This window comes from Rhipicephalus microplus, unplaced genomic scaffold (genome assembly GCF_043290135.1).
Source record: "Rhipicephalus microplus isolate Deutch F79 unplaced genomic scaffold, USDA_Rmic scaffold_15, whole genome shotgun sequence".
Classification (NCBI taxonomy): Eukaryota; Metazoa; Arthropoda; class Arachnida; order Ixodida; family Ixodidae; genus Rhipicephalus; species Rhipicephalus microplus.
The window spans coordinates 31,135,935-31,424,292 of record NW_027464588.1 but is presented as its reverse complement, the minus strand read 5'-3'; positions in this window follow the sequence as shown (position 1 = coordinate 31,424,292).

Genomic DNA, 288,358 nt, shown 5'->3' with positions numbered 1-288,358 from the left:
TTCTTTCTTTCTTTTTTTACATGCACATACAAAGTGTTTATGTTCGCGTACCACTTGATGACCATTGAAGGGAAACAGACGAAGATGAAAGGTAAAGAGCCGACCGACCCATTAGGAAGAAAACCGTTTCCTTACGCACACTGTCGCAGACCCCTCCCGCCAACATGGCGATAATTTTGGGTGGCTTGACACACGTCGAGAACTGACCAGCACGAGATAAGAACCGGATGTGGACGAACACCGACATTTGGTTTCGTTTTCACTGTTCACAGTGACTCTTCCTCTTTTCTTCTTTTCTTTTTTTTCTTTTCGTCTTTTTCTTCTTTAATTTTCTTCCTTTCTTTCTTTTTTAGTTCTCTCTCGCTCTTGCAAACATATTTTAAGCCGAGAGTGACGCGGCAGCAACGAAGTTTGGAAGTTCAGGTTAGTATAACTCCTCCCCTGATGAAGGGACGACCCCTCCCGAAACTGTTAAGAAATAAATATATTTACCCTTGTTGACAACGCTCCGGTTGTGCCATATCCCATACCTTCACGAAGACTAACTGGCGCATTGAATTATTACTTCCACTATAGATATTTACTCCCACTATAGATATTACTCTCACTATAGATATTTTAACGTCGATCACGTTGCAGCTTGTATAGATCTTCATTGTTTTATGGATGGCCTTTTTCGTAAAAAATCTAACAAGAAACAAGAGAGCACAGCCTGACACAGACAGGCACAGGCAGGTGCCTTTTAAGAGCTCAAGTTTATTTTTAGAAAAAAAAAACCACGTAAAAGAAAGTCAGAGACATGCGGTTATGATTGCAAGTTCATGGTTAGGTATTGTACATCGACTTTATGTCGATGTACAATACGCATAGGTCATACGCATAGGCAATACGCATAGGTCATAGGTCAATACGCATAGGTCATGTACCACGCATAGGTCATCGGACTTAGTTATCTTACAGCGAGAGCTATTATAAGACCCCAACTCGGGTCCTGAGCAGCGCCGTAGCTGTCCACCGTTGCCACCGCTGCCACCGACTCCGGTGTCCATAAACACATCACAGGAAATTAAAAAAAAACAGTAGTACTGACACATTGGGAGATGAACCGTGTCCGCTGGGTGCATGCCCCGTATTATACCCCCGAGCCATGTAGGTGCTAGGAACTGGTTGGCAAACTTGCCTAAGCTAGGGTTGATGTCGGGAAAGCAATCACGTTAGAGTACTTATAAAGCGTTTTAAAACATCGAAAGAACAACCAGTTGTCACCCAATGCGAATAGAGTAACGAGTGGATCGTCCAATGCTGCAACTCATTACAAAAGTTTGTTCTTGTTACCCTAATAACTATGGCGCATACCCACTTCAGGCATAATTCTTCGTAGTTGAGAGCCACTGCATGAACAACTGGCACAAAATTCTTTGCACATGTTTAGCGGATACCACGCTTCTTGAACGAATGATAAAAAAGAGCATAGCAAATGCCAGCTTGCTACCCAAAAATTTGTATTATTACTGCCGTAGTGGGTATCAAACAAGTACTTTCGGCAGTTGGCATATTAGTATTGAAAGTCGCATAAAATTAGCAAAGCGTGAAGGAAAGTATACAGCGCTCGTCGCTCAATATAGCGAAAGTATACGACAGCGTTGAGCATATAGTGTTAATCAACCAGCTGCCTTAACCGTATCTTCCCAAACTATATACAGTCATGGATAGCAGAATTTTTGCGCTATAGAACGTTTTACTGTTACAAAAGCGGCTCTCGTCTTTGAAATATGTACAAGCAAAAGGTGTCCTGCAAGAGGCCGTCCTTTCTCAGGTGTTGTTCAATATCATGATGAGCTCTGCACCATGGCACCAGGACGTCTGCGCTTATGTGTATGCAGAGGACAATTATAAGCTATTTAAAATATTAAAGTCATAGCTATCTGCCGTAAAATGTGGCTTGATAGTTTACATCTGCATTTAAATGTCAAGAAAGGTTCTCTTTTTACATTTGCACTCAAACACCCTCTTCACATTTCGCTCTCCTATCATCTAGATCTTATCCCTCAAGTAGTGAATGTGAAATATCAGGGGGTGATCTATGACCAGTGAATGTCTTGGAAGACACACATTGAGTACATTGCAGCAAAGGGAGGTCTTGCGATTGGAATATTAAGCGAAATCCGTAATTGTCGGTTAGGTATGCGGAGAAATACTCTAATCTCAGTGTATTGTTTATATGTTCACCCGGTGCTTGAGTTTGGGCATGTGTTATACGCGGGGGCACCTACGTACAAGATACATCCTCTGGTAGTCATAGAGAGACAAGCCTCGAGACTATGCTTAGGTCTCCCTAAGTTTGCTGCAATCAAGGTCTTGTATCTGGCAGCTAGACTTCCCTCACCTGCTACCTGTTTTAAATTGTAAGATACACAGGAATTCCGCACGCTGTATGAATCAACGGTAAGGCGCTTAGGAACAATTTGTAGAGACAATCCTGACTTGTTTTTTGGACAATACTGGTCGAGATTTCACATACCGCAAATTCTGGTTATACAGTGCTTTTTAGAAGATATAAACGTTCAAATTATTGCTGTACTTTAATCAGTACCAACATCAATGCTAATAAATGCCAGTTTGATTATATACTTCCGAAAGCTTCAAAATTGATGCGAATTAGTCTTTTAGAAGCTATATCAAGAGATTACCTGGCTCATACGTCAATACAAGTAGCCATAGCAAGTGATGCGTCCCAAAGGCAAGAAAATTGTGGGACTATATGGTGAATTTGAGACGTTAAACCTCACATATCAATCAAGAAAATTGTGGAATTAGTATTTCTTCTCCTGCCTTAGACTGGGCCTTTCCGCCTCACCTTCAGTATTTTGTGCCAATCTTTGAAGCAGAATTTTTTTTGCAATATTTCTAGCTCTCCTTGAAATAACTGCTTCAGTAAGGTCCGCAGTAATTTTAAGAAATTCGCTATTAGTATGTGCCTCCCTTAATGCAGAGGAGAACTCGCATGCTCAGAGTGCTTTTAAATCATGAGATCCCTCGCATCTCAATCTGATCATATTGGTCTGGGTTCCAGGACATAAGGGCATTTATATGAATGAAATGGCATATGCGCTGGCAAAGTCATCTTTAACTGGGCCTGTTATTGAGGTATTACCGGCATCAAAATTCTTGATAGTCGCTATATTAGGAACGAAACTGCTGTTAGAGAAATTTTCACACTTTAACTAACAGCCACAGCGGAATTCAAGCACTCATATAAATGGAATAGCAAAATATGTCATACGCGAGGATTGGAAGTACCAATCACTAGACTGCGCTGTCAAATTCCGCAGCTAAACTTACATTTACATAGAGCTGGTCTGGTAGCCTCCCCTCGTTGTCCTGTTTGTAGAGTAAATGTGTCCACTGAACATTACCTCATTTAGTGTAATAGATTTTCTGCCATACGGAAAACACTTTGGGTGCCGTTTGCCAGCTTTTCCAAATAGATTTAAATGCTCAAAAAGTGCTTTCTTTCAGGGCTCTGTCTCTTGGCAACAGCGATGGGGAGATGGCTGACGCATAGCGGGAGTTCGTCAAAAGTTCAAAAAGCTGTAGTGTTGAAGTTATTCTTCGGTAGATTTTGAGTTTTCGAAAATCACAATAAATCTAATACGCCACTTCATTGCATTACAATACAGATTATTTACGATTCAACCATCAAAATCATCCTGTTGCTTCTTTCTTTTATTTCTGGTAAAGAGATTATTCTTAACCTATTAATAAAGAAGAAATTCATGAAAACCATCTGGTTCTTGGCCAGTTTTCCGGATATTGACTTGAGTTCAATAAGAAAAGGCTCTGAAGGGCCGCTATTCTCGCTTTCGCTGTGATGTATCTACGCCTTCGGCGCAGGCCTGGCGCTTTATGAAAAAGGCGTCGACTATTTCTTGCACGGCCCTATCTTTTAGCCTCGACAACAAATCCTTTTCATTCAGTAAAGAGTGGCATCTACAATCCTTGCAATGAATGCAGAGATTAGATGAAGGCTGCCCTTTCAGAAAACTTTTGTGGTCTAATAATTGCTTACACAAACAGCAACCAATCTTACCGGTGTAACTCTTCCGACATTATATTCAATTATAATACACTACACCATTTCACACTCAACCAATCTGTCATGGTGTTTAACTTCACACTGATTCAATTCGTTTATATTGCCGCCCTCAACATTATTTTCAACCACAGTGCAGATACGACCTAGCTTGTTCTTGGCGTAAAGTACAGCATCAATCCCTAAACGACTCCTAGTTTTTTCATGTGGTGAGAAAAAGCATGCACATTTGAAATACTACCGACCGGCTTATTCTTACCGGGAGCCTTCTTCATAGCGTCACTCCGTCCTTGACTTTTCAACTTCCTCAGAATGCGTTCACTGAAGCCAGCCAAAGTTCTGCAGGCATAATTAGACTGTTCTACTTGGTTGAAGGGTTTGAAAAACGCATTCTTCATTTCATGTGGGGAAGACTTGCGTAAGGCGGACAACAGACAAGACGTAGCAATACCTTCTTTAACCAAATTAGAGTAGCGGAATCTGAAGTCCAGAATAGTCTTCATCAACCATAAGAAATACATCGAGCAGCTATGTTCATGCTCGGTCGTGATCCTAAAGTCAAGGAACGGGATGCATTCCTCCCTAGGAACTACGAAAGTGAAGCTCGAACTGCGACCTTCCTCTTGAAGAACATGAGCACCTCGTCCCCAGTAATGGGGCTAGCACTCTCCTCAACCAAGACAAGATAATCATCCACACACCACGTTATCTTCATCAAAAAATCATCCAGAGATACCGCAGAATCGCGGTATAGCTTGCCTAAAAAATTTCACTATGTTTAGACGCAACTTGGTAACCTGCGCAAGCACCCGATCTTGGCTTTTAAACGTCACCCTTCCAAGCAGCCGCAGTCGAGTCCAAGTATATGGTTAGTATTTCTAGACAGGCCCCCACTGATGTGCCACACAAATTTGGGAACAATTCTTCATCATTATCAATTTGTATACATTCACGCATAAACTTGAGAATACTACCATGTTTCAGAGAATAATCTACACTAAACACAGACATGTGAAGGGAAGTTCGAGCCAATAGGAACTGGGATCACCTCATCAAATTTCTTCATACGGAAGGGGTATTGTATACACGAGTACTTTAATTATGCTTCTGCAAACAACCGGCCACAAAATGCGGCCTGATGCTACGTTCCGAAAGAATCACCCTAAAAGAGTGTGTGTGTTCTTTGTGTGTTTAACTGCGAAAAACAGCTTGGAAACTTTCCCTTTCTCGCTCTTGAAACCAGCGCATATTCTTTCGAGCGTCTTTACACGCTGTAAGTTTACAGTCATTTTCTTCAAGACGACTGACCTTTCCACGACTTGTCTTAGGATTGGTTGATGGCTTGCACCCTCTTTTATGAAAAGATACCTTCTTGCATAACGACGAAACAGCCCTCTTTTTTCAAGATCAAAGGTCTGATTTCACTAGTGGCCATAGACCTAATTAAACGGTTCAGCTTACATTTCATGCCGGGCTTCACCTTGAACGTGATGGTATTCTCAGCTCCCTGCGTGACACATGTGACACATCTTAACCATTTAAATTCAGGAACATTGTAAGACAAAGAGCCTATTATTCTATATGTGCATGCTTTTAAATGCGAAGCATTTTTTAGCGAACTTCAGCGACTCAAAGTGTATCTATTCATCTTTCTAGCCACCTTATACATTTAGCTCTCCTGGCCATCTGGATATTGGTATCGGTACTAAACGTGGTATGGTACAACATGACTGTATGAAGAACATATTTAACTAGCCATAACATGAAAATCGCGATGTGAATGTCATGAATGTCATGATTAACATTTCAAGGTCCAGCAGCTCTTGCGGTGGTTTCGTTCCCAATACATGCTGAAAAACTAGTATGGTATGACAAGATTGCGCGGTGAACACAAGTGACAGACCCTAATATGAAAATCATGACATGCATGTCATGTAACAACATGACTACATGCCAAGCTCATGATGCGCTCGTGGCTGTTTCGCTAGCGTCCCACGTACCGTAATGCCCAAATTGGGTATTGCGGTACGTAAATAGATGACGAAGGTATGTGACTGTTGCAAACATGATAATCATGAGATGCGTGTCTTGTAACAACATGAGTACATGCCACGCTATTGATGTGCTGGCGGCCGTTCGTTAGCTTCACTTATATCATATTTGATATTACGGGACGTGAATGGATAACGAAGGTGTTGTCTTGTTTCTCACGACAAACTTCTTATAATAATGGGGTCGTTGAGTCGACTAGCCAAACAGCAGCTTAGATTGATCTTCTTCGGCCTCCTTCCCTAATTGATCTCACCCAAGCAGACCATGTTGGAATAGTCCACCCCCTTCAAAACGTCGACTCGGAGCTCGTAAAGAAAGATAAAAAAATGTAAGCATGTCCACGGAGTGAATGGAGAGAGGGACGAAGCATTCGTCCGTCCATTTGTTCTTGCTTCCTTCCGTCCATGCGTCCGTCTGTGTGACCGTCCACGCGTCCATCCGCCCATCCGTGCGTGCAACTGTTCCTGCGTCCGTCCCTGCGTTCGTTCATGCATCCGCCCCTGCGCCCGTTCATGCGTCCATCCATGCATCTGTCTGTGTGTCCGTTCGTCAATATATTCAACACTCCAAGTACCACCATGTCACATCTTTTCATTATATTATCCCCATATAGAAGCACCGCCATCCAGCGGACATTTCAAGGACTAAACGAGAAGTGGCACGCGCACACGTTTTCACGGCTTGAGCTTCGGGTCTACTTCCCACCTTTATTCACCTCGAGTTCATAGTATATACTAGTTCACTGCATTCATGGCACTGCTGCCCAAGCTCGCTAAACCTTTCTTAAAATAAGGAGGTTACGCCCAAGGAGTATAACGTAGAAACCTTTTCGTGGCAGATAGTGCTCAATGTACATGCCAATGGCTGCTAATGGGACATGAAAGACAGCAGAATTAGGCTTTTAGTTAAGGTGCACACCGCGAACTTTTTATTGTTCAAAAAACACAGGAGAAATCTCCCACCGGCACCACCTTGCAGGTCAAAATGTAACACTGGTTACACACTACGACTACGACTACGACTACGAGGGACGAACTGGTACCGCTTTAAGGTGCTTCGCCCCTAAAAAAGAAGGCATACACACGCAGATATAGAGAACCAATAGAGGTAGAGTGCCAGTACTCCCAGCGCAAATAAGGAAGTTTCACTAACACTTGCGCCAAGTGCAGAAAGAAAGGCATAAAAACACAGGAAAAAACAAGGAGCAGCAACGCAATATCACGGTCGTTCATAACACGTGAGACCACAAGGGCTACTGTGTGAAGTAGGGCTCAGCCGAACGACACGCACGGTTTCGGGCCGCCGCTGTGGACGAGAAGACGCAGCCCTGTCCGGAAATACCTCGTAGGTAAGATCTGTGACACGTCTAAGAACCTTGTACGGTCCAAAACACCGGCTTAGAAGTTTTTCGGATAAGCCTGGTCGCCGGACTGGATCCACATCCACACTTGGTCCTCAGCGTGGTAGGTGACGTTTCGATGGTGGAGGTTGTAACGCCATGCGTCTGCATTTTGTTAATGACTGGTGTTTATGTGAGCTAGCTGACGAGCTTTTTCGGTGTATTGAGTATACTGCTCAGCGTCTTGTGTAGAAAACAGATTGAAGATGGAGCTTGGAGGCGAGAAAGAAGTGGCCAGGGGCACGCACTGTATTTTTTTTATTCGTGTTCTGCCAACAATAAACCAAAGACATATCGGTTCTGCGGTCACTCTGGTCCTTTTGAAACATAGTGCCATGACCAGAATATCTGAGGACAGACACAAAACTTCAACCCCATTCGCAACAACGGTTAGGAGAACGAAGCAGCGGCGTCTGGCTCAAGGACGAACCGGCGAGATAAGGACAACGACCGACGACTGTTGGCAACGCCAATAAACAGGCAAGAGCTCTTTCAACATGTTTTAGGTATGAATAAGGAGGTCTTTTCGAAGAAACGAAAGACGCTTCCAGCAAGTGTGGCAATGCTTAAGAACGAAATTGATAAGAAGATAGAAGACGCCGATAGAGCGCAACTTATGACGCTTCTAAACCAGATGACTAGCGTGTCACAGACGCCAAGGCAAGTTAACAAACCGATTGAACGCCTGATCGAAGAAGAAGACGTGGAGGCAAAATTTGAAAGAGTTTTGCAGTATGAGATGAAGATCGTCGCCGCAGCAACAAAAGCAGAAGAGAAATTACGCGAGTTAGAACAAGCGACGCAACTGGCTACTAGAATAGTGACAAATCAGGCGAGCTCACTGCAAGGTACTAACCAAATCTCTGAGACGCAAGCGCCTTTTAGGTTGCCACGTCTTTAGATGGTCAAGTGTGTTGGGAAAAAACAGCATAAACAAGGTTTTGGCATTAGCTCGAGACATCGGTGCATAACAGAGTGAACATGCTGAAGAATAAAACATTTAATTACCTTCTGGCGTCTCTGAGCGGGAAGGCTGCTTTCCTCATAAAAGGTTTGCAGTTTTTTTATTAGAATTACAAGCATGCAGCCGCTCTTCGAAAGAAACATTTGGACGACAAGAATATTTAAGAAACACATACATATAAAAACTAGCAAACGTGGAAGCAGTGAAGAGTCCTAAAGATGTAGATGGTTTGAAGAAACCCTTTCAAAAGTTGCAAGTGAACACACGAGCATTGCAGTTGTTAGGAGTGGAAATGAATAGTTATGCCACAGTGATAGCACCTGTTGTAAAATCCGCGCCACCAGTGGATATGAGGATTGAGATCAAAATGAAGGAGATAGAGAAAGGTGACAAGAGACCAGTAACTACGGAATCGGACTCAGCGTCAAGACACAGCATGAGCAGTTTGAAAGAAATTATGGAGTTTTCAAAGATATATATATGCAGCAAAGAAGAACCTCGAGAGAAAAAATGCGACGTGGCCCAGTCACCACACAGTATGAAGCGGACTAGAACATCCACGCATCAAAGCATCTCGATTAAAGAATGCGTCTTCTGTGAGATGACTGGACGCTGCATGGAAGATTGCAGAAGAAGCATTACTGTGCAACAGAAGAAAGAAGCTTTGCAATGGGAGCAAAGATGCTTCAGATTCACCAGACCTCATCACGCTGCGAAGATATGCCACGCTAGCGTACGCTGCGAAACATGCAAGGGAAGGCACGCGACATCAATTTGTCGACCACGTACGCCTGCAGGAAAGTCAGCACAGCAGTAAAGCGGTGATGATGTTGAGCAAGTGCGTAAAAGCGCGCAACCTGACCAGATAGACACCAAAAAGTCCTGTAACATGCACGCACAGCAGTCTGGTATACACAACTACATACTACTGCAGACAACGTTTCCATGGATGGAGGGGGAAGACAGCGGATGCTACGCACAGATTCTGCAGGACAATGGGAGCCAGAGGACATTCATCTTCAAAAGACTGTCAAGAAAACTAGCGTGCAAGGTAAAAAGATACGAAACGTTTACCGTAGGATCACTTGGAGGAGGAGAGGTGGAAATAGACATGAAAGTCGTCTAGGTCAGCATGAGGAAGGACCCCACATTCGAGCCAGTCAGGATTGAGGCACTGGAGATAGCAGTTATAGCCTGTGACGTGCTATCATCGCCACCGTTACCAATACACGAAAGCGTAAGATTGATGGGAATTTTTGGCTGATGACAGTGAGAAGACGGACAAAGAAAGAAAAAAATATGGAAACTTCGATGGTAATTGAAGCACATTATTACTGGACCGTAGTCACTGGTCGCATTCGCGAGATCCATCCAAAAGTAATGGCAATAGAAACGATGTTGCGATTGACGGTCAAAGGTCCTGTACGACTTCATTGTGTGCCAATGAAATTTCGAGGGTTATGGTACTCAAGGTCAGTGCCAAGTCGGACATGACTGTGGACGAATTGCAGCGCAGCGATTCTGGGACTTGAAAAACATGGGCATCAAGGAGAAACTAGCAACAAGGATGAGCGATGAACATGTGCTAGACTACGTCCGACAAACAATGAAGCTCAAGGCAGGAAGATCCCAAAGGTGGCTACCATGGAAGGAAAACGCGATATTGCGAGACAACAACATCATTGCAGAGAAGAGGCTTATCCAGGTGAGAAAGAATTTGTACAAGGATAAAGATAAGCTCATAGCCTACGACAAAGCTATCCGAGAGTACTTCGATCAAGAAATAGAAAAAAACTTCGAAGAAGATGCTCCGTCCGATATACACAACAAATTTGTATACTACATCCCGCATCAAGCAGTGATTACGAAGGACCGAACAACGACGAAGGTACTGATCGTCTTTGAAGCATCGTCGAGCCAGAATTCAGGGGAATATTTGAATGACAACTTGGGACATGGGCCAAACCTAAAACCTGACATCACAAGTTTGCTGATGAACTTTCGACACCACAAGGTGGCCACGTCATTCGACGTGAAAAATGCATTTTTACAGATCAAAATACACAAAAATTACCTAGATGCACTGCGATATATGTGGTGGGAAAGAAAACCAACGCAGATATGCCAAACCTGAAGATAAAAACGTTGAGGATGACGAGGGCTACTTTCAGAACTACACCAAGTAGCTTCCTTCTAGCGGCCACAATTCATAGACATTTGGATACATTCGAAGAGATTTATCCTGCAGTTGTGGGGCAATTCCGGAGAAGAATCTACGTCGATGACGTTCTACTAGGAGCCAACGAATACTCGACATTGAAAAAGATACACACAGAAGCAAGAAACATTTTTCGTAATGCGGGAATAAATATAAAAAATGTACTTCAAATGACTCCGAACTAATAAAACTATTTGATGAAGAAGGAGATGATCCGGATTGAGGGATAAGAAATCAGGGAGAAATCAAGATTTTGGGACTGAACTTGAATTTTGTAGACGACATGTTGAGCTTTCCCGACACTACATGTCGAAATGACAAGAACATGAGACAATTCTCAAAAAGACAAGTTTCGCAATACACGGCAAGGCTATATGACTTTTTAGGTTGTTTGACACCATTTTCAGTTCGAGCAAAATTGCTGCTGCAAAAAATTTGGAAGGATAAACTGAAATGGGTCGACCCGTTCCCAAGCCACAATTGACCAGCTTGGAAAGACTATTTTTATTAGGAGCGAAGCTCTTTATAGCGGCACCCTTTCGTCCCTCGTAGCTGTTGTAGTATGTAACAAGTATAAAATTTTGACCTCCAAGGTGGTGCCGGTGAGAGATTTCTTCTGTGCGTTGTTGAACAATAAAAAAGTAATGCTCAATGTACATGCCAATGGCTGCTAATGGGGAATGAGAGACAGGAGCATACGGCTTTTATTTAACGCGCACGCTGCGGTCCTCATTGGCAATAATTGGCATGTACATTGAGCACTATCTGACAAGAAAGGGTTGCTACGTTATACTCGCTGGGTGTAGCCTCCCTAGTTTTAGAAATGTTTAGCGAGCATTTAGTCGCACTGCCATGAATACAATGAACTATTAAATACCATGAATGAACCTTAGGTGGTTAAAGGTGGGCAGTTGATACGAAGCGCAAGCCGCAAGAAAGTAAAAGACGAATTCTCCTGTCTCTCATTTCCCATTAGCAGCCATTAGCATGTACATTGAGCACTATCTGACAGGAAAAGGTTGCTACTTTATACTGGCTGGGCGTAACTACCTTGGTTTTAGAAAGGTTTAGCGAGCGTTGGGCCGCAGTGCCATGAGTACATTGAACTAGTATATACCAAGAACTCGAGGAGGTTAAAGGTGGGACGTAGACCCGAAGCGCAAGCCGTAAGGAAGTGTGCGTGTGCCACCTCTCGTGTAGTCCTTGGAATGTCCGCTGGATGGCGGTGCTTCTAAATGGAGAATAGGGAGCCTACATGAACGGCCGTTTTAGGGTGGAGACATCTTTATAGGTGCCTTCAAGAAACTCAGCGAAAACCAGCGGGCAATGGGGCACGCTGTTGCCAGCTTCCACCAAATTCAGCATAGTTTTCTGTGCGCCGCCAATTTGGAGCCAGCCGCCTCTCCCTCCAGCACGTGTACATCGTGTCGACCACTCATCTGGCATCTGACTGCAGATGCATTTGCGACGAACAGCTAGAATTTAATTCAGCTGGACTATTCAGCATTAGTGTAGGGAGGCGACCGAGCATGTATACCTACGTACGGCGTCGGTGCCCAGCCCTTGTAACAACACACAACACCTGGGCTTTTGACAGCGGCGGTTCTCAGGATCGTGTAAGTGGCCCAGTTCTCAAAGTGAGCGCACGAAGAAATTCGCAGCCCACACACAAACACTTGCGACATAATACTGAGGTTACGCTGACACGAACGCAAGCGTTTCAACGGCTCAGACTAGCGAGCGCGTCTCCGTACGAACGCGCTGACGCGTCCCGTTTGTGGAATTCCTACTCGCAATGCGTGGACGCAGCAACGACAACTTCGGTTATCTACTCATTCGCGAACACCGCGAAACAAAACACATATACGTGTGGCGCAGGAAAAAACAGTGAACGAAATACGCAGTACTCACAGAGCAAATACGAGACGCACTGGTGGGCTCCCAGCCGTCTCGCTTCACTTGAGCCAGCCATAGTTGTCGTAGGCCAGGGCTCGCTGGCAAGCGGAACATTCGCACCCCCTTTTTGTTGTGGTTAGTGCAGAGCGGTACGCAGCATACAGGCATTCTAAGGCTTCACTGGCAGCATTTAACACGCTACTGCAACGTTCGACGCCGTATTATTGAGAACTAAACGCATGCGGGCGTAGACGCAGTGCGGGCACCAAGATGGTGTGACAGCGCGGCGTTGCTGTCTGGCAACATTGTGTTTTGGCGGGCGGCTGTGCGCTGGCGGCATGTCCATGGCAAAAACTATATGTACTCGACTTTTGGTGAAGAAGAACAACGAACTGTGGTTGTTGAACCAGAAGGAGTAATGAAGAACCGGCCTCTTACTTATGTGTATGACGATCCTAACGAGCCACAACCCATCGCACCGGAGGACGTTATAGCAGGCAGGCAAGCAATGAACAAGCAGGAAGAAAACTGACTCTGAGAATACAGTTTGCTAAATTAATGGAGTGGAAGAAAACAGGCAATGAGAACATGGTGGACCAGATGGAAAAAAAGGAGTACCTGAGGGAGTTTAAGTGTGCCAGCAGAAAAATAGAGGTTCACACAAATATACAAGAAGGAGATGTACCTTTGCTTGGAGAAGCGTGAAAAAGAACAGTGTAAACTGCAAGATCGAAAAGATTTCCCCAAGCAAGGATGGAGAAGTCAGACATGCTTGCTTCATACACCTGAAGGCAAATTAGTCAAGAGGCCGATTCAGCTGTTGTATTTGCTCGAAGGTTGCTTCGGTCGAATCTGGTGGCTGGGAAGATGTAGAAAACAGATTGAAGATGGAGCTCGAAGGCGAGGAAGAAGAAGTGTCCAGGGGCATGCTCTGTTTATTTTTTGTTCTTGTTCTGGCAACAACAAGCCGGAGACGTATTGGTTCTGCGGTCTCTCTGGTACTTCTTAAACATCTGGAGCAAGTTCATTGCTTTGGTCGCACGGAAGCATAGCATCGAGCATGGTTCGCACGTTGCGTCCGTAAACAAGTCGGAAAGGCGGAAATTGCGTTGTTCCTTGCGTTGCCGTATTGTACGCAAATGTGATGTATGGAAGAATCTCGTCTCAGATTTCGTTTTGTACGTCCACGTACATTGACAGCACGTCTTTTATAGTCTCGTTAAGCCTCTCTGTTAGCCCATTGGATTGCGGGTGAGAAGTCGTCAATTTTCGATGATTTGTGCTGCTTACTTTAAAAATGTCCTTCATTATTCCTGCTGTACACGACGCCCCTCTCTCCGTAATCACGCCTGACGGGGCACCATGCCAAAGGACAATTTGGTGCACGAAGAACTGCGCGACTTCAGAAGCCATGCCATTGTTTAACGCTTTTGATTCAGCATAACGGGTAAGATAATCTGTCGCAACTATAATGCATTTGTTCCCAGAGGACGACAAAGAGAAGGGTCCGGAAATGTCCATTCCCACGAGGTGAAACGATGTCCGTGGTGATGCGATTGGCTGGAGCAGGCGCGCAGGTCTCACAGGTGGAGTCTTGCGGCGCTGGCACTCACGGTCGCCTTTAACATAGCGATGTGCACTAGTTGATTGTCGCGGGCAGTAATACAGTTGGCGTACTCTGGCAAGAGTTCGTGAATAGCCCAAACATCCTGACGTGAGCTCGTCGTTGCACGCAAGGGGGATCTCATCTGCATGTTGGAAGGAACAACGAGTAGAAAGGCTTTGTTGCTACCACGGGCGTTGCTCTTGTAAAGAATGCCTCTTCTTAGGCATAAAGAGGAGAGCTTGTGAGCAATGTGCTGAAGACCTAAGAGTTCCGGCCTTCTAGGAAATCGATAGCTGGGCGTAATTCTTCGTCTACCCGCTGTTTTGACATGAATTCGGAATCGCTAAATGCTCCGAGAAAGCCATCTTCATCCTCTCGGCCCCTGACAGCGTGCCCCACAGGCGCTCGTGATAGCGTGTCGGCATCTTCGTGTTTGCACACTGGCCTGTACACAATCGTAATGTTGCACTCCTGCAAACGCAAACTCCACCGAGCGAAACCGATGGATAAATTTCAGAGATTGGACAGCCAGCAGAGTGAAGGGTGGTCAGTCACCACTTCGAAGGGACAAGAGGTAAGGACGAAGTTTGGTCTTCACCCACACGACTGCGAGGCATTCTTTTTCTGGTGTAGAATAGTTGGTCTCGGCTCGAGAAAGAGTGCGACTGGCACAAGCTATTACGTGCTCAACGCCGCCGTGTTGGTGTACAAGGACAGCGCCAAGTCCGACGTTGCTGGCATCTGTATGGATTTCTGTAGAAGCGTCCTCATCAAAATGGGCAAGAACAGGGGCTGTTTACTTTCTCTGTCGTATCTCTGTGAACGCTGTATCTTGTTCTGCGCTTCAAGTAAAGGGCACGTCATCTCGGGTGAGTCGCGTAAAAGGTTCAGCTATCATGCAGAAATTGGCGATAAATCGGCAATAATACGCACACAAGGCGAGGAAATGGCGTACTGCTCTTTTATCTGATGGAACAGGGAAGGCGGCGATGGCAGCAGTTTTGTCTGGACCAGGTTGCACTCCATCTGTGCTAATTACACGTTCCATAAACTCCAGCTCTTCATAGCCAAAATGGCATTTTCGGGGTTTCAGCGTAAAATCAGCTGTGCGAAAGGCTTCCAGAACAGTTCTCAGGCGCTTCAGATGTTCTTCAAAGCCCTCGGAAAAGATGACTACATCATCGAGGCAGACAAAGCATCTTTTTCACTTCAAGCCAGCGAGAACAGTGTTCATCATTCTCTGAAAAATGGCTGGGACAGAACAGACACCGAAGGGAAGAACTCGGAATTCGTAAAGACCATCTGGAGTCAAAAACGCGGTTTTTTCTTAGTCTCGTTCATCCACTTCAATTTGCCAATAACCACTCTTTAGGTCGATGGACTAAAAATAATTCACGCGTCGTAACTTGTCGAGAGAGTCATCGACCCGTGGAAGCGGGTAGACGTCTTTTTTTCGTGTCGCTATTACGTTTCCTGTAGTCAATACAGAATCGCAGCGCTTTGTCTTTTTTTTCACTAGAACGACTTGCGAGGACCAAGGGCTGCTGCATGGTTGAATTATCCCGTCGTCGAGCATCTCTTTTACTTGTGTCTGAATAGCCTCGCGTTCTTTGGCAGAAACGCAGTAAGGCTGCTGCCGGATAGGGCACATGTCATCGTCGGTAATATTTCGATGCTTCGTGAAGTACGTTTGACGGACTTTGAAAGAAGAGGCGAAGCAAAATTGAAACTCTCTTAAAAGGTCATGATGTGCAGCCTTTCTCTCGTCTGACAGTGTCAAAATAATGTCGATGTAATCTAAAAATTCCTCATCCTTTTGCGTTTCCTTGGACTCGAAGTACTACGTGACGTCGGCAACAGGGTCTCCATAGGCTACGGTGGTTCCGCGGAAAAGATGCCGGTGCTGGTAGTTGAAGTTCGTAAGTTGTATCTGTGACTGTCCGTCACGGACACGCAAAACACTTCGGGTGGCGCATACACTTTGGAGCAGCAGAAGTGATCGGCTGCTTTCAGCCACCACGTCACCGTCTCGGAGGTCTTCACAAGTGACTTCGATGGGAACAGTCGCTCGAGGCGGCAGCATCCCACTGTCGTCAGCAACACCCAGCGCAGGTCTACGGCAGTTATCAGCGTCTCGATCTGTTGCGCCTTGAGTCGAGAAGGTCACGATGTGCTCACGGAGATTCATGATGACACCGTATTCCTGAAAGAAGTCCATGCCGATAATCAGCTGCTGTGAATAGTCGCGAAAAACGAGGCAGCTGAGTACAAACGTTGAAGCACGAATTTTCACTCCAGCGGTACAGTGACCCGGTGGTGTTACAACGTGTCCTCCAGCTCTTCAAATTCGCGTTTCATTCCACGGCGTAACCACTCTCCTGAGATCTTTTCCTAGCATCCCGCTGATAATCGAATAGTCTGCACCAGTGTCTACTAAGCCATTGACCTGGAAGCTGTCAATCAGAACAGGTATGTCGAGTGACACGCGGTACCAGTGTTCAGATGTGGATGTCGGCGTTTATTCGGTACTGCGATCGATCTCTGACGAAATGCCTTAGGAGTTGCGTGCATGCATCGATGAGAGGTCTTCCGCACTTTGAGTCTTATCGACCTTGCCTCTTGAGGCCGCGGCCTTCAGTTTTTCCGATAAGGGTTCGGGGAGCGTTTCCGTGCCGTCACCTCGAAATGTGGCCCAGTGGTTGCCGGTCTCCTCGTAGATGGTGACCGTGATTGCGATCGTGTAAAAGGTGCACATCTTTTGGCGAGATACTCTTCGTTACACCTTGGCCTTTGACCGATTTGGGGACGAGGGAATTGACAAAAAATCCACGCAGTGTAAGTTGCCGGTATGGACTTTCGCGGTAAATGTGACCAGCCTAACCACAATGACAGGAGAGGGGTCGTCTGTCTGGCGTACGCCAGAGATCAGACATGTGCGTCGGTGCACGGCGACCATAGATGTCCAAACCAGCCTGCGCTGACTGAATCGTGACTGACGGCATCATTGTCTGGATAGGGACGTATGGCACTGGCTAGATCGGTACGTGTGACATTGTATGGATCGGGACTCCTTGACCAGAAAGAGTCGTGGCAGATCGCAAGGCTTCCGCGTACGTACGACGGTGACTGTCAGTAGACACAGGAGCCGTTTCTGGATCAACCGACATCGGCGGTAAACGATGGGCGTGCAGCACCTGCTGGACCTCGTCCCGGACGACACTGGTGATAGAAGCGACATCGATTTGCCTTGTCCCGTACACCTTTTCCATATCTTCGTGGATGACAGAGCGGACGACCTCACAAATCCATGCGGTGCTCTTGCTTCCATGGGTGGCAAAAATTTCGGGAGTTGAGGCAGCATTCACTTGACGGTCAAACAAGGCAGACCGTTCGTGCAGCGCTTCCTCCATTGTTGCCACTTCAGTAAGAAACTAAGCAACACTTTTTAGGGGACTACGCACGAAACCAGCAAAAAGTTGTTTGTTCACAAAACGCATGAGGTGGCACAACATTTCATGGGCGAAGCTCCTTAAAGCGGCACCCATTTGTCCCTCGTAGTAGTAGTAGTAGTCTTAACATGTAACCAGTCTTACATTTTTACCTCCAAGGTGGTCCCGATGGGAGATTTGTTTTGTGCGTTGTTGAACAATAAAAAATTCGCCGCGTGCGCGTTAACTAAAAGCCGAATTCTCCTGTCTGCCATTCCCCCTTAGCAGCACTATCATTCCCCCTGAGCACTGTCTGACAAGAAAGGGTTGCTGCGTTATACTCGCTGGACGTAACCTCTTTGGTTTTAGAAACGTTTAGCGAGCGTTGCGGCGCAGTGCCATGAATACAGTGAACTAGTATATACCACGAACATGAGGTGGTTAAAGGTGGGAAGTAGACATGAAGCCCAAGCTATAAAAAAGTGTGCATGTGCCTCCTCTCGTTCAGTCTTTGGAATGTCCGCTTGATGGTGGAGCTTCTATATGACGAATATAGAATTTATGATTGGTGGCTAAAGTCAAGGTACGAATGATTATTAAACGCTTCACTGCAAAGTACGAATCCTTAACTTCACTGTTTAAAAGAAAAAAGATAAATCTAGTTTTTGTTTCATAAGTATCACGACTTGGTGGCGCCAGCCACCGCCCAATCTAAGCATACAGCCATACTCATCCATCCATTCGTCCATCCATCCATCCATCCATCCATCCATCCATCCATCCATCCATCCATCCATCCATCCATCCATTCATCCATCCATCCATTCATCCATCCAACCATCCATCCAATAAATGATGAAAAGTTGCGAGTTGGTGGTACTTTCAGTTTTGAATGGGTGGACGAATGGACACACAGACAGATGCATGGATGGACGCACGAATGGCTGCACGGACGGATGGACGCATGGACACACTCAGGAGCGGATGCGTGGACGAACGCAGGGACGGACGCACAGATGGACTTGCGGACGCACGAGCAGACGCAAGCACGGACGGGCGGATGGACCACGGGTGGCCACACAGACGTACGCATGGACGGACGGAAGCTTCGCCCCCCTCTCCATCATTAACTCCGTGGATATGCTGCCATTTTTTTTTCTTCTGCCATAGCAGGATCCGCTCGCTTTAAAAGCCGTGTCATGTCCTCGACGTACATCGAGACGGTCTCGTTTGGCATCTGGATGCATGATTGTAGTGCACGCTACACCCGTTCACGGTGGTTGGTACTCCTGTATGTCTCAAAAGGTGACGCTGGAACTCGCGCTAAGATGTCAAAACATAATCCCTGTTCAAAATCCACGTCTTTGCATCCTCCTTTAGGCAAATGTACATGTTCCGAAGCTTCACGGCATCATCGCAGTCATTCATCGCTGCGACAAGTTCAAACTCACTCAGCCAGTCGTCAACATCTTCATGCTGCTCTCCGTGAAAACGGCTAGGCATGAGCTGGTTCTGGACGGTGCAGTAGATCGGTGTGGAAGGGATCGGAGCTTGCACGGGATCTTGTGTTGAAGTAATAGTTGCTTTGTCAGTAGTTGGTGTCTCAGGCGGTAGGCCTCCTTGGCGGTGGCTTACTCTGTGAACAGGAGCGTCCACTGGTGCAGGGTTTGTGTTCCGGCGTCTGGGCGGTGTCTTGGTAATCGGGTGGATCGTGAGACGTTGTTCCCAGCACTTCCACCAGTCTTGTCACGTTTCTCACTGCAAACTTCATATAATGGGCTCGTTCATTCGAATAGCCAAGCAGCAGCTTAGATAAATCGTATTTGTCCTCTTTCACTCATCGATCTCACCCAAGCAGATCATGTGGGAGTATGATACTAGTGCTAACATAATAAAGGCGAGATGCGTGTCATGCTACAACATGACTACATGCTACGCTCATGATGCGTTCGTGGCTGTTTCGCGAGCTTTACACGTACCAAATTCACTATTACGCCACGCGAACCAACGACATAGGTAAACAACACATACAAACATGACAATCATGACGTGTATGTCATGTAACAAATGTCTACATGCCACGCTCAAGATGCGCTCAAAGCCATTTCGCTAGCTCCATGCATGCCAAATTTCGTATTACGTAACTTCAATGGAGGATGAAGGTATATAACTGATGCAAATATGATAATCATGAAATGCGAGACATTTGATAACATGACTACGTGCTACAGTCAAGGCACCAATACATTTCGACGTGTCGCAGTGCGCACGCTCGCCGGCATTCATTTCGATGCGTCACGCCGGCGTTGCTACGCTAGGCGGTGGTCCTCCATATGGTCGCAAATTAAAGTTGTTTCTCTCTCTCTGCCACATACTCACAGGCATGCACAGTGCTTTGTTGCTTCGGCGCATGCGCGTTTGAGCGCGTCCAGCACCCCTTCGTCATGAAAAGAGGGAGACGCAGTGTTGTCTGAGAAGCGCATCGGCGCGAAATGCAGCATGTCGCATTTCGCACCGGATGCCATCGTGCCGCGCCGACGGAGGCTGGTCGCGCCTGGCATCAGACTATTGAGTGCTCGCGTTTTGTTAACGTAGCGTCGCTGTGCTCAGCGTGCGCGCGCGCCAACATTACATTGGAGTATATTGAGCCTTTCTTGATGGGCTCGTGGCCATTTTGCCAGCTCCACATGTACCAAACTTGGTGTTAAGTGACGCCAATGGATGACGAAAGTATATGACTGGTGCAAACATGATAATCCTGACACGCGTGCCATGTAAGAACAGGACAACATATCACGCTAATTGCGTGCTCGCGGCCGTCTCGCTTGCTTTATATATGTTTAATTTGTTATCACGTGAGGTGAATAAATGACGAAGGTAAACTACGGATCCAAACATGATAGTCATGACCTGGAAGTCACTTACGGCATCATTTACCTCTACCTCGTAACGTTGTGCTGATTTTAAAGTGACACATCAATCTTTCTTATTCGTGCTTTTAATATCATCGATCCTCACTGTACATGAGATGTGCCATTTTTTTCTCACCACAAGAAAAAAAAACATGGGTAATAGTTTCGGGATTGTTGCATTCTCCGCCAAAAACAAGCTAGGTCGTATTTTCCCAGTGGTTGAAAGGAAAATTCAGGGAGGCAAGTGAAAATGTGGAATGAGTGTGAGGTGATACACAAGGACAGAATGATTGAGGGTGAAGACAGACTAGTGTATATTATTGCACTATCACATAGAAAGTGTTACATTGGTCGAATCGGGCCATGTTTAAACAACTGATTAGTGTACAACACGAATTCTCTGAAAAGGCAGCCTTCGTCTATTCACTGTCTTTATTGCAAGGAACGTAGTTACCACCCTTTACTAAATGAAACATAATGGTTGTCAATGCTCAAAAACTTGGCTGCGCGAAAGATCACGAATGCATTTTCTCTTAATAAGCCCTGTGAAATATGTTTCGCGAGGCCATCAGAGAACCTACATAAACTCGAGATCATAACCATGTGTCCCGAGTTGTCTTTTATTTTTGTGTTTTTGGGAAACTAAATTTCAGCTGCAAGTATGCACCTGCTTGTGCTCTTTTCCTTATTGTTTGTGTTCTTGCTCAAAATGCCATCCACAATAAAATATGACTCACCCCGAGCTCTGTTTTCTATAACCCATTGAGAATTGTAGACCATCAATTACTATACCACCCGTGAGGACAAACAGTTTTTATTGCAAAGCATTTCTTAGCGAACTTTGGCGAGCTTCACTTCGTATCTATCTATCTATCTATCTATCTATCTATCTATCTATCTATCTATCTATCTATCTATCTATCTGTCTATCTGTCTGTCTGTCTGTCTGTCTGTCTGTCTGTCTGTCTGTCTGTCTGTCAGTCTGTCTGCCTGCCTGCCTGCCTGTCTGTCTGTGTGTCTGTCTCTGTGTGTCTGTCATTCTATCTATCTATCTATCTATCTATCTATCTATCTATCTATCTATCTATCTATCTATCTATCTATCTATCTATCTATCTATATGCCTAGAACTCTTAGGTCTCATGGCCGTTTGGATAATGAGATCTATGCCAAATTTGTATGGCCTAACATGACTTTATGACCAGAAAACTTGACTACTTATAACACGAAAATCGTGACATACATGTCTGGAATATCATGATTTATATGTGATAATCTTGCAACTCCGTTGGTGGTTTCGTTCACATAACATATCGCAAAAATGGTATGGTATGACGTCCCTGCAAGGCGAACGTAAGTGACAGGTTCTGACAAGAAATCATGACATGAATGTCATCGAAGAACTTGACCACATGCCATGCTCATGATATGCTCGCTGTCCTTTCGCTAGGTTGACAAAAACCAAATTTGTTTTTACGTAACGTGAATGAGTGTTAAGGGTATATGAATGTTTAGGGTATATAGCGAACATAATAACCGTGACATGCGTGTCATGTAAGAACATGACTACATACCACTCTCATGGTATGCTCAGAGCCGCTTCGCTAGTTTCACATATACCAAATTTTGTATTGCGTGACGTCAGTAGACGACAATGACAAATTACACGTGCAAAGATAATAATCCTAACGTGGGAGCCATGTACGGCATCATTTACAATCCTACCACTGCTAGTGCTGATATTGCAAACGTTAGACATGCCGTTGCTCCGCGACTATAAACAACATGCTTGCATCTAATATAGAAACGGGTGTGCGCATAACATTTGTGATAGTGTTGATTGTGTACTACGTCCATCCAGCTTGTAACGCAGGGCTTATTTCAAATGATACATAGAACTTTTTATTCTTGCATTGCATATCATTGATTCACACTCTACGTGAGATCTGCCAATTTTTTTCGCACCAAAATCACGATTTTGCAGCTCATGTCGAGAAGGCAGGCGTGGTGATGTCGTCCTCCTCACCACGAGAGAAAAACATTTATAATGCGTTCATTTCTTTAAACTTAACCAGGTCTGAAAGAAGATATGTGGCCACATATGCAGATGCACACGATAAGCATCTTTGTCGCCCTATCACAAAGACCAGTGGCACTGGCCCAGCGCCATACCTGATTACTGAACCAGTGTCCAGTGTGGCGCTGACACTGGGACAGCTGCACGCTGCAAGAGGCACACTGGCGCAGCACACTGGGACAACCACTATTGGCCAAAATCTGGCTTTTAAATTGTGTTTACAATTTGTGGTCATGCGCAAATCGTAATTAAGGCGTTAGCGCGCACGCAGTGAAAAAAAAGGTAAAAAAACAAAAACAAAAACTGAAAGAGCCGGTGTCGAACCTATTACCTTAACACATCACATATTGTGGGCAATACACGCTGTCCACTACTCCACACCTGAAACACGAGAATAACAGTACTTTTCATCATCTTAAAAGTGTATCAGGTATCCAATATTTTGATTTTGTCATTTACATACGCAGTGTTTCGTCTCTTCGTGCTCGTGCCCAACTTGCGATTGTTAGCTCATTTTTCGCGGGTTGCCTTGGATGAAATTGATCTGGCACCTTTTGCCGCAAAGCTTCTTAGCGTAGCTGCAGATGTGTTACGGCAATCGTAGTGACTCGCTGTGTGGTTAGTCATACCAATGTATAAAACAGCATCTAAAGTGCTCACTGAGCACTGTAGATTTGACCCCTCGGTAGTTTGGAAGTATTTTCTTCGTCGTTCACCTTCAGCGAACAACAGCCACAGCAGTTCACTGTAACCGAAACGATCACTAGCTTGGGGCTGTACTTCTTGTGCCACGGTTGCTGTGAAGATCGTATATTTTCGGTTAGAGTATAATAATCATTACAATGTAGTTTTGATGATAACTGACGCATGAATGGTCATATTTTCACCTTCGATTACACAAATCGGAGGCTAAAACACCAAGGTCAGCTATTGCAGTGAATAACTGCTGCCGGGGACATGCGGCTTCCTACGGTACGAGCCGCATCGACTGACTGCTAGTATAGGTTGGTCTCGATTATCAGACTGATACTACTGTCATTATGTGTTGCGAATTCTCCATTCTATGGATGCCGTTTATGAAATATATTCACGAATCTCAATCAAACATCAAAGAAAGCGCACCCACACCAGGGAGGCATCCAAGGATGGGCTGGAACCGTTTTTTTCCCAGAAATCTCGCATGCCCTCTTCCCCCTTTGCCCTGCATCTCCAGAAGCAAGCATGTGTAAAACACCACGCAAAATTTCTGTGCTCCCTGCCCCTCGTGCAGGAACAAAGTCATTCGTCCCCCCCCCCCTGCAAAACCCTGGCAGCACCTCTGACCCACGCGATCAACATAAGAATGCTTTAGCATACTCGCACTCATTTCCTAAGCAAACTGATGCTATATATGTGTAGCACAAAGATGGGAATACCATCATCTTCGGGAAATTTTACGCTAGGCATGTCGCGATTCAATATGAAGCCTTACAGAAAGTGCGCCGATCGCGCCTAGTCTCTGCCAATGATCCGCTATGATTATCAGTGTGCGGTAGCGACTGTACAGCGCGACTAGTGCCTCCCGGCGTGCTTTAAGGGGAGATTTGGGTGGAAAAACGAGAGTTTTTTTTCAAAATGACCGATTTCTTATTTCTCCCTGTTTTGATAAGAATATTACCTCTACTATTGTGAAAAAAATAGAGGTCGAGACCTAACTGGAATTGCTTTAAAAGTGCATCTTAAAGAGCACAAGATGCCTGGTAAAAGGTCCATAATGTGCAGTCTTCAAGCACCTTGCCGCCAATAATGCGCCACCACTCGCCATTGTTGATCGCATGAGCCGAAGAGTCGAGCCTCAATCTTCAAATAACAAGTTTTCCTCGCTGATGCAGCGCAAGAACTAATAAAAAGAAGCACGCTTCTGCGCACTTTTTGAGCGCCGCGACTGGTTTATCACGTGGTAGGGATCGGGAAGCTGCCATTGGCCGCTGCGCGCCTGTATGTGCTGTGACGCCTATTGGGGAGGTCACAGCACATACTGGCGCAGCTGAACAATGCTTTTCTCGTGTAATTATCTCCGTTATGAATGAAAAGGTCATTGCTCGCAAGTGAAAGCCGTTGTGCGGTGCACTGCGTAGGAATAGGCTACGAGCAGCTTTTCCGATTTCCGGCACTTGTTGGCTTGCAAAAGCCAATGCATCAAAAGTCATTCGCACAGGTCAGCCGGAAAGTTAGTGATGCGGAAATGGATGACGTCAGCGCCAATCTTGTGAGGTCGAAAGAGCTCGCAGTGAGGGAAGCAAGCAGGGACGACATTGCCAATATGTACGACGGTATGTGGCACAAACATGGCCGCAAAATGGCATGACACTGGACTTAGTTTGAATTTTGCAGTCCGGTCGAACTTCTTCCTAGCTTGCAGCTGGCACACGGCTCTGGCACATGTAGGGGAAGTTGGGAAGCGTTTCATGGCCCTGTCTGTGAGCGAAATGTCTATGAGAATTTAGCTTGAAAAAGCGGAGAGGGACAAACTTATTGTGCTGGCGTCTTTTAGTAGCAGTGGTAACAAGAGAGATTGTTCTTTTTGCTTGTCAAATTTGATCAGATTAAATGATATATTTGCTAAAAAAACTCAGTTTGAACTTCAAAACTCGTTTTCCTCAAAACACAAATTTTGCCATTTTTTAAGGTACTCCTCCATTTTGAGGCACTTCTAGTGCTTGAATCTGCATATAAATTTGCCCAAATGTTTTCTAAGCTATGACAAATGCAATTCCCTAGTTTTAATTTCAATATTTTATTGTATACTAAAAATTTTATGTAAACCTTCACTAGGGTAGGTGAAGGTGGAATTTTTACGTCTATTGTTTTTCATTCCTATTACATATTTCATATGTGCTTCCTAATTAGTTATTTGCATACTACACTTTCTATCAAACAATATGAACCATGAATGATAAAAAATTACGGAAGTTGAGGGATGAAAAGAGGAGGACAAAAAGGTTATGGTTTTCACTTCGCCACGTTGCAGAGCTAAAAGTATGCAACTTGCGAGAAAACTATTTATATATTTGAAATCAGAATAAAACGTTTTTGGGACTTTAAACCCCACATATCAAATAATCAGAATAAAAAGTTCTATAAACAGCTCAAGTTTCATTGCTCTAGTGTGAATATTTGAAAAAAAGGTGTCTTCGAGTAACATGTCCCCTTAAGACACTGGGCTACACTGTACAGTGTGGCTCAGTGCGTTTCAGCGCACTGGGCGACACTGGCCTGGCCACGTTGTACAGTGTGACGCAGTGCCTCGCAGCGTGGTGTAGTCACTGAGACACACTGTACAACTTTTCCAGTGTCAACCAGCGCGTTGAAACGCACTAGGGTAATCTTGAAACGCTGTTTTTTTTCGACATGGCGGCACCAAAAAATCACTGATCATGCGCAGCTGCTCCTCTAAAAGGCTACTCTACTTTAAGTCCCGATAATTGTAGTGGAGCTCATGCAGATGAAGAGGTTTCAAATATAGATATGCGAGGGGCTCATGGTTGTAGCCGCATCAATTATTCACAGAGTGAGGTACACAACAACACCAATTTTGTGTCTTTCACTTTCAAGAGTGATCTGCACCTATCATCCCTTTATCATCAATGTACTAGTGGGCCCTTCAGCACCGAATTCAGCATGCCTCTTTTTCGCCATAAAGGAGCAGTCCCAGCGAGTCTAATATACAAGGCAGAAACTTGTACAAGATCAATGACCATGATATTCCTAGACGTATGAAAAGCAATAGTCAACAGAAATTACCTTTGTATGTTTTTCTTCACCACACCCAAAATAGTTCGTCACCATGGCCAAAATTAATGATGGCGTGCGCGAGTTCGTACAATAAGGGTAAACATTGTGCTTGTCTAATGAATGATCGAAGGCTCTGCACTTCTAATTGTGCCTGTCTGTGCGTGACTTCACCGCGAGTGAAAGCACCTGACATATGAATGATTTTTGCTAAGGTTTTGCTAATGAATGATTTTTGCTACACCTAGACTATAGTGTAGCAGAAGATCATGATTGCTTCTGGAGCATTACACGTCATTATCACGTCAGTATCACACTTTTGTAAACAACTCTGCGTCTGTAGTTCTCACTTCCTTTATTTGAACTTTTGCTATGTTGCTTTTCTGGCATTGTTCGAATAGTTCCTCTTCATTCAACTTCAAGCATATATGAAAACATTCATAGCTGTGCACATGGTGAATTGTTTGAGCCTTTCTGTTTTTTTCAAGAGAAATTTCACCAACAAATATTATAAATATCTTTTGGTTGCAAAGAAGAGAGGATGATTTTTGCTTCACACGATGTGATACCACAAAAAGGAATTTGTTGCTTCTGAAACTTAATCAGAAACTTTATCACTTTTATTTCGGAAGCTAATCATGCAAGACTGCATCGGAGGTCCCTGAGCTTGTTTACTTATTGTGCTGCACATTTTACCACTCCTTACCCAGCAACATAAACACATGTCGCTACTGTTGCAGGGATAACGCTGCACACTCGGGCGAGTTGGTGATCGTGAATTTCGCGAAGGAACTGCCCGGAAGCGAAACGACTTTAAATGATGGAATAAACAGCCAAGGCGAGCGCTCAATATCACCTCAATTGAAAGAAATATCATATTAGCAAAAAAACCTTATAAGAACCAATTGTGAGCATACATGATCAGGTGTCTAGAAAGAAGATGAAAGAAAAACGTGTGATTATTTTCTTTTGATCTGCTAAGAGAGACTACGTCTTTTTCATAGAAGGACGCGGATGCATAGTTGATTCAATCCTCTCTCGACTTGTTTTTAACGCTAAGTAATTGAGGACATAAATAATAAGTTGAGAGGCAAAGGCACCTACCAAGCCTCAATGTCCCTTTAAAGAAATATAAGGTATTTAACAGAATATGAGGAAAAAGTCATTTCACAAGATACATGATATTTGCTTTTCAAAATAGACAGGAAGTGACTCAAATGCCGTGCTGATAGAGGCTGCAATTATAATAGTAATAACAATATTTTAGTAAAGGATGGACCTTCCTCCCGGAAACACTGAAGGTTTCTAACCCGAAACTTATTTCCTCCACCTATAGGAATTCAAGTAGGCACTCTCCGACGCCATAACTTTTTTTACCTTTTTATTTTACTTCGAAAGTTGAAGCGGTGTTTGCGTAAGGCAAGACATGCTAAGAAAATGTCTGGGCAAGTCACCAAATAACGCTGCGCTATAATTGTTTTTGTTTTACTCTTTACGTGTTGTTCTTACGCAACTGCTCAGCTGCTAGTTGTTGCGATCCCTTTCGTTCTTGCACACCTATTTCAAGTTGATGTGAATCTTTGCTTACAGCCGAAGTCAAGGGAACATTGATGTGCCTTTTTTTGTCTTTGGTTTTGCATGTTACTACGAACTTGTCCTCGTTGACCACTTGTCCTAGCGTCAGCAAACTTGAAGTGGTGAATATTGTGTTAAAAAATTTGAATTACAGATAGTGGAAAGTTTACAGAGCGCAATGCAAACGACAATTAAGAAACAGATTTGAAAATGCCCTTGAATTTGCCCACTTTTTGTGTTAGCACTAAACAAAAAATTGGCAGATCCCACATACAGTAGGAATCGGTGATATGCGAAGCACGAATAAGGAAATATAATATGTACCTTTAAAACCAGCACGATGTCAAAAGGTGAACGTAAGTTATGCCGTACATGGCTTGAGTGTCATGGTCATATGTTTGAACGTGGCATTCATCGTCCATTCACGTTACGTGATACCAAATACGGTGCATGTGCAGTTAGCAAAACGGCCACGAGCGCGCTGTGTTTAGTCATGTTTCACATGACACGCATCACATGGTTATCATGATTGCACCAGTCGCGTACCTTCGTCATACATTGACGTCACGTAACACCCACATAATATATGTGAAGCTAGCGAAACGGCCACGAGCGCACTATGAGCGTGGCATGCAGTCATGTTTTACATGACGCGCATGGGAGTAAAATTGTTGCATGACATGCATCTCATGATTATTATGTTTGCACCGGCCACATATTTTCGTCATCCGTTCGCGTTCCATACTAATAAATTCGGTATATGCGAAGCTACCAAAAAGGCTGTGAGCGCATCATGAATGTGACATGTAGTGATGTTCTCACATGGCAAATGTGTGATGATTATCATGTTTCCACCAGTCATATACTTTTAACATTCATTCACCTGCCGTTATACAAAATTTGGTGCATGTGAACCAAGCAAAACAACCGCGAGTGCCTCATGAGCGTGGCATGTGGTCATGTTCTTACCTGACGTGTATCTCATTATCATGTTTGCACCAGTCAGATACCTTCGTCACCCATTCACGTCCCATAGACCCTTTTCATAAATACGCCGCCTGACGGTGACCTTTTCGTCAGTTTCGCTTCGAAAAGGAGCGTGGGATAGCTAGCGCCATCATGAGGGCATGAAAAGCGAGCCGTCAAATGCGTGAGTGCTGTGATTTCTGTGTTGGTGGCTAGTTCTTTGAGTCATACGCTGCAATCGCACCGCTTTCTAGCTTGAACGAGTTCCTAGTACTCTCCATAAGCTTTCTGAACAGCTTCCGCTACACAATGAGCAATATTTTCTACCCTTCAACGGGTTGGATGAGCAGTTTGGCTTGCTATGACTTGCAATGCATGGATCCGGCCTTCAAGAGACTCTCATCGGTGTGCCCTCTGGACGCGGTTCGCGTCCTGCAGGAACACAAGAGGTGTCTGTGTGCGCTGCAAGGAACACGCATCGGCGTCACTGGGACACACAGCCTGTGTCGTCTGCTGCGGTGCCCTCACAATTGCGGCAGACTGTAGTTCACGTCCGCGGCGCTAGGGGCGCCCTCTTTCGAAAAGGGTCAGAGGTTTATAACTACAGCTCAAGGGGCTAGGCTAGAAGGGCACGAAACTATTGAACATAGTAGAACAAGGGTTACACAAAATTTTCATCATTATGCACCACAATAGACAAGGATGACTTAAGTGGCGCACTGGCTTCATTTTCACAACGAGAATGGGAAAGGGCTGAGAAGAGGGCTTCCAGTAGTACATCAACAGGCCCAGATGGCATTCCAAATATGCTAATATAGACATTAGGTCCGAAGTCTAAGCAGGCTTTGAGAGAGGCAGTGAGCAACATAATAATTGATGGTGAAGTTCCCGATGGATACAAACTTAGCAGGATGAGCATGATCTATAAAGGAAAAGGGGACAAAGCTGCGTTAAACAAATACTGTCCTCTAACAGTGACATCAGTGGTCTACATGCTGGTGATGCAGATTATAAGGAAAAGACTGCAGGCATGTATAGAGGATGAGGGGGTGCTGGGAGAACTTCAAAATGGGTTTCGGAACACAGGAGGTTGGAAGACAATGTGTTCTCACTGACGCAGTGCATCGAAATAGCAGAAAAGTAACACAGGCCCCGGTGGCTAGCATTTTCGGATATCAAGGAAGCGTACAATAGCGTGGTTCAAAAGGACTTGTAGGAAATACTGGACACACTAGGTGTGAAAGATGGAGTCAATAATCCTTTAAAGGATATCTATAAAGGTAACAAGGCCGTAATAAAGTGGGAAAATCAGGTATCCAAGCCTGCAGAGGTGAAACGGGGGCTTAGGCAGGGGTGTATTCTGTCACCCTTGTTATTCACGGCGTACCTACAAAGGTTAGAGGCCATATTAGAGGAAAAGTGGACTGGGCTTCAAACTCTCCTCGTCAAACAAGGAAAACTCATTGAACAGGCACTACCAGCAATGATGTACGGAGATGGTATAATGCTAATGGCCGACAACATGGAAGATTTGCAGAGATATGGACGTCTGCGGTAATGAGGGAGATTAGGAAATTAGCAGCAGTCATGATTTTTACTGTAATGAAGGCATTGAGCTTAGAATAGTGGAGGTCACGCTAGAGATTACAGATAAATACAAATAAGTGGGCGTATCGATAAGCAATGAGGCCAAGTACCTAAGGCAACACCAAAAATACGCGACGACTGAAGGCAACAGGAATGCAGCGTTGATGAAGAACAGGGCACTGTGGAATTACAATAGGTATGACGTTGTGAGAGGGATATGCGAAGGGTCATGGTTCCTGGTTTGACGTTCGGAAATGCGGTCTTGCGCATGATGTCAGAAGTTCAAGCAAACTTAGAAATTAAGCAACATGGTATAGGTAGGCTTGCCTTATGAGCTCACGAGAATACACCAAATTAGAGAGTACAAGGTGATATGATATGGACATCAATTGAGGGCCGGGAAGCTAGCAGCAAGATAAAATTTGAGAAGCGATCGAGAGAAACGGGGGAGGAGCGTTGGGTTAGGAAGGTATTAAGCCACTTGTACATGAAGAATGTCAATACTGAATGGAGCAAGCGAACTATAAAACAGATTGGTGAATACTTGGAAAACAGCAGGGGGCCAAACCAAAAAGAATGATCACTTATGAAGAAGGTGAAAAAAGCTGATATCAATATGTGGAGAATCGACATTATTAAGAAGTCCGCACTAGAAATCTATCGAACTTTTGAGCAGGCAATCGCCAAGGAAAGGATCTATTGTAATACCCTGGGTAGTTCTCTACTGTTTGAGGCCAGCACGGGAGTATTGAGAACCAAGACATATCGAGCCAAAAACAAAGGGGTAGACACGGTATGCAGTGCGTGTGGAGAGGAAGAGGAAACTGCCAAAGACATGATAATGTTCTGTAAAGGGCTTCACCCTATAGTTCAGGATGATGGCGCAGAGTTTTTCAACGCCCTGGAGTTTAGGGACTGGGAGGATAAGTTAACTTTAAGCGGGTGGAATTAACTAGAAGAAGGTTATCTGATTGCGGGCTAAAGTCAAGGCACGAGTGAAAATTAAACCCTTCACTGCAATGTACAAGTCCGGAACCTCACTATTTAAAGGAAAAAGAATCTAGTTTTTGATTCACAAAGTTTTACGGCCTGGTGGCGCTAGCAACAGCCCAATCTAACGAGTGCAGCCATATCAATCCTTCCATCGTGACGTCAGGGTACAGTAGAAACCTAAACTACCTTTTGAACGCCTGCTGTATTTATTTTCTTTTGCGTACTCCCGCGTAGCGGTACGTCTCCTACGCTCTTGGGGGATTGGGTTATTGTTTGTTTGAGTACCCTTTTAAAGAGGTGGTGACACCATAGTTGTGACTTGCGCGTTCTTTGCAGCGAGCGTTTCTTATAGCACCGGGAAGCTAGATGCACGCACCAAGGTAACTTATTCTCGGTGAATAATTTAGTAATGCCTTTTTTATGTTGACAATTTTTTGTTTCAGTTTCTCGGTGGCGAAATGAGCTGTGACATGGTAGAGTAGGTGATTTGGTCACTTGACCACACAATTTGGGGCTCACGTCACGCTCATTAACGCCTGCTTTTGCACAGACGTGCCACACAAGCACCTGCCAAACAAACGTACAGCAGCATCGATGGTTTGACGGTACGTACGTAGTAGAGTTCTTCAGAAGTCCCTCACCTGAGTACCATAGGCGTGCGTGAGGAAGGGGAGTAAGAGGGCAGCTACTCTTGTAGTCATCTACGAGGGCGGGTGTAAACATAGTCGCACGCACTGACAAAATAGGCAGGGGTAGCTGCGACTTGAGGTAGGGGCAAAATCATCCCCATACATTGACCTAATAATAGGCACGGGGTCCACTGCGACGAACCTTTGTTTCCCCTGAAGGGGCAACCTGCTCCCGTATACGCTCACTACAGATCTGGTGTGATGTCAATGCAACTTTGTTCGCCTGCCTAGAAAGATACTGTTCGAGACGTGATTGCGATTGGGAGAATGATTGGGAGAATGAGCATTTAGTATCGATTGGGAGAATGAGCATTTAGGCACCATTTTGTGGTGAATTTAAATAAATTCTGAACGCTTGCTCTGTCCGATCTTTCATGTGGAGTGTCCCAGCATAGAGAAGAAACCCGCGAAAGGCTTGTTTCATATTCTCGAAAATTGATGGCGCCACCTTTTTTAACGCCCAAGATGGCGGCGCCCAGATGTTTTCGGCGAATACGAAAGTTTGCAGCGAATAAAAGCATCACGCCAGTGGTAATACGCATCACAACAAAGAGGAGCGTTTTATTTTTCTAATATGTAGCTGAGTCTTTGACGGCCACAAAACCTAACGCAAAGAAATGAAGGGTGAGGAAACAGTGTGTGGCTGGGGTCTGTAGCGTGGGCGCCACCGAGGAAAAAAAGAATCGCAAGGCGGCAAGGAAAGGGGGATGTTGCTGCTGTATGTTAGAGACAAATTTCAGAGGAACACAGTATAGATAAGGACAGAAGTAGAGGGTGCCTTGCTTAATATTGTACCACGCTTACATTCAGTGAACCCACTTTAAAAATGCTGATTATTTGTTACACTAGAGGCTCTAATTTACTCGTTCTTGAACTTTGAAAAACAGCACGTAGACGACAAAAACTTGCTTTATGTTCGGAAAGATATAAATCTATTCCCATTCCATTCCAAGCAAATTGTGCTCAATTCGATTCCCATTTCATTCTTCCAAGCGTTGTCTCCAGTCCATACAGAGATCGCGAAATTGTGGAATGATTCCGGAATCATTCAAAATATGGAGTTGCCGCTCCCCAACACTGACATGCAAGAAGCGAAACGGTCGCGAGCACATCCTAAGTGTGGCATGTAGTCATGTTGTGACATGACAAGCATGCCATGATTTTCATGTTACGTTCTGTCGTTTGTGCTCCCCATGCAGTCACGTCATACCATACCAGTTTTGCAACATCCCATTTGGACGATACCACCGTTAGAGCAGCACTACCATGAAATGTCAATAATGACATTCACGAGATACATATCAGAATTTTTGTGTTCTGACTAGTCACTTATGCTCTTCATAAAGTCATCTTTTGCCATTCCAGTTTTGGTATTGACACCACTATCAAAACGGCTAGGAAGGTTAAAAGCCGTAGGCGGCTAGGTAGACAGATCAATAGATAGATAGATAGATAGATAGATAGATAGATAGACAGATAGATAGATACACTCAAAGTCGCCAAAGCTCGCAAATAAATGCCTCGCATTTTAAAAAAAAGCGCTGATTAAAAGAAGCCGAAGCAAGGGAACTCGCTCGCTGATAAAAGAGATCATTATGCAGTGAGAGGCAACTTGTCGAATAACATTGAATCATCGGTAGGGCAAATCACAAACATCTATGGGGCCGCTGATGTCGTAGAATTCACGAAATTGTTTCGAACTCCCGTAGGGATCTGCGCAGGTACCCGAGATGTGCGAAGGTGCTCATATCTGCTCCTGCATTTGGCATGTTATGCAGTGTTTTGCGACCTAAATCACAAAAGATTTAAAATAACTGTACAGGTATATTCCCACAGAGCACGCGAATATGCATTTTTGAAGTGGGCGTTTTTTTATTAGCTCTTGGAGTACTTTTCAACCCGTAGCGAGCAGCTTCCGAGTGAAGCGTGGAGACTTTTGCAAACTGACCGTGAGCGTTCGCGAGCGCTGCGGATCACATAGTGCGTCTCTACACTACACTGCCGTGAAACCATATGCCCTATGTCTAAAAAAGTTGCTCCAGACAGTGAGGATGTTTCTTCTGACGAGCATGAATCTTCAGGTTGGACCACTGCTATAAATAGAGAGAAAGTGAATATAATGCCTAAGAACTGGTGGTACACCGATTGTGCAACCCGGCGACGCTGTCACAGCCTCGTCGGGTGCTTACGAACGCGAAAAAACATGTCATCGCTAAGTCAAGAGGGCCACGACTTCCAAAAGATTATTTGCGCTGGATTGCCAATTTCATTTCATTTCATTTCATTTATTGGTACCCTCAGGACCGGGAGGTATTACAGAGGGGAGTGGTATTAGCACAAAAAGAAAAAAATACAGAAATGCAGCAATGAATATGCAGTTATTACAGTGGTGCGGCTCCTATTCATACAGTCTTAGCTAATGGCGTTTTTAAACAATTCATGATCTTGGATAGTTGCTATTGATGCGGAAAGGTGATTCTATTCGATGCTTGTGCGTGGTAGGAATGATGTGTGGCAGCCATTTGTTCTGCATAATGGAACTCCGACCTTGTGACGATGATCTAGACGAGGTGATACATAATCTGGTAGTGAAATAGGTTCATTCTGTAATTGGGGATGGTGATATATTTTGTGAAAAAGACACAAACGAAGAATCTGACGGCGAGATGCTAAAGATGGTAGATTCAAGCTAGATTTGATTGCCGATATGCTTGCGGTGCGGTTATAGTTAGAAAGAATAAAGCGGGTAGAATTATTTTGAACCATTTAGACTGAGTTTATTAGATTGGCATGTACGAGATCCCAAACCGAGGCAGTATATTCTAATTTAGGGCGAATCAATGTTTTGTAGAGGGTGAGTTTTAAGGAAGAAGGAGCTTTAGCAAAGCTGCGACGTAAGTACCCAAGCATTCTGTTTGCTTTTGCAATTATGTGTTCAGTGTGTATTGCCGAATTTAAAGTGCTGGTTAAGTGTAAGTCTAGATATTTATAGCTAGAAACGGTATCCAATTCAAGAATATTGAGAGAGTAGGTAGGAGGTGGAATAGTTGTTCTAGACACTCTCATAACTTTGCACTTGTTGACGTTGAGTTGCATTAACCATTTTTGACACCCAGTTGAGACAGCAGTAAGGTCTGTTTGAGAGCAGTTACGTCGGCATCCGAGCCTAATTCACAAAATATTACACAGTCATCAGCAAATAGGTGCACATGAGAGAAAAGACACGCAGGTAAGTCGTTACCATAAATAAGAAAAAGAAGAGGACCAAGCACTGACCCTTGCGGTACTCCAGATTGAACAGCGGTGTGGCGGCTAATCACCCCGTTAGCAGCAACATACTGAGAACGATTGTTAAGAAAGAATTCAATCTAAGTTAGTGATTTCCTGTCAAGGTTGAGTTGAAGTAATTTGTGCATTCATAAACTGTGGGAAACCTTGTCGAATGCTTTAGAAAAATCCGAAAATATGCAGTCGGCCTGAGAAGACTGATCCAGTATAACGTTCAGTTTATGTGCGAAAGATGCTAGTTGGGTCTCGCAGGAGTATGTTTTTCGGAAACCATGTTGTGCTAGGGTAAAGAATGAATTAGATTCGAAGAATTTTACAAGGTTCGAAAATAAGATGTGTTCTAATATTTTGCACGGTATACTGGTAAGTGATATAGGTCGGTAATTAAGTGGGGAATGGCGGTTACCAGCTTTGTGAAATGGAGTCACCTTCCCGATATTCCATTCAGCGGGCAGGCAACCTTGGTCGAGTGACTGCTGAAAGATCATTGTTAGTATGACGGATGAAGAAGCACACGTACTCTTTAAGAGTTTTGGGTCAATTTGGTCACAACTAGGAGCGGAGGACAATCTTAACTCATGCAATGGCCTCAACATGGGGCTTGTTAGCCAAATGAACTTTGCGTTTGCCCTGGCCAACGAGGCGAGTCTGGGAGCGGTAGCAATCGCCGAGAAGGTAGTTTTTCTCAGCTTCAATCTAAACATTAGGGTAGTGAACACGTTGACAGTGAACCCGAGGGAGTTTAACAGCATAATCAGTGTTGCCATATGCAGTTTGGAGTACAATGTCGGCGCCTGCGTGGTGGCCTCAGACAACACGTGCGAGGGGAGTCATATGAGAGGTATACCCCGACATCGATCCGCTGAGACGTTTGGCGCTGATTTTTCATCACACGAACTTTAACGCCCTTCAACGAAAATGAATGTAGGAGCGAAACCTTGTGGTGATCCTGTTCGGCAAACTCAAAGATCTAAATCTTCCTAATTGCTGTGTGAGCATGTTCCGCTTTACATTGTTAGGAAGACAGAAAAATATTTGCTATTCTTGTGGCGAGATTTGCACATCGCGCTTACATATGCCCCACGCCAGATGATGTAATATGTACAGGTTGTGGTCAACAGTGCCCATTGGAGGAAGATGAATTCAAGCCAATGTGCAGGTTTGTGGAAGCGCACTTATCACAGCAGGCAAAAAGTGCAAGCAACGCTCTAAGTGCCATATATCATGCGTCCCAGAAAAAATGAGAGACTGAAAAAAGACTTCGATCACGGTTTTCTGCGAGGCCAACCGATGGAACGTTTCCAACCTCTGTATTGTTGAGTCAGGGGGTTCGATTGCTACCCAGCACGGTCGATCCCGATGAAAAGAGAAATCGGACTCCAAAGCGAGATCACGCTCCAGTGTGTTATTTTGTAGCGCGCATAAAAAGAAAAACAGGCAGCCAACAGTCCCGAGCACCCTGTCAGTCTATATGTGCCTTCTTCCTGGTTTTTACGTGTGCTACAAGGAATTCTACTGAAGATGAGATATCAACAAGCCCGTATGCCTTCTCTCGAGGTCACGCTGCAGGACTCCACTTGTTCGCATTACGATCACGGGGTTGACCAAGGGCTGTGTGACAGCAAGATCAGAGGTGAAGAGGGAGGGGGGAGTGCTAATTAGGTTGATAAGACTGTTTGGGCTAGTTGGTGATTGGGATTCCACATGTTTCACAGCGCAAGACTACCAGTAGTTACGACGTAATTACAGAAGAAGAGACAAGTTCAGAAAGAGCAATTACTTTCATTGAAGTTTTATTTGAAAAAACGCTGGAAATATATATTCAGGACGAAACCTCACCGCGCAATCGCGCCACCAATTGTACTACCACAAGACAATAATCATCTCATTATCAGGTTACAACACCACACATCAACACAAATTCACAATCTATTTTGTCAAAGCCAAAAACTTGATTTCTTTTTTAGTCAGAGCCAGTGACGGCATGCTGATACAACAATAACCCAGCATTTGTAATTAATTGGCCTTAATATTTTCTCGTCTTGCTGTAATTGTTGATTGATTTGATGATTGATGGATATGTGGGGTTTAACGTCCCAAAACCACCATATAATTATGAGAGACGCCGTAGTGGAGAGCTCCGGAAATTTTGACCACCTGGGGTTCTTTAACGTGCACACAAATCTGAGCACACGAGCCTACAACATTTCCGCCTCCATCGGAAATGCAGTCGCCACAGCCTGGATTCGATCCCGCGACCTGCGGGTCCACAGCCGAGTACCTTAGCCACTAGACCACCACGGCGGGGCTCTTGCTGTAATTGTCTGGCTGCGATGCAATAGGTTGCGTGATTGCGCAGGGATTTTTCTGTCACGAGTATGTATTTTCAGCGTTTGCGCTAATAAAATTTCAGTTGAAGTCATTGCTCTTTCTGTACTTGTCTATTCTTCTATAGTTACGTCGTAACAACTAGTATTCTTGTGCTGTGCAAACATGATGCTAATATCATGTCAGCTTAGAACAAGTTAGCCACATCAAATACGGGAAGGCTACCGTTAAATACAATGTTACATAGCTGAAGGCTGAAATGTGATGATAACTATAGCTGGGGTTTAACGTCCCAAAACCACTATATGATTATGATAGACGCCGTAGTGGAGGGCTCCGGAAATTTAGACCACCTGGGGTTCTTTAACGTGCACCCAAATCTGAGCACATGGGCCTACAACATTTCCGCCTCCATCGGAAATGCAGCCGCCGCAGCCGGGATTCGAACCCGCGCCCTGCGGGTCAGCAGCCGAGTACCTTAGCCACTAGACCACCGCGGCGGGGCGAAGGCTGAAATGTAGAAATTGAAAAAGGTAGGGTTGAGAAGGGTGCTTTTAGGAGCGAAGCTCTTTATAGCGGCACCTGTTTGTCTCTCGTAGCTGTTGTAAAATGTAACAAGTATAACATCTTGACCTCCAACCTGGTGCTGGTGAGAGATTTCTTCTGTGCGTTGTTGAACAATAAAAACTTGTGCCCAATCTACGTGCCAATGACTGCTATTGAGGAATGAGGGACAGGAGCATGCGGCTTTTAGTTAACGCGCACGCTGCGATCCCTATTAGCAGCCATTGGCATGTACATTGAGCACATCTGACAAGAAAGAGTTGCTACGTTACACTCGCTGGGTGTAACCTCCTTGGTTTTAGAAAGGTTAAGCGAGCATTGAGCCGCAGTGCCATGAATACAATGAACTAGTAAATACCATGAATGAACTCGAGGTGGCTAAATGTGGGAAGTAGATACGAAGCGCAAGCTGTAAGAAAGTAAAAGCCGAATGCTTGTGTCTCTCATTTCCCATTAGCCGCCATTGGCATGTACATTGAGCACTATCTGACAGGAAAAGGTTGCTGCGCTATACTCGCTGGGCGTAAGCTTCTTGGTTTTAGAAAGGTTTAGCGAGCGTTGAGCCGTAGTGTTATGAATACAGTGATATAGTATATACCATGAACTCGAGGTGGTTAAAACTGGGAAGTAGACCCGAAGCGCAAGCCGTAAGAAAGTGTGCGTGTGCCACCTCTCGTTTAGTCCTTGGAATGTCCAATAGATGGCGGTGCTTCTATATGGGGATCTAAACCGCCCGATCTAAAGGGTACAGCCATATCCAATATATGATGAAAAGATGCGAGATGGTGGTACTTCGATTGTTGAATAGATGGACTAACGGACACACAGACAGATGCATGGATGAACGCATGAACGGACGCAAGGACGGATGCATGGACCAACGCAGGGACAGACGCACGAACAGACGCACACACGGACGGGCGGATGGACGCATGGATGGTCACACAGAAGGACGCATAAATTGACGGAAGCATGAACGAACGATGGAGGCGGAAATGTTGTAGGCCCGTGTACTCAGATTTGGGTGCACGTTAAAGAACCCCAGGTGGTCAAAATTTCCGGAGCCCTTCACTACGGCGTCTCTCATAATCAAGTGGTGGTTTTGGGACGTTAAACCCTACAAATTATCAAAGCATGAACGAACGGACGGACGATTGCTTGGCCCCACTCTCCGTCATTCACTCCGTGGCTATGCTGCCAATTTGTTATTGTGACTTATTGAGTCAGTCGAGAATTTAGGAGAGTTGCTCAGAGCTGCAGTTCCCACGGATACCCATCTGATGCTAAGTCACCATAGAGAAAGGTGATTACTGAGCGTGTCTAGAATTATGGCCTCAACTTTCGGGTACACATCACAAATTCTGTCGCAGAGATTAAAGAGACTGGTGAAAACTACAGAAGCGAAAGCCTGTCTTGCGCAAGGACGACGAACTTCGAAGATGAGGTAGGCAAACTGGGAGGTAAAAAGGGTACCCAGGCACTCGATTAAAGTACACGCACCTTTTTGCGGGAGCCCCGTGATATAGGCTGGCCGAGTCAGCTCATGACTGCCATAATGACAGTGAGTAACAGTATTTGCACCTCATTGGGATCTGACAATAAAATTTTTAGGGTGTCTCTCAAAAAGAAGGCTGCCCTACAGCCGTTCCTCAGTTCGAGAGATTCACGACTGCTGATTATCCTATTACAAAAGGTATAGTGAATAGGGTTTCTTTTTTGGGCTATATATTGTACGTAAAAAAGGCGCAGAGGCTGCATAGTGATGTTCGCAGCTTGGTCTCTATTAAGCCAAAGTTTATTGAATATATGGCATAAAGATCGGTAGGTGCAATACTGAATAATGTATGGCGAAAGTATGAATAGCGAGCTAAAAACTAGCTCATTCATTCTAAATATGTGCAGTTATTCTAGATGTTGATAGAGCTATTTTCCTTCATTGATGGTGAAGGCAGTTTCTAAATGAAGAAGGGCCAGGGCCTCCTTTTTTTTTTGTGAGGTGGGGAGTTTCTTTGCTAACATCGAACATGAAGTTAAACACACGCACCGCACTTAAAGGCGAGAACCTTTGGCAGGCCTAAGAAACCGTCGTGAGAGTGGAACTAAACACGACACACAGAAAGCGACAGGCGAGAAAAGGCTCGAACTACCAACTCAGTTGGTTGTTGGCAGTTGCTGGTTTGCGTCTGTCCACGTCTGTGTCTTCTTGTGTGTCGTGTTTTCTTGCGATGTGGCGGTGGTTTCTATGTCAAAGCACTAACTCGCCCAAAAATCAACTTTTTTATGTTCTATAGCAGGTCGCCGCATACCTTAGCCTTAGGTTATTTACCGATTCCAGCTTTGCCACGAGTATTCGGTATTCCGTGTCAGAAGATTTAACTCAAGACCTCACTATCGTGGGGTGGTAGGAGAATGTCGCTCGGCTAACTAAAAGGTAGAGTTAAGATATGATCATCTTATCGTTAGCACAGTGTTGTAAGTAGAAAGAAATCTTTCCAGGATATTAAAATACAGAGAATACGACCATTTGTGCAAGGTCGGGGAGGAAATAACGTATGAATTTCCAGAGAGTTTCCTGATTTGCTGGCTAGAGTGAACAGAAGGCGTAGAAGGAGCGACCAAGTTTATGTACACAAAACGAGAGGTCAATAAACTGAATAATAAATTACAAATTGTAATAAAACCAAGAAATGACTGCTGTTTTGGTGAAAAGCACTGAATCTCCACTGAATAGTTAGAAAGAGACTTCCCGAGTCCAACGAAAATAGTTTAAAGGAAAAAATGACAACAAGATGGTAGAGCATGTGATCATGTATCAGTTTTTTAGGCACATTGCGGACGAGAGCCCAAACAACATAATAGGCTTCTGGCTACACCTCTCCGCACAAAACCAAATACTTCAGATCAAGCATGATATTTAACTAGAGCCCATGGATACACGAAGGGCAGTCTTGGTCTCGGTCTGAAAAGGCTTCCAACAATACATCCCATAGGTGTCCTCCGTGCTTGATTTCTCGCTTTGGCTTAGTTGAAAATATGAGATTCATACAGTCCTTTATCTAAGGTAAGAGGGCAATGGTCAAACTCGGTGATTTTTGCTCGGAGTCATACGGTGTCTAGCAAAGGGGTTCGTCACAGGGGTCTGTTATCTAGCCGCTATTTGAACATAGTTATGCAGGGCTTGTCCATCGAGATTGAGCAAGTGAAGTCCTTGGTGGTTCCATATATGCTTACGACATCCCCCTCTTGTGCTATGGCGGGTCGGACGGTCATTTTGAAGAAACAATACAAGACGCGATGCACTGCGTAGATTAACACGTTTGTAACATGGGTCTGTGGCTCTCGCCCTCTAAATAGGAGTGGTACTACAGCGTCTCACTCGAAGACGTCCCAAGCTTGTTAGGTGAATGCTTCCCAAAGAGACAGTGAGGTGCGAAGGTCATATGGGTGCGAGATCACCAGGATTCGTGTCCTTCTGGTGCTAAGCACGAGCACGATTGTTGACGTTATTAGTTGGCCACGACCGCATAGGGATTGCTGCGGGAGTAATCAGACTAATTGGAAGGATTTCAGAGCAGAAGGGCTTAAGGAAGATAATCATTTGAGGCTTTCATCGGCGTTTTCAATGAGCCTTGTGAAATGTCTCCTTGATGCACAGGTGACTGAAACAGGAACTTAACAAGCTGACCACGCTCACAAGGAATAAAATCAAGAAAGTGCTAAGAGGGCAACTCGCAGTGCGCACAAGATTGGGCAAATTAAGGGCATTGGCTGCATCATATAAGCACACGACATCTTCCTCTGCTGTTGAGGTAGCTCGGACGGCCATTTTAACGAAACGATTCAAGACGCAGTGCATCCTAGCAAGCCTTTCAACCTAGCAAGCCTCGGTGCCTGAAATTGCAGGGAGTCAATCAAGCACAGTAGACCGCACATAATGCCACTCTCGGGTACGGTGGTGGGAAGGGTCAGTCTGGCTAAGGTCACGGTCAGACCAGCGACGTCAATAGATATGAGCGTTCAGCTTTTGGGCACTGTGCGGCATGCTACTATTAGGGTATAAGCCCGATTTCGAGGAACATGCGTCCAACTTTTAATACTGTCAGGATGACGGTATTGAAACTACAGAAACTTATGCGTAACGCGCATGCAAAGGAGGCAGATAAATGCTTTGTAGACACTGCCCGATACAAAAGAAGTGGTGCCAAGGAAGTTATAGGTCGCAATACAGTTATAATGAGAAAAAAAAACATTACACGGACTAAAAGACAACTTACCGTTTGACAAGGAACAAACCGACAACCTCCAGATGTAGTGCTTAATGCTAAACAATTGACCCAAGGCAGCGCTAGTCTTCTTGTCTACTTCATAGGGTATTTCTGTGCGTTGAATTCTGTTAGTGAAAGCGCCGCTCGCCATCATGACGGCATCAATGGAACGCTTCTGTTTCTAAATGCTTCATACGACGTGTCATACCTCTTTTTGGCTCCTTCTTGATTGGCTTTGTTAGTTTCAGTCGTGGTAGCTTCGTGTGTATGAATAAATGTAATTTTTTATTTGAAAAAGCGGCATAGTACTGTGATCAATCAACTAGGTTCATTCCTTTTTCGGAGGATAAAAACAGTATCGTTCTAATGCAAGACTGAGTTTCCAGATAGTTTTCTGCGCCGCCACATCAATAGCCTCTCTTTGCTACAAAATTTATTTACGTACATCTCTTAATCACTCGCGACGCATCATCTCAGCGGCGCTCATGTCTCACCGCACTGTTTACTTCCAAGAAATTGCAAGTTGCAAAAGCCCACACTACCAATCTTCTTGCGTCATTTTCTAGGGGCGAAGCTTCTGAAGCCGTGCATCGTATGTCCAAGATGTATGTAGTAGTAGTAGTAGTAGTAGTGGTAGTAGTAGTAGTAGTAGTAGTAGTAGTAGTAGTTAGCCACCTCTCATTAAGTCTTTTAAATGTCCGCTCGACGGTGGTACTTCTATATATTCGATATATGATGAAAAGATGCGAGGTGCTGGTATATGGAGTGTTCACTAGATGTGCGGACGGACAGACAGAAAAGCAGACGGATGGATGAATGGACGCGCGGGCAGATGGACGGTTGGACAGACGGACAGATAGATAGATGCACGGATGGACGGATGCATGAATAGGCGAACGGCCGGACACACGGACGGATCAACAGACGCACGAACAGAATGACGGACGCTTCGCCCCACTCACCATCACATACTACGTGGATATGTTGCGATTTTTCTCTTTCACACAGCAGTGCACTATAATCTACCTCTCATGTCGTTGCTACCACACCGTGTTGATTGACTTTTTTGGAATCTGCTCTCCGTCCTTGATCAAGGTCATTACTCGTAACCTTGATTTGTCAGTCTACGCTCTATGAATAGGCCATGCGAATTGAAATTGTCTGTGGGTATAAAAACTTCTACGGGGTGCGTGATTTTAGCTTTCGCAAAGGTGATCAACTTTTTTTCTATATTCCGCGTCAAGCAACACCTAAGTACGAATGATTCGTGCAAATTAGTATTACAAGCAACAATTATTCTCCGGAACATAAGTGCCAGTGCAAAGCGTACACATCTGTCTGTGTATAGAAGTTGAAGTTGAAGTTGAAATTTATTTCACCACAACGATACACCGTGATTTACACAAACAAGAAACAATTGTGGCATGGAAAGTAGGAAAAAAGCTGCGCTATAGCAGCTTCACTAGCCCCACCTCCCATTTGTACAAGGCAACAGAAACAATGGCACAGCAAACTCCATACGGTGCTCACGTATGATTGAAAGAAAAAAGAAAAGAAAATAACATTCTAGTGGTTGTTTATGAAGTACAGAACAGATGCACACTTGGGTGTTTACAAAAAAACAATTATTGGGAAAAAGGCAACCAAAATAAGACGCTATAACAGAAAAGGGTACACTTAAAATGTCATGCATTTACAAGTACTGGGTGCAATTTTTGTGGGTTTATAGATCCTTATACAAACAGGTTTAATATATCACTACTTGAAAGGAGACGCAATTGCTGTTCTGTGAGCTTGAACTTATTTAGTATATGGGGAACAGAGTGCCTTAGCATTTGGAGTCCGTAATTTGTTCGCGGTCAGGGGATGTGCCAGTGCTCAGAACTCTGCATCGGACGCAACAAAATTTTCGGCTGTAATTGTGCTAAGCCTCTCAGGTTTGTGCAATTCTTTCGAATTTCCGACCTCAAAGACAACAACAAGTTATGTTCATATGCAACACAAAATTTTAAAACTTTAAACTTGACAAATAAATGGTATGTGTGTTCTCTGTAACCTATATTTGCAACAGCCCGTAAAGCGCTTTTTTGAAGTGTATACAACTTTTGTTTTGATGTTTCAGTTCCAGAAGCCCATACCAACTGACAATAGCGTAGATGAGAACAAAAAAAGCGTATTGATGATAAGTTTCTGGGGGAGCGGTAGAAACGACTGACACCTTCTTAGCACGCCAAGGGCTTTTCTTAGCTTAATACACAATTGTTCAGTGTGAGAATTCCAGAACATATGTTGATGAAAGATGACGCTCAAAGTTTTGACAGTCTCTGAAAGTTCGATATTGAAATTATTTAGCATCAGTTTTTGTGTGTACGTACATGTCATTCCTTTCGCATGGAAAAGAACGGCCTTGGTTTTAGAGCTGTTGATCTGTAACGAATTTTGGCAGGACCATTTCGAAAAATTGACTAACGTTTTATTAGCTGCTTTTATCAAATTGTCTATATTTGTTCCCGTAAAGAATAAGCTTGTATCATCTGCATGAATAATGTAAGTTCTTGAGTGATCCACATTTAGAATATCATTGATATAAAGGTTAAATAGAAGAGGTCCTAATATGCTTCCCTGTGGTACACCGCGTTTGATTTTTTTGGGCATAGATGTTTGCCTATTTATAGACACACACTGGTACCGATCACTAAGGTAGCTTTCTATTAAATAAAACAATTTAATAAAACAATTTTTCCCCGTAATAAAACAATTTTTCTAACAAGGTTTGGTGATCAATTCTGTCGAATGCCTTCGAAAAGTCTATGAATACGCCTAATGTTAGCTTTCTTGCTTCAATGTTGCCCAGTATCAACTCTTTTTGATGCAACAGCGCTGTCTCCGTCGATACGCCAGACCTGAACCCATATTGTGCTGTTGTAATCACAGAATGCGAGTCCAAAAATTTATACATTCTAGTGAAAATGATTTTTTCAGGAGCCTTTGAAAATATAGGTAATACCGATATTGGCCGGTAATTACTCATTTCATTTTTGTCACCACCTTTATAAATCACTGCAACTTCGGCATTTTTCATCCGCTTAGGGAACATACCTGTGCTTAAAACAATATTATAAATATGCGTCAGGCAGGGTGATAATAAATCAATAACAAAGATAACCGGTTCCATTTTTATGCCGTCAATGTCCTCACTTTTGCTTTTTTTAAGTTTCATGAAAACGTTGTTTACCTCAGTTTGCTCCGTAGGGTCAATAAATATTGACGGGGCTATAGGTGTTGGCATGTAACTTAATGCATTTCTGTCGTAAGTACTTTCTGACAAAGAAGTAAAGTACCCATTGAATTTTTTGGTTAATGCTTTTCCTTTAAATATATGATTATCAATTGTAATTTCGTCGACACCGGGCGTCCTATTACTTGAAAATGTAATTGTGTTTAGTTTTTTCCACATTTGCTTGACATCTACAATACCGTTAAAAATAGTATGGTAATAGTCGCGTTTGGCTTGCCTTAAAGTTTTTGAAAGACTGTTTCTGTAGGCCCTAAACGCTTTCAGTGCATTCAAATCGCGATTTTTCAAGAACACCTGGTACAGTCTGTTTTTCGTACGTATCATTTTCAATATACTTAACGTTACCCAAGGCTTACGTGCGCGGTTTGGCTTAGTTATTTCTTTGTACGGAAAGTGTTTTTTATATACCGAAGAAAAAATCTATGAAATGGTCATATGCAGTATCAGCCGTAGAGCACGCAAAAACTGCGTTCCAGCTTGTTCTGGCGAGTTCATCTCGGAACTGCGACAGTGTAACCGCGTTGATGTCTTGATATATTATATTTACAGTGAATTTTTTTGCCGTAATATACGTATCAGTTACTAAATAGATAGGCAGGTGGTCGCTAAGTGTCACATTAATGGTACCAGAAAATAGGTCATTAATTGCTAGGTTAGTAATAAAAAGGTCGATAAGAGTTTCACTAGTTGCAGTGATACGTGTGGGGGTGGTTATTACATTAAACAAAAAATGAGAATCGAGAATCGCAGATAATTTGCCCTGTTTAGGAGTTTTTGTCAGCATATCAATGTTTAGGTCACCTCTTAAAATTAAAGAGTATTGGTTTACGTTTACAAACGAGAAAATAGCCTCTAGAAACGTGAAAAATTTGCTCAAGTTACCATCAGGTGGCCTATACACGACAGCAAATACAAAATTGTCGCATTTTGTACAAATTACCTCAATGTCCGTTGTGGACCAAGAAAAGACATCGAGGAGGTCATAGGTAAATCCCAGTTTTGTGAACATGCATACGCCGCCTCCCCTTTTCAATTTCCTATTCAAAGAAACGGCACTGTAGCCATCTACATGTATGGTATCAAGATCAGAGTACCACGTCTCAGTCAGCATAATAACCGAGAAGGAAAACCCGGACTCGTTTATAAAAATGCAAAAGTTATCATATTTTTGGCGTAATGACTGCATGTTCATATGTAAAAAAGTTAATGGTGATTTACACTTTTCAACAATATCTGACTTGAGTGTGGTTGGACTAATACAAGATAAAGTCATTGCTGATTATTATGGGTCAACATAGAAGTGCTGTCAGTTTGCTGACAAGTAGTGACATATTTCTAAAAGAGAAACAGACAACAAAAAATATCACTGTGCCTACAGATTTCATCAACAAGGGCAGAAAAACGCAGCCAAGTTGTTTCCCAACTCATGTCGCGATACAGGCATAAACGCAAACAATCCAGAAAATAGCAAAAGCGGCAACTACAAACCAGTACTCCCAAAATAAAGTACACAAGACAAAAAAAATAAAAAGCAGGCAACAAATATCGAAAAGAGAACAAATGTGTGGCGAACAGCGCATGCGCATATGGCCTTTGCTCGGGGTAGACTATCGCAACATATACAACTATGTGTCTCCTTAACACATATGAACGGCATGATAAGATACGCCATAGCACCACAAAGGGCTCCTTCAAGGCTTGGAACATTGGTCTTATTTTCAGCTTTCATAATGGGTTGACCATTTTAGCAACGTCCCCACTGCATGAAATCTTTATTTTTGGAGCGTGGTCCATGCGCCGTGCGAAAATTTTGCCATTTTGCACCCAAACGTATTTCCAACCAGTTTCGCGTTTTCGTGCAGTAGCCTGACCTAGTAGACGTTTCAGCTCTGGGCATAGGTGCTCGTTAACAAAGAACGGCTCCACCGAGTCAAAGCCTACGTCAGAGCACTTGAGCCGGGCAGCACGCGCATTCTCGAGGAAACAGTCCCTCTTCTGCCTCCGTGCGAACTGAACTACTACGTTCTTTTTTTTAGATTGGAGGTTGGTACTCTGTGCACCGACTCAAAATCGGCTTCCTCAAGTGGTACACCTACTTTCTCGCCAATTTTGATCACTGTATCTATAAGGTTTTCAGTGGCGTTGTACAGGATATTTTGAGCTCCACATTTGCATTACGAGAATACTGCTCAAGGTGTAGCAGCCTACTCTCATGATCTTTCACCTTTTGAGCAAGATCAGCGCACGTGGCCTCTAGCATAGCGTTGGTCGCCTTGAGCTTTACATTTTCAGCCTTTACTTCTTCACAATCAGTATTTAAGAAAGCCACAGAGGACTTAATTTCTCTCAGCTCATTACGAAAGTCTCGCTCGAGTGTTTCCTTGAAGCCTTTAAATTCAGCCCGTAATTCACGCTTAAGTTCCTCAAAAAGTGCTCTTATCTCTTTCGCCAAGTCTCAACGAGTCAATACAGACAACAGAACACTTGTGGCAGCACCAGCAGCAGCAAAACAAAACAGGCGAAAATTCAAAAAACATAAACGCTCTCAGCATAACCTAAACGTTCTCAGCGTCCCTTTCAGAGGTGGAAAATATTCCACGCAGCGCCTCCCTTCCCGTTCAGTCAGTGCAAGAAGCACTCTTTGAACCCCTTCTTGTTGCGGTTGCACGCTTGTGTGTATATACCTAATCTAGATTTGCTCTCTCATTCACAAACTTTACGAATCGTTGACCATAATTGCGTTGATAACCTTGCAACCATGTGAAATTATTCAGCAGTTTCAATCCTTCACGATGGCGGCCGCACTGAGGCGGAATCCCTTTTTTCCTTAAACAAAAAGAATCCAGCTTCCACCAAATTGAGCCTGGCTTTTATGCATTATACACTGTGTTGCAGTCTCAGTACATAGCTTATGAGTCGATGGTGTCAAAGCCATTCCTCACTAGTGTATCGCTACATTACTCTGTAGATTCGAGCTGCACGCAACCCTCAGTGTGTCTTGAATGAACCAGTAATTGCTCTTATAAAAAAAAATAAATCAAGACAGTTACGTATGCCTTTTAAACAAACGACACCGGTTTTGTGCGCATACAAATGCAGCTGTGTGGAGATGACCCGCATATGATTTTGGTTATATATGTAATTGCGGCTCATTGTGCCTAACAATTATCAAATGCAACGTTCACATATACTTAAGCAATGCACAAAAAGGTGCCTTTCCCACCAATATTCATCTGTAGATTGCATGAAATTGCTTCCCACACATATTATGACAAAATTTTGCTGAAAATAATACATCATATATTGTGACCTGAACACAGTCTCTGCTTTGAGAAGAGTCTGAGGTACACTTGCAAAGTACGCGGGATAGTTCTGTATCCTACTTAACTGAGATATCGTCGAAATTACGGCACCGATATCATCATAGCAAAACATCGCAAGTGCTTTTGCGGCTGGTATACTGCCGTATATATATTCCAGTTCACTTCAGCAGCAAGTCTGTCACCGCCTGCGCATATTACGTGCCAGAGAATGGTGAACGATGAAACACCGGGTCGCGATTGCGTGGACAGTCCGCTTCTTCATAGACGCTGCACAATCTTACGACTCAGAAGAAAGAAGAGAAAGAAAAATTGGGCAGATTCATGTACTGTGAGAATCGTTGATATGCGAAGCACGAACGAAGAAGCTTGATAGGCCACTTTAAAATGAGCACAACGTCACAAGTGGACGTAAATTATGCCATACACAACGTCCATGCCATGATTGTGATGTCTAGATGCATCATTTACTTTTGTGGTCTATTCATCTCATGCGATACCAAATTTGGTATATGTGAAGCTAGCGAAACGGCCGCGAGCACGCTGTCAGCGTAGCGTGTAGTCTTGATTGACATGAGACGCGTATCAAGATTTTCACGTTTGAACGTATTTAACTTTCATAGTCTATTTACGTCATGTGATACCAAATTTGGTATATATGGAGCTAGCAAAACGGCAGTGAGCGTGCTACGAGCGTAGCATGTAGTCATGTTTGAACATGAAAAGCAAGTCATGATTAACATGTTTGGACGTGTTATTTACCTTCATCGTCCATTCAGACGGATGACAATGTTATCATGTTTGCACCTGTCATATACCTTTGTCATATGTTCACGTCAGGTAAAGTCAAAATTGGCATATGTGAAGCTAGCAAAACAGCTGCGAGTGCTTCATGAGCATGGCTCGCAGTCATGTTGTTACATGGCACACCTCTTATGACTATTATGTTTACACCAGTCATGTAATTTCTTCATCTATTCACGTCATGTAATACCGAATTTGGTTAATGGAAAGCTAGGGAAACGACTGCGAACGCACCCTGAGCCTGGCGGGTAGTCATAACTAGTCCTAATGTGAAAATTCTTACACAAATGGCATGAATTTTACGTAAAATCTGCCGCTTAAGCTCGCCATGCAGTCATGTCATACCATACCAGTTTTAAAAATTGCTATGTGAATGAAACCACCATAGAGCAGCAAGACCATGAAATGTAAACCATGACATTCATGACAAACATGCCATGATTTTCATGTTATTACTTGTCAGATATGTTTCTCATACAGTCTTGTTATGCCATACCCTCTTCCGTATCGATGCCATTATCGAAACGGCCAGGAGAGCTAAAATTGTAGGCGGCTACGTATATATATAGATAGATAGATAGATAGATAGATAGATAGATAGATAGATAGATAGATAGATAGATAGATAGATAGATAGATAGATAGATAGATAGATAGATACGCTCAAAGTCACCGAAGTTCACCAAAAAAAGCTTCGCAATCGAAACACGCAGCAGATCCCACGCACCTGGCAACTGACGTTATACAAAACATCCGAAGGGAAAGAGACTGTAATGAAAATTTTTTATTGAGCGCACGTCATGAAATGACGCTTAATATATGTACAAATGTTGCTCGCACCGACATATGTTGATTTGATTGATATGTGGGGTTTAATGTCTCAAAACCACCATATGAAGATGAGAGACGCCGTAGTGGAGGGCTCCGGAAATTTGGCCACCTGAGGTTCTGTACCCTGCACCCAAATCTGAGCACACGGGCCTACAACATTTCCGCCTCCATCGGGAATGCAGCCGCTGCAGCCGGGATTCAAACCCGCTACCTGCGGGTCAGCAGCCAAGTACCTTAGCCACTAGACCACCACGGTGGGGCGACATATGTTAAATAGTTGTCGATGTTTATACAACCGGTTGTTTGCACTTGCACAGCGATGTCAAATGAAACATGCGTATTGTAACACCAGAATCTGATATGAAGCACTGACGCACGCGAAGATGCTGGCTCTGGACACTGCTACATAAGTGGAAATTCGGTAGGCAGCACTGCAACCACTATTGACGTTTCACGAAGATTAGCGACTATTTGAAAAGTAGCTGCGAGACCTGGCGTAGCTTTTTGGTAAAATGCTTGGCTGCTACGCAGAATACTTGGGTTCGATTTCTGCTCCGAGCCTCCAATTTTCAATTTGCAATTCTTGGGTGTCAACGCTCCCTTGGTCATGTTTTTCTTAACACTGACATTTATTTTATGCCTTCGTTGGGTCAACATTACTGACGTCAGGTATTGCTTCCCGCTCACACGTGGTCATTGTCCTTTTGTTTTTGTGTTCTTGTCATTTCTGGGTAGATACTAAGAGTCAATCACCTGTAGCACATACCCACCCTTGGGTATGTGCCATCGTCCGGCGGGAAGTGTTTGACGACGGACGTACGCTACGCGATTGTGGCATTATTCATGTGGTGACCAGCGCTTCGTATTCGTCAACCATCTTACCCTCCCATGCTAATTTTTGTTCACGCCGAGGTAATGATGTGACCACAAGAGAACCCAAATGCAAGCGGCTAGATAGATAGATAGATAGATAGATAGATAGATAGATAGTTAGATAGATAGATAGATAGATAGATAGATAGATAGATAGATATATGCACTCAACGTCGCCGAAAATCACTAAGAATTGCTTCGCTTTACAAGAAAACGCAAGCCCGATTCATAAGGTATACTTATCACGCGAGTGGCGTCCAAAGTAAACGGCATATCTTCCGGGACTCCACCAGGCGATCGAGACACCAGAGGCCTACTGTACCAGCTTTTCTCTTTCAGTGTCGCATTAACTGGGGACCATACTTTATTGTAAAATTTGGTTTATTGATATGTGAAACTTACTGTCCCCAAACCACCTCAAGAAGATGAGGTACAGCGTTAGTGGAAGGCTCCGGAAACTTCGACCGGCCGGGTTTTATTGAATAATATATGAAGTTTGCAGGAACCATGTTGTTCACTAGAGAGGAAGGACATGTTCGGTGTGAAATATGTACAAGGAGCGAAAGTTTTTTTATTTGTTTAAGTTCAGCTTCAGAGTATGCGAAAACACCTGCTCGGGTGTGTTCGCATATTAGTATGTACGTATATTGCCGACAATAGCACGATTACAAGTGTCATTTCATTTTATTGCGCAATAATTGTGAGAAGGGTATAGAGTCCAGAACTGAATAAAATAAGACTACTTGCAGCTTATGAGCATCGGAAGTTTTTTCTCTTGAGCACCATCGATCACTGCTTCGAAATAAAAAGAATAGACGTAGTGACAATACCGACTACCCCTACCCGGCAACCGTCGGCGTTGAAGCTGCCGTTGACGCTACTTCAAGCACAGAGATTTTTTACGTATCAGTGTTTGAACGCTGCAACTATTGCGACGACTCCACTGCACTAAAACGTCAAAACGTGAAGCGACTCTTCTGTGGCCATATGACGCCATGGTTTTACTGCTCGTGCCATGGCGTGACGTGGTTCAGTGGTTAACTTACGCACTTGCTAATTATATGTTTGCGATTTCGAATGCCCGTGTGTGTGGTGTGAATTTTCTCTGGTTCATTTCAGAATGCAATATGTGCGAACGGCTTGTGTCTCTCCTATAATATGCATATTATTTTCCCATAGCTTGGTTAGAGTACTCAGAGGGCCTCAAAAACGTTTTTCTTAACGCTACACTGTGGACTGCTCATACCGATAGGAAAAGGCATCGCTGGAACGCAACAAACGCAGGAGACGTCAGCAGTCGGCCTTTTACTAGCCGGAATCCGACACAAAATATCTGCGGCCTATTTCAGTGTCGCCTATGAGATGTACCAGTGACCATAGGTCTGTGTGTTGCGGTGCTGCCCAACTATGCACCCAACACGCTGCGGAACGTCTACGGAAGGCGCCGCCTACAATTTTAGCCGGCTAAACGAACACTGCATAGGCATTAGATTTTTCGTCGCGCTTACAGACTGGTACTTTGACAGACTATAGACTGTCACTTACGACGAGCGATGATACAGCACAACGGAGCAACGCTGGTGCTGTATTTGACAGATGCTTCCATTTCTGTATGACCATGACTCATAACGAAGCTTCTAGCACACTAGCCGTCATATTAGGCTTTGTGGGTGTAGTTATGTTGACCTTCACATGTCCAGCTTCAAGAAATTTAGGTACTTCACTACTGCAAGACGTCACTGACAGGTGTTTTCACAGCGTTTGTGCGTCAGATATTCCAATTAATTTTGAACTTTGACGCTTTGACTCTACATTGTGTACTGTGTTGTTGTTATGATGTTTAGAAGACTCCCTTTAAATATGTTATCGCTGCATATGTTCTAATATATGTGCGCTGTATGACCATCGTGTCTATGCTGGTGAGATCCAGGAGTTTCTCAATCTGCTTTTTCTGCCTCGCTACAAGTTCCGAAGAGATTCCAAGAACTACCAAGGTGGTATTTTTAGCTTAGTATTTATTTAACAATTTTTTACAGGGAACGTTGTTATGAGATCCCAAATCATGTCACGCACAGTTGTTCGCTGCCGCCGCCGGTTTCCGGAACCATTTCGCGCAGCACCAATGACACAGTGGGACTCAAACTCGGGTCTGCTGGGTGCCAACCCTGTATTCTATCACCGACTTATGCCGGTACTTGTTACTTGTAAATCTTGCCTTAGGCAGGCTTGACCTAGCACCAATGACACAGTGCGGCTAAACCCGGGTCCACTGGGTGCCAGCCCTGTATTCCACCACTGAGCTACACCAATGCTTGGGACTTGTTCCCAAACTTGCCTTTGGCAGGCTTGATATCAGGAAAGCAATCGACCTATAAAGTGTTTCAAGCGAGTTATAAAGTGTTTTAAAACAACGAAAGAAGAACCAGTTGTCACAAAATGCGAATAGCGTAACGAGTGGGTCGTCCAGTGCTGCAACTCACTACATAAGTTTGTTCTTCGTCCCATACTAACTATGGCGCATACAGACTTCGGGCATAATTCCTTATTGTCTTAAGCCCCTGCATGAACAACTGGCACAAAATTCCTTGCAGGTGTTTAGCGGATACCACGCTTTCAGACGAATGACGAAAAATAGCATAGCCAATGCTGGCCTACTACCCACAAGTTTTTATTAAAAAGGACCTAGTGGGTATCAAGCATGTGTGCTTGCAGCATTTACCGAAGGAGTGTTTAAAAAGGCTCTGAAAGGTTGCTATTGAAGCTCTGGTTGTGACTGTGCTGCGCCTTCAGCGCAAAGCTGGCGTTTTTTGCTCGTGGCATTTCGCCAACGAAACTAGATATCCTTTATTCATAACGTGGTTACGGCCACTGTTAAACGTGTGATACAATGAAAAGAGCCTGTTGATTACACTGAATTTAGTTATAACGTTGGTGCAGCTTCTTATCGGAGGACAATAATGGTTGTAAGAAGCCAAACTCCAACTACACGTTTTCAGGGTTTGTCCAGGGCTGCAGTTTAGGTCTACTCTAGGCCAAAGAAACTGCACTCTTAGGCTTGGTAAGGTCCTTGATGTTATTTGCAACCGACATCTGTGGAACCAAGAAGTCATTGTTTTCTTAGCCCCTGGCTCAGCATTTTGTGACTAGGTGTGGGAAGGTTCAAAGGTAACCATAACCGGGGCCCATAGCGACACTACTCACCAAGCACCTCGTGAAACAGATACCCCTGCCAGAAGATAACATATAAATACTGATTTTGAATTGAAACATAAACGCTACTAAAATTGGCGCAGCAGAACAGCAATAGAAAACTAGCACTTTTGATGTAGGAAACAACTTCTCCCAGGGCAGGATCTTCACCGACTTACTTAGAGAGGAAGCTATCAGTAACCAGCATCATGACAAATGACTGAACAGATCATATTACGTCTATACATAAATGAATGTTGAGCCTTGTAGAATCGCGCAAAGACAAAGCAGAACCACTTAAACAACAATTTCCGCCCTACTGTTTGTAAAATAAAGGTACCAATCAGAAAAATACATCTTTTTTTTCTGAAAAAAAACTTGTGATTGACAGAATGAGCTTCCCAAGTCGTTGCTTAAGACAAGCATTCAATGCTTTTCTGATCTGGTCGCTCAACCTTCCGCGAATGTTGTATAACTGAATGTAGAAGCCCTGTGCCAATATCTTTGAATAAGTGGTATATTTCACTTGTGTGCTGCAAATTGATTCAACGCGGCTTAGTTCGAATTGCGGAGGAACCTCTCCCGAAAGCTGCTGGTTTCACGTTCGAATCACCAACGAGGTAAACAACTTCGTCAACAAAGAAACATTTCATTCCAATTCTGTATGCTTTCTATTATAGCTATTTACTTAAACGGGTAGACAAATGTTTCTCTTGAATATCTTATAGGCGCTTTGATTGCGATTAGACAAGATTTGTCTCGAAAACTAGTTACACAAAGTATTTATACAAAGTGTATTTACACAAACTAACTACACAAGTTTGTGTAAGTATTTACACAAACTAGTTACACAGAGTGTAACTAGGTACACAAAGTAGAATTTTATTCATAATGTAATGACATACGGATAACATGCTTTGTTGGACAAGTGCAGGGTTCCTGTTTATTCACTTGACACAGGGTCCCATTATCGGCAGAGTGTGTATATACCAACTTTTTCGTAGCGTGTAACATAACTTACGTGTTTAGAGAGAACATGCGCGCAGCTGTGATAGTACACTTTAACACTTTAAGGGGTCACCTATGAGAAGCCTTCTGTAATCGTGTCCTTTTGATATAGCGTTGTTTTAAAGCACCCAGCCTTACGTTGCAGCAAAAGTTTGTCATTTCGTAATTTATGCGTGTCATTGTAATCAATTTACGTTATCTAAATAAATAAAATGAATACTTCTTATTAAAAAAACACCTAAAACAGTGATTCTATCGAGCAAATGTTTTCAAAAGCAGACTTTGTTTTCTCAAGACTAGACTACAAGAGTTTTGTTCTAGCCTTGTGCAAGACAAGTTCAATTGTCTAATTGCTGGTCTACTCAACTCTTCTTCCCTAAACCTTTTGTTGAAAGCTTCCATAATCTCCTTTATGCAATTTTTTATGAAGTGAATCCAAGCTCTATTTGCGCCTAAATGAAATGTGATGTGTAGTGCAAACTGCTTTTCTGTACTATTTTTTTACTGCTCAAAAAATCAGACTTTTCACATGGCTCGCAGGAAGCGGCACACTGAACGAATTGTAAAAAGCGAATGTACTTTCAGCAAAAAGATAGTGTGCAACAGTACACTTCAAAATGTAGTTAAGGGAACACAACTTTCTCTTGAGCTGAGAGCTAGGGGGATAAACATATATTTTGGTTCTTTTTTAGATCCTGCAGTTGTCACAAACAACAACATCAAGTGGTGTACATAACTGTGCAAACAGCATTACAAAAGGTTCATTGTACTGAAGCGTAAAAGAGGTTGCATAACTTGGGTGTCGTTGAATATACATTTCGGGCGACGAAGAAAACGTACTTGGGTACTTACGTTTGTCCGAAAAACGTGCTTAAACTGTATTCAAGCATTTTACCAGCATGAGAGTCTCTTGCAAAAGTGAACTTCTATATAACCCTATGATATTCTTTGTGTTTTTTTGGCAAATTCCAGGTAAACTGACGCTTACGCTGGTAGCGACATTGACGCGGTCACTCAATGTGGCGTTGCGTTGCAGAGACACCTTGGGAGGTGCAAAGCACGCAGTTATGAACCGGTGTTTCCCACTGGAACATGCAAATCGCTGCTAATGCGCAATTAAATACAAGAGATTTTATTTGGACACAAAGACCCACAGTCTGCTTTTAGAAGACGCGGACGCTATGCATTTTACTTGTTGAACAACGTACAGTAAAGATCGTCTGCCTGCAGTACCTTGAAGGTCAAGACCTAGTGGCAATATATAGTTTTATAGCGTGACTGCAGTGCCAGAACGCAATGGCTCGTGGAAAATAAATGCAGTAATGTGATTGGATATTTCAAAATGGAACGCAATGTGAGCGTCTCTTTTTCCGCGTGAGTGGGTGGATTGCAGCAAGGACACATGGGAACGTGTGCGCGCAACTGTTTTCTCCATTCCCTAACCGCCAACGTCCGCAAACGTAGGATGGGCTAGTGCCAGCAACACCGCTCCCTCTAGGCAGCTGAAGATGCCTATACTGGGTGGCCAGTGAGCAGTTGTGCAGCGCGAGCAGGCGGTTTTAAATGCGAAGCATTTCTTAGCATTTCTTATGACATTGAGCATATCTATCTATCTATCTATCTATCTATCTATCTATCTATCTATCTATCTATCTATCTATCTATTTATCTATCTATCTATCCGCCTACGACTTTTAGCTCTCCTGGCCGTTTCGATAATGACGTTTTGATGTCATGAATGTCATGATTTACATTTCATGGTCCTGCAGCTCTTGCAGTGGTTTCGTTCGCATGGCATGTCATGTTGCAAAACTGGTATGGTATGACACGATTGCATGGCAAACACAAGTGATAGACCTTAACATGAAAGTCATGACATGCGTGCATGTAACAACATAACTACATGCCAAGCTTATGATGTACTCACGGGCGTTTCTCTATCGTCACATACACCAAATTTGGTATTATACGGTAACTCCTGACGAAGGTACGTGAGTGGTGGAATTATGATAATCATGAGATGTGTGTCATGTAGCAACAGGACTACATGCCATGCTCATGATACGCTGGCGACCCATTCGCTAGCTCCACATGTACGAAACTCGGCATTACGCGATGCGAACGCACAACATAAATAAACGAGACTAACAAGCACAATAATAACGACATACATGTTATGTGACAAAATGACTACATGCCACACTCTTTATGTGCTCGCGGCCGTTTCGCTAGCTTTACATATGCCAAATTTGGTATACGTGATGTCAATGGTTGATAAAGGTATATGTGACTGGCACAAACTTGATAATCATATATGCGTGTCATGTGAGAACATGACTACATGCCACAATCAATGCACCTATACATTTCGACGTGACGCGGTGCGCGTTCTCGCTGGCATTCATTTCGTTGCGTCACGCTGGCGTTGCCAAGCCAGGCGCCGGTCGTGCGACATACTCGCAGGCACGCGCCGTGCTGCGTTGCTTAGACGCATGCGCGTTTCAGCACGTCCAGCATCCTTACGTCACGAAAAGAGGGAGACGCAGTGTTGTCTGGGTAACGCATCGGCACCAAATGCAGCATGTCACATTTTGCGCCGGTTGCTGTCGGGCCGCACTGACGGACGCTGGTCGCAACGGTCGCGCCTGGCGTCAGACTATAGAGTGCTCGCGTTCAGCTAACGTAGCGTCACTGTGCCCATCGTCCGCGAGCGTCAATGCTACTTTGAAGTATATTGGGCCATTCATAATGCGCTCACGACTGTTTTGCTAGATTCAAATATGCCTAATTTGGTGTAATGACGAAAGTATATGACTCGTGCAGGCTTGATGATCTTGAAACTCGTGTCATGTAACAACACGACAACATGAAACGCTCATAGCGTGCTCCCGGTTGTTTTCCAGCTTCACATATAGTAGATTTAGTGTCACATGGTATGAATAGATGACGAAGGTAAACAAGCGATCTAAACATAATAATCATGACACGTAAGGCATGTACGGCATCATTTACCTCCACCTCGTAACATTGTGCTCATTTTCAAGGGACATATCAACCTTTGTCTTTCGTACTTCGCATATCATCGATTCCCACTGTACGTAGGATTTGCCATTTTTTTTCAATCAGAAACTCGCGGCCAGACGCTGCCTCCGTCGGCGTTCCAAGGCGAGATAGGGGGCAGCATAGGACAGGAGAGAGAGAGGGGGAGGTGACGCACATGCAAAATGAAGGTGTAAACGCCGCGGAAGGAATGCCTAGAGGAGAGCGAAGGAGCAATAGTAGGCTAGCAAACACTCACTGCGTCGGCGTTGCGTGGTGAAAGAGTGTGCAGTAGGAGAGGCGAAAGAGAGCAAGAGAGAAGAGGGGGGTCGCACCACACACTAGATTGAGCTCGACCCTAAGCTGCTTTACTTCTGAAAAAATGAAAAAAATTGAACTGACCGTGCAAGACTTGAAACAGTGAAGCTGGTGAATGCTGTGGCGCTTCTTAGCTTGAGGTGAGCTTAAGCTTGCTTGACACCACTTTGAACCTGGCTGGTACCTTGTGTCAAGTCTGCTGCTGCTAGGATCGCCATGCAGCGAACTTGGCTAGATCTTAACTTGGCTGTTGTTTATTCAGACCTTAGATTAGACTAGGCTTTTCCTTCGCGCTGTATGGCCAAAGAATCGACCAGATTTTTGTTTGAAGTCTTGCGTGCCCACTGGAAGCTTCTTCATTTTAAGAAACATTACATAGTTCTTCTAGACATTTCAATGATTGGTCCCTGGCATTTTACTGACCATTCTGATTAGCTATGAAGAATAAGTCACTCCGGCGTCGACGGCCACGTGGCCCATAGACCGCGTATTTATGACAAAAGCACTTGCTAAGCGACTTCAAGGGTAAATCTCAAGCGGTTTCTGCACAGTTGCTGCACTGTGCTAGCGGAAAAAGTAATGCTAGAAAAGATCATGCAGTTTTTCTTCGCATACCTTTATTATTGCTCAAATGATTGTCGCGTTTAACAAGCACCCACGTCTAAAATAGGGTGTAATTAGGACCATGCTGGCTCAGCGTCAACACAAGGCTCTGAAATGACTTAACACCCAAAAACGATATGGCTGTGTCATGACGTCAGGTAAGAGCGCATAGCACTAAGACAGAGAAGAGGCTTGAATAGATATAAGCGCAGTGCTTGGACGTCTAAATCTCTGCTCTGTCCTGGTTTTATGCGCTTTAACCTTGGATTATGTCGAACCAACAATTCCAAACAGCTACCCTGGAGATTTTTCATGTACCTCTAAAACCTGTAACAATAATTGGCAGGGTATAACTACGGTTTCCGTAATTATTCTATCACAGCATCAGGCGCATCATCACATAGGCCAGTTTCTGCTTGTGGGGAACCCTTAGCTCTTTCTCACAGTGTCGATGACCTGCGGCGTATCCTTGTTTATTATAGCACAGAGGTATTCCTTCACCCTTTATAAACAGGTGCGCCCTTTTTTCTAGAAAGAAGTAACGTGACATTCCTCTCTTGTGAAGTATCAAAATGTATAAGAGGCATCTTGAAAGCAATTCTCCACCGAAGTACAAATGCATTTTGGAGTGTATCATGATACAAAAATACGGATACCAAAAACAAAACGCCAAACCTGCGTGGTAGGCGCAGCAAAGTCGCAGCGAAAGCTAGAAGAGCGGCCTTTCAGAGCCTTTTCAAAACACTCACTGGGCAACTACTGCAAACATACTTGCTTGGTAACCACTGGGACATTAACAATAAGTTTTGGGTAGTAGGCCGGCATTTGCCATGTTACTTTTCGTCATTATTCTGAGAAACGTGGTATCCGCTAAACACTTGCAAGTAATCTTGCGCCAATTGTCCATGCAGTGGCTGACGACAATGAGAAATGAAGGCTGAAGTCAGTATGCACCACAGTTATTAGGGAAACAACAACAAGGTTTTGTAATGGGTTGGAGCATTGGACGGCCCACTCGTTTCGCTGTTCGCATTGTGCGACGACTGGTTGTTCTTTCGCTGTTGTAAAACAATTTACCAGTCATCTTACCGCGATTGCTTTCTCGAAATCAAGCCTGCCCAAGGCAAGTTTGATAGCAACTCACAAGCAGCGGTGTAGCTGACTTGTAGTGTGCTTGGCTGGCACCCAGCGGACCCGGGTTCGAGCCCCACTGTGCCATTGGTGTTAGGTCAAGCCGGTCTAAGGCAAGTTTGACAAGTTACAAGCACCGGTGCAAGGTTTTTCTAATTTCGCATGATGAGGTTACAAAAACCGGCGGCAGCGGTGGTGGCACAAACATGCAACTGCGCGTGACCAAAATGTGATCTCATACCATCTTTTGCTGTAAAAATGGCGGTGATAGATATACAGAGCAAGCATTAGAAAAACGGGAAACGCAGATTTGAACGTTCAGTGAGTTAGGGCATTGCCAAAAAGAATATTAGGGGCCAATTGAGACAGCGAAGAGAAAAAATAGTAGTACTTTAAATGTGGGCACTTCTTCGTCGACTACATGGTGGCGGTGTGCTGTCGGTGCATGTACGGCTTGGTGCTAAAGCAACAATATGGTAAATGTTTCTCTGTGCGTCAGCCCTTTCATGATTTAATTATAAGCTTCACTCTTAAAACAAGTTAAGACTGCAAAGTGTGTGGACGACAAACTACAATGAACGTAAAGAGAACCACAAAAAAACTCCTAACACACAATACTGCCATTTATAAATAAGGCACGTGAATAAACTGTGAATCAATAGTGAGTGACTGAACTTAAGTATGAATTGTTTGGAAATGAAATGACTTGAAGCTTAGTGTTTTGTTTCATATTGTATAAATGTTTTTGCAGGTTAAGCAAATAGACTGACGTCTGAAACCCACGATAACTGCCGAACTGTGGAAATCACGTACCATTCGTAATGAAAGCTGTATTATCTTTCACATTTTTAAATATTGTCTTGCGGTAAGTATTCACGCGAACGTCTTGAAGAACTGAACACAATGTTTGCCAACTGGGCTCATTAGACGCCCTGTGTGAACTTTGCTATCTACCTAAAAAAAGATGACCTTTGAAGTATGCGTTATTATATTTATTTTTTTTTCATGTAAACAAATCGTTCAGAACAGAAATTTTTCATCATTATCAGCATCGTCATGATGCTCAGCCTGAGTGCACCAACTGCAAGGCAACAGTCTCTCCCAAGTTCCGCTGACAATCCGGTCTTGTGCTTTCTGATTGCCTAATAATGTGCGCCCCTCTCACGTGCTTGCTTTTTTTAGGGGTCCAATCAGTTACCCTATATATAAGCAGTAGGTATCCTGCCTATGTTATGCGTGCCCGGCCCATGTTTATTTTGATGCGAAGCATCTTATGAGCCTGCTTGATCCTGTGACGTCCACGCTCCAGTGCGCATGCGTCTACTTCTCCTGCCTCTCTCGTCCCGCGATGTCGACGCAGCCAGCATCTACTGGTATGCGATCACTCTCCCTCTCTCTCCTCTAAGCATTGATTCCCGAGGCTATAGACCCTCACTACGCATGCGCATCCCCTCCCTCTCTCCACCATACACCGCTCACTCACCTAGGGGGGGGGGAGTAGTTTTGAATTGGGTTATGCAAACAAAAATGTACCCCGAAACTGTCTCTGCATGAGCGGACACTTCACCAGTAGTGCACCGGAAAAAGAGTGTGATGGGTAAAGGGTATGTAGAGAAAGAAAAAGGGTGGGAGATAAAAAAATTGGCCCCGCATCTGCATGTTACACTGTAAACATCATCGAAAGATGATAGTCTTGCGTGTAAAGAGAGTGAACTAATCGTTTATGTGATGTTCTGCGCAAGAAAATTGGTGAATGGTATTCTGAAGGCGCTGCGTTAGTGACTCGCGTGTGCATCGGAGGCGAACGAGTGCGTAGTGTCACGTCACACGTGAAACATGAGCGCTATCTGGCATCTTGAAAAAAGAAGTGCGCATGCCCTGGGTGCTGGTCTCGGAGGTGATAAGGTGTAGAACACAAGGCGACGGGTAGGTGCCATCATTGTGTTGGCTTAGCAAAGCGTTGTACTTGCCTTTTCGTGCAAACGTTGCATGGTCAGTGCAACGTGATAAACGCTATGGTCCTTAGAATTACTTATGTGTGCCTTTTATAGTAAGAGACACACATGCAGAATATTGAGTGTTGTTATGGTGCCTCAGATATGCGCAATAATTGCTTTATACGTGACAATCGCGCAAGTATGAACGCTGATTCTTGAGCATTATTGGTGGGCGCTGCGGATGGATTCGGCTGTTTGGAGTATAGTTTGTCCTTTTCGGTGCCGTTTAAGGTGCCGTTAAGGGCGAACAAACCGACAAATGTACAGACAAACAGATAAATAAACAGACAGACCAAAACTTTTGCGTCGAAGGTCCCCATTTTTAAAAGGTCCCCATACTTAAAAAAAGGGAATACTCATCCTTGCGCAGGGTCTAGTCGCAACGCACCAGATGCAGCAGAACGGATGGCCGCCGAGTAGGCCAAGGAAAATATTCGTCGAAGAAGAAGCACAATGGGCCAGAGTGGCGCGTTTCTAAAACAACAGTGTACGAAGCACACGTTTGGGCACGTAGCCCTGGCCAAAAAAATGGCAGCATATCCACAGAGTGAATGATGGAGAGTGGGGCGAAGCATTCGTCCGTTCATGCGTCCGTCTGTGTGACCGTCCATGCGTCTGTTCGTGCGCCCGTCCCTGCGTTCGTTCATGCATCCACCCCTGCGTCCGTTCATGTGTCCATCCATGCATCTGTCTGTGTGTCCATTCGCCCATCTATTCAACACTCCAAGTCCCACCATCTCGCATCTTTTTATCATATATCCCCATTTAGAAGCACCGCCATTCAGTGGACGTTCCAAGGACTAAACGAGAGGTGGCACACGCACGCTTTCTTACGGCTTGCGCTTCGGGTGTACTTTTTACCTTCAACCACCTTGAGTTCATGGTATATACTAGTTCACTGTATTCATGCCACTGTGGCACAATGCTCGCTAAACCTTTCTAAAACCAAGGAGGTTACGCCCAGCGAGTATATTGTAGCAACCTTTTCCTGTCAGATAGTGCTCAATGTACATGCCAGTGGCTGCTAATGTGAAATGAGAGACAGGAAGATTCAGCTTTCATTTTTTACGGCTTGCGCTTCGTATCTGCTTCCCCCTTTAACCACCTCGAATTCATTAATGGTATCTACTAGTTCATTGTATTCATGGCCCTGCGGCTCAACGCTCGCTAAACCTTTCAAAAACTAAGGAGGTTACACCCAGCGAGTATAATGTAGCAAACCTTTCTTGTCCGATACTGCTCAATGTACATGCCAATGACTGCGAATGGGGATCGCAGCGTGCGCATTGACTAAAAGCCGAATGCACCTGTCTCTCATTCCCCATTAGCAGCCATTGGCATGTACATTGAGCATAATTTCTTATTGTTAAACAACGCACAGAAGAAATCTCTCACCGGCACCACCGTGGAGGTCAAATGTTAGACCTATTTCGGGTATGTGCCACTGGTGGTTACGTACTACGAGGGGCGCCCAAGCCACGCCATAAAGAGCTTCGCCCCTAAAAAGAACTGGAGTTCTTTCAAAATCAGCCGCCCATGACGACACCACGCCGGGTTGACGACGAAGTCTGTCGGATTTGAAGAAGGGGTGTAGGTGGTCGTAGGCCTTAAAGAAGCGGCGTGCGCACTTGAACTTGAGGAAGGGTGCAAAGTGGTATCTGAGGTCATTCGGCGGCTACCAGCGACAGCATCGCGGAAAGAGCGGACCTCAAAAACAGCTGCACCGCCCCGCTTGTCGGTGTTGTTTACAGAGGTGCAAAAGTTATTCAGCGCTTGGCGGTGAGTTACAGAACCATCTAACAAGGCGAAAATTTGGGTGGCTTTGTGCTGGAACTAACAGGAGGTGGAGCACGGTTTGTTCGCTGCATGGATGCCGCTTCAGTTGAGACAGGGCAGCGATGTCGTATCACATGGTCACTTGCGGTGACTTCTACCGTAGCGGAGGCAGCGCTCGTCGCGTGAGCAGGTCCCAGGGGCACTGCAGAAAGGACCACAGTGAGCGCATTTGCAGGGTATCGGCTCACTAGGGCGGACCCGTCGACACTGCCAGCATCTGCTAGCGAGTTTTTTTTAATTGAAACAAATGGCAGCATATCCACGGAGTGAATGATGGAGAGTGGGGCGAAGCAATCGTCCGTTCATTCCTTCTTGCTTCCGTCCTTCTATGCGTTCGTCTGTGGTACCGTCCATGCGTCCATCCGCCCGTCCGTGCATGCGGCTGTTCGTGCATCCGTCCTAGCGTTCTTCCATGCATCCACCCCTGCGTCCATTCATGCGTCCACCCATGTGTCTGTGTGTCTGTTCGTCCATCTATTCAACACTTCAATGACCTTCAGGGCGCGGGTTCAAATCCCGGATGCCGCGGCTGCATTTCCGATGGAGGCAGAAATGCTGTAGGCCCGTGTGCTCAGATTTTTGTGCATTTTAAAAACCCCAGGTGGTCTAAATTTCCGGAGCCCTCCACTACAGCATCTCTTATATTCATATAGTAGTTTCAGGACGTTAAACCCCACATATCAATCAATCAATCAACACTTCAAGTACCACCAACTCACATCTTTTCATCCCTTCCTTGTCTGATAGTGCTCAGTATACACGCTAATCGCTGATAATGGGGAATGAGAGACAGAAGCATCCGGCTTTAGTTAACGTGCACGCCGCGAACTCTTTATTGTTGAACAAAGCACAGGAGAAACCTCTTACCGGCACCATCTTGCAGGTCAAAATGTAACACTTGTTACACAATATGACTAGGACTACGAGGGACAAACAAGTGCCGCTTTAAGGAGCTTCGCGCCTAAACACCGACGGCTTGTGCAGCACAACCGTTCACTGGCCACCTCGTAATATAGGCACTAGCTCTTGACCTCAACGGTAGTGCCAGCGGCAAATTTCTCCTGTACGTTGTTGAACAACAAAAATTTGCAGCGTGCGCGTTAACTAAATAAACGGTCTGTGGAGTCTCCTCTTTCTCATTGCTCATTAGCAGTAATTGGGAAGTTCGAGTAGCAAACACAGGTCCATCCCTGAGTTCTTTGCAACTCCTTAGGTTTCCCTCCTGCGCGACGCTGCGATGAGCACCAGTAAGAACGCCACCACTAGAGTCGGCGTTAGCGTCCACTGCTTCTCATCTACACATAAATTTCTGGAGCGGGAGATGGTGCAATTCTTGTTCTCTTGATTTCAGCTCTGATATCCTCAACTCCAATCGTTCCCTAATCTACTATTCTCGCTTCCTGTCTCTCAAGATTACAAGCTTTCTATCCATTGGTGGGTGACGCATTAGTTTTTTAGGTTGAACCATTTTGACAAGCCCCCAGGTTCCGGCGTCATATGTAACTATCATCAAGATGCAGCTCATTCTTTTGAAAGATAGTGGCACTTCAAAATGGGACGGTAGTACAACCACACACGGACAGAGAAAATGACGTACATGAAACAGGCTTTCTCTGAACGAGAGCCCTATTGAGGATTTGGCTAACAGCTTCACTGTCCTAACACCTTCGTTTGTCCACCTGTGGCTGCGATGCCGTTCAAATATGAAGTAATACCCTAAGTTGCATTCCCGTTGTGATAGTGAGAAATCAACATTCATGGTCACAAAACGTTTGCCGAATGCGCTCAACCACTCCTCTCAGTTCCCTGTTACACATGTAGTATCCTGCTCTCCTTATACAAAGGGGCGTCTTTACAGAGAGGGTCGCGGAATCTCGTAAAAATACCATTATCTTCATAATCCTCAACTGATGGCACGTCAAGGACAAAAAAATGACTGGACAACAAAGTTACTGTTCGTTATCTACAAGTTATTTAGAAAAATAACACATAATAGTGTATAGATTATATTACAGTTGAATCAACTAAGTTACCAAGCAGGATTTCCTACTATACAATCGATCATACTAACAATATCCTTCAGGTGTAAAAAAATGGGTGGAATGCAATTCACCCATCTACAAGCTTTCGCACTACGAGACGATTATATGCCTCATCTTAGAATATTGGTGTGTGGCATGGTTCCCGTCCACCCAAAATCACATTGGTGTTATTGAGCCTTTGCAACAAAAAGCCACGAGTTCTTATCTGTATCAGATGTCGACGCACCGACTAGCCTATGCAGATGCTATCAGAGCTAAATCTTCATACAATAGCTATTCGTGTAATGCTATTCCGACTCAAATTTTTGTACCTCAGCATGCATAACAAAACTAAAATAGATTCAAACGCCTAGATTTCCTACAGCAGTTCCAATAAAACCCGTCATAAGCAGCACCTCAAACTCCTACACTACGTTTGTTTAAACAATGCGTTTAGTTTCTCGTCCTTCCTGCGGGCTGTTAGGGAGTGGAACGCCTTATTAGAAGCGGTGGTCACAGAGCCCACTGGGTAAAAGTTTGCGAAACTTGCGGGTCAAGCCATTCTATCAGCAACACGTAAGCGACGCTATAACTGTTGCGTTCATCATTGTCTTTCAGAGCTGGGTGTTTATTGTTGGTGATGCAAACTGATACAGTTATCAATTTTGTATGAACTGTTTGGCTTTCTTCTACAATTTTTTTTATTATTACGCTGATTATGAAACTGAGGTGGTGTTAATGCGTTAAATTTTAACATTGTATAACATATAGATGGATGATGATATAACGTCTCATTGTTATCTTTGTAACCCTATAGATGTAACACAAACCTTTCTGAGTTAGCACCACTATGTTTGTATTTTAGTAAAACCACTCCTATAGAATTCCTGACGGAATCGAAAAAAACCCTAAACAAATTATAAAACAAATAACCTAATATATTTTGCGAAGGTATTTGATTCGGTCGATGTAAAATCAGTCATGGACTCACATTGGAATCAGGCCGTCCACGAAGGACTTGTAAATACAGTGGAAGAATCCTGCAACAGATCACCAGCCACTGAAGTTTTTCATTTATGACAGAATCCAAATAAAGGATGTATAGCAGAGAGACGTGGTCTCAACGAGTCTAGTAACCGCGTGTTTACGAGTTTTGAGGGCCCTAGACTGGTAAGAGTAGGGGATAGGAGATAATAGAAAGTACTTTTGTAAATTGCAATTCACGGATGACAATGAATTGATGAGTAACGCAGGAGATAAATAACAACTCATGGTAACTGCATTAGACATAAAAAGCAGAAAAACAGACCTTGGAATAATTACGCATAAAACTGTAGTAATGAAGAACAGTCTCGCCAGAGAACTGCACTTTGCGATACGTTGCGAGACACAAGAGTTGCTAGAAGGATATGTCTGTTTAGTTCAAGTAGTACCCGTTGAGCTTAACCATAATAGTGCAATAACATAAATGAAGCTCTAATAGATAATATTCCATCAAATAAAGGCTTGAATACCAAGGAGCCCAGATATCAGCTGTGGTAGCCGGAAATACAATATGCGATTCGGTTTTTTTACCAGAATCGACACACTTGGTAGCGACTAGTATAAGGGAACTACATGGCTCAACCGAAAGCGCATTCACATTCAATTTCAGAAACAACGAAGGAGGATGCCTGTGAAAATTTGGGAATCGTTTATTGTGGACAGCAAAACATTACTTCAAGCAGAACATGTTCTTCTTACTAAGAAAACTTCAATAGGAAAACGAATTTATGGCATTTCTGATGAAAGCATTTTTTTTCATCACAGATACCTCCTGTTGGTTGGGGAGGATAATAGTGCGAATGTAGCAGCCAGTAATTGCGAGGTGAGTGGGTATCACAGTTCTTTTTTTAATTTCCAAGCATGTCGGCTGCATCGCCCTTCCTCTGGTGTCGTGACATTAATTTACTTGAGCGCAAGAGAGACACCATCTTGCCCCGCCAAGAAAGAAGTTCGCTCTCTCTCTCGCCTCAGCGCTCGACGTGTGGCGAGAGACAGAACGATGCGCGTCCACTACAGTAACGTTCCATCACCCACGTGAGACCACGCAGTGCACAACCTTTTCCCTTCGACCTTGTATATATTGGCACAGGGTGTTGACCAGCTGTGTGGTGCTAGTAGAATAATTTTTTTCTGCGTAGTTGAACAATACAATTTGCAGTGCATGCGCACGACGTTTTTCGTACCTAATTATTTGTTCCTCCACAGGTTTAAGGTCAGTGGAGCGAAAATGACATTCTCGACATGCTTCGCACCTCCCTAGTTTTGTAGCTCGCACTCTGCTCGCGCAGCTGGCAGACTCAGCGCGGCTGCTGCGAGACCTGGCCTCGTCAATGGGGGTCGATGAGAAGTGACAACTTCGGATAAGCTTGGCACGGCTGTTTGTATGTTTTCTTATTGACAAGAAAAGGTGCAAAAAAGTCATGCCAGTTGTCGAAAACACAAGTTACTCATTAAGTGAGGACGTGTGGCTAATATTTATAGTAGCCGCTGTTTTTGTTAGTCTTTGACTGCGGCGAACCTAATTATTCATCATCATCATCATCATCATCAGTCTGACTACGTCCACTGCAAGACAAAGGCCTCTCCCATGTACTGCCAGTTAACCCGATCCTGTGCTTGCTGCTGCCAATTTATACCCGCAAACTTCTTAATCTCATCTTCCCACCTAAGCTTCCGTCTCCCCCTAATCCGCTTGCCTTCTCTGTGAATCCAGTTAGTTACCCTTAACGACCAGCGGTTATCCTGTCTACGCGCTACATGCCCAGCCCATATTCATTTCTTCTTCTTGATTTCAGCTATGATATCCTTAACCCCCGTTTGTTCCCTAATCCACTCTGCTCTCTTCTTGTCTCTTAAGGTTACACCTACTATTTTTCTTTTCATTGCTCGCTGCGTCGTCCTCAATTTAGCTGAACCCTCTTTGTAAGTCTCTAGGTTTCTGCTCCGTAGCTAAGTACCGGCAAGATGCAGCTGTTATATACCTTTCTCTTGAGGGATAGTGGCAATCTATCTGTCATAATTTGAGAGTGCTTGCGAAATGTGCTCCACCCCATTCTCATTCTTCTAGGTACTTTAATCTCGTGGTTCGGCTCCGCGATTATTACCTGCCCTAAGTAGACATAGTCTTTTACAGCTTGAAGTGCACTATTACCTATCTCGAAGCGCTGCTCTTTTTCGAGGTTGTTGTACATTACTTTCGTTTTCTGCAGATTCATTTTAAGACCCACTTTTCTGCTCTTCTTGTCTAACTTCGTAATCATGACTTGCAATTCGTCCCCTGAGTTACTCAGCAATGCAATGTCATCGGCGAAGCGCAGGTTACTAAAGTACTCTCCATTAACTTTTATCCCTAACTGTTCCCATTCTAGGCTTCAGAAAACCTCCTGTAAGCACGCGGTAAATAGCATTGAGGAGATTGTGTCCCCATGCCTTACACCCTTCTTGATTGGCATTTTGTTGAGTTCTTTGAGAAGCACTATGGTAGCAGTTGATTGCCTGTAGATTTCTTCGAGGATGTTTATATATACTTCATCGACGCCCTGATTCCGCAGTGTCTGCATGACGGCTGATATTTCTACTGAATCAAACGCCTTCTCGTAATCTATGAAGGCTATGTATAGTGGTTGGTTATATTCTGAGCATTTCTCTATTACCTGATTGATAGTATGAATGTGGTCGATTGTTCAGTAGCCTGTTCAAAATCCTGCTTGTTCCACTGGTTTATTGAATTTTATTGTTTTCTTTACTCTGTTAGCAATTACCTTTGTAAATAGCTTGTATACTACAGAGAGCAAGCTAATCGGCCTGTAATTCGTCAAGTCCTTGTCATCTCCTTCCTTATGTATTAAGATGATGTTAGCGTTCTTCCAACACTCTGGTACTCTTCCCGTCAGGAGACAACTCGTAAACAGGGTGGCTAGTTTTTCTTACACAATCTGTCCTCCATCTTTCAGCAGATCTGATGTTACCTGACCCTCAGCAGCAGCTTTGCTTCTCTGCATGCACTCCAAAGCTCTCTGACTTCTTCTATCAATACTGGGGGTATGTCATCTGGGTTACTGCTAGTTCCTATAGTATAAAAGTCTTGGTTGTCCTGGCTACTGCACAAATTTCTGTAAAACTCCTCCGCTATTTTAACTATCCAATCCATATTGGTAGTTATTTCGCCTTCTTTGTCCTTTAGTGCATACATCCTACTTTTGCCTATTCCAAGTTTCCTCTTCACTGCTTTGATACTTCCTCCGTTTTTCAGAGCGTGTTCGATTCTCTCCATATTATACCTTCTTACATCGGATACCTTACGCCTATTAATCAACTTTGAAAGCACTGCCAGTTCTATTTTGTTTGTCGTACTTGAGACATTCATAATTTGACGCTTCCTAAACAGATTCTTTGTATCCTGGGAAAGCTTGCCAGTGTCCTGTCTAAATACCCTGCCTCCAACTTCAACTGCACACTCCGTAATGACACTCGTCAGACTATCATTCATTGTATCTATGCTAAGGTTGAATTCCTCACTAAGAGCCGAGTACCTGTTTTGTAGCGAGACTCTGAATTCCTGTGCTTTCCCTCTCAGTGCTAACTCATTGATTGACTTCTTGCGTATCAATTTATGTCGTTCCTTTCTCAAGTCTAGGCGAATTCGAGACCATACCGTTCTATGGTCGCTGCATCGTACCTTGCCAACCACTTCCACATCCTGTGCGATGCCTTGGTGTGCACTCATTATAAAGTCTATTTTGTTCTAATTTTCGCCATTAGGGCTCCTCCATGTCCACTTGCGGTTTCCTCGTTTTCAGTAGAAGGTATTCAAAATCCGTAAATTATTGCGTTCTGCGAATTCTACTAGTAGTTCTCCTCTGGCCTTTCTAGTACCGATGCCATAATCTCCTACTGCCTGGTCTCCAGCCTGCTTCTTCCCTACCTTTGCATTAAAGTCTCCCATCAGTAATGTATACTGTGTTTTTACCTTACTCATTGCCAATTCCACGTCTTCATAGAAGCTTTCAACTGAAGCGTCATCATGGCTGGATGTAGACGCGTAAGCCTGTACCTACTTCATCTTATATATTTATTCAGTTTAATTACGATACCTACCACCCTTTCTATAATGCTATAGTACTCCTCCTTGTTTCCAGCTATGTTTCTGTGAATTAGGAGCCCCACTCCCAGTTCTCTTCTGTTAGCCAAGTCCCGATAGCAAAGGACGTGCCCATTCTGTAGCACCGTATAGGCCTCATCTGTCCTCTTAACCTCAATGAGCCCTATTATATCCCATTTAAGACCCTCTAGCTTCTCGAATAGTACAGCTAGACTTCCCTCGCAAAATAAGGTTTTAGCTTTAAACTTTGCCAAGTTCAGGTTCCAATGGCGGCCTGTCCGGATCCAGAGATTCTTAGCCCCCTCTGCTGCGTTGCAGATCTGACCGCCACCGTATTCAGTTGCTTCGCAGCTGCTGGGGACTGAGGGCCGTGAGGTATTTGACGTATGCATGTGGGAGGTAGTGGCCAGATACTGCACCAGGGTGGCCAATCCTTCTCTGGTGAGGGAGTTCGTTCCCGGCAGTGGTTACTGGTGAGGCCGCGCCCCAGGCCTCGTAATGCAGTTTCATCACCACGCGGGTTTTTTTATCCGGTTGGGAACTGTGCGGCACCGGGATTTGAACCATGAACTTCTTGCATGCGAGGCGGATGCTCTAACAGCTACGCCATCGCTGCGTGATGTATGTATGTATGTATGTATGTATATACGTACGTACGTATGTATGAACGTATGTATCTATGTAAGTATACACGTGAATGACGGTGGTAGCGGCGACGGCAAAAAAAAAAAACAGCCGAGACTGTCGATTTATTTGCTATCGCAATAATAAGAAGTATCCACTAAGTGGTTAAAGTACGCACTAAGGTAAGGATATTGCTATCGTGTTCAACTCCTAGAGGTCAAGCTTAAGGACCTCCCAATTTTTCACCACTTGTTAATGAGTTTCATGCGACAAAGCTGTAAAATATTCATATTAGGTGAGCGGATATGTCGATGCTACAGCTACAGGATTCATTTTCACTGGGCAGGGTTTTCTAACATTCTCCTTAACAAGTTACATGATTGAGTTTGTACTTCGTCACTGTGGTAATGGGTCTTCCCTCACCTGCTACTGAACATGAATCTGTGCCTACTGATGTGGCATTTCAACTGCTGAACTGCCATGTCGAGGAAGTGAATGTACTATCAGAACTGTGGAAGAATATGACCTACCAAAAAGCAAATAACAACTAAGAGAATGAATGAATGAATAGTAATCTTTATTGCACTCATATTTTATACAAAATAAGCACAAACTGTATGCTCCCATAACCAAAGGCTAGTGCGGGTCCCATTGAAAGTATATATATACGAAACTTTAATAGTTCTAATTAAAAATGAACAGAAGTAAACAATTTAAATTTGATATCATTGTAAGGTCTGGCGTCGCAGGCCATGGGAGCGAGTCTTCTCGGTCTCAAAAGGGCACGCTTCTCAAAAAGCCTATTTACGGGAGACGATAATCTCGGCGTAAGCACGCCCTTTCTGGCAAGAATACCGCGGTCAGTCGCCGCTTCTAGCAACCAGCTAAATGATCTCCGGACTGCAGATTGCCGGCGGGTGACGGGGGGACAGTGCATAGCCACCCATTCGTCAGGAGTAGAGTCCGCGGGACGGCTGTCATGCTGGACAGCGTAGTCATCTCGCGGTAACGCAGGAGGCCCACAGCCGAAAAGCGCCACCATTGTGCGCGTTCGCACAGTTCGTGGAACGGTGCGTGCAGGCCGGTCCTTTCGTCTCCCTCTTTCCGACCGAGCAGTCGAGAGCGGGAAGAAGAGAGCGAGTGGAGGGGACGGCAAGTGTGTTGTCGGTCCAATAAACGGACTAAATTGCTTTGGTTGGCCGTGAGGAGACTCGGGAGGGGCAACCGAGGTATTAAAACCTGGCTTCCGAGGCCTCGCGGGAGAGTGCGGTTGCAACAAAGAGTGCTCTGCAGTATCGGCTCTGCCGAGGCAACATGCGACGCTTCCGACAGTGAAGTCTTGTAAATATGTACATTAGTTTCTGTATATAAAGTTGAGTTGGTGTAACGTTCGAAATGTGCTGGTTTCCATCCCCAAACAAGCAGCAGCAGCCACGACAACACAAGACGGACACCGAGAAGCAACCAACCTTCCACTCCCTTCTGTAGCAACAGCCGCTACGCAGCTGGGAGAGCTCTGCTCAAGGGAACAGAGGGAGTGGGTAGAACGTTGAGTTCTACTGGCACAGTCGGCAGGATCGAGACGACGACGACAAGAAGCGCTCTGCACAACAAGGAGATCATTGTGTTGCGGAGAACACGCAAGACCAAAAGCCAAGACATTGGCTGTTCCAACGAAGAGCCAAGCCACCCAGCTGAGGAGGCAGCAGTGTGGCAGCCATCGACCCGAGGAAGCCAGGGGTCCAGCTACGGTCATCCCAATTCATCAGTCCGGCGACAACCCCAGTGACATCGAGCAACCAACTAGCAGAAACTTCAAAGGTCGTGAGTCCTCTGGTGTTCTTACATCTCAGGGGTGCCGCTGCCTTTTTTTTAGATGTAAGGCGTCCTATGGACACGAGGTTTGCCCACTTAAACCCGGACAGGCGAACGCAGTCCATGAGTCGTGAGTCGGGGGACGAGAGCGACGTGAGAAACCCGGGAGAGGGTAGTGTGCGGGAGAGCCAGAAAGATGACCGTTTCGGAAATCTCACGCCGGAGCGTAGACTGCAGGAATAGCGGTTGGAGATGGAGAGGCTGTCGCAGATGATGGGCGGAAGCTCTCGGTGGAGTGGACCCGAGTTCGGCAGGCGGGATCCATGTAGCGAACTGAGACACTACTCAAAAGTCCTCACAGGGGTGTTACCCGAATTTCCTGCCGTGGCTGAAGCACCAGTGTGGTTTGAGTCCGTGGAAAGTGCCCTAGAAGCTTACGAGGTACCGGGGGAGTTTTAGGGACGTTTAGTTTTCCCGCTGGTAGCGGAGAGAGTCCCGTTTTTGTCCACGCGGCTAAGCCCAACAGAGCACAGAGATTACCAGGTAATCAAGCAAACGGTGCTGGACGAGCTCAGACTTTGAGCCGGCGAATATCTAAAAGGATTTTCGGGGTCAGGCAAGCTTGCGAACGAGGGGTGGAGACCTTTTTTGACACGTTTAGAGAGCTACCTCCACTTTTACCTTGAGGCAAGAGGGGTGTCGACATTCGACGACCTGGTCAAGCTTTTGGTGGCTGACCAATTAAAGCAAAATTTGTCGGAGGAGGCCTTGCGATATATGACACTCCAAGAAGGTAGAGCGAGGATGAGCGCCCCAGATATATCCGCGTTGCTGCGAACGTTTGAAGAAGCACAGGGGACGAACAGCTCCGCGAGGCAGGCGAAGCAAAGCGTGGCGGAGTCGAAAAGCGCGAGCAGGGCTAGATCCGACGAAGAGACAATGAATGGCTGCTGCGCCTTGAAAAACCGTATCGTGTAGGGGAAACCAAAGCCCAGGAACTGCTACAGTTGCGGCAGTACAGGACACCAGAAATGGAATTGCCCGCAGCGTCAGAAACAGCCGACGGAAGCGCTTCCGAACAGTAAAGGAAACAGCTTAGTGGCGCGTGCTTCAACTGAAGGTCCCCCAGCCGCATACACTGAATTAATCCCAGTATCGCTCGACTGCAAAGACAAACATATAGGAGCAGTGTTGGACACAGGTGCGGAAATTACAGTAGTCCGTGAGAGCGTGGTCCCGCCAGAGTTGGTGCAACCGCATGGGATGGTCAACCTGACTTCGGCGTTCGGGGAGAAAGTACAGGCCAAGCTCGCAGTTATTCCGCTGAATATGTCGCGCGAGCGGGGAATTTTTTCCGACGTTGTGCATTAACGGACCGTCTAACGGCACGAACAGATTGCCTACTTTCCGAAGAAGTATGGAAACTACTACACGAGGAGAGCACCCTCGAAGGGGTAGTGGAGGGTACCTCAGAAGTGGGTGGCGCTCGGCCAGAGTTCGAAAGCGAGCCTCAGCACGCAGAGGCCGTATGGCGTCAGGACGAGGTGGACACTCGTGTAAAATTGGTAGAGCGACACGCGACCGAGGAGGTGTTGATCAGCGAGGTAGCTGTAGCAAGCCGCGATGACGGGGATCAGCGGGATGACAGCGTTTGTCCTAACGAAGCCCCGAGCGTCGGCATGAAGGAGAGGTCCGCGTCAGACTAATTTCGCGAGAAACAACGGGGAGACCCGACTTTACAGGAAGCGTGGAGAGGAGTGGCGACAGGAAAAGGCAGTATGCTAGTAATCGACGGGTTACTTTATCATAAGGATAAGGTGGTGGGGCAATCGGTAACGCTGCTGGTATTGCCGGTATGCCGCAGAGAGGAAGTTTTGCAACTGGCGCACGAGTCAAGCTGGGACGGGCATTTCGGTTGCAGTAAAACGTGCTCTAGGATCAAGTACAGGAGTTACTGGCCAGGCGTAGGAGGCGACGAACGACGGCACTGCAACAATTGTCATGGTTTCCAGGCGAGGGCAGACTGGCGTCGCGGGGACAGCGTCCCGATCGAACCCCTTACGATACCAAGATATCCGTTTCAGCAGGTTAATGTGGACGTTATTGAACCACTGGAGCCAGTATCAGGCTGGGGCCATAAGTACTGTTTATGCGTCATCGACTTATGCACGCGCTGGCCCGAGGTGTAATGTTTGCGTTCATTAAGCGCTAGGGCAACCTGCGATACACTACTGGCAGTATTTAGCAGAACAGGCATACCCGAGGTTATAGCGTCCGACGGCGGCACCAACTTTACAGCGGCACTGACAAGGGAGTTTTTGTCAAAAGTTGGTTGCTCCCCTCGATTTTCCACGCCAGGGCACCCTGAGAGCAATGGGGCGGTCGAGCGATGGAACAGGACCTTTAAGAACATGCTATGCCACATAATAGAGAAGGAGGGGAGGAATTGGGATCAATGTGTGCCTTTCTTGCTGTGGGGGTACAGTGAAGTCCTACACGATACGAGCGGAGTAGCGCCTTTCGAGATGCTGTATGGGAGGCCACCAACGGGTCCGTTAAGTATACTTAAGAGGGCTTGGACGGGGGAAACTGCAGTGCCGGGAGAGTTGGGGGTGTCGCCAGCGGCGCACATGGAAGAATTACGAGGGCGGCTGAGGCGCGCGGCGCAGGTTGCGGAAATGGTCAGCTCGAAAGCGCAAAACACCTACGCTGCGCAGTCCAACAAAAGGGCGAAGACAAAAAAGTTCAACGTTGGTGACTTGGTACTGGTGTTTGATGATCAATGACCAGGGAAAATGTTTCCGAAATGGGAAGGGCCAGGCAGTGTCACCGAGAGATACCGCAAGCATTCATACTTCTTGCAGATGCCAGCAGGTAACCAGAAACTGGTGCACGCGAATAGGCTGCGCCCACATCAGTCCAGGGTTATGTCGGTAGGAGTAATGTTCGAGGAGGATGGTGATTTCGGTGAAGTAGAGTGCGCCCCACAGCCAGGTCGATGCGAAGTGAAGAAGTTTTTCCCGCACGCGATATGGTAGCCCATTTAGTAGAACGGGAAAGCGGGGTGATCTGCGAAGTATTCAAGAGGCATGTGGAGCAGTTTGGTGGGGGCGGTAGCGGCAGTCAGGCCACACGAGATAAGGTTGCAAGACGGGTTTGTCCGCAGAAGCTCGCATCCGTACAGGGTACCGAAAAGCTTACAGGCCGAGGTGGGGAGGCAGGTAGACGAGCTGCTCGAATTGGGGTTGATGTTGCCGTGCGAGAGCCCGTATGCCCATCTGCTGGTATGCGTTCCGAAGAAAGACGGCAGCATGCGACTCTCTGTCGATTTTCGGGCATTAAACGCGAGGACGGTGGCGGACGCATACCCAATGGCGCTTCAGCAAGAACTCATATCGAGCGTAGGAAAAGCGAAGTACATAACGCTGCTCGACCTGCGAAGAGGTTATTGGCAGGTACCACTCGAGTCTTCTTCGCGCCTGCGGACAGCGTTTGCGTGTAGTCACGGACAGTTTGCCTGGACGGTAAAGCTCTTCGTGCTTAAAAACGCTGCTCAGACATTCCAGAGGGCAATGAACGAACTGCTAAGGCCACACAGCGGATACTGCTGTGCATACCTGGATGATATAGCCGTTTTTAGCAAAACACTCGAAGAGCACGCGCAACACCTGGGGCAGGTGTTTGAGACCCTAAAGCGGGTTAACCTGAAGGTCAAGAGGGATAAGTGCCAGATAGCTCGTCCATAGTAGGCTCGGGACGGCATGCACCCGACCCTGAGAAGCTTGCAGCGATCAAAGGTTTAAAGGCACTGGAGACTAAAAGGGAACTGCGCAGCGTAGTGGGCCTGTGTGGTTACTACCGAAGCTACGTGAAAGATTACGCAGAGGTAGCGAGACCCCTGACAGAGCTAACGGGTAAGCGAATCCCGAACCGAATTCCGTGGTCCGCGGAAGCTGAAAGGGCGTTTCAGCGGCTTAAGATTGCACTGTGTGAGGCAGCAGCATTATCGACCCCAGATCTTGAGAGGCCGTATTGGCTGTTTACAGACGCGTCCACGGTCGCAGCTGGAGTCTGCTCGTCGCAACGTGCGGACGATGGTACCGAGATGCCGATCGCATTAGCGAGCCACAAGTTCTCTCCAACTCAAAGCGCTGGTCGACTATTGAGCGAGAGGCCTTTGCAGTCATCTGGGGTCTGAAACGGTTTGATTTCTGGCTCTTCGGCGCTCAGGTTATCGTGGTGTCAGATCACAAGCCACTAGCTTTTCTCACCCAGGGCACTATTCCTGGAGCCAAGCTTACCCGTTGGGCCTTGGCGCTTCAGCGGTATCATGTAGTGGTGCAGCACAGGCAAGGCGTCGAGCATGCCAACGCAGATGCGTTTTTGAGGGTGCCTATTGAGTGCTGGGGAATCGGCAGCGGTGCTCCGGGGGTCGAGACAATAGAGGACTAGGCGCATAGTGGACACTCAAGAGTGACGTGCGCGAACCTGTGGACAATTGAACAGCACCACGCGTTGAAAGGCCTATGTGCCTCAGTGAAGTGTATTGTTTCTATTGTGCGTGCGTGTTGCATGCAGGAGTTATTGGTATTTTTGTAGCGGCGAGAGAAGAGAGACGTGAGATGACGTCGAAGGTGGCCGATGGGGCCGTGCTGATCTCGCCACTTTATTCCTGGCCTGAAGCGGAACCACGTCGGTTACCAGCGTTCTCCACGCCAGGTGTGTCAGCTCATTCTTATCCTCGCGCAGCTCGAGCTAGCATCAGCCGCGAGAGAGGCGCGGCGCGGTGATTGAGAAATGATGATAGTGATGATGGCGCTACAGGGCTCCACCCCTAGCGCTTTGCGCGATTTGAAGGCACATGAAAAAGAAAGAGAGCGACAAATGCTATATACATGAACGGCAATCCATAAAGTGTTCATTTGGTAAGTCCAGGTTGTCAACGTTTATGGGCCATCAGTAGGCAGTGTGTCTCCGGTGGGCGACCCTGGGAGAAGCGCAAAGGACGAAGAAGGAAGTGCCGGGTCGCTGTGTTCATAGACACGTCCATCCCACAATTACGCGGTGGGACCATTCGAATGCGCACCCGCCGTTTCGAATAGACGCGGCTGACAAACGTGCCCACAGCTGGAACTGTGGACAGGCGCTGAAGAGCTCGCGCCGGCAATGTGGGCGAAATAGTGTGAAGGATCGGAACGCACCCATGATGATCGAGCACTGAAGTTTCACAGCCACAGCGGGGTCTCGGACAGCGCACAGGGTGCCGAGCATGCTGTCGACGAGGAGCAGCGTCGCGGTCGTGCTGGTGCGGACGTCTCTGTCGATGAAACACCGGCCTCCGCGTAGCACTGCGACCGGCATGCCTGGGCGTGTGGCCGAGTCGACGGATGCGGAAACGCCGTGCATTGCGGCTAGTCATGTGCACGGCAAGTGGTTGGCCCTTGCGTCGGGGAAAACCTCGTAGGTGTTTGCGCCGCCTTGAAGGCCAAGGCTGCAACACATGACTGTTTAGGAAGAGGCTTGAAAAGAGGCCTCTCTGTACCTTGCCTAACGTGTTGGCATACTATCAAGGGCGGCAGATATGCAGTTGGACCGCACGTCGTCGCTGTTGTTACCAACGAGCCTGTGTCGCGGACTGCATCCAGCGCCAAATGCTCTGGGGAATAGTTGTGAAGCTCAGAAGACGTGAGCTTTGATGGAGGATCGGGTGGCACACCTGAAAGACCATCGGTTCTCCGCGCGTGAGGGTTGGTGTGCAGGTCTGCATGATCGATCACAACCTCTACAGCATGTGTGGCATATGTAGTCTGCAGGGCCATAGGCGCGCCAGGTACGTCGTCCTCAGCTGCGTCAGTCATAGTCGCAGCCTCTCGGAAGTTTGGCTGTGGTTGACGGCTTATGACTTTTACTTCGGCTGCGGGCGACTGCGGGGCTGAAGATGGTCGCTGCTGGCAGGATGCAGAGAGCGTCGAGGTGGGTGGGGAGGTGCCTTCGGACATCGTCGACGCTGAAGTCTCCGCGACCAAGGGGCGAATAGTGAGCGTGAGGAGTTCCGTAGTCTTGGCAGACTCCGGGGCATGCGGCGATGAAGCCGTCGTGGAGTCTGACATGTCTGAGAAATCGTGGTCTGTGTAGGCCGGAGAAGACACGCGTGTGGCGAGAGTGCCCGAGGGACAATCGGCCGAGGACTTCGAAAAAATGCACTTCGTGGCGAACCGGTCGTTGGCTACAGGAACGTATTGAAGAAGCTCGTCGGATTTCGTGGCTGACTGGTCGCGTGCAGCACGAATGTTCTGAACCTCGTCGGATGGGCATTCGTACGCGGGACTCGCGTTGATAGTGGCCGGACGAGATGTTGTAGGAGACGTAGTCAGGGAAGTTAGGTCCTGACCAGTGAAGACTTTCGGGCCGGAGGGTACCGCACGCTGCGACGCAGACGAAAGCTGTAAGTCGCGGGTGAACGGCAGCGGTTGGTAGGTGAGGCCATATTGTTACGCTTCATTTTACGCGAACCCCTTTGGGCCCAAATGCAAGACCACGGACAGCGTGCGAACGCTCCCGGGCCTGTAAACGTATCGGGGGTAGAGGCGCAGAAGTGTATGCCCAGACGCCGAGGAACCTGAGACGCTGCTGCCGCGAAGGTCGTCATGTGCTGTGCGCGAGAACGCGGTGAGCTCATGGCTCATTCGCACTTGGCTCTTGAGTGTGGGAACACCGGTGGTGTGATCCGTGGCGCGATCAGTCGCGTGATCGGTGGCGTGACCAGTAGCGTGGTAGGTGGTGCGAACACAAGGTGATCTATATTTGGTCATGTCCGGAGGCGCCTGACGTCACACAAGCGTCTGGAACCCTTTAAAACGCGCAGGGAGAGACTGGGTGAAGTAGACTGGATTGAGACTCTGCCGGAACTCTGCTCCTCGGCTTCTTACCTTTGTCTGTAAACTTGAATGTCCACTTTGGTCTAACTATGTAGTATTAAACTCTATTGATTTGCTGTTCTGCGCCGTCTCGCCGGTACTTCCCTTCTCGTCGGTCCTGATGCAAGTTACGAGCACAACCTGCTGACGGCGGCGGTCAAGAGACACCCTTAACAACTGGTGGCAGCGGTGGGATGCTGCAGTCATTTCGACGACTCGAGGGCTGAGCTGCGACACGGATCCACGAGCCGTCTCGTCTGCCAGGCCGCAACCAGATGTAGTGTTTGCGAGGGTCTACGCGGAATTCTTGGCTGTTGAGTGGTGAGTGCGGGGCTTTGTCTGCTGAGTTTTGCCAGGCTTTTTCAGTGGGGAAGCGTAACTGGTAATTCGAACTATTGTTGTCCCCAAAGTGGGCTGCGGCAAGATAGTTGTGTACAGTAGGAAAGGTCGCACTGAACACAGCCATGAATTTGAAGTTGCTGCGTAAAGCGGAGTTATTACAGCTTGCAAAGGAGTTGCGTTTGGATGTTTCTGACTCACTCCGGAAACCAGAATTGATCGAGGCTATTAGTGCTCTGGAGGCTGAGGAAGATGAGCTGACGGAATGCCTTGAGATAATTCGAGAAAGGGAAGCCGCAAAAAGACAGGCAGAGGAGCGTAGAGAACAGCAAGAGAAAGAGCGTGAGGAAAGGGAGCTCGAATTAAAACGACTCGAGTTTCAACGTTCGAGAGAGCGCGAGGAACGCGATCACGTGCTCGAGTTAAAGCGACTCGAGGTTGAAATAGAGCGCGTGCGAACGGCAGGGCAGAGAAGCGAGGCAAACAGTGCAGGGGTGCACATATTGCTCAAAATGACAGAACTAATTCGCCCTTATAAACTCGGAGAGGACATTGGGTTGTTCTTGGTGAACTTTGAGCGGACGTGTGAGAAGCAGGGGTTCTCCCGTGAGTCGTGGCCACAGCGCTTGCTCACACTCTTACCTGGCGAGGCAGCAGAAGTAATCGCTCGTTTATCCACTGTGGAGGTCGATGATTACGATAAAGTAAAATCCAGTTTGCTTAGGAAGTACAGGCTGTCCGCGGAGGCATTCCGGCGGAAATTCCGTGAATTGGAGAAAGGAAGGAGTGAGTCATACACTGAATTTGCCTATAAACTGAAGTCAAACATGGTGGAATGGCTAAAGGAGGAGAAGGCCTACGGTGACCACGCAAAGGTTATTGAGTGTTTTTTACTAGAGCAATTCTACAACCGGTTACCAGAGAACATTAGGCATTGGGTGTAAGACAGGCCAGATGTTAACTCTGTAGCTAGAGCCGCAGAGCTAGCAGAGGAATTCGTCACACGTCGGGCTCGCGAAGGCAGTGACAGTGGTCGAAAAGGGGGTCCCGATTTTAGGTTCAAGTCAAAGAGAGGGCCTGTGAAAACGAAGGAAGAGCCTGAAATTGGGAATGCCCGAACCGTAAATACGTCGGAGTCGGAACGGAACACCGAACCTGCGTTAGAACAGCAAAGGAAGCTAGAATCGAGGAAACCGTTCCTTTGCTATAACTGCCATAAACCCAGTCACATTGCGGCGCACTGTAAGAAACCAAAAGTTGTGTTTCTATCCATCAGTGGTCGGGACGAGAATATCGAGCTTCTCGAACCTTACATGCGCGACCTTGAAGTGAACGGGAAGCCATGCCGCGTACTGCGCGATTCTGCGGCTACGATGGACGTAGTTCACAGCTCGTACGTTGAACCGCAAATGTTCACGGGTGAGTGTGCTTGGATCAAGCAGGCAGTAGGGTCGAGCAGTGCATGCCTTCCCGTCGCAAAGGTAACTATCAAAGGTCCTTTCGGCACGCTCGAGACGGAAGCTGCCGTGTCGCCGGCACTCCCTCCGAAATACCCTTACCTGTTTTCGAATAGATCTGACAAGATGCTGCGCGAGAGAGGGCAGCTGTTTGGGGAGGCAAATGTGATGGCGCTAACGCGTTTGAAAGCACGGGAACTCGCTGCGAAGGCAGTTGCCGAGTCCCTTTTAGCTGAAATCGGCCTGACGCAGGGCTCCCCAACAGAGGTCGAACTTGCGCCAGCGTTACAACAGCAGGAGGTCCCATCCGTGGAGGATGAAGCTACGGCACGTGCACCATCATAAATATTGGAAGAGCATTCCAGAGATTTACTTGTAGCGCCTACGTCGGAAAGCTTACAGCGACTGTTAATGGTAGACAGCATGGCCTTGAAGAATCAACAAGATAAAGACCCGAGCTTGCGAAACATCCAGAGCAGGGTAAATGAAAAGATAGCCCCGAAAAACATAAGTTACTATGAGAAGGATGGCATACTGTACAGGAAGTATGTTGACAAAAGGGGCGTAATATTTGATCAGCTGCTCGTGCCTCAAGCTTATCGAGAGGATTTACTGCGCTTGTCGCATGAAAGTTCTTGGGCAGGTCATTTAGGCGTCAAGAAAACGAAGGAATGGTTGTTGCAGGAGTATTATTGGCCAGGCTGTTTCCGCGACGCAGAGCGATTTGTAAGGACATGCGACACGTGTCAGCGTGTAGGTAAGCCGGGTGACAAGTCGAGGGCGCCAATGAAGCTGGTGCCTATCATCACAGAGCCGTTTCGGCGGCTCGTAGTGGACACTGTAGGCCCACTGCCGGCGACATCGTCGGGGTACCGCCACGTGCTGACCGCGATATGCCCAGCGACTAAGTTCCCCGAAGCGGTTCCACTTAAAGAACTTAGCTCTGTGGAAATAGTTAACGCGCTCCTTTCCATATTCGCACGAGTTGGCTTTCCCGCCGAAATACAGTCGGATCAAGGCTCTGTGTTTACTAGTGCTCTTACCACTACGTTTTTGGAAAGGTGCGGAGTAAAACTAATTCATAGTTTAGTCTACCACCCTCAGTCTAACTCCGTGGAGAAGCTCCTTTCCGTTCTGAAGCGAGTGTTGAGGGCGTTATGCTACGAAAGGAAGACGGACTGGGAGCTATGTTTGCCGGCTACCATGTTCGCGTTAAGGACTGCCCCGCATGAAGCAACGGGGTTTTCACCAGCCGAGCTCGTGTACGGCCACTCGTTCCGATCTCCTCTTCGCTTGCTTCGAGAATCGTGGGAAGGCCGAGCCGAAGACCCAGTAGTGGTCGAGTACGTTTTGAAGCTACTGGAGTGTTTAAGAAGCGCTCAACGGCTATCAGAGCAAGTCATGGCTAAAGCGCAACATAGGTCAAAGGTGTACTATGACCGCACAGCCAGAACCCGTCGATTCGATGTCGGGGACTAAGTAATGATACTGCGACCGTCGCAGAAAAACAAGTTAGAAGTGCAGTGGGAAGGTCCCGCCAACGTAGTTGAAAAGCTTTCTGACACAAACTACGTGATACGCCTGCCCGGAAAGCGAAAGATACAGCAAGTGTATCATTGCAATCTGCTCAAGCCATACCGAGAACGGGAAGCAGTGGTATGCATGATGGTGAACATCCCCGAGGAGATTACAGTTGAACTTCCAGAGCTTGCATCAGTCACAAACGGTGAGGATGGTGAACCACTAATCAAAGAATTAATATTGACAGCGCAGTTAGAGCCGGAGCAAAAGATCGAGCTCCAGGATCTTCTGAAAGAATTTCAGGACTTATTTGTAGATAGGCCTGGAAGAACCTCAGTTGTTACTCATGACATCGAGCTGACATCCTCAGAACCCGTGCGTAGCAAAGCTTACCGAGTGTCATCGCGCCAACGAGAGATTATGAATTCCGAGATGAAGAAGATGTTGGAATTAGGCGTGATCGAGCCTTGTGAGAGCGATTACACTTCACCCTTAATCTTAGTTGAGGTGCTGGGAAAAGGTCCACGCCCTTACGTGGATTATCGCAAGCTAAACTCGATCACCAAAGATGAGATTTACCCTATACCAAACATTGAAGAGCGCATTGAGAGGGTTAGTGGAGCTCGATATATTTCCTCGCTGGATCTCGTTCGAGGCTACTGGCAGGTTCCTCTCACCGAAAGGGCTAGCAGATATGCAGCGTTCATATCGCCGTTGGGAACGTTCCGCCCTAAGGTATTAAGCTGCGGTTTGAAAAATGCACCATACTGTTTTTCAAGCCTTATGGACAAGGTGTTACGAGGACTAGGGGAATTCGCTTTACCCTACTTAGACGATGTGGCGATATATTCGTCCTCTTGGTCGGAACACATGCAACATCTGCGAGTGGTTCTAACGCGTTTGCGTGAAGCGGGACTAACTGTGAAGGCACCTAAATGCCAACTCGCTCAAGCTGAGGTGATCTACCTAGGTCACATAATCGGACAAGGACGCCTCCGACCTTCTGAGCTCAAGGTGGCTGCCATACGCGATTTCCCGCAACCACGCTCAAAGACAGATATCCGCTCATTTCTGGGGGTTGCAGGTTACTATCAATGTTACATCCCGAGGTATTCGGAATTAGCTAGCGCTTTAACTGACGCGCTCCGGAAAACTGAGCCACAAACTGTCATCTGGGATTACCGTAAAGAGGAGGTTTTCAAAGCATTAAAAGCCGCCTTAACAAGTCAACGTGTGCTGAAATCACCTGATTATTCGAAAGAGTTCATAGTTCAGTGTGATGCTAGTGAGCGAGGCATGGGAGTAGTGTTGTGCCAACGAGGAGAAGACGGTGAACACCCAGTTCTTTATGCCAGTCGTAAGCTGACTGTGCAAGAACAAGCCTATAGCGCAACCGAGAAAGAATGTGCGTGTCTCGTATGGGCAGTGCAAAAGTTGTCGTGCTACCTTGCAGGCTCGAGGTTCATAATAGAGACAGACCACTGTCCTCTCAGATGGCTGCAGACCACTTCTTCAAAAAATGGTCGCCTCCTGCGCTGGAGCCTCGTTTTGCAGCAGTATTCATACGAAATACGGTACAAAAAGGGGAGTCTCAATGGCAATGCCGATGGCTCAAGCCGAAGCCTCTAGGTCATGAATTGGCCTCGATTGTTTTTCTTCCTGACATAGGTTTTTGTGTTATTATTTTTTCCGTAGTTTTGGAAGACCTGTGCGTCGTCAGGTGGGCAACGAAATTAGGGGTGTGTTTAGTACTTTGTACGAGTAATAAGATTGAGACTTTTGTGTTTATGGTAAACCTGGCGGGGCTCAGTGGATACGTGTTTCGCGCTTGCTTCTTCAGTGGCTTTGTTATCCTGTGTTTTCCCGTGGATTGTTTGTTCAGTCGACCGGCTCTACCATGGCGAGGATCTTGCCCTCCCAGAGAGAGGACTTCGTTGTCATCCGGCATCTCTTTAGACACCACGTCGGTTCCAAACTCTTGGCAGGAACGCCGGAAGAACCTGTGGTTTCCCTTCTTGCTGATGAAAGACCTGAAGCGGTAGGGTGTGATGATCTCACCACCCGGAGCTGCCTGGCGACCAGCCCCACCGACGAGCCCCTGCGGGGTCGCCCCGGAAAGGAGCTCATACCATTGTCGTTGGCCACTTTTGACTGTCGCCATTTGCTGGATTCCATTGTATGGTTCGCCTCCAGCCTCCGGTGAACCTCGACAACATCAGTGAAATCTGGCGAAACTACCTTACGAGACGGAATAGGGCCTAGAGCCAGGTATCACGTACCGTGCTCCAGGTTAAGAAGGCTACGAGCTTCGACGACTGATCCCTGTTGACAGTGGATGCTGTCCCCTGCCATTCGGGATCTCCATCCGCGAGGGGGCAACCCCTTTGGGCCCAAATGCAAGACCACGGACAGCGTGCGAACGCTCCCGGGCCTGTAAACGTATCGGGGGTAGAGGCACAGAAGTGTATGCCCAGACGCCGAGGAACCTGAGACGCTGCTGCCGCGAAGGTCGTCATGTGCTGTGCGCGAGAACGCGGTGAGCTCATGGCTCATTCGCACCTGGCTCTTGAGTGTGGGAACGCCGGTGGTGTGATCCATGGCGCGATCAGTCGCGTGATCGGTGGCGTGAACACAAGGTGATCCATATTTGGTCATGTCCGGAGGCGCCTGACGTCACACAAGCGTCTGGAACCCTTTAAAACGCGCAGGGGGAGACTGGGTGAAGCAGACTGGATTGAGACTCTGCCGGAACTCTGCTCCTCGGCTTCTTACCTTTGTCTTTAAACTTGAATGTCCACTTTGGTCTAACTATGTAGCTCTATCTATGTAACTCTATTGATTTGCTGTTCTGCGCCGTCTCGCCGGTACTTCCCTTCTCGTCGGTCCTGATGCAAGTTACGAGCACAACCTGCTGACGGCGGCGCTCAAGAGACACCCTTAACAATATCTGGCAAGCACCGCCGAGCAGAGGTCATCGTAAGGCTGCTGGCTGGAGGTTGAAGTGCCAGAGAGATGACGCAACTCTACCGGAAGGGCGTCTTGAAGAATGGCGTGCATCAGCGGCTGGTCCGTGACGCCATTCAACGCCAGAACAGCATCGAGATGCATGAACCATACCTTGGGGTAGGTCAATTGGAGGAACGGCGGCACTGGCGGGCAGAGTTGCGGGAAGATGGCCGCGGGCCGCTCGGCGAAGGGCGTGTTCTCCGGGTCACCAATGCAGCGGCGAGAGCAGAGAGACGTGAGATGACGTCGAAGGCGGCCGATGGGGCCGTGCCGATTTCGCCACTTTATTCCTGGCCTGAAGGGGAGCCACGTCGGTTACCAGCGTCGGCCACGCCAGGCATGTCAGCTCGTTCTTATCCTCGCGCAGCTCGAGCTAGCATTAGCTGCGCGAGAGGCGCGGCGCGGTGATTAGAAATGATGATGGTGATGATGGCGCTACATTTTTGTTGAATTTGAACAGCACCATGTGCGGAAGGGGGGTGTGTGTTTCAGTGAAGTATTTTTTGTGTGTATATGTACGACTGTAAGCTTGTAGAAGTTTGTTGTTGTTTTACTTGCCTGCTTTATAGATTGTACTTGTGTGCGCAGTGACCTCATGTCGTGTTTTTTTTTCTTTTTTTGCTATGTGGTGGCGTCCGTTTGGTGGAGCCCCAAGGGTTAAGCAGAGAAAATATTGCACGCGTTGCAGAAACTCTCTGACGTTCAAGGAACTGCGAAGTATGGCCACAGGTTTGTGGACATGCGGCGCCATACCTTTATGTTGTTATTCGCGCTGCTGCATTTGAGCGCTTGCGCGAATCTTGGAAAAGGCGTGTAAGGTCTGGCGTCGCAGGCCATGGGAGGGAGACTTCTCGGTCTCAAAAGGGCGCGCTTCCCAAAGAGCCTATTCTCGGGAGACGATAATCTAGGCGGAAGCACGCCCCTTTTGGCAAGAATACCGCGGTCTGTCGCCGCTTCTAGCAACCAGCTAAATGATCCCCGGACTGCGGATTGCCGGCGGGTGACGGGGGGACAGTGCAAAGCCACCCATCCGTCAGGAGTAGAGTCCGCGGGACGGTTGTCATGCTGTACAGCGTAGTCATCTCGCGGTAATGCAGGAGGCCCGCAGCCGAAAGGCGCCATTATTGTGTGCGTTCGCACAGTTCGCGGAACGTTGTGTGCAGGCCGGTCCTTTCGTCTCTCTCTTTCCGACCGAGCAGTCAAGTGTGGGAAGAAGAGAGCGAGGGGAGGGGATGGCAACAAGTGTGTTGTCGGTCTAATAAACGGACTAAATTGCTTTGGTTGGCCGTGAGGAGAATCGGGAGGGGCAACCAAAGTAATTAAACCTGGCTTCCGAGGCCTCACGGGAGAGTCTGGTCGCAACAAAGTGTGCACTGCACTATCGGCTCTGCCGAGGCAACATGCGACGGTTCCGACGGTGAAGTCTTGTAAATATGTACATAAGCTTCTGTATATAAAGTCGAGTTGGTGTAAGGTTCGAAATGTGCTGGTTTCCATCCCCGAACAAGCAGCAGCAGCCACGACAACACAAGACGGACACCGAGAAGCAACCAACCTTCCACTCTCTTTTGTAGCAACAGCCGCTACGCAGCTGGGAGAGCTCTGCTCAAGGGAAAAGAGGGAGTGGGTAGAAGGTTGAGTTTTACTATCATCATACAAGAAGTAATAATTATCTGCTAACAACAGTCACTTGATTTTGATTGAACATAGAAAAAAAGGAAAGTACATAGCTTGTAGCAAGCACAAATATTTTGTGAGTAGGGGCATAAAGAACCGAAGAAATATATAGTTGCAAGTATCAATAGTAGTTCTCTTATATGGCTTCATAAAGAGAACAAGTGTATTGAAACATCTTTCAAAGAAAACACTAAACACATAAAGGGCATTATATATACATAATGAAAAATTACAACCTAAAGTATCAGTCTACTCAAGCAGAGAAAGTTGCTTCAAAGTAGTATTTTTTCAATGATCTGGAAAAGTTCTGGGTATTCTTTATATAACGTGGCATGCCATTCCAAACTTTTACTCCGGTATATTGTAGTCATCACTTCACAGTATTTTTGCGTTTCGTTGTCTGTGTTCTTCAAACGCTTTTGCGCATTGCGTACTTCTTTTTGCGAATGCCGTTGGATTCATACAAAAGTACCTGAGTGCATAAACAGAGATGTAAATAGATAGCTTAAAAAACATCCTGTTAGACTCCTTTCATTTAGCCTTTTGCAAAAAAATTATAGCAGAAAAAGTCGGTGCTGCAGCTGGCAGAGAAAGCAACTCTTAGCCAGATCAGGCACCACTTCGGCTGGACCTCCTACAGAGCCGGAATTTCCTCATCAGATGAACTGACCATAATTTTATCATGGCGAAAATCGGCAAATGTGCATGCATATCAAGCGGCAGTCATGTTGAGACTATCTATATGCTGTAATATGGGTTGTTTACCAGCATGTCCTAAGGTGTCTCAGCGTGTAAGAGTTATCGAAGTAATGACTCGGGGAATTATATTTCCAATTCATGATTAGACTCTGTAAAACGCCGTGATGACGGGCAACGTAAATTTTAACTATATGTTGCTCTTTATTGTGCAGCTCAATCGAACTAGTTTGGCTTATGTCATTTCCCCCCGTCGACTTGGGATTCTGCAACCTTTCGTCAGCAGTCTAGCACGAGTAACACTAGACCTTCGCGGCGGGCAGTATGTAAGCAATAAAGACTTTGATTGGAGGTCGACCACTGCATAGTTATTACTTACTTTTTCTGTACTGAGTGGCTTGTTACACGTTTTGTCATTCAGCAGAGTTGTTGAACTAAATATTGGCGGGAAAATCAAGACAGCGACTCTTTCTTCGCACTTCTAAATTGGTATTACGAGATGTCTCCTAGACTTTCGTATTAGCAGGCAGCACCTGCGATTTCCAAGTTTATCTAACTGTAGTCAATGTTACTCGCTCAAAAAAGATCATTCGGTGCCTGTGTGGTGGTGCCACAGATGCACAAATTTTCAAGCTACGAGAAACTTGTGATTTATTGTAGCATTTGTGATTTATTATAGTATTCAGATATCCCAACGATTATTTGCGAAGCGCTTATTAAGTCAATCTATCTATCTATCTATGTATCTATCAAAGATGAAGTTGGCAATTGGTCGTTCAGCATTAGTAGGGTCAGAATAAAAAATCAGTTCGAAACTCAACGCTGTGGGGACTGGTTCTTCCTCGTGCTAACCCCGACAGGTATTGGTAACCCGATAAAGAACCCGCAGCCCAAAACTACCCTTAAGAATGCCGCCGGATCTTCCACCTTTCTTACCAGTTTTGACGCCCAAAAAGATGCCCGACCTATTGACGCTGCAGTGGCAGTGTTTCAGAATGTGTATCTGCCACCTTATAGGCCACACAGCCCAAGCATATGATCCATGCAGGTTCAGGTGCACTTCCATCAACGGCGTATCACCAGGCAGCATTCCTGGTAGGAGCACCTGCTGCCTTTCTTACTACCGGACGTGGCTGCAGGCTCAGACGATATACTAGCCTCGCCGCACCCAAGCCATCCCCACTACTCGTTGAAGGCAGCGATTATTGCCACAAGTCTGAGTCTGAATTATCTGTGCTACTGAGTACGAACACTGCAGAATACAACAGCTCCTCAGGGCTACGCAGTTCTGTGACTTTTGTCCGTCACAGATCCTGCAACGCATGCGCCAGCTCCTTGGCGGCCCCTGCGGCCCTCAAGGGGAGAAGCTCTTGCGCGAGTTGTTCCTCTAGCGGTATCTGCAGAGCATAGTCCCGGTTTTCATGGCTGCACGAGATGTCTCATCAGTAATTAGATATGCTCGCCGAAATGACTAACCTAGCAGCCGACTACAGACGAGGACATAGCCTCAACGCCGACGTCGCATCACCACCGGCCACCGCTGTGAACCCCGCCATTGCGAGCCTTGAGAACTTTATGGACGCCCTTTTCAAGCGTCTCGGTGACTTCATAACATCGCGTCACCGACCGTCAACCAGGTTCCAGTAACATAGTCGCTTCTCGACACCGCCATGCTCTCCGGGACTTCGGTCAACTGACACGCCTATTCCTCGACCATGTGCTGGTACCACCGCCTATTCAGTGCCTCTGCTCGCAAGTGCACTCACCCGTGCTCCTGATCGGAAAAGCCGACCGGCTAATGACGGCGGAATGTGGTACTGGTCAAAAGTTTTGCCCTGTTTTGTTTCTGACAAGATCACTAACACTCGCATCGTGGTGAACAATGGATCCTAAGTTAGCGTCATACAAGCCTCGTGTGCAGACCACAGTCGCATTGAAATGACGTGCCAACTCCAAGCGATCAACAACTCCGCCATCTGCGCAAACGGTCAACGGTCTATTGCACTTGACCTTCGACGTACGCTGTACGTTTCGCTCGATTTAGATCCTCGCTGATGTCTCGCAAGCTGTACTTGTGGCTGACGTCCTCACTTTATTCCACCTTGCCATGAACATGCACGCTCATCGCCTTATCCTTTTGAATACGCGCCTCTCCTACAATGGTACACTCTGAGCTTCTTCGTCGATGAGACTTCGAGCCCTCACCCGCTTCGCCATGTGCGAAAGTACACCCCAAGTTTTTCACCATGACGAAGCCACACAAGAGAGTCACCGGCGAAGCATTACATCATTCATCATATTGTCACCTCTGCACCTCCCATGTTTACACGGCCCTGTTCATTGTCTGACGAACGCCTCATCATCGCCCGCCGTGAGTTCGAGCAAATGTTTGAACTTCGCACTGTGCGGCCTTCCTCAAGCAACTGGGCATCACCACTCCACATCATGCCAAAAAAGATCCTGGTGACGGGCGACCTTGGGAAGATTGCCGCACGTTCAATGTGCACAACTTTCCAGACCACGGTCCACTTCCCCACATAGAGTCCTCCACCTCTGACTTGGCTGGTTGCATGATAATCTCTAATATAGACTTAGCGAAGGCTTACCATCAGATTCCTGTGAAAACCACCGACATTCCAGAAACAGCCATCACCACCCCATTCATTCTATTTGGACACGTAAGGATGCCTTTTCGATTATCACAACGCTGCAGGGTCCTTTCAGTGCACTATCAAAGAGGTTACGCGAGGTATCGATTTCGTATTTGCCTATCTTGATAAGCTCCTGGTCACAAGCTCCTCCATCCCTGAGAAAAAAGTCCATCTGCGCACTCTTTTTCACCATATAATTATTTATGGCCTTGCTAGTATTCCCAATAAGTCCCTTTTTGCGTTGCTGCCATTAGTCCTTAGGCCTCCTTGGCACTTCTCATGGTATCCAGCCACTCACAAGCAATGTGAAGGCTATTCAAGACTTTCCAAGCCCAATCTCACTGTAAAGACTCGGATAATTTTTGGGCCTACTAAAATTCCATCGGCGCACTCTTTAAATGTGCCACAGTTGTGAAGCCCTTGACTGACAAATTGACTAAAAAACACCTGGCTGTGCCACAAGAATGCACCAAGGTCACTTAGTATGCTTATAATATGATGGCCAAGAATGCTTTGTCAGACGCCAGCATACTCATATATCCTGTTTCTTATGCGCGAATTCACCTGATCACTGACGCATCGAGCGTTGTAGTTGGCGCCATTCTGGAGCAGCCCGTAGCCGATTGGCAGCCTCTTAATTTTTTCTCGCAAATACTCAAGCCACCGGAAGCAAAATACAGTACATTTGCCCGAGAACTTCTTGTGATGTACCTCGTCATCAAGCATTATCTTCATTTACTGAAGGGCCGGGACTTTTACATCGATACGAACCACAAGCCCATGACGTCTGCCTTCCATTGCAATCACAGCAATTACACTGTGCGGTAGATCCGTCAACTATATATGCTTCATCTCCGCGTTCACTGTGGGTCTCAGACACGTCCATGGGACAGAAAATGCTGCCGCTGATGTACACTCCCGCATTGATGCCTTGTCGACCCAACCACCAAAAGACAAAGAAAAATTTACAGCTGCCCAGAGACATGGTTCATAGCTGCATTGTCTTCATTCTTCCATCGTCTCTATTATTTGCAAAGTGCCCGCTTTTAATTCATAACGCGTTATAACGTGCGAAGCCTACGCTGGTGCGCCGCGGCCCTTCGTGCCATCAAAGTTTCGTCATACAATTTTCGATCAACTGCACAACATGAGCCGTTCTGGTATTTGTGCGACTCAAACGCTAGACACATCTAGTTTCATTTGGCCATGCAAGAATGCTGACCTGCGAAGCTGGGCGTGCACCCGCCTTCAGTGCCAGCGTGTTTAAGTTCACCGTCACACTGTCACGGCAACATCCCGCTTTTGGCCACCAGCACAAGGTCTTCTCACTTCCACCTGGACATTGTCGGTCCTCTTCTCCCATCACAAGAGGCCTGTTACGTGCTGACATATGTTGATCGCTTCCCCAGATAGCCGGAAGGGTTTCCCATTTCCGACACCACAGCCCCGACAGTTGGTAATGCTTTCACAAACGGCTGAGTGTCGCACTTTGGATGCTCTGCTGCCGTCACCACCGATCATGGTCTCCAATTTTGATCGGCCCTTTTCACGGCACTTGGCAATGTCCTTGGCATTCAACACCTTCACACAACTGCCTACCATTCTCCCACCGATGGCATGTTCAAATATCTTCATCGACAACTGAAAGCTGCCCTCACTGCTCACCAGCCAAGGAAACGTTGACTAAACCACATTCCCTTCGTACTTCGGGGCATCCGACCAGCATTGAAGGCGGATATCAGCTGCTCATTAAACAGCCTACAATACGGCGTTTCCCTGCGCCTTCCAGGAAAATTCTTTGAGCCATCCTCGCCACCTTCCAATAATGTTGCGTCTACGTACACTACAAAGCTGCCCACTACGATTCGAAACCTTGGTGCTGTTTCTCTGCCGACTGACCCCCCCCCCCCCCCCCAGTTTGTCGTCGTCAGCCTAGATCTGCATGACTGCGTTCACGTTTTCGTTTAACGTGATCAGATACGACCGCCCCTCACACTGGCCTATGATGGCCAATTTCGCGTATTTCATGGTACGTCAGAAAATTTTCACGTTGGATATCAACGGCCGCGATTTCGCTGTGGCTGCCGATCGACTAAAACCGGCGTAGGTCGATGCTCTCGCGTCCGTGGGAATTGCACCTGAAGTCTCGATGCCCTCATCCAAAGAAGTTCACTGGTGAACCTATGACTCAGGTTCTAAAGGGAGGAGCATTGTAGCGCCTGGGCACGCAGCGCCTGTCAGAGAGAAAGTTGCCATTCGGTCACGCGCTGTGTGCAGAGCGAGGAAAAAAATCAGTTTCAGACTCAACGCTATCGGGACTGGATCTGTCTTGTGTTAGCCCTGACATATCTATCTATCTATCTATCTATTATCTATCTATCTATCTATCTATCTATCTATCTATCGATCTATCTATCTATCTATCTATCTATCTATATATATATCTATCTATCTATCTGTATGTTAGCCCTGACATATCTATCTATCTATCTGTCTATCTATCTATCTATCTATCTAGCCACCTTTGACTTTTAGCTCTCCTAGTCGTTTTAATAATGCTATCTATACCAAACTTAGCATGGCATGACATGACTGTATGGAGAACACATTTGACTGGTGAGAACATGAAACTCAAGATATGTATGTGATGAATGTCACGATTTACGTTTTATAGTCCTGCACCATTTCTGGTAGATTCGTTCACATGGCATGTTGCAAAACTGGTATGGTATGGCATGATGGCATGGCGAACACAAGAGACAGACCCAAAATGAAAATCATGACATGCGTGTCATGTAAGAACATGACTACATGCCGGGCTCATGAAGCGCTCGCAGGCATTTCGCCAGCGTCACATATAACAAATTTGGTAATACGGTACGTGAATGTATTACGAAGATATGTGGCTGGTGCAAACAGGATAATCATTACAGGCGTGTCATGTACCAACATGACTACATGCCACGCTCATGATGTGCTGGTGGTCGTTTCGCTAGCTTCACTTATACCACAGTTGGTATTATGGTACGTAAATGTATAACGAAGGTATGTGACTGGTGCAAACACGATAATCATTACATGTGTGTCATGTACTACCAGGACTACATGCCACGCTAATGATGCGCGCTGGCGGTTGTTTCGCTAGCTTCACTTATACCACATTTGGTATTACGGTACGTGAATGTATGACGAAGGTACGTGACTGGTGCAAACACGATAATTCTTACATGTGTGTGTTATGTACTACCATGACTACATGCCGCGCTCATGATGCGCTGGCGGTCGTTTCGCTAGCTTCAATTATACCGAATTTGTATTACGGCGCGGTAATGAATGACGAAGGTATGATACTAATGCAAACGTGATAAACATGAGATGCGTGTCATGTAACAACATGACTACATACCACGCTCATGATACGCTCGCGGCCATTTTGCGAGCGTCACATATACGAAATTTGGTATTATGATGCTCGAATGAATGACGAAGGTATGTGACTGGTGAACATGATTATCATGAGATGCGTGTCATGTAACATGACTACATGCTACGCTCATGATACACGCGCGGCCGTTTCATTGGCTTCACATGTGCCACACTCGGTATTACGCGAAGCGAATGGACGACATAAGTATATGTCACATCCAAACATGATAACCACGACCTGCGTATCATGTAACAACATGACTACAAGCCACACTGAGGATGCGCTCACGGCCGTTTCGCTAGCTTCAAATATGCCAAACTTTGTATTATGTGACGCCAATGGATCACGTAATTATGTAATTGGTACACACATGATAATCATGAGATACGTGTCATGCGAGAACATGACTACGTGCCACAGTAACGGCGCCAATACTTTTCGAAGTGACGCAGTGAGCGTGCTCACCGGCGTTCTTTTCATCGCATCACACCGGCGTTGCCACGTCAAGCGAGTGTCCTGCCATATACTCGTAGGCGCGTGCCAAACTGCGTTGCTTTGACGCATGCGCATTTCGGGGCTTCTGACGTCCCTCCGTCACGTCAAGAGGGAGACGCATAGTTGTCAAGGTAATGCATCGGCGGGAAATGCAGCATGATATCGCATTTTGTGCCATTTGCCATCGAGCCGCACCGACGGACGCTGGTCGCGCCTGTCATCAGACAATGGAGTGCTCACGTTTTGCTAACGTGGCGTCGCTGTGCCCAGCGTGCGCGCACGTCAACGCTACATCGGAGCATATTGGGCCTTTCATAATGTGCTCGCGGTCGTTTTGCTAGTTCTACATATACCAAATTTCGTGTTACTTGACGTCAATGGATGACGAAATATATGATATATGACAGTGGCAATCATGATAATCTTGTCACGCGTGTCATGTAAGGACATGACAACACACCACGCTCATAACGTGCTCGTGGTCTTTTTACTAGCTCCACATATGCTAAATTTGGTATCACGTGACGTGATTTGATGACAAAGGTAAACGAGACATTCAATTATGATAATCATGACACGGAAGTCATGTACGGCATCATTTACCTCTATCTGGTAACGTTGTGCTGATTTCGGAGTGACACATCAACCTTTCTCATTCGTGCTTCGCTTATCATGGATTCCTACTGTACGTGGGATCTGCCAATTTTTATCTATCTATCTATCTATCTATCTATCTATCTATCTATCTATCTATCTATCTATCTATCTATCCATCTATCTATCTCTCTATCTATCTATATTATTAGCGTGCTCTGGTGGCCGTTTTGTTGACTGAATATGCACCAAATTGCTGCCATGAAGTTTGTACGGCGGAAACATGCCCACGCCTTTTACTGTCTAATGTAAGACATTCATAACATACCAAAAGCTATCAATAAGCAAGTAAAAGAACGCGTTCCGCGTGTAATTCCCGCTCTCAAGTACCCATGGGGAACGTAGCTTTCAAATTATATAAAAAAATTGCAGATCTCACGTAGAGTGGGAATCAATTATATGCGAAGCACGAATGAGAAATGTTGGTATGTTCCTTTAAAATCAGCACAACGTTACGAGGTAGAGGTAAATAATACCATACATTACTTCCGTGTCATGATTATCATGTTTGGATGTGCCGTTTACCTTTAACATCTATTCATGTCACGTTGTACCAATTTGAGTATGTGTGGAGCTAGCAAAACGGCCACAAGCACGCTGTGAGCGTGGTAGGTTGTCATGTTCTTTATGACATGCGTGTCGGGATTATAATTTGCACCAGTCAAGTGTTTCGTCATCCATTGACGTCAAGCAACACCAGTTTTGGTATATGTGGAGCTAGCAAAACAGCCGCGAGCGCATCATGGAGGGTCCTTTATACTCCTATGTAACGTTGACGCAGCAAAACGCGAATACTTATAAGCTTACGCTAGACGCGAGAAGCGTGCGTTGGCGCGGCCTGACGGCAACAAGCGGGAAATGCAATATGCTGCATTTTCGTGCCGACACGTTACCCTAAATTACACTGCATCTCCCTCTTTTCGTGACCGAGGTATGCCGGACTTTCAGAAACGCGCATGCGTCAAAGCAACGTGGAGCGGCGCGCGCCAACGAGTATAATTTGGCAGAACCGATGGCTGGCGTGGCAACGCCGGCGTCACGCGACGAAATGAACACCGGTGAGCACGCGCACCGCGTCATGTCAGAATGAACTGGCATCTTGACTGTGGTATGTAGTAATGTGCTCTCATGAAACGCATCTTTGGATTATCTCATTTGCACCAATCACGCGCTTTCGTCATCCATTGGCGGCACGTTATACCGAGTTTGGTACATGTGAAGCTAGCGAAACGGCCGCGATCACATTATGAGCATAGAATGTGGTTATGTTGTTACATGACACTCATCTTATGCCTATTATGTTTGCACCAGTATCATACCTTCATCATCCATTCCAGTCTCCTAATACCAAATTCGGTGTAAGTGAAGCCAGCGAAACTGCCACCAGCACATCATCGGCGTAGCATATAGTCATGCTATTACATGACATTCATGCCATCTCGTTAGATGTGCGCAAAACTCGTCAATACATAAATAACAAGTCGTAACACAAGAAATTTGGAGAAGCCTGCGATCAATGTTAAACTCCGCATAGGATTTATGCATAGAAATCTGAACATGTCATCGGCCCAGATGTCCGGAGTCTGCAGATTATCTCGCCACCTGCCGATGCCCCGCCGTAGTGGTCTAGGGGATAAGATACTCGGCTGCTGACCCGCAGATTGCGGGTTCAAATCCCGGCTGCGGCGGCTGCATTTCCGATTGAGGCGGAAATGTTGTAGGCCCGTGTACTCAGATTTGGGTGCACGTTAAAGAACCCCCCGTGGTCTAAATTTCCGGAGCCCTCCACTACGGCGTCTCTCATAATCATATAGTGCTTTTGGGACGTTAAATCCCACATATCAATCAATCAATCGCCACCTGCCGACAACGACACCCACCTTTAAACGCATTACTTGTGCGTTTTGTAGCCACTCCCTCTGCTAACTCTCGAAAAATCAAGTCTGCTATCTCTCCAAAAATTTAGTCATTCGCGTGTGCGTGTTTTTGAACGTAATTTCCTAACTGGTATGTCTGAATGCCTTAAACGAACTAGTCTTCCAAGGCTTGAAAAATTGGCAGATCCCAAGTAACGTGTGAATTGATGATATGCGAAGCACGTAGGAGAAAGGTTGATATGTCATTTTAATATCAGCACAACGTTACGAGGTGGAGGTAAATGATGCCGTACATGACTTCCGTGTCATGATTATCATAATTGGATGTGTCGTGTACCTTCGTCAGCTATTCACTTCACGTGATACGATATATTGTAAAGGTGGAGCAAGAGAAACGACCACGAGAACGCTAATTGATTGATTGATTGGTATGTAGGGTTTAACGTCCCAAAACCACCATATGATTATGAGAGAAGCCGTAGTGGAGGGTTCCGAAAATTTTGACCACCTGGGGTTCCTTAACGTGCACCCAAATCTGAGCACACGGGCCTACATTTCCACCTTTATCGGAAATGCAGCCGTCGCAGCCGGGATTCGATCCCGCGACCTGCGGGTCAGCAGCCGAGTCCCTTAGCCACTAGACCACCACGGCGGGGACAAAAACACTATGAGCGTGGTATGTTGTCATGTTCTCACATGACACGCTTGTCAGGATCAATATGTTGGCACCAGTCATATACTTCGCCATCTACTGACGTCATGAAACACCGAATTTGGTATATGTGAAGCTAGGAAAACGGTCGCGAGCGCATCATGAGGGGCCTAATATACTCCCATGTAGCGTCGACGCACGCACACGCTGCGCACAGCGACGCTACGTTAGCAAAACGCAAGCACTCTATAGTCTGACGCCAGGCTCGACCAGCGTCCGTTGGCGTGGCCCGACGGCAACCGGCGTGAAAAGCGACATGCTGCATTTCTCGCCACTGCGTTTCACAGACAAAACTGCGTCTTTCTCTTTTCGTGATAGAGAGACGCCGGACGCGCTGAAACAAGCATGCGTCAAAGCAACGCGGGGTGACGCGCGCTTGCGAGTTGGCAGGACCGGCAATTGGCGTGGCAACGCCAGCGTGACGTGTCAAAACGAACGCTGGCAAGCACGCACACCGCGTCGCGTCGTAATGTATTGGCGCCTTGACTGTGGCATAAAGTTATGTTCTCACGGGACACACAACTCTTGATCATCGTGTTTGCACCAGTCACATACCTTCGTCATCCATTAACGTCATGTAATATCTAAACTTGGCATGCATGAAGCTAGCAAAACGGCCGCGAGCGCATCATGAGCGTAGAATGTAGTCTTGTAATTACGTGACACACATCTCATGTTTATGATGTTTGCACCCGTGCCATACCTTTGTCATCCATTCACGTCTCGTAATACCAAATTCGATATTAGTGAAGCTAGGGAAACGGCTGCCAGCGCATTTTCAGCGTCGCATGTAGTCCTGTTGTTGCATGACATGCATGTCGTTATTATTATAGTTGCACCAATCACTTTTCTTCCTCATCCTTCTACGTACCGTTTTATCAAATTCGGTATAGATGACGCTAGCAAAACAGCCGCAAGCGCATCATGAGCTTGGCATGTAGTCATGTTGTTACACGGCATGCATGTCTTTATTTTACTGTTAGGGTCTGTCACTTGTATTTGCCATGATATCACGTCATATCATACCAGTTTTGCAACATGCCATGTGAACGAAACCCCCGGAAGAGCTGCAGGACCATGACAAGTAATATATGTAAATCATGACAATAATGGCATGCAATCCAAGATTTTCTTGTTATGACTAATCAAATATGTTCTTCATACAGTCATGGTATGCCATACCAAGTTTGGTATCGATAGAATTATAGAAATGACCAAGAGAGTTAACAGTCATAAGCGGATATACTCTATAGCAAAAGGGTGGCAAAAGGGTGTAGTTCGTCTTTTTGGGGGTTAATGGGGCTGTCACGATCTATAATCCCTTTAGAAATCACGGCGCCGGGTCTTAAAGTTAATCCCTGTAGACGAGCTCAAGACACTATCAGTTGGTCCTCACATTTACACCTTAGTGAGTAACCGTTAGTCTCACAATTCATTTCAAAGGACGGACATTCACTCCTCACATTTGCTACCTATAGGGCAACCGCTTATCCCCACATTTACACCTTGCCGGGCAACCGTTAGTCCTTATAGTTGCACCTCGCCGGACAAACAGGTTGTTCCACTCAAATAAACCTTTAACTTTCTATCTCCAGTTCGAACATTTTTTAAAATTTATTTTTCGTGAGGCCTAATACTTTTTTTGCCTGTTTTTCCGCACAGTGAGCAAGAAATAGCGCAGAAAAGAACACGCGAAAATGTAGTTAGCCACCTATGTGTATCCGCTTTCGCAGTCACGGTAACAACGAAAGACAAAAGTCAGACATCGAAATATTTTATTTTTCTACATACACGTGAAGTTTCTCCATTCGTTTAAGTGTATTAATGGTGAAGCGTACAAGTCCACTCATTCTTTTTTACTTCTTGTGGAGCTCCTCCAACGGAAGCGATAGATGTCAGGCATGGCAAACGCCAGCGCACGCAGCCTTCTGCCTGTTGTGTTCCCACAACAACGTGGGAACACAACGTGGGAAAAATAGATAGATACACGAAACGGAAGATGAAGATGCGCGCATATGACAAGTACGTGCAAGTTAATATGAGAACATGCGTGTAAAATATGACACACAAATAACTTTCCATTAACATCTCGTACATTCCTTCTGAAGCTGCTCTGACGAAAGAGATGAATGACAGGCATCGCAGACGCCAGCGCACACAGCCTTCAGCATGGCGTGTGCCCACGGCTGTACAATAGGTATGTAAAACAGCGTGTCACTCGTGACAGAGGATAAACACGAATGCATATGAGAAATACATGCAAGAAGAAATAAAAACATGCGTGATATACGACATGGTAATACTTTCACTATGATGTCACACATCGCCAAAGACTCATTCAGATCCCCGTTTCGCAACAGCTTAGAAGTGGCGGCCACAGCCACAACTCCGCGAACCACCGGACCGCCAACAAATTGGCGCGTTCTAAGCGAGTGACGTCGTTCTGCTCGAGCAAGCAAACGCGAGACCAAACACGGCGCTGCACGCGGAGTGTCTGCCGCCAGCGAACTTCGAACAGCAGAGCTAGCGTATGCTTGGCCGCCGCCACGAATAGCGCTGAGCTGGTTTGAAGCTAGCGCCGAAGAAATCGACTGTAATGCGGCCCTTTTACACAAACTCGAACGAGGGCAGCGTGCAAACGTGAGTCCACCGCCGTCGCCAATGAACGGTGCCGAGCTGCTTGCGACCACTTACGGGAAAGCCAAGTGTAACGGCGACAAGTTTTCACCGAGTTCCGACGCTAGCGAAAGCCCCACCAGCTTGTACTGACGCACTTACAGCGCGCGACATACCACAACCAAACTCGTTACGAGAACCCGCAATATTATTTTCACGACTTTCAACACAGCGACGAGGTCTCAGCCCAATATCGCCAGCCCGGAGCTCATCACAGCGGCGAAGACAGGGGAGCCCTCATTGAGCGAGCGTACTGGTAGGACGACGGCAAAGACGGCCAAATTCCAGGCGGTCGCAAAGCACAGGCGAACTGCCGACGCCCAAGCTGACCTTCGCGGTGCATTTCATGCGTGTGATATACAACACGAACGAGCCCGTCGCTGGCAAGCGCGATCCGTATCACACACGCGACAAGTATTGTAGAATAAAAAATGATCACCTATTTGCGAAAAATCCAGCGCTGATTTCTGCCCTGAGTTGCATACGATAAGCCTGCTGTTTCTCGGCTTGTGTTGGTCTTCCCAACTGTTGCTATCGTGTCCTTGTCGAGACTATCTTGAAGCGAGAGATATACATCGCGGCGGGGTTACGTGTCGAGACTTGCTCGAGACTACATGGGTGCGATGAAACGTAAAAGCAGCAGCGCACGCTCATCTAAGCGTACACAGGCACCACGCCGTAATTCCTAGGTCATCCAATCCAGGCGGCCGTAGTCGAGCACCCTGCGCGCGACAAAACGCGAACCTTCGCCAGCGAAATACGGGGTAAGACTGAGCCACGAGAGGAGGAGGACGGCTAGTGACCGTAGCAACGCTCGTTGCACTGCCTGCAATTCCCTGGTGGTTCATCCTTTTGGAGTGTGTTTGGAGACTTAGTGGTTTACACGCGGCACGCTTCCTTCTGTGGTTGCTCCTCAACAGTCTATCCGTTCACCGCGCGTGCCCATTGGGCTCTGTTACTCCTTTTGCAGGTAATTTGCCTTAAAGTGTAGATAGATAGATAGATCGATAGATACATAGATGTCATTTCTAGGCTCAAGATAGGGGATGCTACGTTGTTTTTAGGCGGATTCTTAGCGCAGAGAAATGAGCTAAACCACTGACCGTGACAGACACGATATTGATGTGCAGACTGCCAAGACAGTACCCCGTAGTGAAACCAAGCCTCCGCAATCCTCGTAGATCAGCGGTCTCGTTGTCGTCAGCGAAGGCCTTCCATCTCTTCAGGGTCTTCCCCAAGCAAACTTTATCTTTTCCGTTCCCTAATACATTCTCGGTTTACGTAATGAGGATCTTTGGCTACCCGCCACCTCTTTGCAGCCATTTACTGAACTACCTATTGCAGTCTTCATTTTAGGAACGAAGCTTCTTAAGCGGTGGGTCGTGCGTCCGCGATGTATGTAGTAGTAGGTAGCCACCTCCGCAGCCAGAATGGAGGAGCTGCATGCGCGCACTCTTTTGAATTGAGGAGGCAACTCACGTACGTCAATCATAAATAAAAACGTCGTTGCCTCGGATGAAATAACCTACAGAGACGAGTATCGGTGACTGAATATGCACTAATAGTTGTCTTGAATTTGATGCTTACTAAAAATACTAGCAACAGAAGGATGCACTTTGAGCGCTATCTGACCAGAAAAGATTACCACGTTAAACTCACTGGGTGTAACCTCCTTGCTTTTAGCAAAAATTAGTGAGGATGGCCGCATTGCCTTGAACTAGCGGCGTTGAAAGGAGGGCGCCAGATACGAAGCGCTGGCCGCGAAAGCGTGTGCGCGTGCTGCTCGCTCCCCTAGTCAGACCGTGCCACCTCTCGTTTAGTACTTAGAATGTCCGCTCAATGGCGGTACTTCTATATGATGAATATAGAATGAAAAGTGTAGGATCATGGCACTTTGAGTGTTCACCAGACAGGCGAATGGATGCACAGACGCACAGATGAACGGACACACAGACAGATGACCAGACGGATGGACGGATGAACGCATGGACGGTCGCACAGACAGAAGCACGGACGGACGAAATCAAGATCAAGCGGACGGACGTTTTGCCATACTCATCATCATGCACTACGTGGATATGCTGCGATTTTTAGTTGACAAGCTGGGAGTTGTGCAATTTTTGAAATTTCCGCAGCACAACGCAGTTATGATGACAAATGCTATTTGTTCGACCGCCAAAGAACAATTTGGTGCAGAACTTGGCTTTTAAATTGATGAACTGCATTTTGTACACGGCGTAGTTTTTACTGCAAAGTCAAGCACACTTGCGACCGTTGTCTTGACTGCATCTATAACAACTTACCCCGCCATGGTGGTCTAGTGGCTAAGGTACTCGGCTGCTGAGCCGCGCTTCGCGGGTTCGAATCCCGGCTGCGGCGGCTGCATTTTCGATGGAGGCGGATGTAGGCCCGTGTACTCAGATTTCGGTGCACGTTAAAGAACTTCAGGTGGTCGAAATTTCCGGAGCCCTCCACTACGGCGTCTCTCATAATCTTATGGTGGTTTTGGGACCTTACACCCACATATCAATGAAATCATCATCTATAACAACTTATCCATTATACAAGATCAGGAGCATGAGAAAAAGAAATGGAAGGTCACATATATAATTCAGAATGTGTGCGCGTACAAGCATGCAAACACGTGATAGTGAAGGGCTTGTCATGAAATAAGTGCCTTAATTATTATCAGCGAAAAACAATGCCAGCTTCTCACTGACAACTTTACATTATCGACTCTAAAAAGACATGTTATTTGCGGGAATTTCGTGTCAAGCTTGTAATCCCCAGTTTTCACGTTCATTGGCTTCAACGTCGGCATAAAACGAATAAAGAGCAAAGCAGCAAAATCTTCGTCGATATGACCAGTGAGTGGCCTCTAACCGGTCTTCATTTTTCCGTCACCCACGCTTACCTTTCGATAGCAGTGCGTGCGCAGGTAGGGTTGGCAGGCACACTGCTGCCGGATTCACTTGTTGCATGGGGTGTCGGCGTTTCGATTGTGTCACGACGCCTGTGGTAGATACAGTGGTGTGCGTAACTAGAGTGATGGCCGTTTCTATAGCAACGTGTAACTAAGGTTAAATTGCTGCAGCACGGGATAGCACAAACCCCCAACACAGTTAGTGTGGCCACAAGAAGACACGTGAACTTGTTCTCTTATAGGCCAGTCCTCAAATAGACACTAAAAGCAAATATTTAGTCAATTTCAATTGCTATGAACGTACCTGTGTCTGTATGTATGGACACACCTACGTACGGTGGTGCAGGTTAGGGAAAAAGCTGCTTCGTGTTTAAAGAGAGTGAACGTGGAGCACATGGGTAATGAAAGATGGCTATAGCGAGAAGGGCGCATGATGAGGGAGTGACACTGGCAATATGACATGTTCCACCATGGTCACCTGTGCGCCGTATGAGTGCGCATGGTCGCATAGTCAACGATTACGTCACCGATAAAATATGCGGTTAGAGCGTGCATTGATGTGAATGAAGCGCTGACTTTGGGACTGAAGCGCTGCATGAATAGAGGCCTGTGTGCGGCACCTGTCCTGAAACACGCCCACGTGATCTCTTCTGCGGATTTCTAGTTACAGATGCAGTCACTCTGCATCTGTAACTAGAATGTAGTAGTCGCATAACCTTGATGTTACCACCGGTGCCATCAGTTCATGTCGCGCCAATGTCAGCTCTTTAATTGGAGCTACGCGGCTTTTGGCTGTTACTAGCCTTAATTCTTTGCTTCCATCGTGGTATACCGCTATCAAGTATGCTGCCACTCCGTATGCTAATGGGCTCGCGTCGGCAAATACATGCAGCTTGTATGCTTGTACTGGTTGATTCTTGCTTGCGTAGCATCGTGGGATTTCTCGAACTCGAAAGTCCTCCGCTTCAGACATAAGGTTCTTCCATTTGTCGCATTCATCTTTAGGAAGCTGGCCGTCTCACGTGACGTTCATTTTCCACAGTCTCTGCAATCCTATTTTCGCGCGTACTGTGAATGGTGACAACAAACCGAGTGGGTCAAATATCTTCGCTGTGGTTTGTAACACAGCCCTTTTTGTTAAGTGCGTTGTATCTGTTAATAAATTCCACTTTTCAATAGGGAAGCAAATCATGTCCTTTGAGTGTTTCCATATCAAGCCCAGAAGCATTGTAAATCCTCTAGATCGAATATCTATGTGAGAATTGTCTCTTTCGTTTTCAACAATTATTTTGTTTAATCGCTCTTCATTGGATGTCCATTTTCTCAAATTCATCGCTGCCTCTCTGAACACTTGCTTTGCCTTTTTGTACAACTTAACTGCTTCATCAAGCGTTGCTGCTCCCAAAATCACATCATCCACGTAGATCACTTTCTGCAATGCCCTTGTCGTATCAGGAAACTAATCTTCCACTTGTTTCAAATGGTGTTTAAATGTAGCTGCCAGTATAAACGTGCTTGGTGTTGTTCCGAACGTTACTCTTGTCATGCGCCATGTTTGCACTTAATTCATTCACCTTCCTTCAGCGTCATGCTTCCACCACAGAAATCTCATTGCATCTCTATCCTCTTCATGTATAGAGATTTGTAGAAATGCCTGTTCAACATCTCCAACTAACGCCACCTTTTCTTTTCGAAAATTAATGAGCAGCGATAGCATGTCCTCATTCAAATTGGTTCCTGCCTCTAGGTTCTCGTTTAGAGACATGCATTTCTAGAATGTGATGAGGCGTCAAACACTACTAGAACCTTTGTTGTGGCTCGGTCCTCTCTAATGATCGCATGATGTGGAATGTAGTAGCAAAGTGCATTTAGCTGTTCTGGTGGCTCTTGGACCTCCTCAGCGACTCCTATTGCCATGTACTCTGATATAGCTTTGTCGTAGCAATACAGCATGCCTTCATTTTTTTGCAGCCTTTTAGTCAGTTGCTGTAGTCTTTTTATCGCATTTTTCTTGTTGCTTTCCAAGTTTACGTCCTGTTTCCATGGCAAGCTGACTTGATAGCGACCGTTTTGTTGTACAATCTTGCGCTCGAATTCTTCGACCACTTCATTTCCGGTGTTATCCAAACTATTTCTTGTGATCCCCATTGACTCCAGGCTCCAGAACTTCTGTAGCTCTTGCTGGAGTTCTGTCTCTACAGCTTCGACCTTCAGAACCATGACTGCTTGATTATGTGTTAGTTTTGTCTTGCTTTGCTCTGACGGCCCTTGCAGTACCCATCCCAGTATAGTTTCTACAGCCATCAGTCTGTCCTCGATTCTTTGAGTTCTACCAGTAAAGAATTCCCAATACTAGTCTGAGCCGATCAGTAGTTCTACAGAATTTGTTGCAGTCGTCTTGGTCCTGTGATCAGCCACTTGCATATTTAGCAGTTTCCTTTCCTCGCTGAGTTTCTTAGTTGGAGTGGGTACACAACTTTGCGAGATGACGTCGACTTGTAACGCTTCAATCACTGTTGTCGTGCTTGTTTCTCGTGATCCTACAGTCACTTGCACCATGTTCATTAGTTTGACCTTTTCGTCTCCTCCAAATGAATCACTCGTCAGCCTTTCCTGTCGCAACACCTTTGCACCTATTTCTCTCGCTAATCCCGCTTCAATAAATGAACGTTGACTTCCGCTGTCTAATAACAAACGGCAATGTCGGCCACATGTTTCTCCTTCTACGCACGCTACAGCCGTCTGCAAAAGCACAAACTTATGCTTGATATTTTCGGTTGCGTGTAGCTTAGACGTCGTCGCTTCGGCTTGCGCTGTTGAGACCAGCTCTGCCCTTGTTTTCTGCATCACCGTTCTACACACTAACGTGGCATGTCGTCCCTTGCATTGCTTGCATTTTACTTGGTCCTTGCAAATGCGTGCAGTGTGGTTTGGTCACGTGCATCTGAAGCATGCTCTATTTTCGGTAAGCATAGCTTTCTTTGCATCCATTGGAATGCTTCTACGACAGTTTTCGGTTGCGTGGGTTTTCTGCTTGCAGAATAAGCATATTCTGTCCGCTGAGCTATAGAAGCTTGAAGTTGTGCGCATCTGTCCGCGGTTCTCTCTTGGTTTTGCAGTTATCCTATCTTGTTCACGTTGTGTTTCTTCACGAAAAGCCGCTTGCTCTTATAAGAATAACATAAGCCTGTCCAGCTTTTCCTCGCACGCTTTTCCCATTTCGTTGTTTTGCTCGCCGTTTTCTGAAGCTGAGCTGTTTCTCATAGCCACTTTTGACTTGAACTGCAATGACAATTCTGGTGGAATTGCTCTTTTTAATACCGGTAACAACATCGGCGCATAGCTCTAGATTTCCACTTTAGTGACTTGAGTGCCAATATGTTAACTTGCACTCTCTGTACTAGCCTATTTAGGTCATCGGTATCTTGAACAGACCTCACTTTCTCCAAACTCAATAGCTCATTCATGTGCATTTCAATGGAATATTCTCGATTGCCGAACGTTTTTTGCAGTATTTTGATTGCGTTATCGTAATTTTCCTCTGCCGTGTACTGAAGTCCTTCAATTGCAGTCGCACCTTTTCCGGTTAGTGATGCTAGCAAGTAATTGAACTTCGGTCCCTTGCTCATGTTCAGTCTCAGGTGAACTGCCGACTCGTACTGAAACCAAAAGCGGTTCCACTGCAAATTTTTTCCCCAAAACTTTATCATTTCAAGCTTTGATAGCTTAACTAGTTCCGTTGCTTCCTGTCCTGTACTTGAGGGCGTCACCTGCCTTGTCCTATCGGTTGAATCCGATTGTTCAGGCTGTCGAAGTCTGATTTCTATTGCAGATAAGATCGTCGTTAATTTCATGTCGTACTCTATGACGCTTTCGAATTCAGCTTCGGCATTGTCTTCTGTTAGAAACTTTTCCATTTGTTCGTTTGCGCTCTTGAGACTGTCGCTTATTGCTTTAATCTGCGCCTGCGTTGTAAGTAGCTGGTCCTGGTTGGCTCCATCATTAATTTGCTGCTCGGCTGCGTTAATCAGTCGCGTGACCTGGGAGCGAAGCGCTTTCCTTTTCTTCGTTATCACTTCTTTGCTCATATTGAGGTGGTTAACAACGACTCCTTACTTGTCAATCGTTCGTTCTGATGCTCGTACTGTCCACTGTGGTCTCGTCGCTCAATCCAGGTCGATCCTCTGCTCCTCCGCCGTTTTCTTCTCTGCTGCTCCATGGCAGGTTGACCTTTCTTGCCAGCGAGGAGGTAGTATCCTGGTCACGACACCATTTATTAAGACGATCGAGACCAGGGACTGCTTCGAACGAATACGGTTTATTGGAAGAAGTGAAGTAGTGGGCGCTCGCTCCAGGCAGCAGTTTTCTTTCTTCTTCTTCCGGCGTTCGATGACGATATTTTATATTTGTTTGACAAAATCAAACAAGAAATGCACCAGAGGTCATGAGCTGTGTGTCCAGTTTGTCTCTGTGTCGTTAGTTTCTTGGTCGGGCATTAGCAAGCCGCGATGTAGCGAAAGGTGCCCGGTGCGGTAACACGTCTTTTCTCTTCCACCCACGGACGGGCCTATGGGGTCTCATTACTTGCAAAGGGCAGCTTTCAAGACCTTGATTATCCCGCGACAAGACTTGGGCCTGCGGTGCAAAAAAAGGGGGGGGGTGTACGGCTTAGCAGAATATGGTGCAGCAGCTCGATATGTCACTTGTGTAACATCTGTAGACAGGAAATGGCTAAAATGGCTATGGCTAGAGGGGCCATAGAGTTCACACGAAAACAACATACAACCAATATGCGAAGCTGGTGTGGTGGGTATTCAAAATGAATAGACAGATGTGCCCAATTAGCAGGAGCGCATCAGCAGTGAGTTCATAGAAAAAGTCACAGTTATGCCGGAAAGTCGAAACAATGAACGCGATAGCAACAAATTGAAAGGTCACGCACAGAATTGAAACCAGATCAAAACATGCCCCACGTTCCTCACGCACAAAACGTACTCACAGGTATGGGTGCACGCGAATAAGCATCTCATTAGTTACTTTGATGTGTCTGAAAAGCACGTGCTTATCGCAAATAGAGACTGCAATGATTGCAGTCACCTTTGTGTACCAGGTAACTATACCAGAATCATTCCACGTAAAGTCCGAGGCCAGCCAAGGCGTACGACCTTTCTCTTATCGCCGGGCGAAGTATGCGTATAGGAGATTAGAGCGGGCGCCACCGCGCGGTTTGGCGACGCGCGCTCTCTACGCCGTCTTGCTGGTAATGCTGAAAACGCGATTCCCTCCGAAATACTCGTGAGCAGCGGTAAGACGAAGATATAAGTAGCTTGCCGTTGAACGGTGAAGGATGTGCTCCATGGTGGCTCAGAGGTTAACGCCTCGCTTTCATGACGCAGAGGTCTCACGTTAGATTACGTACGCTGGAGTGTTTTTGAAGACAAAAAAGACGACAGTCTTTCTTGAGGACCTTCAACGCAAAAATTATGGTCTGTCTGTCTGTACATTTGTCTGTCCACTTTTAACGGCACCAGGTACTTCAAACGGTTGACCCCATCCGCAGCGCCCACCAATGTTGCTCAAGATTTAGCGTTCAAACTTGTGCATTTGCCTATTAAAAAGCAATTACAGCGCGTGTCTGGGGCACCAATACAAGACGCATATATTCTGCATGTGCCTATTAAACTTGAAAAGGCATTATTTAGTACTTAATCTTGAGGATCGTAGCGCTTATTACGCCACGTTGACCACGTAATGCTTACACGAAAAGGGAAGCGTTTCCAACGCTTCGTTGAGACGAACACGGTGATGGCACCTAACTGTCGCTTTGCGTTCTACACCTTATCACTTCCGAGACGAACGCGTGCACGCACAATTCAGAGCCGCGCGTTTCGTTTTCCAAGATAAATGCCAGATAGCACTCATGTTTTAGTTTGACGTGACTTGGTGCACTCGTTCGCCTCCGATGCACGCTCCAGGCACTTTAACAAAGCGCCTCCAGAATACCATTCACCGTTTTCTTGCGAAGAATATCAAGTAAACGATTTGTTCAATCTCTTCAGACGCGCGATAGATATTTCGATGACATATGCAGATTAACATGCAGACACGAGGTCAATGTTTTCCAGAATTTTTAGATGCGGAAGCATCTTATACTCGCGCCTTGTAGTGCGCCGTCCGCGCCGTCCGCACCGCTTCTCGAACATCCGACAGCTGACGCGCGCGTATGCGCCGTCGCGCCGTCGCCCACCATCTGTGCCGCGCGCGCTTCTCCTTCGAGAACATTCGACAGCTGACAGCGCATGCGCCGTCGCCATCTGTGCCGCGCGCGCGCTTCTCCTTCGAGAACATTCAACAGCTGACAGTGGATGCGCCGTCGCGCTGTATATATACTCAAGGTCGGCGCTCGCTCGTTCAGTTGCCGCTCGTCGGTTGGTTTGTACGGCGCGTCGACGTCCAAGGTCGCGGTGAAATGAATTCCAACGAATCCACAAACACAATGATCGACGTCCCTTCGACCAGCGCTGTCCTTTCGCATACGTGTGTACGTGTTCACTCATTTAACACCCCCTCCTACAACCACGTTAACCAATTTAGCCATCGACCCAAGTAAGTCGCAATTTAACACCCCATTTCACAACCACGTTAACCAATTTAGCCATCGACCCAAGTAAGTCGCACTTTAACACCCCGTTAACCAATTATATGTTCCGCATCCTCCTCAGTGTTCCCCCGAGTGAAGCTGCGGGCAATTTTTTTTTCTTCTTGCGTATTCATATATATATATATATATATATATATATATATATATATATATATTGTAGAGAAGCCGTCGAACATTGTAATGGGTCGAACTCTCAAGTGCTTTCTAGTGGGTCTGCCGAAAATGAACGCCGTTCGCGCGGAGAGTCCGTGCTTGGCCGTTACTGTTGCCATTGTGTAGACTCGCTGTGTGCCGGCTAATAAACGCCATAACAAATTGGTGGAGGTGCTACGATCCCCTTCGATGCCCTTGGAACTACGCTCATGTACCCTGCAATCTACCATGTACCACGACGCCTCTCAGCAAACGCCTCCTCCCATGCCACCCCCTTGTCCCGGTGTCCCCAGGATCCGCGATCCACCCATTTTCACGGGCGCTGATGGCACTGACGTGCAGGACTTGCTCGCCATTTACGAGCGCGTGAGCGTCCCCAACAAATGGGGCGAGGACGGCAAGTTGTAAAACTTGGTGTTCGACCTTGCAGGCGTTGCAAATTTGTGGTACACCAACCACGCGTTCGAGTTCGCAACCTGGTCTGATTTCAAGACTGCTATCACCAACGTTTTTGGCCGCCCTGCCGTTCGCAAGATGCAAGCCGAGCAGCGCTTACGCGAACGCGCTCAGCAGGCCGGTGAATTATTCACCAGTTACATTGAAGATGTCCTGGACCTGTGCAAGAAATCCAACGACAGCATGTCCGAATCAGACAAGATCCGGAACGTCATGAAGGGCACTGACGATGATGCCTTTACGATGCTGCTAGCCAAAAACCCAGGCACAGCACCTGAGGTCATCACGCTGTGCCAGAGCTACGAGGAATTCCGCCGGCAGCGTTCGTTGACCCGTCGCTCTACACCACCAGAAGCAGGGCTTGCTGGCTTGGAGGCAAGTTGTGATCAGGTGGCGCTGCTGGCAGACCTAAAGTCCTTCATCCGTGAAGAAATCGCGCGCCAGTTCTCTCACCTTCCTTTTGCCCACCCACCGGCTGTGTTCATGCATCTGCTCCTATTGACACTGGGGCTGCGGTATCAGTTATGAGCGAAAACCTTGGCCGCTTGCTTCGATAAGTGACGACGCCAATTTCTGGACTGTCCCTTCGTACCGCTAGCTCACATCGTATTAATCCTACAGCAGGCTGCACAGCTCGCGTTGTCATTCAGGACGTTCTGTATGTCGCCCAATTCATCATCATTCCTGCATGCTCTCATGACGTCATCCTGGGATGGGATTTTCTCTCCCGATTGTGCCGCCGCCGAAATTGAACTCTCGCCCTTCTCGTATTTGACGCCCGAAGATGGTTCCTCGACACTGAGCAAGATTCTTGTGAAAGACGATACTATAGTGCCTCCAAGCTCGACGATAGGTGTCTCCGACACAATTGCACTCGTTTCGCCATCCTACCGTGCTTCCAGAAGGAAAGGGTTGCTAGTACCTTTCGCGACCGCGCAAATCACCCATGGCAACGCCGCTATTTTCTTGACCAACCCATCCCCGTACACTGTTACCTTGGTTCGAGGGGAATGTCTCGGCAGAGTGGAACCAGTCGACAACGCACAAGTCCTGGACATACCCGAATACTCGCGTTGTCCCGATTCGCGTACCATCAGTGCTGTTTCTACTTCTGACCCATCATCTCCTGATGTATTTGGCCCATTCATTGATGACAACCTCACGTCAGTACAGCGTTCCCAGCTTCTAGACCTGTTGCAAGAATACCGTTCTTCTTTCGAAGTCGGGCGAAGTTCTCTCGGTATTGCGTCCACTGTTACGCATCGTATTGACACTGGTGCCCATCCACCATTACGGCAACGTCCGTATCGCGTGTCGCCTGCTGAACTCCGGGAAATTAACGAGCAGGTTGACGATATGCTCCTACGCGACGTCATTCGGCCCTCGGACAGTTCATGGGCGTCTCCTGTTGTTCTTGTTGCGAAAAAAGATGGTTATGTGCGGTTCTGTGTAGACTACAGACGGCTCAATAAGATCACTCGCAAGGATGTCTACCCACTGCCGCGCATCGACGACGCAATTGACAGCCTTCACGGAGCCCAATTTTTTTCTTCTCTCGATCTGCGCTCGGGGTACAGGCAAGTACCCCTGGCTGATGACGCTCGACCGAAGACTGCCTTAATCACACCCGACGGCTTGTACGAATTCAACGTCATGCCGCTTGGTCTGTGTAATGCACCTGCGACATTTGAGCGCATGATGGACAGCGTTCTGCGCAACCTGAAATGGCACACGTGCTTGTGTTACCTCGATGACGTTGTTGTCTTCGCTTCAGATTTCTCCACCCATCTCTAACGTCTAAAAGAAGTTTTCGCACGTGTGAGGAATGCCGGCTTGCCACTAAATCTGAAGAAGTACCGCTTTGCAGCACGCCAACTCACCATCTTAGGGTACGTCGTGTCCAAGGATGGCATTCTTCCTGACCCAGCCAAGCTTCGGGCCGTGGCCGAATTCCCAAAATCTGCGTCCGTCATAGAACTGCGTAGTTTCGTGGGCCTGTGCTCATACTTTCGACGCTTCATACGAAACTTCGCCACAAATATATCACCGCTGACGAAGCTCCTTGGAAGTAACGGGCCCCTCAATTCGTGGTCGTCCGAGTGCGACAAAGCGTTCTTGAAGCTCCGCCATTTGTTGACGTCTCCTCCCATTCCCCGCCACTACGACCCTACGGCCCCAACAGAGGTGCACACGGACGCCAGTGGTGTAGGCCTCGGCGCTGTCCTGGCGCAGCACAAACCCGAGTTCTCTGATTATGTTGTGGCATATGCAAGCCGTACGCTCACGAGAGCCGAGACAACCTACACCGTCCCGGAAAAAGAGTGCCTGGCGATCGTCTGGGCTCTTACAAAGTTTCGACCTTATTTGTATGGTCGCCCATTCGATGTCGTCACCGACCATCATGCACTATGCTGGCTGTCATCATTGAAGATCCCTCAGGCCGCCTTGCCCGTTGGGCTCTTCGCTTACAAGACTACGACATTCGCGTGCTCTACTGCAACGGACGCCAGCATGCTGATGCCGACGCCCTCTCGCGCACCCCTCTGCCTGAAGCTGACGTGCTCTGCTCAGTATCCTCGGCTGCTGATTCTGCCATTGATGTGACATCATCGCTACCGAACAGCGAAAGGATAATTGGATCGCCCAACTGATCGACTTGCTCTCTGATCCGTCCGCAACGGCATCCACGCGTGCCTTGCGTCGTCGAGCTCACCATTTCGCCATTCGTGACGGCCTCCTACACCGACGCGAATACGACGCCGATGGCCGGCCGTGGCTACTCGTGATAGCCCGCAGTCTGCGGTTGGAGATATGTGAATCCTTCCATTCTGATCCACAGTGCGCGCACTCTGGGGTATTCAAAACCTACCATCGCATTAGACAACGCTACTTCTGGCGTGGTATGTACCGCTACGTCCAGCAGTTCGTTCACTCCTGTCTCGCTTGCGAACGCCGCAAACCGTCCGCACACATGTCACCAGCCGGTCTGCAACCATTACCTTGCCCTTACCGTCCGTTTGGGCGCATAGGTATCGATTTGTATGGACCACTTCCTCTGACGTCCACTGGCAACCGCTGGGCCATCGTCGCCGTAGATCATTTAACGCGATACGCTGAAACCACCGCTCTCCCTGCGGTTACTGCGCGTGATGTTGCGTCCTTCCTGCTACATCGTTTCATACTGCGCCATGGTCCACCCCAGGAGCTTCTCAGCGATCGAGGCCGTGTCTTCTTGTCAGAAGTCGTCGACGCCATTCTCACTGAGTGTCATTGTGTCCACCGCAAAACTACTGCTTACCACCCGCAGACGAATGGTCTGACCGAACGCTTTAACCGCACCCTCGGCGACATGCTGTCGATGTACGTCGCCGCCAAACACACGAATTGGGATACCATACTGCCCTTCGTCACCTACGCCTACAACATTGCCCCTCAGAGCACGACTAGTTTTTCACCTTTCTTTTTGCTGTACGGAAGGCACCAGTCACACACCATCGACACGATATTCCCGTACACGCCAGATTCATCTGAATTTACACCTATTTCCGAGACCACCAGGCTTGCTGAAGAGTGTCGCGAGCTTGCCAAGACTTTTACGACGCATGAGCAAGAGCAGCATAAAAGTATTCGTGATGGCTCCGCCACTTCTGAGCCCACGTTCCTTCCTGGTTTCCTTGTGTGGCTCTCAATCCCGACCTCTGTAGCTGGCCTTTCTTCCAAACTACTCCCGAAATATGAAGGTCCCTACCGTGTGATCGAGCGCACATCTCTGGTCAACTATCTTATCGAGCCAATTGAACAATCTTCGGACATGCGCCGCCGCGGCGCGACATAGTCAACGTAGAGCGCCTGAAGGCTTACTATGACCCGCTCGTAGTGACAAACTGTTAGGTCGCCAGGCGGCTCCCTCTTCGACCCCGGGGTAATTGTAGAGAAGCCGCTGAACACTGTAATGGGTCGAACTCTCAAGTGCTTTCTAGTGGGCTGCCCAAAAATAACGCCGCTCGCGCGGAGAGTCCGTGCTTGGCCGTTACTGTCACCATTGTGTACACTCGCTGTGTTCTGGCTAATAAACGCCATAACAATATATATATATATATATCCTCCCTTCCTGTGCCATATCACATACGTTATATATATATATATATATATATATATATATACACAAGTGCAATCGATGCCAACGTCAACACCGGGCAAAATCTAGCCAAATCCAGCCGAAAGTGTCCATATATTTGCTATCGCAATAAAAATAACAGATATATAAAGGGAGGGTCCCGCAGAAATTCACCTGAAAACTAGTAGAAACCTCTAAGCATCTTCCGTACTATTTATCTCTTCAGCCTTTCTCGAAAACTCGTATTACTGACCTATCTCTTATGAGAGTTACGCTCAGTTAGTGCTGAGTGCATTCCGTTTTGCCAGCCAAGCTAGATCACCATGACATTCTGTATATTCAGTGGCCCCACGTAAATGTGGTGGATCTGAAATGACAAATATTATGGCTCGCACTTAGGATGGCGTTAGAGGATACAAGTGATATAAAATGGAATATACACAGAAAGGATTTTATTCTTGACTGCGCCTGAAGCCACTTGAAAAGTAAACAACAATCAATCCTTTAATACATGATGGGGCAATACTGTCAATAATGGAATTTGACTAGAGGAAAATCAAGCTTTTTAAATATGCCCGAACAGCCAACGTTTTCGAGTGTCCATGTTCGTCATATTTTCCTAATTAGTAATTAGAGTAGCACAGTTGGTAGCCTGTAAGCAGTTATTCCTCAGAAAGCTCAGTTAGCAAGTGATGCATCCAAGTAATATTAAAAATTGAGGGGCCCTCAAGCTTCGCCTTTAAGAGTTGAACACGATCGCGCATTCCAGCCCCTAGTGCGCCCTTCAACCACGAAGTGCATAATTAATATGTTTTGTTACACACACACACACACACACACACACATACACACACACACACATGCACCACACTATCATGCGTAACATTGCGGGTAGTCCTTACCTGTGGCATATTTCTGACCCTCTTTTTACAATATCTGAGGATAAAGTGCGCGATGAAACAGGGTAATTCACACTCTGCTCCTGGACACAACGGATTAACATACTCGTTCATTAAAGGATTATTTGAATATCAGTGCCCTGCCGCGGTGGTCTAGTGGCTAAGGTACTCGGCTGCTGACCCGCAGGTAGCGGGATCGAATCCCGGCTGCGGCGGCTACATGTCCGATTGAGGCGGAAATGTTGTAGGCTCGTGTGCTCAGATTTGGGTGCACGTTAAAGAACCCCAGGTGGTCGAAATTACCGGAGCCCTCCAGTACGGCGTCTTTCATAATCATACGGTGGTTTTGGGACGTAAAACCCCACATATCAATCAATAATTTGAATGCCATCCTAAATGTTTCTATTTTATCTTCAATACCGCCTTAAGAATCAGACACTTCCCACAGGCTTGGAGAAGAGAGAAAGTAATATTCATACCAAAGCGAGGACGTCCGCTCCATTCGCCCAATGCATATAGACCAATAGTTATGTAATCTGTATTCAGTAAAGTATTAGAAAGACTCCTAAATGCTCGTCTGAACTATTTCCTGCACAATAATAATCTTCTTCACAATAATCAATACGGTTTTACGCACAATAAAAGTGCTACTTTAGCACTATACACACTGCGAAGCAAATTGGCTGCATATAAGGCAGCCAAACTTCCTACCATACTCATATCTCTCGATTTTGTAGGAGCATTCAATAGTGTTTGGCATCATGCAGTCTTGAACTTTTTACGCAAGCACAGGTGTCCACAAAACTTGTACTTTCTACTCAAGTCCTTTTCATCGAACCGCACTGTAACTTTTTCAACCAACGTCGCAGAAGAGACAGTTCGTACAAGAATTGGCAGCCCGCAAGGATCCTCTATCAGTCCGCTACTTTGGAACATAGTAATACACAGCTTACTCAATCTTCCCGTGCCTCCCTACGTACACATACAGGCGTACGCGGACGATACCATCATTGTTATCACAGATTAGTCAAGACTCCGATTACAAGCAAAGGCTGAGCATGTCCTGGCTTTGGTATTTGGTTGGGCACGAGAACAAAAAGTTACCGTAAGCGCCGAGAAGTCGTTCTTTGTGTTCTTTATTACGGACACATGGGTACATTAAAACGCTGCCCATCTATCTGCATGGATGGCATTTTTGTCAAACACCAAAAAGAAATTAAGATTCTAGGCGTTTTATTTGACCCCTCTTTAAATTTTCATGCCCACATTGACTACATTAAAGGAAAGGATGAAGTGTCCACGTCCCGGTTCCTTGCATTTGTTAAATCACACCGTTCATCAAAAAGTACACTCATTAGACGACTCTACCGTCAAGTGATATTGCCCTCTCTCATGTATGCATCTCCGGTATGGTGGCCTATGTTCCCATCAAAATTCATTAGGACGCGAGTTTTATCAGTTCAGCGAACCGCCTTAATTTCCTTAACAGGTGCATTTTACACCACACGTACGTCATCCCTACAGATTCTCGCTAACGCGCCTCCGTTACCACTAGAGTTGGACACACAATCTGCAGAATTTTTCTTATTCATACTCCGGAACGTAACTTATGATGTAAAAACATTCAAACCGGCTGACATACTATATCCATGCAGTCCGTGGGCTCATCACCTCAGTAAAAAATATAAATTTACTTTCAGTAAATTCTCACCATCACAAGAAGCTGTTATTTTCAAAACAAAAGCCATTCACGTATACACTGAAGGCTCATACACGTCCCACGCGGCGGGTGCGGCATATATTGCTTTGACAAAGGATGTAAAAATCATAACTGTTAGAAAATTTCAGATCCGCAACGCTTCAAGCGCATACGACACGGAATTATAGCATTCCAAGAAGCCCTTCATTTCGTTTTCACAAACAACCTTAACACGCCAGCCCACATTTACACAGATTGTCTATCGCTTCTAATGAAACTTTCAAGTGTCACTAATAACGATGAAAGAATTCGGAACATTAAGCTGCTTTTTAACCATATAATCTTGTCAGGTAAAATTATAAAATTGTATCATGTACCAGGCCATATGGGAATTTTGGGAAATGAGCTAGCTGAGGCTGCAGCTGTATTAGGAGGGAAATCAGGTTTTGTGCGTTACACCAAAATATCAATTTAATCAGTACGAACTCAGTTTCATAAAAAATTGAATTCATATTGGCACACCCATTGGCAGACTGAGGGACCTGAGACAACGCTATTTCATTGGATCACAAGTCCGTACAAAATTCCTCAATGGTTTCTCCCTCCTAAAAACCTAACACACTTTTTATCTGGTCACGGACATTTTCAGTATCATCTTCATCGATTCAATATAACTGCATCGGAGAGGTGTATGTCTGGTGCACCTTGCTTGAGCGAACGACACTACTTTATTGAATGCCCAAACACGCAACACACTGTGACCCATTTACGTGTGCCCAAAAGTGATACAACACTACCTGCGCATTATTATGGGCTATTGACCAATAGAAAATCTCGCGCGTATCTACTTCAGTTAGTGACTGTCATGCGCAACTCTGTTTCTATGACATCCACATGACACGCATTAGCTACCAACACTTTATCAGGACGTCGCTTCATACTCCGAATCACCTCTCTATCACAACTTTTGCGTCAATGCTCTCGATTACAGTTGCCGTTATGCCTACAAAGGTGGGGGAAAACCTCGGCGACTTGTAACGATAGCATCACTGCTCTTTTTTCCCTAAATACTTGCACCATAGCATTCGGAACGCTTGCGCAAGCACCTCATACTGCCCCCCCCTTTTTTTTAAAGCTTGTTACTGTTGCGAATGGCGCCTTGTCTAAGTTCGCAGCGGCAAACAGGCTGTTCAAGGTTCCCTGCTGCATCGCTGGTTGGAACGACAGCCCGACGTGCCTGGCTACATGACTCCTGGCGAAGAAATGGGCTTCGACATCACAGAGGCCACTGCTACCATCTTCGTCAACGTTTACCCATCCTCAAGACCACTGGCTCGCATCCCACTTCGCTGTTTGTTTTTGGAGTTTCTGCATTCAATAACAATGCATTTAAAATACACACACACACACACACACACACACATACACACACACACACACACACACACGATCTCCAAAAACTAAAGTGGGGGAAATACACTGCTGCTGCATATCGACCTGCTCATTCCTGAGAAGCTAACTAGTTTATTTATTACAGTTTCATGCCACACTCACTAGGTTTTACCGATGTTATTTTTTTAACTAAATGAATTTTTGAAAAAAATTAAAATTTGGGAAGTTTCTCCTCTTCATTTATGTTAGATTGGCTTGAGCCCGTTATACCTCCTGGTGGTACGGGCTACCCCCCTTCTTCCTTTTAGTTATTTTCACATATAGGGGGCGGAAAACACACACACACACATACACACACACACACACACGCACGCACACGCACACACACACACACTCCCAAAAGCACATAAATGCACGCGCACAAGCACGACTTATCTCTAGTAATTGTACAAGTTTTCGTTCTATTCAAGAGAACCTTTATAACAAATTCATGAAAATATTGTGCAGTGATATAGTCACATGGTCCTGTATTACGAACTGCGCGTAGGCGTGACACTTGCATTTGTAAGTGGCCACATGCTATCGACCGTCTTACGTTAGTTATCTGGCAATCGTTCGACTAGTTCTTCTGGAGACCTCTTCCGGCTTACCGCAACAAGCATCGTCTTATTGTCAATGAAATGCCAACTCCAGTACTTCACTTCTTTAATGATCACATGAGAATAGAAAGCCAAATCGATGCACTGAGCGTTGTAGTTGGTCGAAAGGGCATTTTCTTGAAGGGGCATAAAAAGTCTCACAATGCCTCACAGTTGACAGCACATAATCTAGCGTTTGCTGTTTTCTTGATGAGCGGCTCCAGAAAGGTGTTATGAGTTTTCCGCTAGAGGGACAAAGCTGTTTATTTTTAGAGTTTTTGGAAAGTTTCTGTGTATTTTTAGTGGCAATAGCTGCACTATCCCGGCCTTTGTCGACGTAGTATCACGGCCTTTTTCGTCGTGACACCTGTTAAATATTCATCCACTACATAACATTTACGTAGTGTTTTTCCCAAAGCAGCTGCAAGTAACATCGTGGCTTTGAGGTAGGACACCTGCGTGTCTCGCTAACAGCTAGGGTTCGGTCCTCTATTGAACCGAAAATTTTATTCTTTACTTTGTTGGCTTCTTTCTCACTTTTTGCTCAAGGACGATTTTTCGCTCACAATCAATGGTGCCGACGTCGACGGCACCATTTCTGCAACACGAGCTATCGCGTTATTATATATATTGTAACTGACATTACAAATCAACGCGTAACTGCGTTGCTTTGAAATTAAAAGTCATTGAGGGTGAGACTGAACATAGTTGAGCGCTGTTTCTTAAGTGAAGAAGGACATGAGGATGACAAAAGATGCCCACTTATGTGAAACTTTGCAAAATATACAACTAGCCAAAATGTACACTAATTAGCTGTTTACAACTGCAACATAGAATCAATCTTCGCAGGTTATGAAAACAATAATAAATTCAGGTCATCTTTTATAACAAGGATCGTAATTAGACTTTAAAACTGCTTTCATCTATGTAGCTGGCGTCATTCATCGGTAGAGAGCCCACGTACATGAACGGTAGACAGCTCACCGTCCTTAAAAAAATTGAGCAGCATCACAATGGTGGTGCCAATCCTTAAAGAGCCACTTACCAGGCCTTATACCGAATTTTAGTTCAACAGTGGAAGTTGTTGGATGTCCGATGAAGAACGTTTTGCTACAAAATTTTTTGAATCGGTTCATTACGAGTGGAGAAAACAAGTTTTTTGATGCGGCACAAAACAAGGGTGAGAGAAGGTGAGCTCGAAACCCTTGCCGCTCCTCCACGTAGCCTTCGCAAGCCAAATCTCTTTCCCACTCTCTCCAGCATCGGACCATCAGGTGACGTGCGCATGACGTGTCCAAACAAGTCCAACCACCGAGCACACGAGCCAACGTTACTAGATTCCCTCAGTTTGCAAACTCCGCCGAGATGCGGCGGCGAAACGCGGCCCCCTTCGTTTCCCGCTCTCTAGGTGGCGCTTCCGACGCCATTTGACCGGTCGCCGCATCGTAACGGAGCCTTCGCGCAATGTTAAACGGAATTTACGCGGTTAATTTTGTGTAATGGGAGTTATTTCCCGAGAGGGTGAGCGAAGGTTATTACGAGTGTGCAAGTAAATTACCAGTTGAGCCGCTAAGGCGATGCCACACGGCAGAGACGTGAGCGCGATGCCCGAATCTTGCGGGACTTCTGTTCATACAGCTCTTTTGCGTTCCTGTTCTTTAAAATTCGATTGCCTATGTAAAAAAAAACCATTGACAGTGGGTCATAGCATTAAGTCTAAATGTATCCGATCTCGGTGTAGCCCGTCGCCAAAGTTGAAGGCGCACCTCGTCAGCGGGAAGCTTGAAAAAATGTCTCTTTTCGACCGCGGATTTCGTCGAATCGTACTCACTTCGGCAACCAGTCACAAAGCAGCGAGGCATGTTTTCTCACATTCAAGAACCGTCACATGACACATGTGAGCTGTGTAGCTCACAGGGAAAGCGATGACTTAGTTGAAGACATTAAAAAACACCCGGCACCATGCAGATCACGCCAACGCTGACAGCGTCGGTGCCACGCCGGGCACCACGTTGATCGCTACCGTAGTAAGTTGCAGCCAGAGCACACACTACGCGAGTTACGTCGAAATAAATCTTGCTGGAACTCAGTGACAGCGATGACTACGAAGCACACTTGAAAGCAACAAAGCAGCACCCGGCATAAGAACACAACTGCAGTAACTCCGCCGGCGTGGGTCCGGGCACCGCCGAGAGGGGGCGCGCTTGCGGCTTTTTGACCGGTACAGGGAAGGGTGACACTCGCGGCGCCGCAGTTTGCAAACTGAAAAATTGCCCGCAGCTTCCCTCAGGGGAACACTGAGGAGGATGCGGAGCATATAATTGGTTAACAGGGTGTTAAAGTGCGACTTACTTGGGTCGATGGCTAAATTGGTTAACGTGGTTGTGAAATGGGGTGTTAAATTGCAACTTACTTGAGTCGATGGCTAAATTGGTTAACGTGGTTGTAGGAGGGGGTGTTAAATGAGTGAACACGTACACACGTATGCGAAAGGGCAGCACTGGTCGAAGGGACGTCGATCATTGTGTTTGTGGATTCGTTGGAATTCATTTCACCGCGACCTTGCACGTCGACGCGCCGTACAAACCAACCGACGAGCGGCAACTGAGCGAGCGAGCGCTGACCTTGAGTAAATATACAGCGCGACGGCGCATGCACTGTCAGCTGTCGAATGTTCGAGAAGGGGGAGAAGCGCAATGGCGCACGCGCGCGTCAGCTGCCGATGTTCTCGAAGCGCCACGGCGCATGCGCGCGCGTCAGCTGCCGATGTTCTCGAAGCGTGGCGGCGCATGCGCGCTATATTATACAGCTAGCGAATGTTCGTGAAGAGGAGAAGCGCACGCGGTGTGTAGAGGAGGAAGGGTGCACAGATGGTGGAGGAGTGAAGCGCGCGCGGTGTGTAGAGGAGGAAGGGATGCACAGATGGTGGAAGAAGGAGGAGGAAGCTTGCGGACGGCGCCGCACTACAAGCCTCGAGTATTAGATGCTCCGCATCTAAAAAGTATCTAGTAACGTTGCACACGAGCAGCGTTGGTTTGTTGACCAGCGTTATTTTGTGGTCTTCTGCCTGTTTCTGCGGTACCGTTTAGAAACGCTGCTTAGACGCAGTGGAGTATAGATGAGCACAATTATTGCGCAAACGCGTAGGAGCGTTCCACGGCGGTCGTCTGCTCAATGCGCTGACCGCGGGGACGCGAATGCATGCGAAACGCTGGCACATTAGCCCCGCATCTCGTAGCATTTCACGGTAAAAAAATGAAAAAAACACGCACACATTTATTGTGTCTCAATATTTATTTCAAGTTTTAATAATCTCTTGAAGCAACAAATACATAGACTACGCATGTTGTGTTAAATAATTTTTGACATGTCACGTGGTATACTGTTGACAACGTCAGAGCAGACTAGTCTACGTAGAGGACCAACGTCACTTCATTGCTGTGTACGTAGGGCCATTCCTACGCCTACGTCATGCCCTCATTCTCTACGCGACTGGCAGCAGAGGGGAGGGGGAGTAGTTTTCATCTTAAAATTTCACCCATTTCCGCTGCGTGTAGCGTTGAAAAGTTTGGCAAACGTAATCATGAACGCTTTGTATACGCATCGCGCTTGTCAGCTCAAAATTGTCAAACCTGGGGCCGAATTCACGATGCTTTCTCTTTGGCTACGCATTTTCTTAGCCAAAAACTTTCTTATCTGGAGGGAATACTATAGCGCGGGTATGAATTTAACTTATTCAGCACTTAAGAGGGCAAGGAGGATACACGATAGCCGATGAAACGACAAGGAAAGAAAGAAGTGTGTGCCGATAATATCAAGGTAGCATGCAAAGCGTCTAGCATCGAGATTAAACGATGATAGCCAATGATTTGCTGCATCTAAGTTTCAGTTCCGCGAGCGTCTGCTACAGCGCTTACGCGATGCCGCGTACGTTGTAAAAGATGTTTTGGTGGGCTGTGCAAAGTTAAGCACTCGCCTTTAATCAATGACTGTAACTAAAAAAATAAATGCTCGATGGCCTTAAGCCACCGAGCAATCCATGCACTATCTCGCCAAGTACAAGTAAACAACACTCCAGGTGTACCACATAAATGAAACCACACATAAATCGATGCATGCAATGTTTGAAAATGTGCCTCGAATGTCTTCCCCTATTTAACGCGACCAGTTACCTTACATTTCATTGAAGGCGCGTTGCTACTTAACTAATTCAGTGAAATCTAGCACGGTATAGTGGTGAACGTAAGGGTGTTTTGTACCTATAGTCAAAGGTAGCATTTGTTACAATATTATTATTACAAGGCACATGAGCGACTTTGGTGCCTGCAGACGAATTGTGTGGAAATAGATAACAGCAGTAATCAAATGAAATTGTGAGCGCAATTTCGCTGGTTCCATGCACCACAGCATTTTTATAAAGCCGGAATATGAGAACGTGCATACGCTTACGCTTAGGGTATATGTCTACGTAAAGTGAGGGAGACTCGTCGGGAGGTGTCTCAGTGCTAATGCTTTTCACAAAACACGGTGCAAATATTTCGTCCAGCGTTGTTTGAGTGCGCAAACAAAGCAAGGGGCGTGTCTACGAGTCTTGAGGTCGAGAGACGTTACCACACGTGCGAAAAGGATGAAAAGAGAGAGAGAGAGAGACTCTCGTTTCGGCTTCGCGAAAGCTTGAAATTGATAGATAATAAAGACAATTTTCTGGCCCAGCAGACGTCAGGGAAAGTCTCCGCAAAGCAGCGTCAGATGCTCGGAGACCATAAAAAAGAGGAGTACGCGTTATATGGGAGTGACAGCAACTCAGAAAGCGAGATTAAGTGTGACTGTCCTTAGATGTGAGAATCAATGCTAATTAGGAGAGTTGAGGTAATGAGCCAGAACTTTCGTAAGCAACGATAATGGAAGCAAACTGAGCATTCATCGAGTGAAAGTGACACTAGTGACTGTGAACTCATAATAGTTGATTAGCATTGTCACAGGCCGATATATATGTTTATTTTCTTATTTATATTTGGCAAACTATGAGAAGGTAGCTTACGTTAGAGGCTGCTATCCCAACGTCATGACAGTAATATACAAGAATAAATAGCGCACGGTTATACAGTCACACGTGGCGGTTTCTATCTTCTGGTAACCTTGGACAAACGCATTCTATTTTTTCTATTTTTGACAAAGTTTCACCGGACTTTTTTGCATTTGGCTTCATTCGAAGGAATGACGATATATAAGCAATAGGGCGAATACAAGCACTGCTGCAGTGGACGAGCGGTTACAGCGCTCAACTACAATCTAGGAGGTACTTGGTTCGATTCGCAGAAATCACTGAGCACGTTTTTTTTCAAGAGGTTGCCCGGCCTGACAATATGCGTGGTGGCGGGTACTAATTTTTTGAGAAGTTGGCTTTCGCACTTGCTTCTTTCACTCCCCTTTTGACCAAAAAGCGCTCTACTGTGCTCCTTCAAAAATTAAACAAGTCAGGGTTCATAATTTTCTCCTCCATCTTCTCTTATCGCAAAAGTGTCCAGTGCTGAAATACCAATAACACACCTGGTATAATAATTTTCACGTGTTTGGATATTCGACCAGCAATCAGTCTTCACGGTGTTTTGAAGAAAACCTACAGATGCAGTGAGCTCACTGCTTGCAGCCAAGTTGACTGCCTTTGTAGGGACACGCTTTCGTGCTAATTTGGTGGGCATCATCACATGCAGCAAGACCAAAGAGCACGGACAGTTAGAGCTGACGCAAACAGAGTGATTAGTTTTTGTCTTCTCTCCCGCTATTTGTCATGCTGCACGCTTCAGGGTAATGTCGCTGTCAATGGTTAAAATGAACTATAGCAGTTAATCGAGTTCTGCTGAGAGGGTCCCCTATTGTCCAGAATGGAACAGAACAATGGCAATTTGATTAGTGTGATAAAGAGATACCCTGCTTTTGCTTACTAGAATAAATTTCTAAACTGAAGTTTATTTTTTATTAACAACAGTTCCAGTGCAGATGAAAGGTGCATGGACAAAATTCGTGTATTCAGCTTGACTAGGTTTGTGACCTTAATTGTAATGGCGAACCGGTATCACAGTATGCGTAAATATCACCCACCTATACAACCACGGGTGATAGCTTGCTTATTTTTATTGAAATTGATATGTTGAAATCGACATATTCAACCAACGCAATGTGTACAAGATATGCCATGTAGAGTAGCTATGCTCTAAACTAATCTTCGCAGGTTCGTTCCATTTTACCCAATTTCTTGCCCATGACTGTAGATTGGTAAATGAAACAACTTCTTCGAACACACATATTCTATGTAAGGTTACATTTATTTTTATGCAGTACAAAACAAATTGAAATGTATAAAGGCTCAAACGAGTAATAACTAGAAACAAATTCAGCCAAATTATTACCAAACTTACTCACCAATGATAAACAGATTCTCATTTAAAAGATACATACATACATACATACATATATGCACACACACATATACATATGTACACCCATACATACATACATACATACATACATACATACATACATACATACATACATACATACATACATACATACATACATACATACATACATGCACTCGGTTTAAATATTAAAATGAATGGCTATAAAACAACAATTCTAATACACTCATTTCGAATATACTACAGAAAGTAACTTACGAGAGAAATCCACCGGCACTGTTATGTCTTAACACGGTGTTTCTCGAACCATCTCGCAAAAGCTTGATGCATAGTTTTCCGCTGCTGCCCAGTGGCAAGCAGTTTTTATAAAAAACACAAGAATAAAGCCGTTGACAATGTCATGCTAAAGGAAAGGGCTGTGCAACAATATTTTGTACATGTCTGCAATATCACTCTGTTTATTTACATAGCTTGGCTCATTCACAACCCACTAACAAAGCATGTTAGGACACTTGGGCTGAAAGTTGGCACAGCGCGAGTAAATTCTAGACAATACATGAATAATACTATTATAAGCTACTAAGCTTCTTGGTGCAAACAGTGTTTATATTGACAGCTCTAGGTGCCATTTTGTTTCCCCAAAACACTTCTCAAAAGTAGAAGCAACTTTATTTAGCTTAAAGTTTCTATTCTGGCGCGTCGTGGTGGCTCAACGGTGGAAGTGACTCTTTCGGCCAAGAAAACAAAGACCAATTATTTTTCCAGTTCGTGAATTCACCCCATGCTAACATTGAGGCAGCTGGTAGGAGTGCTTTTGCAGAGAGGTAACCACCACATTCCCACCAGTTGTGGCCTTGGTTAGCTACTTCACTCTAACAAAAATGATGAAAAACTCTTCTCAAGAAGACTTCAAAGTTTGCACGTAAACACAGTTCCCATACAGCAGCCTATTAGTCTGTTCGAAAAACATTGTCACGGGGTCGTGACGTGGCCGAAGACAGGAGACTTCGTGTTGGGATTTACCTGTTTATTCGGGCGAACCTGTGCCCGGCAAACTGAAAGTCCGATTACAGCAGTAGTCTTGCACAGATAGCCGTCTCGGACTGATAGCGGCGAACGGAGCGTCGGCCTTCAATCAACAACTGACAAGCGGCGAAGCGCGTCGGCATTTATACTCTTTCTGTCGAATGTTCTAGCGTTATCGCTGGCGGTGGCGTAGGTTCTAGAACAATCTGTACCGTTCGCACAGTGGGCGTGATCTTACCGAAATGATCTACTACAGTCCGGAACCTTCTCGAAAACTGCAGGCGCGGTTTGCGCTGAGAATCGTGTGGTGTTTTGGGACGATAACAAAAACTTGGGAAATGGAACGTGGCAATATTGAGTGTACTGGTGGGCAAAGACTGTACACTATGTGAGGTGATGCTCCAGTGCACTGCATGTATGTCTTGCTGCTGGACTCACCTGCGATGTCGCTCAGCACATATGTGTAAAATAACAACTAATACTATGCCACTGCAAAGTAATTATGTGTCATTTGCATGAAACAGGGACCACGATAAAAGAAAATAACAACATTTGCCTTCACAAAGTTCAAAAAATGTAAATAAATTTCCACAGAGTTTTCACAGTTCATCTTAGGATAGTAATCTTGGTTGTAAAAACATTCTTACTTCCACTATCAAACTATTTTAAGATGCCAGAGTCAATATTAGAAAAATACCAGCACTTTTGTAGGGCTAAACAATTGTACAGGCACCTAGAAAAACACAAGTGAATGCATGTTATAGCTACATATAAGAATAAATACTTTTATTTCTAGTCTGAATAGAGCTGCATAGATGATAAGTCACTTGCATTACATTATGAACAAACCTATCCGAGCAAAGTATACATTTAAAAAGTTACGCTTACACAGTAGATAAGTAGACTGTTGAAAGACGGACAGGCAGTGGGATAATACCCAAGCACTAAAATCTACTGTTAAGATATACTAGGAATAGTGACGATCATCTTCCTTCCAAATAAAATAATTCACATAGATTCACTTCCCAGAGCTTATACACTCATGGCATCATTGGTGCTATACAAATGAGTGTACACTGAAGGATTACATCGATTAAGTACATGATTACTGCATCCATGGCTTTACTTCTTGTACTACAAAGCATGCAAACACAGTTACCATTGGCGACCATGGATGCTGTGATTTCAGGATTGTAAATGTAGAGGCACGCAGGCACTTAACACACATGTTAAAAACTTCAGCTCAAAATTATTTGCCCACTAACACTACAGCAGCCTTTAAATTAGTGTCATAGTTTGGTATCTTCCATGCAAATTTGAAATAATTTTGAATGCAAGCAAATGAACTACTGAATAATGCACTTCTAAGAAGTTAAGCAGCAGCGGCTCCTGACACCACAATGTGCTCTTTCTGCTGTTGTAAACTTTGAGCAGGAGAACAGTCACTGGCAGTCCCTTTATACTTGTTGGTCTTCTGTGCTCTGTTCTTGATACACTGTACATGACCGTGGAGCACCTAACCTCTTGTTACTGCTGGAACTTAGAAAAATACAGATCATTGTTACAACCATGCTATATGCAAGAGTGCATAGTTGTCCATCATGTGCTCATATTTACAGATATTGTATTTTCAGAAACCAATGACAAGCCTCAACACACGCATGCACACAAACAGTGAAGACTGAAAATATGTTTAATATGATACAAGAGCAAAACTACAAAGTTACAGATGAAGGCATGAAACTTCTGACAGGCATAAAAAGCCAATAGAGTTTCTTCCATTTCGACATTACACTAGGTGCGAAAAGTAGACCACAAATAAGTTCACTAAGAAACACAAGATAGACTGCATTACAACACAACAGCCAATGTTCATAAATTTAAGGCTGTCTAACATAGCCAGCTAACCATACCGCATATAGGATCAAATGGGCAGTCTAGAAGACACAAAGAACTTGTGGATTATGAGTGTGCTTGTTGCTGACACCTAATATTCTAAATGAAGAAAACCTTTCAAAAATGCACTTCATCAGGGGAAATAATCATACGCAACAAACACAACGGGCTCCTACAGGTGCCACCAACACTCACCATTATTGTTGATACCAGTGTCTTGCCGGATGGATATGCTGCGTCCTGCAAAGAACACCAAAGAAGCGCTCCATGACTTGGATTGCATGTGTGCTAGCTGCATCACTCTGCTGCTGAAATAGGCTAGCCACGGAGAGAGAAATCAGAAGCCATGGCTTTGAAACACACTGAACGTCCCCTTTAGAGATCAACAATGCATACTTAGGTCAGGTACAATTTGTAAAAAAATATATATCACTATGCAATCGTGGCGAACATGTTCGGCTGAAACACAAGCAACAGCAGAGAGAAAAAGCTACATTAGGTAAAAGAGGCAGTTACTGGCCCTATGTCATCTGAGGCTTCTTCAATACGTCTTTCTTCTTGCAAGTTGTGAACAGCCAGGCAATTTTCACCCACTTGCTATTTCCTTCCAGAGCACTTGATCCACAGAGGGGGTCAAAAGCTCGAGAGCTCAATAAGGAATCAAAGTATTTGTGTTCGTATCAAAGCACAAGCTTTTGAGTCTCATATTATTGGAGTTTCATTCATAAGCTACAGGCTTTCAGCTTTCAACATTCTCAATTATCTTGCAATTTAGTTCTATAAATGTCTAATAAGAATTTTATGTAAGAATATTACAGATATCCACTGAAAGCAACCATGCTTGGTTTTTCAATTTGTGCACAGTAAGTGGTGTTCACGTAATCGCATGTATTAAAGAAAAACTAACCTTGCAGCCAGCCGTTAGGCAGTTTTGTGCCCTCGAAGCTCCCAAGCAGATCGCAGTCCTTCCATATGAGGCTGCCATGTATGCTTCCACGCCACATCAGCTGAATGATAACAGTCCCAGCAGTGGCATAGGCTTGCACAGTTAGGGAGAACGTGTCTTTTCTATTTTTGTACAGGTGCTCCAAGTAATGATGAGGATTATGTGCCAGAATGGGCAACCGATGCATCACAGGACCTTAACAAAAACGCGATATAACAGACAAAAACGAGATATTTAAAAACAACCATTTAAGCACTCACTTCTAATACTTATTTGAGGAAACTATCACTTCGTTAAAGTGACCAAAATCTGCTATAATCACTCTGAAATAAACTGAAGCCTCATGTAAAATTTACGTACCGCAATATACATGTCCTATTGAAGTATAGTACTACCACAGTGGTAATCGTCTATAGAACTATTTTTTCAAAATAACATAATTTTTTAAGTGCAACCTGGCTCCTGAAAAATAAATTCACATTAACTTTCCAACTATCAAACGTGGTCAGTCGACAGGCCCAACCTCAGAGTCAAACAAGAGCTCACTTGTATCAAATCACAAAAACTTTTTATGTATTTGCGTCATAATATATGTATGTATATAACAGTAGTAGTAAATTTTTCATGCTCAAACTTATCATAAAGAAACATTACATCTGATGGGCTTAAAACTTGAACACGTTATAGAACTGCGTGACTTATAGTACCGGTGAAATTTAGTTCTGCAAGATGAACTCACCGATGGCAGCATTTAGTAGCTGTCGGTGTCATGAGGAACCAAATACCGCCAACAGGCAAAGGGCATCTGCAGACTGGAAGCTGCCAATGACAGCAATGAAGGGCTGGCCAGGCGTGCACGTCCATTGATAAAGTGTAAGAACTGGCCATGACCGGCTGTTGTCAAGGCTGTAGTGCCGTGCAAAACGATGGCCAGACGAACTCGGAAACCTGTAGTTAGGCGATATTGGCCTACAACTTCATCCAAAGCAAGGCACCGGTGAAATCTTTGCTTTTTCTGGGGACCGGAGGGAAGCTTCACGTTCACGGGCTCTCGCTGCCACATATAACTCTCAAGTTGTTACCGAAGAACAGTCTAGGCGCGCTTCCAAAGTAACACGATCCACAACAGAATGTAGCATCTCGCAGCTTTGGTTGATCACATCACAGCGCTAGGTCTGGGAACCGGAGGGAAGCTTGACGTTCACGGGCTCTCGCTGCCACATAGAGCTCTCAAGTTGTTACCGAAGAACAGTCTAGGCGCGCTTCCAAAGTAACACAATCCACAACAGAATGTAGCATCTCGCAGTTTTGGTTGATCACATCACAGCGCTAGGACTATGGTTATCACAAAAAGGAGAAGTGACGACTTAACAAACAAAAGCGCCAAGCTGCCCCACCACAACTTTGCAGGGCAAAACAGTTATGAACGCTGTCTTTCACTTTTAGGTCACACGAGCACAGCTTGTTCACAAGTCTTGGAACGTCAACACAGCACCACTGTTAACAACGAACATCGTTTCACTCCCGAAAATTACATTGCTCTCAAGTAAATAAAGCGTACGGGCTAACTAGTGGCGAAGCAAGAACCGAGCGCGTAGTTCATACGTTTCCGTACGTACTTGGGGTCACTCAAATAACGTGTAAAATGCTGTCAATCCGAAATGTCGCACAGCACCCAACTGAGAGACTGGAAAGTCAAGCGAACGAACTGTTACCGGCACACAAACACACATTGCAGGCTTCTTGAGTGCTAGTTGCCGTCGATACATCGACGCTGATTTTCGCTTAATAACCACACCGACGCACAGGCTTCGCTGCGCGTCACCGTACACCATTGCACTGCCACAGCTTTCCGCACTGCTTACACGCACCGAATGAGCTGCTGTAATTACACCACATCCGGTCAAACGCTGAAGTAACTCGTGTGAGAAGCGTTTGCTGAAAGTCGCACCGACCGATATGCTGTTTACGACGCTATGTTGTTTTCGACAACTGTGCCGCACATAAGAGAGCTCTTAGAAAGTACTTGCACTATTTTCACGGCGTGACAAAATTTTCTCTTATGTGCAAGGGGGGTGATATGACGAACAGGACAGGCGTGCCAGATGAAAGAAGGGTTTTGGCAACGTCACGGAGTGAGCTGATGTAGAGGGTATTGCATCACAACCAATCACAAGCTGTGCCTGTCGGCCAAGCCGTCGTCTGCTCGTGTTGGTCGTCTGCTTCGATCAGAGCATGCGACAGGGGATTCGCCTTCGCAACGCTATTATTCTCAGGTCAAGTGGTCGCTGCGTCACACAAAATACATGTCAGTGGCTCGCTCTACCTTTGAATGATGTTCGTGCGCCAAGTTAAATGGCTGGTAATTGACGCAGGGATGAATTCAGCCAAGGTTTGCTCCATAATCGTGAGGGTTTGCATATTTTTGGTGTCATACAAAGTTACTAGGATCATTTCATTCCAATTGCTTGCCATATTATCACGGTCTATATCGGTGTCTGAACAGTGAAGGTGAAGATGCATGATTTGTTTGTAGTTCCATGCGTAATTACGCGCACCCCTAGTACGCTTTGGTTTACAAAGTACGCTTTGTTCCAGATCGTCCCAAAGTGTATCGACAGCTGTATTTCAGAGATCGCAACCATTGGACCGTTAGAGCCAATGAAAGTACACTAGGGCACAAACTTTATGAACCACTCACTGAAAACTTCCTCTCATTTTTCTTTCCAATAGCGTGCAAAGAATGTGCTCCAATTATCCTCTTTAGTGGTAATTTCCACCAATGAGGCGAGGATCTCGAGTCGCACTTTTAATTGGATGGGATGGGGCGCAACACAACAACATAACAAATAAGGTTGACCCTATGCCATGCCACGTTCGAATGCACCGACCATTCACGTATCACATTGGTTTTCATCCAACCACAAATCTTTGCATGCGGAGTTTTATGGCATTGACGCCCAATAGAATTCTTTAATTACTGCGACTTCGAACTTATTGGACGATGGTGGTTGTCAACACCATCCACTGCGTACAAGGGAAACAACACGCGAAGCTTAAAGCGCCGAAAGAAATAAAAACGCACCAGCAGCCATCAGACAGCCCTTAATGGGTGTGAATTTACTCAAAACTAGCCAGGGCACCAAAGTATACCGCCGCGGCAGCAGGTTCTAAGTAGCCACATTGTTCGTAAGAGTGGTCCGGACCACTCTTACCGAAACGCCGTCTGTCAGCCATGCTGTTTTCACGCACAATGTTGCTTCGGGAATCCACTTACAAGCACTTTTCGGTGACGTAAGCAAATATAGCAACTGCATCACCATCGCTGACATGTTCTCGGGCAGTCACAACGCGCTTTATTTGCAGCGGCCCATGTGACAACGATGGCCTCTTACGACGTTTTTTTCGTTTCGTGAATCGGCTTACGCAACAAAATTTCTCTTGCGCAAAAATGTTTTCGTAAGTGAGTTTTGTGAATCTGGCCCCTGGTGAGTTGCCCTTCAAGAGTTTTCCTTAAGTTTTGCGTCGGTGTTGTCTATGTTTATTCCGCGTTTCTTGCGTCGGTTCGTATTGATTTTTATTTGCCTGTTTCTTCACTTGTCTTTATGTTTCTCACTTATTTCCCATGTCTATCTTTCTTTTCTCACAGCAGGGCTTTTTAAACAGTCTATAAAAAGTTTGGTGGTGTCAGCACAAAACCACAATATGCGTATGCACCGCAGGCATGGGTCAACCTCCACTGCAGAGCACAGAAGCTATAAGTATTAAACAAGAAGTCTCCTACGTGAAGGGAAGCCCGCGAAACCCGTAAAATAATCAGAGGTAAAGTTATACAATGAAAGAAGAGAATAGAGCGAAAAAGACAGAAGGGCAGCTAGAGACATAGAACGACAGAAAAATGAAAGTACAGAAATAGAGAGCGAGACCTAAATAAAGAGAGGGAGTGCCACTAATGAGAGCGAAAGAAAAGCAACCGGCAGAATGAAGCACAGAGTGAGAAATATACAGGAAGGCGGCGAAAGACAATAAAAGAGGTACGAAGACGTCAAAACAAGCTGACAGAAAAAAAGAACAGAGAAGAATACTGGTCTAGAAAAGAAGGAAGCTTTGAAGAGAAAAAAATAAAAATAGAGAAAGTAGCAAACAGAGTTATAGAAAAGAAGAAGAAAGAAATAAAGGCAGGAAGCCTGAGAAAGAGAAATGACAATTTAGAAAGGAAAAATACGTAAAAAACAAGAGATACAAAAAAGTACAATAAAAATTGAAGAAGAAGAAGAAGAAACAAAAAACGCCAGGCCTGGGCGGTGGGCGCAGCATAGTCACGGCAAATTTAGAGTTTCCGAAAATTAGAGGGGACTCTGGCGCTGGTATCGTTCAGCGACCATGCGAATGATGAGTAGTACACACAGTTGCCTAGATTTCATACTTGCTGCTTCGTTTATTGTTGTGCTTCAGTTTTGCTTTGAAAGAAAGAGTCAACCCTTTTACACTTTTAGACCCGATTTAGAAAGGTAACTCTATAATAATAAGCTGATGAAGCGCAACCGCTGAACATTTCTTAATTTTTCTTTCGTAAGAAAACAGCTCCAAGCCACACGAACACACACGGAGCAAAAAGCAGGTCAGAAGTACGAATATTAGACAAATGTGTGTACTACCCATCATTTCCATGTTGGCTGAAGTGCCGTGCGTTGCAGCTACCATAGACACTAGCGCCAGAGTTCCCTCTAGTGGATATTAGGAAACTCTATGATATAGAAAGCTAGAAGAGTGGCCTTTCAAAGTTTTTTCAAAACACTCATTGGCTAACAACGGCAAGCACGCTTGCTTGATACCCATTACGGCATTAATAAAAAAACTTCTGGGTAGTGGGCCGGCATTTGCTATGCTATTTTTCGTCATTTTTCTGAGAAGCATAGTATTCACTAAACACTTGCAGGGAATTTCGCGCCATTGGTTCATTCAATGGCTGAAGACGATGAGGAATAACGGCTGCATTGGTTATGCGGCACAATCAAACACCCGTGAAGCAGAAAGCACCCTAGGATTGCTACGCCAGTTTTGCAATAAGAATTCAGGGATGTGCAGGGATACGTTACTTATGATATACAAACTTAACGTACGCCCAAATCTGGAGTATGGTTGCGTTCTGTTTTCTAGAAGTGCTGAGTACAAATTAAGACCTCTTATATTGCTAGAAAGGCAAGCTCTGCGGCTATGTCTCGGGCTATAGGTGTGTCGCGAATAGCGTGCTTTATTTCGGAAGCTAGAATCATTCTACTTGATGCTAGATTTCGACAGCTTACTGTGCAAACACTTTTAAAACTTTACGATGCACCCCTTTTTTGTTCACAGACAGTTTTCATGAAACATTCAGTTTTTTTTTCTTTCAGCGCCCGTGGTTTTGTTATCATAGACCCCAAGTCGTTTTCGTCGAGTCTCTGTTATCAAATCTTCACGTTTCTCTCCAGAATTTAACTCCCCGAACCCAATGCTCGGTGCCAGTTGACTTAATTTTCGGTGATATTTTTTTCCGAAAAATGCCAAGTTACTTCCAAAGCATGTTCTGGAGGGCCTCCTTCAAGACCATCTCAGTCATTTTTCTAGATACGTAGTAATTTCGACGGATGAAACGCAATATCTTCAGAAGGCTGGAGTAGGTATTTTGTCTCATCAGCTTAATTGGTCGTTTGCGCTCCGACTGCCTGACTTCCGACCAATTTATCTCGCAGAATTCCTGACTTATACATTGGCTCTTTGGAAACTGAATTATCATCAATCAAAAGCTATTATTATTTCGGATACTTTGTCTGTATGTACACATCTAACGTCCGCAAAGCAGTCTCCTCTTCTCAGGATATTTTGGTCTCTCGTACCGCATAGCCTATCAGAATTTCGGTTTATTTGGGTCCCCGGGCGTGCTGGAATTGTACTAAATGAAATTGATGATTCGCTCGCTTTGGCATCTTTCAATTTTCCGGTGGTGCTAGTAGCCCCACAGTTTCCTTTTATTACTGCCGAACGATTCAAACGCCTGTTAATCTTAAAAATCCACGAAACATCTCTCCTACAATCTGAAGAATTTTGGCACTTACGATTCACATGGAACACCGCAAAATGCCTTTCTCGTCAATGTGAGGTGACCCTCACAAGCTTTCGATGTAGAGTTCCTCGGTTAAATTTTTATCTCAACAAATCAGGATTTTCTTTAACTAACCTATATTCAGTTTGCAATGAACCGGAAACAATAGATCACTTTCTTCTCACATGCCGCCGCTTCGCCTCACTGCGACGAATAATTCTTGAAAGGCCAATTGGTATGCTCGGATTGCCAGTCTATACAACCACCCTATTATCGTTTGGAGCCAGTCAGTTGGGTGTGGGCCGCAGTGCTATTCTGTCAGCGCTACATAAATTCATTCAGGCAACGGGAAGGATACGCTGCTAGTGGTACTGCCACATATATCCAATTCGTTGTCTCCCTTTCTCATTCTTGTTAATTTGTTTTATATATTCTGGTTTATCGCAATCTTCTGCACTTTTACACGTTCTTTAAAGGAAAATTATTATTGTTCCTATCTAATTTCTGTTTCTTTTTTTAGCAAGCGTTGTAAAAAATTATCTATTATGAGGTACAGTGTGGCCGATCCCCCGTGTGGGTATGAGCCAAGATATCCTAGGCGACAAGACAAGACAAGTTCATAGAGGAACAAAAACAAGCTTTTTTTTGCGTTGGAACATTGAACGGTGCACTCGTTAGGCTATTCGCATTGTGCGACGACTGGTTCTTTCGCTAATTTTAAGTGCTTAATAACTCGTGTTAACGCGATTGTTTTCCCGACATCAAGGCTACCTAGGGACAGTTTGCCAACAAGTCACAGGTATTAGCGTGGCTCAGTGTTAGTATACTGGACTGGCACCCAGCGGACCCGGGTTGGAGCTTGACTGTGTTTTTGGTGCTAGGTTTGCCAACAAGTCACTAGCACCGGCATAGTTCAGTGGTTGAGCACCGGGCTGGCACCCAGCAGACCCGGGTTTCGAGCCCCACTGTGTCTTTGGTGGTAAGTTTAGTTTTTGAATTTCGTGCGATGTGTTTACAGCGGTGGACAACTGCGCAGGACCCGAGTTGCGATCTCACAGCAGCTTTCACTGTAAAAAAAATGAGGACAGGGATCCAGCAGTGCTTTTTCTTCAGGCTTGGTACAGTAGTACGAGGGCACAATTTTCAATTCGATGCAGCTTCGGTGACTTTGAGCGTATCTATCTATCTATCTATCTATCTATCTATCTATCTATCTATCTATCTATCTATCTATCTATCTATCTATCTACCTATCTATCTGCTTACGACTTTTATCTCTCCTGGCTGTTTCCAGAACGGTATAGATACCAAACTTGGTATGCGATAACCTGACTGTATGACGAGAATAAGCGACTAGTCTTAACATGAAAATCACGACAAGGATGTCATGAATGTCATGATTTACATTTTATTTTCTTCCTGATTTTGCGGTGGTTTAGTTCACATGACATGTTTCAAAGCTGGTACAGTATGACACGAATGCAAAAAAAAAACACTTGCGACAGACTCTAAGATGATAAACATGAGATGCGTGTCATGTAACAACATGACTGCAGGCTACGCTCATGTTGTGTTTGCAGCCATTTCGCTTGTTTCACTCATACCAAACTAGATGTCACGGGACGCAAATGGATGACGAAAGTATGTGAATGGTGCAAAAATCATAATCATATTATGTGCGTCATGTAACAACATGACTACATGCTACGCTCATGATGCGCTCCCGGTCATTTCACTAGTTTACATGTACCAAATGTCGTATTACGTGACGTGAACGGACGACATAGGTGAATGACATCAAAACATGATAGTCATGACATGCGTGTCATGTAACAACATGACTACATGCCACACTCATGATGCGCTCACGGCCGTTTTGCTGGCTTCACATGCGCCAAAATGGGTATTACGTCAAGTGAATGGATTACGAAGGTATCTGACTGGTGCAAAACATCATAATCATGAGATGCGTGTCATGTAGGAACATGTTTTCATGCCACACTAAACGCTCCAATATAGTTCGACGTGACCCGGCGATGCCATGCTGCAGGCGCTGATCTGTCTGGCATGTTAGAGCAGGTACTCGCAGGCGTGCTCCGCGCTATGGCATTGCTTTGACACGGGCGCGTTTGAGAGAGCCCGGAGTCTCTCCATCAGGATCACCTACGAACGTTGGTAGCACCGGGCGTGGCTATCGCGCCCGGCGATTTGCTAGCGCAGAGTCGCTGCGGCCAGCGTGCGCGTGCCTCAACGTTACGTCGAAGTATATTAGGACATTCTTGATGCACTGGCAGCCGTTTCGCTAGCTCCACATATAGCAAATTTGGAGTTTCTTGACGTCAATGAATGACGAAGGTATATGACTGGTGCAACAATGATAATCATGACACGCGTGCCATACAAGAACATGTTAACATACCACGCTTATCATGTGCTTGCGGCCGTTCCGCTAGCTCTTCATATACCTAAATTGGTATCACGTGACGTGAATAGGCAAAGAAGGTAAATGACACGTCCGGGCATGATAATCATGATATGCGCGTCATGTAAAGCAACACTACACGCTAAGCTCATAGCGCGCTTGCGGCCATTTCGCTAGTTTCACCTATATACCAATGTTGGTATCAGGTGACGTGAATAAATTAGAAAGGTAAATGACACATCCAAACATGATAACCATGACACGGAAGTCATGTATGGCATAATTCACCTCCGTCTCGTAACGCAGTGCTGATTGTGTTGTGTTGACAGATCAACATTGATAATTCGTGCTTCGCATATCACCGATTGCCACTGTGCGTGGGATCTGCCAATTTTTTTTAAATGCGAAGCATTTCTTAGCGAAATTCGGCGACATTAAGTCTGTCTGTCTGTCTGTCTGTCTATCTATCTATCTATCTATCTATCTATCTATCTATCTATCTATCTATCTATCTATCTATCTATCTATCTATCTATCTATCTATCTATCTATTTATCTATCTATCTATCTATCTATCTATCTATCTATTTAGCTGCTTACGTTTGGGTGCTCTCATGGTCACGCGACCATAAGAGCACCCACACGTAAGCAGCTAGTAAGCGTGTCATTCATTTAGTTCACGCCAATTTAAGGGGTTACCCCCTTAAATTAGCGCGAACCAAAATTAGTGCGTGAGGGTAGGAAAGCTCGACAAATGTGACGCGCTGGTCTACCCATGAATAATGTCGCTATCTCGTCGCGTACATTTTCAAACACTTCCCGCCAGACAGTGACAAATACCAATGGGCATGTATCTGCCGCTGGTATGCTGGTTTGTGCCACAGGTGAATAACACTTAGTATCTGTCCAGGATCGACGAGAACACACATGAGCAATTTAAAGGTGCGAGCGTCAAGAAATATCCAACATTGGTTGCATCGACCAGACGAATGCAAGTAATAAATCTTAGGATCCCAGCTGGAATCAAACCCAAGCATTTCGTGCGGCAAGTAACTTTACCACCGAGGTGCGCCAGGTCTCGGAACTACTTTTTAAACAGATGCTAACCTTCACTAAACGTCACTAGTGGTCGCAGTGCTGCCTATTCAATTTTATAAAGGTTTGTACTGCTGTGATACAGCCGTCACGTCGGGTTATCGTCAATTATGATTTGTTGCCATACGCTGAAGCTGATTCATGTAGCAGCATCCAGGGCCAGCATCATCGCTAGCATCAGCGCTTCATATCAGCTTCTAGTGTTGCTAATACGCGTGTCCGAGTTGGCATCGTTGCGCAAGTCCAAACCACTGGTTATATTACCATCTGCAACTCTTCAACATATGTTTCTGCGTGCAACAATTGTACATATATTTAGTGTCATTTCGTGGCATGTCACCTAATAAGAAAATTGTAACATTGTCACCTTACCTCCGCGTGCTTAGCATAACGTCGATTCTTAGTTATGTGGGTTCTACCGAATTTTTTTTAAAAATACGAAGCATTTCTCATTGAGCTTCGGCAACTTTGAGCGCGTCTCTCTATCCATCTATCCATCTATCCACCCGCCCACCCACCCACCCACACACTCACCCACCCATCCACCCACCCATCCATCCATCCGTCCATCCATCCATCCACGCATCCATCCACCCATTCATCCATCCATCCACCCATCCATCCATCCATCCATCCGTTCACCCATCCATTCATCCACTAGTTCTAGCGCTCCTGGCCTTTTCGATAATGGTATCGATACAAAATTGGGCATGGCATAACGCGACTGCATGACGAGCGCAAATGACAATTTATACCATTAAAATCATGACTTACATTTCATTGCGTTAATGTTCTTGCGATGATTTCGGTGACATCATATATTGCAAAAGTGGTATGGTATACATGAATGCACGAGGAACAAAAATGACAGACCCTAACGTAATGTGAGTCGTGGCTACACGCCGCGCTCATGGTGCGCTCCCGATCGTTCCGCTAGCTTCAAGTGTACCAAATTTCGTATTAGGGACGTGAATGGATGACGAAGCTGCATAACGTCTGGAAAGATCAAGATCAAGAGATGTGTGTCATGTAGGAACATGACTACATGCCACGCTCATGATGCACTCGGGGCCGTTTCGCTAGCTTTACATATACCAATTTTTTTAATACGGGACGTGAATGGATGACGAAGGTGAATTTTACGTTCATGCTTGAGAATCTTCATATGCGGGTAATGTAAAAATTGGCAGATACCAAGTACAGTGTGAAGCGAAGATATGCTAAGCGCGAATGAGGAAGGTTGATATGTCACTTTAAAATCAGAACAGCGTTAGGAGGCGGAGGTGTATTATACTGTACATGACTTGCATACAATAATTATTAATATTGAACGTTTCATTTATCTTCGTCATTTATTCACGGTACCTGACACCAAATTTGTTATATTTGGAGCTAGCGAAATAGCCGTGAGCGTGGTTTGAGCGTAACATGCAGTCACGTTTCATGACACGCATGATTATCACGTTTGAACGTGTCATTAATGTATATCGTCCGTTCGAGTCACGTAATACCAAATTTGGTAGATATGATGCTAGGAAAACGGCCATGAACGCATCATAAGCGTAGCATGTAATCATGTTGCTACATGACACGCATCTTCGATTATCATGTTTCACAAGTCACATACTTTCGTCATTCATTCACGTCCTGAAATACCAGATTTGGTACATGTTAAGCTAGCGAAATGGCCGCGAGCGCACCATGATCGTGGCATGCAGTCAAGACTCATGACTTACATTACATGCATTCCATAATTTCCATGTTAGGGTCTCTCACTTGTGTTCGCCATGCAGTCAGGTCATACCATACCTGTTTTTCAACATGTCATGTAACTGAAACCACCGCAAGAGCAGCAAGACCATAGAATGTAAAATATGACAATAATGACATACGTATATTCATAACCATGGGATGACCAATCAATTATGCTCGTCACACAGTCATGTTATGCCGCACCAAATTAGGTATCAATACCATACACGAAACGGTCAGGAGAGCTGAAAGTCGTTGCGGGTAGGTAGATAAAAAGTTCTTATTGGTCTGGTGGAACGACTACCAAGTGTGGTCAAGTTATCCATGTACGCTGACAACATCTGCGTCTGGGCATCTGGCGTGACAAGACCTCAGGTACGTGCAAGACTTCAAAAAGCTGTGACGTTGGTATCAGTGTACCTCAAGAACCAGGGTCTGAAAATCTCGCCAGCGAAGTGCGCATTCATTGCTTTTAGTCGAAATCCAATGAGACCATACGCTATATCTTTCGACGGCCAAGTCATATCATATGCCAGGCCGCACAGTTTTCTAGGCGTATTCATTGATAGAGGCCTCTGCTGGGGCCCACATGTGGCCCACTTGAAGAAGAGGCTGACAAAAATTGTCAACTTATTCAAGTATCTTGGGGGAAAACCTGGGGGACTTCGGTACATGCAATGATGCAAGTGTACAAGACGCTTTTTCTTGGCAATTTGCGCTACAATTTGCCTGTGATGACCAATACCTGTAGAACCAGCATTCGGACTCTCGAAAGCATCCAGGCTATGGCTCTGCGAGTTTGTCTGGGGCTACCGCGATGTTCATCAAGAGCTGAGACAATCGAGATTGCTAATGACTACCCGCTCAAGACGCATATCATAATGGAAGTGCTCAGAGCACACGTGAGGCATCTTGATCGTGCCCCTGTCCATCATCTAGCTTCACTGTCAGAAGCCCGACCTCGTGCCTCATTTTGCCAGACAGTCTTGTCATATCGCACACGCATTCCTACGGGATATACAACTCCATCCAGAATTTCAGCTCACCCATGGAGTATGACGTATGCACATGTTGAACACACGGTTCCAGGCATAGGGTCAAAATCCCGGCTCTCGTCTCCAACGCTAAAGCAGCTTTCCCTTCTCTTGTTATATGAAAAGTACAGCGAGCATACTAATCTATGTACTGACGCTTCAACTAAAGTGGATGGGTCTGCAGGGTAGGTGATCTTTCCTGCAACAGCGACAACGGTGAAGTTTCGGTTATCCCACCAGACAGCCACCAGACAGCCACCAGACACAAGACACCAGACAGCTGCGGAACTTACTGCTCTACGTAGCGCAATTCAAGTCATTAAACAGCGAGAAGCCAAGAAATGGAGCGTGTTCACGGACTCTAAGGCAACGCTACAGTGTTTGATATTCGCCTTACGCCTGAGACCTCATGAACAACTAGTGCTGGAAATTAGAGAGCTGCTTCACCACCTCTTCGACGAAGGACACAGAATCACGTTTCAGTGGCTTCCTAGTCACTGCGGCATATTGGGCAAAGATCATGCCGATGCAGCTGCTCGATCAGCACACGAAGATGGTGAAGAAAAATTTATACCATTTCCAAGGACTGATGCTGCATTGACACTTTGAAAAATCGCTAATGCAGAATGAGAATCCCTGTGGAATTTTGAGTGCTTACAGCACACGCGACTGCATAGACTGGACACGTCTCGTCGACTCCGACCTCCGTCTGGATTTTCTGGACTCGAGACAACGGTGCTTTGCCGACTATGGCTTGGTGTCGCCTTCACCAAAGCATTGTCTTCCATGCCTTCCGAATTGGCATGGAAGACAGTGCTGCTTGCAGTCACTGCGGCAGCGATGAAACTATACAGCACGTTCTCTGTGACTGCCCTCGTTACAGCGTGCAAAAACGGCAACTAGCTGATGCGTTAGCTCGTCTTGACGACAGACTTTTGTCTGAACAATCAGTGCTGGAAAGGCGACATGATTTGTGTGCTCACTGAAAATTAGTTAGGGCCTTATTGAACTTTTTGCGTGGCAGCGGCCTATTGTATAGACTGTAGCACCCCAGCCCTTCCCCCTTTTTTTTTGCGTGCGTCTATTTCCCTCTTCGCTTTCTTTCCCATCTTTCTTCCCCATTCCCCCTTCCCCCAATGCAGGGTAGCAAACCAGATGCTCCATTTTCTCGTTAACCTCCCTGCCTTTCCCTCATTTTATTCTCACTCCTTCTCTAGATAGATGCGCTCAATGTCGCCGAAGTTCGCTAAGAAATGCTTCGCATTTAAAAAATGGCTACATTACGCTCATAGCTCACGGCCATTTAGGTAGCTTCACATATACCGAATTTGGTATATCGTGATCTGAATGGAAGGCGAAAGTAATTGACACGTCCAAACATGATAATCCTGACATGCATGCCATGAAAAACTCCAGGATTCATAGTTTGCCTCACAAGGTAAGCCTAGTCGCCGCACGTAACAAACACCAACCGTAAAAGGAGGAGGGCAGAGTAATGAATCATATCCACTAACACCACGTCAGCAGCTGCGGCGATGTCATCAAGTGGCAAATGGTTTTGGCACGCCGGGGAATTGCGCGTTCTTCATGCGTTCGAAGAACCAGCGTTCCCCGCAAAGTCTTAAGTAATGAGCATCCCTTCGTGGTTCGGCTGCTCGTGTTTTGCGCGTTTCTGTGAGTTTTTTCAAGTTTAATGTCTGTGAGGTTCGACATAATGAAAGGAGGGACGCTGACTTGCCATGCAGATAATAAGTATGTAGTTCCACTTCAAAAAGGACAGGATGTTTTTTTTTGCGTTGCATATGAAGACTGTTCAGATTTCATACCCCCGACAAAATACAAAAGTGCCACAAAATACTTTGAAGAACCGTCAGCTCCGAGCTGACTATCGGTGAATACTGTTGTATTCGTACCTATGGTTCGATGCCCACAGTCCACTCTGGTACATCCTCTTGTCCCTTCACCACTTCAAAAAACCAGCACACTGATTCGCAGAAATACTGTAACAAAGATCGTACTTCTACGTCCAGATTTTTGCTGGATGTTCACAAATATTGTGTTTGCTGAGAATTTCAGAGTAAGCCTGTATGATCAACGAAGAATAACCTGACTTCGACGCCCATGAGAATGGCAACATTTAAAGAAATAGTGCTGATACATATACTGTATCACTGACAAACATTTTTGATGCGAAGCATTTTTTCAGTACTGCAAGCACTTCTGACGGCTATGTCACTAGCTATTTATCTATTTACACACACACACACGCACACACACACACACACACACACATATATATATATATATATACATATATATATATATATATATATATATGCGTGTGTGTGTGTGTGTATCGATCCAGCCACTTACGTCCGGGTGTTCTCGAGATCGCGTGAACCAAAATTAGTATAGGAGGACAAGATAATTTCATAAATAGGACGCAATAGTAAAGACATGAACGCTTTCATAATGCCGTCACGTACGCCGTCAAACACCTTCCACTAGAGAGTGGCACAAACCTGCGGGTGGGTATGTGCCACAGTTGATTGACACTTGAATCTACCCATCAACAACGAGAACATAAAGGAGCAGTTTTAACACGTGGGTTTAAAAAAAAACTTGACATCGGCAACGCTGATCCGACGAATGCAAAGAATAAATGTCAAGGTGTCAGCTGGCATCGATCCCTGGCATTATACATGGCAATTAAGCATTTTACCACAAAGCCACGCCAGGTCTCAGATTCAAATAGACCCTAATGTTTATGAAACGTTAATTGAGGTTGTTCATTATGAAATGGTAATTGTGTTGTATATTATTATAACATATGCAAAACAGTCGTGACGTTGCGTTGACGTAGCTTGTAGTTAGGTGCCATGCGCTGAAGTCGACTTATGTAAGAGCGTTCAGGGGTTCTATCCTCGCAAGCACCAGCTTTCATGTCAGCTTATCGCTTCTGGTGTTGCTAATACTCATGTTTACCGTTGACATTATCGCAAAAGTGCAAAAAACTGAATATACAAACATCTGCAGCAGGTGTCTATGCCTGCGAAATTTCTGTTTATATTTACCGTCAGTTCATGACGTATCGTGATATAAAAATCACCACATGGTCACCTTCCCTATGCATTCTTAGCATAAAATCGATTAATATGGTACTTAGGATATGCTGGTTTATTTTTCAAAAAACTGTTATGGCTACCTAAATGCCAAACTTGTCGACGGTGCCTGTAAGTCAATTGAAAGAAGACCCACAACTATCCAGAAAAAATAGGCGCATTCCTGCTGATTAGAAAAAGCCTAAAACGAAATTGGATTCTGTCACTGTTTTGCTCCCAAAAAAGTTATGCGTTCCGAATTCTTTAAAAATGCCAGCATGCACGCGCTTGCTAGAAAAAAATGAAAATGAAAAATAAAACAACCATTTTGCTTGGAACCTTTTCTCAGAAGCGCTTCCTATGTTTACCGATCGGCCCCTTCCTGTCACGTCATTCTCGCAGGCACACTAATCGTCAACGACTCTTTTACAATAAAGCCACATGACATTGAAAGAAAAAGAAAGACAGAAATATTGCCACACTTGAATTTCAGTACAATGTAGTCTTGTTGATACATGTATCCTCGTGCGTAATAATTACACAAGCAACTTTTGCATAATTGTAATACATCTGCTTTTTTTAGTGTTCTTCATACGTTCGAAAATCACCGACAGAAGTGTATTATGCTTTTTTCAATTCATGGCAACTGATTTAGCAGAGAAGAAATAACACTTGAATTACATGTACAAGTGTGAATACGTGCACAATTTACGCTAGAGCTCGATATTCTGTGCAATAACGAAAATTAGCAAGTAACTATACCTTATGCAGCCAATGCGTGTTCAGACCATATATCTTATTTTATAAGCACCCTTGAGTGACCCCATGGCACTGCGTAACTCTCATTGATAATTTTAGCATCGCTGGAGTCGTCTAGTGGACATACAAGTGCGGAGGATTTTCCTTCCTTCTAAGGAGAGTCAATGGTTATCAGCAGCACCCCTCTTTCTAATAATGCATTGTATGGGTGCCCGTCCTAGGCACTATATTGTACGGGACAGCCTTCGCACACCGATCATAAGGGGCAAGCAGGGGGGTGCACCCGCCGTGCCCCCCTCGTGGTGCGCGTGTATGCGGACAGATGTAACTATACTTAGTTTCTACACATCAGGTGCAACGCTGCGAAAGCTATGCAAGAAGTTTGATCAGAAACATGTGTGACTTCGAGCGCCTCGCACCTAGCTTTCTTCGTATAAACGCTCGAGCGAGACGACGACAAACGCACCGGCAAAGCGTCGCGAAAGGCTACAAGTAAGACACCAAGAATTGAGAACCAAGACAAGTTGTATAACGGGGTGTTTTTATCTCTGGGGCACAAAACAGAAAGAAGAAAATAAATCATCATCATCTCTAAGACGCAAAAATAATCTTACTATTTTTTAGTGCGAAGGCATTCATTGCAAGAATTCTCGCTAGCCTTCACAAAGTTGCACTTGACGTAGAAAAAGTAGCACAGGAAAAGACATTAAATGAACACATAACCATGGTCTGAGAGGTGTGGCTCCTGTTTAGGTGCCATCATATTCCCTTATGATATTTGAATATGCATAACCACCCTTTTTCCCACCCTCCCACTGAGCGTGACGCTGAGCTCGATTGTGCTGGCACTCGATAATCTGTGTGTTCGTGCGATTACGTTGCATTCGGAAATCTGCTCTTGGCAAAAATGAAGAATTTCCAAAAGCAAACATTTCGTGGGAGCTTAGTTAACCATGATTTAGGAAGTAGTACAAAGATGGTGAAAGCAGACTGGAAACAGTGTGAACCAGCTTATGAACTATCCCACGCCATCCCATATACTAAGCAGTGCACGTAAGTCTCATAAAAAGCTTTAGAAAAACCATGGGCTCAAGGAGCTTCCAACTCCACTAAATTAGTGTAAATCATCTGTTCAACTGATCACCAACAAGAGGCACTTTATTTGGTTAACCCTTTTATTGCAGTTGGAGATCGTTAAATTAGCGAATAACCTGAGGATCCTCTGGTTATCTTGTGCTAAAATGTGCCTGGCTGTTTTTGTAGCGCACAGACAAGCAACATTGGCTCAGGTTGAGCACTTTCGCGTGGCCAGACAAAAATTGATGCGCTCACGCAACGCTACATCAAGCCTGTGTCAAGGTCTCTACATAAAAGAAAATTGGCAGATTTCACGTACAATGGAAATCGATGATAAGCGAAGCACGAACGAGAAACGTAGATATGTCATTTTAAAATCAGCGCAACGTTGCAAGGTGGGGGTAAATAGTGCGTTACATGACTTACAGCTGATGATTATCATGCTTCAATATGCCGTTTCCTTTCACTATCTATTCACGTCACGTGATACCAAATTTAGTATATGTAGAGCTAGCGAAACGACCGCGAGCACGCTATAAGCGTGGTACGTTGTCGTGTTCTTACTTGATTGACTTGTGGGGTTTAACGTCCCAAAACCACCATATGATTATGAGAGGCGCCGTAGTGGAGGGCTCCGGAAATTTAGACCACCTGGGGTTTTTTAACGTGCACCCAAATCTGGTCGTGTTCTTACTTAACGCGCGTGCCAGGATTATCATGTTTGCACCGGTCATATACTTTTTTCGTTCAGTGACGTCACTTAACACCCAATTGGGCATATGTGTAACTAGCAAAACGGCCGCGAGTGCATCATCAAGGGCCCAGTAAGCTCCAATGTATTGTTGACGCGCGCGCACGCAGGGCACAGCGACGCTACGTTAGCAAAACGCGCGTATAGTCTGACACCAGGCGTGACCGGCACGACCAGCGTGCGTCGGCGAGGCCCAATGGCAACCGGTACGAAACACGACATGCTGCATTTTGCGCCAATGCGTTACCCAGACAACACTGCGTATCCCTCTTTATGTGACGGAGAGACGCCGGACCAGCTGAAACGCGCATGCGTCAAAGCAACCCGGCGCGGCGCGCATTAGCAAGTATATACCAGGACCGGACCCTGGCGTCGCAACATCAGCGTGACGAGTTGAAATGAACGCCAGCGAGCACACGCACCATGTCACGTCGAATTGTATTGGCGCCTTGTCTGTGGCATGTAGTCATGTTCTCACACGACACACATCGGATGATTATCGCGTTAGCAGCAGGTACAAACGCTCGTCATTCGTTGGCTATAGGAAATACCAAATTTGGCATGTTTGAAGCTGGTGAAGCGGCCGTGAGCGCCTTATGAGTGTGCCATATAGTCATGTTGTTTCATACACGCATATTGTGATTATCACGTTTGTATGTGTCATTTAGCTATGCATGTCGTCCATTCGCGTCACGCAGTACCGAGTTTGGTACACTTGAAGGTTACGAAACGGCCGCGAGTGCAACATGAGCTCAGCATGTATACATGTTTTTATATGACACGCATCTCATATTTATCATGTTTATCATGACACGCATGTCATGATTTTTGTGTTAGGGTCTGTCGCTTGTGTTGGCAATGCAATCATGTCATACCATACTAGTTTTGCAACATGCCATATGAACCAAATCACCGCAAGAGCTGCAAAAACATGAAATGTAAATTACGACATTGATGACAACCATATTGTGACTTTCTTGTTATGACTAGTCAAATATGTTCTCCAGTAGAGTTATCCTATACCAAGTTTGGTATCGATAATATTATCGAAACGGTCAGGAGAGCTAAAATTCGTAGGCGGCTAGATAGATAGATAGATAGATAGATAGATAGATAGATAGATAGATAGATAGATAGATAGATAGATAGATAGATAAATAATCTCAAAGTCACCGAAGTTCGCTAAGAAATGCTTCGCATTTAAAAGAAGGTTACCGGCGATGCTAGTGCACTGAAACGCTTCAAAGCGTTTGGTTGAAGTCATGTTCAATCGTTAATCCATGGTTGTGAGTGAGTCATAGAGAGAGAGAGAGTTTGTGCGTTTGTGTATGCGCGTGCGTACGCGCGTGTGTTTGCACTTCAGTGAAACGACGTTAGTTTAAGTCTGCCAGCTGTCTCGGGGGGGGGGGGGGGTACTTTCGTAGTGTCGTTAAACGACGGCCACAGTTGGCGAATAGTAGGCGAAAGACGCCATCTGCGTTTGGCCTTCTGGATTTTCATCTGCCAATTGCCACCATCTCTCACGACATACAAGACACTTGCGAGTCGACGGTGGCCTTACTTGCGCGAGCAATTTTCTCGCTTTGTGCAAGCATGGATGAGTGTCGTCGTCTGGTGTCTTCTTTCGAACTATTGATAAGACGGAAAGAGTGGAACCGCCATTTTAGATAGAGGCTGTGGTATAGACTAGTAGAAAAAGTATTAGCATATGAGATGTAATATTCTGAAGATAGTCGGCAAGAAATGATTGCAATAGCTTCAAGAAGTCAGTATCTTATCTGGTGGATAGGAGAGGTAGTTTCAAGGAGTTCATTGCTGATGAAAGTGAAAACATAAGTTACAATCGTAGTGATGGCAAACGCAGCGAACGGCCTTCCTTTGTACAGACTAACTTTGTGGACATCACACGTTTCATATGGGTTCCAGACACAGGAAGTTACTCCAGTATAGGGCGTATAAGTGTTTTATACAGCAGTAACTTAGCGCATTTCGGAGATATATTTGATTTACGAGGCAGGTAACTTATTTTTTCGAAGGTTCGGATGTGATCTAGTTAATATGAAGCGATCGCTGTAAAGTGTGTGATTCGATAACCCCGAGGTATTTGTAAATAACCTCAAGGGTTTTGAGACTTGTCGGCCCAGAACTCCGCAGGTAAGACGTGGCGCCAGACAAGGAACCTTGTTTATTGCTCTAAACCTCGGCCGCAATTGTCCACTGAAAGTGGCTGCTGCATTAGTTGGTTGGACCCAAGAAGAATGACTCAACCCACCATGGGACATCGGTCATGTAATTTGCGGCAGAGGGTTTTATGTGAGAGGGAAAAGAGTGGAATGACTAAAATGTTTGAGTGAATGTAAATATTACTTCTCTTAACAGGCTAAGATGAATTGTTATAGAAAAAATATGAAATATAAAACAGTAATAAAATCACGAAAAATTATAGTAAAGAAGTAAAGACTATATGAAAAGGGCTAATGAAGAAAAAAAGTAATGAACATTTACTTGTTACATTGACTTGGTAGCCGCTTTGATTCTTTTATATAGGTATATACCACGCTATATATGTCCCTGATGCATTGACTTAGTGCCGAAGCCACTAAAGAGAGTAGTACAGCCCAAGCTCAAGGTTTTAAAAAGCCGGCGATAGAAATTTTCGCCTTCAATTTGATATACCTTCACCATTTTGTAAAAGAATGCTCTGCAGTTTCTGTTTGGGTACAATAGTAAGAAAGCGGAGAAGAAATAAAGTCATAAATATAATTTTAGGTGAAACTTTGCAATGCAATTCAGCAAATTTCACTTCAAATTATCAATTGTTGCACACCATGAGCTGCACCAATGAAATTTAAGGCGCTAAGAATCTGCGTCAATTAGAACAGAAGATTTGCCGTGTTTCTGCCGTATACAGGAATTTCGTACATAGGCAGCAGGGTCTTAACATATTCAGGACAGGTTTCTGAATTTATACAGCCGCCAGTGTGTTTACTGCTTCATCCAGTGTTGGTTCAGTTTCACCTGACGCTCAAACCAAACGGACAACACGAACATATTCGTATATAAGATCCTAATAAATAAGGTGATGTTTTGGTGCTGTCAGAGCAGTGTAAACGGACAGAAAATCGGTCAGTACAACAACCGAAGCCATACATGTTGAAAGCTTGCGAATGGCCAGAATCACTGCCAATAATTCAGCCTGGAATGTCGGCGTAAAATTTGGCAGTCACAATTACAAAGACCAATTTAATGCTGTTGAATTGATGCCTAATCCTGCTTTCTCGGCAGTAACTGAAGCACCCTTGGCTCTAGCTGAACTTATTTGTAAGCTATTGAGGCCTTCGAACAACCCATTCAATGATTTGATCGGAAAAAGTTTGCCACGAGCGCACCCGTGATCGTCATCCTCCTCTTATACCTCCGATCTGTGCGCTCGCTCTCGACGCTCCCATACTTCCCCGTCCCCTTCCACGAAATCGGAAAAAAGGAGGTGATGCGGCAGCTGCTAGCCTTGGCTACGACAACCACACCTGGCACGCAAGACTACATGCCGGCTCAGATAATCCTCGCAGAGGGGCCAACTCCGCCACTGTCTGAAGACGGAGGCCCACCAGACTCGCTAAGGTTGATGAGCATAGTCGTAGGCGAGAGCATAACATAACAAAGATGCTCCTGGCGCATCGCTGGTCCCAGTGAGTCCTAACTTGTTGTCGTGTGCTGCTTCTGTCGTAGCTTTCCGGGCCAGTCGCGTTTCGTTGGGGCTACTTTTCTATGCGGCAGTCATCGGATGCTGGCGACCTCGACAACCATGGGGTCGTGAGATTCCCGCCGAAGCTCAGACTGCATACGCCTCAGGTGCTCACTTTACTGTGCCCGCTGAAGTAGGTACCTGATTGCCTGTTAATTTTCTTTTGATGCAACTTTGTTCTACAAAGACAGCCATGTTTCACACCAGGCCAGACACGCTGATGCAGTTGCGCACGTTTTCTGCAGCTTAGCATCCCCCAATTGCTCTATTTTTGTCTCACCCTCTCCGTGGATTCAAGAAACTGCGTCACTTCTCCCAACCAAGATTGTTCTTGTCCGCTTGCTGCTTCCTTGCCTCAAGCCCCTCAATCAGTCGCTTTTTCTTCATAGCTGCAGAAACCATCTCCAGCTTGAGTTTGCAAACTCGTTCTGCATGGTTTCTAGTTCAGCCTCACTTTTCTTGAGACTGTGCTTCATTGTTGTCTCAGATTGTGACGAGAGACAGAGGTACCCCTCTATTTCAGAGATTTTTGCTGACAAAGTCTTCTGGCCAGGTTCAAGCCCATGGGTGAGCTTCTGGTTCTCATGGCACTCTGCTTCCTTCTTGCTAAGTTCCGAAGTCAGTTCCTGCGTTTGACTGGCATGTCGGTCAGGATCCTGCTGGGCCTGGGCGAGCTGTGCACGTAGGTCAGCTGTCAGCATTCGTAGCTCATCCAGCTGTGAGTCCTTGGATACGCGCTGCCATTGGAACTCTTCTTCGTAGCTGTGCCGCATGTTTGACAGTACAGATCTCTAGCAACTGCTCCTCGAACTTGGCACGCTGCTGCTGTTAATTCTTTAGCGCATTTGGGAATCCGTAAAGAGGCTGTAAGTGCAACGGCGCTGCTGCGTGTCCTCAGCCAACGTTTTCTCCAGAGTGTGGGCCTTGTCCTCCAGTTAGGAATTGAGGTAGTTCTGTTGTGTTCTGTTTTTACTGCTTTGCTGTGGAGAGGTTGAGGAGCCTATCGCCTCGGCTACTCCATATCACAAAGTTCTGCAGCGAAAAATAAAATAATAATACAGAATGGTACCAAAAAATTAACACTACGGAAAAGGAAAAAAAACACACAATAGCACACTGAAACCAGTTCAAATAACATGCCAATACACAGTTTTCTTCACGCAGTTCACACAGTCATAAACTACTTACACACACACCTTACTACTGTAATGCCAGTATATACATGACCATATTTTACATAATACCCATCTCTGGCTGTCAGTCATAGGCACTTGTCCAGTCCGGTCTCCACTAAAAAGTCTTTCAGGAATACTATTACCTTTTTCTGAAGATGCATCTCAGGTCATGGTCCAAGTAGTTTCTTTATTGTGAGGGGCCGTCTGTCCAAACTTGCTAATTTGTTCTTTAATATTTCTCTTTCCTTCGCGTATTTAACGCACTCCAAAAGAATAGGGCGCACATTTTCTTCTGCATGACCACAATGGCATTCCGGTGAGTTGAATCGATGTATCTTGTGCAGGAAGCTTTTTGTGTATGCTACTTCCAATCTAAGTCGGTGGATCAATGTCTCTAGGTGTCGTGGGAGGTCTGTCGCTATGGAAAATTTTCTGTGTGGATCAACTTCATAAAGTACCGTTTCCTTTGATTTTAGGGCTCTCAAACCACTTCTCCATCGAAGAATGGTTAGCTCCTTGCGATATAAAATGTCGAATATCCGTCCCAGATATAGGGATTGTGCAATCCCGTTCTTCCTTCAATGCTTTCTTCGCGAGACTATCAGCATCTTAAGTTCCCTTTATTCCAATGTGGTTGGGTATCCATTGGAATACGATGTTGTGACCCTGCGATGAGGCATATTCCACAGTTTCTACGATACATTGTGCTATTTCACCATTTCTGTAAGGTGATCTCACATTTCTGATTAGCTGAAGAGCAGGTTTGCTATCAGTGCATATCACCCAGTTTCGTGGCTCGGGATTCTTGCAGATAAACTTAACTGCTTCAAAGCTAGCCACCAATTCTGCTGTCGTCGATGAAGTTTTGTGCGATAATTTGTACATCTCCTTTTTCTGAATTTCGGGTAAAAAGACTGCACAGGCTGACGCTTCTTCTGTGCATGATCCATCTGTATATATCTTCATTTTATCATTATGCATTACATGAAGCTGATGAAGTACCAACTGTGCCGCTACTAGAGGTGCCATGTCTGCTTTCTTCTCTATGCCGTCTATTTCACGAATAACGCTGAGAAGTGGCAGCGTCCAAGGTGGTTTTGAAGGTTTGCATTGTTTAAATTCTGGTACTACTGCTTGAAATGATGATATAGTATCCTGTAGTCTCGTTGCCGTTCTTTGTGTTAGTGCACCAGATAAAAAATGCCTTTCATGTTGTGTGAAAGTTTTAAATAAATTTCGAGATATTTCTTTAGTTCGAAGTACTGCCAAAGGTGACTCTCGAGCCTCCGCATACACTAAAGCATTGGAAGTTGACTGTGGTAAACCCAGACATACCCTCAAGCTCCTTGCCAATAACAAGTGAAGTCTCCTTTCGGTGGAGGCTGGGAGTCCGTGCAGCAGGGGCAGTGAGTAAGTTACGATGGGGCGTATCCAGGCAACATATAGGGCTAATAACGACTCTGTAGTACCACCCCATTTAGCCCCGTAGAGATGCCTGAGGATTCGAATGGCCTGATTCACTTTTTGTTCCAGGGACTGGACACGAGGCGATCATGTTAGTTTCCGGTATAAAATTACTCCCAGGAATTTATGAGTTTTAACCATTTTAATAGGCTGATTTTGCAGAATAATCTGAAAATTTCCAGGTCTTTTTAATGTAAACGGAAGTATGGCTGTTTTGGCCAGAGTCAGTGCCATACCTCTTTTTTTTAGAAAATGGTCTACATAATCCAATCCTTCTTGTAGAGTTTGTTGTATATCCAAAAACGATGGACCGGACGTCCATATACTTATATCATCAGCATATATTGAACATCTGATGTTGGGTGGAAGATTATACGGGAGCTGCGCCATGACTGCATTAAAGAGAGTAGGGCTTAGTACGCTGCCCTGTGGCACTCCTTGGTTGACGACATGTTCTGACGTTGGGCCCTCCTGCGTAACTACAAAAATTTTCCGGTGCTTCAGGAAGCCAGCGATCCAACGCAGTATCTTGCCCTTGAATCCCTGTAACACCAGGCCTTCCAGAACGTGAACGTGACTCACTGTGTCGTATGCTCGGTGGACATCAAGGAATACAGCGACAGTGATGTTTCCTTGCGTTCGTTGGTTTTCCACATCTGTGACCAAATCCAGAATGCAGTCCATTGTGCATCTACCTCTTCTGAAGCCGGCTATGCTTTCTGGTAGTAGTTTTTTTATGTCTTGCCACCATAAATTTCGTTCATTGATCATTTTTTCTATCACTTTTGAAAAACAACTTGTCAAACTAACCGGCCTAAACGAGTCCAACTGCATAGGGCTCTTCCCTGGCTTTAGCAACGGTACAACTTTTGATATCTTCCAACTTTCCGGAACTTTTTCTTCTTGCCAACTTTTATTATAGATGTCCAACAGGTGTAATTTTCCTTTTTTGCACAAATTAGCAAGAGCAGCGTATGTAACTCTATCTGTTCCTGGTGAACTTGTTTGTTTTACTGAAGACAACACATATTAGAGCTCCTCTGGTGTGTAGCTGTCATCCAGATTTGATGAACTGATTGCCGAGTACTTTGTTACAACCGCCGAAACTGATTCTGCTGAGGATTGATACTCGCTAGTTTGGGCGGTCTCTCCATTTCTCATTATATGATCGCAAAATTCTTCGGCAATCACACGTTCGTTAACTCCTCAAGACAGCGCTAGAGCCTGTAGTGGTCTCGAGTGGACTACTGGCTGTCGGAGAGCGCGTACCATGTTCCACAGTTGAGGTGCCGAGGTAAATGGAGAAAGTGAGGAACATAAATCTTGCCACCTTATGGTTGAAAGCTTCTGCAGTTGGTTACGCATTGCAGTGTGTACTTTCTGTGCAACCTTGAAATCTTCCAAATTACCGGACCTGCGATATCTTCTTTCAGATCGGCGTCGTATTGCCCGAAGCCTCTCATACTCAGCGTCAACACCCGAATACCCATCTGGAATGGGTACTGTACGAGTTGCTTTTGTTAGAAATTTTTTTATCTTCGATGCATACGTTTCTGCGTCAGAACAGGGTTCAATATTTTCTCTGTAGTTCTCGAAAGATTGCCCAGTTTGTAATTCTTGTTGTGCAGTTATTTCTCGTTTTCTTCAACTTTGGGGGATATATGAATACTGGCAAGTGGTCACTTCCTCTTGCGTCAGCGTCTGCAGTCCAGTCTGCTCTAGCCGCTAATTCAGAGGAGCACACAGTAATGTCTAGTACGCTGCAGTAGTTATGCCCCCGTTGAAACGTTGGAAAACCATCATTTAGTATAATATAACCATAATCTTCGCATAGTTTTACTATAGCAGATCCCCTTACACTACAACGCTCACTACCCCACAATTCATGGTGCGCGTTAAAATCACCACATATAATTATGGGATCATGGTCAGATCTACACACTGCAGCCAACTTTGCGTATGAAACGTTTGCTTGAGGGTGCACGTAAACACTAACTACATTTACAGTAACGTTACCAAACTTCACTTTGCATCTAACAAATTCCGGCGCATCTGTTTTTGAAGTACCCACAAGTGTCGACGGAATATCGCGTCTCACACACAACATCACTCTGCTTTTTGCAGCAGGATGGTCTGCTTGGTACACCACATAAAATGACAAGCGGAAGTTAGTGGATACTCTTGTTTCGGAAATACACAAAATTGGAAACCCATGCTGAGCGACGAATTTCCGAAAATCTCCACTTTTATTCTGCAAACCGTTGCAGTTCCACTGAAATATTGCACTTCTTTTGTACCAGTTAGATAGTCCGGTAGCCATGATTACGACAAGAGAAGATGCTCAACATCTAGCAGAAATTTCACTCCTGGTAAAGAACCTGCTTGTGGCAGGGATCGTAGAATTGCTTTGAGAGCCACAAAGATTATTGGCAGAATGACTTGCTCGTTTCCGGCTGTCTCCGCCGAGATCGCATTTCTTGATGAAGTTTTCCTCAGCAAGCTGCTGTGACCCCTTCCTTTGGTAGTCAGTGGCTTCTTGGCTGTGTCTGGCCCGGCAGAACTTCCTCTTCAGCATGTTCCTGGGCCCGGACTTCTTTGCCAACGCGATGTTTTGGTGCTGAGCACTTCAATACTTCCGAGTAAGAGTCGTGGCGCCACTGTTTTGCACTTCTTTGTGCCGCAGGAACATCTTCGACTATATCCGCATTGGGTGGTGGACCTTTTTGTATCTTATGGTACCCTTTTACAATTCTATCTCTTTGTGCCGCTGATGCCAAACGGTTTCGAGAGCAGCCTGAAAACGACGCCGGATGTGGTCCAGCACAGTTGGCACACTTAGGTTGACACTTCGAGTTGCATTCTTTGTATTCATGTGCGCCCGCACATACCTTGCATATCTTGAATCCCCTGCAAGTCTTAGCCTTACGCCCATATCTCTGGCAGTTATAACACCTTACCGCCGGCTCAATGTATTCCTCGACGGTGTGAACCGTAAAGCCAAAAGCAACTATTTTTGGCAATGGCATGTCATGTCTAAACTGGAGAATTACATTACGTATGGGCTTCATTGTGGCACTTCCATCTTCCTTTCTTACCTATCTCTTTTGTCGTGTGACCGAGATTACTCCAGCCTCTTTAAGATAATTCAGTAGGTCATAATCACTGTATTCGAGTGGAACATCTCTTATCTTTGCCAGGGTCTTCATGTGAGACTGAGGTATCATCACATGTACAGGCAATCCAGCCAGACTGTTGATCAGCAGCAACTTGTTTGCCGAGTACAAAGACCGTACTGCAACACAAAAACTTCCATCTCTGTTGATTCTTGATAATGCCACTTTCTCATTGATAGCAAAGATTATCTCAGATGCTATGCGATTGGGACTCACCTTCCAGAAGGAGTCCTCGGCAGCGATTGGTCTGAATACCACCGGTATCCCCGTAGCTCGGTTCTTGTGATGGGTGACCACCGTGTAAGCTCCCTCATCTTCCTTGGGTGCTTCTGTATCCATCTGTGTCATGTCATTAAGAGAGTATGTCGATGTAGCGTCATCGTTGTCAACCTCTTCCTCCTCTGTACGCCTGTTCTTGCACTGCGAGGCCTCGCTGCTCTCTGTATGGAACGTCGATATTGTTGCTGAGCCTGCAGCAACTTAAAGTCGAGCGGGATAGATAAGTGGTGCTCCGCTTGGCGCTAGCGGCATCTCGTTGTCCCCATACCCGGGCTTTGCCAGGTATGAGGCCCAGGCCTGCTAAGGGGCAAGTCTGATCGCGATGCGTAGTGAAACTCTGACTCACTGATGTTTAGCTGCCACTCTGGAGACAGTCCACACACCGTACACACTGTAAAAAGATCCTGAACTCAATATATTAACAGAATTAAGAGAGCGAAATGAAGCTACGGGCTTTTTCCATTCACTTATTCTTCGAGGTAGTATTTCTAGTCAATCGTGGTGGTTGCCTTAGACTTGACATCACGCGCTTGCTCGTTACCGTCAAGTTTATTAGTCAACCTCCCTAACTCATGTACCAACTCGCTGATGCGCGTTGTATGCTTTAATTTGTCCTACTCCAGACAATTCACTTCAGCTTCAAGGGCACCTTTGTACTCCTCAAGGTCACGAGCGCGAGCTTGTTCAACACCCTACTTGTAATACTCGACTGCTCCACATCCTCGTGTTCCCTGTCCACAACGCTGCCTGCTCCCCCCCCCCTTGCCTGCAGTGTCATCTCTCTCCACGAGATAGCCGCCTCCCATGTGCTTCTGGGCTTCTGCCTCTACATCTGTGCACCACACGTCGTGGTTTCGTTCCCGCTTTCTTTCTTCAATTTCCTCTTTTCTTGGTCAGCGGCTCCATCTCGTCGCGCGGCATCTCCATCGACGTCGTCTAGCTTCATGCCGACCTCAACGACATCCCGACGGCTGGTCCGACACTCACCGGTGTTCTTCTCACTGGCGCAGAGGTCATCAAGTTCGTCCTGAGAGATCTCCTCGAGCACTGCCCTGTACTGCGTGGCGTGCACCTTTTGGGTGCCTTTGCTGGAGTACTCGCATCGTCATCCGGAGCAGCACAATTTCCTTGTTCTCCCACGTCCCATGGCTTTCTGACCTCGTTATGGGATGCTGCATGCTCGTTGGCGGATGATGCGTCTGTAACTAGTCCTGTAGTTAGGGAGGCAATTGCCAAGCTTATACCACAGGCGGACGTCTCAGCCACACCAAGGAAGCAGGAACAGGTTGAAATTTGGTCTTTTCAGTGCGCCAGTGAACGCCGGCTGTGGTTTAAGGAATGAAGCAGAACCGAGAGCTGATAACAAAAAACAAAAACATACGCTCCGATAAGACAGAACCCACAACAAACAAACATGCACTCTCGGAAATAATCGAACACAATACGTCGGGAATCGCAAGTTACTTGAAACACTGGCTACACAACACCAGATACACTCAAAACAAAGGGCACAAACAACAGCACGCACTACAATGAAATTTAATTAATTAAATAACGAAGACACTTACAGGCAAATGTTCGAGGAATGAGTTCGGTTCAAAGTTCTTGGAACAAAGCATGATTGCTGCTCTTCAAGGAAACACTCACTCAAAATCCAGTGCTGGTTTTTGACCCTTTGCACCGAGGTTTCTCTTCCAGAAAACTCTCGCGTCGTCTAATTCCCGCACTGCACTAACGAAACTTCTTCGCCGGTAACACGTCAGCCACTCTCACACTGCGACTACAGAACACGTTTTCATTCACGGGCAGTAAGACACACACTTTCCTCCTGCTTGAAGTGCAATTCCTTCACCCACATGTGGAAAACTATTTTACATCCTGTTCGCGTGCTGGCGCGAAACTATCATCTCCTGAACCCCACCATCCGCTGCTCGCTTAAATAAAATCGCCCTGGGTTCTGGAAGTTGCGTTGGGGTGCAGCACAGCGAAAGCTTGGAAAGGGGCAAGGTATTATTGAACTTTTGCGACCTGTGACGCAACCAGGAAGTGCATCACGCCGTCCTTCTCGATGTTTCTGAAGTTTGTTCGCCAATAGGTGCCAGGAGCCTAGCCTGTGTAGCGGCGGTGACTTCGAGGAGAAAGGAAGGTGTGCACGTGGCCCCTTTCATGCTTGTTTCTTCGTTATGCCGGCTTATGTCGTGGCAGAACGGCACCTGGTATCGCCACCGCCGCTAAAATTCATAGGCAGTGCTTTCTTGAGCACTCGTTTGTGACAGCGTCACCATCACTTCGCTTGTAACCGCAAAGGGCCGCCCGGCTAAACGAGCTCGCCACGTCTTATTATGCCTGCACGGGTAGCTAAATGTCGATGAAAGGAGCAACGTGCTTACATGCGACGGACACACACGGCATCTCGTCGGGCGTCATTGACCCGGAGTAATAAAAGCCGTGCAGTATCGAAACAGCCGGTGCAGCCGAAACTGGTCGGAAGTTCCGAAGCGGGGTATGTCTAGGCAGGCCACTCTAGTTGCAAGAGCTGCCTGTAGCCGCTACCATCTTCGAAGGGGACGGAGTCCGGAGCCAGTTAAAACTGCCAGACGGATGTCGAGGAGCACATCTTGCAGCAGCATCCTTATCCTTGGGCTTGATGTCCGTGGCCTAGGGGTGGGGCACTTCCTGTTGGGCGCCGAGGGTTTCGAGGCTGTTCGGCCCGGAACTCCACAAAAAGACGCGGAGCCAGACCAGGAACCATGCTTATTTTTTTAACCACCATTATCTAGACCGTCCCTTCACTCAACGCTTCACCTTGTCATGAAAAAGTCGATGGGAGCGCCATCTGTTTGCAGACAAGAACACTGCGAATCAGCAATAAACTGCAGTGATTTTTTAAAAGCGCAGCGTCAACTTCAGTCGAGCAGTGGCGCAGTGCTCAACTCAGTAAAGTGAAGGACGAAATTCGAGTCAAGGAGCCATTATGAATACAGGGGTAATCCTCCGCCGCAACTGAATGCGGCCAACGGCTGCCACGTGCCACGAGCAGACCCGCGATGGTCGTCCTCCTCTTCTACTTCCGATCAGCGTGCTCGCGGTCGCCGCCCCCAAATGTTGTTTTTTTTTCTCTAACTTCTCTGTCCTTTTTTTATCCCGCTTTCTCTCTCTTTGTACTCGTGCTCTCACTCATCCGTGTCATCGCATCAAATGACCTGGGCACACGTGTCCTGGGAGTGCAGTCGAAGTGGAATTGGTCGAAGAAACCATGCCGGCCAATAATTATGTTTTTATTTATTTATACAAGTACCTATGGCGCCGTCTGGGAGCATTGTTGTAAAGAGGTTTACAAATAGAAAGTACATACATGTAAGTGGAAACAAATTGGATGGCACAAAACAAAATAATAACAAATAAAAATAGATAAATCACAGCCTACTATTCATGCACAAAATACAGCCTTGACATTTTCGCTTTGTTGAATAAAAAGAAATACGTGAACAGCGGAAAGATAAAAAGCGCCATTATGCGTCAACATACTCTTTTAAAAGTGAAAGAAACGCGGTGTCAAAGGTGGTCACACTACCTTCAGGAATTGATTCGCGTATAGATTTAGGAAAAAAAAGTATTTGCATAGGTTGTTGTTCGGCACATACTTTCGCGTACATTTAAGGAATGGTCCCGTCAATATGAGGTGTAGGTTGGTGGTTTGGTGTGTTCATTTTTAAACATGCCAGTTTTCTCTCTTATTAGGTTGTAGAAAAGACATAGCGTGAATTATTTACGCCTTGAAGTCAGTAACGGCCATTCAAAAGCGCTAACAATTTTGCTTGACCTCCTGGTGACATCGCATTCACCCGTCAGAAACCGAGCGGCTCGTTTCTTAATGCTCTACAATGCATCAACATTTAGCTTCGTGGCCAGGTCCCAGGCAGTGCAAGCGTATTTTAAAATCAGGTGTACATTTGACACGCAAAGAAGTTTTTCAAAAACATAGTGGGCGATTCGAAAATCGTGGCGCAGAAAGTTCAGCACATGACTGACTTTATCTGATACCCTGCGAGAATGACCACTCCAACATACTTGTATTGATTTATGATGAATACTGGTATTCTTTCCATGCGGTAATTTGTGTTGAGTGGCTGCTTTTTCTTGGTACACCTAATGACACTGCACTTCGACACATTAAGCTTCACTTTTCATGTACTGCACCATGCTATTACTTAGTTAAGGTCTTGCTGCAATTGTTCGGAATCATGAGTGCTCTTAATTTCACGCTAAATGCAGCAGTCATCTGCATACAATCTCACATTACTGTCCACGCATTCAGCAAGATCATTGATGTAAATCAAAAAGGCAAGCGGCCCCAGGACGGAGCCGTGTGGCACTTCTGAAATGACGTGTACATGTGACGACGAGGCAATATGATGATGGTGCATTGTTTTCCGCATGAGAGATAAGCCTGTAGCCATGCCATTGTGTTAGCAGATAAATTACGAGACTATAAGTTCAGTAAAAGGTGTGAGTGTGTAACAGTATAAAAAGCCTTGCCAAAACTAGAAAAATACAATCAATTGGGCTACCAAAATTTGACGTCGCGGCGATGTCACGTGTAAACTTTATGAGTTGCATATCGCAAGAAAATCCTTCACGGAAACTGTGCTGTGTTGCACAGAAAAACTTCTTAGTCCTAATATGTTTTGTTAAGTCTGGGTATATAATATGCTCAAGAGTTTTACGGGGCGCTCATGTTAACGAAATCAGGATTATATTTGATCGTTTCCAATCGTCAGGTAATGCACCTTGCAATAAAGATTTTTTGAACACAGCTGTAAGGAATGGGTTGATTGAAAGGGCACAGTTCTTTAAAACGAAGTTTGAAATTCGATCTGGTCCTGATGCTGAGTTCGCAATAAGGTTTTTTAAAAGAGATGCAACTTCTTCTTCTGAAATTTCAAACCCTGCCATTTCTGATAACGTCCCTGTCTTGCACGTTGTAGTTTGAACCACTGATAAAACCAAAAACACAGAATAAAAGTACCGGCAACAGCTTTATTTGTCCTATTGGAGAAGTACTTGATATCTTAGTACCATCGTTTATATCAGGAATACCACCAGGAACCTTTGTCTTTCTTTTACGTATTTTCAGACAAGTTTCAGGTTTTTTTTACCTTAATACTCAGATCACTTAAGTATGCTCTCTCTGCTTCCTTCAATTATTAGGTTATCTTTGTACCAAGTTGTTTCATTTGCTTGTATATTTGAAGATCTGACGCCTGACAATATATACGATAGAGATGATTTCTTCCGTTTATGAGCGCTTGAAGCTCATGATTTAGCCATGGTTTATCATTTCGTTATTTGGCTTAAATAATTCGCGCTTGTAAAAAACACTAAGTTAGCGATGATACTTTTGTGTTTAGCACACTCCACAAGCCATTCACGTCATACACGAGCATAGCTCTTGAAACTCCTGTAAATAAGCGTCTCGTTTGGTTGAACTAGAAGCGTATAGTCACCTTTTTCATAACGAAATAGCTTCTATGGCGCCGAAGCTTGTTCTTGAGCTGCAGATAAGCACATAATAACAAGGACAATGTCATGGTCACCAATACTTGTGCGGTAACAGCAGAGGAAGTAAGTGTTCGATCATTGAAGAAAAAAACAGGCCCAGTACGTTCGCACTATAAATAGTACTGCACACCCTCGTGGGGGCTGTTACAAGCTGATATAAATTATGGACATTCACGATTTCTTGAATAGCTTTAAGTAGCAGTGAATCAATGTGGATTATCGATTTGAATGAGGACCTAGTCGCATCGTATTGGTAAATCATCGGCAACCATTACGTATGTTGTGTTTAGCGTTGGCAAAATATTGTTTGAATCATATACAGGCAGGGGTGCTGTGTTACTGGGGGGCCTGTAGAAGGAACCGACAGCCACAGCTGAGTCGCGACTCAGCATAACCTTACACCACATAGTTTAACACAAGTCACTATCAGTGTGGATATGAACGCTACTGATGATGTTATGGATCATTAGAAACACTCCACCACCGTTCGTCGTGCGGTCCTTTCAGCATACTGCATAGGTAGACGAAAAAAAATCATGATCTGAGATTGTGGTATTGAGCTAGGATTCCGTGCCAAAAACTATGTGTGATTTAGTCATGTGTTAAACAAAAGAAATTCTGTTTTCTTGCTTTTAAAACTGTGACAGTTACCTACAATGCACGTTAGTTCAATTTTTTCTGAATTTTTTTCTGTCAGTAGAACAGCATTTGGAGGTGATTGCTATCTACGATTAGGCACAACGCAATCTTCAGCACTGTCATAGTGGAATATTTGGTTATTCATGAATGACTTACTGAAACAAACCTCAATATTATTACAATTTCTTTTAGCGTGTTGTACCAGGTTTTTTTCCTCTAGCCTGACTTTGGGTGAACACTCTTCACAGATTAGAAAGTTGGTTCGCTCTTGCTTGCCAGAAGACTTCCGCACGTGTTCCTTTTCTTTAAAAAACAGAAACTTAAATATGACGGGCCTTTTCCTCGCCGCTGAATATCGGCTTCATCTGTGACTTCGTTCAATCGCTTCCGGGGGAAGTTTGAGCTTTCGGTCAGTAGTACAAAAGGAAATAACGTTTTCTTTCGATTGTGCCCGAGTTACAGTCTCATTACTTGGAAAACCAGAAAATACCAGGTTATTTTGACGTTACCTACTTTCGAGGTCGTCCTGATAATCTTTCATAGCCCTATATGCACGCGTAAGCACTCAACATTGAGCTGCAAGTTGCTCAAATTTTTTTTTTTACCTGTCTTACCTAGGGGGGGGTTATTTTTTACAGCGTTAACCTAATTACATCTGCCACTCGCTGCTAAAGCGTCTCTTGCTCTTTCCGCACTTGTGTGCATCTTCTGTTATTTTTTTCTTGAAACGTTTCGTGGTTAGCTCGAATAGAGCTAAGTTCATCAAGAATGGCAGACCGAGAGTCTTGCATTGAAGGTAATGTCATGATGGTGTCGACTTTCTTGTTGTGGTGTTAGAGGGCCTGGGTTTTGCTCTATATTTCAGATAACAGCAAAAGCGTTTTTATTGTATGACCATACGCGACAGCTTTTGCATTCAAGGCCTACCGGTAGCAAATCACTGAGATAAGAACAGTAGTGGAATCTGGCACCGATTTCTTTAATGGCCAACCATATACAGAGGGATGGCTAAAAGTAACTAACCTGAAGAAATACTCACCGTAAGTTTCTGGCAGCCATACCAGCGCCAGATCCTAGAGTGGTTGAACGGTGGGCTTGCATTTGTAGTGCTTGTCTGCCTCGGTGCTTCCAGTGTTGCAAGCTGCATTGCCGGTCGCAACCGAACATTGAAACCCCTGGCAGCGCCACCATGTTGAGTGGCATTCAGGCCGCACAAAAGCAAAGAAGTTCAATGAAGAATTCTTGCGTCACAGAAATGTCCAGCACAGCTTGTCACACCGCTGATGCTGTGGTGTCCCAAGCAATCGCTGTCTTCTGCATCAACTGAATAAATACTTGGCGTGAAATTGCGGCAGCCATGCTGGCGCCAGATCCTTATTTTGGTTCACCATTGATAGACTAATGACGAGTTCAAAACGCTCTAGTGATAAACAGCCATGATTCTGGGTGGCTACTGTTTCATATAGGCATGCAATGCAGTCTTACGGGTGAGAGACGAAATTTAACAGGCTACACAGAATTGTCAAACACAAAAACTGTTCAAAATATACATGTCTGCTGATTCTCCTAAAACCAATTTTCACTTTCTTATAGCACAAAGGATTGTCACTTACAAAACAACTGGTGGAACTACAAAATGCTTCAGTAACGTGAGTTATGGTTTACCTTTTAACCAATTCATGCTAACTGCCAGTAATTTTTTAGCCGAGCAAAGATCGTATCTATCTATCCAGCTACCTATCTATCTATCTATCTTTCTATCTATCTATCTATCTATCTACCTATCTATCTATCTATCTATCTATCTATCTATCTATCTATCTATCTATCTTTATGTCTATCTATCTGTGTATGTCTTCACCAGTGACTTTTTGTTCTGGCCACTTTGATAGCTTAAACTATGGCAAAATTTGATTGCATCTTTCGAATCTATTAAGAAAATAAATTGCAGGTTACAGCAGTGAAACCAAAAATATGGCAGATCCCACGTACAGTGGGAATCGATGATATGCAAAGCGCGAATGAGAAGTGTTGATACGTCACTTTAACATCAGCACAACGGTATGAGATGGGAGTAAAATATGTCGTAAATGACTTCCGTATCATGAATACTTTGTTTGGATGTGTCGTTTACCTTTGTCATCTGTTCACGCCGGGTGATACCAAATTCAGCATATGTGGAGCTGGTGAAACGACCACGAGCATGCCATTAGCATGGTATGCTATCATGTTGTTACACGACACGCGCGTCAGCAATATCATGTTTGCACCAGTCATATATTTCGTCATCCTTTGACATCACGTAATACAACATGTTGTATATGTCTATCTAGCAAAACGTCCGCGAGTGCGTCATGAAGGGCTCAATATACTTCAATCTAGCGTTGACATGCGCGCACGCTGCGCAAAGTGACGCTACCTTAGCAAAACTCGAGCCCTCTATAGTCTGACGCCAGGCACGACCAGCGTTCGTCTGCGCAGCCAGACGGACACCCGCGCGAAACGCAACATGCTGCATTTCGCGCCGATTTCGCACCGATGCGTTCCGTAGAGAACACTGCGTCTTCCTCGTTTCGTTACAGAGGGACGCTGGACGCGCTGAATGGGCATGCGTCAAAGCAACGCAGCTCGGCGTGATACTGAGAGTATATGGCAGGACTGGCGCCAGGTGTGGCAACGCCAGCGTGACGCGACGAAGTGAACGCCGGCGAGCACGCGCACCGCATCACGTCGAACTATATTAGCGCCATCACTGTGGCATGCAGTTTTGTTCTCATACGACATGCATGTCATGACGTGCATCTCATTCTTACTCAACTTTTAGGTTATCATTTGACTGTACCGAAAATCCTGACGACTGGCGCATGGCTTGTGTCGTACCTATCTTCAAAAAAGGGGACCGCCTCTTTGCAAACAATTACCGCCCTATCTCCCTGACTTCTAGCATCTGTAAACTCTTCGAACATGTAGTATCAGATCTTATTGTCTCGTTTTTAGAAGCCAACAATATTCTAACGCCTTGTCAGCACGGGTTCAGAAGACGCTTATCTACGCTTACCCAGTTAGTAACCACTATTCATAAACTTGCGTCTTCACTCGATAAGGCTGAACAAATCCACGTCATTTTTTTAGATTTCAGCAAAGCAATCGACCGCGTTCCTCACAGTAAACTAATCCTAAAGCTTCAAAAAATTGGCTTACCAATAACACTCATAAAATGGATCCAGTGCTATCTGTCTAACCGCAAGCAGTTTGTTAAAATCAGTAGCTGTTTTTCCTATACTCTCCCTGTAACTTCCAGTGTTCCTCAGGGCAGCGTGCTGGGACCCATACTCTTTTTAATTTATATCAATAATATTTCTGAGATTATCGACGCATCGTCGATTGGTTTAAAGTTGTTTGCGGACGACTGTGTACTCTTTAAACAAATTTCATCCTCAAGTGACCAAAGTAACCTGCAATGTAACCTTGATGCTGTCTCTGAATGGTGTGAAAAATGGTCCATGCAACTGAACTGTGACAAATCTGTATTGCTCCAGGTAACTGACAAAAAAAATGCATTCACGTCCTCCTACAGGCTTAATAACCACCCGCTGAAACAAGTAGACGAATACAAATACCTAGGAGTTACTATAACAAGCCGACTAACTTGGTCCAGTCACATTAACAAAATTTGCGCATTGGCCTCCAGAAAACTCGGGTTCCTCAGGCACAAACTAAAAGCCGCTCCTCCACGTGTTAAATTGCTAGCTTATAATTCCGTTGTTAGGCCGCAACTCGAGTACGCAAGCGCAGCATGGGACCCATTCCTTAAAAAAGACATTCACAAATTAGAAATGGTGCAAAGAAAGGCAGTCCGTTTCATCTTTAACAGCTATCATAGCCGAGCTTCTCCATCGCTTCTCATGGAAAACAGCAATATAATGACCCTGGAACACAGGAGGCAGGTTGCGCGTCTAAGATTTCTGTTTTTGCTTAATTCCCAACAATTCAATATTAATCCAGGACTTTATATTCAGCCCCGCTTATCTCGTTCAACTCGAAGCACCCATGAGCACAATCTAACTCCAATTTTCGCACGCACTAATCTTTTTAAGCACTCCTTCTTTCCCCGCACAATCGAGCAGTGGAATAGATTGCCTGTTGATGTGTTATCGGCGCGTGATGTGTCGGATTTTGAAAAGCGTGCACTTTCTGCAATATTTTAAACATTCACTGTGCCGCTATGTTTCTTTGTGTACTGCTATCTTTTTTTCTTTTTTTGTTTCTTCACACTTGTTGGACTGTTTTCAGAATTGTGTACCAATTTACCATGTGGATTGATGATTTCTATGTAATGAATCCCTGCCCACCTGCTTGGTCTTCGGACTGCAGTATGTCTTAAATAAATTATCATGCTTGCAAAAGTCACATATCTTCGCCATCCAATGGCGTCACAATACCAAATTTGGCATATGTGAACCTAGCGAAACGTCCGCGAGTGTATCATTGTGAGGTTAGTGGTGAGGTTCGTCGCGCCGCAGAGCGTGTGACGCGTTGCGGATGGAGGAGACGGTATCTGACGTTAACAAACCACACTACAATTGTATTTGACAGCATACACACACGAAATACATAAAGCGGCAGCGTACACTGCTAGTCAATTGTCTCACGTGGCGGTGCTGGGGACCAGGAGGCTGTGGGGCTGGCAGAGTCCCTGTGATGACGTAATCGTCGTCGGGTAGATGTCCGGTGTGGAAACGACGTAGCAGCAGCAGGGGTTAAGGGCCGAGTGAACGAACCGTCGCTCGGTAGCCGGTAGCCAGATAGGGCTCGTCCGCGCCAGGCCAGGACCTTGCGACGCTCGTCTCGACGGCGGTGGACAATCTGGAACCTCGCGCGTAGGTGCGGGTTCTCCGAGAGCAGCAGGCCGCGTCCCAGGTCTTGCCAGGCGAGGACCGTGAGGCGCTCGCTGTCCCGAAGACAGGCGCCCTGTGTATGCGAACCTCGCGCGTAGATGCGGGTTCTCCAACAACCTGCCGCCCGTTCTGCCGGCGTTCCAAAAAAAAACTGTCTCGCCTGCGCGCGCCCTTCTTAATCTTCTCTGCAGCCCGAGCTCCTTCGTTTTTCTCGTCTTCCAGCGATCGGCCACTCCGTCGTCTGCTCTCGCTTTCCCTGCTTCGTCACAATTACCCCCCACTTAAGAAGGTTCTTCCCTGTGAAGAACTTGCAGCTGCCACTGGATCCCTTGGGACACCGTAGTACACGCGCACTCGGAGCACTGCACTACACTACCGAGCCCCGCACACTCGGCACACATAAGAGACACGAAAGTTGTCACCAGTGTTCAGGGCCCCGCACACCCGACACTCTCAAAGGTACTCGCAAGACGAGATGAAAGTTGGTCCGCCACGGTAAGTAATGTGCACCGAAAAAAAAAAAATTTCATGAATTATACCCGACACTGCGAAATCCTCAAGCCGTGTAGCGATGATGTTCATGCGCTTGGCAACCGGCTCATATAGTCTGCTCCTACATTCTCACTGCCTTTTATATATTCAACGCTGAAGTCGTACTCCATGAGTATGAGGCTCCAACGTAGAACACGGCTGTTGATGTGTTTGGCGGAGTTGATGTAAACGAGAGGCTTGTGGTCGCTTTGTAGTATGAACGTTCGCCCGAACAAGTAAATATGAAATTTCTGGATGGCCCACGTGAGTGCCAGGGCTTCGCGCTCGATTGTCGAATAGGCAGTTTCTCGTGGTTGCAGTCGTCGGCTAGCGTACGACACTGGGTGAGATGTGTTCTGCCGGGAATGTCGGTGAATACATTCTCGTAGGTATGCAGTATTCTAGCGATCTGCGTGCGCTGTTTAGTAGAGAGTGCTTCCGATATGTTCACATCGGCAGCAGATTCTTTTTGCTGAAAAGGTACGCATGGTAGATCGTCGTGCTCAGTATCATCAGCCAGACACGCGACTGACGCTTCTTTTGTTGGCTGTGGTACCGATGGTCGTTCTTGATATTTTTTGAGGAGGTTGACGTGAAACAGAGATGTTCGCGTTCCTAAATCAATAACGTAATCCACGTCATTCTTCCTCTCTAGAACTGTGAAAGGCCCTTTCCATGTTAGAATCAGTTTGTTGTTGTCCGACGGGAGTAGCAGCAGCACCTTGTCTCCAACAGCTAAACGCCGTGGTCTAGTCTTCATGTCATAGTGCTTCTTCTGCACAAGTTTGGCTTTCTGCAGCTCCTCCTTGGCTAGACGACAAGTGTTTTCAAGACGTCTCCGCAGGTCAACTACATAGCCGTACGAGGTCTTCGTCTCATCATCTAGATGATTACCAGTCCACATTTCTTTCAATATTGACATGGGTCCTCTGACGTAACGGCCATACAGTAAGTCAAACGGGGCGAAGCCCAAACTTGACTGCGGAACTTCTCTATAGGCGAAAAGTAAAGGCGCTAAGTACCGGTCCCAACTTTTCGGGCACTCTTGACACATTCGTCTTATCATTCGTTTAAGTGTGCCATTGAACCTCTCGACAAGACCATTTGCCATGGGATGATATGGTGTCGTCGGCAACTGTGTGAAGGATAGAAGCCTGCTGAATTCGCGCATTAGGTGGGACGTAAAAGACGTGCCTCGGTCGCTGATGATTTCCTGAGGTACCCCCACTCGCGAGAACATCTCCAACAGTGCTTCAGCGATCCTTTCTGTTTCAATACTTGGCAGCGCCACCGCATCAGGATACCGCGTTGCCATGTCCACCATTGTCAAAACGTATCTATTCCCTTTTTCTGACTTGGGAGATAATGGTCCCACAATGTCAATGGCCACTCTCTTAAACGGTGTATCAATGACGGGGGTTTTACCCAACGGTACTCGCCCAACTAAGTGTTTTGGGAAAGTTCTCTGGCACGTGTCGCACGATTTCACAAATCGTGTGATGTCAGAAAGTACCCCGGGCCAATAGAACTCCTCGAGGATACGGTCTGTTGTGCGTTTTATACCCTGATGGACCGCAAGAATTCCTTCATGAGCCATTTGCATTACACAATGGCGGAGGGCTGTAGGTACAACAAGTTGTTCAGTTTCTCTCTTCGATCTGAGCTTGTACCTCCTGTATAGAATTTCTTCTTTTGTAAAGAAAAGAATCTCGGCAAACCTGGTCTGGATGGGTTTATCGACGGCCTCAAAGCATTTCTGTAAGCTAGCGTCATCCCTCTGACTTTTCTGCAAGTCACGTGCACTCATATCCAGGGGACTTATTGTTGGTACCGGCAGGCGACGAGAACTCTGTCCGACTGTCGCGGCGACTTCGTTTTCCTTTGATTGCCTCGCAACCGAAGTGAATGCATCTGTAGTATAAGATCCAGTCAGCGATCCGTCGTCCGCTCCCACCCTAGATGATATTTTCATCGGACTAGCTGGACGTAGGTGTCTTTTCCAATCTTGATCAGGATCGGAGGCGTCACGGACCCCTTGGACGTTTCCCAGAACGACGTCATACAGTGGGTCATCCATGCAGATCGCGCGAGTCTTGCCTGAGAAAAAGGGTGAAATAATTCGCACGTCTGCCTCCGGCAGTTTCAGTACCCTTCGATCAAGAAGACACACAGAGGAAACTTTCCCCGTCAGATTGCTGACTGGTACAAGGGACCTTCTCACAATAACCGAGTCGCATCCTGTATCCCGTAAGACCGTAACGGGCTGGTTTTCAAGGACGCCTTCGGCCGTAGGCATAGACTTGTCCTCCCACTTGATTCTCGTACGTTTCGAGCAATCAGTACCTTGCCGGGAAGCCTGTGTCTCCTGGTTTGATGCTTTCGGACCTTCTGCTTGCTCTTTCAGGCAAGAGGCTTTACCGCTGTCCTTGTTAGGGCAGTCCTCTTTGCTATGCCCACTACGTCTACATTTTCCGCAGAAGGCTGGTTTTGTCCTTGGCCCTTTAGTATTTGCCCAGCAATCTGAGGCCTTATGACCGCGCTTTCCACAAAGCAAACAATGTGGTTTGTCCTTTTCCTCTTTCCGTAGTGCGGCCTGCGCTCGATCTGGTGGCTTTTTATGGTCCTTGTCGTCCTTACCTTTACCAAGGTTGACGAAACCCTGCGCCTCCATATAATGATCAGTAGCTTCTACCAGCTTTTCAATTCCTCGGCAATCCCTTTCCCGCAGGAAGATTGCCAACTTCTCGTGGCACTGCGTGATGAATTGCTCTGAAACAATAACGTCTCGCAGAGCTTCGTACGTCCGTTCGGTCTTGGCCATCTCTTGCCAATGGTCGAAATAACCTAGTAATCGCCCAGCGAACTGTCGACCCGTTTCGCAGTCCTCAGGCTTCGCCGACCGAAACTTAGTGCGGTAGCCCTCCTCTGTAAACCGGAAGCGCTGCAACAACGTTTTCTTTAACGTTGCGTAATCCATGGCATGGTCAGGTGCCATTCTGCCAACAACACTTAGCGCTTCACCGGTCAAACAAAGGCTCAGTGAAAGGGCCCACTTGTCTTGCGGCCAATCCTGGCTCCTGGCGACGCGTTCAAAGCGCTGGATGTACGCGTCCAGCTCGTCGCGAACTTCGTTGAAGGGCGGTATGAGTTTGTGCGGACTTTCGTAGCTTTGAGGAGAACCCATGTGCGGACCCTCTACTGATTGACCTGTAGTCACGCTACCCGTTGTCGCATCTAACTCTCGGAGCTTCAACCTTAGTTCGAGAACCTCCTTTTCTGCTTGTAGCCTCGCCAGTGCCTCGGCATCAGCTTCTTTTGCTGCATTGCGTTCGGCTAAACGTACTTCCCGCGCTTCTCGTTCACGTACGCGCTCTTCATCGATCCACTGCTTTAGCCCTGGACCGCTCAACCCCAGTTCCTTTCCAATTGCTGTGAGCTTGTCCGTCTCCATCGTCAACCGTCAGACCCGCATAAGCGACGCGCTGCTCTCTTATAGGATAAGAGCAGTCCTGTCTCGCGGACGCCAGATGTGAGGTTAGTGGTGAGGTTCGTCGCGCCGCAGAGCGTGTGACGCGTTGCGGATGGAGGAGACGGTATCTGACGTTAACAAACCACACTACAATTGTATTTGACAGCATACACACACGAAATACATAAAGCGGCAGCGTACACTGCTAGTCAATTGTCTCACGTGGCGGTGCTGGGGACCAGGAGGCTGTGGGGCTGGCAGAGTCCCTGTGATGACGTAATCGTCGTCGGGTAGATGTCCGGTGTGGAAACGACGTAGCAGCAGCAGGGGTTAAGGGCCGAGTGAACGAACCGTCGCTCGGTAGCCGGTAGCCAGATAGGGCTCGTCCGCGCCAGGCCAGGACCTTGCGACGCTCGTCTCGACGGCGGTGGACAATCTGGAACCTCGCGCGTAGGTGCGGGTTCTCCGAGAGCAGCAGGCCGCGTCCCAGGTCTTGCCAGGCGAGGACCGTGAGGCGCTCGCTGTCCCGAAGACAGGCGCCCTGTGTATGCGAACCTCGCGCGTAGATGCGGGTTCTCCAACAACCTGCCGCCCGTTCTGCCGGCGTTCCAAAAAAAAACTGTCTCGCCTGCGCGCGCCCTTCTTAATCTTCTCTGCAGCCCGAGCTCCTTCGTTTTTCTCGTCTTCCAGCGATCGGCCACTCCGTCGTCTGCTCTCGCTTTCCCTGCTTCGTCACAATCATCAATGTGACATGTAGTCATACTGTTACATGACACGCATGTCGAGATCGAAATGTTTGAAGGTGTCATTTACCTATGTCGTCCATTTGCGTTGCGTAATACTGGGTTTGGGACATGCGAAGCTAGCGTAACGGCCGCGAGCGCATCATGAGCGTAGCATCTAGTCATGTTGTTACAAGACACGCATCTCATGTTTATCATGTTTCTACTAGTATTGTAGGTTCGTCATTCATTCACAACCCGCAATACCGAATTTGGTATAATAAAGCTAGCGAAATGGCCGCCAGCGCATTATGAGCGTGGCATATAGTCGTGTTGTTGCAAGACAAGCATCTCATGATGATCATGTTTGCACCAGTCACAGACCTTTGTCATCCATTCGCGTAGTGTAAGACAGAATTTGGAATATGTGATGCTAGCGGAACGGCCGCGATAGTATCAAGAGCGTGGCATGTAGTTATGTTGTTACATGACACGCAAGTCCTGATATTTATGTTAGGGTCTGTCGCTTGTGCTCGCGATGCATTCAACTCACACCATGCCAGTTTTGTAACATGCCATGTGAACGAAATCACCACGAGAGCTTCAGGACAATGAAAAGAAAATTATGACACGCATGACATACATATCATGACTTTCGTGTTGCGACTAGTCAAATATGTTCTTCATGCAGTCATGCTATGTCATATCAAGCTTGGTATTGATACCTTTATCGAAACAGCCAGGAGAGATAAATGTCGTAGGCGGCTAGATAGATAGATAGATAGATAGATAGATAGATAGATAGATAGATAGATAGATAGATAGATAGATAGATAGATAGATAGATAGATAGATACGCTCAAAGTCACCTAAGTTCGCTAAGAAATGCTTCGCCTTTAAAAACAAACCGTGTAAAAGATATTTATCTCGTCGGCTTCTTTTGGAATTCATGCCATTTTTAAAGAGAATGCGTACCGAAATTTGCCTAGCGTAGCTTTGACAAATGAGAACAATTAAGCATGAGCCAGTGCATTAAAATTATGCCAGAATGTTTGATAAATCTCGATCTAGCCGCCTCTTCCTTTGTGTTCTCATTACTGCCTGATTAACCCAATGCGTTCGACTATAAAATGCGTATAGCTTGCAAGTTGCCTACCTTAACATGAATGTCATGTTTTTAGAACAATATGACATACATGACACATATTTTAATCGTGAACTTGTCGTCGGCACCTTTGTGTGGCCGTGGCGTTTTTACTCTAATGTGCACATAGGAAAATAGTGTTGCTAGCATGTACACTATAAGGCAAAATGGTGTTAAGAGGGTGTGTCGTTCGTCCTTTCGGGGACGAATGGTACTGCCACAATCATTATTTCATTTAAGGACTAACGACACCAGGTCCAACAGTCCCCGCCGACGAGCTCGAAGAACTAAAATTTAGTCATCACATTTAAACCTCAGTGAGTAACAGTTAGTCCCACAATTCACCTCAAAGGACTAACATTTAGTCCTCACATTTGCCCCTATAGGGTAACTGTTAATCTCCACATTTACACCTTACCGGGCAACCATTAGTTCTCACAGTGGCACTTCGGCAAACGAACGGCTGATCCACTCAATAATCGTATGAACTTTTTATCCCTAGTGCAAACATTGCTTTTTGTTTATTTTACACCAGGCCTAATACATTTTTCGCCTGTTTTTCTGCGCAGTGAGAAACAAATACCCTAGAAAAAGAACACTCGAAAAAGAGGTTAGTCACCTATGTTACGCAGTCATGGCAACAACGAAAGACAAAAGTCAGACGTCGAAATCTTTTATTTTCCTACATACACGTGAAGTTCCTCTATTCATTTAAGTGAATTCATGGTGAAGCGTACAAGTCCAGTCTCATTCTTGTTCACTCCTTGTGGAGCTCCTCCAGTGGAAGCGTTAGATGACAGGCATTGCAGACGCCAGCGCACGCAGCCTTCTGCCTGTTGTGTTCCCACGGCAGTACGTGGGAAAAATAGATAGACACACGAAACTGAAGATGAAGATAAGCGCATATGACAAGTACATGCAAGTTAATATGAAAACATGCGTGTAAAATATGACACACAAATAACTTTCCCTTAACACCTCGTACATTCCTTCTGAAGCTGCTCTCACGAAAGATATGAATGACAGGCATCGCAGACGCCAGCGCACACAGCCTTCAGCACGGCCAGTGCTTCCTGTATAAAAATCTGTGCCGGGCACACCGCCATCGGAGGGCCGTCGAACACCCCTTTTCTCCGCTGCCGCTAGGAGCGCTGGGTAAACAGGGTGCCGCTGCTGCCATTCCGTCCGGGTGTTGCGTGCAGCTCGTTCAGTGGTGCGCAACTTCATTTTGTGGGACAGTTTTCGGCAAATGCGTGCGTAGAATGCTTTACGGTGGCCTACTGCTGTGTTCCACCGTGAAAATTGGACGAGAAAAAGAAACCGACAGGGCTTTTTTTTTCATGAACTAACCGCTGACGCAGACGCTCGAGCGCGCTGGCTTGCCGCAATACGACGAGAAAAGCGGTCACCGAACACCACCTCATGCTACACCAAAGTATGCATTCGCCACTTTAAAGAAGAGGACTTCATCGAAGGCAAGCGGCGACGCCTGAAGAAAGGGGCTGTGCTGTCAGTTTTTGAAGAATACCCTCCCCATCTCCAGCCAAAATCAACTTCAGCGCGAAATACAGCAAGCTTCGACAAACGAGTGAGTGCTACAATGGCGCACAGCGACTCCGCGAGCGGCAACGTTGCTTCAGCAGTGGAGGATATGTCGGATTGTCACGCGATGGACACATCTTCGAAAGCCAAGTTGCGTGATCAAGGAATCCAGGTAGATAGCAGGCCAACTTCAAGTGTGCTGTCACTGAAAAAGCGAAGTGGAGAAGAAAAGAAAAGGAGTTGAGAAGCCAGCTGCTTCGACTGCAACAGACCGTCGACAAGTACAAATTGGAATTGAAAAATCTGCACGAGGACGCCCTGGTTGCGGATGTTTAAAGCTGCACGAGGACGCCCTGGTTGCGGATGTTTCTTATATTAAGGAAAGGGCGAAAGAAAAGGAACCTGCAGCTTTATTCTTGATTAATCAGATTAAGAGCTTCAAGAAGAAGAGACCGAGCTGGTCTGAGGAAACAATCCGACATTGTGTAGTTTTAAAGCATTTGTCGACAAGGGCGTACGAACACATCCGCGGTGAAATGCTTTTGGAGCTTCCTTGCAGAAAGACTTTGAGCAACTACTTGGGAACCACCAGTGGAGAAACAGGCTTCAGCAAACTCGACAAACCTCGCCTTAGAGTAGATGCCGAAAGCTTGACTGCACCACAGTCAAGGGTGTGTTCACTCAGAGTCGACGAAATGAAGATCAGGGAAAAGCTGCTGTACAACAAACAGTAGGACTGCTTTGTGGGGCATGCAGATGTCTCTTTGAAAGCACATGGTGGGGACCTCACCTTAGCAAACTCTGCTTCCTAATTACAGGACTCTCGACGTCGTACCGCCTCCCAGTGGCCTACTATTTTACCACGGGGTTAACAGGCCCACAGCTTCACTAGTTGTTGATTTTTGTGCTTGAAAAAGTAGAAGCCTGTAGTGTCAGGGTAGTTCGCTTAGTGAGTGATAACCACAGAGTGAACGTCAATGGCAAGACACTTTTGCGAAATGGTCTTCTTACGTACCGGATAGAACATCCCTGTGACTGCGACAGGCTCCTCTTTCTAAGTTTTCATCCATGCCACATTTAAAAAAAACGTGCGCTCGCAGTTTGTGGCCCACGACATTAGTCCGAAAGGAGAGGTATCATCCTGCTACATTAAGAAGCTCTACGACCTACAGAAGGACCTGTTTGTAAAGCCTGTCCGCTATCTCAGCTGAAAACATGTCTATTCGAATAACATAGAAAAAATGAATGTCGCAAGGGCAATTCAGGTCTTCTCGCCTGATGTTACTGCAGCCCTGGAGCATCTCAGAGACCAAGCTGGGCATACATCGAGTGTATCATTTGCAGCTGCAGGCCAGACCATCCTTTTCATGTGAAACATCAATCGTTGGTTCGTGCTGCTTGATACAAGCAGTACGACCCAGCACATCCACAAAAACGGGCCTGACACTCGGCTGTTGGACGATGCTGAAGATGCAAGACTGGAGTGGCTCGAGGTCACGCTGCTCATGTACTTGGATGAACTGGGAAAAAGCTGTCAAAGTCAAAAGAAATTTTAGACGAAAGAAATGTATGAAGCATTCCTCCTTACCACATATTCCACAGTTGTCTGAATCAAGCACCTCCTCACAGAAGAGAAGTTCTTGTTTGTGCTCACTCGTAAGTTTAATAGTGACCCCATCAAGTCGCTGTTCGGAACACTGCGGATGTACTCTCGCTGCAATGACATGCTGAATGGTCGTTCTGTTTTGCAAGTGCTAGAGAAGGTTTTAAAAACTGGACTTGCCGCATCCAGCATGGTATCGAACCTTGCGCACAGTGAATGTGCCCAAATGTCAACAGGCACACTGCTCACTGAAGCTTCTCCTTCGCTAGCACAGCAGCCGCCTCAGCTACAGACAGCTGCATGTGTATTGCAACGGCTCATTGCAACAGTCTTGCCTCTGCACTTGCCGTCAATTGAGATTTCTGCAACTGTTTATGTTGGGGGCTATATTTCCCACGTCATAAACGAGCACATGTGTTGTGGAAGTTGCACTGCAGTCTGCACAAAGCCAGCGAGGAATCAACCTATCTTGCACTTCACTCGCAGCCAGGACCGAGGTGGGCTACTTTACCCGTCAGACCAGTTGCTGTGTGCCGTTGACATGCTGAGGGCATTTGCGGATCGTGTTCTGAAGGACAATCCCACTCTCAAAAAGCCATTGTCTACCCTGGTTAAGTAGGCTGTGCCAGCACTGTGTGCTTCAAACCTGCTGAAGTGAAAGGAGATGGATGACAGTCACAGAGCTAAGCTCATGGAGCTGATATCTGTTGGTTTTAGGGGCGAAGCTCCTTAGGGCGTGGGCTGTGCGTCCCCTGTAGCCTGTATGTAGCCACCTCTAGTTTAGTTCTTGCAGTGTTCACTAGATGGCGGTACCGTCTCCTGTATGTAGCCACCTCTCGTTTAGTTCTTGTAGTGTTTACTAGATGGTGGTACTTGTAGCTGATGATGAAAAGATGCAAGATGTTATAAACTAGAAAGCGGTACTTGTAGTTGATGAAAGACGCGAGATCTTATAAAAAAAATTGCCCGCAGCTTCCGTTGGGGGAACACTGAGGAGGATGCGGAAGCGGTTCCGCCAACAGTTTAGCCGGCGCTGGTTGAAGGCACGTCGATCATTCTGTTTGTGGATTCGTTGGCATTCATTTCACGGTGACTTCGGACGTCGACGCGCCGTACAAACCAACGGACGAGCGGCAACTGAGCGAGCGAGCGCCGACCTTGAGTATATATACAGCGCGACGGCGCATGCGCTGTCAGCTGTCGAATGTTCTCAAAGGAGAAGCGCGCGCGCGGCACAGATGGCGACGGCGCGACGGCGCATGCGCTGTCAGCTGTCGAATGTTCTCGAAGGAGAAGCGCGCGTGGCACAGATGGTAGGCGACGGCGCGACGGCGCATGCGCACGCGTCAGCTGTCGAATGTTCGAGAAGCGGTGCGGACGGCGCACTACAAGGCGCGAGTATAAGATGCTTCCGCATCTAATAGGAATGATGTCACATATGGCACGTGTCATTGGTTGAAGGCAATCGTTCGATTTAGTGCGGCGACGTACGCTAGGGGGAGCGATGTAATAAAATCGAGTTGGCAAAATGTACAGAGGATTCATGGTTTACCAGGTTTACCTCCGGAGCTTCGCCCACTCATCATCATTCACTTCGTGGATATGGCGGAATTTTTCGCAGCTTCTGCTGGTGAACTATGCATTCACTGTCAGTGACAAGCATGATGCTTTCAAGTACTTTGAAAAAAAGCCCCTGTCTCTATGCATGGGAAGTCAACATTAGAAATTCATGTACATCATGTCCAAGCATGTAGGTGTGTGCGTACGCGGCATGTTTTTGCTATTCATTTAGCGTGGCGTTCTTCGCCTACGGCTAGTGCGTGAAAGCTGGCATCCAGATCTCTGAAATACTCGGTAACACAATTCAGCGATTACAGCCGCGATATATTGAGGTTTGAGCGCAGAACATTAAGTATTTAATCTGTTTCATTTTGAGCGTGGAGCCAGAACCACGGCGGCTGCGGCACGTAGCGAACTCCGGCACCCTGTTTAGGCAGCGACACCTGGTGGCGAGGCACCGCAGTCGCGCCGACGGAGTAGTCCCATTGCTCTCTTCCGCTTTTACCGGGCACTGAGAGTTATAAAGTAGGCACTGGCACGGCGTGTGCCCACGGCTACACATTAGATATGTAAAATAGCGTGTCACTCGTGCCAGAGGATGAATACGAATGAATATGAGAAATACGTGCAAGGTGAAATAAAACATACGTGAAAATAATATGGTGACCATTTCACCGTGAGGTCACACATCGTCATACTCATTTCGATCCCCATAGCGCAACAGCTTAGGAGCGGATGCCACAGCCACAACTGCGCGAACCACCGTGCCGCCAACATTTCGGCGAGTCTTAAGCGAGTGAAGTCGTTCAGCTCGAGCAAGCGAACGCCAGACCAAACACGGTGCTGCACGTGGAGTGCCTGCTGCCAGCAAACGTCGAACAGGAGAGCGAGTGTAAGCTTGGCCTCCGCCACGAACAGATTCGGAGCTATCGCTGAAGAAATCGACGGTAATGTGGTGCTTTTCCACAAACTCGAGCGATTGCAGTGCGAAAACGCGAGTACACCGCCGCGGCTAACGAACGGCGCCAAGCTGCTTGCGACCGACTGACGGGAAAGCCAACTGTAATAGCGACCAATTTTCACTGAGTTCCGGCGCTAGCAAAAGCCCCGCCAGCCCGTGCTGGTGCACTTACAGCGCTCGACATACTACAACCAAGCTCGTTACGAGAACCCGCAAGGTGTTTTTGACGACTCTCAACACATCTACGACGTCTCAGCCCAATATCGTCAGCCCGGAGCACATCGCGGCGGCGAAGACAGGTGAGCACTTGATGAGCGAGCATACGGGAGGCCCACGGCAATAGCGGCCAATTTACAGGCGGTCACAAAGCACAGGCGAACTGCAGATGCCCAAGCTGACCTTCGCGGTGCATTTCGTGCGTAAGATATACAACACGGCCTAGCCCGTTGCCGGCAAACGCGATCCTTGTCACACACGCGACAACCAGAGTAAAACAAAGAATGAAATCCTACTTGCAAAAAATACAGCGCTGATTTGTGCCGTGAGTCGGACTAGAGTATATATCCGATAGGTTTGCTGTCTTCTCGGCCGCCTTGTTGGCCTTCCCAACTGTTGTTTTCGTGTGTTGGTCGTGACTATCTTGAGCTATACAGCGCGGCGTGTCGACGTGTCGAGACTTGCTTCAGACTTCATGGGTGCAGCGAAACGCAAAAGAAGCAACCCACGCTCATTCAATTGTACACACAAGCACCACGTCGTAATTCCTAGATTGTTGAATCCAGGCAGCCATGGTCGAGCACACCGAGCGCGACGCAACGCGAACCGTTGCCAGCAAAATACTGAGAAAGAGGGAGCCAGGAGAGGCTGCCTGCATTTCTGGGCACTGCCTGCATTCCCCGGGTAGTTCTTCCCTTTAGAGCGTGTTTGGAGACTAAGTGCTTTGCACGCTGCACGCTTCGCTCTGTGGTTGCTCCTCAACAGTCTATCCGTTAATCGTGCGTGCCTCTTGGGCTCCGTTACTCCTTTTTCGGGTAATTTTGCCTTAGAGTGTACGAGAAGAACAAATATATCATGAAGTCATATTGGCAATAATTGCATAAATCTTGAACCTACCGCTTATGCCTGTCTATTCTAGTGGTCATTTCAGTAACTTGACAATTTAAGTCGTATTTGCATATCATGACATGAATGTATGAGGAGCGTGACTGATAGGTCGTGACAAAGATGCCTTAATATGCATGGCATGTAACACATAGTTTAGCCGCCGACGTGTTCTCTCTCACGTACCTCATTGTTGACCCAATGTATACCAAACTTTGCATATCGTGAAATGAACGAGTGAATGACGTGAATCACAAGTGATAAAGTTGCGTGTAAATGAAAGCCTATCTAACTGTTTCTACGTGCTTTCTGGACCATTACTTTAGCCCGAATGTGAAAAATTCGGCACTTCCCCCGTACATTGAGAATGAATGTTTTGAGAAGCATGTGGAAAGAAGGTGCTTGTGTTATATTTTTATATTGAGCTTAGTGTTACGAAATCGAGCAAAACATAACGTGAACATAATTGAGGTACTTCATTGTTTTCACTTATAGATACCCATATTAATCGTTACGTCTCGTGTACGTATGAACACACATACATTTTTAACTATTATATATGCTTTATATAACAATTTCTTGCCAATTGCGCAATGATATTCACCACAACATGGGTATTTGCTACACCAGAAGTGGTAAGCTGATATGTAGCGTTTGCGCTCATGAACATGATAGCCCTTGCCACTGCTGCCTATATCGAATTCAGTGAGTGGCGCTTAGCTATAGTTGACGTCCAAGTGACCGAGCGGCCGTATCACAGCGGTACAAATGTGTTGTTTATAAAACTCGATAACCAGCCCTGCAAACGAAATTGCCGTCTCACAAACATTAGGCTCTACTTCGAAGACACTTCGCATACCTAGCATCGCTCGGTGCTCGTACACTATGGCCACTCATAATGCAGGTGTGGTATTCCTGCTAGAATTCTGTAATTCATTCATTGCATTGGTCGGGTCAACAATGCCGATGCCAGCTTCTGCTGACTGATCTCACATTAAAATTACCAAGACCGTCTCTCACGATCCCGTAGTAGATATGTACTGCCAATCTCGTGACACATATCAAAAGGACTTGTTTTTGGGCTAGTTGGTGCATACTTGGTGCAGAAGACTGAGGCGCAAAAAACATATCCTGAAGCAGGAAGAGCAGGAGAGAAGATAGCACAGCGTCAACTACCAACCGTTTAATGAACGTCTAGGAAACGGACAGGAAAGAAGACAAAACCTCGTATGCGTGCACAGCCAACAAGCATCGCACAGCGTCATGATCAAGGCACTAAGTTATCCAAAAAATGCATTTCTGTTGCGTACAACACAATAGATGTATCACTGATACAATCGGACCCTTTGTTTTTGATAAAATAGGCTTCCAAGAGCTCTCTAGCTCTTTCTTTTTTGCTCGTATCAAGAATCACCATTTTTCAAACATTGTCACACATCCACAGGCTTTTCAGTGCGCTGGAAGGTGCGCATGATCCATTTTGCCTAAACTATTGGCATGCTCCCTCAGTCTATCATTAATGCAACTCTCCGTTTGACCAATATAGAACTTGCCACAGCCTATAGGCGAGTCCCATATACCACGCCTTGTGCGCCACGCCTAAAACGTCTTGTGTGCTGCTTCTGGTTGCCCCTTTGCTCATCGCATGTGATACGCGGGCACAATTGAGGAAGTTTGTTGGGAGCTGAAAAAACAACCGGAACGCCGTAACGGGAAGCCACCTTCTTGAGGTTATCGCTCAATCTGTTTGTATACGGGACCACCTTGGGCTTAACCTGCTCTCCCTCCTTCGGGTGCGCATTTGCATTAGGCACTCTGTTTTTCACCCCCTGCAGCAGGGATTCCACCACGGAACTAACTACGGACTGAAAGTAGCCGGCCTTGGAAAGTCTTTGAAGTTGACGCATTAAGCTAGCTTGCATAACATGCTCACACGATCTGCGTAGTGCCAACTCTAAGCAAAATAGAGCAATTTTGCGTTTCACAGTCTTTGAATGCGCAGAATCGTAAATTAATAACTCCTTCTTACTCCGAGGGAGCTACGCACAGAACGTTACCAGCCGAAATTTTCGGGTTAAGGTCCAAAAACTGCAAGGAGCTATCTTTCGGAAGTTCATTAGTGAACGTGAGCCCTTTAGCATTTGCTCTATAAATATCTAAAGCCTGCTCGGACCTGCCAGTCTACACAAGGCTGCTCCGAAAGCTGATTCTGGGCGACAAGTGTCTGTGTGTTGCAACGTGTAGTGGCATATTTTAGAGACAATGAACTCTGTCTGATGCCTTCAGATGACGAAGGTGGGTTTGTGGCCTTATGCAGCAACTTCAATAATGAAAAAGCAAGAGAAGCTATCAACAAGAGCTTCAAGCCTGTAAAAGTGAGGCTATCTAAAGTCAAGAGAAATGTTGTCTCTTTGTGTGAAGGAATTGGGTGTGAATCTTTGGCTGAACAGATAAGCAGAAGCAAAAGGGATTCCCTTACTGCTTTCTTCAGTGCTAAGACGAATAAAGCCGACGTACCTTTCCGCATCATCATTAGTGAGCGTGGAATTTGGCAATATGAGGTTAGCTGTTTTTTACTCAAAGCCCTAAAACCTCTAGCAGTTCAACACCCTTTCTTGACCAAAAATTCTGATGAAGTGTTTGAGTTCTTTCGAGGAAACCATGAAATAGGCAACCTTCTTCCGTACATGTAAGTGACCTGTTTTACTCGGTTCCGCATCCGGAGCTACTTCGGGCAGTTAAGCAGTGCATAGAAGATAGTGGCGAAGAGACCTTTGTGTCACAAAAGTAGATGTCGTCCGCTAAATTTGTTACCCTCTTAGAAGCATATCGCAACCACACTTTCGTTTCTCTTGAACATTGCATGTTTTTACAGAGGAAGGGCATTTGCATTGGGTAACGGGTTGCACCGATTTTATGTGACGTCTTTTTATCACCCTTTGACCACGCACTACAAAGTGTTTTTAGTTCATTTCATCCAAATGTTCTTAAAGTATTTCGATAAGTAGACGATTTTTAGTTGTTATTGACAATAGATGCCCTTTTCCGTTTTCTGTGGTGGTTGAGCAGGTTTTAGATGCTTCTAGAGCAAACGCTAAGGGGCTCACGTTCACTAATGAACTTCCGTAAGATAGCTCCTTGCAGTTTTTGGACCTTAACCTGACAATTTCGGCTGGTCACGTATGCTGTGCGTACCTCCCTTGAAATACACTCTAAAACATTTTACACCATGAAAGGTGTAAAACAGGTGTACGTATCAAAAGACCTCTAGAAACACCCTTTTTACGCACCATTTTTTAAATTTGAGGTGTTAATGAATAAATAGCCTCAAAATACCCCATTTACACCTTTACATTTGGGGTGTTATGAACAAGGCTACAAACGATTGGTTGATATGTGGGGTTTAACGTCCCCAAAACTACTATATGATTATGACAGACGCTGTAGTGGAGGGCTCCAGAAATTTAGACCACCTGGGGTTCTTTAACGTGAACCCAAATCTGAGCACGCGCGCCGACAACTTTACAAATGCACAACATTTTCGGACAGTTTTGCTTAGACTGTTCGTATACATTAACCATCTTGATACCAGCAAGGCTCCTACTACTAGCTGCTTGCAGGTCCAGTAATGAAACGAGGCGGGAAGTAATGTGACGGAAACGCAGTTTTCATCAATAAAGCACGCAAGCTACTATAAGATGGAAGATACAATAGGAGCGCCGCTTGTTCAGAGGAGTAAGGGCCAATTCTACTGTATGTGTTTTTTTGATCTGTGCCATTCGCGTGATCAGTCAACATTCACAAAGTGCACTGATTTGCCTGAACAAGGTAATGTTGAGCACATTAGTGTAGCCATGCATAAAACACTCCCCCCTCCCCTCATCCCCCATAAGATCGAAGCTTTTAAAGCTGGAGATGAAACATCCGCCACCTGCAAAAGAACAACAGCACAGTTGTTTAGCCGTAACAACCACGTCAGCAGGCCATCATGTCCTTTAAATATAAACATTGACGTCATGTATTATTAGCAGGCACGTTTTATTTAAGTACTGTAGCGAATGTTCATCTTCATGTGTCCTTAAAAGTGCGTCATGGAAATTAGGAAGAGGACACTGATCACAAAGAAAAATGCTGAATAAGGACATTTCAATGACATTGACGCAGCCTTGCTCGCAATGAAGGGAGCCTTGTTAACTAAATTACGAACAAAGCTTTCCTCAGGTGAGCCGAATTGCACTCTCTAGTTCTTTCTCTCTCTCCCCATTTTTTGTTAATCCCCTTCTTTTAATTTATGTAAATTCCCCAGCAGACGTGCTTCGGTCAAAGCCTTGACTATGTAGGTAGTGAGAAAACAACATTGATGAAATATTTTCAACTGTGGTCTTGTTCCAAGGACTGCAAGCTAAGTACAAATGTATTGTCACAACGTGAAGACAGTAGTAATTAACAGGTTGAGAAAGTAGCAGCAGGTCAGTATTTTTATTTAGTGCGCGCCAGAGCATTCCTCTTCTTTCTCGTTATTGCTTGGTGCATAAAAGCGCGCAGATGCGCGTATGCGCAGTCGTCTTCGTCTTCCTAGCAGTACGCACGCGGCAATATGGTCTCATCAATTTGTGTGATGGCCGATGCATGTCTGTAGCAAACTGAAACTGCTGATAAAATGTCGCCTGTGTGACCCTGCATGTGCAGGTACTAGAGACTCATAGAGCTAAGCAAAAAGCATCAGCTTAGCTTTTTACCAGTATTCGCTACATAACGTCGGTGAAGGTGCGCTAAATATTGCTCCTGAATATTACAAATGCGCGTTCTGACTAGTTGCTCGTGCTGGCCGCAATGCACCGTCACAAAGTTCACTGTGATTCAGATGCACTGTTAAAGAACGAGTATAACGCAACAGATCACTGTCGCAAAAAAAGAAAAAAAAAGCAGCGCCCACGCTATCAGTAGAGGGCCGGAGCTATCGTTAAACCGCATCTAGCTAGTGTGAGAGCGCACTGACGCCATGAGGTCTCGTCACCTAGACAACCTTGGCTGCCCGCTATTGCTGCGCGCCGGGCGCAGAGCGCGGGAAAGGGCCCGGCATCGTCTTACGTGTCACTGCGTGCGCTAGCGAAAAACCCTCCCGCGTGTGGTGCGCGTGGCTTCTCGATCTGTAGAGTTTATTAGTCGGTGTTTAGTTTGAAACTTGCCTGCGCTCTGTGCTCGACCTGTGTGTTCTGTCAGTGCGGTATATTGCGAAGGTGCACCATCCTGAAGACTGGACCTGTGGATTCATATTGTAGAGCACTCGAAGTAAAATAGTAAGTACCGCTCTCACGTTGTTCCGTTCAGCGCTTTGTTAACTGCGTGAACACGAGAATAACGCCTTCAAATAATTTTGTTTTCAAGCAGCCGATGACAAATCAGCATTTGTTTACTTAGCGAGAATATTTGTCCGAATTGTTTCACGGGGATGATGGCGAAGTGTCATTGTGGGCAAGTTTTTGTTTCTTTGTTTAGATTGTTTGGAGTACAAAGTGGAGTGAGCGTGCGCCGCTAAAGTTAAGCGAAGAAGTTGAACAGATTTTCGCGGTGCCCTTTGTTGGCAGCCGTTTTTAACGGGGTCTGCTCATAATGCAGATCAATTTTAGTTTACTAAGAATACATGTGTGGGGATGGCGCCTGTTAGCTTTAAGCATCAACCGTATCAAAGACGCATATGCTTGGGCATGTTGGTAATTCATTTACTCTCTTTTTTATTGCACAAAAAGACCGAGAACGGAAAACAAGCGCGTGGTGTCCATGTCATTCTTTTCAGTTCTTTTTCGTTTTGTGCGGTAACACTACCGTGATAACTCGGGTGATGCATCGGCTGACAACACAGCATATTGGTTCGCGTTAGGTGCGCCTCGCGAAGTTTGCCTAGTTGCTAATACATTCAATTTCATCAAATTGGTCTTCACCGGTATTTTCGTTCACACGCAACGTAGCGTGACACTGCCGACAGCCGTGCCTGTGTAGCGGAATGAGCACTGAAGCTGGACTTTTGTTTGTACAGACCTTTCTTCTGTGTGTGTGGTCGAATCGCCTACTTGAGCAGTGCAAACGCTTGTTTGAACATAACTGCTAACTTTCGAGCACATTTTATTCAGATTGTTTTCATCATGTGTAACTTTCGAAATATTCTCGTTATTCGGTGTTTTATTGCCATCGACTTGCTATGGCGTTTAACTTCGCTAAGTACTTCAGATGTTGAAGGTAATTTCGCTATGTGAAGCGTATTATTAGTTTTTTTGATGCACAAAAACACTTTGGTATTATACATACTGCACGGTATATAAGCATGTGTTGCAGCCAAAATGTAAGACCGGGCAGCATATTTATCTGGGAACACAACAGGCACGGCCCCTGAACAGCCTACGCTGCATCGGGAAGGAGGTATGCTTTCTCAGCCTGCCAGCATGATTAAAACAAATGACCCTAATTTAGCAGTATGCAACGGCTACTGAGTGAAAGTAACAGGGTCACTTTATTCCAAATTTCCCAGCCAATTTTGCGGCTATGGCAAATGTGTTTGAAAAAAAATCGTGCTGATTTAATGCACTGAAAACAGGGAACTGCTTGAATATTTCGGAAAAAAAATTTTTGTCACGTGCTTGCCTTTTACACTTTGCATAACGTTGTTTAAGTAATGTTTGTAAAAAATATTTTACAAGTACCGCTCCTTTTTTTAATACCAAGTTTGATACATGTTAAGTAAAGGGGCTTTTGTAAGGCGCTTGAAACTCAGTAATATTAATACAAATTTGCGGTAACATACGTCTGCGAGAATAAGCCAAAATATGTTATGTTTGCATTACCTCATTGCGATACTGCACTCTTTATGAATATCTGAGCTGTGACTACTTACTTCACAGAAAATATATTTTAATGAAAAATTATTTTTAGACATCTTAAGCTGTTAACCTCTATGAGAAAAGATCACTCATTTCACAGAATTGTCATTTTTGTCCGTATTGAAACGCAATTCGCACCATGTGGTGGTCCAATTAAAAATTTTCTTTTACCTAAATTGAAAGCAAATAATCAATTATTTGTATGTGACGTTTAATCAATACAATTTCTACTTCAAGGAATAAAATAATTTTTGAATTTTCCCATCAACGGCAATGCGGAACTTCGAGGCGTCGGCTGCCGTATGACCAAATGACAAACGGGGAACTTGGAACTTCAAAAATCATTTAGGGGCAAAGCTCTTGAGGCCGTGGGTTATTTCCTCCTCTGTAGTCGTACTAGTATTATGTAGCCACTTTATGAGTTGCACAATAGATAGCGTTAGTGGTTTTCACAGCATATACACGGACAAAATAATGATTCGTGGGGTGTATCGTTCGTCCGTACATTTGTGCTTTCGTTCGTTCGTCTGTGCATCCATCCGCCCGGGCTTCCATGTGTCGGTCTGTCCGTGAGTCCGTCTGTCTTTCTGTTCATTCATACTTGCGTCAGACTGTCTGTCCATTCGTTTGTGCGTCCGGACGGACGAATGCTACGCCCCACTCATCATCATTCACTCCGTGAATATGCTGTGGTCTTTTTCTCAAAACATAAACTGCTATAGCGAAATTTCGCACATGAAAAGAGCTGTTTATTTGCTTTCAAATTTTAATTCAACCACTACATGGTGCAAGTTGCGTCTCAATATATACAAAAAAGCTATTTTGTGAAATTCGCGATTTTTTCTCGTAAAGTTCGACAGCTATAGAGGTTTAAAATATTTTTCCTCCAAATATACCTTATGCGGATTAAGTATTCACATCTCAGATATACTTTCTCAAAGTGCAGTATTGATATAGAAAACTGCGGCTATAAGACAATGCGGCTAAATTATTTCAGGCGTATGCGGTCAAAAATGGTAATATTACTGAGCTTCAAACACTTTACGCAAGCCTTTCACTCACTTGTAGACCGAATTTGGCACGGAAGAAGAAGAGCTACTTATGAAATTATTTTTTTCACGAACGTTCTGACAAGATTCCGGGAAGTTCAGGAGGCAGCGAAGTGACCAAAAAATTATTTGTCTGCGAAATATTCTAGCAGTTACCTTTTTAATGCAGTAAAATCAGCGCAAGTTTTTTCAATTACATTTGAAAGAATCGCCAAAATGGCTGGGACGTCTGACGTGGAATGACCCAACAGCCAATTCTGCCAATATAGAATCGTGTCAATGTGAGCCAGTTAAAGAACACTAGTATCATTCGTATTTTAATACGTAACTGTACAGTACATAATTTTACAAGTTACCTGCACTGAATACCTTCTCAATGTGCATACCGTCATGTATTCTCAGTGGCGTTGTGCTTTTTTGCAATACAGATAAAATATGTATATGTTGTTGGGCGTCGTACTGTATTCTTTTGAATAAGCTAATCGGATGAGTACCATGGTAGATCTGCAGAAATACGCATGCAGCTGTGTTGATGCATACTTAAGCATGGAACTTGAGATCCACTTAGATTGGTCGATGTATGCAGCTAATAAAATATTGTCATCTTCGACCCACACCTTTTTATTTGCCTGCGCGAGCAAGATGAATTGGTAAAGTAAGGTTCATATCTACGGCACGAAAGGTGTAATGATTTTGCCACAGCGCGCTTTTTATGGCGTTTCTTGCTCAGCATACCTTTTCTAGCCTTTCTCACTGTAGTGGAGCCCGATGCCACTGAATAAGCTTGCTATGCACTCAATTGTTACTTAAACATAAGAAAGGAGTTAGTTATGCAGGGTGCATACTGTAATTGCACTCTTTGTGAAATTTCGGTCATTGTTCCTTGTGTATTTATTTTAGGTTTCCGAGATTGAATTTCCTGTACAGAAAGAACAGCTTCGCCTCACTTCTCTCGAAGGCACCACTAATCTCAGCAGCTGATGATGATTGTGCAAGAAGCAGTGACGAGCTGTGGTTATACCACAGCTCGTCACTGCTTCTTGCACAATGCCGTAAGTATACCACCACTGACATTACATTGATACAACCCCAATTACACTACCTTGTCGAACGTTTTCATTTTTAATGTCTAAATTTATACTGCGAGATATAGTAGGTTGTAAATGTGACTCCTAAAACTCGCTTACTTTTTCTACGTGTTTTTTTCTATTGTATACGTGTCAATCAACGCCATACCTCTCAGTCGTTTGCCTGACTAGCGCAATTGTTTTCAAAAGTTGTGGGGATTTTGTTGTATATAAAACAATGAATTTCTAGAATATAGAGTAAAACTTGGTGACATTTAAAAATTTTGCAGAATGCCATCAGAGTCCTGTTTGTCAGACTTGCAGCTTTTCTATAATAAAGGCAGATGTGAACATATGGGCTGAATTGTTGTTTGCTTCGGCGTTACGTTTAGTTGAACCTTACGCTACAGGTTACTGCTTGAACTACTGTGTGTGCGTGTGCGCGTGCGTGCGTGCGCGCGTGCGTGTGTGTGTGTGTGTGTGTGTGTGTGTGTGTGTGTGTGCGTGCGCGCGCGCGCAAGTGCCTTCAGCGTCCTACTTTGTCGTTTCCGACCCAGTGTACCTACACATATATACACTGCTCTTATGCAGCTAATTCAAGACCACGGCACCTTATTTTATCAGATGCATGCATGCAGGTATAAGTGCAGTGGGGGACACCAGTATCTTCCTTCTTCCCAGTCAGCCGCAGAGAAGGTTTATATATGCTTCTCCCTGAGAACAATTGAAGCTTGGGCCAGTTCGTGATGCATATTTGATGGAATGAAGTGCTGTGAACGGCTCTCTTCAACACACAAGTCTAAGCGTCACCTCCTTTGTGTGCTTTTGTTGCCCGTCAATTGCACTTCATTTCATCAAGTATGCTTATCCATATAACTGCCATCGTTCCAAGAGAGTTTTTAGTGTTTACAATCTACTCGCATGCGTGTAGCTTCATCCAACACCGATAGTTTAGGGGTGTTCATAAACACCTATTAAAGTAGGGTGTAACGTTTCTTTACCGGGTTAACTGGCGGAACGTGGGAGAGGCCCTTGTGCTGCAGTGGACGTAGTCAGGCTGCTGCTGATGATGATGAACGTTTTTTTACACCCTACGATTTCAGGGTGTTTCTCAACACCTTAATGTTAAGGGTGTTCCTAGACACCATAAAAGGTTGTCGCCCATGGGACAAAATGAATACGCCCTTATGGGTGTAAAAATTTTATAGTGTAAGAAGGAGTTGTTACTTTACGATTCTGCGCATTCAAAGACTGAAACGCCGCATTGCTCTACTTTGCTTAGAGTTGGCAGTGCGCAGATCGTATGAGCATGTTATGCAAGCTAGCTTTATGCGTCAACTTCAAAGACTTTCCAAGGCCGGCTACCCTCAGTCCGTAGTTAGTTCCGTGGTGGAATCCCTGCTGCAGAGGGTGAAAGGCAGAGTGTCTAATGCAAATGCGCGCCCGAAGGAGATAGAGTGGGTTAAGCCTGAGGTGGTCCCGTATATACACCTTGTGAGCCATAACTTCAAGAAGGTGGCTTCTCGTTACGGCGTTCTGGTCGTTTTTCAGCTCCCAACAAACTTGCTCAATTGTGCCCGCGTATCACAAGCGATGAGCAAAGGGGCTGCCAGAAGCAGCACACAAGACTTTTCAGGCGCTGCGCACAAGGCGTAGTATATGGGACTCCCCTAGGCTGTGGCAAGTTCTATATCGGTCAAACGGGGCGTTGCATTAATGATAGACTGAGGAAGCAGGCCAATAGTTTAGGCAAAAGTGATCATGCGCACCTTCCAGTGCACTAAAAAGCCTGCGGATGTGTTCCATTGTTTGGAAAAACGGTCATTCTTGGTAGGAGCAAAAAATAAACAGCTAGAGAGCTCTTGGAAGCCTATTTTATTAAAAAAAGGGCCCGATTGTATCAGTGATACATCCGTTGTGTTGTACGCGACAGAAATGCATTTTTTGGATAACTTAGTGCCTTGATCATGACGCTGTGCGATGTTTGTTGGCTGTGCACGCATACGCGGTTTTGTGTTCTTTCCTGTGCGTTTCCTGGACGGTCAATAAACAGTTGGTAGTTGACGCTGTTCTGTCTTCTCTCCTGCTCATCCTGCTTCACGATATGTTTTTTGCGCCCCAGTCTTCTGCACGTGACACATACCTGCATTCCTGTGGCACATGCCTACGTGTGACACGTGGTATGTGCCACGCGTGTCTGGCGACAAGGATGTCAGACGTATGCGACGGGATTGTGCAATTTTAAATGCGAAGAATTTGTTAACAATCTTTAGAGACTTTGACTGTATCTATCTATCTATCTATCTATCTAGTGATTGATTGATTGATATGCGGGGTTTAACGTCCCAAAATCACCATATATTTATGAGAGACGCCGTAGAGGAGAGCTCCGGAAATTTCGACCACATGGGGTTCTTTAACGTGCACCCAAATCTCAGCACACGGGCCTACAACATTTCCGCCTCCCACATGAAATGCAGCCACCGCAGCAGGGATTTGATCCCGCGACCTGTGGGTTAGCAGCCGAGTACCTTAGACACTAGAACACCGCGGTGGGGTATGTATGCATGTATGTATGTATGCATGTGTGTATGTATGTATGTATGTATGTATGTATGTATGTATGTATTGATTGATTGATTTGTGGGTTTAACGTCCCAAAACCACCATTGATTATGAGAGACGCCGTAGTGGAGGACTCCGGAAATTTTGACCACCTGGGGTTCTTTAACGTGCACCCAAATCTGAGTACACGGGCCTACAACATTTCCGCCTCCATCGGAAATGCAGCCGCCGCAGCCGGGAATCGAAACCGCGACCTGCAGGTCAGAAGCAGAGTACCTTAGCCACTAGACCACCGCGGCGGGGCAATGTATGTATGTATGTATGTATGTATGTATGTATGTATGTATGTATGTATGTATCTTGCCGCCTATAACATTTAGCTCTCCTGGCCATTTCGATAATGGTATCAATACAAATCTTCGTATGGTATAACGTGACTGCACGAAGAACATAATTGACTAGTGTAGTGATAACATGAAAATCATGATATGTATGTCATAATTGTCATAATTATCATTTCATCTTTTGGTCCTGCATTTCTTGCTTTGGTTTCGTTCACATGGCATGTTGTAAAACTGGTACGCAATGGCATGATTGCATGGCGAACACAAGCAACCTACACTAACTCGAAAATAATGAAATGCATGTCATGTAACCACATGACTATATGCAACGCTTATGATGCGCTCACGGCCATTTCGCTAGCGTCCCATATACAACATTTCGTAGCACGGAACATGAATAGATGACGAAGGTGTGTGACTTGTCCAAGCATGGTAATCATGAGATGCGTGTAATATAATAACACGACCACATGCCATGCTCATGATATGCTGTCGGCCGTTTTGCGAGCTTCATCTATACCGATTTCGGTATTAGGCATCGCCAATGAATGACGAAGGCATGTGACTGGTGCAAACATGATGATTATGAGATGCGTGTCATGTGAGAACTTGACTACATGGCACAGTGAATACGCCAATACATTTCGACGCGACGCGGAGCGCGTGCTCGACGGCGTTTATTTCGACGCATCACACCGGCATTGCTATGCCCTTGAGTTTCCTAAAATAAACTTGAGGGGCTCTGCCGCTGTGATTGTTCAGCGACCATGGCAGTGATGGGTAGTACAAGCATTGGCCTAGTATTCGTACTTGCGGCTTCGTTTATTGCTGCGTTTTGGTTTTGATTTTAAAAAAAAGGTTCAACCCTTTTGAACTTCGTGACCCGATTTTAAAAGATAAGCATAAAAGAATAAGGTGTCGAAGCACAACCAGTGGACATTTGCTGATTTTTGTTTCGTGAGAAAACCGCTCGAGGCCACACGAACACATGTGGAGACCAAAGCAGGCCAGAAGTACGAAGATTAGACAATCGTGAGTACTGCCCCTCATTTCCATGCTCGCTGAAGCGCCGTGCGTTGCAGCTCCCATACATACTAGCGCCACAGCTCCCTCTAGTGTATATCTAGTAGCTCTACGGCCACGCCAGGCGCCGGTCCTGCCATACACTCACAGGCGCGCACTGCGCTGCATTTCTTTGACGCATGCGCGTTTCGTGACGGTTGGTGTCGGGCCACGCCGACGGACGCTGGTCGCGCCTGGCGTCGGACTATAAATTCTCGCGTTTTGCTAACGTAGCGTCCCTGTTCCCAGTGCGCACACGCGTCAACGCTTTAAATTACTATATTGGGCCCTTCATGATATACTCGCGGCCGTTTTGCTAGATCCACATATATCAAATTTGGTGTTAAGTTACCTCAATACATAACAAAATATATGATTGGTGCAAACATCATCCTGACATGCGTGTCATATAGAAACAGGACAACATACCACAAAAATAGCGCGCTGGCGGCAGTTTTTCAAGCTCCCTATATTCTAATTATCGTATCACTACAAGTGAACAGATGACGAAGGTAAACGACTCATCCATTTATGATAATGAAGACACGGAAGTCATGTACGGCTTCATTTACCTTCCCCTCGTACCGTAGTGCTGATCTTAAAATGACTTACATATATTTCTCATTCTTGCTTCGCATATCATCGATTCCCACAGTACGTGGGATCTGGCAATTTTTATCTCATCCCCAACAAGTCGCATTCATCAAACCACCTGACAGTTAAGCGGTCATCACAAGAGAATCCAGACTAAGGCGGCTAGATAGATAGATAGATAGATAGATAGATAGATAGATAGATAGATAGATAGATAGATAGATAGATTCTAAAAGTACCTGTAGTACGCCAAGAAAAGCTCAGTATTTAAAATGCGCCCTTATATGATCCAAATATGCGGCAATGATTGACTCGTCTAGACATGTACCACAAGAAATACAATGAAACCCTTGCGGAGTGTGTAAATCGTGTTATGACATAAATGACCTAAATGCCAATACCTCAATTCAGTAGGTTTTTTCAGAATATCTGAACATACACACTATCGCGACCACAGTATGACATGATATACAGATGCCACATTATGTACAGTGTCAACTTTTATAAGAGGAAACAAGGCGACGCGTAGCCTGCGTGCTCCGGCAGCTGCTGGCGGCGCGTTCAAGCGGGAGCGACAGCGACCACAGTCTTTTTTTAGGGGCGAAGCTCCTTATAGCGACAACCGTTCGTTCCTCGTAGCTGTCGTAGTATGTAACAAACATAACAATTTGGCTTCCAAGGTGGTGCCGGTGAGAGATTTCTTCTGTGCGTTGTTGAACAATAAGAAATTGTGCTCAATGTACATGCCAATGGCTGCTAATGGCGAATGAGAGACAAGAGCATTCCGCTTTTAGTTAACGCGCACGCTGCGATCTCCATTAGCAGCCATTGGCATATACATTGAGCACTATCTGACAAGAAAGGGTTGCTACGTTATACTCGCTTGGCGTAAAATCCTTGCTTTTAGAAAGGTTTAGCGAGCATTAGGCCGCAGTGCCATGAATTCAGTGGACTAGTATATACTATGAAGTCGAAGTGGTTGAAGGTGGGAAGTATACCCGAAGCGCAAGCCGTAAGAAAGTGTGTGTGTGCCATCTCTCGTTCAGTCCTTGGAATGGCCGCTGGATGGCGGTGCTTCTATATGGAGAATATATGATGAAAAGATGCGAGATGGTAGTACTTGGAGTGTTGAATATATGAACGGACACACAGACAGATGCATGGATGGACGCATGAACGGATGCAGGGGCGGAAGCATGGACGAACGCAGGGACAGACGCATGAACAGACGCATGCACGGACGGGCGAATGGACGCATGGACGGTCACACAGACGGACGCATGGATGAACGGAACCTAGAACGAACGAACGAACGGACGGAAGCAAGGACGGAAGCAAGCCAGTCTGAGGCACTTCCACTGTTAACTCTGTTTATAACTACTCTGCGTGCTGGGAATTTGGAGTCCTTGATTAACATCACACCAAGATTGTCCGCACACTACGCAAGGTCAAGTGCCTTACTGTTATTGGTAGCGTATCTAGAGAAGTTGTGTGCATTGAAGTCACCGGCATTGATCAACGGCCTGTCCTTGGCTTGCGACGCGGACGATGTTAGGAGTTTGGTAAAGTTCCTGAGTTGGTCATTCGGAGAATTGTATACGTTCAGTATGTAAAGGTGAGTGCTGATGGTCCGACTCGCAATAATTTTTGCTAGCATAGAATCCAGGCCTTTCTTATATGTCAGCGTGCCTATTTCCATAAAGGTGACGTACCCTGTAATGAAGGCGGAAATGCTCCTGGTTTTTTTGAAGTTGGGGTCCACGTTTGGCGTGGGAAGGCTGTACTTCAAGAATGGTATGTTTTGAATGTTCTTCACCACCCAGAAATCCTGTTAAATTTTACTTATGGCTTCCGATTACAAAATCTAACTAATTGATTTTGGTCAGACTTCTCGTTTTTGAATGAAAACAGGAACATTTCAAGATGATGAGATCTTGCGGTGCGCTATCCATGATGTTGACTTGGCAGCACCCCCAATTTGTTGACTTCACCGATTGCTCTTCTTGGCTGAGAGGGTGTTGGCAGCGCAGGTTATGGTCCCGAAGACAATAACCACAAGTCCGGTGTGAGAATTGTTCTGGTGGCTTTGGGTTGAGGAATCGGCCCTTACAAGCTTGGTGATGAGTGCAGTGCGTGCGTAATGTGAGTGCTTCCGAAAAGTGCGTGACACGGAAACTAAGAAGACAAGCAGTGCATGGGCAAACAATAATCGGTTGAAAACAATGATGACGAGCATCGGCAAGAGGGCGCTACATCAACAACATAAGAGAAAAGTGGCCTATTCAGGAGTTACCATGAAGATTTCAAGGGTGAATCAGTGTTTGACGTGGCAACCCACAAAGAACCCATTGAGAGGCCGACAAGTCGAAGCGAGGAGTGCCACTGCGGTCGGAAGGGTGCTCTTGGTTCAAGTGGTAGCAAGGTAGAGGCAGTTCGCCAGCGTTAGGGTCCTAGTTTGCCCTGAGTGCATGGCAGAGGTCAAGAGTCAGAGAAACCTGCGTCGCTTTACCTCATGCTTTGCGCTTCACGGAACCATCTGTGACCTACCGCAGCCACCGGCACCACTGTCGGGAGTTAGCCTTAGTGCTTGAGTGTGGCCCCTGGTCCACACGTCTGAGATGAAGGCTGCCTGACTTCGTAGGCCTTGTCTTCAGAACGAATACCCGCCTTGTTGGTGCATACACCTGAGCGTCCCTCGGCTCCTCGCCGAGTTCCTTCGATAACGGTATGCCCGTGCTCGTGTCTCCTCCCCGTGGATGTCTCCGACGCGCATTAGTATACTCACTAGTGAGACTGCTTTGGTTACGGTGGAAATAGACCTGTTCTCGCGGCTAGCTTAGAGTGCTGTACATAGGTTGCAAGATGTTTCGCTCTCAATAGAGCATGTTATGTGTTTCATGTTCATGGGTTGGTTCCATAAAGTGCCGAGAACAGAATACAGCCCAAACAGAACATATCTTAAGACCCCTTCACACCCCTGTGTGTTCACTTCACCTATTGGTCCTGTTGACTGAGGGGTGTTGGCAGCGCAGGTTGATGTCCCCAAGAAGATATGGACCCCGCGTCAAGAGTGAGAATTGTTCTCATTGTTTTCGGTTCTGGAATCGGCTTTTCCAGACGATAAAGCTTGCCGCAAATTTGTTTGAGTTCCTACTATGTCAGCAACTGCAGATTTAAACTTACTGAACTTACTCTTCGTCTTTTTATGTTTTTTGGCTTTGTAACTAGCTGAGACGTTGAAAAGAGCCTCGCTAACGTTAGACATAAAGTCGTCTACATCGGTTGTGGCGCCATGTGTCTGGGTACGCTATTAAAAGTCGTTGGTTTGCGGATGCTGGAATCGTTGTTGGATATGGTGGAAAAAACAGTGGATATGGTGGAAACCGTAGTAGTTATAATGGCTGATAACAGCGAGAGTAGAAAAAAATGATGGCAGATGATGGTGGTGGTGGTGAGACAATGGTAGTGATGGTGGAGAATTCCAGCTGAGGACGGCTAGAGAGGAAAAAATAGTGGCCGTGGTGGTCACGAGCCAATGGTGGTAATGGTGGGAAATGCTGGCTCATGGTGGCGAGGGAAAACGTGTTTGGTGGAATGCTTGGTGAGCAAGGTGGGTGATGGTGGCATGATGGAAGGTTGGCGGATGACGGAATAATGAAAAAGCGCTTGACAGTATGGGATCCCTTATACTTGATCACTGTTTCATTCTTGAATGCGCAGAGTGGTATGTTTACGGTCAAAAGAAACCAAGGCTGCTCAATACGCTTTCTAGCACGTTTGTTTTTTTATTCCTGTGGTGTCAACAACACCAATTTTTATGGAGCATAGAATATGCAGCCGGGAATATGATTACATTTCGCGAACGTACTCTACATTAGTTTTACATCCGCGATGTGTTTATTTGTAGTGTTATTTAAAGGACTAGAGGTGTTTCTGTGAACATGACAATAAATGTTTTACATCGGTGCGCAGTTGTCGACAAATAAATGGGCTCCAGTTCGCAATTTGCCCTTTCAATGTTAAGGCAGCACTCAGTGGTCACTTGATGTCGCCACGCTAGAAAGGCAACTCTGGTAATTCTTACACACGTCATTGTTTGAGCCGTACCTTTAAGTTACCAAAGTGCGTGCGAATATGCATAAACTTTCAATTTCGAGTCACCTCTAAATGAGCCCTAGCGAATATAACTTTCACCCTTCTGTTCTACCACCATGATTTCCATCAAATGTTAGTCATACTGACCGAGGTCGTAAGAGTGTCATCGGTGCTTCTGGGGTTTAGAGAACACAATTTTGACGAGTAAAAAAAATGTCAATACATTAAAGAACCCCTGGTGGTCAAAATTTTCGGAGCCCTCCACCACGGCGTTTCCCATAATCATATGGTAGTTTGGGGACGTTAAACCAAACAAATCGCCCCGCCAGGGTGGTCTTGTGGCTAAGGTACTCGGCTGCTGACCCGCAAGGTCGCGGGATGAAATCCCGGCTGTGGCGGCTGCATTTCCGATGGAGGCGGAAATGTTGTAGGCCCGTGTACTTAGATTTGGGTGCACGTTAAAGAACCCCAGGTGGTCGAACTTTCCGGAGCCCTCCACTACGGCGTCTCTCATATTCAATTAGTGATTTTGGGATGTTAAACCCCACAAATCAATCAAACTAAACAAATCAATGAATAAAAATGACAATACAGCACCGATGCGGCATCATTTAACCTAAATAAAGCCTTTTTTATTGTGTAAGGTGTCCGTGCAACAAGCGACAAACATCGATGCGACGCACTTGCAGCGCTTCCACCAAATGTACGCTTCCCCTCACTGACAGCTGCCAGTCGCACTCGCCGGCACTTCACTGGCTCTTATGTGCGACAAAACAAACGCGTCAATTCGTATCTTTACTGAACCAATATGATAGCATTAAGTTTCTGGCGCAATTCATTCGTTTTGGCCAAGCCATTATGTAGTTGTTCCCAACGACAGAGCAACAGTGGTGCGCTGGCACGACTGCGCTGTGCGTTGCGCAAAAAACATAAAAATAAATTGTGTGGGCGTATCTATAAAATGAACATAGAAGCATCATAAAACCTGAACTGATATCGTCCATTGGAAGGAGCAAGAGACGGATAATAAACTTAGCAGTAACCGCCGACAAACTCTACTTGCTCCTCAGTTCACAGAGTTGTTTTTTCCTTGCGGTTGTAAATTACAACAAAAACATACCGCTGTTGCCATTATCACAGTGGCAATTGTTACCAGCTGCAGTTGTTCGTGTTTACCAAACGTGCAAAATAAATAGCAAGTGCTTATCCCGTCCCTCCTGAGTAAGCGACAAACAGAACTGAAGATAAACTGTGACTTCGTGAGTTGACTATTTAATGATGATGATAGTGATTATAGGTGGCTGTTTTCTTCAAATTGGGTTGTCACCAATAGTGTGACCTAGCCGTGAAAAAAAGAAAAAAAAATATTGGCCGATTCTATGTACAGTTGGAATTGATGATATGCGAAGCATAATTGAGAAATGCTGATATGTCCTTATAAAAGCATCACAACATTACGAGGTGGAGGTAAATGATGCCGTACATGACTTCTGTGCCCTGAGTATAACGTTTGGATGTGTCCTTTACTTTCGTCATCAATTCACATCCCATATTACCAAATTAATTTATGTGGAACTTGCGAAACGGCCGTGAGCACGCTATTAGCGTGTCAAGTTGTCATGTTCTTACACGACACGCGCGTCGTGATTACCATGCTTGCACCAGTCATATACTTTCGTCATTCATTCACGTCACGTAACACCAAGTTCGGTATACGTGGAGCGAGCAAAATGGCCACGAGCGCATTATGAAGGGCCCAGTATGCTCCTATGTACCATTGACGCGCGTGATATGCTGGGCACAGCGACCCTACGTTAGCAAAACGTGAGCACTTTATAGTCTGAGCCAGACGTGGCCCGACGGCAACGGGTCCGAAATGCGGCATGCTGCATTTTGTGCCGATGCCATAAAGTAACATTACTCTATGCCGATGCGTTACCCGGACAACACTGCGTCTCCCTGTTTTCATGACGGAGAGACGCTGGACGCCCTGAAACGTGCATGCGTCACTGCAACGCAGCGCGGCACGCAGCTGCGAGTATGGCAGGACCGACACCTGGCGTCGCAACGCCGACTTGACGCTAAGAAATGAAAGTCGGCGAGCACACTCACCGTGTCACGTCGAAATGTACTGGCGCCTTGACTGTGGCATGTAGCCATGTTCTCACATGACACACATCTCATGTTCATATTCACACCAGTCACATACTTTCGTCATCCATAGGCGTCGCGTAATACAAAATTCGGCCTATGCGAAGCTGGCGAAACGGCCGCGAGCGCATCATGAGTGTGGCATGTAGTCATGTTGTTACATAACATGCATTCCCTTATGATCATTTTTGGATGTGTCATTCACCTATGTCGTCTGTTCGCGTCGCGTAATACCGACTTTGGTACATGTGAAGGTAGCGAAATGGCCGCGAGTGCACCATGAGCATGTAGTCATGTTGTTCCATGACACGCACTCATGTTTATCATGTTCGCACCAGTATCATACCTTCGTCATTCATTCATGCTGTGTAATACCAAATTTGGTATAAGTGGCGCTAGCGAATTGGCTGCCAGCGCATCCTGAGCGTGGCATGTAGTCATGTTGTCACATGACGCGCGTCTCATGATTATCATGTTTGCACCAGTCACATACCTTCGTCCTCCATTCACATACCGTCATACCAAATTTCGTATATGTGACGCTAGCGAAATGGCCACGAGTGCATCATTAGCGTAGGATGTCATGTTGGTATATGACGCGCATGTCATGATTTTCATGTTAGGGTCTGTCGCTTGTGATCCCCATGCCATCATGTCATACCCTACCAGTTTTACATGCCAAGTGAACGGAACCACGGCAAGAGGTGCAGGACCATGAAATGTAAATCGTGACATTCATGACATACATTTCATGATTTTCGTGTTATGACTATTCAAATGTTTTTCATACAGTCATGTTATGCCATACCAAGTTTGGTATCAACACCATTATCGGTTAACTGGCGGAACATGGGAGAGGCTTTTGTCCGGCTGAAGATAATGATGATGGCCATTATTGAGACGGCCAGAAGAGCTGAAGTCGTAGGCGGCCAGATAGATAGATAGATAGATAGATAGATAGATAGATAGATAGATAGATAGATAGATACGCCCAAGAAGGCCGAAGTTCGCTAAGAAATGCTTCGCATCTAAAAATAAAAAAAGAAGGTGAGAGATAGAAAGTCTCGGAAGAGACAGTGGGGCACACACTTGTAACCTAAGTAGAGGAGGAGGAGGAAGAAAATTTAGGCGGAAAGACAGGGAGGTTAGCCAGTTCTTAGACCGGCTGGCTACCCTGTGCTGGGGAAAGGGGTGAGGGAAATGAAAGATGTTAAAAAGAAATGCTGCGAAGAGAAGGAGAAAAAAAAACTACGACAGAGGAAAGGCAACATCAAAAAGTATAAGACACTAAAGTCTGTCTCTGAGGCCAGTTGTCCGCAAAAAGCGCAGCAAAGCTTTCAAAGCCTTTTGGGCTGAGGATGGGCTTGGCCAATGACCCAGAATCCTTTGTTCCGACAAAGGCCGATTGTCTAGTCTATCCAGAGCTGCAGTGAGTTCTTGTCTTTGCACGTTGAAATAGGTGCACTCACACAGAAGGTGCGCGATGGTTTCTTCGCAACTGCAGTAAGTGCATGTAGGAGAGCTGGCCATCCCGATGAGATAAGAGTATGCGTTCGTGAAGGCCACTCCAAGCCACAGGCGGCATAGAAGAGTCTCCTCAGCTCGAGATATCCTTGGGGGAAGACGAAGCTGCAGATCGGGATCCAAGTTATGCAGGCGCGCGTTTGTGAAGTCTGTCGAGTTCCACTGTACCAGTGTGAGGTCACGTGCAAGCGAACGAAGTCTTGTAGCTGCGTCGGTTCTTGAGAACGGGATGGCTGTGTATTGGGTACCATCGTGTGCAGATCTAGCGGCCTCATCTGCGCGGTCATTGTCATATATACCGCAATGACCTGGTATCCACTGATACACAATGCTGTGCTGTTTTTCGGTTGCTTGGTGATGAAGAAGCCTTATTTCAGCTACTAACTGTTCATTAGGTCCATGGCGAAAGGGTGATATAAGACATTGAAGAGATGCCTTCGAGTCCGAGAAGATCGACCAAATTCCCAAAGGTTCTTTCACTATAAACTCCAGAGCTGCACGAATGGCTGCAAGTTCTGCAGCTGTCGACGACGTCAAATGCGATGTCATGAATTTAATTGTGATGTTCCTCGCGGGAATAACCACCGCCCCTGCAGAGCTTACTGAAGATACCGAGCCATCCGTGTAAATGTGAAGGCGTCCGTTGTGCTTCTCTTGCAGGAAAAGTAATGAGGCCTGTTTCAGGGCTAGATGCGACGAATTTTTCTTATTTTGGATGCCAGGAATTGTAAGATGGGCTTTGAGTGGGTGTAGGCACCATAATGGTATCGGCGGCTGTGCTGCATGCGTGAAGTGCAATGGAAGCACTGCACAATGCTGAGCTACAGTTGCGCTGAACGCTGAGTGGGGCCTGGAAGTTCGAAGTGAGGCTAGGTGATGAGATGGAAGCCGAGCGAAATGTCTTATGTGCATTCTCAAAGCGTCTACGCGGATGTATGCGTTGACTGGATAATCACGCGCAATCATGACTGTCGCTGCTGTAGATGCGCATCTCGGGAGGTAACCTAAGTATTTTTTGCACTGTACAAGTGCCCTGTCTGTTCTGTCAGTCCCTGTTGCACCATAGCCTTCCAAATTCTTTAACGCTGAAGTTGCCATCTGTCGGCGCGGCGCACTGGTTTGTGTGCTCAGTTAGAAATTCGAAGGTGGCAGTTTCGATTTCGCGTGTCGCAATTTTTTACGCGTGCTTTCTACATCGTTTTTATACATTTATTTTTATTATTTCTTTAGTGGCAGCTCTTTACGGTGGTTTTGACGCTGCTTCGCGCTCCAGCATTGCCAGCTGGAGCGCGCTATCTACCATTCGATGCACCATACGCCACCCACACTATGTGCCACCAACTTTTATACCGCCATAATCCACCAAAACGGTACATGGTGAAGTCCATTATTCCTATGGTGGCCGTTTTCTCAATAGGGTATTGACGGGCCTGCGTTTTTTTCCGGCTACATGAGGCGACCATGAATTCTGCTGATTGAGGGACTGGTGGCAGTGTGTGTTTTAGGATACGTCCTTCTAGCCTTGAGCGAGTTGCCCTCAGTTCAGGTAGTTCCTGTTTGAGTGCTATGTTTTCCCGTTCTGGCGTGTGTATTTGTGTATCTGCCACGTACTCTGGCTCTACTTTACCTTGACTTGAAATTGTCGGTGTTGTCGGCGTGGAGCTGCTGTCGCCAACCATGTCGGTCTAGGTCAACTTCTTGCCAAGATATCTCGACCTGGATAGACCTCTGGAGTAGGAGCAGCCGCTGGATTTAGTGCTCTGTAAAAAAGAAGCGTCCTCTGGAACGCCAGCGTCATCGGAATTGGGAACGCCTTCCGGATCTGGAGCTACGCTAGAGAATGGAAGCCTCTGCCATCTCCAGTTGCGTGTCCGCGGGGTCGTTAACCTAGCAGGGATTGACTTCTTTCTAGAGGTGGCTACATCTTTCTCTTCTGTCTCATTGCGCGACATATAGGACGTGAAATTTTCGTGGCAGCAAAGGTCACCTGTGGGTCGATCACCCTCATATAGCTTGCGTTTCGGAGTGCAACTGTGGGCTTCTGCAGCACAGTAGTGAGTGCTTTTCTCCAGTGGAGTCATTTACTTCTCTCTTCCTTGCTTTAATGGCATACGTCAGCCCGGTGTCCATCTTGTCCACAGGTGTGGCAAACGTCAACTTTGCCATGGTCCTATAAGCCAACACGGTCCTAAGGCGTTTCCGTGCATGAAGTTCTTGGGACCTCGAGGCCCGTCAAGGAGTATCACAACAACATGAGTGTTTTTGATTCTCTTGACTTAAATGATGGTCAATTTCCTCTGGTTGAAAATCATGCATCTAAGAGTGTGCTCCTCTATTGACTGGTCAAAATTCCTAATGATGCCTTTACAAGGGTTGTCGGGGCGGATAAGTAGGCAGAAACATGGAAAGTGCCGACTTTCGTGTGAAGTTTCTCGATTCTTGCCTATGCGAATGCGTTGTATGTGACCGGAGTTGAAATAACAAGTATATTTCGTACCTTGATTGGGCAGGCTGTATCATCCAATGCTTCTTGCTCAGTGAGCACGGGGGTCGTATTTAGAGCTCTCGACAGCAGTACCGATTCCACCTTCGAAACGTCAAGCCCTCCGCGAGACCGTACGGTGACCTGCACCTATTTTCTCAGCAGCCGAGGGAGCCGCGAAGCGGATGCGACTTTCTGAACTGTCAAGCGGGAGCAGGCGTTGAAATAATGCTTCTTTGCTTTGTTTGCAGCAATAGCAGACGATGCGTTTCTTGTCGGATCTCGTTTCTGCCAGGTGCCAAGGACCTCGCTTCATTGAAGTCTTCCGGAGTGATGTCCATGTCTTCAACTGTCACAATTTCGGGCATCTTCGTCCCCTGGCCAGGTGGGCGAAGGGCCTAACGAGGACTGGCGCAGCCATGAAGTGAACTGTAGTACGTACTCATAGCTGAGTGGTTAGTCTTAGAAGCGCGTCTTCCGCTTTGCACGTTTGAAGTTCAATATCTCGCTGAAAAGTCGACTTACCTCAACGAGAACGCTATGGTGTAAAAGCTTGCACAAAACTGGTTTACAAAAGCCTAGTATTTTGATAGAGAACATAAAAAATTCACTGCCATGACATCTAATAAGACAGCAAAGTTAGGGCGCACCGATACATCAGGTACAATTGGTGAACGCTTCATCATCAAAGCCCTATACACCTTTTCACAGAAAGGAAATACTGCCATGATGGGGTGCGCGCGGGAGTACAAAGGCTAAGGGTGCAGCCTTGTCAGTGCATTTTTTAAGGGGCCACGCTAACTTGCACAGCCCGAAAAGGACTATGGCGGTGCCGTAGGAGGCGTGTTTGAAAAGTTCTATACTCTAATACCTGCAAAGGCCATATATAGACCATGTGGTGGCCATCTATAGGCCACCACATGGCCACAAAAAGAAATTTATTGAATTTCCTAATGTTGTGTAATCTACTGTTCGCGGGTATACTCCTTGCATAGTTATGGGTGACATAAACATTGACCTCTGTTCCAATGATCCTTATGCCAAAGATTTTGAAACTCTCTTACTTACATATGGAAGTACAAATCTTATACGTTCACCTACTAGGATTATATTAACAAGTGCTACGCTCCTTGATATATGCGCCTCAAATTTAAGTTCACAGAATTTAAAATCCGGGGTATTTGCGTATGACATAAGTGATCATATGCCCATCTTCTTTCTTGCAGGAGTTACTTCTCAAATTGGTCAGAAAACAGAGACATCTTTCCACCGAATTAAAAACAGCAAAACTCGGGAACATTTTTTTCAGCTAGTTCAGAACATAGATTGGACCACTGTTTATAGACAAGAAAATCCTGATGATGCTTATAACACATTCATGACGTTATTGAGTACTAGCTATGATGCGGCATTTCCACTTCAGAAGCGCTCACGTGGCAGATATAAGAAATGCAGAAAGCCTTGGATAAATCGTGATCTTTACCGGCGCATAAAAATAAAGAATAAATTGTATTATGATTTCGTCCGTTCGCGGAACACAGACGCCTTAGCTGAGTACAAGAAATACAGAAACGTTTTAAATTCAGAAATACGGAAGGCTAAACAGAACTACTATAAAAATTATTTGAAAGCATTTACAATGACCAGAGGAAGCTATGGGAGGTCATAAATGGGCTTACAAACAGAAAAAAAGGGTTGTAATAGGACACAGGACTTAACAATTAATGGTCAGATTTTCAGTGGCTAAAGGTTGGCCAATGTCATGAATGAACATTTCATAAATGCAGGTTCCTTTATTTTAACGGATGAAAGGCAAGATAATGCTCCAACTCCTGATAAATCTCCTTTGCCGTATTCTATTTTTCTCGCACCCACAGATCCGGTTGAAGTAGAAAGAATAATTAGAAAACTTAAAAACAATGTTGCATCAGGGATTGATGAGATAGGTTCTGTTGAGTTAAAAATGGTGTCACCATTGATATCTAATGTCTTGGCCTATATTATCAACCTCAATCTCACTAACGGTGTATTTCTAGAGCAGCTAAAAGTAGCAAAAGTCACTGCAGTACATAAAGGTTGTGATATCAATACTTTAGCGAACTATCGACCTATATCCGTGCTTCCAACAATATTAAAAACATTTGAAGGGGGTATTTATGATAGACTTGCATCCTTTTTTGATAAGCACCAAATAATAACAAAAAGTCAGTATGGTTTTCAAAAAAATAAATCAACAGAACAAGCTCTACTTCATATCAAAGATAAGATAATCGAAAATATGGAAAACAAAAAATATACTCTTGGGCTCTTCCTCGGTCTTCAAAAGGCTTTTGACTCCATACAATTCAAATCATTGATTCATAAATTATCAAGTTATGGGGTACGTGGAGTTGCACTAAAGCTGTTTAAAAGTTACCTAGAAGATCGTTATCAATATGTAAAACTGAATAACACTATTTCTGCAACAATAAAGTTGAACCAAGGAGTCCCCGAAGGGTCTATACTAGGGCCATTATTGTTCCTTGTCCATATAAATGATATTGTCGATATACCTCATTCTCCTGAACTTATAATGTACGCTGACGATACAAATGTTTTCTTTTCATCAGACAATCTAATATCGCTTGTGGTCAGTGTAAATAATTATCTAAGCAATCTTTCAAATTGGTTAAGGCAAAATGGACTGCGCTTGAATGCAAAAAACAACCTATATAATATTCCGACCTATAAACAAACCTATTAGTAACATAGCTGTAAAATTCGAAGGAAATTGCATCGCACATGTTAGGGAACAAAAGTTTCTTGGTGTATGGTTTCAGGAGGAATTAAACTGGAATACACATGTAAATCATCTGATAACCGCATTAGCGTGAATAGTTGGTTGTTTTTTTAGAACAAAGCACTTAATCCCATTGAGGTTAAAAATAAGTATGTACTATGCACTCTTCCATTCTAAAGTAAGTTATGGGATGTTAGTCTGGGGAACGACATCGCAAGGGAATTACCATAAGTTAATAACTATACAAAAGAAAATATTGCGCTGCTTTGAAAATTACAGGGGGAATCTACAAGACTTGCGCACTGCTCCACTATTCGTTAAACATTCAATACTCAGAATTGATCAATTATATCATTTTAAATTACTTCAGTTAATACAAAAGACTAAGCTATATGAAGAAAGTTTCACCGAAAGACCACACTACAGTATGCGAGAACAAAGGAAGCGAGCTCCCAGAACAAGAACCCAGTATGGAAAACAAAGTATTGCTTACCAGGTACCTCAGGTTTTAAATACCCTTGCAGATCAATTGAATTTTAGGGCTAGTAGTGCGACTTTCAAGAAACAAATAAAGAACTTAATCATAACCACCGGTCTACACTATCGAAACTACGTAATGGAGTCTCATGCCTCTGCAAATGCTTAAATTGTTTATAAACTTTTATGTCAATTATACGAGTGTATACAGCGGAATTCATTGTATCCGCATGCATTTTGTGTCTGTTTTTGAGTTTGTTTCATTGATATTGTTTAGTTGTGAATTATAACGAGATTGACCTCTAATTCTTAAAATGTGTTATGTAAACTTCTTATGCTATTTATGTTTGAATTTTGTGTTTACAATTTCAGGTTGCTTGAAACCAATGTATTGAATATATATATTGTTTAAGCTTTGCACTGTCACGGACTGCGGAGGGACAAGGGCCTTTGTCAGGCTGTTCGCCTTTAGCCCTTTGCCCCTGCAGTGATCTCTGTATCCGGCTTACTGTAAATAAAAATACTACTACTACTACTACTACTACTACTACTAAAGTATATACAGATGCTGCTATTCTACAAGACGGTAGAAGGACATCATTCCTGAGTACTCTGCGCAATTTCGTCAGTGGTCACAAATGTTATCTATTTACGCAAGCCAGTGCACTTGTGATGGAACTTCAAGCCATCTTTGACGCAATCCTGGCTGCCAGCTCTAAGCTTCCTACAATGAAGCAAATTGATGTAATCAATGATTTCTTAGGAGCTATTAAGGAGCCCAAGAGAGTTCACAAGGCGATAGAAATTTGCGAGGTGATTCATAAGATAAACCACAATACAGCTACTTGCATCCAAATACTTTCTACTCAAGGCCTTGCTGTGAGCCCACTTAACATTGCTGCCGACCAGTGGGCGCACTGCCCTCCAGATATAGAACTTATACTTATCGCCCCTTCCACCTTAGCTCCTAAACTCGCTCCATAACCATAAAATTGTTCTCCGACCGGATACACGTGTTCCCATTTCCACCATGTGTCTGCTCTCTGCCCGTTCACGTTACTTTGGCGGAGGAAGCAGTGTTTAGATGGCTTTGGGCAGGTTTGGTACTTACACCAGCCATTATATAATCGTGAAAATGATGGGATTTACCACTGGGTGGCACGTGTCCGTACTTTACCAGCCCAGTGATGCAAGCAGAGGCACACCACTTTATATGGACATGCCAAAGTGTTACAGCCGCAACGCTCCCGTCACCTCCTTCAAGCCGGCCTTCGCTACAGCAAGGCAACCAGTTACACCTGATGGATACATAACACATTCCATAGGACAACACTAAAGGCAAGTCTATATCACAATAAATAACAAGACAAAAATGTCCTAAAACACCTAAAGAAGCGGAAGCCGACGCGGCCGCGTCTGGATGCGCGGACTCCACCTAATGGACCTCTAAAAGTACACCATTGACGAGACTTGACAGTGTATACCATTTCGCACCAAAGTTGTATTCAGAGAAATATACTTGTTTTCTGTCTAAATGTGGAGCATTGTATAGTCACACCTACTAGCGAATCCGACATTCGCGATGTCATCTACACCCCCCCCCCCCTGCACATGCTCGCGTCTCGTGGCTCTTGCCGCATATACGAGTGAAAGGTTTAGGACAAGAAGAGACACAACTTCTGCTTCCCTAATTGGGAGCAGTGCTCAGTGCCTGGAGAGGTGGGATGAGAGCCTTAAATATGTGGAAAAGAGAGAAGAAGAAGAGAAATGGCGTCCATCACCGAGGACGTGGTGGGTGGCTTCTACAGCAGGTTTTCTAGTGCAAAAAAGCGATGAACCACCTTGAAGAAATGGGTGTGGTGCCGTGTAGGGAATAGGAAGACCCTCTGTGTAGCCGTGGGTAGCCAAGGCAACAGAGTGTGGCGAGCAAGACGTTACGTTGTGTGCGATGCGCTGGGCAAACACACAAGTGCTCGATGGTTTCATCTGCCCCGCCCGCAGCGCACGCAGGGAATGAGGCTCTGCCGAGCCAATGACGTGAGACCGCAGGCAAGAAATAGTCGATGGGTAAGCGAAGTAGAAGGGACCTCTCTCACCGAGTGAAGCCCTGGCCAGGCAGCCGGGTTGGTGGTTTCATCCTGGCTACACAATCGTCAGGATGGCAGCGTAGCAAGAGCCTCCTCAATGTGAGCCTTGAAAAGTCTGAGGTGACCGCGACGTGACACAGAGATGGCAGAGCAATGTGTTTCTTCCGCCAGGGCGCTTGTCTGCTCGTTTCCCTGGATTGCACATGCGATCAGACCCAGTGCACAGAAACATCGACGCCACTGGCAAGGAAGGCATACAGCTTGCTCACGAGCAGCATCTTGGCGTCTTGTGTCAACTGTCACCCCCCCCCTCTCTTTCGCCTCGCAAGGGCGATGCAGGCAGCGTCTTATAGTGAAAACAAACTGCTCACGCTGCACAACTGCTTACTGTAGGGAGCATTCATGTGTGCGCGCGCATGTAGGCTCCCTAGTTTACTGGCCATCCCGTATATGTAAGCACTAGATCACGCGTTATCAATTCAGTCAAAGGTGTTATTGCTTGGCTTTTGCTTGACTTGTCGCTTCGTTTGACTCGAGTAGATGCGCTGGAAGCAACAATACCTCCGGACAGCTTTTTAGCTACGGACAGCTTTTTAGGGGCGAAGCTTCTTATAGCGGCACTCGTTCGTCCCTCGTAGCCAATATAAAGTGTAAAAAGTATAACCTTTTGAGTCAAGGTGGTGCCGGTGAGAGATTTCTTCTGTGCGTTGTTGAACAATGAACTACAGTGCTCAATGTACATGCCAATGTCTGCTAATGGGGAATGGGAGACAGGAGCATTTGGCTTTAGTTAACGTGCACGCTGCGATCTCTATTAGCAGCCATTGGCATGCACCTTGAGCACTATCTGACAAGAAAGGGTTGCTACGTTATACTCGCTGGGCGTAACCTCTTTAGTTTTAGAAAGGTGTTGCAAGCGTTGAGCTGCAGTGCCATGAGTACAATGAGCTAGTATATACCATGAACTCAGGTTGGTTAAAGGTGGGAAGTAGATATGAAGCGCAAGCCATAAGAAAGTGAAAGCCGAGTTCTCCTGTCTCTCATTTCCATTAGCAGCCATTGGCATGTACATAGAGAACTATCTGACAGGAAAAGGCTGCTACGTTATACTCGTTGTGCGTAACCTTCTTGGTTTTAAAAAGGTTCAGCGAGCGTTGGGCTGCAGTGCCACGAATACAGTGAACTAATATATTGCATGAACTCGAGGTGGCTAAAGGTGGGAAGTGGACTTGAAGCGAAAGCCGTAAGAAAGTGTGCTTGTGCTACCTCTCGTTTAGTTCTTGGAGTGTCTGACAGATGGCGGGGCTTCTATATGGGAAATATATGGTGAAAAGATGCGAGATGGTGGTACTTGGAGTTTTGAATATAAGGACGATGGACACTCAGACAGATGCATGGATGGACGCATAAACGAATACTCGCTGGGCGTAACCTGCAGGGGCGGATGCATGGACGAACGCAGGAACAGACGCACGAACAGATGCACGCACGGACGGGCGGACGAACGCATGGACGGTCACGCAGACGGACGCATGAACAGAAGAATGCTTCGCCCCACTCTCTATCATAGACTCCATGACTATGCCGCCATTTTTTTACTAAAACTTGAGTAAAGCTTTAGTGTGGAACAATTGACGGGTCCTTATTCTCGTCGTATCATATTTTGTGTCATAACCTGGTCTACTACTTGAAGCAAATCATATCGTAGCACAACATAAACTGGTCAAGTGTAGTATAGCATGCGGATGAAGAATTGAATTCTGCGAGTGTGAGGAACAATTCGTGGGTGAGGAGGATACAAACATTTAGGAGTACATACTGTGTACATAGGTCACTCTGTATTGCTTTGCATCATTCATTGTGTACCTTTATATATTTTTTCCTTATTATTTCTTTTGTGTAACCTCATTGCGTACCTTTTTTATGTACGAAAGCGATGATGCATACTTTGCGAATTACTGTGCTCATGTGTTTATGAAATATTCCTTTTTGTTTGTATACCGTGGCCTGTCATTTACTTTGTCTTCTGTTTGAATTGTTTCCTGCTCAATAATATTTGTTTTTTTCTCACTTTATTGTATTTTGTGTTCACCCTGTCATTTCTGACGTAGATTGAACGGTGCTTAGTCAAGCTACAGTAACTGCAGCTTATTTGCCATCTCGCCATTTTTCGCCATTGTATCTGTTTTGGTGAAAAAAAATAAAAACATCGGAAAATTCGGCAAATCATAGCCCAGTCATTTACAGTACAAAGAGCAAGAAGAATAAAAATCCACCTCAGAAAATACACGGTGTACGAAGTAACAACCAGTGCTACCCTCATCGTTTTCTTGTCTACTGTAGGCTTTCGAAGCTCAATTTTCAACATCATAGAATAAAATTTATCTAGCTCCCACATTTCACTCAAACAAAAAAGCAATATAAGCAAGAGTGAGAGGTGGTACATGAGCAAAAAGAGAAGTAAAAAAAGGCGGACAAAGGATGACGCATAGAATTGATATCATACGGTACAGGAAGTGTTGGAAAGGTAAACTAAGGGTGAGAAAGATAGATGAGAGGGTGGTGAAGAAAGGAAGTACCATGAGAGAGTAAAGCATACAATACCCATATACAGCTTATCTCGCAAAGGAGAAGCAAAAGGTAATGAGGGTGAGGAAGAGGGATGTGAAAGTAAAGAAATGAGGAGGTGAATAGGAAGAGTGTACGAGCGGCTACTGCCTCCCAAATTCAGATTTCGTTTCACACGGTAGAACCCAAGGAAGCTGCACGTTTTCAATGCAAAGCTTTTCTTAGCCAACTTCAGCAATTCTGAGCGTATTGTCGCGGTACAACGCGAATAAAACAGATACACCTTGGGACGACGAAAGCAGCGTGTCCTCAACAGCTCAGTCACAAAATCGTCTTCTTCAGCCTCGAGAGAAGCTAGAGGCCCACTACCTCGTGCCCACTAAATGCCCCATCATCGTTATCCTCCACATGTAGACACGCGTCATTTGCCTCTCTCCCAAAGAGCATCGCCCCGATGCGCATTCTGTAATGCAGTTTTTTTCTAAATTAAAGTATCGTGCAATCACTCGCTGACGTAGGGTTTCATGCGGACTACGTGAACGAGTTCAGGATGGTGCTGGCGACGCCTTGTACTATACGAACAGTCGGGAACAACTCCGTAAGTGACATCGCTCAGTCGTCGCACAACTACGTATGGTCCAAAGTATCTTCTTAAGAGTTTTTCGGAAAGTCCTCGTTTTTGTATGGGCATCCAAACCCATACTTTGTCGCCAGTTTGGTAGACGACTGTTCTGCGGTGAGCATTGTAGCGGCCTGCATTGTAGTCTTGCTGCTGGCTGATCCGTAAACGTCCAAGTTGCCTAGCTTCTTCTGCGCGTTCTGTAAACGTGTCGGTGTCCGGGACGATGTCGTCGCCTTCGCGCGGTAACATTGCATCTAACATGGTTCGTACTTCCCGTCCATGAACCAGGCTGAAAAGTGTCATGCGGGTCGTTTCTTGCTTGTTCGTGTTGTATGCAAACGTTATCTAAGGCAAGATTGTATCCCAAGTTTTGTGTTCGACGTCAACGTACATCGAAAGCATGTCTTCAATGGTTTTGTTTAGACGCTCTGTCAGCCCGTTCGTTTGTGGGTGGTAGGCGGTGGTCCTTCGATGCGTTGTTCCACTCAGCATCAAAACATTATCCAAAAGAGCTTCTGTAAATGCGGTTCCTCTGTCTGTGAATACGACGGTCGGTGCACCATGCCTCAGTACAATAATCTCGATAAAAAATCTTGCCACCTCCGCTGCTGTACCTCTCTGGATAGCCTTTGTCTCGGCATAACGGGTCAAATAATCCGTCGCGACGATAACCCATCGGTTGCCTGCAGTATAAGTAGGCAGTGGGCCCAAAATGTCCATGCCGATCTGGTGGAATGGAGTCATTGGGACCTGTACGGGTTGCAGGAGGCCAGCTGGTTTAGATGGCGGTGACTTGCGTCGCTGGCAGTCGGGACAGGTACGAACGTGGTGCTTCACGGCTGTGGTTAGTCTTGGCCAGTAATAACTTTGCTGTGCCCTGGCCAACGTTCTTGTGTAACCCAAGTGGCCAGAGGTAACCTCGTTGTGGCATGCTTTCAGTACTTCGGTGCGAAGGGCTGCTGGGATGACGAGCAGATAGGCAGATCCCGTCGACGAAAAATTTCTGTTATAGAGTACTCCGTCACGTGAACAAAATGATAAGAACGCTCTTGCGAAAACTCTTGGCACCTTCCGAGATCTGCAATCCAAGTAGGTAATTAGGCCAAGCAACTCAGCGTCGTCTCGTTGTTGCTGCGCAATGGTGGTCGGGTCGAGGACACCGAGAAATGATGTTTCCTCCTCCTCGGGTAGGGTTGCCGACTCAATAGGTGAACGGGACTGACAGTCGGCGTCCATATGTCGCTTCCCTGACTTATGTACGACTGCCATGTGGAATTCCTGCAGCCTGAGACTCCAACGCGCTAATCGGCCGGTAGGGTCGTTAAGATTAGTCAACCAACACAGTGAGTGGTGGTCGCTATTTACTTTGAAGGGGCGGCCATATAAATACGTACGAAATTCCGTAACCGCCCACACCACGGCGAGACGTTCCTTCTCAGTCGTGGAGTAATTAGCCTCAGCACGTGTTAACGTTTTGCTTGCGTAAGCGATTACCCTTTCTGCGCCCTCTTGCTGCTGCACAAGCACAGCTCCCAGACCAACATTGCTAGCATCGGTGTGAAGCATCGTAGTGGCTCTCTCGTCGAAGTGGGCAAGGACTGGGGGTGTTTGTAGTCACTGGCGAAGATCGTTAAAAGCAGCTTCCTCTTCGTTATTCCACTCAAAGGTGACATCTTTTCTTGTTAGGCGAGTTAGTGGTGATGCTATGCGTGTGAAGTCCGCGATTAATTGTCGATAATACGAGCAGAGGCCAAGAAAGCGTCTGACAGCCTTTTTATCGGTCGGCATAGGGAACTGTTCTACGGCTGCGATTTTTTCAGGATCGGGACGAATACCAGCATGACTGACGACATGACCAAGAAATCGCAGCTCTTCGTAGCAAAAGTGGCACTTCTCAGGCTTCAACGTCAGACCCGCGGACTGTATGGCTCACAAGACCACCTCAAGTCTTTCAAGGTGCTCGTCAAACGTCGCGGAAAACACTATGACGTCGTCCAGACATACTAAGCATGTTTTCCACTTCAACCCAAAAAGCACGGTTTCCATGAGTCTTTGAAAGGTAGCAGGGGCTGAGCATAGACCGAATGGCAAGACCTTAAATTCATATAACCCATCTGAGGTCACAAAAGCGGTCTTCTCGCGGTCTGTCGGGTCCACCTCGATTTGCCAATATCCACTCCGCAAGTCCATTGAAGAGAAGTATCGAGCATGTCGAAGTCTGTCGAGAGCGTCGTCTATACGCGGTAGTGGATATACGTCTTTCTTGATCACCTGATTTAGCTTCCGGTAATCCACACAGAAGCGCAGGCTGCCGTCCTTTTTCTTAACGAGGACTACAGGCGACGCCCAGGGGCTCTGTGAAGGCTGAATGACGTCATCTTCAAGCATTCTGTCTACCTGCTGTTGTATCGCTTCACGTTCTTTTGGAGCCGCACGATAAGGATTCTGGTGAATAGGTCTCGCCATTTCCTCGGTAATTATTCGATGCCTGGTTAGAGGCGTGCGGCCAACTCTTCATGTTGTCGAAAAGCAGTCTTGAAATTGAGCCAGTAACTCAAGGAGTCTGCGTCGGTCGTCTTTCGGCAAAGTAATGCTAACGTCCAGAACAGGCGCTGAATCAAGATTTAGCGACTTGTCGACTACCGCCAAGACGCCTTCGGCATCTATGACATCGTTGAAGTAAGCGACAGCCGTGCCTTTAGGAAGAGGCCGGCGCTCAGCACTAAAATTGGTCAGCAGCAAGTCCGTGCGTCCAGCAGCAACTCTGACGATACCTCGTGTGACAGAAATACCGTGGGTGAAGGGCAGCGAGCTTATTCGGTCCGCAACTCCTTCGGCGTCAAACTGAGCAGCGGTGGCCACGGAAACAAGCGTGCATGACCTCGGAGGGAGAACCACATCGTCATCTGTAAGACACAGTTGGTTTGGTCGCGCCTCTGGGGAATTGGGTAAGCCCGAACTGTTGCGAAACGTAATCAAGCTCTCTGGTATGTTGATGACGGCACCATATTTCCGTAAAAAGTCTATGCCAAGAATTACGTCTCTGCAGCATGCGGCGATAACGACGAACGACGCAGTAAAAGGAGAACCTCCGATGTCAATTCTTGCGGTATATCTTCCTGGGGGCATCAATAACTGGCCTCCTGCTGTTCTTATATGAGGGCCCGTCCACGACGTCTTCACTTTTCTGAGGCTGTCGGCGAGGCCCTGACTGATAATGGAGAAGTCGGCACCAGTGTCGACTTAAGCTGTCACTTTCTGGCCGTCGAGAAGAACACTAAGGTCAGCAGTCACAATTTCATCGTTTTCACGGCTTATCGGGTGTATGGCGTCGTGCTGTGGGGGCTTCTTGTCGTCATCTTTATGGCCTGCAACATTGCCCCCGGAGGTCACCGCTCTCAGTTTCCCCGGCGTGGGCTAGGTGACCTTCTTGTATTAAGGTCCGCATGGTGCGGTGGTGCGACTAAGGCGAACGCGCGGGGAATGGAGTGTGGGACTGACGTCTTGGACCAGGAGGGTGAGAAGGCAATGCCTTCTCTGCAGTGGTTGAGCCGTCCTCAAAGTGATAACGGGCTCCATAGAAAGAGGTGTCTTCACGGCGCGGGGTGTATTCGTCGTTGGCACGTCGACCGTCAAACCAAGGTCGTTGAGGACGGAATGAATCACCTCGATGCCCGCAATGACGGGCAATATGTCCTGCACCTCCGCAGTGAAAGCATAGTGGACACCTGTCCACTGTGCGCCATGCATCTGTTTTCCGGGTCGGTGGACGCGTCGATGCCCATGGGGTGGCTGTGGATGGCTGGTTGTATATCTGTAGCGTGGGTGGTTGATGCAGTGTCTGCTTTTGCGGCGGATACGAAGGGGCCATCGGCAACTGGTGGTACAGCGTCGGCATAGCGGGTGGTGGCAACACCACCTAGACTTTTTTTCAGGCCTCCGCAAGCCTACGTGACGTCATCAGTGTGAGATCTGCCTGGAAGCTGGCTTCACTCAAATGACCAGCACACGTTCACGTTTTCTCGTTCTGCGGCTCAGTTGCACTCGTAGCATTTTTTACTCAGAGGTTTACACCTAGAAGCACTTACCACAGCGTACTTTGTGGGCGCAAAATCCTTGCGAGGGATCGCTCGCGTCCATGCGGTTCTTTCGTTGGCGTCCATCGCAAACCAATAGACGCGCGCTTTAGGTCCATGAGCATGGTTAGGGTTGCACCCCGGTGCACAGCAGCATCCAGGCATATTGCGTAGTTTACCCAACCATGATCACACAGCACAAGAGAAAGAAAAAACAGCGTAAGCGGTAACAAAATGCAACTAGCCTACAACCACAACAGCCAGCAGAGCGAGCGAGCTGGCACGCTCGCTCGCTCGCATCGGTTTCCGATGGACGCCGACCAAAGAACCGCATGGACGCGAGCGATCCCTCGCAAAGATTTTGCACCCACAAAGTACACTGTGGTAAGTGCTTCTAGGTGTAAACCTCTGAGTAAAAAAATGCTACGAGTGCAACTGGGCCGCGGAACGACAATACGCGAACGTGTGCCGGTCATTTGAGTGAAGCCAGCTTCCAGGCAGATCTCACACTGATGACGTCACGTAGGCTTGCGGGGGCCTGAAAAAAAGTCTAGGTGGTGTTAGTGGTGGGCGTCGGAGAGCGGCAGCGTAGCTCATAGGACGCTGCTTAGCATCAGGACTAGCCGTGGACAACGCTTGTGGATTTCATCGCGTACGACTTCAGCGATCGACGCGATGAGATTTTCAGCAACAGGATTCCGCAACTTCTGCAGTTCCTCGCGAACTATCTCCCTAATCAAGTCTCGCAAGCAGCTCTGACTCTCAGACGTCATGGCGATAGCATTGATTGGGACATGGCAGAACATGCGGTCATATTGCCTGCAGCGTTGATGAAGGGCCCGCTCGATAGCCGTAGCCTCCTTAATGAAGTCAACCACGGTACTCGGAGGGTTGCGCAGTAGCCCGGAAAAAAGCTGTTCCTTGACACCGCACATGAGGTAACTCAACTTTTTGTCTTCCGTCCTGTGCGGGTTAGCTCGTTGAAAGAGACGAGTCATGTCCTCGGCAAACATTGGAATGGTTTCGTTGGGTTTTTGAACCCGTAGCTCCAATAACTGCTGCACACGGTCTCTTCTATTGATATTGGCGAAGGTATCGACGAACTTCGGTCGAAAGTCGGGCCAAGCTGACAAATTGCCTTCTCTATTCTCATACCAAGTACGAGCACCGTCGTCAAGGTAGAAATAGGCGCGTGAAAGCTTTCCCTGTTTCGACCACTGATTTACCTTGGCAACACGCTCACAGTGGTCAAGCCAGTCGTGAACGTCTTCATGGGCACCGCCACTAAAGCGATCGGGAACGAGGGGTTGAAATTGGGTCACCTGAGATGGGTGCGTCGGAAAGCTGCTTTGGGGCACCTGTTGCGAGCTTGCGTTGGCCATTGGTTGAGGTGTGCGGTGCCTAGCAGGTTCCGGCGAGTGAGTCAGCTCTGGCGCGAGGCCTTGCAAGCGTCGACTGGAGCGATGCACTGGTATTTCTACAGGTGACAATGCGTTTGGACTCGATGAGCGGCTCCCAGCGGGCGTGTGGAGCATCAGACAGGATTGCGACCCAGCACCTCCACCAGTTTCGCGGTACAAGGCTAATAAAACACAGATACACCTTGGGACGACGAAAGCAGCGTGTCCTCAACAGCTCATTCACAAGATCGTCTTCTTCAGCCTCGAGAGAAGCTAGAGGCCCACTACCTCGTGCCCACTAAATGCCCCATCATCGTTATCGTCCACATGTAGACACGCATCAGCATCTATCTATCTATATATATCTCGCTCTATCTATCTATCTATCTATCTATCTATCTATCTATCTATCTATCTATCTATCTAGCCGCCAACAACGTTTAGCTCTCCAGCCCGTTTCGATAATGGTATCGATACCAAACTTGGTATGGCAAAACATGACTGTATGAAGAACATACCTGACTAGTCATAACATGAAATTTATGGAATAAATGTCATGAATGTCATGATCTACAATTCAATGTCCTGCAGCTCTTGCGGTGGTTTCGTTCACATGGCATGTTGCAAATCTAGTATGGTATGACATGATTGCATTGTGAACACAAGCAACCTACCCTAACTTGAAATCATGACATGCATGTCATGTAACCACATGACTACATGCAACGCCTATGATGTGCTCGCGGCCATTTCGCTAGCGTCCCACATACAAAATATGGTATCACGGGACCTGAATGGATTACAAAGGTATGATACTGGTGCAAACATGATAAACATGAGATGCGTGTCATGTAACAACATGACTACATGCTATGCTCATGATGCTCTCGCGGCCGTTTTAATCGCTTCAAATGTACCAAACTCGGTATTACATAACGCGAACTAATGACACGGGTAAATGACACTTACAAGCGTGTCATTAAACAACATGACTGTATGCCACACTCTAGATGCGCACGAGGCCATTTCGCTAGCTTTGAAAATGCCGAATTGGGTATTACGTGACGTCAATGGATGAAGAAGGTATGTGACTGGTGAAAACATAATAATCATGTGATGCGTGTGATGTTCGAACATGACTGCATGCCACAGTCAAGGCACCAATACATTTCGATGTGGCGCAGTGCGCGTGCTCACCAGCGTTCGTTTCGTCGGGTCACGCCGGCGTTGCCACACCAGGCACCGGGCGTGCCATATACTCAAAGGCGCGCGCTGCGCTACGTTGCTTTGACGCACGCGAGTTTCAGCGCATCCAGCGACGCTTCGTCAAAAAAGTGGGATACGCAGTGTTGTCTAGGTAACGCTTGGGCGCGAAATGCAGCATGTCGCATTTTGTGCCAGTTGTCATTGGGCCGAGCCGACGGACGCTGGTCGCGCCGGGCGTCAGGCTATAGAGTGATCGCGTTTTGCTAAAGTAGCGTCGCTTAGCCCAGCATGCGCGGGCGTCAACGCTATATTGGAGTATATTGGGCCCTTCATGATGTGCTCGCAATGGTTGTGCTAGCTCCACGTATTCCAAATTTGGTGATACGTGACGTTAATGGATGACAACAGTATATGACTGGTGCAAACGTGATATTTTTGACACGCGTTTCAAGTAAGAAGATGTCAACACACCACGCTCATACCAGGCTTGCGGTCATTTCGCTAGCTCCACACATACTAAATTTGGTATCTCGTGCCGTGAATAGATCACGAAGGTAGACGACACTATAAAACATAATAATGAAGACACATAAGTCATGTACGGCATCATTTACCTCCACCTTGTAACGTTGAGCTCATTTGAATGTGAGATATCAACCTTTCTTATTCGTGCTTCGCATATCATCGATTCCCAGTGTACGTGAATTCTGCCAAAGTTTTATGACGACCAAAGGAGACGGAATAACTGTATTGTGCTTCCTGCAACTTTCATGTTGAGCGTACCCTTCAATAAAAGCTTTTGCGCGTTCCTTACAGAGCAGCAAGGAAGAAACACCCCGGCCGTCCAATACATTTTGCGGAGGTTTGCCCTGGAAATGTAAGTCAAATATTATTAAATGCACGGAAATTCCCAGCGAGTTTCGGCGACTTTAAGCGTATCTATCTATCTATCTAACTATCTATCTATCTATCTATCTATTTATCTATCTATCTATCTATCTATCTATCTATCTATCTATCTATCTATCTATCTATCTATCTATCTATCTATCTATCTAGCCGCCTACGACATTTAGCTCTCCTGACTGTTTCGATAATATTATCGATACTATCTTGGTATGGCATAACAATAATGGAGAACATAATTGACTAGTCATAACATAAAAGTCAGGACATGTATGTCATGAATGTCATTATTTACATTTCTTGGTTCTGCAGCCCTTGCGGCGGTTTCGTTCACATGGCATGTTGCAAAACTAGTATGGTATGACACGATTACATGGCGAACACAAGTTACAGACCCTAAAATGAAAACTATGTCATGCGCGTCATGTAGCAGCAAGACTACATGCCTTTGTCATGATGCGTTCGCGGCCGTTTCGCTAGAATCACATATACCAAATTGATATTACGTGACGTGAATTGATGACAACGGTATGATATTGGTGCGAACATAATAAACATAAGATGCGTGTCATGTAACAACATGACTACATGCCACGCTCATGATGTGCTCACGGCCGTTTCTCTAGAATCACATATACCAAATTTATATTACGGGACCTGAATGGACGACAAATGTACGATATTGATGCATACATAATAAACATAAGGTGCGTGTCATGTAAAACATGACTACATGCTGCGCTCATGATTTGCTCGCGGCCGTTTCGCAAGCTTCACATGTACCAAACTTGGTATTACGTGACGCGAACAAACGGCATATGTAAATGACACATCCAAACATGATAATCACGACATGTGTGCCATGTAACAACATGCCTGCATGCCATACTCATGATGCGCTCGTGGGGGCTTCGCTAGCTTCACATATAACAAGTTTGGTATTACGTGACGTCAATGGATGACGAATGTATGCGACTGGTGCAAACATGATTATTAAAAGATCCGAGTCATGTGAGAACATGTCTACATGCCACAGTCGACGCGCGAATACATATCGACGCGTTACGCTGGCGTTGCCGCGCCAGGCGCCGGTCCTGACGTATACTCGCGCGCGCGCTCCGCGCTGCATTGCTTTGACGCATTCAGGCTTCAGCTCGTCCGGCGTCCCTCCGTAACGAAACGAGGTAACGCATTGGCGCCAAATGCAGCATGTCAAATTTCACTTCCGTTGCCGTCGGGCCGCGCCGACAAATGCTGGTAGCGCCTAGCGTTAGACTAGAGAGTTTTAGTACTGCGTACGCTGCGTACGTGGCGGCGTTGCGCACGTAAGGACACCGCGTTCTGCGTAGTGCGCATGCACAGACCGCAACACGCACGTACTGCGTTACGTACGCAGCCACTACGTACGCACGCATGAGATGCGTGCGTACGTGCGTGCGTGCGTACGTATGAGGTGATCGCGTCTCTCTCGAACAAGTTCGCGACAGAGCGAGACTTCGTTTTGCAAAATGGCGGCATCGAAGGCAAGCACCGACCGGCTCTGTGGCTTAAAATATGGCCATAATCTGGCTATAACACTTGGATTGGCTCACATTGACTGTCAACAACATGTGCTTCTATTTTGATATATCAGATGGCTCAACACGCTTCACGCTCGTTACGTACGCGGGTACTAAGGTGTACTAAAAGCCGATTAGTGGCAAACGACGCCACGTAACGCAAGGCGCTTGCGTGATGCGTACGTAGCACCATTCCGCAGTACTAAAACTCTCTATTATAGAGTGCTCGCGTTTTGCTAACGTGACGTCGCTGTTCCCAGTGTTCGCGCGAGTCAACGCTACAATTGAGTATATTGGACGTTTCATGATGCACTTGCGGCGGTTTCACTAGCTCCACATATACTAAATGTGGGGTTACGTGACATCAGTAGATGACGAAAGTATATCACTGGTGCAAAAGTGATAATCCTGAGAAGCGTGTCATGTAATAACATGACAAAATACCACGCTCATAGTGTGCGCGTGGTCGTTTCGCTAGCTTCATATATACTAAATTTGGTATCACTCATTGTGAATAGATGACGAAAGTAAACGACACATTGAAACATAATAATCCTGACACGTATGTCATGTAAGGCATCATTTACCTCCATCTCGTAACTTTGGGCTGATTTTAGAGTGACATATCAAACTTTCTCATTTCTGCTTCGCATATCGCCGATTCCCACTGTACGTGGGATCTTCCTATTTTTATTTTCCTTGAGCCCTGTTTAATTATGCTAAGTTGTGGAATAGAAGCAATCCCTATACATAGCGTACATAGATTAGGAGAACTCGTTTAAGTCAGTTGAGACATTAGCAGTATTGTAGGCATTACGAAAATCAGAGTATAGGTGAACCCTACATAAATGTACCGTAAGAAATATACAGTGTATCTAAAGTCACCATGGTTCTGCATAAAAAAACTGACAGAATCTCAATAAAGAAGTGTGTAAGCCAGACCCAATCACTCCAATGCTGTTCACCGTGTGTTGACAAGAGGTTTTCAGAGACAAGGGTTGGTATTAGTTAAATATAAGGGTTAAAGGAGGGTATCTTATTAGGCTGCGTTTCGCTGATGACATTGCTTTGACGAGCAACTCAGGGGATGAACTACTACACATTAATACTGAAACGGACACTTAAGGAAGAGCAGGTTTAAAATTATTATTCAGGTAACCAAAGTAATATGTAATAGTATCGGCCAAAAACGGCACTTTGCGTTAGGAATAAAGATGCTGGAAGTTCTGAAGGAATACGTCTACTTAGGATAGACAGTTACCCTGGAGCCGAAACATGAAAGAGAAATAACTAAAAGAAAATGTATTCCGCAGACCACATTCAGCAAGCATTCTGAAATCATGAATAAAAATCTGCCACTAATCCTCAAATGCAAAGTATATAATAGCAGCATCTAACCGGTACTTACATTTAGAGGAGAAACGTGGAGACTTACTTACAAGGTTCAGCTTAAAATGAGGATGACGCAGCAAGTGATGGAATGAAAATTGATCAGTTTATCCGCAAAAGACAAGACAGCAGAATCAGGGAACAAACCGGGGTTACGAATATCATAGCTGAAAACAAGAAAAAGAGGAAATGGGCCGGACACGTGGCAGGTAGGCAGGATAACAGCTAGTCACCTAGGGTCACTGACTGCATAACCAGTAAAGGCAAACGCACGAAGGTGAGATAGAGAGCTGGGTGGGTCCATAAAAATTGAAACTTCGCATGTGTAATGTGGCAGCGCAAAGCACAAGAGCGGGTTGATTGGCGGATGATGACAGACGCTTTCACCCCGAAGAAGCAGTAGTCAGGCTGATCATAATGATAATTATTCCGAAAGTTCTGTTCAACACACTCCCAGAAAACTTCCTAACAATTCCCAACATCAATTTAATGTTCAATGTTAGAGTATTAACGTTGAAGACGTTGTTTCACGTCTTGAGTTATGCATAGGTTTGTTGCATGGGACAGTGTGAGCGCGTGTCTATCAAGAACTGCCGAATGTTAAAAATGCATCAAGAGGCTAAAAGAACTAGGGCAAACAAGTGTTAGACGACTACTTTTCGAGGCATTCGCGGGGATGTTGTGCCATTAGCGAACAGGTTTTCATGTTTTTTTTTCCTTGTCTTTGCTTTTTTTCTTTATACTCTAAGATAACCAAATTGGCCCCGTATCTGCAAGTTACATTGCAAATGCCGTCGAAAGACGATAGTCTTGCGTCTTGAGAGAATGAACGGAACATTTATTCGATATTCTGTGAAAGAAAATTGATGAATGGTATTCTGGAGGCACTGCGTTAGAGTGCCTGGAGCGCGCAGCGGAGGCGAACAAGCGCATCGAGGCATGTTGGACACGAACGCCATCTGGAAGCTATCTTCGAAAACGACGTAGGGCGTGCGCACCTTCGCAGAAAGATGCGTGCCATTCTCGGAGGCGATAAAGTGTAGAACACAAAGTGACGGGCATGTGCCACCACCATGTCGTTTTAGCAAAGTGCTGAAAACACTTGCTCTTTTGAGCACCACGTCGCACTGTCAGCGCTGCGTGTTTAACGCTATGGTTCTTAGAATTACTTCTGTGTGCCTTCTATAGTATAAACGCACACATACAAAACATCGACGCGTTCTTATGGTACCTCAGATATGCGCAATGATCGCTTTTCAATTGACAATCCCACAAGTATGAACGCTGAATTTTGAGCAATATTGGTGAGTGCTGCGGATCCGGTCGGCCATTTGAGGTATCGTTAAGGACGAACAAACAGACAATAGGCAATATGCGAAATTAACAGCACCATCTAGTGAACGCAGCAGGTACCATATCCGCCATTTTGATGCTGGCGAGGCTTGACCACTACGCGCCGGCGACCCACATGCGAACGTACGCGTTTCAGCGCTTCGACTGTCGCAGTCAGAATTTTTTGCTGGCGAAATGCGCGAGCAGCGCGGAGTCACAGACAGCGATGGGAACAAGGTATGTGGCATGAATTACGATTTTGTAGCGATCATTTAAACGCAAAACAGGGTATGGTGTGCACAAGCTTTATTGGCACAGTCTAGGATGCATGTATTTCCGCGGTCGCGGGCTGCACGAGAGCACTGCAGGACTAACCATTTTTCTGTGTTACGCGGAAAGGCCATGTTTTTATAGCTCTGTCAGCTTTACGGCTAGGTGTTTTCACTACGTCGGGCCTCTGCATGACAGTGGTGCTCATTTATTTACCGTAGAATTCGCTGAGAAGTTGTGCGGCATTCAAATTTTTCTATGACTTCGCGAAAGCCTCGGACTACCCGCATACTATCCGAGGTGAGTCTGAGATGGTGAATCGAAGAGCCCCGGTGATTCCCTGCAGTCGAATAGTGAGTCCGCTACTGCTGGTGGGGTAACTAGTGGGACAGAACCGAACTGTTAGGACGGGCTTTTTTGTGACGAGATTACACCATGTAGGTAGACGACGTAGAAATGTTATTTTTGAAGGTGATTGCGCACAGAGACGTTCAGAGCTTCCGCTACTTCGAGTAACATGCCGTAAACGCATCCTAGAAAGGCAGCTCAGTTGCTTGTCCGCGTTCAAGCTCCGTTGTGTCCGCAAGTATGGTCAACACGCAGCAATAAAACAGTCACTCGGAAGATAAGGGCTATGCCCACTTTGGAACAGAAAAGTATCTGCTCTGGCACTTAACTTCTATTCCCCCAACGTGCGTGGAAGCAACTTTTCCACTGGGGCCTCCCTAACTAATTTTCCTTTACCAACGAAATGAAATCGAAAAGATAGCGGGGCTCACTGCCGTAGGTTTTGAAAACTGGCACAATGAGCGGCACCATGAGTACTGAAAGACGTTCTGCATTAGTTCAGAGCGCGGCAGTCCTATTTATTCGTAAGACGGGATTCATTCTCTGCATTTTAGTCTTTTTGGCTCAGTTGCGTTGCAGCTCTTTTTTTTGTGTTGCAACTCACCTCACATGAAAAACGTTTCATGTTGCATTATAAAACATACAGCTGTGGAGACAGCCATAACTTAGTTGTATGGAATTCAGCATTCTGGCTGCCTTACACTCGCAGCTCATAGAAACCTTTTAAGCTACTTAGATATAAAAAATAACTGATTTCAATTCCCCCGAGTATCCACAAGTGACTAATGCCTCTTATGGCTTGCTGTGAAGGGCCATATCTAGGAAAGGCTGCTAGGAAACGGGAGTGTGCACAGAAAAAAACTGAGGGGGAGGGGGTCACATTACAAGTGCATCATTAGTCCTGCAATGCACATATAAGTGTGACCTATATTCCCTGTGAGATGAATTTGTGACAGAGCCTGTGTTTGTAAACAACAATCGTGTAAACAGCTAAGAGAAACATCACATGCTCGGGCACAGGGAAACGTCTTGCTGAGGCCATCGCAGTAGCTCAGCGCAGTGAAGCAAGTGTTCAGGAGTCGTACGGCCTTACTAGCGAACGCGTTGCCGTCGAACGCTCGCCCACAATAAAATGACGACGGGATCAAAATGCACAGTGTTGCCAGAGCACAAAGCAATTTCCCATATGGTCCATTGTACAGACAGACAAACAGACCATAATTTTTCCGTCGAAGGTCCCGAAGAACGACTATCGTCTTTAAAATGCATAATGGCATTGACACGGCAGAGCACATGCTGCAAACCTGAATGTGCACACTTGTGTGCTTACAAGCGCAGGTTTGCACATTTTCGCAAAAATTCCCACCAGGAAGATAAGGCGTAGCTTTTGGTGACCATTAAGCGCCAAACAAACACGCAATATACTCGGGAAAGCCCTACCTGCTCTTTAGCTTTGTGAGTGTCCTGCACCTAATGAAACCCAAACGTGTTTAAATATATAAGAAAATGCACCCTGACATAAACTAATAAATTCGAGCAATTTCTTGGAGAACTGTTGAAACGTTGAGGATTTCTATCTATCTATCTATCTATCTATCTTTATTTATCTATCTATGTTTATTCATCTATATATTTCATCTTTATTTATTTATCTATCCATCTAGCTATTTATGTATCTTTATTTATCTATCTATCCATCTGTCTGTCTGTCTGTCTGTCTGTCTGTCTGTCTGTCTGTCTGTCTGTCTGTTCATCCATGCTTTCGTCCATCGATTCGTTCGTGCTTCAGTCCGTTTGCCCGTCTGTGCATGCGTCCATCCGTTCATCCATCCGTCCATCCGCCCATGCTTCCGTTTGTTCGTTCCTCCATGCTTTCGTCCATCCATCTGTTCGTGCTTCCACCCGTACGTGCTTTCGTCAATCTGTGCTGCGATCGGTACAACCGTTCGCCTGTCCATGCATGCTTCCGTCCGTCTATTCATGAGTGCTCGCGCCTGTCCGTCCAACGATGCTCCCGGCTTTCTGTCCATCTATTGTCTGGTACGTCTATCCCTGCTTCCGTCCGTCTTTCTATGCTTTCATCCGTACGTCCATGCTTCCATGCGTCTGTCCATTCGTGTTTCCGTCAGTCTGTTCATCCGTGCTTTCATTCGTTCGTGGTTTCTTCCGACCGCCTGTCCGCGCGTCCATGCTTCCGTCAGTCCACGCTTTCGCTTGTCCGCATGTTCATGCTTTCGTCCATCTGTGCGTCCGCTCATCCGTCCATCCTTCCAGAGTCTGTCTGTCTGTCCATCCATGCATGTCTGTCTGCCTGCCTGCCTGCCTGCCTGTCTGTCTGTCTGTCTGTCTGTCCATCCACGTGCCTGTGTCAATCTGTCATTTCTTCCGTCAAGTATAAAACATTGTGAACGATACTAAAACACCTAACACGATCTGGTGACACTATTTTCAAGGATACATACGCTTAACACCGCCTTTTCACTTATTCCTAAACTAGAGGCAGCTACATACAGCAACTGCTACTACAACAAAGGAAGCAATGACCCACAGCCTCAAAAGCTTTGCCCCTAAAAAAAGACTGCAAATCGCAAGTATATGCAAAGCACAAATAAGGAAGGTTGATATGTCTTTTTAAAATCAGCACAGTGTTAGGACGTGGACGTAAATTATGTCATACTTTACTTAAATATCATGGTTATCATGTTGGTGTCTGGCAATTGTGTTCGTCGTTCATTCACGTAACGTAATATAAAATTTGGTATATGTGGAGCTAGTTAAATGGCCGCGAGCACGCTACAAGAGTAGCTTGTTGTCATGTTTTACATGACAAACATGTCAAGATTTTCATGTCTGGACGTGCCTTTTAGTTTCGTCGTCTAATATTGTCACGTGATACCGAATTCGGCATATGTGGAGCTAGCGAAATGGCCATGAACAAGTCATAAGGGTAGCGTGTAGCCATGTTTGACATGACACGCACATTATGATTATCATGTTTAGACGTCTCATTTACCTTCGTCGTATATTCTCGTCACGTGATATCAAAATTGGTATATGTGGAGCTAGCAAAACGGCCGCGAACGAGCTATGAGCGTAGGATGTGGTGTTTTACATGACACGCATGTCATGATTATTATGTTGGTACCAGCCATTACCTTCGTCATCCATTCATGTCCCGTAAGACGAAATTTGGTATAAGTGGAGCTAGCGAAATGGTCACGAGCGTAGCATGCAGTCATGTTTTAGATGACATTCAAGTTATGATTATCATTTTTGTACCAGTCATATTGTCGCAGTACAACGCGAAAAAACCACAAGTACACCTTGAGGTAGTAAAAGCAGCGTATTTTCAACAGCTAAGCCGCAAGATTGTCTTCTTTGTTGTTGAGTCAAGCCAGAGGCCCACTACATGGTGTCTGCTAAATCCCCACATCATCGTTGTCGTTCACACGAAGTCTCGGGTCATTTGCCTCCCTCTCAAAGAGCATCGACCCGATGCGAAGTCAATATTGCAGTTTTTTTTAAAGAAAAGTCTCACGCAATCACTCGCTGACGTAAGGCTTCATGCGCACTACGTGAACGAGTTCAGGATGGGGCTGGCGACGATTGGTACTAGACAAACTGTCGGGAACAACTTCGTAAGTAACCTCACTCAGTTGTCGCAGAACTCGGTAAGGCCCAAAGTATCTTCTTAAAAGCTTTTCGGAAAGTCCTCGTTTCCGTACGGGTGTCCAAACCCATACTTTGTCGCCAGTTTGATAGACGACTGTTCTGCGGTGAGCATTGTAGCGGCCTGCATTGTACTCTTGATGCTGGTGGATCCGTAAACGTGCAAGTTGCCTAGCTTCTTCCGCGCGTTCCGTAAACGTGTTGGCGTATGAGTCGATGCCGTCACCTTCGTGCGGTAGCATCGCATCTAACATAGTTCGTACTTCTCGTCCATGAACGAGGCTGAACGGGGTCAGGCGCGTCGTTTCTTGCTTTGCCGCATTGTACGCAAACGTTATGTACGGCAGGATTTCATCCCAAATTTTGTGTTCAACGTCTACGTACATCGAAAGCATGTCTTCAATGGTTTTGTTAAGACGCACTGTCAGCCCATTCGTTTGTGGGTGGTAGGTGGTGGTCTTACGATGCGCTGTTCCACTCAGCACGAGGACGTGATCCAAAAGAACTGCCATAAATGCGGCTCCTCTGTCTGTGATCACGACGGTTGGTGCACCATGCCTCAGTACAATGTTCTCGATGAAAATCTTGCCACCTCTGCTGCTGTACCTCTCTGGATAGCCTTTGTCTCAGCATAACGGTTCAAATAATCCGTCGCGACGATAACCCAGCGGTTCCCTGCAGTAGAAGTAGGCAGTGGGCCCAAACTGTCCATGCCGATCTGGTAGAATGGAGCTGTTGGGATCTGTACGGGTTGCAAGAGGCCAGCTGGTTTAGTCGGTGGTGACTTGCGTCGCTGGCAGTCGAGACAGGTACGAACGTGGTGCTTCACGGCTGTGGTGAGTCTCGGCCAGTAATACTTTTGCTGTATTCTGGCCAACGTTCTCGTGTAACCCAAATGGCCAGAGCTCACCTCGTTGTACCATGCTTTGAGTACTTCGGTACGAAGGGTTGCTGGGATGACGAGCAGATAAGCGTATCCCGTCGGCGAAAAGTTTCTTTTGTAGAGTACTCCGTCCCGTAAACAAAATGATGACAACACTCTTGCGAAAACTCTTGGCGCCTTCTGAGATCTGCTATCCAAGTAGTTAATTAGGCCAAGCAACTCAGCGTCGTCACGTTGTTGCTGCGCAATGGCGGTCGTGTCGAGGACACCGAGAAATGCCATTTCCTCCTCTTCAGGTAGGGTTGCCGACTCAATGGGTGAACGGGACAGACAGTCGGGGTCCATATGTCGCTTGCCTGACTTGTGTACGACTACAATATCGAATTCTCGCAGCCTGAGACTCCAACGCGCTAATCGCCCGGTAGGGTCTTTTAAACTTGCTAACCAGCACAATGAGTGGTGGTCGCTAATTACTTTGAAGGGGCGGCCATAGAAATACGGGCGAAATTTTAAAACCACCCATACCACGGCGAGGCATTCCTTCTCAGTTGTAGAGTAATTAGCCTCAGCACGTGTTAACGTCGTGCTTGCGTAAGCGATTACCTTTTCTGTGCCCTCTTGCTGCTGCACAAGCACAGCTCCCAGACCAACATTGCTCGCGTCTGTGTGAAGCATCGTCGGGGCTTTTTCATCGAAGTGGGCAAGCACTGGGGGCGTTTGAAGACTTTGACGCAGGTCATTAAAGGCAGCCTCCTGTTCTTCGTTCCACTCAAAGGCAACCTCGTCTCTTGTGAGACGAGTTAGTGGCGACGCGATGCGGGCAAAGTCTGCGATAAATCGGCGATAATAGACACAAAGGCCCAGGAACCGTCTGACAGCCTTCTTATTGGAGGGTACTGGGAACCGTGCGACGGCGGCAATTTTTCCAGGATCGGGTTGGATGCCTGCGTTACTGACGACGTGACCGAGAAACTGAAGTTCGTGGAAACAGAAATGACACTTTTCCGGTTTCAATGTTAGGCCCGCAGACCGTATGGCACGTAAAACAACTTCCAGCCTTTGGAGATGCTCGTCAAAAGTCGTTGAAAATACTACAACGTCGTCCAGATAGACTAGGCACGTCTTCCACTTCAATCCCGAAAGTACCGTGTCCATAAGCCTTTGAAATGTCACGGGCGTGGAGCACAAACCGAAAGGCAAGACTTTAAATTCGTATAAACCATCTGGCGTCACAAAAGCGGTTTTCTCTCGGTCTCTTGGGTCTACCTCAATCTGCCAGTATCCACTCCTCAAGTCCATGGAAGAAAAATAGCGAGCGTGCCGAAGTCTGTCAAGGGAGTCATCAATACGTGGGAGCGGGTACACATCTTTTTTGGTCACCCGATTCAGCTTCCTGTAGTCCACGCAAAAACGCCGCGTGCCGTCTATTTTCTTTACTAGCACTACAGGCGATGCCCAGGGGCTCTGTGACGGTTGAATTACATCATCTTCAAGTATTTTCGCGACTTCTTGTTGTATGGCTTCGCGTTCCTTTAAAGCTACACGATAAGGGTTCTGGTGAATAGGTCTCGCTGTGTCCTCGGTGATTATTCGATGCTTTGTCAAAGGTGTTCGACCAACTCGTGAGGTCAATGAAAAGCAGTCGTGGAATTCGGCTAGTAGCTGAAGAAGTCTCTGTTCGTTATCCTCTGACAGAGTGGGACTAACATCGAGAACGGGTTCTGGTTCTTGATTAGGCACTTCGTCTAATACCGATAAACATAAACTGTCTCGCATGTCTTCGATATTGTCGTAAGAAGCGATAGCTGTCTTTTCGGAAGGTGCCGGCACTCAGTACTGAAGTTGGTCAAAAGTAAATTCGTGCGCCCACCAGTGAGACGGACGATACTCCGTGCGACCGAAATGCCATGGCTAAATAGCAGCGAGCCAATTTGGTCGGCAATGCCTTTGCCATCAAACGCTTCGTGCCCTTCTATTGAAACAAGAGTGCATGACCATGGCGGGACGACCACATCATCATCAATTATACGTAAAGTGTTACGTATTGCGTCTGAACAGTCAATTAACCATGGCTGTTGCGGAACGTAATTGAACGGTCCGGGATGTTGATGACGGCACCATATTCTCTTAAGAAGTCCATCCCTCTGATCAGGTCCTTGCAACATGAGGTGAGGATGACAAACGTCGCCACGAAAGAAGAGCCACTGATGCCGAGTCTCGCTGTACACCTTCCGACAGGCATCAACAGCTGGCCTCCTGCTGTCCTCAGGTGAGGTCTCGTCCACGTAGTCTTCACTTTCTTTAGGCGCACGGCAAGGTTTTCACTTATGATAGAAAAGTTGGCACCGGTGTCAACTAAGGCTGTTACTTGCTGTCCGTCTACAAAAACGGTAAGATCTGTGGTCACAGTTTCGTCAACGTTACAACTAGTCGGCTTTACGGCGTCCTGTGGTAAGAGTAACGGGGCCTTTTTTCGTCGCCTTGGAAGCCTGCAACCTCATTCCGGAGATCGCCGCCTTCAGTTTCCCCTGCGTGAACTTGGTGACCTCCTTCCGCTGGCGTCGGCTGTAGAGCGGTGGTGCGACGAAGGCGAATATGCCGGAGACGGAGAACGTGGTCGACGTCCCAAACCTGGCTGGTAATTAGGCCCACTGTCGTCATTGTTGGCACGGCGGTTGTCAAAATTGAACCGAGACAAGGAAGGTCGTTGAGAATCAGCGTCCCGGCGTGGTGGGTAGTCGTCGTTGGGGCGTCGATCGTCAGACCATTGCCGAAGAGGTCAAAACGTGTCGACGCGGTGCCAGCAATGACGAGAAATGTGGCCGACACCTCCGCAAGTAAAACAAAAGGGACGTCTAACCACGGTGCGCCAGACGTCTATTTTACGAAGCTGTGGACGCCGCAACGGCTCATAATGTTGTAAATGCCGTGTCTCGTTGGGAGACGGCTCTTCGTACGGCAGCATTTCGTACGGTGACACGACGGAAGGGCGCCGCGGTGTCTGTTCTTGCGGTGGCGACCAAGGAACGGCTGTCGATGGCTGGCGGTACGACGGCGGTACGGGCGGCGGGCAGCGAAGCGCGGCTGCGTAGCTCATGGGTCGCTGATCGTGAGTAGGATCAGCTGCCGAAAACGCTTGGCGTATTGCTTCGCGGACGACTTCAGCGACAGACGCCGTGGGTGGTTCCGTAACCAGAGTCCGCAGCTTCAGCAGCTCTTCGCGAACAATCTATCGTATTATATCGCGTAACGAGCGGTGATTATCAGATGTCGTAGCGGCGAGTTGAATGTGGGTGCTTCTGGACTAGCGATCGTATTGTCGGCATCGTAGGTGAAGCGCCCGCTCCATAGCCGTAGCTTCTTTGATGAAGTCTGTCATGGTGCTTGGCGGGTTCCGCAAAAGTTCGGCGAACAATTGCTCTTTAACGCCACGCATGAGGTAGCGTAACTTTTTGTCGTCGGTCATGTGCGGGTCAGCTTTACGGAAGAGACGGGCCATGTCCTCAGCGAACATTGCGACCGTTTCATTGGGTTTCTGAACCCGTAGCTCGATCATATGTTGCGCACGTTCGCGCCGGTCAACATCGGCAAATGTGTCAATCATCCCTCTTCTAAAGTGACTTCATGTTGACAAACTGCCTTCTCTGTTCTCGTACCAAGTACGAGCACTGTCGTCGAGTTAGAAATAGGCGCGGGAAAGCCTTTGTTCAAGAGACCACTGGTTGGTGTTGGCGACACGTTCATAGTGATCAAGCCAGTCTTCGACGTCTTCATGTGCTCCACCACCAAAGCGATCAGGCACCAGCGGTGAAGAAAAGGTTACCTGAGATGGGGTTGGTGGACTGCTGTCTCGTAGTAACTGTTGTGGACTGGCGGTAGCCATTGGTAGATGTGAGCGCTGCCTTGTAGAGTGTTCCTGCGAGGGGGTGAACTCTGGAGGGAGGCTTCGCAAGCGACGACTGAAGCGATGCACAGGAGTGTCGACAAGTGCTTCTGGACTGGATGAACGGCTCCCCGTGGGAGTGTGGAGCATCAGGTGGTGTCGCGGGCCAGCACCTCTACCAGTGTCGCAGTACAACGCGAACAAAGCACAAGTACGCCTTGAGGCAGCGAAAGCAGCGTGTTTTCAACAGCTAAGCCGCAAGATTGTCTTCGTTGTTGTTGAGTCAAGCCAGAGGCCCACTACATGGTGTCTGCTAAATCCCCACATCATCGTTGTCGTTCACACGCAGTCTCGGGTCAATATATCTTTCTCATTCATTGAGGTCCCGCAATACCATCTTTGGTATATGTGAAGCTTGTGAAACGGCTGCGAGCGCAGGCTGCGGCTTGGAGCGTAGCATGTATTCATGTTTTACATTATACGCTGTTATGATTTTCACGTTAAGGTCTTTCACCTATGTTCCCCAAGTAGTCATTTCGTACCATACACGTTTTGCAATGTATCCTGAGTATGAAACCACCATGTGACCACATAGACAATAAAATGTAAATTGTGACACTCATGAGTCATGACATGCAGGTCATGAATTCCCTAATGTAGCTATAGTTCCAGTTTTCTGTTATTAGTATGCTCGTCATGTTGTGCCATACCAATTTTTTATAGAAAACATTCTCTAAACGCCCAGGAAAGCTAAATGTTTTAGGCGGCGAGACAGACAGACAGACAGACAGACAGACAGACAGACAGACAGACAGGCAGACAGGCAGACAGACAGAGACAGACAGACAGACAGACAGACAGACAGACAGACAGACAGGCGTCCGACAGGCCTTTTACATTTTACTGCAGAATCCAGCCAAATGGACAGTAATTTGCTACTTCAGATAATTAGAAACTCTATGAAATAAGAAACTGCATACAGTCCTCTGACGTGTGACATAAATAATGAATATGCTGAATGAGCCATTTCAATTGGCAGACATCATTGCGTTGCAATAAATTCTCAGCCACTGTGGCATAGCTGGGATTTAAAGGCTCACGCAAAAGTGAAAATGGCGCACACTAGTGGCTAATTCACTCTTTTTAATACGACATCAATGCCTTTCTATTTGAAGTTATAAATATAACTATGAAATGACTTTCGAACAATCCCAATTATCATCATGAGCGGATTCATAGGCAAGACTCTGGTCATTCTTTTCATCTTCCGTTCTGACTAAGGGCATACCAGGAAACTATACTACATAGACGGTGGCTAGGTGTTGCGGTACCTGTATATGACAGCAGCAAGAGCCTAACTGCACTTTGTGTCACACGTAAGAGAAGATTATTCATATCCTGTGTGTGTGCCCTCAATACGCCGTCGGAAGCCAATCTCTCGAGCGCCACACAGGTCTTGTAGACTGCCTACCCTTTTAGGAAAAGGAGCTTTTGGGCTTTTGGGAATGTGTCGATCATGCCCAACGCAGCTCAACGGCTTTGCTCGCCCTTCTAAGCAAGACAGGTTCAGATTCTCGTCTTTAGAGCACTTGACAAAGTAGCTAATGTAGAGACAGACAGACAGATGGACAAAGAACTTTCATCGGTCCTGAGAGAAGCTGCTCTTTTAGAACAACGTCACGAGCCGCTCCCACGTAGGAACGGGAAAGCCTAGCCTCACCGCCGCATTATGGGATCTCTGGACAGGCCGTAATTGTGGTAGCAACTCTGAACTTCGTAAGGCAGAGTCCCAATCTTCTTCTGTGAGCCAACTTGGGCCCCGTAACGAGGGGCACTGCCAGAGTATATGTGCCAAGTCACTAACCACACCACAATCAGGACAAGTAGAGTCAAAAACCTCTGAGGAGACTATGCTGAAAAAAAATAGGCTTGGATAGGAGCTAGTCTGGAGAATTCTAAACGTGATGCCCTGAGGTCGAGACAACGTGTTGTGCGGAGGAGCAAATGACCGTCTACTCAACTGGTAGTGTTTAGCCACTTCACTGAATGTAAGTAAAGCTTCCCTGAACATCTCACTGCCAACCTGCGGCCCTGCGTCCGCCCCAGAGCGGAGGGTTAGTGCGCGCGCCCGGGAGTGAGCAATGTCTTCAGGTTCACTAGAGAGTCCAGTAGCGGTTCGAGATGTGCAGGAAACCAGGTAATGGAATGTGGAGAAAGTGTCCTATTTTCAAGTAGTCTAAATACTTCAGTAGAGACAAAACCAAAGGCGAAAGCCTTGGCCGCTGACCTTGAGTCGGTGAGGATTTGTGATCTACTGTCACGCAAAAGGGAAAGGGCTACAGCCAACTGTTTGGCTCTTGAAGTAGTAGAGTCCCTAACTGATGCAGCATTGATAATAGAACCCATATGATTGACGAAAATAACAGAAAATCTAGCTGAGTGACCGTACTGAGTGGCATCAACAAAACACACTGAATGAGGATCGTTCCATATGTTCTTCAGAAGTGTGATGACCTTAGCCTGGCGCCTTCCTTCGTTGTGCTGAGGATAGACGTTTCGCAGAAAAGTAGAGACCTGGATGGCAGTATGCTGTTCATCCAGCAGTTGAAGACGGTGATCCTCTAGGAGCGCCGAACTGACGCCCAGGACGAACAGAATCTTCCTACCAGCCGGTGTACACGACAGGCACATTATCTGTGCAGCCTCGTGGGCTCCAATGACCTCATCTAGGGTTTTATGAACTCCTAGCTGCATAAGCCATTCAGTGCTTGTTCGCACGGGAATGCCCAACACCCTTTTTACGCTTTTTTTATCTGTCTTCAGCTTTTTCTTTCCGAATCTAAATCAAGAGTGAATGGCAGCAACGTACGTTATGTGACTCATGAGAAATACATAAAAGAGCCTCGGTAGATTGTCCTCTCTGAGTCTTCCCCTTCTGTTTGAAACCCTATTAATCAACCTGATCATGCTCTCGGTCTTGTTTGAAACATAGCGATGGTTTGTTCGTTGTACCCGTGGGGCTCTATAATCACGCCCAGCACTCTAATAGCGTTCACTCTTGAAATCGGGGCACCACTTCCAGTGTGAAGTACAATGTCTACCTCTCATAAAGGCTTCCAGTTTTTTGTCCTGCCTCCTTTTCAACTGGGCCTGTACAAAAACAGCTCCGATTTATTCGAGCAGCACCGCAGCCCTGTGCCAGCAAGGAAGAGGTCTGTCTGGTTGATGGCTTCCTGGACTGCTGTCTCGACTTCTCTTTGCCAGCTTCGGGACGCCAGTTGGTAATCTCATCAGCGTAAAGCGTATGGCTGATGCCCTTCACGTTAGTAGCAGTGTGGACAACTTGCATAGAACGATGTTAAAAACAAGCGGAGATATCACCACTCGTTGTGGTTTGCCTTTACGGCCCAGTGCTATTGGAAAGGACTCGATGTCTCCGATATTGAACGTTGCCTTCCTGGATTCGAGAAAGGAGCTGACGAATCTGTGGAAGGCTTCGCCTAGTCCAAGCTCCGAAATGAAGTTTACGATATGCGCGTGACAGATGTTGTCAAAAGCTTTTTCCAAGTCAAGACCCAGGACGCCTCTCATGTCGCTTGTGTTCACGTCCATGATTTGACGTTTGAGCAGCTTCATTGTGTATTGTGTGAAGTGTGAAGAAAGACAGACGAAACGCAATTATGTTGTAAAAAAAGACCTTTATTCTCGATGTACCTTGAGACACTGTTGTAAATGACGTGCTCCACCACCTTGCTGACACAGGACGTTAGCGATATGGGCCTTAGATTGCCTAAATCGGGAGGTCGCCCCGGCTTGGGAAGGAAGACAATCGACGCCATTTTCCAAGAGTGTGGAACAGAACCTTCTTTTCATATTCGATTGATCTCATTAGTAAGAAAACTGATAGATTCGTCTCCTAGGTTCTTGAAGGCCTTGTTAGAAATGCCATTTAGCCCCGGAGCCGATCGTTCATTAAAGTTTTGAAGAACTTCCTAAACTTCGCTGGTGGTAAAGGGCTTACCGAGCTCTATGCAAGGGGGTGCAGTGTAGGACAAATAGTCTGAACAGCTCTAGGAGCATATGGGTAAATATCTGTGAGCCAAACCGGCCAGTATAGCGTCTTCTGGATCAGACTTTCTTGCGGTATGTATGAGTTCAGCAATGGCTCGCCTTTGAATACTCTTGATATTCGATTCGTTCAAAAGGTGCTTTAGAATTCAATTTCCCTCGAAGTCTCATTTTGCCATCAGCTGAATTGCACACCTCATACTACTGCTGCCTAGCGAGGGCCTGGCAGTGGCTCTCGATGGACGGGTTAACTTCTGCAATTTTCTGGCGGAGACGAGCATTGATCTTCTGCCCCTTCCACCTATTGAATAATGATTACTTGGCCTCTAGGAGGTGCGCAAGGCACCTGTCCAATTCATCTGTTTTCGAATCTGAGTGTATCTTTTTTTTGTCGTCTCACCAACGTCTTCCTTGAGGTGTTTGGCCCATTGGTCCCGGCTAGGGGTTGAGTCTTCAGCTAGCGCGCTCTTTTCTAATATGCCGGAAGTAATCCCAATCTGTGAAACTAAACTTTCTAAGCGGGCTTGCCCAATAGACTAATATGGGTAGCTAAGACATTATGGTCACTACCCTGATCCACGTGCAAGTTGTGCTAAGTAGCAGATTCAACATATTTAACAAAGGTAAAATCTGGCGTGGTGTCTCTCGTGCTGGAGTTACCCATCCTGGTTGTAAATGCTGGGTCAGTGGCCAGAGTGAGGTTCAAGTTCGCCTATGCTAGCCGCAAATCCTCGCCTTTACGGGATGTCCACAGATAACCCCAAGCCTGATGAGGAGCGTTGAAATCACCTGCAACCACAAGCGGGGAGATGCCGGCCCTGGCGCCAGCCCCTCTAAAGAGCGCCGCAAACCGTTGTCTCGAGTCATTTGGCGAACTATAAATATGCAGCATGAAAACGCTACTTTTGAAATGACCCCCCAAAATAATTTTGACCACTGAAAGTTCCACTTTACAACTGTTTATAGAAAGATCATGCGAGATATAGGTGTATCCCTTAGATGCAAGCGTGCAAATGCCCCTTCGTCCGCCTTCATAAAGAGCGTGAGATGTGTAACCTTGAAGAATGACATAATCCGAAAGCTTCTCCTGAAGCAAAAGGACGGGCAGCTTTTCAGAGCGAGAACGAATGAACTGCTGAAGAACTGCCTTCTTGCGGGTAAACCCCCAGCAGTTCCACTGCCAAATTCTGAACTCTTTAGGCGGAGGCGCCAGTGTTAGGCTCGAAAGATATGTGCCTGTGTTCGAGCGCGTAGACCTTAGCGTCCAACACACAGAAGTTAGTGTCTAACGTATTGACCTCAGCATCCAGTGCGCTGAACATGTCCGCCAAGTTATCGACCCTAAAATGAACCGATGCGACTGTTTGACTAAGCGACTGGAACATGTCTCTGATCTCTGTTTTAAAACTATGCTGTTCCTCATCAAGTGTGCGCCTCTTCAAAGCCCTCTTTATGGCTGGACGAAGAGCACACTGCACTTTCATGGGTGTTTCGACGGGCGTCTCTACTGGTTTTTCCACGGGCGTTTTCATGACCGTTTCCATAGGTGTTTCCACGGGCGTTTCGAGTCTACTGACCTGACGAGGTTGTGGAGCCTCACTCTTAGCGTTATTAGCATTTTTAAGGGCGACTATTTCAACTTTAATTTGCGTGATCGCTTTTGTTAGGGCAGCGTTCTCCCTCTCAAGCTGAATCGCTCTATTATTGTTATGCTCCGGCAGTATGGATCCCGTTACCTGTTTCTGGGATCCTTTGACCCGGTCAGCGCACTTGGTCGCTGTGACAGCAGGCACGTGAATGCTGACGGCCGGGCCCCGTGATCTGGATCAGCTCCGGGACTGGGAACGGCTTGTGGATCGGGGACCGCTCCTGTATCTGGAGCGCCTACTCGAGCTCCTGGAGTGCGATCTGGACTTGTTGGCCGATTCGGGCAGCTCTTGTATTAGTGGGAAGTCGTTATCAAAGTATTTCTCTCTCTTCTACGCTGTCTGACGACGTACGGTATTTCGAATCTTTTCGTACAGGTTCTGTTGGCCATTGGATGAGGCCCTCTACAAAAGGCGCACTTATGTGAGCAAACGTGCTGGTCGCCAGAGGAGGTCATTCGGGTACATCGACAGATAACATTTTTTGGAGTGGGGCACACGTCGGCTCTGTGGCCGAGTCTACCACAGGCATAGCAGACATCTGTCTGCCGTCGGTAGAGGGTGCATTTGACTATGCTGGGACCACACATGTATTTGACACTCTACGTCCTTCGAAGAGGTTAGCGACTGGGGTAGAAATCTTGATTGGCCGCACTTCAAGAACAGTGGGATTTCTCGGTGGAATAAGAAGTCTTCTGAGCTCTTTGTCATCAATTTCCATATCAATGTTTCTGATGATGCCCTTGCATGTGTTGTCGGGCACAGTAATGTAAGAACTAACCTCATACCCTGCGTTATTAACGGTAATGGCCTCTAGACTTGCGTATGCCTTGGCGTTGGCTTGCGATGGCATACTAATCACAACAATGTTCTGCATAGCGTTATGACAAATGATGTTTTCTGTGATATTCGTAGCGGAGAGACGCACCGCTGTCGTGAGGGATTGAGAAATCCGGTTGTTACTGGTATTCTTAAGGTTCAGGCCTCCCCGAGGCCTAAGAATGATTCGAAAATGCTCCTTTGGTAGATGAGGCAGCCTGGGCGCGTTGGCGAGGCTTTTCTTCACGTTGGCGGGAGATCGAGTGCCAGCGTTCTTGCCGTATGGTGGGCCTTGATTTTGCGCGCCCGCCACAGACGCTTTAGTTCACTTACGCTTAGAAAGCGTCGTTGTCCGATTGGAACACTGGAATTCTTCAGGGGAAATTTCCTCCCCTTGCACAGTAACGTGTATAGCCATCTTGATAGCTCAAATGCGCTCAGCGTACGTTATGCTTTGCTAAGCCCGACCTCAGGCCAAGCAAGCCTCGGCGTATTCGAGCAACAAAGTTCTTCAAAAGTCAGTAAAAGTACCACCAACCGTGAAAAATATTTTCCACGTGGTCCTCAAGACTTCAGACGTCGACTGGAGCAAAATGCATCAAACACATAACAAATTTTCACAGAAAAAAAAAGTTGAATTAGCAGGAGTCAATATTCAGACGATGAATGGATAGATCGGGCGGTGGCTTGCGCCACCAAGCCGTACTACTTAATGAACCAAAAACTAGATTTTTTTCTTTAAAAAGTGTGTTTGAGGATTTGTACTTTGCAGTGAATAGTCTATTTTCACTTGTGCCTTGACTTTAGCCGCCAATCAGATAACCTCCTCCTAGTTAAGTCTACCCGCTTAAAGTCTATTTTGCACACCCGGTCCCTAAACCCCAGTGCTATGAAAAACTCTTCGCCATCATGCTGAACTATAGGGTGAAGCCCTTTACAGAACATTATCAAGTGTTCGGCAGTTTCTAGTTCCTCTCCACACGCACTTCATACTGTGTCTACTCCTTCGTATTTGGCCCGATATGTCTTGGTTCGCAGTACTCCCGTCCTGGCCTCAAACAGTAGACAACTACCCCGAGTTTCATCATGGATCCTTTCCTTGGCAATTTCCTGCTTAAAAGTTCGATAGATCTCTAGTGCGGATCTTAATCATGCCCATTCTCCACATGTCAGTCTCCATTTCCTTCACTTTCTTCTTAACCGATAGTTCTTTTTGGTTTGGCCACCTGCTGTTTTCTAAGTATTTAACAGTCAATTTCCTGGTTCGCTTCCTCCATTTTGTATCGACATTCTTCATGTACAAGTAGCTGAAAACCTTCCTAGTCCAACGCTCCTCCCCCATTTCTCTCAATCGCTTCTCAAATTTTATCTTGCTGCTAGCTTCCCTGCCCTCAAATGATGTCCATCCCATATCACCTTGTACGGCCTGATTTGGTGTATTTCCGTGAGCTTCTAAAGCAAGCCTACCTATTCCACGTTGCTTAATTTATAATCTTGATTGAACATCTGATCTCATGCACAAGACCAAATTGCGAACGTCAGCCCAGGAACAATGACCCCTTTCCATATTCCTCTCACAACATCATACCTATTGTAATTCCACAGGGCCCTATTTTTTATCACTGCTGCATTCCTGTTATCTTTAGTCGTCACGTATATTTCGTGTTCCCTCAGGTACTCGGTCCCATTGCTTATCCATACGCCCAGATATTTGTATTTATCTTATTACTAGCGTGACCTCCTGTATTCTAAGCTCACTACCTTCGTTGTCATTGAAAATCATGACTGCTGATTTTACCTTACTGAATCTAAAATCTGACCTATCTCCCTCATTACCACAGATGTCCATCAATCTCTGCAAATCTTCTTTGTTGCTGGCCATCAGCACTATATCATTTGCGTACATTAATGCTGGTAGTGCCTGATCAATAAGTTTTCCTTGTTTGACTAAAGAGAGGTTGAAGCCCAGTCCACTTCCCTCTAACTTGGCCTCTAATCCTTTTAGGTACATCATAAATTATAAGGGTGACCGGGGACACCCCTGCCTAAGCCCCCGTTTTACCTCTGCAGACTAGGATACCTGTTTTTCCCACTTTATAACTACCTTGTTACCTTTATAGATACCCTTTAAAAGATTAGTGACTACATGTTCCACGCCTAGTGTGTCCAGTATTCCCCACAAATCCTCTTCAACTACGCTAACGTACGCTCTCTTGATATCCAAAAATGCTAGCCACAGGGGCTTGTGTTCCTTGTCTGCTATTTCGATGCACTGCGTCAGTGAGAACAGATTGTCTTCGAACCTCCTGTGTTTCCGAAACCCATTCTGCAGTTCCCCCAGCACCCCCTCATCCTCCAATCATGCCTGCAGTCTTTCCTTTATAATCTGCATCGCCAGCCTGTAGACCACTGATGTCACTGTTATAGGACGGTAGTTGTTTATGTCAGCTTTGTCCCCTTTCCTTTATAGATCATGCTCGGCCTGCTAAGTTTCCATCCATCGGGAACTTCACCATCGATTATTATTTTGCTCACTGCCTCTCTCAAAGCTTGCTTAGACTTCGGACCTAATGTCTTTATCAGCATAATTGGAATGCCATCTGGGCCTGTCGATGTACTCCTAGGAACCCTTTTCTCTGCACTTTCCCACTCTCATTGTGAAAATGAAGCCATTGCACCACTTGACTCGTCCTTGTCTATTGTGATGCATTAAGTATGTCTTTGTTGAAATTTTTTTGTCACCCTTGTTCTTATATATTCAATAGCTTCGTCCCCTACTAGCCTAGCACCTTGGGCTGTAGTTATAAAACTCTGCTTTAGGCTCGTCTCATTTCTTAGGAAGTTTAGATGGTTCCAAAAGTTCGCAGCTGCCTTTCTATCTTTTTATGTACTTCTGCCAGCCACTGAGCTCCCCTTCTTCCGATCTTTTCATTGATCAGAAGGGATGCATTACTTCTACAGCCTAGAAAGGTTTCCTACTTTTTTTCAACATCATCTGTCAGTTCACCCCGCTGCTTAGCTTGTCTGTGTTCCCTAAAGGCTTCCTGACGTTTTGCTATGGCTCTCTTAACTTCCTATTCCCACCAACTTTTGCGTTTGTGTCTTCTTTTCTGGGGTGACTTGTCACGCGTCTTAGCAACCTCTAGCTCAAAGAGTCTAGTTAGATTCGTGTATGTCCACACTGTCTTATTATCCTCCGTGATTACTTTCTCAATTTGTTTAGTGGCTATTTCTATTTGCCTTTCTGGATAAAAATTTTCCTGTAGTTGCTCATCTTGTCTCCTTCCCACTTTCGCTGCTCTTCCCAAAACTTAGCTTGATACGTTTGTGATCACTACCCAGACTTCTGGAGCCACCTTCATCTATTTCATCTATGTGCATTCCCCTGAGCTTATCATACATCCTATGTGACATCAGTGCATATTCTATTGTCGACTGCAGCCTTCCTACATCCCATGTTATTTGCCCTTCACACTTCTCGGTACTGTTGCAATTGATCATATCAAGCCTTTCACACATAGCCATGATCATTTTGCCTGTTAGGTTGGTGTACCCATCTATATGTTTTATGTGCACATTCATGTCTCCTAGTATAATTATCTCGCACTCTCTTCCTAACTCCTGATTGTACTTTGATATACACTCTACCATTGCCTGGTTTTCCTCTCTGGCCTTTGCTCCAGTCCACAAGTACACGAAACCAAGGAGCGTCATTTGACCTGCCACTTTCTCTTTCAGCCATAAATGTTCCTTGCACTCCTGCTGGACCATTTGCCAGTCTGTACTTTTATGAATGAATGCCCCAATACCTCCCCCCCTTTCTGCTGCCTTCTGTTTTATTACAATATTCCCACGTGTAGTCGGGATTGTTCGGAGGTTGTTCCATGTCCCTGAGATGTGTTTCTACAAAACCGTATACCATCGGCCTCTCTTCCCTTAGCTGTTCTTCTATCTCTTCCCACTTCAGCCTGTTCCTACCACCCTGCATGTTAATATACCCTATGTCTGAATTGGCTCGGCGTTCGTGGCTACGTCTATTTATGCCCCGGACTCTACCTATCTCAGATATTGGTGCCATTTTGGAATCGCTTTTGTCCATACCACCTGTAAAAGAGTCACCCTGGTTGTTTTCATCGTTACTAGCTATCCTGCACCCCGAAGGGCTCGCGAAGGGCTCGCTAGACGACCGCATGAATCGGTACCCCCTGGCGTCTTACTCGAGAGATCAAAGACAACTTCAATATAGAGACATTTATGCGTGTACTACGTGGAACCTGACAGCGTGCAGTGCCTATTTGGGTTACTTCACAAACACCCCTCATCATGCCCTTCTTTTCCTTTCCCTTCACCTTCGTTAGCAGTTGCAGGCAAGAAACCCGCTTTCCCGGCCAACCTTTCCTCCTTGTAGTCGATAGACACGTTATTCCAGGATAGATGGATAGATAGACAGATAGATAGATAGATAGATAGATAGTTAGACAAACAGATAGATAGATAGATAGATAGATAGATAGATAGATAGATAGATAGATAGATAGCTTCCTATATGAGTGTTTCACCACGGTAGTTTAGCGGCTAAGGCCCTCGGCTGCTGATCTGTAGTTTGCGGGATGTAATCGCGGCTGTGGCGGCCGCATTTATCGATAGAGGAGCAAATGCTGTAGGCCCGTGTGCTCGAATTTGGGTGCACCCTAAAGATTCCCAGGTGGTCGAAATTTCCGGAGCCCAGCACTGCGGCGTCTCTCGTACATATAATAATTTTGCGACATTAAACCCCAATAATTAGTATATTATCTTATGATTTCCAATTGTCAGTTTCAAGGTAAAGCTATAGACTTGGTTGATGATACTTAAGTAATGATACTTTAATAATAAAGATTTCTATTAGTAGTAATTTAGAAGCTAGTAAAAAAGATATTGCCTTTCTTCTATTTCAATACTCTACGGTGGGTTTAAGCTAGATTACTTCATCGAACGCTCATGTTAAGTATTTGAGTTCGAATAAGGTGGCGGATTTTGTGTAGCCCTTGATGCACCAGCATTTTCCGACTTGGCGGTGAGAAAATGTAACTATGGCATATGAGAATCGATGAAATCTCTTTATTGAATATCCGGTGAATAAAAGGCCAGGACATGGGGCCGCCAATATCCTGTTTCAGAAGTTCCCTTCAGCACTGTGGAGGCTAAGGCCCCTCTGTTAATAGCGAGAGCACTTATTCCCTCCACAAATATTCATTCGCATCGTTTCATCTTCTCAATGAATATTAACGGCGTCTGCTCAACGAATTGTCGTCAATATGGCTAGTTTATTACCTTAAATATGCATTGAGTGTATTAAACAAGCAACTACACTGGGAACTCGGAGAAGCGTGAATTTGTTCATTTGCAAGAATTTTATGCCGGTAAATACCTTCACTTCGTGACTGTTCTTATCCGACGCTGTTCGTGGCTCTCGTACGTCTGTTTTAGGGGCGAAGCTCCTTATGGCGTAGCTTGTGCATCCCTCGTAGTACGTAACTACCAGTGGCACATACCCGAAATAGGTATAACATTTGACCTCCAAGGTGGTGCCGGTGAGAGATTTCTTCTGTGCTTTGTTTAACATTAAAAAATAGTGCTCAATTTACATGCTAATGGCTGCTAATGGGGAATTAGAGACAAGAGCATTCGGCTTTTAGTCAACGCGCACGCTGCTATCCCCATTAGCAGCCATTGGCATGTACATTGAGCACTATCTGACAAGAAAAGGTTGCTACATTATACTCGCTGGGTGTAACCTTCTTAGTTTTAGAAAGGTTTAGCGAGCGTTGAGCAGCAGGGCCATGAATACAATGAACTAGTATATACAATGAATGAATTGGAGGTGGTTAAAGGGGAGAGCAGATACGAAGCGCAAGCCGTAAGAAATAAAAGCTGAATCCTCCTGTCTCTCATTTCACATTAGCAGCCACTGGCATGTACATTGAGCACTATCTGACAGGAAAACGTTGCTACGTTATACTCGCTGGGCGCAACCTTCTTGATTTTAGAAAGGTTTAGCGAGCATCGGGCCGCAGTGCCATCAATACAGTGAACTAGTATATACCATGAACTCAAGGTGGTTGAAGTTGGGAAGTAGACCTCAAGCGCAAGCCGTAAGAAAGTGTGCGTGTGCCACCTCTCGTTTAGTCCTTGGAATGTCCACTGAATGGCGGTACTTCTATATGGGGAATATATGATAAAAAGATGCGAGATGGTGGGACTTGTAGTGTTAAATAGATGGACGAACGGACATACAGACAGATGCATGGATGGACGCATGAACGGACGCAGGGGCGGATGCATGAACGAACGCAGGGACGGGCACACGAACAGACGCATGGACGGGCACACAGACGGACGCATGAACGAACGAATGCTTAGCCCCACTCTTCATCATTCACTCCGTGGATATGCTGCCATTTTTTTCCGTCGACGCGTACCTTCGCGTTTTCCGCTGCAACACTCATTTGCTCTTTTTTTGTCTGCATTGAAAGAGTGTCCGACGCGCAGAGAATGCTGTGCGAAGTTGCATGTCTTATTTTTGAAGATGCAGCGTTCTTCTTCTGACGAAGCATGCCGAACACACTCTCAACACGTTAGGCTTAGTAGTTGCGGCTAAGCAGGAAGCGCATTTCGCTTATATACACAAAACGTACCTCTTTCTGCACTTACAGAGTGAGATAAGAGAAATCGATGGCGAATTTGAACATTTGTTTGCAGCTGTCAACGCAGCGGGCGTCTAACAAGAGCAAGCCCGGATGAAAGCGGGCGGTCACATCTGCATGGGTGCTGCCATGTTGAATTCTGAACACAGTTATCGCCGGTAACCGACATAAATAATCAGATACGTATGAAGTGAAGTCGAAGTAGAGTAAACATATCGTGTATAAATGTGGCGTAAAACACACCAAAAAACGCCAACTCTAGCCAACCCTGCCAATTTCAAGGTATTTCTCCTTGTCAATGTGTTTCGCTGCGCTTGCGGGTGGCTTTGTTACACCCCTTAGCTTTGGTAGTGCTGAAGCACAATGCTGAAGCAGAGTATAGAAGGCCGCTTGGAGCTGTTGCTCCCAAGCTGCCTTCTGGGCTTGATAGTCGGCACAAAATTGGTCCGTGAGTTTCTAGCTTTGCAGCGCGATCGACCACCGCACCCGCTGATCTTCCGAAGAGACTGCCTTTTGATTATGGTGAACTCAGCATTCCGACAACTTGTGTTGAAGCGTGGCTATATCAGACCTGCATAGCTTGCATGTGTCGCGCACGTATATGACAGAGTAGAAACTCTTTAATGGCACGGGATTGGGGTAGCTTTCTGTCTGTAACCGCCTCCAAGCAACGGACTCTGCTCTGTTGAGTTTACAGTGAGTTAGTATAGAAATTCACCTTTGCACTTGGTAGTATTTGGTTATATCACTGAATGTGGTTAATCAATTATTTTCTATTCATATCTCTTCCTCCACGTTTCCCTGACCCGTAGGAGTCAGTCCTTGCTGAGCTCGGCGAGTAAGATCTCGAGTCTCGAAGTGTGCTACCTCATTAGGGTTGACTGCGGAAATGTCTGGAGCTTTATGCGCTGTTACGGCTGTGCGCCGCCGCCACCTGATTTTCTGGCGCCTCTTGGCGCTGCCGACGCAGTTTTGAAAGCGGGCACGCGGCCGTTACCGCCGTGCCATAAAGGCGGCGCACCACATTTCGTCTTTTTTTTTACCACGACGCCACGGCGACTGCGCTAACACCACATGGTAAAGTCGCACAAGTTCGCGCAATTTCGAATGCTCTGTCCACCCCGGTCCTCCCCGCTTTTACCAAAACGACCGAAACCGGCGAGTGGTTTCACATGACAGTGTCCTCGGTGATTGGCAAGTGCACTGCTGATGCCGATTGAGAAGGCCACAGGTTCGGCGCAAAAAATCATACTTCAAAACCTAGAGTGGAATAAGGCTCGAGTGTCTAAGCAAGTGGAACTTGTTGTTGGGCTAGTTGGTTGATCATTGCAAAAAATCAATCTGAGCGCAAACACAGGACATATTCACGCACACACAAACAAACAAAACACAGTGTTGTGTGCATTTGATGCTTAGTACTGTGTGTGTGTGTTTGAGTGTGTTTGTGCGTGTTTGTGTGTGTGTGCCATGCGTTAGTGCTCAAATTAATTTGTTGAGATGTTTGCGTGGGCTTGAACGGCGCTTCCACCAGCATGACTTGGAATCGAGGAACCCAGCCTTAAAAAAACACATGACAGCCACAAGCCCCAGCGTGTGATTGTCTTATTTGTCTTCTTGTGTATGTGTTTTATGAGCGTTGGTTTCTTAGATTCCAAGCTACGTACCAACAGGCTAGACACCAGACTTTCCAACCGCAATGTAATTGATGGAAAGTTGAAGCTTCGTATCTGCTTCGGGTGGATTTTGGTCTTGGCAATCGCAGCGCTCTTTCACCGAGAATAAAACAAAGTAACATAAACTTAGTCTAAATAAAGACTTGGGCCATTCTTCCAAATATAAAGCTGATTGCAGGAACTCTGCGTGACCTCGATATTGACCCATAACGGGGACACATTCAAGCGAACTGGGGTAAAGAATTGCTAAGAACTGCAAAGAATTCTTCTCACGATTGGCCGCTAGCAGTTAATGAAGGAATTTTTTGAATAATGAAAATAAACATGTGTTTTCAACTCGGAATATGCCTCATCAATTTATGGAAATAAAAATATTGCTTAGAACAGTAAATTATAAGCATATTTTTTATAACAGCGACAGGCACGTGTGCTCATGCGTAGAAAGATCGGCAAAGGTGTGGTTCGTATACAATGAGCCTCTCTCTCCACTGTAAAGACCATTCAGTGCTGAGCTGAAGAGATCATTTTAACGCTGGGAGCTTCGTCGTCGTTTCGCAGTCATGTTCAGTGCGTCTAGGGAAGACGTAATTATACAGACAATAAAGTAAGATCTATGCAGTTACCTTGGTAAATTTCGGAATATGTAATATTGGGAATCAGTGCGTGAACAACACTTAGCCGAAACAATGAAATGTCAACCTTGAATATGCAACGTTGCCTAAACCAGGAAATAGAGCATGCTCCGGCCGCTTTCAAGAAGATACCGTTCCTTACGCCGCTCCCGGTCAAACACATATACGCCTGCCTGTGAAGACGGTAAGCCGGGTTGAGCTGCTGCACGCAGAACCAAATTGAAACTGAGAACACTGGTATAGGCAGTTCGCTAACTAATGCAAATCAATCCCCACTGTTTACTTCCCGTCATTCTAACAATATTCGATTGAACGATCCCACCGCCCGATTTTCTTGTAGGTTATAGTACAAATCTTGGTGAGCTTCAGCAAGCGACAGGAGCAAGAAAAAAAAAAGCCGCCCAAGCACGAGCAAAAGCTAAAACGTGTGGTCCCGGTGTTCAGCAGTGGGTTGAACCGACCCTGCACAGCAGCCTTTCGCCATTATTAGTTACATGTTCGGGCTTCTTAATAAGGTTAGACTCATGTTTCGCTTGATCCACTACAGTGTTTATTTCACGTGCTTCACATTGTGCCTCACTTAGTGACGGTCATGGAAGAGTATAATTAGTGGTAAAATGCTTTCGGATTTAGTTATTTGCATTAGTTGTTCTCGAACTACTGGTGGGGTGAAGGTGTGGACAATTTGATATTTATTTATCGTAGTAAGTGCTATTTTTCACATATCATGGTATCCTTTAAACGACATTGTTCTTCTACTGCTTCTATATGAGTCTTTATAACATCATTCGTCAGAAAATTATATCTACGAGTTTGTACGCTGTATTCTCTTGGCATTTACTCATGTAAATAAATTAGTGCATAATGAAAGAAAACAAAAGAAGCGCCATTGTGTCCGATTCTTTGAGGAGACGAAATCGTCATATACGTGTTGCAAAGCAGCTCTCTGCCCTCGCCGCCCCCCCCCCAAAAAAAAAAACCGATGCCTTCATGAAGTCAATTGAGCAATGTATGCAGATTGTGCATAAAACCTTGGTAATATGGTAGTAGCACTTACAAATATATATATATATATATATATATATATATATATATATATATATATATATGTAGTTATCACGTAAAGACTATATAATAATTTTGTTCTTACTACCGTCTTTTATTTGCTTTGTCACTACCGTAACCATTGCTTTGTGGTCACTGTGGCATAAAGCAACTGCATGTGCTTGCCCCACCGGGGTGGTCTAGTAGCTAAGGCATCATCGTGATGATGGGAGTCTTGCCGCCTTGACCTTCTGGTTCTGACTTATTTGAAATCCCTTACTCTTATTCTTTTTTAGATGCGGAGCATCTAATACTCGAGGCTTGTAGTGCGGCGCCGTCCGCAAGCTTCCTCCTCCTTCTTCCACCATATATGCATCCCTTCTTCTTCTACACACCGCGCGCGCTTCACTCCTCCACCATGTGTGCACCCTTCCTCCTCTACACACCGCGTGCGCTTCTCCTCTTCACGAACATTCGCTAGCAGTATAATGTAGCGCGCATGCGCCGTCACGCTTCGAGAACATCGGCAGCTGACGCGCGCGCATGCGCCGTCGCGCTTCGAGAACATCGGCTGCTGACGCGCGCGCATGCGCCGTTGCGCTTCTCCCCCTTCTCGAACATTCGGCAGCTGACGCGCGCATGCATCGTCACCCACCATCTGTGCCGCGCGCGCTTCTCCCCTTCGAGAACATTCTACAATTCTCCTGATTCTCCAGTGGACGCGCATGCGCCGTCGCGCTTCGAGAACATTCAACAGCTGACAGTGCATGCGCTGTCGCGCTGTATATATACTCAAGGTCGGCGCTCGCTCGCTCAGTTGCCGCTCGTCGGTTAGTTTGTACGGCGCGTCGACGTCCAAGGTCGCGGTGAAATGAATTCCAACGAATCCACAAACACAATGATCGACGTCCCTTCGACAAGCGCCGCCCTTTCGCATACGTGTGTACGTGTTCACTCATTCAACACCCCCTCCTACAACCACGTTAACCAATTTAGCCATCGACCCAAGTAAGTCGCAATTTAACACCCCATTTCACAACCACGTTAACCAATTTAGCCATCGACCCAAGTAAGTCGCTCTTTAACACCCCGTTAACCAATTATATGCTCCGCATCCTCCTCAGTGTTCCCCCGAGGGAAGCTGCGGGCAATCTTTTTCCTCTTTGACATTGTGTCCCTCTTTGATGACTTCAATTATTGTGATAATAGCCAGCAAATGTTGAGAAACTTGGCTCCACTGAAAGCCAGTGACGGCCGCAAAGGAACAGGAAAGGTGCACTGCTGTTTACCAGACGCGATGCTGGCCTGCCATCACAGCATAAGAGGGAATGCTAGGGCGCGCATACGGGTGTGGGGCCGGGCTACCTGATACACGTTCCTGGCACAAAAACAACCGTATCTTGGAGACAATCAAAATGCTCACCTTGAGCTTCGTTTCCACTGGTTCCTGGAGAGGAGATCGTGTGGCTGATGTAGAGTTTTAAAGCGAAGCATTTTTAGCGAACTTCAGCGACTTTGAGCGTATCTATCGTTCTATCTATCTATCTATCTATCTATCTATCTATCTATCTATCTATCTATCTATCTATCTATCTATCTATCTATCTATCTATCTATCTATCTATCTATCTAGCCGCCTACGACTTTTAGCGCTTTTGGCCCTTTCGATAACGGTATCGGTACCAAAATTGGTATGGTGTCACATGACTGTATGGAAAACATATTGACTAGTCATAACATAAAAATCACGATACTCATGTCATGAATGTCATGATTTCTATTTCATGATCCTGCAGCTCTTGCGGTGATTTAGTTCACATGCAATGTTGCAGAACTGATATGGTATGGCATGATTGCATGGAGAACACAAGCGACAGACCCTAACATGAAAATTGTCACATGCGTGTCAAGTAACAACGTGACTACTTGCTGCGCTAATGATGCGCTCGCGGCTGTTTCGCTAACGTCTTATATACCAAAGTTGGTACTGCAGTACGTGAATAGATGACCAAAGTATGTGACGGGTGCAAACATGATAATCATTGGGTGCACGTCATGTAACAACATGACTACCTGCTACGCTCATGATGCGCTCACGGCTGTTTTGCTAGATTTCCATGTACCAAACTCGGTATCACGTTACGCGAATGGACGACATAAGTAAATGACGCGTCCAAACATAATAATCACGACACGAGTGTCATGTAACAACATGACTACATGCCACACTGATGATGCGCTCGCAGGCGCTTCACTAGCTTCACAAATGCCAAATTCGGAAATACATGACACCAATGGTTGACGAAGGCAGGTGACTGGTGGAAGCATGAGTATCGTGAGATGCATGTCATGTGAGAATATGTCTACATGCCACAGTCAAGGCGACAACACATTTTGAGGTGTCGCAGTGCGCCTGCTTGCCAGCGTCATGCCAGCATTGACACGCCAGGTGCCGGTCCTGTCTTATACTCGCAGGCGTCCGCCACGCTGCGTTGCTTTCACGCATGCGTGTTTCAGCGCATCCGGTGTTCCTCCGTCATGAAACAAGCAAGATGCTGCATTGTGTGGGCAATGCATCGGCGGAAAATGCAGCATATCATATTTCGCACCGGTTGCCGTTGGGCCGCGCCGACGGACGCTGGTCACGCTTGGCATGAGACTATAGAGTAGTCACGTTTTGCTAATTTAGCGTCGTTGTGCCCGGCGGGTGCACGCGTCAAAGCTGGTTTGGAGTATATTAGGCCCTTCATGATGTGATCGAGGCCGTTTTGTTAGCTCCACATATACCAAGTTTGTTGTTATGTGACGCCAATGGGTTACGAAATATATGACTGGTTGAAACATAATAATCCTGATGCGTGTCATGTAAGAACATGAAAACATACGACGTTCATAGTGTGCTCGAGGCCGTTTCACTAGCTCAACATATACCAATTTTAGTATCACGTGACGTGAATAGATGGCGAAGGTGAACGACACATCTAAACGTAATAATCATGACACGGAAGTTATGTACAGCATCATTTACCTCCGCCTCATAACGTTGTGCTGATTTTAAAGTGACATATCAACATTTCTCATTACTGCTTCACCTATCACGATTGCCACTGTACGTGGGAGCTGCCAATTTTTTGTCATGTTTTAGAACTATTGATATCTCTATAGAAATATTTGTATACGGGGGGTTGGTAAGCCCCATTTAAAAAATAGGGATTGAGCCTAGTCCTTGATTTGTAGCAATATTTTCTCGTACAATTATTTGTGTCATGGGTGTCATGGTACAATAAAAAAACACACCTCATAGGCAAAGCATGTAGACTTTACAATATTGTACTCGTGCCAGGCGAACTAAATTCTTGCTAGATGGAAATTAAATCCCTATATCTTTGATGTCGAATGCCTTTCTAAAAAGAAAGTCATTATGCATAAGAATATGTGTAGGGCTAGACGTTGTGCTCGGATTTCTTTCCACTAAATTTTTAAAGTAGTTGAAGATGCGTGGGACACAGTTAAGATAACACGCTCAAGCAGTTTAGACACCAAATCTTCTTGCCTTTTAATTTCAGTTGTGACGCTTTTTAGTCGTTTTGACCACCACAGAGAATTCAAGTTACTGTAAAGTTGGTGCTTCAAGAAAACTGAAAGCTGTTGTGCAAACGTCAAAAGTTGGAAGACACAAATACAATAGTGTGCAGCACGAGGGTAACGGGCAGCATTGCCACACACGCTCTTTTCTTTTTTTTAACATTGCCGTTCTATTGCACGTGTAAGTACTACCTTGGACAAACCGCGCCAGACTGCACCGGATCATGGAAGATTACTCAATTCATATTTAAAATATTTGAATGTTTAAACACAAACAGATGAGTTTATTTTCGTTCACCCGCAACCACAACCCATATTGGGCATTTTCCTAGTCCGCGCGGCCCCTCTAGTGGAGATCACCGAAATAAAAACTGGTGGCTCTTTGACTCTGAAACTTTCTACCGCATGGTGGCAGGCAATTTCGGAGGCCTGCATTCGTGCCTGTTTTCGGGGAAACATCTGCATGTTTGTGGCACCAGATTTCACTTGGTCCGTACCTGTTGTTACGTTCTGCCCACCAAAAATCATGGCACGTTCCATCTCAGGGCAAGCGCGAAGCACAAGCTGCGGAGCCGGATAAGGCCTATTTTCGAATGTTCGATGCTGCATACACAATTGCTGACATGGCATGTCATGAATCCACTTATTTACGGATGATGTGCTCTTCGCCAATCTTGCGCACAGTAGGTAATGCTAAGAACTTGACTATTCGTGTCGGTGATCCAAGTTCGGGCAAATAAAGAATTTATTGTTAAACGCGCTTACTGCTGCCTTAATCAAGTTCACAACGCCGTGACAATACTGATATCGCTGCGCAGGTGGCTATTTGTCAGACGTTTAAAATCTGCATATCGCTCGGAACGGTTTTGTTGAGGCTCAATATTAGAAGAGATTTGATCGTTCTGCAAAATAATTTTTGCGATGGTTTGCATTCATTCAATGTTTTTTTTTGTTTCTTCCCTCTTCCAGTGTCAGGAGCACACAGTAGGACAAAAGTGTTGGGACAAATGCGTTTGTCGCGTCTTGAAGGCCCTTGACCCGCCCCTATATTTGTGCTTTGAGGAAAACAAAGAACTTCCATTAAGCTTCGAGTGAACCTGGCACACATTGCCGTTCTTGTATCGATTTAGTGTTCTTAATTCTTGTGTTTTGACTGAATTTTAATTAAACAGCGTTATGTCTTGATACAAGTGGTATTTTTATACACACATACACGGACCAACACACACGCGAAAACAAAAATCACTTGGCTTCAAGAATCTGAAGTACTGTTTTTTGTTAAGACTGAAAAAAAAGAATATATATATATATATATATATATATTTATATATATATAAGGGAAAGAAGTGTATACCTAAGGGCTCGTTTTTCCGTGTTTTAACACAATATTAATGAGATATAACAGACAGTAATGCCAAGGAATGTACAGGGGAAGTTATTAAAACCAATGGAATGTAAATAAGAAGAAAGAAAAGTGGATGAAAAAATTACCAACTGTGAGCAGGAACACAGTTCACAGTTCACAGTGCTCACAGTTGGTAATTTTTTCATCCACTTTTCTTTCTTCTTATTTACATTCCATTGGTTTTAATAACTTCCCCTGTACATTCCTTGGCATTACTGTCTGTTATATCTCATTAATATTGTGTTAAAACACGGAAAAACGAGCCCTTTGGTATACACTTCTTTCCCTTATTTCATTGAACGAGGGTCTCGTACTGGCAGACTTGGTGTGTTTAGGTTGTATAAGAGGGACAATTAATCAGCTGCCCGCTCATAATAAGTTCACGTGCTACGTGGCGCCAAACATGCGCATAAGAGTGTTTCACACTCGTTGTTTGGCTTATAGATGGCGCTGACTGTCACTCCTACTTCTAAATTCACAGATAAACCCAAAAAGTGGATGGAGGGAGGGCCGCTGTGATAGCTCAGTGGTTAGAGCACCGAACGCGTAATTCGAAGGTCGTAGGTTCGTTTCCTGCTCACAGTTGGTAATTTTTTCATCCACTTTTCTTTCTTCTTATTTACATTCCATTGGTTTTAATAACTTCCCCTGTACATTCCTTGGCATTACTGTCTGTTATATCTCATATATATATATATATATATATATATATATATATATATATATATATATATACTTCTAAGAAGATCGGTGAACCACATATACCCAATGGAAGGTTGTTTCAAATAGCCCGCCAGAGCTTATCACATTTCATCTTGGGTGGGCGGGAGCCTATAAAATATCATCATCAAACGCCGGAAGAAGAAGTGAAGTAGCGCGCGCTCGCTCCAGGCAGCAGTCTTCTGTCTTCTTCTTCCGGCGTTTGATGATGATATTTTATAGGCTCCCGCCCGCCCAAGATGAAATGTGATAAGCTCTGGCGGGCTATTTGAAACAACTTTCCATTGGGTATATGTGGTTCACCGATCTTCTTAGAAGCTCTTTTTTGCCTGTGCGAAGGAGACAAGCTCTTGCGATTCCGTCTCGCCCAGGGTAGAGCTTTTCAATCCGGCACATTTTCCAAAATGTTCTTGGAGCCTTGTCCTCAACCAACAAGATGTCACCCGGTGAGAGTGGTTTTGCTTGCCGTGTCTTGGCTTTGACCGTAGCTCCTATTTCCTTGATATATTCTTGATGCCATCTTTTCCACCAAACGCGCACGAGTTTGCATCTGCGTCGCCATGCGTCTTCAATGTCACCGTTGTATAGTCTTGTTTGTCCGTCTTGAAGCTGTCGCCGTCCACCTATGATGTCTGCCGGCGTTAGTGGCATTGGCTCATCAGGTTCGCCGTATACGTAAGTCAATGGTCGATTGTTGAGTGTTCCTTCAACTTCTGCTACAATAGTGCGTAGCTCCTCTACCGAAGCTGTGCTTTTCGATATTATTTTTTGCATCGAAGTCTTCAAGCTTCTTATGAGGCGCTCGTAAAATCCTCCCCACCATGGCGCGCACTCGGCTATTGTTTTCCATTTAATTTGTTGGCCACTGCAGTAATTCTTTAAGACCTCGTTGTTAATTGTTTCGAGCATTCTGTTGATTTCCTTTCCAGCTTTTATAAATGTTTTGGCGTTGTCCGAGTATATTACGGCTGGTATTCCCCTTCGAGCTGTAAATCGTCGAAATGCTTGTAAAAACCTCGACGATGACAAATCGTTGGTAACTTCCAAGTGTACTCCTCTTGTTACCGCTCAGGTGAATATCAGTACATATTGCTTCACAATCTGGTACTTGTCCTTTGCGTAAAGAGGTCCTGTGAAGTCAACTCCCGTAACTTTGAATGGCTCTGCTTCAGTGACTCTGTCTGCCGGAAGTGGAGGTATGTCTTGAGTCGCCGGTCTGGAGTTATGCCTCTTGCATACGACACATTTGTTTAGAACTCTTTTCACTGCTTGTCTACCCTGCAATATCCAGAACTTAGTTCGAAGTTGCGCTAGCGTCACTTGAACTGCTCCTTGTGATACCATTTTATGCACGTGACGTATTAGCAGTTCCGTGAAATGTTCATCATTTGGAATTACTATTACGTGCTTGTTGAATTCTTGGCTGCACTGCAGTCGTCCTTTCTGTCTGATGATTCCATCGTCATCAAGGTAGACTTCGTGTCCATTAATTTCAAATGATCGATCGTTTGAATAGGCCTCACCCTTTGTTTGTCTCAGTAATATTTGGGTCTGTCTTATCCAGTATTTCTCTGCATTTGTTACCTCTTTTCCTGTCAACGGCCCTTTGGGATTTTCCTTTCTTGTGTTGTTTATGAATCTGAACACCCATGCTGTCACTCTTATAAGCCGTCCGTATGATGAATACCTTTCGATTTCCAAGATTGGCGCAATTTCGGATCTTCCCATGCATTGGTGACATTGTGTTTTATGCTGGTCTTCTACGTCTGTATTTGTGCCAATTATGCTTACTGAGTTCTTTTCCAGTGATGCTATCCATTCGGGACCATTCCACCATAACTTTGACGTTATCAATGCCTTTGCGCTTATTCCTCGTGTAAATAGGTCAGCAGGGTTGTCGTCACTTTGAACGAATGACCAGCTTGCTTGAAGTGTTTTTTCTGTAATTTCTGCGATTCTGTTGGCAACAAACTTATCTCTTTTGCTTGTTCCCTTGATCCAGTGCAGCACAATCATCGAGTCCATCCAGCAGTGTATTTCCTGAAAGCTTTCGTTGAAGTGACCTTTGATGTAGTCGCATAATCTTGATGCTACCACCGCTGCCATCAGTTCAAGTCGCGCCAATGTCAGCTCTTTAATTGGAGCTACGCGGCTTTTTGCTGCTACTAGCCTTAATTCTTTGCTTCCATCGTGGTATACTGCTATCAAGTATGCTGCCGCTCCGTATGCTAATGGACTTGCGTCGCAAATACATGCAGCTTGTATGCTTGTACTGGTTGATTCTTGCTTGCGTAGCATCGTGGGATTTCTAGAACTCGAAAGTCCTCCACTTCAGACGTAAGGTTCTTCCATTTGTCGCATTCATCTTTAGGGAGCTGGTCGTCCCACGTTACGTTCATTTTCCACAGTCTCTGCAGTCCTATTTTCGCACGTACTGTGAATGGCGACAACAAACCGAGTGGGTCAAATATCTTCGCTGTGGTTTGTAACACAGCCCTTTTTGTCAAGTGCGTTGTATCTGTTAATAAATTCCACTTTTCAATAGGGAAGCAAATCATGTCCTTTGAGTGTTTCCATATCAATCCCAGAAGCATTGTAAATCCTCTAGATCGAATATCTATGTGAGAATCGTCTCTTTCGTTTTCATCAATTATTTTGTTTATTCGCTCTTCATTGGACGTCCATTTTCTCAAATTCATCGCTGCCTCTCTGAACACTTGCTTTGCCTCTTTGTACAACTTAACTGCTTCATCAAGCGTTGCTGCTCCCAAAATGACATCATCCACGTAGATCGCTTTCTGCAGTGTCCTTGTCGCATCAGGAAACTGGTCTTCCACTTGTTTCAAATGGTGTTTAATTGTAGCTGCCAGTATAAACGTGCTTGGTGTTGTTCCGAACGTTACTCTTGTCATGCGCCATGTTTGCATTTCGTTCATTAACCTTCCTTCAGCGTCATGCTTCCACCAGAGAAATCTCATTGCATCTCTATCCTCTTCATGTATAGAGATTTGTAGAAATGCCTTTTCAACATCTCCAACTAACGCCACCTTTTCTTTTCGGAAATTAATGAGCAGCGATAGCATGTCCTCATTCAAATTGGGTCCTGCCTCTAGGTTCTCGTTTAGAGACATGCCTTTTCTAGAATGTGATGAGGCGTCAAACACTACTCGAACCTTTGTTGTGGCTCGGTCCTCTCTAATGATCGCATGATGTGGCATGTAGTAGCAAAGTGCATTTGGCTGTTCTGATGGCTCTTGGACCTCCTCTGCGACTCCTAATGCCATGTACTCTGATATAGCTTTGTCGTAGCGATACAGCATGCCTTCATTTTTTGCAGCCTTTTAGTCAGTTGCTGTAGTCTTTTTATCGCATTTTCCTTGTTGCTTTCCAAGTTTACGTCCTGTTTACATGGCAAGCTGACTTGATAGCGACCGTTTTGTTGTACAATCTTGCGCTCGAATTCTTCGACCACTTCATTTCCGGTGTTATCCAAACTATTTCTTGTGATCCCCAGTGACTCCAGTCTCCAGAACTTCTGTAGCTCTTGCTGGAGTTCCGTCTCCACAGCTTCGACCTTCAGAACCATGACTGCTTGATTATGTGTTAGTTTTGTCTTGCTTTGCTCTGACGGCCCTTGCAGTACCCATCCCAGTATAGTTTCTACAGCCATCAGTCTGTCCTCGATTCTTTGAGTTCTACCAGTAAAAAATTCCCAATAATAGTCTGAGCCGATCAGTAGTTCTACAGAATTTGTTGCAGTCGTCTTGGTCCTGTGATCAGCCACTTGCATATTTAGCAGTTTCATTTTCTCGCTGAGTTTCTTAGTTGGAGTGGGTATACAACTGTGCGAGATGACGTCGACTTGTAACGCTTCAATCACTGTTGTCGTGCTTGTTTCTCGTGATCCTACAGTCACTTGCACCACGTACATTAGTTTGACCTTTTCGTCTCCTCCAAATGAACCAATCGTCAGCCTTTCCTGTCGCAACACCTCGCACCTATTTCTTTCGCTAATCCCGCTTCAATAAATGAACGTTGACTTCCGCTGTCTAATAACAAACGGCAATGTCGGCCACATGTTTCTCCTTCTACGCACGCTACAGCCGTCTGCAAAAGCACAAACTTATGCTTGATATTTTCGGTTGCTTGTAGCGTAGATGTCATCGCTTCGGCTTGCGCTGTTGAGACCAGCTCTGCCCTTGTTTTCTGCATCACCGTTCTACACACTGACGTGGCATGTCGTCCCTTGCATTGCTTGCATTTTACTTTGGCCTTGCAAATACGTGCAGTGTGGTTTGGTCGCGTGCATCTGAAGCATGCTCTATTTTCGGTAAGCATAGCTTTCTTTTCATTCATTGGAATGCTCCTACGACAGTTTTCGGTTGCGTGGGATTTCTGCTTGCAGAATAAGCATATTCTGTCCGCTGAGCTATAGAAGCTTGAAGTTGTGCGCATCTGTCCGCGGTTCTCTCTTGGTTTTGCAGTTATCCTCTCTTGTTCACGTTGTGTTTCTTCACGAAAAGCCGCTTGCTCTCTTAAGAATAACATAAGCCTGTCCAGCTTTTCCTCACACGCCTTTCCCGTTGCGTTGTTTTGCTCGCCGTTTTCTTAAGCTGAGCTGCTTCTCATAGCCTCTTTTGACTTGAACTGCACTGCTAATTTTGGTGGAATTGCTCTTTTCAATACCGGTAATAACATCGGCGCATAGCTCTCGGTTTCCACTTTTAGTGACTTGAGTGCCAATATGTTAACTTGCACTCTCTGTACTAGCCTATTTAAGTCATTGGTATCTTGAACAGACCTCACTTTCTCCAAACTCAATAGCTCATTCATGTGCATCTCAATCTCGATTGCCGAACGTTTTTTGCAGTATTTTGATTGCGTTATCTTAATTTTCCTCTGCCGTGTACTGAAGTCCTTCAATAGCAGCCGCAGCTTTTCCGGTTAGTGATGCTAACAAGTAATTGAACTTCTGTTTCTTGCTCATGTTCGGTCTCAGGTGAACTGCTGACTCGTACTGAGACCAAAAGCAGTTCCACTCCAAAGTTTTCCCCCAAATTTTATCATTTCAAGCTTTGGTAGCTTAACTAGTTCCGTTGCTTCTTGTCCCGTACTTGAGGGCATCACCTGCCTTGTCCTATCGCTTGAATCCGATTGTTCAGGCTGTCGGAGTCTGGTTTCTATTGCAGATAAGATAGCCATTAATTTCATGTCGTACTCTATGACGCTTTCGAATTCAGCTTCGGCATTGTCTTCTGTTAGAAACTTTTCCATTTGCTCGTTAGCGCTCTTGATACTGTCGCTTATTGCTTTAATCTGCGCCTGCGCTGTAAGCTGCTGCTCCCGGTTGGCTCCATCATTAATTTGCTGCTCGGCTGCGTTAATCAGTCGCGTGATCTGGGAGCGAAGCGCTTTCCTTTTCTTCGTTATCACTTCTTTGCTCATATTGAGGTGGTTAACAATGACTCCTTACTTGTCAATCGTTCGTTCTGATGCTCGTACTGTCCACCGTGGTCTCGTCGCTCGATCCAGGTCAATCCTCTGCTCCTCCGCCGTCTTCTTCTCTGCTGCTCTGTGGCAGGTTGACCTTTCTTGCCGGCGAGGAGGTAGTATCCTGGTTCACGGCACCATTATTAAGACGATCGAGACCAGGGACTGCTTCGAACGAATACGGTTTATTGGAAGAAGTGAAGTAGCGCGCGCTCGCTCCAGGCAGCAGTCTTCTTTCTTCTTCTTCCGGCGTTTGATGATAATATTTTATAGGTTTTTAAGACGATCGAGACCAGGGACTGCTTCGAACGAATACGGTTTATTGGAAGAAGTGAAGTAGCGCGCGCTCGCTCCAGGCAGCAGTCTTCTTTCTTCTTCTTCCGGCGTTTGATGATGATATTTTATAGGCTCCCGCCCGCCCAAGATGAAATGTGATAAGCTCTGGCGGGCTATTTGAAACAACTTTCCATTGGGTATATGTGGTTCACTGATCTTCTTAGAAGCTCTTTTTTTGCCTGTGCGAAGGAGACAAGCTCTTGCGATTCCGTCTCGCCCAGGGTAGAGCTTTTCAATCCGGCACATTTTCCAAAATGTTCTTGGAGCCTTGTCCTCAACCAACACGATGTCACCCGGTGAGAGTGGTTTTGCTTGCCGTGTCTTGGCTTTGACCGTAGCTCCTATTTCCTTGATATATTCTTGATGCCATCTTTTCCACCAAGCGCACACGAGTTTGCATTTGCGTCGCCATGCGTCTTCAATGTCACCGTTGTATAGTCTTGTTTGTCCGTCTTGAAGCTGTCGCCGTCCACCTATGATGTCTGCCGGCGTTAGTGGCATTGGCTCATCAGGTTCTCCGTATACGTAAGTCAATGGTCGATTGTTGAGTGTTCCTTCAACTTCTGCTACAATAGTGCGTAGCTCCTCTACCGAAGCTGTGCTTTTCGATATTATTTTTAGCATCGAAGTCTTCAAGCTTCTTATGAGGCGCTCGTAAAATCCTCCCCACCATGGCGCGCACTCGGCTATTGTTTTCCATTTAATTTGTTGGCCACTGCAGTAATTCTTTAAGACCTCGTTGTTAATTGTTTCGAGCATTCTGTTGATTTCCTTTCCAGCTTTTATAAATGTTTTGGCGTTGTCCGAGTATATTATGGCTGGTATTCCCCTTCGAGCTGTAAATCGTCGAAATGCTTGTAAAAACCTCGACGATGACAAATCGTTGGTAACTTCCAAGTGTACTCCTCTTGTTACCGTTCAGGTGAATATCAGTACATATTGCTTCACAATCTGGTACTTGTCCTTTGCGTAAAGAGGTCCTGTGAAGTCAACTCCCGTAACTTTGAATGGCTCTGCTTCAGTGACTCTGTCTGCCGGAAGTGGAGGTATGTCTAGAGTCGCCGGACTAGAGTTATGCTTCTTGCAGACGACACATTTGTTTAGAACTCTTTTCACTGCTTGTCTACCCTGCAATATCCAGAACTTAGTTCGAAGTTGCGCTAGCGTCACTTGAACTCCTCCGTGTGATACCATTTTATGCACGTGACGTATTAGCAGTTCCGTGAAATGTTCATCCTTTGGAATTACTATTACGTGCTTGTTGAATTCTTGGCTGCACTGCAGTCGTCCTTTCTGTCTGATGATTCCATCGTCATCAAGGTAGACTTCGTGTCCATTAATTTCAAATGATTGATCGTTTGAATAGGCCTCACCCTTTGTTTGTCTCAGTAATATTTGGGTCTGTCTTATTCAGTATTTCTCTGCATTTGTTACCTCTTTTCCTGTCAACGGCCCTTTGTGATTTTCCTTTCTTGTGTTGTTTATGAATCTGAACACCCATGCTGTCACTCTTATAAGCCGTCCGTATGATGAATACCTTTCGATTTCCAAGATTGGCGCAATTTCGGATCTTCCCATGCATTGGTGACCTTGTGTTTTATGCTGGTCTTCGACGTCTGTGTTTGTGCCAATTATGCTTACTAAGTTCTTTTCCAGTGATGCTATCCATTCGGGACCATTCCACCATAACTTTGACGTTATCAATGCCTTTGCGCTTATTCCTCGTGTAAGTAGGTCAGCAGGGTTGTCGTCACTTTGAACGAATGACCAGCTTGCTTGAAGTGTTTTTTCTGTAATTTCTACGATTCTGTTGGCAACAAACTTATCTCTTTTGCTTGTTCCCTTGATCCAGTGCAGCACAATCATCGAGTCCGTCCAGAAGTGTATTTCCTGAAAGCTTTCGTTGAAGTGACCTTTGATCTAGTCGCATAATCTTGATGCTACCACCGCTGCCATCAGTTCAACTTAGGAAATTGACGCTAGTGTGCAGTTGTCTCTAGATGGTTGGCAATGAGTAAGTCTTGGTCATATTCATTAAAACGGATAATCATCTCCTCTTTGACTTTTTGCCATGAATCATCGTTCTCGAATATGTGATTTAGGTAAAATTTAAATGCCTCACCGGTGATGTAGTCACTGAAGTTCGTAACCATCTCCCGTTCCGACCACGATGCAGCGGTAGCGTGGAGCTCGAACAGATCGAACCAGTTCTGTACTGGTCCATCGTCCGCTGCTCCGGTGTACTTGGGGATGGGAAAGTCTGTCGGTGGTACTGCCATGATGCTGGTAACTGCGTGCGCCTGAGATCACCTCTTCTGTGGTCGATATTAAGTTGAGGTGTACTGCCGGTGGCTTCTTGAATGATGTGAGTTTGATGAGCGGTGGACAGGTCTTCATCCTGTCGACTCGTGTGACGCTATGATGAACGGGTGACGTGGCCTGGCTCATACGCCATGTTTATTCTATTCTGCACTTCTTCCTTCTCGGCCTCTACCAAACATCGCTTCATACGTCACTTATATATATACATATTGTAGACAAGCCTCCGAACACTGAATTGGGTTGATTTCTCAAGTGCTCTCTATAGTTGGTCTACCAAAAAAGGACGCCCCTTGCGCTGAGAGTCCGTGCTTGGCCGTTACTGTCACCAATGTGTATGCTCGGTGTGTGCTAAATGCCAAAACAATATATATATATATATATATATATATATATATATATTACATAAACGAGGAGATAAATCCTTCGATGCACTCGCACTTTCATGTGATTTTAGGGATGAAGCTCCTTAGGGTGTGGGTTGGTCCAGCATCCGTCGTAGTAGTCATCCCTGCTTCTCCCGATGGGGAAGCAGAGCGATGGGTGCGCTGAAGACGCTTGCACTCAGAATCTTTGGCTCGCCTTTCGTCGGTGGAACTTTCATAGAATTGTCAATCAGCATGATGCTCATGTCTGCAAGATTTCTGGGTAGCTCTTCACTGATACCCCTCACATATCAGACAACGATGCTGAGACATATGAGACAATGGGCTGGCTTCTCCAATCATGTGATTTCCAGTGGGGTGGCCAGGCAGGTAAGGGACTTGACTTGCTCTCCACGACATCATGACTGCCCTTTCTATACATGGAACAACATGCAGTGGATGAAAGCTTAAATATTTTTATTCTTTAGCAGCTCATAGACGATCCTCTCGTCTTCTCTCTTCCACTTTCCTTCTGACACATATTACAGCGAAAGCTGTTGTGAGATCACAATTCGGGTCGCGCGCAGTTTTCCGCTGCCGCCGGTGTCCGTAACCACATCGCGCTAAATGAGAAAAATATCCTAGCACAAATGACACAGTATACCTCGACCCGCGTCCACTGGATGCCAGCCAAATATTTTACCCTTGAGTGACGCCGGTGCTTGTAACTTGCTGTCAAACTTGCCTAAGGCCGGCTTAACCTAGCACGAATGACACAGTGTGGCTCGAACGCGGGTCCGCTCGGTGCCAGCGCAGTATTTTAACACTGAGCTACATTTGTGTTTTTGACTCTTCAAACTTGCTTTAGGCAGGCTTGATGTCGGGAAAGCAATCACGCTAAGGCAACTTATAAAGCGTTTTGAAACAGTGAAAGACCAACCAGTCATTGCACAATGCGAATAGCATAACGAGTGCGCCGTTTAATCCTCCAACAGATAACAAAAGCTTGTTCTTGTTCCCCTATTAACTGTGACGTACACCCACTTCAGCCATAATTTTTCATCATCGTCAGCCACTGCATGAACAATTAGCACAAAATTTTTTGCAGGTGTTCAGCGGATACTACGCTTCTTAGAAAAATGACAAAAAATAGAACAGTGAATCCGGCTTACTACTCAAATTATTATAATAATATAGGCCTAGTGGGTACGAAGCATCTGTGCTTGCAGTAGTCACCCAATTGAATGTTTCGAAAGGTTTCTGAAAGGCTACTCTTTTAGCTTTCGCTGTGACTGTGGTGCGCCTTCCACGCAAGTCTGATGTTTTTTGGTTGCACGTAGAAAAACCGCCTAAACCACGGAATTTTTGTGGCTTGTCGGATGGCAGGACGTGAAATGCGAGTGCATGCATGCGCGTGATGGCTTTCTGCGTGCCTAGAGGGTCATGCGCTCATCCTACCAAAATGGCAGCTTCGATTTGCATAAGTGAAAGGCGTAAGTGGCACCTTTTGACATCAATTTCACCGAATATTGGATACCTGAGTGCTTATAAAAATGGTGATGACAGTAGAAAAATGCCAGTGCACCCACCAGCTTCTTGAGTTCTTCGCAGAGCCCAGTGGCCCGAGTATGTTGCTCACAGATAGCTCTGCCTCTGCTGGCGCAACACAACATTTCCTGTTGGATGAACTCCTCAACGCTAGTTCGTTGAAGCTTTCGTAGCGTGTATTGTACAGCACACTGAACGCGAGGACAACGAACACAAAACTTGGGCTCACTTCAAAGAATAGTTTAGTTAAGAAAAGCTGAGTGAATCACACAAAGAAGAAACCGCATGCGTCACTGCGCAGAAAACATAACTATACAGTTTTTAGATCATAATTGAAAGCCTGACAACATGGCGAGGTGATAAAAACTGCCTGCCGATGCTTGCAAGGTTCTAGGCCAATGCCACCTAGATTTCAGTCCATCTCACTACAGTCATGACATCGCGCACCTTGGCCGAGCAAGCGCGCATGGGAGGCTCTGAAGCAATTTTCACTATTGTCTTTCATGAAAAGTTTAGGCGATCGCGCCAATTTTACGTGTACAACGGCGTGCTTTAACTTTCTGTGGCTGTAATGACGCTAGATTAAGAAATATATTGCACGTTCAATTCTTTGGTGATTAACTTGTAAGCATTCATTATTCTACCTAAATGTGAGAAAGAATTGTGAGCTATCGAACGTGCGACCAATTTATAAGACCAAAGTGTGACCACTCGTCAAATGGGCGAAATGAGTAATGCCAATCTTGATTATTTTTAATTACACAAGCACAGACACACACACTATACACACAGTTAAGACGATGCAGAGAAAGTGGTCTTATTCGTTTGTTAAACTTGGGCAGTTCTCTCTTCTGAGAGAAGAGAAAGGTTTAGAGCAAAGCAGAGAGATTAAGTGAGAATGTCTGCACTGCTGTGTCTCTTCTTTGATCGGTGTACTTTGTTGTTGTCCTTAAGTATTCCGAATCAAGGTGCAGCTCAGACGTCTAGAAAACATTTATTGAAGTGATTTATCCCGAGGTTTTTGGTGCACAGGCCTTTCTTGCGAAGCCAAAAAACAGAAAAATCTCTGACGTGCTTAAAGGCATCCATATTCGGTTGAAGAGCAGGGTGCACATTCCAAGGAATCAAACTAGATGAAGGTGCCGTTGAGGCCGGTGCTTAAATATAATACTGCAACAAAATGATTGGAGTAGTGGTAAAAGTACTACACAGCACATAACAGATGAACAGCACCACGCACCAACTTTCCTTTCTTTTTCTAAATAAAGCAATCAGAGGTGTTACAATAAGCCCGTTATTCTATCTGCAGATAGCGAAAGTGCCACCGAACTTGAAGAAACGACACTTAATTTTAGAATATATTGCCACGTGCGTTTATTCTTTCACTTTTAAGTATTTGGAGTGCGAGCAGTGGATTGTAAAATGTCTCTCTCGCTATTCTAGTGAAGTCAATTGAGCGGTGCGTGAAGGTGCTTCAACTACGTCCCGTCATTCTTTTGCGTCCAAGGAGACGCGTCCCGCTAAGCGCGCTTATCAAAAGCGCGAAATCTACGCAGTTACTAGCACAGTTTCACGAAGCTGTACGTTAACGCAGGGGTGAGCCCAAGCGGCGTTCCTCAAAAAGTGTCTAAGGCCGAGGCTTCCGTAAAGAAGTCACAAGCACACAGGACATCAATTCACAGAAAGAACTGAATGCCCTGAAGCAGGTGTCCTTAAAACAACTGTAATTCAAACACTATAAACACACAGATAGCTTTTAATCACAGAAAGGACAATGAGCAGCACGCTCTAGTTTTGCTTTTAGGTTGCCATTCGGGAATGCAAACACTGGAACACTGAGCCCAATGTCAATATCGGCGACAGTTGTGTTCACAGCACTGCCTCGTTATAACAGCTTGGATGTGTACTCTACGCGAACGTTTAGTGAACGAACTACATTACATCAACGTACAGCAGTTCTTAGACGCACAAAAGCTTGTTCTACTTCATGCAGTCACGAAACGAAACACGCGCACTACATGACAAGATTCGTCCAGCTTAGCAACTGTGCTATTTAAAACGACGGGTGCTTGCATCGGGTGCTTGAAGGAGATGAGATTCAAAACTGGATGGCATCAGAGGCATTGCCTTGAGTAGTTGCCAGGCCTGAATTATTTTCTAGCTGGCAATAGCTAGGGCCTAAAAAAGATACTTTTTTATCTGTTAGTGCTAGTGACGCCTGGCTCCAACATATGTGAAGCAATTTTTTCATTTCTCTTTTGTAAACTTCTGTGCTCGTCATTCTTCAAGTGAAAGCACCACGATCACAAGGTATATACACTGCAAACCATTTCACAACTTTTAGCGTAGATTTTCTAAAAATTATTCATTTTACACCTACAATTTCTGCGGAAAATTTCCGAACTCGTGTGATTTACGTATTTGCAGTCTTTGTACAATAATTTGTCATTTTAAGGTGTACTAGAGGTGTATGTTGACAAATTACACCCAAGGGTGTTTTTTGTGTTTCCGCCTATCATATATATATATCTTGACATCAATACATATCACATCTCAACGGATGCAATCAAACCATATGGGAAACATTTTGGTGATATGATCGATGTCTCGACATTTCTTTTCATTTCACGTTTCATTCGCCAATTAGTTGTGCTGTGTAATATATTTATTATAACCCACCCTATTTACATTATTCAGAAGATTCCTCACATGTTCAATGACCTAATTCATGTGTTGTCTTTTTGGGATGCCTACTAAAAAATCTTTTGCTGCCGCTCATGTTCATTCATCACTTATTCTAACAAAGACATCGGTAAAAGAGAATATGTTGCGCCTAAGCATAACATCAAACCATTACACAAGGTTTTCAACAGGCCCTCGTGCGCGCTTTCTCATTTGAAATCACACCAAGTTTTCCTTACCAGAACACCTGTTTTGTTTACAATTGGATCCACATATTTTGTCACACTGAAGTACTTCGCATAAATCCACAAGTCGCCGATTTATTGAGTGAGGTATATTTAGACCTATGATCTTAGATCAGCTCAAACTGACTGTATGCAGCGTTCGTATTGCATTCGAAATAGGCACGTTTCCATTCATATCGCTGATCTCACTCTGATGCAGCTACTTTGCACGCATGTCGCGCTGCAGTGCAAGCTTGGCGCGCATCCGGTAAGCACGGGTGAACTCATCCAATGGGAAGCATTACTTTGGGCATTTACTGCTCTTTTTTCCCTTTAATAAAGACGCTTGCGCGTCGTATATATACACGTGAACAATCGCGGACGACACTAGCGCACTGTGCCCGTGCCACAAGAAGGGAGAGCAGTTGACTAATTACAGCATTGTAATTGAGAGTTCTTACTTTGGCATCACAATGCACTGAAAATCGCACATTCATATGCTCACCCAAAATTTAAGACTTTAAATAAAAGCGAGCTTCGTTCATACTTTGTCGGTAACAAATGCATACTCGCCAGGTTATCGCTGAATGGCAAAATGTTATATAAGAGTAGCTGATAACACAGCAGAGGTATTGCTAGGATTTATGAGTTAAAAGGGGATAGAAAGAAGCAAGAAGGGGGCCTGATCTATCTGTATTTTTACCTGTGGTTGCATACGTGTGGATCCTAATCGGGAACTATCTTTTTTTTTAAATGAGCCGAATCCTGACCTAAAACTAGCCGAAATGATACTCAATTAGCGCATACGTATTTTCAAAATTTCTCTAAAACAGTCATATTGAAACATTATTTATGAATATTACTGTTCTAGAAGCAAGTTGATACCTTGTATATGCAAAGGCAGCCGAAGTTTAGCTTGTTGATTGATATGTAGGCTTTAACGTCTCAAAACCACCATATAATTATGAGAGATACCGTAGTGGAGTGCTCCGGAAATTGCGACCACCTGGGGTTATTTAACATGCGCCCAAATTTGAGCACACGGGCGTACAGCATTTCCGCCTCCATCGGAAATGCAGCCGCTGCATCCGGGATTCAATCCCGCGACTTGCGTATCAGCAGCCGAGTATCTTAGCCATTTGAGCACCACCGTGGGGCTTAGTTTAGCTTGTATCAGTTCTAGATTTGGCCCGTTTTGAATATAAAAAGCCCCTCAAATGAAAAAAAAATGGGGCGGAAATGTGTTGAATACGAAACAACCTTCCCGATGGACATCCCTAACTTCTTATATATATATATATATATATATATATATATATATATATATATATATATATATATATAATGCACAAGTAAAAAATTTTGACTCCAAATTGTCAAGACAACGCTGCAGTGACACCTCACACGGGAAAAGAAAATGTACATCACGAAGACTACGCATTTGCCGCCTGCACTCTTTAGCGGCAAAAAAGGCTCCAAATTTCTGCTAGGAAGTAAATATGTTGTCAAGGTTAAAATCATGAACCATTGATCGGTGGCTTGACATAGCTTAGAATTGATATAGAAACAGTGCTGCAATAAATTTCGGTTTCAGTTTTGAAGTCTTGGGGCAACTGCACATCGCCATCGTCAACAGGGCACAGGTAGACTTTGAAATTGGTGGTGGCATCTTGTGTGCGTGTTTTCTGCAGGCTGACGGTCACGGATTGCTTTACGATTCACTTGCTTTTATTTATTCATTTATTTTGAATACCTCAAAGGCCCCAGCTGGGGTATTACATGAGGGATGGGTATTAATTACAGAATAAAAAAGGTGATTTGAGTGCAATCTTGAATTGATGCGGTTGGAGTGGTGCACTGTAATTGCAGGCAGACAATTCCAGTCTCGCGCGGTTGTCACAAAAAAGGAGCGAAGATGCGCGGTGCTTTGGGCTAGTGAAGGATATACTGCGCTTGAATGGTTTGTGTGGCTTGATGAGCGATGGACTGGCAGGATTGCTGGAACTTCAATGGAAGCATGATAAAACTTGCGAAAAAGGCATAGTCGAGGTATGTGACGTCGTGATTCTAGATTAGAAAGGTGAGCACAAGTTTAAAGTTGGGAAACACTGGAATTGTAGGTATATTCAGAGTAGATAAAGCGCGCAGCCCGGTTTTGAATCGATTCGAGAATGTTGGTCATGTGAGACTGGTGGGGATCCCAGACAGAACATGCATACTCTAATTTTGGACGAGCAAGTGTGACATACGATATTAGTTTAACTGATGGGTGCGCAAGTCCTAAGTGTCTACGTAGAAGACCCAGAGTGTGGTTCACGGAGTTGGCTATGTTAGTCACGTGGGCTGACCAGGAAATGTTACCTGAATATGTGACACCAAGATATTTGAATGATTCAGCGGGTGAGACTGCAGTGCCGGAAATGGTGTATTCTGTTGACTTGTGATTGCGCCTGCGATGAAAAGATACCAATGAAGTTTTCTTTATGTTTAAAGACATTATACACTTATCACACCAAGATACAATTAGATCGATGTTGTTTTGAAGTGTAGTAGTGTCTGCGTTGTTTGCTATGGGACGGTATACGACGCAGTCGTCTGCAAAGAGGCGAATGCTTGAAGAGATGTTTGATGGAAGTCATTGATGTAAATAAAGAAAAGTAATAGTCCGAGTACTGTACCTTGCGGCACACCAAAGTTTACAGAGGAACAGCTAGATGAGACGGAGTTAGCATGCACGAATGTTTCACGATTGGTAGGGAAACTGCGGATACAATTAAACACATTTGTATTAATGTTTAGACGAGAAAGCTGTAGTAGTAGCCGTTGATGCGGGGCTTTGTCGAATGATTTTTCAAAGTCTAAGAAGAGGACGTCAACAGGTATATTAATGTCAAGGCTGGAACTGATATCATGATAGAATAAAGCTACTTGTGTGGCACATGAAAATCCTGAGCGAAAGCCGTGCTGACTGGAACGAAAACAGTTATTGCTGGCTAAGAACTTGACAATTTTAGAGTAAATCACATGCTCCAATATTTTAGAGCAAACGCTAGTTATGGAAATGGGGCGATAGCTGCTGCAAAGAGATGAAGGACCTTTTTTGGGCACTGGAACAATCTTCTGAGCCTGAAAGAGTGTCCCAGTCCTGGATTTGTACTTCTGCGGCCTGCACGGTGTAGCTCCCGCGTACAGAAGATATAGTACGTGTTACTGCAATCTCCAAATCCGTGGCGCGTCGGCAAGTATAGGGAACAACGACTTCGGTGCGGCGGAGGGCGTCTTCTTTGTCAATGGCTTTCGTAGAAGCTTGTGCACACCGCGAGCTGAGTGTTTCTCATCAAGCATTCAATGGAGTGTACGCTGGGAGCTACATGAAGAACGCTTTAGAATTTTGTGCTATTGCTGAAAAGGTAAGCTTTCGTACTTGCGAACGACGAACTGCATAAGTGCATGCCTGCCAACTTCCGATTTGCCCGCGACAATCCTGAATGCTGCCGAACTCAGGCAGTACGGGCGCGGATATGAATAATCGAAAATATCGCCCTCGCTACCTAAGAGGAATACCTAAAACAAATTAGAGTGTTTCCGCGCCGCCGCGCGCTCTAGGAAAGCATTTCGCGGCTTTTCTTTCTTACACTTGTGTAACCGCAACAGTGGTAACAGCTGTTATCTCGAAGGGTGCCCAGAAGCGTGTGCCACGGCCCACTTTGCGAACTTCGTGGCAATCTCGCACGAGGACCGCGATGACGCCGTTTACATTTCACCAATCTACCACCCAAGCATCTAAAAGAAACCTTCGATAAACGGATTAACATTTCGCTGCACACAAAAGTAAAAATTCATATTTGCAGGAAGCGACCGTCTGTCGGTGCAGGTAGTAGTGACCGTCGGTCACTGTGCGCTCATCAGCTGCAATGTGTCTACACTCTCAGCGTTTGTGAACCCCACTGTGGCGCATGGATTAAAAAAATGTGGCACTTACTGCGCACAGATAGACCATACAGCGCGCAGAAGCAGGCAAAAAGAGGAGGGCGGGGGAGGGGTTGAGTGAGCTGAGGTGGTCGGAACGAATGGCACAATAACAAACTAACGAAAGAGATGAACGGGCAAGGTGGCGCCAGTTGTTGGTTAGCGCGACTGCAGTGGACAAATTTAGGGGTGAGTTCGTGGCGCCAGAGAAAAAAAACAAATTTTAACGATTAAAGTTAAGGGTGCGTTTATATTGCGAGTAAATACGCTATTCAAAGAAACAATTCAAACATATATAAGCTTCTTGTGAGTACTCCTTTGATGACTGTGCCACACAGCGCTATGACGCGTGTTTTGTTAGAAATCATGCAGCTAACGGAAGAAATTGTATGTACCTTGTTTTGTCAGCTATTTGCGCTTTTTTCGCCTAGTAAGGTCTGGTTATATCTATACTTGATGTCCTAGCTAATTAGGCTATAGAAATATTTATCTGATTTGGTAAGGGCTTGGACCGCCACGCTCGATTGCTGACATCCTTTTTTCATTTTCGCACTGCTGTAGTGCAAAAGAAAATATTGTAGAATAGAATATTTCTAAATATTTTGGTGTATCGTTTTGGCTCTGTGGTTACATGAAAGCTTAGCCAAAATGTACCAACAAACACCCACACAAAACTTTCAGTTACACAGATACAGCACAGATGATAATATAGTATACATAGTTAGACGTTAAAGAACATGCTGGGGAAAAACGAAATTAGGATGACGACACAGGTGGCTGCGGTTTCACGCGTTTGGCTGTACACGTTTCATCCCATGAATGTAAACAAACTGATCCAACTAATAAGCCCTGCATGCATATGTTCCTACGAGCATTTTCTGCAATAAGTTGTTCGTTTTTTTAATTATACTATTTAATGTCCAACACTTCAGAGCTTATGGAAGATCTGGTTACCGTACTTGTTATACATAAGCTGTTGAATGATTACTTTCATAAAATAAAAAGAAAAGTTTAACTGCGAAAGGGCTGCTTATGAATGCCCTCGAAGAAGAATAAGATTACCATGTCTTATTGACTTTTTACAGTAGTCAGCCTTACTCGTAGCCTCGTAAGCGATGTAATCAGTTTGTACCAATAAGCAACCTGTTAAAGACAAAATATAAAAGTATCCAGTATACCAAATGTATGTACCTGGAGCAGAAATTTACAGGTATGCTTGCCCAAATGCACAGTGCTATGTTTCCAGCAGCAGTTGCCAGTGCAGAGGTGCTGTTTATCTTCTCAGATGGCGGCTTGCTCGATGTTTTACACTACTTTCGCGCTGTGGATTGTACTTCTGTGATGTTTACATGTCTGCAAAGGTATCCTTTATAGTAAATTATAAATGTTGCTCCTTTTTTGTTTGAAGTGGTTTATATAATTTTTGTGTCACCCAGTGTAGTAGCCTATTGGTTAGGGTATTCTAGCTAAGCAAGAAATCTTGGTATAGAGGCCGAAATTCGAGTGTCCAAGTATATTTCAAACTTCTTGGTAGGTGCATGATGAAAGAGAAAAGAGCGTTTTCGCCGCCACGTACCTTTGATAAAGTTTTTATGAACCATGGGGTAGGCTCAGACATGGCACTTCCATTCGTACACTGATATGCACAGATGCTTGTAAATGTAAAAGTGAATAGCGGTAATGCTGAAGTAGGGAAGCTAGAGCTTTCTACTATAGGATACATCATAAAGAGGTTCTTCTTGTTCCCAGTACTTTTAAAGGCTTACCTAAATGCTGTGCATGTCTTACATGCAGAATGTTGAAAGGACAGCACACTACGTCTTCTACGAAGTACTGGGTGCTGACGGTGCAGTGCACTCTTCATCACACATGAAAGCAGCTGTTTTTAGCTCACGGCCTCACTCAAAGGGTTGCAGCAGTAGTGGGCGCTGCTCATAGATGTACCGAGTATGTTGTACAATTTAAAACATTCCTCTGATGCGAAAGCTTCCATCTCAAGCTATATGACCTATGAAAGCATTTATTTTTCAAAAATGAGCATCAGTTTCGCAGAGGAAAAACTGCAGCACATGTAGAAAACTGTGTACAGGTGCATAATATAAACAGAACTGTATTATAAAGTGGAGACCGCATAGATGTCTCCGACCTAAAAAGTTAATTCACTAACAGTATCTCATGAACATAGCACAAGGTCATCTGTTTATTAAGTTCTCTATATACCAAGTATACATTGAACATGCCCCTTCTCAGGCGCTGTATAACCCAGATTTTTCTTATTTCTAAGCTTGCTGCACGTGCTATAATAGTTTAAATGTGCAGCAGTGGCTATATTATCTAGTACAACTCGCTGTTAGGATTGTTGGTGCACGTCTGAATTAAATATTTGTCAATTCTGCGCCAAAATGATGACCACACAAATGAAGAAAAAAATTAGCAGAACGGCCGCTCTTTTACGACTATTTGTTTCTTGAAAAAACAGGCTGATATTAACCCACTTCTTACCCACCGTCCTTTATTCAATCACGCTATAGGACGCGTGATCTCTGAATACCATGCTTTCGATTCATACGGGATGAGTGAAATTTCGCTAGCGCAATTGATACCCCGCTTCTTTTGTGAAATCGCCTTCAAAATTTCTGATGGTGTGAATCCACATGAAGTGACATGCACGCCTAAATGAGCAACGCCCTTATTGTTTACCATGACAGCGTGTTCCCTCACTCGATCATTGACGCAGGGCGCCGTCTGGCTAACATGTCTATTTTCGAACGACAGGGTTGTTTCGTAAAATACTTCAGTGGCGCACTTCGTAAACGGTCGCGCATGCTTCTTTTTGCAGCCTTTCAGCTGTTGAGCATGATTTGCAGAGATGCAACAGAACTTTGCTAGTTTGTTAGGGGTGGTGAACTCTAGCAGTGCTTCATACCGATTGGCCTCCTTTTTAAGGTTGTATATACCCCCATGAATATATTGTACAAACAGCTTCAAGTAAGCACCCCTACTGTCTATTATAATAAAGAACTGTGGCAGTCAGAACTGTTATTTGAAACTAGGTAGGAGCATAGGCCTAGCCAGCGAAAGCAGCGATAACATCCGGCGCGAGCGTCTCGTGCTTAGCACTGGCGATGTGTTTTCCGAACAGTGCATGACCCACTACATTCATTATTTCATAATTCCTCCTCGCTGAAGACGGAGCCAAGTAGGTGTTCTAAGGTGTCGTAAAAACAAGTGGTTCGTGATACGGTTCAAGGCGATCCACGTGTACGATTTCGCGTCCTCGGCGACGCAGGTCCGGAGTAGGCGTGAGGTGTTCGGTGAGGTAGTTGACAGCGGAAGTTTTTTCTATGACGCTATAAAGCCCATGGTACCTGCTGACGAACTTAATAGATGTACCAGGAGCAGCAGTGGAAGGCACCCACAGCCAAACAAGAGAGTTGGGCAAAAACTGGTAGAGGGGCCGTCCTTCGTCGTGACGAAATTTTTGTAGCCCTTGTTCTTGTGTTGTAAGGGCGCGAGCTAATTGTCGACATTCTTCCGCATACCGAGCGGCTTCGGAAACTGGTGTTCCTTCAGATGAGTCGGGTCGGTAAGGTAGAATGGTGTCGATTGGAGATGATGGCTCTCGACCATAGAGTAAAAAGAAAGGAGAAAAGCCTGTCGTCGCTTGAGGTGCCGTGTTGTAAGCGGACGTTACGTAGGGAAGGATAAGATTCCAGTTGGTGTGGTCGGAGGCGACATACATAGAAAGCATGTCGCCAAGAGTGCTGTTGAAACGTTCGGTCAAGCTGTTTGTTTGTGGCCGATATGCGGTAGTACAGCGGTGAATCATATGGCATCAGTAAGAAGTTCTTGAATAACATCAGCGAGAAAGACGTGCCCTTGGTCGCTCAAAAGTTCACGTGGAGCGCCGTGACGCAGAACAAAACATTGCAGGAGAAAATACGCGACGTCACGTGCCGTCGCGGCTGGTAGAGAGGCCGTTTCTGCATATATCGTGAGGTGGTCCATCGCTACAATCATCCAGCGATTCCCACCTGATGTGTATGGCAGAGGACCATAAAGGTCTATCCCAACCCGGTCAAATGGTTGCACTGGGTACGGTAACGGCTGCATTGGTGCTGTAGGACGGCTAGGATTGTGCTTGCGGCGTTGGCACTCTGTGCAAGATCGAATGTACTTTTGAACGAATGTGCACATGCCGCGCCAATAAAACCAAAAAGTGGCCTGGCGTAGGTTTTAAACAAACCGGCGTGTGCACACTGCGGATCGGCATAGAAAGCAGCACATATGCTGGCACGGAGATGCCTGGGTATGACGAGTAGCCATTTGCGGCCGTCAGGGTGGTAGTTGCGGCGATAAAGTATTCCACCATGGATGGCGGAGTGAGAGGCTTGTCGGTGTAGCGCTCGAGATGGTGGGTGGGCAAGTGTTCCTGATAGGTAATACATCAGAGACGCAATCCACGAATTTTTGCACTGCTCCGCAGCCATGTCGATGGGTCCTGATAGTGGGAATAAGTTGTCTTGGATGGAGACACTCGCAATATCAGCAGAAATAGGCGAACGTGAAAGAGCATCCACATCGGCATGCTTCTAGTCTGAGCGATAAATGACACGGATGTCGCACTCTTGGAGCCGTAAAGCCCACCGTGCCAAGCGTCCGGAGGGATCCTTGAGGGAGGAAAACCAGCAGAGCGCGTGGTGATCGGAAACAACGTCGCAAGGGCAGCCGTAGAGATAAGGCCGAAATTTGGTAATGGCCCAGATGATTGCTAGGCATTCTTTCTCAGATACCGAATAATTTGCTTCTTTTCTTGTAAGAGTGTGGCTCGCGTATGCAACAACATATTCTTGTTAACCAGGCTTTCGTTGGGTGAGTGCAGCGCCAAGAACGACACCGCTAGCATCCGTGTAGATTTCTGTGACAGCGCTTGAATCAAATAGACGCAGTATGGGTGGTGTTGTTAGCAGCTCAAGGAGCTTCACAAAAGCACTGTCGCAGGCTGGAGACCACGCAGATAGATTGCGGTCCCCCTAGAGTAAGTCTGCCAGAAGTGCAATGATTGAGGCGAAATCCAAGATGAAGCGGCGGAAGTATGAGCAAAGCCCAATAAAACTACGCAGCTGCTTGGGAGACGCGGGCCTCGGGAACTCGCTAACAACACGTAGCTTAGCGGGGTCTGGGAGAACGCCATCCTTTGACACGACGTGTCCGAGAATGGTCAGCTTGTGTGCTCCAAAGTGACACTTCTTCAAGTTTAGTTGGAGGCCAGCTGCAGAAAGGCAGCGTAGAACCTGTTCCAAGCGACGAAGGTGCTTGGGAAAATCAGGCGAGAATACCACCACATCATATAAGTAGCACAAACACGTGTTCGATTTGAGGCATCGTAAGATAGTGTCCATCATGCGCTCGAATGTTGCCGGCGTATAGCTTAGGCCGTATGGCATCACGTTAAATTCTTACAAGCCGTCTGGTGTAACAAAGGCAGTTTTTGGTCTGTCATCCGGATTTATGGGCACATGCCAGTACCCAGAACGTAGATCAAGGGAGGAAAAGAACACTGCGCCTTGTAAAGAGTCGAGGGTGTCATCCATCCGAGGCAAAGGATAAACATCCTTTCGTGTTAATTTGTTTACGCGACGATAATATACGCAAAAGCGTATTGAGCCATCCTTCTTTTTAACTAAACCAACCAGTGACGCCCAAGGACTGTTTGATATTTGAACAATATCATCATTACACTATGTGTTTTCTTCTTACGCGTGGTAGTGGTTTTGGCACAAAATTGACTATTCAATTCAGGCATTTATATCTATTTACAGGCACATGTTTAATGTCTGTAGCACAATATTGTAGCGGTACAGCACGAACAAAGCACAGGTACGCCTTGAGACCGCAAAAGCAGCGTGTTCTCAACAGCTGAGCCGCAAGATTGTCTTCGTTGTCAAGTCAAGCCAGAGGCCCACTACCCGGTGTCTGCTAAATGCCCCCATCATCGTTTTCGTCCACATGTAGACATGGGTCATTTGAATCCCTCTCTAAGAGCATCGACACAATCCGAAGTCAATATTGAGTTTTTTTATAGAAAAGTCTCACGCAATCACTCGCTGGCGTAAGGCTTCACGCGCACTACGTGAACGAGGTGAAAATGGTGCTGGAGACGCTTCGTACTACACGAACTGTCGGGAACAACTTCATAAGTGACGTGACTCATTTGTCGCAGCACTCGGTATGGCCCAAAGTATCTTCTTAAGAGCTTTTCGGAAAGTCCTCGTTTTCCTACGGGTGTCTAAACCCATGCTTTGTCGCCAGTTTGATAGACAACTGCTCTGCGGTGAGCATTGTAGCGGCCTGCATTGTACTCTTGCGGCTGGCGGATCCGCAAACGCGCAAGTTGCCTAGCTGTAACGATTGCGCCTGTTATATGGCACTTGCGCTACGTTTTTGTTACAAATCACAACCACAAGAAAAAAATTGGCAGCATAACTATTGGTTGATTTATGGAGTGTGGGGCGAAGCATCCGTGCGTCCAAGCGTCCGTCTGTGTGACCGTCCGTGTGTTCATCCGCCCATCCGTGCGTGCATCTGTTCGTGAGTCCGCACGTCTGTCCATGCGTCCATCCCTGCATTCGCCCATGCATCCGCCCCTGCGTTCGTCCATGCGTCCATCCGTCCGTGCAGCCATCTGTGCGCCCGTCCATGCATCTGTCTGTGTGTCCGTTCATCCATCTAGTCAACACTCCAAGTACCATCATCTCACATCTTTTTATGATATATTTCGCATATAGAAGCACCACCATCCAGCTGATATTCTGAGGACTAAACGAGAAGTGGCACACGCACACTTTCTTACGGCTTACGCTTCATGTCTACGTCCCACCTTTAACCACCTCGGGTACGTGGTATATATACTAGTTCACAGTATTCATGGCACTGCGACCCAACGCTCGCTAAGCCTATCGAAAACCAAGGAGGTGACGGCCAGTGAGTAAAATGTAGCGCAACCCTTTCTTGTCAGCTAGTGCTCAATGTACATGCCAATGACTGCTAATGAGGAATGAGAGACAGGAGAATTCGGCTTTAAGTAACGCACACGGTACGAATTTTTTATTGTTCAACAACACGCAAGAGAAATCTCTAAACGTCACTACCTTGCAGGTCCAAGTGCAAGACATGTTACGCACTACTACGAGGGACGAATGTTTGCCGCTTTAAAGAGCTTCGCTCCTAAGAACCAAGTGGACTGATAGACAGTACAGTTTACCGGGGTCTGCCAAGTTCATATCCATTTCTCGCTCGTTAAAAAGGGTGACGTCTGCTCACATTTTATGATGCCTCTAGGCTCATTCCATAGGCGCACCTAATTTACTGATGGAGTATTGCGAGGCTGTTCGCGAAACGTAGAGTGCGGTCACGCCAGCACAATGCTGTGGCTTTATCGCTATAGCAACAACTACATAATGGCTTGGCCAAAATGAATGCAGTGTGCCGGAAACTTTATGCCATCATATCGGTTCCCCAAGCATACGAATTGTGAAGTCTGTGTTCTCGCATAAAAGCTTGAGAAGTGCCGGCGAGTGCTACCTGCTGCTGTCGATGAGGACAGGCGTACAGTCAAGTGCATAATTCTGGAGACCACGAGAGCGCGTGCCGAGGCGCGTCGCTGCGCCTTCTGGCGGCTGCAGGGCTCTGTCCGGGAGCACGCACTGCGCACGCTCGTCTCATATCACCGGGCAGCCTGCCCTTTCGCTCGTTTCAACGGCGCGCATCTCGAAACAATGCGGACGGCGCAAGGTGCCACATCTGCAGTTGCTGTGCAAGCACCGGTACTCCCGAGCAATAATATAGCGGCGAAAAGGCCTCTAATATAATAGCATGGCTTGAGCGCGCCATGCTATACACTTTGTTCCTTGATGCAGCGCGGAAAACATGCAGTTTCTCAGCTTTTCTCAAACGGAGTTGCGTGATATGCTCTTCATGCAGTGATGAATTTTGGGCTCTGTCTTGGAGAAGTTATGCCAGCTCCATTTTTTGGTGCAAATATCGCGCGTGCAGAGGTGTGCAGTAAACCACTGAATATCGTGAGTCCAGAATGAATAGCCAGGAAACGCGATAAATAAACAGTTTATTCTCATAAGCCAGAAAAAAAGAAAACGATAGCTATAACTGCTATCCAGGAATGATCACTTTTTTCAGTATTTAATCAAGCGCCCATTGGCGGCAATCACTGGTGCCACACGAGATGGCATCAAAGTGTAAAGAGCGGCGGATGTTAATGGAAGCTGTCTGAATTCCCAACTACTTCGCGTTAGAGAATGTTCTGTGCATATGTCACAGGTAGAGTTCTATATAAATACTGAAAGCGGTGACACCCCTTTCAACCTTCGACATATTCTCTGGTTTCCGGAAAAAACATTCCCAGATACCCCCAATTATGAAAAGACTCAAAAGTGAAAGCCTATGACAATTCTTGCACGTCTCAATCCGCTATAATTCACACTTACTTGCCTTGATTTACTATATTGCATCAAAAAAATAGGTTGACTTCAATCGGGGTTTATGAAATCAGTTTCAATCGGGTTTTGGAAATGTTTGCTCATTCGGGGTTCTTTAACGTCCACTCAATAAACTAGTTTCAAGTATCTCTCCTCTATCGAAATACGGCATGCGCGACTAGACTTGAAGATGCGTCTTTCAAGTCAGCAGCCGAGCAACGAAACCACTGCACCACCGCAGCGTTCTTGATAAAGAATTTACCCTTAATAAACCGAGTTTGTTTTCACCTTTCTTCCTCGGCTCTTTTCTGCAACTGTTGGACGTTTGATGGTTTCATGCATGTTCATAGACAAATGATATTTGGACCGAGTATTACTACGTGTGTTAGTTCGGCGAGTGAGAGCGCAAAAGGCAACACTGCTGGCTGGGCTTATCGATTGCCTAACTCGACATTCAAAATATGAACACGCCGCGGATCGCCTAGAAGTAACGTGCATTATGTGCAGCACGCCGAAACCCGCAAATAATATGCTGTAGTCACATTAGCGCTCAGCTTTTTTCATTGTCTTCACGGCGACTACAGAAGTGACACCTCGCACCGTCCGCATCGTTTCGAGATGCGCGCCGTTGAAACGAGCGAAAGGGCAGGCTGCCGGGTGATATGGGACGAGCGTGCGCAGTACGCGCTCCCGGACAGAGCCGTGCAGCCACCAGAAGGCGCAGCGACGCACCTCGGCATGCGCTCCCGTGGTCTTTAAAATTATGCACTTGAATGTACGTTTGCTGGATGTGCTGAAATCGGGTCGCATCGGTATTTGTTGCTTCATGCGCGGACATTGTACACATTGAGCGAAGTTTCATTTAGGATAATTGATGCTATGGCTGTACAATATTGCCATTCTTATTCGTCGAAATCGTGTATTCTGAAACCCAGAAGTGTGGATAACACAATTGTACAGGCTCGGTCTGTAGGCCTAACTTTTGGTGGAAATCATGATGGCAGAACATGTAGTGTACAGATTTCAGCTTGGTACACTATATATATGTTTGCCACCATTGAAACCCCACCCATCATCTGCTTACCGCTTCCCAGCACCCTGGAACTGGTAGGCAGAGCTTCTCAGCTTGGTACACCATGTGACTCGCCATAATAAGCACCACCCATCATCTGGTTAGTGCTACCCAGCATTATCGCAATGGTCTGCAGAGCCTTCCATGATTGTCCACTATCTAGCCTTTACTTTACACTATAGTTTCCACTTTACCCATCTTCTGTATATCATGTCACCCAGTATGTCCCGGCCTATCTACCATGATTCCCACTACGTACCGCCACATCCACCATAATTTTCACCATACCCACTATTATGTCCACTACGCCTTCCCAGTATTCCAGTATCCAACACGGTTACTGGAAACATGGTTACCGAAGTTTGATAAGAAATGCGAAGCATTTCTTAGCAATCTTCGGCGACATGTAGCGTATCTATCTATCTATCTATCTATCTATCTATCTATCTATCTATCTATCTATCTATCCATCCATCCATCTATCTATCTATCTATCTATCTATCTATCTCTCTCTCTCTCTATCTATCTATCTATCTATCTAGCCACCTACGACTTTTAGCTCTCCCGGCCGTTTCGATAATGGTATCGAAACAAACTTGGTATACCATAACATCGCAGCATGAAGAAGATATCTGATTAGTCATAACATGAAATTCATGTCTTGTATGTCATGAATGTCACAATTTATATTTCATTGTCCTGCAGCTGTAGTGGTGGTTTCGTTCACATGGCAAGTCACAAAACTGGTATGGTATGGCATGATTGCATGGCGAACACAAGCGACAGAACCTAATATGAAAAGCATGACATGCGTGTCACGTAACATGACTACATGCTAGGCTCATGATGCACTCGCGGCCGTTTCGCTAGCGTCACATATACCAAACTTTGTATTACAGCACGTGAGCAGAAGACTGAAGGTATGTGACTGGTGCAAAAATGATTATCATGAGATTCGTGTCATGTAACAACATCACTACATGCTTCACTCATAATGCGCTCGTGGCCGTTTAACTAGCTTCACATGTACCAAACTCTGTATTACGTGACATGAACGGACCGCATAGGTAAATGACAAATCCCAACATGCTAATGACAGCATGCGTGTCATGTAACAACATGACTACATGCCACACTGATGATGCGCTCGCAGCCGTTTCACTAGCTTCCAATATACCAAATTTGGTGTTACGTGATGCCAATGGATGAGCAAGGCTTGGGGCTGGTGCAAACAGGATAATCATTAAATGCTTGCCATATCAGAGCATTGTACATGCCACAGTAAAGGTGCCATTAGGTTTCGACGTGACGCGGTGCGCTGCTCGCCGGCGTTCATATCGTCGCGTCACGCAGGCGTCGCCACGCCAGGCGCCGGTCCTGTCTTATACTCGCAGGCGCGCACCACGCTTCGGTGCTTTGACGCATGCGAATTTCAGCTCATCCCACGTCCCTCCGTTACGAAAAAAGGATGACCCAGTGTTGTCTAGGTAACGCATCGGCGCGAAATGCTGCATGGCGTATTTCGCGCCGTTTGCCGTCGGGCAGCGCCGACGGCCGCCAGTCGCGCCGGTCACGCCTGACTTCAGACTATAGAGTGCTCGCGTTTCACTAACGTAGCACTGCTGTGCCCAGCGTGCGCGCGCGTCAACGCTACGTTGAAGTATATTGGGCCCTTCATGATGCGCTCACGGCCATTTGTGCTAGCTCCAAATATACCAAATTTAGTGTTATCACATCAATGAATGACAAAATATATGACTTGTGAACACAAGATAATCCGTATGCGTGTCATGTATCAACATGACAGCATACCAAACTCTTAGCGTGCTCACGGCCGTCACGTGAGATTCCCTATAATAAATTTGGTACCATATGACGTGAATATATGACGAAGGTAAACGACACATTCAAACATGATAATTGTGACACAAAAGTCATGTACGTCATCATTTACCTCCACCTCGTAAAGTTGTGCTCTTATTAAAGTGACATATCAACATTTCTCATTCGTGGTTTGCATTTCATCAATTCCCACGGTACGTGGGATCACAGTTTTTACGGATAGGGATTGTAGCGACGAAAGAAGAGACGTGAGATGACGTCGAAGGCGGCCGATGGGGCCTTGCCGATCTCGCCACTTTATTCCTGGCCTGAAGCGGAGCCACGTCGGTTACCAGCGTCCGCCACGCCAGGCGAGTCAGCTCGTTCCAATCCTCGCGCAGCTCGAGCTAGCATCAGCTGCGCGAGAGGCGCGGCGCGGTGATTAAGAAATGATGATGGTGATGATGGCGCTACTGGGCTCCCCCCCTAGCGCTTTGCGCGATTTGAAGGCATATGAAAAAGAAAGAGATTGACAAATGCTATATACATGAACTGCAATCCATAAAGTGTTCATTTGGTAAGTCCAGGTTGTCAACGTTTGTGGGCCATCAGTAGGCAGTGTGCCTCCGGTGGGCGACTCTGGGAGAAGCGCAAGGGACGAAGGAGGAAGTGCCTGGTCGCTGTGGTAGCCGAAAAGCGGGTCTCGCGGTGACCTGGCCGGACAGGCCGAGAGTGCACCGTGTGTCGCGAGGTCATGCTGCCAACGTCGGCAGAGGGCCGGCAGTGCGGGCCTTGACGTTGGAGTCGACGCAACACAGACCTCAAAGTCGAGCGTGCCGGCAGAGACAGACGTGCCGACGCTTGCAGGAACGTGTCCCAACAATACCACCAAGTGCGCGGTGGACAGTCGGGCACACGACCAGTGGTGGGACACCGCGTCGGACAGGCCGAGTAGGCGCCTGCGCCGTCTTCAGGGCCGTGACCGCAACCCGTGGCTGCGC